Source organism: Excalfactoria chinensis, chromosome 1 (assembly GCF_039878825.1).
Source record: "Excalfactoria chinensis isolate bCotChi1 chromosome 1, bCotChi1.hap2, whole genome shotgun sequence".
Classification (NCBI taxonomy): Eukaryota; Metazoa; Chordata; class Aves; order Galliformes; family Phasianidae; genus Excalfactoria; species Excalfactoria chinensis.
Window position 1 is genome coordinate 43,192,232 of NC_092825.1, and position 225,750 is coordinate 43,417,981.

Below are 225,750 nucleotides of genomic sequence, written 5' to 3' on the forward strand. Positions count from 1 at the left end.
AGGCGGCCAAGAAGGCCAACGGTATAGCGGCTTGTATCAGCAATAGCGTAGCAACCAGCAGCACGAAGGTCGCTCTGCGCTGGTGATGCTGCAGCAGTCACCGTGCAAGTCCGGCACTGCCACCTCGTGGAAACCCGTCCGTCGGGGAGAGAAACGGTAAGTGCACGGTAAGTGCAGGGTAAGCGCTGGCCGGGCTGACAGCAGCCTCCAGGGCTGCTAATTCCGAAGCGGGAAATAACGGGCACCCTGTGATGCACATTAAGAGCCACCCCACATCCCTCCCTGCGCAGCGACGCGTTTCTGCTCAGCCGGCAGGGCAAGCTGGCGGGGCACTCCTGACACGGCGCAAGGCCTCCGCCGGCTGGACAGGGCACAAAGCCCGGCTGCCGGGAGCTGCGGGCATCGGGGGGCTGAGGGAGCCCGGCTGGAGAGAGAAGGAGGGGGGAGGGATAGGCAAAGGCCTGACTGAGCAGAGCGGCGGCACGGGGCTGCTCCGACACCGCGGCCCCAGATGGTGGCGCGGCTCGCGGCTCGGCTATTGGCTGGAGCGAGGAGGCGGGCGGCCGTTCCAACTAATAGGAGCGAGCCCACAATCCCGCCGAGCCAATGGGCGGCCTCGCTTTTCCCTTCGCGCGCCGTGGCGCCGTAGCCAATCGCAAAGGCGGCGCGGCGGGGTGAGAGGTCGGAGGTCGGCGCGGCGGCCCGGAAGTGGAAGGTGGCTCCGCGCTGCCTTCCATTCTGCCTCAGCCCGCGGCTCGCACGAGGAGTTCCCGCGTGGGTCTGCGTTCTTCGGGCCGCCGTCGCGCGCCCCGTCGCCATGGTGAGGGCGGCGCTGGCACGGCACGGCACGGCACGGCGGGGGGCGGCACGGCAGGGCAGGGCAGGGAGCGGCGCGGGGGGCGGCGGCCGTTGTTAGCGGTTGGGAGGGGCGGGCGGTGCTGACGGGCGCTCTCCCCGCAGAGCCTGCCGCTCAACCCGAAGCCTTTCCTCAACGGGCTGACGGGGAAACCGGTGATGGTGAAGCTGAAGTGGGGGATGGAGTACAAGGGGTACCTCGTCTCCGTCGACGGCTACATGAACATGCAGGTGAGGGCTGGCGGGAGGGAGGGATCCGGGCCTTGCTTGCTGGTGGGGGGAAGCGGGGCGATTCCGGTCTGCCCTCAGGTCTGTGTGGCTGGTGCGCTCGGTGAGGCTCCTGTTGGTGTAATCTTTGTGCTGGTTTTCGTTCCAAGCTTGCAAACACAGAGGAGTACATCGATGGTGCGCTGTCTGGACACCTGGGAGAAGTTTTGATAAGGTAATTGTGGAACAGGGACTTCTAAGCCTTGTGTTACTGCTTCTGTTAAAGCTCGTGGGTCCAGGGGCTGTATCGGAGCCCTAAATGTCACTGTAACTCCCGTGTGAAGGCTGAGAGCTGTAACTTCTAAGCTTAGATCTCTTCTGAAGGGAGAAAGACAGCCTTTCAGAAAGAAAAATGTTTGAAGTGTTTACGATCCCTTTCTCACATAGGTAAGCACCTCAGTCCTCCAGCTTATTGCAGGTCCTTAAATCCTCTTGGCAGCAGTAGAATGTATTACGATGTATGTGTTAATATTGCAGCTGCTGAAAACATTGTGTGCTTGGAAATAACGCTTGACCGTAGCTGTTAATCCACATGCAAATCTTTCTTGTACTGTTAACTGCCTGCTGCTTTCAAAAGCTTGTGTTTGCAGTGATTGTGTCAACAGCAGCCATTTTTTGTGCAGGTCTTGGGCATCGCCGGGTTGCAATCAAGTAGGAAGATGCTTCAAGCATTGTATTGGTGAGGGAAACAAAAGCATTTTGACTAAGGGAGCTCTTGATTCTATTTGCAGGTGCAATAATGTTTTGTACATCAGGGGTGTGGAAGAAGAGGAAGAAGATGGAGAAATGAGAGAATGATGATTTGTATATCTGGAAATAAAGGGTTTTTTTCTTTTTTTTTCTTTTCCACGACCTTGTCATCAGGTGTTTATTTGTGTTGCTCTTGTATTTTACTGTGGGGGAAGTTCACCCTTAAAAAGGTGTTTTATTGATGTCCAGAAAAAACGCTGGAAGAATAGGTAATTCTTTCAACTTTCAATAGAAAATCTATAGAGTGAAAACAAAGTATGAAACATAACAAAGCACCACACAACTAAGACCTGTCATTATTGCTGGTATCAACATAGGCCGTTTCTTTCAAGAGAAGCGCTGGGATGTAAATGGTTCCCACAAGGAATTAAATCTTCCAAGCTGTGTTCTCTAAGACAAAATAGGTGGCTCGTTCTCATGTAGATCAGTGTCAGAACTCTGCTGCCACAGGGCCATGCTGTGGTGCTGGCTGGTTTCTAGTAGAAGATAAAGACCTTTGTGTCTTTAGCATGTAACTCAGCTACAGTGACAGCAGAAGAGCCTAGGAGTAGATTGAGGGCACTGCAGGAATAGAATCATAAAGGCAGGAGAATCTTATATAGTCTTCATAACTAATATCTGTACACAGAGACTCTCAGAGGCTATAAAGGGTCATGAATTTCAGTGGCATTCATAGAGCTAAAACACCCTGTGGAATGGGGATGTCTGTTCTCAATCTGCAATATTATGGAAAGAAAACATAGAACACTAACAACAAGCCACTCTTTGTTATCAGGCATCCAGGTAACTCAAGTTTTGGCAGGAACACAATAACTTTCTCAAATGTTAAGAGCAACCATTGACATTAACCGAAGCTGTTCCTTACCTATCAGCATTTCCTGATGACGGCCATTGCTTTGATGCTGCTAGTCAGAGCCTCCCCTTGTGAAGAATCTACTTGCATCTGTAGGCTGGAGAGGCGTTCTGCAAGCCAAAACACAAATGGTTATACCTCATGGATTTGTGTGTGACTTTGTCCTGCCTCATTAATGACTACTTACATCTATTCTCAAATACAGATGGATTAAATACAGTAAACAGGCAGTGACCCAGCTGTGGAGGTAAAACTCCCTGGTACAGAGCATGTAAACAGAACCTGCTCCCATATCAGTGTGGCCCACTGAGCTGTGGGTAAGGCTGCAACTGCGCCTCAGTTTGCTAAGAAGTGCAAATGATACTTAATGCTCTTCTCAAGGTTTTGAAGTGAAAAAGGCCCAATTCTGCTGAAGAAATCTCCTGTGTTCCCATTAGGAAAAGAGCTGATTAAGCTAAAGCCAGTGCTAGCAGAAGAATAGATCAGTACTTTTAAATTGGAGCTGAACTTAGGGCACCTCAAAACAAGTAGAGCAAATGTGTTCTAGAACACTGTCAATAGCAGGAATGAGAGGCAAAACTATGGTTTATGACACAGCATGCACATTTTAACACATATTATGCAGAGCTCATACACTGTGTCCTCCAGGCCACTCACCACCTTGGTAGCCCTTCGCTGGACACTCTAGAAGACCGTCTGCAAGCAAACTGAACGTCCATGTTTGCTCCTCATCTTTCCCATCCCTGACTCTGCAGGGGGCAGCAGACTCCAACCAACCTTTTGATCACGGGGTTGGGCCCCTGTCTGCCCCAGTAAAGGAACGCCTGCCTGGATGCTTGCAGCGCCGCGAGGCATTCCGTTCCCGTGGGGCTGGGATGCGCCCAGGCCAAGCACACCTGCAAACACACCCATTCAGAAACACTCCATTCCGTTGTCGGGAGGGCGTTTTGCTGCCCACCTCCAGGGCAGCCCCGGCTGGACAGGAGGGTTCACGCCCCGCCCAGGGGGACTTTGAGCTGAGCGGCAGGCTGCCCTCCTCTCCGGACACCGTCTGTACCATCGGGGGTATCGTGCTGCCTGCGGCCATGGCGGGGGAGTACCGGCTGCTGCTGGCCAATGCCCGGCAACTGGTGCTGGTGTGCGGCCACGGCGAGCAGTACTTACTGCGGGAGGGCATGGCGAGGCTGGACGTGCTGCATGATGCCAGCCTGGTAGTGGGGCTGTGAGTGCTGGGAGGAGGCAGCGTGTCCCTGGGTCGGTGCTGGGCCTTAGGTCTGGGCTCGGAGGTACACCAATGCGATTCTCCAGACCTTGCCCTGGGCTGGAGAGCTGGTACCTCAGGAGCTTAAATCCATACCATGCTCAGGCCTCAGTGCTGCCTCCTGTTTGCAGAGATGGTTATATAAAAGCCGTGGGCCCCGCAGATGCTATCCGCCGCCGCTTTGCAGGAGCAACGTTTGAAAATGAAATTGACTGCACTGGGAAGTGCGTATTGCCAGGTGGGTGTGTTTTGCCTTAGTGGTGCTATACAGAAGGGCTGCAGGCCTGGGGGGGCTTTGTAGGGAGCTTCTGCTGTGTTTAACTTGTTTGCGTGCTCCCACAGCTCTGTCATACAGTGAAATAACAGGAGCATATGTGCGCTGTGTTTCCTTTAGGCCTGGTGGATGCACATACACATCCCGTGTGGGCTGGTGATAGGGTGCATGAGTTTGCAATGAAGGTAATGACATACAATCCCTCCCTCCTACCCCCCTTTTTATTTTTCTTTAATGCATAACCCTTTCTTCTTTCTGGTGACACCTGTATTTCTTTGGTAGAAAATGATCTAATTTCTGTCAGATAATCCAACAAAGTGGGGAGGAGTGATGTCTGGAGACTGTAAGCTGTGAGCGCACCGTGACTGTAGCTTTTGCAGCCAGCCTGAGTGTGTTTGTGCTTAACTGAGGCCATCCAGGAGTGTCAGTTTTTTCTACCATCTTCATCTTCAAGTCTTGCTTTTTCCTTCTTGTTTTTCCACATAAAAGAATCTTTAGGAAGTATGTCTTCCCCTTAGGCTCAGAGGGAAGTAAATCTTCAAAAGAATTATTTTCATGCTGCATTTTACATCATTTCTTTGCTTGGGTGGAAGGGACAGCTAAAAGAGGAGGGAGGACAAATTAATGGCCATTTGTTTTTCCTCTTTTTGTCTATTGCTGCAAAGAGACCTCAGGGCACTTTCCAGAATCCCTGGGATAGAAAACTCACATTTCATGGCTAATTTTATGTGTGTGGTGGGTGTTTTTGTTCCCCTTTTTTCTTCCCCCAAGCTGGCAGGTGCTTCCTATATGGAAATCCACCAGGCAGGAGGAGGAATACATTTCACCGTGGAACACACCCGGAAGGCCACAGAAGAAGAGCTGTTCACTACTTTCAAACACCGACTTGAACGCATGCGCGGAGCAGGATCTACTTTGGTTGAGTGCAAGAGTGGATATGGCTTGAACTTAGAAACAGAACTCAAAATGCTCAGAGTGATTGAACGTGCCAGGCAGTCCATGGATGTTGGCATTTCTTCAACTTACTGTGGAGCTCATTCTGTGCCAAAGTAATATAACTTATTTTTTTCTTGCTATTTTTGTTACTGCTTTGCATTGAAATTTGGCTGTTATTTTGAGAAAAACAACTTCTGACCAACCCTCCTAAAACATAACAAGGTATATTCAAAGCTATACATCTGTGTTACCCACTTTGGGTCTTCTTAAATCCCCTTCTTTTCATTCACATGCTCATGTCCAGAATATCTTACTTGGATTTTCTGCAACCCACTGAACTTAGATTCTGCCTCAGGCATTTATTCTGGCCAGGAGGAATTTTGCAGCTCTTCCCTTATCTGAGAGCTGAATGTTCAGAGCACAGGCCCTCTGCTGGCTCATGAATGTGAGTTACATGCTGAGGGAAGCATCATGTATTGGTGAGCTCAGGTTTTCAGTTCTTGATTTCCTTCAGCCTTAGTAACAGTGTAGGAATTCAAGGGAGAATGTTGCCCACAGGTTTGGAGCTGGAAAGTGCTCTTTTTAAGGATTCTGCTTAGTCCCTTGTTGGGGCTGCCGGCAAGGAGCTTTGTATGTTCATCTACTTAGCCATTTGCTTGTTAGCTTCTTGCATGTAATTTACTGTTTGGCATATTTGGCCTCTTACAGCAGAAGTGTCACTGTTTTGTACAGTGTCAGTATATGGAGTCTTAAGCCTTAACAGGAGCCTGCCTCCAGCACTAGTCATTTTTTTTACCTCCTGGATATTTGAGCAAATGTTGAGAACTGCTGTGTGTATCTGTTCATGATTTCTGTATGCTATGTGGTAATTCAATCTAATTTTCAGCTTCTAGAAGGAACACTGGTACATGATTCAAACTGATCCTGTTCTTGCATCAGGGATTGAAGCAGATGAGCTACAGAGGTTCCTACAAACAAAATAATCCTGTGAGGCTATGATGCAGTGCATCAGTAATATACAGTGCTAACTGAAGTATGCACTAAACATTGTAGGTTACTTCAGTCTGAGCCATCCCAGAAAAAAATATGGCTGCTCAGCTCGTAGCAGTTTTTGTTCCTCCCCATCAGCATGCACTGGTAAAAAGATATTTCCAGCTTTAGAACTTCTGGTGTCTCTGGTTGTGTAGGAAATTAACCTCAAAAGCTCAAAGCAGGGGGCAAAGAAAGAACTCCTCTGCCATCCTTCTAGTCATCATTTTGAATCAAATTCATGACGTTGGGGATATCTGATTCTAAAGGTATATATTATTTGACCGGCAAAACTTCACTGGCCTTTTTTTTCATCTTTTGGAAGTGATTTTCAGTCTTTTGCATTGGAACAATGACAGTTTTCAATTCTTGGGCATTATGTTCCCCAGAATGTGAGATCAAGACTTAACATTTCCCTCTGTTTTTTCTTGGCTTTGGTCCTAATCTTTATATTCAGATTACTCCAAAGGCTGCTGAGCCTAAATTGGAAAAGGGAGAAGGCTTGACATGAGCTCAAGCAACCCAAACTGTTTCAGTAAGCGGTGAACAAAGGAAGGGCAGTGTACCAGCTTTTACTGTGCTTTGTAGCTGCGCAAGCTTGTTCATAAATCAGAACAGAATGTGAGTTCTTGAATTTACTGCCACTGTAAAACTGAAAACTCACCCACGTATGAAGCACGACATGATGTTATAATGCCTGAAATGAGGATAGAGATGTCACAGACATGTAGCTGCAGTATGTCCCTTATCTTTTAGATCTTAAAATTGCAGAATACTAACTTTAATTTGGGGTTGTTAATTCTTTCAGAGGCATTTACTCTCCTGGGTTATCTTTGTGTAATTGGGGGTTCCTCAATGATTCTGACATTGGCAGATCTAATCTCCGGAGCCCTGTCTGCTTTAGAAATGGTTATCTAGCTATCACTCTGAGTGATATCATCAGAGGAGGAGAGGTAAATTTAAAATAATGATTTATGTTACACGTGCCCTTTGAGCTTTGATATTTGCATAAAGCTATTGCATGAATATCATTCAAAACATTTAAATAATCAGTTACATATTTTAAATAGTTGTATGTTAGGAAACAATATAAGTGGATCAGACTGTACGAATAGGTAAGCCAAAGAGCTGGTTCGTAAATGTCCCATGTCTTGGTTAGCATCCAAAGAAACCAGCCTTATAAAAATGAATTGTAATATTGTCTTTTCATTTCTTTCCATTAGAGGGAAAACTGCTACTGAAGCCACAGATGACATTATTAATAACCATCTCCCTAAACTGAAAGAACTCCAACAAAGCGGTGAAATACATGTTAACAATATAGATGTGTTCTGCGAGAAGGGAGTCTTTGATCTGGATTCTACCAGGAGAATTCTTCAAGCTGGAAAAGATGCAGGGTTACAGATTAACTTCCATGGTGATGAGCTGCATCCGATGAAATCTGCAGAGGTACTACTGTCTTAACATACAACAAAGCCACTTTTTTTGCTTTTGCCTTGCTTTTCTGAGACTTGAATCTGTGGATGAATTGCATTTTTCACTGCCAGGGGTTGATTTTGTCCTAAGGCTTTGTGAAGTCGATCATTCATAGGTAGTAGGAAAGTACAGCCATTGTGCAATTTTGGAGTTGAGGACATGGAGAGAAACGTTGACCTCTGTGACTAACATACGCTGCCTAATCAAACATTGACTTTGCTCGTCTTGCACGTGTGATATGGCTGGGGAACCTAGTGGATATATATGAACCCAAGGATGACAAAAGCATGGTTTATATGCAACTTGGAAAATGCTTTTTCTTTCAGTGTATGTCTAGCTGTAGCAAGATGTACAGTAAGCACACTCGGAGCTCTGGTTTAGTCAAGTGAAGGCTCAGGACTTTTTGTTAAAGACAGTCTGTCTGATTCAAAGTTTTGCCACCATTTAAAGAATTCTTTCCTGTGGGAAAGTTAGTCTTGTCTTTAAAAAAAAAAAAAAAAGATTTTAAAAGATTTTATTATTATTATTTTCATTATAAAAGGCCTTTTTGCTGCTTTACTACTTCTTTCAGAAGCAAGCACGTTATTTGTTCAGCAGCCAGCGTCAGACTTGTCACCCTATTTCTTCTGCTTGCTTCGTGGGCAGGAGTTGGTGATGATTTTATTCATGGCAGTCCCATAGTTTGCAAATTCATCTGTTACAAATGCCACTGAAGGTGCACTTCCAGTCTGTATTTACTTAATACCTTGCTGTGATTAGCTTTCCATACAGCAAATTAGAAAGTATCCTGCCTGTATTTCATTGGTATTTTCAGGCATTCCTTATGATCTTTCTGTTAGTAAATTTTACATTAATAATGAATTGTCTGTTCCAGTCACTTGATGACAACATTGTTTCACTGAATTAACTCCAGTGAGTAACACTGACTGTTCTCTCAGCTTGGAGCTGAATTAGGAGCCCAGGCTATCAGCCACCTAGAAGAAGTTAGTGATGAAGGTATCGCAGCAATGGCAAAAGCTAAGTGTGCAGCTGTCCTTTTGCCAACCACTGCCTACATGCTAAGGTAAGGCCACCTGATTGAAGGAATCTAAAAAAAACCACCCCATGTTTCTGGTTCTAGCCTCTGGTAGTGCCAAGTATAAGCTTGTATCTGTCCATTAGTGAGCAGGATGGATCAATGAAGACCATCACAAATTGCTGAACAAGTCACTTCATTTCTTCTGGTACACATCCTTAAAAATGAGGCAACACTGGTTGGTGGTTACTCAGTGGTTGAGGTACTTTCTAGCTGCCATGTGACTGGGGCATCACATTCTTAATGTAAGTGAATGGTTGGAGGTCAGACTGATGAAGCAGAATCCCTGTGCTACCTTCAAGTTACACCACCCCAGTGAGATACTTATATAGACGTCAGTGGGAGAATGGGCTTTTATGAAGCAGCTCACCATAGCAATTGTTTGCATTAACATTGCTAAGTGACAGAAATCCAACATATACAAATCAAATTCACAGCCTCAAGTTCCTGATCTGAATTACCAACAGAACTGGGATGAGACAGACTAGTGTGTTGGTTATGCCACTGCTTATGTTTGCAAGCCTGTCTTCAAAGCTATACAGACCAGAAAGTTCCTTTTTTGAGAAATGGAGACTTTCATCATGTAAATCCTGCAGTGACTGAGGCCTGGATAAATACCAGCATTTCAGTAGCCTGCAGCCTGGTGCTTGATCGTGGCTGTTGTCACATGCTGCTACTGCAGAAACAGTGGATCACAGTTTCCATTTATGCTACTTGTTGGATGATTGGTAGCCAAGAGCAGAATTTGGCCTTTCATCTCCAAGTGGATTGATGTAACTGAATGCATCAATTTAGCCAAACTTGAGTGATGACTTTTGCTTTTGTAATTCCTCATGTAATTACTAAGTGAATGGTACTGACAAGCGTCTTTTTCCCACTAGGCTGAAGCAACCTCAAGCCAGAAAAATGTTAGATGAAGGAGTTATTGTTGCTCTTGGCAGTGACTTTAATCCTAACGCATACTGTTTTTCAATGGTAAGCTATCCCTAATACTTACAAGAATGTGAAATTACAAAATTTTCTGCTAGCACAGATTGTGTATAGATCGCACATGCCTAAAACTTTCTTTGTATCCACAAAGAGAACTGCACACCCAGCTCAGACATTTGATCCTTCCTGCTTATGTGGGGTGGTACTATTTGCCAGAAGTTCTTGACATTTGAAAGGGTTTGATTTTTCAAATGCACCGAGAGGCTTAGAAAACAAGCTTGCAAATTCCTGATTTCACATTTCTCATTTTGGAATTGGCAAGGTTTACATCGTGCGGGACAACTCCTTTTGTTGCTTGAGGTGGGAGGACAGTGCTTTGGGATCTGAGACATCAACAGCTTTATTTGTATATTGGAAACTCCCATTTTCTGTTTAATTTTCCCGTTAGCCTATGGTGATGCATCTGGCCTGTGTAAACATGAAGATGTCAATGAATGAAGCCCTAGCAGCTGCCACCATTAATGCAGCTTATGCTCTGGGAAAATCAGACACGCATGGTTCCATAGAGATTGGCAAGCAGGGGGATCTTGTTATTATAAATTCATCAAGGTATGTTCTTCTGTTGTTGTTTGTAATGTGATTTAACACGAGGGACTTAGGTTTTCTCCATATCGTGGAGAGTGCATGATCAACATGTAAACATGGAATTCTGAATTGTCATCAACATGGCTTAGTGCTTTCCCATGGTTAAAGCAAACGTAAAGCAAATACCAGGTGTGTGACCTGCTTTTGTGCAAGTATGGATATTCTTAAACATCTCGTTGTCTTTTTAGGTGGGAGCACTTGATATACCAGTTTGGGGGACACCAAACATTGATCGACTATGTTATAATAAAAGGAGAAGTTGTCTATAAAAATGAGAGCTGTGGGATAACGAGCAGTTACTGAAAGAAGACAATCAATTGCATGGATTATTTGAAAGCCACAGACAAATCAGCTTTGTATTTACTAGTAAATCATTTCACTGCTCATCTTACCACCCCTTTTATTCAAATGCACTTTATCAAGTAAAATAAAATATTAAAAAATTTAAAAAAATATATTAAACAAATCAATTCTATCTATTTGAATTAAGACAACTGAACTGTCTTAATCTGTAAAATTTGCAATAAATAAATAAAATCACAAAACCAATGATTTATGAATGAAGAAAGAAGTTTGGGTCCAGGTAAGATTAACACAGATGAGTGATGTTGTGTAACCTGTGCCTAGGGCTGGGGTCTCAGGCATGCATGTTTGGAATGGCTTTGGCAGTACTAGGAGGACACAGCACCCTTTCATAGCTCCCAGGTCTGCTGAGTCTTGAACTCAGCAGAAACCGGGAACCACAGACCTGGTAGGAAGCACAGTGTCTTACCTTTCTGAGAAGTCAGGTCTCTGGGGTTTCTACTAACTTGAAAACCAGTGTGGTCCAACAAGGTATCTCTTACCAGCTGAGCTGCAACATCCTGCCACGTTCCGGATCTCATAGCAGGCATTAGAAACAGGTGGGGAAAATGCAAAGTGGTACAGCACTCAGTGGATTGCTGAAAGTTTGAGTGCACTGTAGGACAGGGATTGAAATAAGATGCACTAAACCTTAGAGATTACTCCTACAGGCATTGAGGTTATGGTACCATCCTTTGGGGATGTGGTATGTAGAAAGAAGATAACACAGGTTTGGAGTTCAAGCTGTTACAGTGTTCTGAGCAGAGAATCTTGGATAGAGAGGGTCTCCATGCACACTGGCTGAAGCTTTTCTTCAGCTTTTCAAATGGAAGGTGGCTATAGAAACAAAAGCACTTACCTTTCTCAAGAAAAAAATCGTTAAACTATACTTGATAAGCATGAAAAGTGTTGCATCAAAAATACGCTGTCAACAATAGCATCTGACCTTGACTGTGGACAGAGCTATTAGTGAACCAGACTCTGAATGAAGGACTGTAGTCTTATTCTGGTAGGAGCTTTATCATGCCCTCCTGATCTCCTTGAGCCATGGGCTCATCTGTTAACATACAAAATGTAAGCCATGTGTCTCTGTTCACATTTGGTTTTCCTTACATTCATGCTGCTCGGGTGCTGTTTCCCACATCTGAGGTTATAGCAGCAACCAGTGTGGAACTGTCTAGGGTTGCTGGTTTTGCTGTTGGAAAAACTGCATTATTTAGCCATACCTTGAGGCTGAAGGCAAATGTTGTAACAACCAGATTGTTATATAACAACCAGGCTTGTGTCTTGTAGGGGGGTCATCATCACAGCTGGTTTCAGTTAACAGCTGGCTGGCTGTGAGATGGGAGAACTTCAGCGGGAGGTTGAGATAAACTTGTTGCAGAGTCTGTAGCTGGAAGGGTGGAGACAGATTGGGCACATGGGGGAAGAGACAGAGATCAGAGGAAGGACCTCACACACCATAGGGTTGTCCTAATTCACAGGTCTGCTCATTGCTGAGCTGTAGGCCCATCCCCACACTCATGTTTGTAACTCGGAGTGACAGGCCAAAAGTCACCTGGCTCTCTGTAGGGCAAGGGCAGAACCCTGCACAACTTGTGCTTAATCCTGGCCAGGTTTAAAGTCTCCCTGCTGGCTTGCCAGTGGGTGTGTGCCCCATCTTCAAGGCATGCTTCCCACTGCAGACCCCAAAGACACATATGGGTGGCCCCATACCAGTAATTTGGCTACCCCTTGTAGCACAGCTGATGGCCTGGAGGGTTTCCAGCCCACACTGGACCGGTATTGCTGAGGTCACTGTTTTTTAACTGGCCCTTAAATGTCGTCACTGTGCTATGATGGGAAGCCTGAGTCCTGACTCTTCCCTTGCAAAACACACAAAGCCTGTGCCAGAGGTCAATGCTGTAACACGGAGCACATTACAACACAAGTGTCAAAGTGGAACAGGGCCGTGATCAGGCAGCTGGATGCCCACTAAGTAGTGAAAGTGCAGGCCTCCAGTGCTGGTTCACATCTGCTGCTCCCACAACTCCTCCTCCTGCTCTCCCAGAAACCATCAGCACCCTTTGCAGTCTCTTTGCCACCTGGGTTGCTTATTTCTAAGCCAAGCCTTTGCTTTTAACACCTTTCACCATGATGGAAAAACACATTGCTGTAGCCATATGTGGAACCTCTGCATTTATTGCAGGTGAGCCCTTAGGTCTTGGAAAGCTGTGTTAGATGTAGTCCATCATCAGAATGCAGTGTTTTTGTTTTGGAGCAGTAATCACCACAGCCTGTTCTTATGCACAGAGCTCTTTTGATTTGAGAAGAACCTGTCTCCAATATACTTCTGTTATACAAGAATCTGTTGGCTTCGCATAAGATGTGCACGGTGCTGGATGTACAAAGGGGAGAAGAGTTAAGCGTTGAGATAGTTTTGCTCATGGCAGAATGAAGGGTACTGCAGCAGTTTCCCAAAGGAAAAAAAAAAAATAACAAAAGAAAAAAGTGAGAATAACAAGTCTCAGCTGTTCAGTGTTGTTGGCAGAGATACAGAGAATGCAAGCAAAGAGCTGACAAAAATACAGAAGGCACTGAGTAAGACACCCACTGGTTTCAGCAGGAGTCTGAATGTTTTGTGTTTGAAAGCTCAGGGTGTTTAATAAAATCCAGGCTATCATGACCAAGCTGTCTTTCCCACGAGAAGGAACTAGGGAGCCATTTCTTTACTACTGGTGTGTGCTCCCGAGTGAGACAGACGGTTCCTTTGGGCCACCTGAAGAAACCACATTGAGTTTTGGTGGAACAGGCACACTCAGGGCAGGTCCTGGGTCTGCTCTGTGCCTGAGGAGGGCAATTGTTACAGTTCATTCTGATGCCTGTGGTTGTGGCCATCGTGTGTTTTCCTTTCCAGCGATCCCAAGGAGAAGGCTGTTGGTGAACCAGGTCTGGATTCAGGGATGTGTTCTCTCCTGTATTTTTCAATGTAAGGTTCAGCTACTTCCCACACCTGTGAAATCGGACAGTGAAACAGGGGAGTGAGAAGCAAAACAAAAAACAACAACAGCAAAAATTCATGCTTGGTCAGACATCAGCACACAACTGCAGGAAACCCTGTGGGAAAGTTAGAGCGACGTAGGTGAGAATTACAGACCTACATGCATTGACGGTAGTTGATCAGCATTAACAGCAGGGTAGCCAGAGTGAGGGGTGGGGAAGAGAGTGTGGATGGAGTTGAGGGGGATAGAGGAAGATACAGCTCTGAGAGGACAAGGTGAAAGAATGTAAGATAAAGAAGTCAAATCATGTCTTGCAGCCAGGTTAATGCTTGGCCTGTAACAGCTGGGAGAAGATCACTGCTATTTGTTACCACATCACTGGGTCAATGAGAGGGCCAAGGAAACAAATGGCAGCTGACATGGCCAAAGGGAAAGGGAAGGGGGGGGGGGGTGGCTGCTGTTCAAGGCAGAAAAGGAGAGGAAAATGTTCTACAGTTTCCTTTGTCTCTTCTTTAATAGCAGCAAGACAGCTGCAGATCAAATGCTTTACAGAGGACAGACTGGGATCTTATTCCATTTGGTTACTCTCCAGAATTGTTTTGTTACGTTTTATGAACAAATAAGAGATTCTACAGTCCCACAGCTGTGCAAACACTTGGCCTGGGTTAGCACCTTTGGCTGCTGTCCTCACTCCTGTCTCTTTACTGTGCCCAGGAACCTCCCAGCTGGGGAGCGCATGCAGCCCCTCCAAATGGGGATCAGCACCTAGAGAGAGCCTCCGCTCCAAGGTACAGGAGCACAACCTCTGGCTCCAGCAGTGAGTGTAATGAGGGTCATGCTCTGAGCAGAGCTGCAGCTGCCCCTATGGCCAGGCCACACCGACCTGCCAGAAGCCAGCACTCACCTTCTGCTCCACCAGCAGCCTGTGAGCAGCTTCGATGTCCGGGGCCATGAAGCGGTCCTTTATCCAAGGCCTGCAATGAGTTGGCTGAACATTAACCACTGGCATCACCAGCAGCGGGCCTCTGAAGCAATGGGTGACCCCCACCTGAGGCATTTATCAGATCTTACCTCACCACTGAGCGCACGAGGTCATAGACTTTCTCCAATGGGGTGGTCGTCCTCAGGGGGCGTAAGAATTCAATGCCCTGGCAGGCGGCGAGCAGCTCTATGGCCAGCACTAGAAATCACAACAGTGGGAGAGACATTCAGCAGGCACAGCTCAGTGTGAGGCTTCCTGCACCAATCTCCCTGTGGTGTTCAGTGTAGCTGGTGTGATCTGCACAGCCCCGAGGGCTCACACGTGTGTGCAAATGAGTTTTGTGTTGGTGTACCACGATCTTCCACTAACAGCTGTATCTAAGCTCATCCTCTGCCAAATGAATAAATGAAAGAATAAAGAAGCAAGAGAGCTAGCTGTTGTTTCAAGCAAGAGAGGAAAGTTTTGCTGAGCAGCCTGTAGTCAGCAGTTATCTGAATAAAATGGCACTAATATCTTAAGCTGTTTAAGTGCATCAAGTCTGCTTGGCAATCAGCATTTCAGTGTTACCTTGTTCCACATGCTCAATGACTCTCAGTGCTTTTCTCGCAGACCATCCTCCCATGGACACGTGGTCCTCCGTCGCAGCGCTGGTGGACAGAGAATCCACAGAGGAGGGGTGGCACAAGGCTTTGTTCTCTGAAACTGCAAAAACCCCACGAGGGAATGAATGTAGGGCAGAACAGAAAATGATACCAGAAGCAATGGCCAGCCTGGAAAAAAAAGGGCCCATCCACTACCACAGGCTGCAAGACAGTCCAACTTTGCTACTCTTTGGAGAATGCATCAATGTTATAGCTGAGTACTTTGCAAGGAGCACCTTGGAAACTGCCATTGTCTTTGAAAATGTCACCAGTGCCAGTGTTTGGGTGTAGCTCACTGACTAGTTTTCTGCAGGTATTTATCTCCTCATTGATCCAATGCCCTCTGCTCCTGTTGTTTGCATCCACCACTTGCAATTTACCCTCTGCTCACAGCATGTTTGTCTTCACATGGGCTCCCTATGAACTGTGATGTCCCAGAGGCCAGCATGTTTGTTGTTGCTTTAGTCATGAGTACCAGAGGAAAAATGTACTAGTGCTTATTTTTGGTATGTTTTTCCAACATCCTGCCCTGGGATCCAACCCTCCTGCAGGCTGCAGAGTTTGATACTGCTGTAAGCACCTGGCCATTGGTTGGAGACACCGAGTACTTCAGCCGGGCTTTGAGACAAGTGGTGTCCCTGTGAGAATCTAGGCATGGAGGATCTCCCATTTAGAGATCAATAGTATTCAGGCAGAGGCTCTAGGCTTTGGAGAGTGGCGCAGACAGATTTATGTGTTACCTGCGGAGCTTACTATGAGTTTTACAGCCCTATTTGAGCTGATGTGCAGGCTGCTGGTTGCATAATTCTCACCAATTTCTGCTGGCAGCATCAGAGTGCTCTCTGCCAAGCTCATCAACATGCAAGCACTCCCAGAGTCCACCTCAGAGCAGTAAGTGCTCTCATAGGGCAGTGGGGAACAAAGAGCCTGGAGCTGAAATAATTGCAGCTGCACTGAATGCTCAGACATCACACCCAGCCAGCTCAAAGCATGTGGAAAAGAGAAGGAAAACAGGAGCGGATCCCTTGACAACAACTGTGAAATTACAACTGCCTCATTATAAACTGATCTTTGATTTGCCCTGTTGGTACTGCTTAAGCACTCACCCAGGGCAGCTGCTGTGCAGTGTGCAATCATGAAGCCGGAGTTCAGACCTCCTTCGGTGACTAAAAATGCCGGCAGTTCGCTGAGCGAGGGGTTGCAGAGCCTCTCAATTCTTCTCTCACTAATTGCAGCGAGTTCGTGCACACCGATGGCCAAGTAGTCCAAAGCCTATAAAAGATCTCCCATTCAATCGGACGGCAGGAAAATTAAACAGAAGATGTCTTTCTTTTTTTTCTCCATATGTTTAATTACCTTTGCAGGGTATTCACCGTGAAAATTTCCCCCAGAAATGGTCTCTGCTCTTTCAGCAAACACCATCTTGAAGGAGTTAAGGCACAAACGTAAACGAATAGAGCTTATATAATAATAGAGCTTATATGACACATATGCCGTCTTCGTTATCTGAAGGAATATTTGCACTAGTGCTTTTATTTGCAGATATATTGTATTGCATCTACAAAGTCACTTCTCAGAAAATGAAAGCCCAGTCTCAGTTGTCTGAGCTCATAGACACAATTCTGACGTGTGTTTTTTCAAACGGACTGGATGAAGTGTTCAGTCAGGGAGTGGAATTACTAGGGTTGTATAGAAACGTGTTTGGATCCTGGCACAGCTGCTTGGTGAATTCTCTCTGAGACAGGTAGACCATTAGGTAACAAGCAGCACTGCTTGGCAGCTCACAGTGGGATGTCAGAGCATCTTTATAGTGCTGAGAAGAACCCAGCCTTGCTGAACCACGAGGAGGCTTACTGATCACACACATTTTGTCTGCCTATCTCAGTGACACACAAATTTTGCCCTGGAATGCAGGTCTCATTAGTGCTGCACCAGCGGATGTTTCATATGACAAGTCACCATCCATCTAAGTCCGTTTGATTGCTAAGCCCCACCATTCTATGTATTCAACATAAGCGTGCAGAGTATTGTCTTGTACATCTTTAATGTGCACTAAACTGAAATCACAAGCGGTTTCCTTGCCTCAACACACACCTGCATGCACTGTTGGCAACTAGTGGTAGCTACTGACTGAAGTCTATAGGATTTTCTTTTTTGCCTCATATGCAAACAATTACTTAGGAAAAAAAAATAGTGATAAAAAGAAGGACAGACTAAAGTGTGCAAAGAAATAAAATCATATAAAGATACAGGGTTGTCCGTGGCACTATTGATTTCAGTTGTCATGATGTCCTTCACAAAAGCAATTGTATCGTTCACTACTCCGTGGACCTGGAAGAAAAGACATTAGCATCTGTGCTGAGTGTCTGCACTTAATTCACCTTCGTGGTGCTGACCCAGTTGCAGGCGCTCTCTTTCCCATTGTCGCAGTCTCTACATCCACACTTGAAGATGATCTTGGATTTGCTCTTAAAATCAGCAGCAATTCTGCTTTGGGACACTACCCACCCCAGACACATGAAAGAATTGGTTTTCTATTATGATGGCAGTAGTGCTAAATAAGTCATTCTTTAGTTGTTTGTGTTTGTAAGAACACAAGAAGATAAGGTACTTCATCAGTGGCATAAGTGTTATTAGGGGAATGTTATTTAAAAATCCCCCCACAGAAAATGAGAACTCTTATTAATTAACCAACTTTCAGTAATTCCACTGATATAATAGTTTTGCACATTTTAAAACTCAGGGCATTGAGTTCACCCAGTATGTTTGAGACTCTACAAATACACAAACATTTTGTCACTCTGTGTCCTCCCAGAAACACCTTTCCTCAATTCAAGGTCTTAACTTCAGAGCAAAAGAAATACTCTACAACATCTACAAATGGGGAAACCAGCACCTTCCCCTGCTTCCAGTACTGGGCCTTTTTCAGATCCTAACACAGAAGTGTGCAGGGGATCAGCAAATTACACATCACTATTAAGAGGAACTTTGAAGTAAAGGAGAAGAAAAGTGAGATCTCTTCCTCTAATGAAGTCAGACAAAATTCATAGGTGACTTTGTTTCTGAGGTGGGAATTCTGATATCATTTTTTCTACCGATACGAAAGGAAATAGAAGTCAGTTTTTACCTGAGGGCAGCAACGCATTGTGTATGCGTCCTGAACTCGGTCACAAAATCGGTGGCTCTCTAGGAAGAAGATAGGAACAAAACCCAAATACTCCTCACACAAAAGCAAATGATATGCATTTGTAAGACCAGCCTGCCCTGTGCAAGCTGGCACGGTGAAGGCTCACATTATTTACCTGCTATTTCTGATGGATGATGGTCAGAATCCAGAAGGGACCTGAATCGAAATGCCACTTCAGCCTGCCCTCGGTGTGGACGCACAGCATGGATGTCTAGCAAAACAAATGAGACTCTTTGGCTCTGTCTCTCTCCACTGTCTGCCAGCAAATAAAGAAAAGCCCAGTACCCACCAGTATCAAAGGCCTTAGTTGTGCCCTTCAGGACTTCAAGTGTAAGGGCAGCAACTATGTCTGCCTGCCTAGCAATGGCGCTAGCTCTTTCAACTGCTTCACATCCCAGTGAGGTGATCATTTGTGTCCCGTTGATGAGAGCCAGACCCTTCAAAGAGAGAACAGATGTTAACCGAGTCCACATGCTGCGATCATTCCCCATCTCTATGATGATTCTCTTTCTCACATAAGTTATTTAAAGACCCTTGCTGAGCTCCCTGGATTGTCCTGAAGAAAATCCTAATAAGCACAGCTTGACCAAGTGTCTTTGCTACATAAATTGTCAGTGTTCACGACCCTGCTAAGTCATTAGAGACACCTTTGGAATTCCAGCAGTTCCAAGAAAGAGGTTTAGTTCATCTTCCTTCAAACTTAAAATGAAAAGTCTTTTCCAAGTGCTTTGGAAGTGGAATGTAATTTATTTATTTTTAATTTCTTAAGTCATTAAACCAGGGAAGTCAGGATCGTGGCGTGTGCAAAAATGGTCATAAGAAGGAAATGGAGAGTTGAAACAGAATTAAAAGTTTTAACTGCTTTGAAAGATTTGTTGAGTGCAATTAAAGCTAAGTACAGCTTTGTTCTACACAAACATGAGAGTCTTCTGTTTGCCTGCAGGAGATACTGGATTTGGCTTCCTGCTGCTGTTCTTGTTATTTTGCAGCTTCTGATGCCCCATACCAGAGGACTCCACAACCCTCAAATCTGCAGTGTTCCCATGTAAACTTGTTAAACTTGTTAATCTCACTTGATTTTAACCACCTAGATGTCAGCTGTCTGGCTCAGGTCTGTCACATGAACTCCAGCTTTGGTTAAAGGGCAGAGAGGTGCCTTCAGAGAGCTTCTTAGCTGCTCTGGGATGAGATGAAGTGCTTCTGCAAGATGGCTGTCACATCACATTTGGGACTGACATTTCAAATCAAGCAGGGTGACGCAACAAGAGGTAAATTCCATTTGTGATAGATAGTACTTTATCAAGTATGGCTTAATCCACCCATGTTACCATTAGTGGTTGCACATTAAGCATCATAAGGTATATTTTAAAAGTGAAACGATGCATTTTTTCTAAAGCCATCCACAGCGAAAGCCTTCAGATTTCTATGACCCACTAATAGGAGCCATCTTCTCTAAGGATGCAATACAAACCTACGTGTAAATTCACATTTGTAACAAATCACAAAGCCTAGGCTGCAAAATGAGGACAGATGTGACAACAAGACCTCTAGGTTTTGACAGCAAAATGAACTGCTGGTTGGCAACCAGGACAGATCTGCACTGGTGCTGCAAGGAATACATCCACTATTACTATTTGCATTACTGTGGTTTCCATCAAAAACAATTCTCTTCTCACTGGTGCCACCTTCCACTGACCTGCAGACACATGGGATTGCTACTGCAATAACTGCCACTGATGGTCAGGAGCATTGGAAATACAGATCCATTACAGTTACTGCTGGCAAAAGGGCTGGATTCCATCACTGGCATTGAAATGGGGGCAGGAGGCAGGATGCGACTTATCTGTCTGCTGGCCTAAAGCCTTACAGTCAGAGCTTCTGTTTAGCTCCTGTTGTACTGAATCCCACACAGATGGGAGCTGCAATGGAAATGCTGCCATAAGCCCTGCTGGTGAATTAAGTCTCTGGCATCCCTCCCCATGGCTGACTTCAAATACCTTTCCGAAGCTTGATCTAAAATGACTGTTGGCTCATGTCAGGCTTCAATTGCAAGTATAAAGCAACAATTGACTGAACTTGTTTTTCATCAGCTGATATTACCCTTTATTACCTCTTTTGGTTTCAAGGTAATTGGTTTCAGACCATGAGCTTCGAGGACCTGTGAAGGAGTTCAACAAAAAGAGGTTTACACATCTATGTATTTCAGTAACTCAATACCCCAAACTTTAAAATCTTAACCGTTTCTGTACATTAACACAAAATAAAAGAAAAATCCCCAAGTGAAGGAAGAAAAAATCTTTATATTACAAACAATTTAAACAAATTTTTATTCCGAGCTAAATAAGGGACAGCATTTTGGAGTTTCTAAACTATCATTAAAAGAAGGCAATAGGAACACTGTACACGAGATATTGCCACAGCCCATTAACATCTACCATGTATTACCTGGTGGGAAGGAGTAATAGGAGAGAAGGCTGGAAACACCTTGTGATGATAGCTCTGTCTGTCACAGGTCCATAAAAGAATGAGCCAAGGTCCCTCTAACATCAGGAAATGGGAGGTCCAGGACATGCTGGCCTCTTACCTCTCTATGTCCCCTCCCCATGTAGTCATCACTACTTCTCCAGCTTACTGTGATGGATGAGAGTTATCAATCTACAAATAAATCTGGTGTTCAAATATTTATGGATTAGACCGGTATGTTTGAAAGAAGAAAGTACCATGAAAGACACTGGAGAACCCAGTCTTGGAGATGTTAAACACCAGATCAATCTGCTGATGTATTGTGACAGGATAACAATTAAGTCATTAGAAAAGAATTCCATTATAAGGCATCTTGCTGTAAAGGAGGGTGCTGTAAAGTTTCCCTGTGACCCTTGTTAATCTTTCTAAAGCTGAATGTCCAAATCTGTGTTCCTGCTTAAAGCCACTGTAAATGCACTAGAAATGTTACTGATAAATTCCTGCTTTCAATTGATCTCCAGTTACTACTTGCAGTTCTGAATTGACGTTGGGTTTGTTGGAACAGTGCTGATGTTTATGGAGTCGAAGATGTACTAATAGCTCTTTCACAGCTGGTATCACACTGCCCACCTCTAAATGGTGTCACTGCAGTATTTCACATTGTGATAACATAGCATGATATTTTTTTGGACACGCTATGCATCCATTTCTGCTCCAGGGATGTGAGCCAATTGTCCCATGGATCCACCTTCCTCAAGGTAGAGGATGAGCTGCTAAACACAACCTAGACCCAATACAAATTAGTACACAAAATCCAAATACTCTTAATTCTTACATATTTAGCATCAGCCCAGCCACTCTTTGGGGACCACATCTTTCCCTCTCCTGTTAATCCCAACGCGAGATGAGAGAGGGGGGCCAAGTCTCCACTGGCTCCAACTGTTCCCTTCTCAGGGATATAAGGCAGGCAGGAAGCTAGAAATAAAACAAATACAGCTCCTGTTAGAGTTTCCCCTTGATGTACTCCTTGGAAATCAGTGAAGCCAGCAAGAAGGTGGTCACAGTCATGCTCTGTAATTAATGGCTGTGGTCAGTGGCACAAATAGGACTACTCTTCTTGCAGAGAGGTTTTGTGCCTGCTCCCAGACTAGCTGCAGTTTATAAAGAAATTGTTTCCCTTTTGAATTCAGCTCTGTATGGAGTGAGAGGACCATGGGTAGTGGTGATTGCATCTATAAGCACAAGGTACAACCAAAATGTCACTCTTCTCAGATCCCCCTCACAGGCTTACCACCAGTCAAAGCTCAAAGTTCATTCCTCATTCCACTAAACATTGAGTAATTCCTAGAAACCATCTCCAAAGCCTTTTTCCCTGCCTCATCACAATGAATGTGTGGATCTAATGATCTTCGAGGTCTTTTCCACCCTTTGTGCTTCCAGGATTCTGCTCAGGGCATGGTTTAGTGGGTATGGTGGTGCTCACGGTTGGACCTGATGATTTTAGAGGTCTTTTCCAACCTTAATGACTCTATGATTTCATGAAATGAGGAAACACAGGAAATCAAGGGAAAAGGAGGGAAGAAACCATCCAATTTCTTTTCTTTTGACGTGCTAAGCAGCACAAAGCCTTGTAGTCTTCAGGCCTCATGTTTATAAACATGGCTCTGTTGTCACAGATGTATCACAGTGTTAGAGCAATCTTCCATTCTACAGGTTTGGCTAAAAAGAAGGGAAATTGAACACATATACAGTGCAGAGTCCTCTCAACAAGAGCCCCCATTTATCCCAAAGACAAGTCCTGCACAGGAAGAGGAGATGCTCTTTGGTCACAACTGCCATATTAGAATGCCTCACCAGGCATTAAAGTTGAGTGTGAACCAGAATCTACATTATTCAGGTTCAGCTCCTGCTTCTGCCAGAAGCTTTCTGCTTAATCTTGAGCTGATCAGCTGAGTCATTAACCTTTCCTGACATTCCTGCTCACACCCAAGTTCTTCAGTAAAGCCTCTACCCATGAGCTTGTAGAGGAGTGAGTGCTGGTTTCTCACAACTGCCAAGTCAAGAGAACAAAAGAACAACACCCACAGCTTGACTCACTGAGCCCATCCTTTAAAGAAATAGTTAAAAACAAACAAAGCACACAAGAACATGAAAACAGAAGATGTAAACATAACAACAACAAATTTGAGCTTTCTTTAAGTATCTTTTTACCATTAAATGCTTCAATAACTTGCTGGAGGGTTTCTAGGGATATCCCACTGTAGCCCTTTGCTAGGACATTGATCCTCAGTGCCAGCAGCATGCGGGACCTCTCTGGGGTTAAAGGTTTCCCCACACCTGAAACAGCAACGGGTTCAGTTACCGTCCTGCTACCAACTGCACAGAAAGGGAAAGCACCGAGAAATTTCCCCCTTACCTGCAGAATGCGAACGAACCAAGTTCATTTGAAGCTCCCTGCAGAAAGTAAAAGAGTTACGTAAGAAACTCTTTCAAAGATGATTTTTGTTTTGCACAAAACAGATACAGCGAAGCAGCCCCCTCTCCTCCAGCCACAGAAGAATAAGCATGCGGTCTGCAACATGCTTCTCTGCGCTCTCCTCTCTTCTTTCTTTCCCCAAAGGAAAGGAGGGAGAGAGCTGCATAGGTAACTTACATCAGTTTGCTGTTTGGAATGACAGTTCTGGCAAACTTCCCAAAGCCTGTGGTGATTCCATAGACAACTGCAAGAACCAGACATTTCTGGTTAGGGAGAGAAAGTTGTCAAAGCGACTGACAGAAACAGTTAACAGAGATCAAAATATTCACCTGTCTGCTCCTTTACGATCCTTTCAATCACTTCTCGCGATTGCTTGACTTTAGCTTCAGCTTCAGGGGTGAGCTAGAAAGTGTGCGTTTTGAACATGAATTTATGTACCCTCATGTAGTTCCAATTGTAGAAAGATCAACATGTAATTTTTAGCCACGTTTGTTCAGAATCTTTACCTTTATCTTGTAGAGCCCTTTTCCTAAGTTGACCAAGTCCCGTGTTGTTAAGCTGTTGCCATCTAAAGAGATATACTACACCGAGAAACCACCTTTTAGTTTGGGATACATAGCACACGTCACACTGCTCAATAATCAGAGTTACAAAACAAAACACACAGGCAGAGCTCAGCAGTGATGGGAAGCTCGTGCACACTCTCATCCGTAAGACAAGACCATCATAACAAAAACACACTAAGGAAATTGTAATGCATGTTTCCGGGCCCAGCAGAACTGACAGCCACCAGAGTCATGAATACTGCAGTGGGTGAACTCTCAACAAGCTCTGATAAATACAGATCACTACTGGGCAATCAATGGCCATTCCTACCTGTTCTGGTTCTCGATATTTGCTATATCTGAAAGTTCTGTAAAGGAAAATAAAGGGTGAAAGGGATGTCACATGCAGTACTGACTGTTTGATTAGAGCTGGCAAAGTGTTTTAAGAATGAAGGAACGCTTCAGGAACATGGAAATCCAGTAAACTGTCTATCTGGAAATATAAAACGTTCAAAGAAGATTCAAAAAAGGATACAAATGAACTCCTTCTGGCTGAGATGGTATGAAGTCTGGAGACATGATATCTCCTTCTATAACTGGAAGAGATACGCAAAGTGAATAGGAACAGGATCTAACTATTCTGTGTATAGATGAATATGTTATTAATCACAGTACATAACATTAAGTAATTTAATTTGCAGTTGTCAGCACCAAACACGTTCGTATGCCTTCAGGAAAATAATTAGCATTCACGTAGTTTATTTTATGTACTCTAAAGGTGAAAACAGGACAGTCCAATGCTCAGACACGTGCTCCATATCCCTATCATCAACAGCATAAGACATCTCACACAGATGATTGTGCACAGCATCACGTAACTCCTAAACCTTAAGTAGTTCGTACTAACAAAGGTTGCATTTGGTTGTTTTTCCATGCAAATCTTTGACACTGTCTCGGATACAACACTAGATGATCTTAAGTGCAGCTGCTGACTCAGGCTCCAGCGCAATCATTCTGTCACACATCACCTAAGGTTTTGCTTACCAACTTCAACAAACTCATTGTCCTCCAGGGCATCCTCCACTGCATCGTCAAGATCCAGCAAGCCGAGACCCTTGCACCTCCGAACGAAAAACTTTACCTCTTCCACTGAGGTAAATCCACCGTTATCAGGTTTGTTCTTCACATATCGCCTCACAGCCTCCTTTCCCAGCCATCCAATCGTGTTCGTGCTGTGTGGGCATGGCACTGCCAGCCATTCTCCTCGGACATGCACCGTGTATCTTGGCATGTTTCCTCCTCAGATTGTTCCTCACCTGAGAACAGCCACAGGGTGAAGCTGCCTTACATTCACACACGGCAGCCTGGAGAGTGGTGTCTGGCTGGATTGCAGTGTCCTGATCAGATAAAGGCAAAAATCCTCCCCCAGAGATCCCCACCTTTGTAAATAAGTGAGATCAATGCATTTGGTTAGCTTTATCCAATCAAACCAAATGGAGAGAGCACACCCTTTTACGGGAAAGGGAAAAGAAAGCTACTGCCACAGGACTTCTTTTGGCAAAAGAGCAGGAATATAAAAGAAAAAATGTAAGAGCTGGAGTTCATGATGTATCAAGAATAAATAAATTGGAGTGAGAGGAAGTGCAGCTCTGAAAACTGGAGGGTTTTATGAGAGTTAACAGGGCCGTCACATGGCATTAGGTTGCATGAATGAAAACCTCCATGAGGGACAGGGCTGGAAGGTATTCAGCCTGTGATGGATTGGATTGCTCATGGCTGCTGGGATGAAAAGGAGACTTGACTACAGCCTTAGCTCTCTATCCAGAGAAGGATGAAGGCGAGCAGTGTAAGACACTGCTCACTCCTACACTGCTCACTCCTATGCTGAAGGTTTAGGACACAATATTCTATTGCAGGTGAGAAGATGATTCATGAAGTTGCTTCCATTACCCTCTCACATGTGCTTGGGATGATATTGTTAGAATGGTAGCAACAAATAACAGGCCACACGCGCACACCTCCAGGACTGGTGCTGCTATGCCAAATTTCTTCTGCAGTCAAATGCAAAGAAGAAAAAATGTGCAGAAATACCAATTAGAATGGTGCAAAAACAACGTTTAGCAATGACCGTGTCCACACAGAAGACTGGTGGAAGCCAGTGTGTAGGAGCCATCAGCTCAGCAAAGCAGGACAATACTGAAAGCCATATCTGCCACTGCCTTTTTCCTAGCTCTGGCAGCAAGAAGTCAAGATCAGGTGGCAGTATGAACTGCTAACTGCTAAATCACTACACAGGATATCATACAATCATAGAATGGCGTGGGTTGAAAAGGTCCACAGTGACCATCCAGTTTCAACCCCCTGCCGTATGCAGGGCCGCCAACCACCAGACCAGACTGTCCAGAGCCACATCCAGCCTGGCCTTGAAGGCCTCCATGAATGGGACATCCACAGTCTCCAGTGTGTCACCACCCTCTGTGTGAAAAACTTCCTCCTAAAAAGGCACGTGGAGGATGGAGGATATGGACTCTTATGACCAAAAAAGTTATCCTGACATGAAAAGCAATGAAAGTAAATGGCTTCACTGCAATGGAATAGCTTGAATTAGTACCAGATATCCGCTCTTTCTATCCAAACCTTTTCTGAGAAGACAGCTATTCATTCAGGCACAGCTGTCACAGGAGACTGATTACATTTTGGAGTGAGTGGAAGGAACAGTGGAATCTGAAACAGAGAAAAATTCCTTTCAGTCCTTCCAGTGGGTAGCAACAAAAGAACTGAATGTCTCACTAAGTCCTTAATGCAGGAAAGCCTCAACAGTTTAGGCAGTTTCTTTGCTATTCGTTTAATGCTATTTTGGTTCCAAAAAAGCCAGTACTTCAATGATGTTGTTAAAAGGTGTCTGACAGAACATTAAGTAAGAAGTTAAGCTCATTTCAGTTAGCAGACTTATGTAGATTAGATAGAAATGGAAGAACCCAAAAGACCTTGATTTAGTAAAATCTAACAAGATGCATTCAGGCCTTGATTTATGTTAGAGCTGCTAACAGGAAAAGATGAATTTCCTGGTGAGATTCATCTACTTGAAAGTCTATACTAATTAAAACTCAGACGAGAAATAAATTGAACGAGTCTCCATTTCCATTCTAAATGCAACCATTCACCGTGATTTATGTTCAGTTTTCTTTCTCCTTTAGAGTAGCATTTTCCTGCTCTCTGTTACTCCTTGATATGGGGTCATCTCTATGTCTAGGGATTAAAATTATCGTAACTGATCATTTCCAGGAAAAGCTCTTCTCACCTTCACTTCAAAAAGTAACCCATAGATGGCAGTATTCACAACGGCTTCACATCAACTGACAATTAGGGGTAAAATAACAGGAAGAAACACAGCCAGTCCTCTTCCTGTTTTTAGCCTTTTCTACCTCTAAATTGTTATATTAGCATAGAGTGGTCACAGCCAGAACTGTTTGTAAAATGGAAGTATTAAACAAATTCAAAACCATTCAGGAACTAGAAGTCCTAAAAGTATCACAGAATCAAAGAACATCCCCAGTTGGTGGGGACCACAAGTTTAACTGCTGGCTCCACACAGGACCATGCAAAATCAAATTGGGCTGAAAAACCAAAGGACCTCAGCTACTCCTCATCTTGCCCTTAGACCCTTCACCATCCTCACACTCCTCCTTTGGTCACTCTTTAATATCTTTATGCCCTTCTTACACTGTGACACCCAAACGTGCACCCAGTGCTTGAGATGAGGCTACAAAGCAGAGCGGAGCAATACCTTCCCTCAGCCAGGTGCCAGTGCTGGTACACCCCAGGGTATGGTTGGCCCTCTGGGGTGCCAGGGCATGCTGCTGGTTCATATTCAACTTGGTGTCAACCAGAACCCCACACCAGCACGGGGCTGTTCCCCAGCCTCTCCCACTCTGCACGTACAGTCTGGGTTGCCTCATTCCAAATGCAGAACCTGGCATTCACTCTTGTTAAACTTCTTGTGTTACTGATGATTTCCTAACCTTCTCACTCGTCAAGATCTCTCTGTGCTGAAGGGAGTCAGCAGCTCCTCCCAGTCCAGTGTCTTTCAAAAATGTACTTAGTATAGTTCCAAGTCCTGCATCCAAGTCACTGACCAAAACATTGAAGTACCATCTCTAAAATGGAGCCCTGCAAAACTTCACTAGTCTGGTCACCAACCTGATGTAATTCCATTTACGGGAACCCTTTGAGCCCAACATTCACTCACTGCATTACATTTTTGTCTAGCTGTGCGCTGGATGTTTTGCCCAGAATACTGCGTGAGACTTTACCAAGTCATTTGCTGAAATGCAAGAAGATCACATCAATTGGCTTCCCTTGGTCAACTGGGTGGGTAACCATGTCCTAAAAGGAGATTAAGCTCATTAAATAAGACTTTTCCCTCATGCTGACTGTTGACCAATGACTGCACTGTCTGCTATTTTCCACAACTCCCAGAATAATCTCCCAAATTCCGCCAGGAACCCAAGTGAGACTGACAGGCCCGTAATTAACAAGGTTGTCTTATCATATTTCTTGAAAACTGCAACAGTGTTTGTCAGCTTCCAGTAAATAAGAAAACTACTATTTTGATAAGGATCAATACACAGACAAGTGAGCAATAGAAAGATTTATTTTCCGGTTGTCAGGTACTCGAAGTTCTAATTGCATACGGCTATGAAAAAGAAAGCTGTGCACAAAGAGCCACACTCTTCCCAGGTTTTTAAGTTCCATGACAGACAGATGGCTACATCTTAGAACACTTTGTTGTCTTCTACCCATTGCTTGCAAGGAAACCCTTCTCCTAGTTCCAAAGATTCAGTGATTTTTGCAGTATTACAGGGAAGTGCAAAATAGAAAGTACTAAATTTGATCTAGAAGTTCATTTGGAGCTAAATTAGTACCAAAAGCAGCAGAACATTTTACGGCATAATCAAGCATGCATACAAACAGTTTGTAAAATCAGTCTTGTTTCAGCAGTAAGAAAACCCCAAAGGAATCAAAGTTTGTCACTGATCCTGCTTCAAGTCTCTGCCCACAAGCATTGCTGTCACTGGGTGCATACAGGCTCTATGCTCCAGGAACGTTTTGACAGCAAGATCTCGAGACTTGTCAAACTTGTAAAGATCCCTATGAAAAGAAAAAAAAACACATGAAAAAAGCCTGAACAACAGTACAATGGAAATTTCCCTCCACGTTTTACTTTTCACATTTAGGGACATACCGGAAGACTAAACTCGCACGAAACAAAAAAAGCCAGAAAGTGGAAAGTGACTGCAAAGATAATCTGGTTTGCAGCATATAGAAAATTCTGTGCTCTATCGCTATAACTCATAACATAATGCATACACAATATCTAGAATTACTTATTCTGCTACACTAAAAATGCCAGCAGCGCGAGCTCCCACAACATGGAGATAAACTCCTACCTGAACAAGGGTCGAGTAAACTTCATCCTGCCCTGCTCTGTTGCCATTTTTAGAGCCAGAGGAATTGCTTCTTCCCAACTGGACTGGATGCAGAGACGCAGCCATCTGGAACAAATAAACAAATGAAACTTTCATTTGCTGTAGTTAGCCAGTTTGTGATACTGCTCCTGTAAATGCCCCAAGCAGTAGAGCTCATGGGAATGGAATTCCGGCATAATTTCAATAGAAGATATTTGGTGTCTGAAAGGCATCTTACAAAAGTGGATTTTTCTACATTATATTAAATAAATGCTTCAAAGTTTCTCCAAAATATCTGCTGGTTTTCCCTGAGGCGACATATTTCTACTATATTACTGTAGCATCCGCTTGCATCACCCTGAGCTGAATTTCATAGCACTTGTCACATGCCACCTAGTTAGGAAAATAATCTAAAACTAAAATACAAAACCTGCAAGCAAAGCCTCACAAAGCTGGCATGTACTTGTCTTAAGTATGGGAAAATGATATTGCAAGAAACAAGAGAAATACCGTATGCTTGAAAATAATTAGTTTTCTTAATAATAAGGAACAACGACCTCCAAGTTAGAGCTAAGGTAGAATAGCCATCACTACTGCAAATGTATCCAGTACATAACAGTGGCAAAATACGTGAGTCATCATGATATCTGAAAAAGATGATGACCTCAAAAATACATTTGGCAAAGACCAGTGACCTATTTTAACAATGTGTAGATATCACGTAGAAGAAGTAAGAATTGAGACACACAGCTAAAGCCTCTCCTACCTGTTTAGATACTTCCCTTGATATCTACACTTATTTTAAGAGATAAAAGCTCTGTAATAGCAGGCGTTAAGATGTGCCAGCATGGGTTTTTCTCAGTGTAATTTGGAAAACTTTCTGTCACATCAGCAGAAGACCTAGAACTCATTAGGCCAGTCTACAAGATCTGTTCCTGACTGAATACTGAAAAGCTGTTTTAAGCATCTCAGAATCACAGAGAGTCTTGTGATTGGATTGTTCAGCACCACCCCTAAAATAAATAAAAAGGTCATCAGGTTCTTTGCTACCCTGACAAATGAGAATGAGGCACAGCTATCACACTGCTCAGTTCTTCTTGCTCTACTAGACTATGTTTACCCAACTCGTAAGTAACAATACCACTTAAGTAAGCATGTTTACACAAACACATACAAAATGTACAAACAACCGCATCAGTTTAATGAAGCAGTATGGCTCAAACGATTTATGAAGCAGGGTAATTTGTTTTATGAAAGCATCTAAGGCTAGAAAAAGTATCCGTAATAGAACAAACCTGAATCGTATTTCAGAATTGCCGATAGCATTGAAGTCATACACTTGCTGCATTCGTTTGACATGTGACAATGGAAGGGGAGCCTAAAAAAGGCAATTACATAGTCAGAATAAGGCAGGAGCACACCCCAAACCACATACTTCAAAACTAAACAATATCATTCTGGAGGACTGAAGTTACATGGGATTTAAAAACTTTAGCTGACCAATCTGTTCCTTTCACCTTTTCAGAGCAATAGGGAAGGTACAATGAGTAATCATGAGCAAATTCCCACATTCAGAACTACTAGCCCCATCAAATCTTGAAGAACATTCATCCTCTTTCATTAACAGCTTTTATAGCTTATTTGCAGGTCACAAACTTCAATAACAGAACAAATTCAAGCAACTTCTAATATTCTTTTTATCTTTTGGTCCAAAATAGTCCATACATTCCCAACTCAGCTGGAGAACCAAACATAATCAGGGGAGCATGGCTGAATGTTTTAGTGACTACACACAGCAAGAGTAGGTTATTGTAGCATGACTTAAGAAAAAAAGATGGACAATTTAATTCCAAAGAACATCTGGGCCTCTGTGACTGCTTCAGTGACTCCAGAATCAGTATTCTTCAGGCATGCATTTACCTCCAGGAGCAACAGTGCCAGGAACTCAATTAACTGATGAGATGATATTCCCTTCAGGTCTGCCGAGCTGAAGGAACCCAGATCACTCTCTTTTGCCTAAAAGCAAACAATTTCTTAAGTTTCTAATAGATATTCCTAAACATAAACAGGCGTAACTTTCTGTCTGAACATCTGCATATACATGTCACATATTGCTGGCTGCATGCCTTATTAAAAATGTGCTGCACTTTACATACAGGAGCCACAGCAAATCCACCAACTCCACAATGAACATCACGCAAAACCCCTGGCAGCAACACTATCATCATAAAACACAATCTTTCTAAGCAGGAAACAGATTTCAGAAGAGAATCATAGAGTCATAGAACTACCCAGGCTGGAAAAGAAGAATGGTTCACTCTGTAAAACAAACAAACACACACACACTATTTCAACATACCGAGACCTCAGTTAAATTCTTTAACTACTCACTTTGATCCATCTCTGGCTCAAGGCAACACAGGCATTTGTTAATGTCATATCATACCTGTCAAAGATTATAAGGAAAGGATCACACCTAGGAAACAAGACGTTTCTGCAGTGTTTTTGCAAGATGTTTAGGAATTACTATTAGGAATTACTATTAGGAATTACTATTAGGAATTACTATTAGGAATTACTATTAGGAATTACTATTAGGAATTACTATTAGGAATTACTATTAGGAATTACTATTAGGAATTACTATTAGGAATTACTATTAGGAATTACTATTAGGAATTACTATTAGGAATTACTATTAGGAATTACTATTAGGAATTACTATTAGGAATTACTATATATCTTCATTGTAGGCTCCAATTCAGTATTGGCATACAGTTTACAAACTTTCTGTTATCATAAGATGTATTTTTGCTTCAGTTATAAGTGTTCTATGCATAAGTGACAATATTTATTGATCCTCACACTCCTAAAATGATCAGTATCTGAGCATATGATGCTTTATTATTCGTATGTTACACCATGGACAAGAAAAGAGAATGTTGTAGCAAATTGCCAATAAAAAAATAAAAGAAAAAGATACCTTCCCTGGCAACTTTCAAAGCAAAACGAATTTCCACCAGCATAAAAACAATAAGGAAATTTTAATAACACTTTTCCCTCCTATATAAAACACGTATCGGTTTTGACATAGCACAAGTCTATTTTCTAATAAAGCATTTGTGGGAAGACTTTCACCCTGCTCACAAACTGCTTTGTTATCATTTGGAACACCAAGAGCTAAGGAAGGAATAGACACACTGTAACAAAATGTAGCTTACGTAGGTTTCACGGGTGGCATTCCTGGAGCATGCAGCCAAGAGTTCCAGTCAACTTTATCAAGAATATCTACCTACAAACCACACAAGTTCTTAGTGAATTTCAAGAGTCGTTTCTAGAGAAGAGCGTACCCTATGAAACCAGCTACAGTTTCTTTTAAGTACCTCCAACTACCATGCAAAACATTCCAGAAACAGAATACTTCCAGAAAGCAAACCAATCCACAAACATCAAAATGCAAACCCATCTTTGTAAGATTGCAGACCGTGTAACATTAAGATCTTGAGATAAAAAAGTAATTCCCGAGTTGTGTCATAGCTTCACATAATCAAAAGGTTTTAAATACTACCCAACCTTATCCTTGAAGTAGGAGTACAAGAACGTCTTCCAGTCATCAGTTACTATGCTCTTATAAGCAAACTGCTGAATATAAGCCTTCAGGAAGCCAATGAAGATATCTAATAGTTAAAAAGAAACAACCATTTCAGTGTTCAAAATTAACACGGAAAAGAATTATATATGAAGTCTAACTCAAGCTTACCTGGTCCTCCAAGAAGTTGTTCAAGGTAAAAAAGCAAAGCAAAGCCTTTCTCATATGGAACAGATGAATAGGCAACATCAGGATCTACTTCATTCAGATTGGGGACAAGGTTACCGATAGGATTTTCACCTCCAAGCACATTTATCTGCAACAAAGATATAGAAAGATACTCTTGAAAAAAATCACTGCTAATCCTATTCATAAAGGTATCATCCATCCAAAATAGAGACAGCCTCATTCCAAATCACCGCCTCATTCTTTTTCTTAAGTTTTGAATCTGTGCAGTTTATTGAACTTCTTTTTCCTCAATTTGCTCTACGAATGTCCAACCACACAAACAAAAAGACTTTAGGATCAATTACTTCATGCTCCTATTATTCCTAAGTAAATTACTGTCATACATGTTGTAATCATGAGAACCTAGGGATTATTTATCCATTTATTAACAAACTACTTGTTTCAAACAGGTAGCATAACAGATAAAAAAACCCCACAAAACCCAACAATGTGGAAACATAATAAAAGAAGTAAACTGCATTACCAAACAGAGTGAGAGGCAGATATGTTGACAGAGACTGGAAGACTGAAAACTGAAGTTTACCTATGCTACCTAATCTAACCTTCCTAGACAGTGCTTGATTTGCAATATTTTCAAGTTTAATTCAGTAAACAGGAGAAAAAAAAAGAAAAATCATGTATTTGCATTTGGCACTGGTGATACTGATGGTGATGCCTACAGATAAGCTTGAGGTTCTAAGGGACATAATTTAGTGATGGGACCCAGTAGGCTGTGTTGATGGTGGCGTGGCAGTAGAGGTTGAACCTTCCTGCCAACATTTTGTTACACCTTATTGCTGTGAGACAGATGGCAGCAAAGGGGCAGTCTGACAAAATGACATCTGACAGAAGTGCACGTGAAGCAAAGGTGCATGGAGACCAAACAGTGGATGTGAGCACAGCAAGGCAGTGGGTGATGCATTTCAGCAGTAGTGACAGTGGGTCAGTTCTACCAGATTTTTAAGAATGCATCATGCAAGCTCTTGTTTCTTGATGCCAAAAATGCACAGCTAATGGTGGTGACTATGTTGAAAAACAGTGTTTTCTAGCCGAGAATTTGGTCTATCCAATAGCATTATTGTGCTTATGGTATCTCTTGTAGTTTCATCATCCTACTTTCAGAGCAATCTATGTAGGTGTACACCTAGACAAAGTTAACAAAACCTTGAAGATATTTACCGTATTCTGCAGTTCCCTCCAACCTCCTAAGGCTTTGAAGTGCCTGAACTGCTCACCAAACAACCGACCACCAATCCTGCGTTCCAGATATACAGTATGTCCCTCATTCAGCCTGGAAACATACTGATAATGTCAGCACTGCTAGGATGACAAAAGAAATGTCACTATTCTCTTTGCAGACTTTAAATACATGTTTTGCACTGTACTGAACATCATACCTACCAGAAATGCTCCCATGTTTTGTTTGTTACCAAGTTTCCTGTCCAACTGTGAGAGATTTCATGAGCAATAACCTAGAACAGAAAACAAAGACAGAGTTACCATCTAGACTCTCTTGAAAACAATGAAATCCAAAGGGAAAGGAAAAATCCTAGCAGGATTACTGCACTACGTTCCCAAGACCAACAGATAGTCACAGATCTGTAAGCTTTCCTATTTAAACATCATCTGGAGGACACACCCTATGCAATCAAACCTTCATCAGAAATAATTTTGGATTTGTAGCTTGCAAATCATAGACTGTGCAGGCACTTGTTTGTGAAATCAAATTACAGAACACTGGATGCATGTCAAGTAATGGACTAACATTACTTCCTCACATTCGTTTGACTGCTGCAGGGCTGGTTTGTTCTAAAGCAGCAAACGAGAAGAAAACAGTTGACCCCTAGAAGGATAAGGATACATTAAAAAGCACCCATGTCTAATATTTCAGTGCTCTTGGGACAACTATCGTATAAGGAGTCATCTTCATTTTTTAAAGCACTGTATCAGTCCAGTAGTGAGACTTATGAGATAAAACAGCTTCCAGAGTATTCAAATTACTGGACAAAACTAGAATTTATTCAACTTGTACTCCTTATTTTCACTTTACAAGTAAGTCAATACACAAGGCAAGTTCTGACTCATAGAAGCAGATATATCGAAGAAGTTCCCTACATACAATTTAGAAGAAAGCAATTTGGTTGTGAGTTTTAAACATACATACGTTTAAAACATATACATGTTCCTGTATAATACAGGACAGGAAAAAGAAAGCTACTGAGTAGCTGACATTGGTTCCCTATGTACTAAGTTGTTTTCATCTGTTCATTATGCAAAATGGTCATTTAGAATTTATTTAGAACTAAAACACATGGCATAAGACTTTTTGAATCACTGTGTTAGCTTTTAATTCTCTGGATGAACAAGAGACTAAGTTTTTGGACATTCGTTACAATGCTAAGATGCAATTCAAGCAATAATCTAACTGAAGACATGAACTTATTTTGCACTTACATTTGACAGAGATCGATCACCTGCCTACAAAAGAAGAAAAAAAAAGGCAACTGTCATTTCAGGTAAAACTCAAAACATACCAGACAAATCTTTCTGGACAAAGGATTAATACAGCCTGCAAATAAACCCCCATCATGTGATTGACGAGTAAACTCTAAGGAAAGGCTGACTTTTAACAGTGTTACACTTACCAGTAAGGTTGGAGTTACAAAAGTAAGGCAAGGATTCTCCATACCGCCATAAGGAAAAGAAGGTGGTAGGACTAACAAATCATACTGTCCCCATACATAAGGTCCCACCAAGTCTTCAGCTGTTTGCAGCATAGCTTCAGTCTGAAAGAAGAATTCACATTAGACTAAGACTTCTGACTACAAACACTAGAGAAGTTATAAGCTACTGACCCCACACTGCATTCTCTCTCACCTGGTATGTCCCACATGCAAAACAAGAAAACACTGTGCAGCAATAATTATGTTTCGTAGTAGTTCTGTGTTACACTAGAACAGCAGCATTTTTGGGGTGGGAAAAAGGGAGAGCAAGGCTACAGGTGAACAAATCTCTAAGCCACATCCTGTTCCTTTTTCAGGACTATGTAATACAATTAGTTTAGGAAACGTTTTTGTTAATTACATACCTCAGCAAATTCATAGGCTGATTTATCCACCAGCTCCTTTTCAGCCCACACCAGTGTCCTTGGACCAACCTTCCTGTTGGAAGAGAAAATGTCAGTAAGACACTGTGAACTGGAGAATATTCTATGGGAAGCCAACTCAGAAAACACATTTAATGTGCTTGAGATGATGTTAAAGAAACTCATTACACAATCTCCCTCTCCTTTTTCTCTCCAACAATAAAGTGACACTAGAATAGGCTTTAGAAAACAAAGCAAACCACAGTAATCTACTATTCAGGACAAACAAATAGGGGATGCATTTACAGATACCAAAAATGCTGCAAAGCCCTAATATACAGGCATTATTACTGGCTTGATTAACACACTCTTGCACAGATAAGCAAAGAGGATGAAGCCTTCATTTTCTGCCTTTTGTACATCTTATTTGTTACCAGAGGGAAAAATACACTTTTCCTTGAGCTAAAAGGAGCCCTTAGTGCTCCAATCAGCTCTAAAACCTTCACAGTTGACCTAAATGCAAAAGTATACTGAATAGAAAAGTGATGCAAGAGTGAATTAAGATACATATGGTCTGATTCTGTGACTTCAGAAGGAAGTAAATAATAAATAAATTCAATAAGGTGCAGTACTGAAGAACAATGAAATTCAGTTCCAGGATGAAGAGAAAGTTTGCTTACTCATAGGCCCTCTAAGACTTCTAAAAACTAGAAATTTAATCAAGTGACCAAAGAAAAACTCACAAAAATAACAACAACAAAAATAAAACCTGTTAATATTTTTTCTTACCCATTATTAATACTTATACTGTGTGCAGATTCACTCACCTGCTTTCTAAATCTCCAACCACTAAAGCGATTAAGTAGGAAGGTATGGGAACCTAAAGGAGAACATTAAAAGAATTACCTTATTTAATGGGAGCTGTCAACATCATTGACTCAATCAAAGTAAAACAAAGAGGATGCTACAACCCTCCCTCATCCATTGCACCAGGATAAACACTGTTAAATACGTAAGGCTTTAAAATAGAATTACTTAGAGACAATCATTCAGAAAACTGCCAACATTTTATTAGCCTTAAACTACTTCAGTGTTATTTGTTCCTCTGCATAGGAGGTACAACAACGTACTGAAGAGCTCACAGATGAGGTAACTATTTGTTTTCCTCTCTCAGATTTCACATAGCAGCCAAATCAGTCCAACAGTTGCTGCAGTTCAGAGGTTCCACTCTCCTCTCTCCAGCCACTTAAGTCCCTACACCTCTGTGCACTTACTCAGACCCTCATTATCCAGATCAGCTTCTTACATTCTCTTTGCTTAATTTTTTTTCCAGCCTGTTGAGCAATATGAACTAGGCTCACCAAGAGATCCCACAGACACCAGGACTGCAGCCTAAAAGGCTGTGAGAACAAAAAAGCCAGGAGAATAAATTGAGGCTGCCATGTTAGGAACAGTGGAATCATTGAATTAGCTGCACTATGTAATAGAACATCAACCTTTAATTGTTGGAGATGCTTTCCATAAGAGCAATAAGACCTCAGGCACCCCTCTACTAGCCTGTAGTACTTACATTCTGACTGAATCGGTAAATCTTCCGACTGCTGTCCTCTGGGTCAGGCATCTCTCCGTCACGATGGGCACTCATAAGAGCCACCAGCTCCTTGGGAACAGATACCTGAAAGAAGGCATTGAGACTGTGAGGAACTCAGTTGGCATACAGTGTTATATAGTATACTCAAAGCAGCAAGAGAATAGCCCAGATATGTCCAATTGGAAAATCTCCCCCTCAAATAGAAAATGCCGCCTCAGGGGCTGGCAATACTGATTTAACCAAAAGGATGATCTTCAACAAGCATTCAGAGTTTCACTTTCTTTTCACTACTGATCATCACAATGCACATCTCCCTTCTTGCTTCTTTAAAACAACCAGCGCTGCAAAGGTACCCCAGCTATGTACCACATTACTTAAGGCATACAGGAAAGCCATTTCAGGCCATTGATTTTTTTTTTTTGGCAGCCACCATAAATAAGCAAATAAAAATCACACACTGTAGTGTTTGTCTTTATTTAGATACGTGCCTTAGGTTCACCTACCTCAGCATAGTATGTTAGTTTCACAGCAGGTGTGTCTTGGCAAGGAAGGATGGCTCTGCAATGATTAGCCTGGAGGAAAGAAAAAAAAAATCAGCTAAAATGAAACCATTTTTCCTGCACAAAGGACTGGGAATAAATCAAATTAATATATTATAATAGAAAATCAATAAAGCTTTTGCAGAAAATTAATTAACCATAACCAATACTTGGTCATTTGTAGCTTACAGTAGTTCACATAATTAAGGATTTTTTAAGGAAATAACAGTAGGTAAAACATCATAACCACATGTGTTGGTTACAAAGGACTGGGGCAAGCTGTTCTGCGTGTTCTTGTCTGAACACAAGGCTTGGACCAGCTGACATCCAGGGGTCCCTTCCAGCCCCACCATTCACAGTCACAGACTGGGTGTTTTTCAACAAGAATGATAGAGAAAGTAAAGGAGTTCTGAACTTACTAAATCACAAACATATAATAAAATCCCAGCAATACGCTGACTGCAGTGTTTTTGTTTACAGCCTTTGACACGCGCAGTTATAGGCTGCTGTACTTTCCCCTATTGGATCTACTTCCCTGCTCAGAAACTGAGGGAATTACAGGAATACATAACAAAAACTAAGGCAACTCGACCTGGCACTGGCTGAAGAGAAATGGGTGTTTCTTTCCAGAAGTTTGCTCTGGGGTAAACCACTGGAGAGCTGAAGACTTTGGAGAGCTTTCAAAGGAAATTTCGATAATGGCTTCTTGTCCCCTGTACAATAAAGAACAGTCAGACAGTTTTGACATGACTTGCAATCGCTTCTGAAACTCCTCTACAAAGCTTTCAGCAAGAGAGTCAGCCACGCTGTCTCAGAAGCACTGAGAACGATAAGAACAAACAACTACCCCTTTTCAATTATGACAGTGAAAGTCATTTGTTTTATTTCAATTCTCCTTTTCTATAGTTTGTGGAGAACAAAGACTTTTTCTTTAGGCTCCTTAAACCAGCTAAGTTTTTCGTTTCCCCAAAGTTACATAATGCTGTGCACGTAAATATAAAAAAACTCAATGCAGTAAGCAAACAAAAAAGCATAGAAGGTCTATATAAGAACATACGTGCCATAATAACAAAAGAGTTGAACATTCTGCAAAAGCAAGCCTCAAGAAGAAACTTGTCATAGTTAGTAATCGCTGCACACAGAAGTACTTGCATGGGTTACCTGAAAGTTGCAGGCTATACAAACTGCTCTCTGGAATTAACAAATCAAACCTAACTCAGCACAAAATCCCGCTAATCAGAGCTGTTGGATACTAGGTGAGCTGACTGGGTACACATATCTAATTTATAACCAGCATTCCAAAGTACATACTTGAGAGCAAAAGAAAAAGCAACCTGTATTATCATAAGGCACATATGCTTGCTGAACAGTCAGGCTTTCAGTTGTAACTCTTCACTTTCCTATCACCACTTTATTTTGATTGCCAGGGATGACTGTGTCTAACACAAGAATATAAATGCTCACAACCAAGCTTAGTCTCTGTTTGAAACTTTCTTGTTGCTACAATAAAAAACAAAAAGCTGGAAGTCAGACATAAGAAACAATTCCCTATGAACTTCCCATGTCTCTGCTGTCACCTCTTTGTTCAAGGACTTTATTCTTTCAGTCTGACATTGACTCGTGAGCATTCCCCCAGAAGGGACAGATGCCTTATGGCATATTCCTTTTTCTTCCACAATACTACAAATCAAAGGTGAGTTCATAGAGACGGGAAGCAGTTTTGAATATGAGACAATAAGAAACAATTCACTGGACAATTTAATTCAAACAAGAGGACCTCTCCATAAGCCACAGCTTTGGGCTCTAGCAGGTGAGGTGATACCAAGTGGTAACGACACAGCAAACTGCTACAAACGTATCAATTTGGCAATGGCTTTTTATGTCACGCTACTTAGAAGAAGTAGATCACAGTTACAAGCCCCTCTTTTCAGGGTACTTGGGCTAGGTAACACATATAAAGCTTTTCATATTTGAGAACATATTCCTATCTAATCCCAGCTATAATCTGCAGTCCTGTGGTAACACGGGGTCAGTCCTTGCATAAAGGAAAGGAAAACAGAGCCTGTATTTTGGCAGGCTCCATCCTTGCAGCAACTCAGCCAGAGTGCAGACAGCTGAGCATGGAGGAGTCCTGCAGAGGAGAAGCACTGAAACACTCCATACCATCCCATTACTTGAAACCCTGGATATGGGTACAGATTCCCACATCCAGAAACAGAAAGGTTTGCCTTTCTACTCAAGGCCAAATATGAAACTCACCTACGAGATCACACAGCAAATAAACGCACCGCTCTGACACGTCCTTCTGAAAGCTTTACCCAAAGACCCCACGAGCAGAAAAGCAGCGTGTTCTGGAAACCATCTGAACACGCGGGCACAGGGCCTACCTCCTCATCTCGAAGGGGAGCGTGATTTCCAGGGGGGTCCCCTTGAAGCTGTGCTTTTCTCCAAAGGCAAACTTGGCATCCTGTCCGTTTGCAGTCACTTTAAATATCTGGAGGTCTTTCGTATCCAAGACCTGGAAGGAAGTGAATATCTTAAGGAGCGGCACGGCCTTCCTCGTACCTTTGTACCTTCAACACCAGTCTGCCTTTAGAGGGAAGCGTTCACGTTTCTCAGGTGGAAACAGGGAGGCAAAGCGACCACGTTGGGAACGGGAAGCTGAGGACAGGAAACCGAGTATACAAATCCCAGGAGACCCAAACCTCGCTTTGTTTATACATATATATATATGTATATATATAAAGCTCACGAGGCTCGCACTTTTGATTGCTTTACCCGCGAAAGTAGCGGGCATAGTCAAAAGCTCGGGAAAGAGCCGTAAAGCTGAGCTCGGCCCCCGCCCCGCTCCCGCCGCCCCCCCCTCCAGCCGTGCCCTCCCGCAGCGCGGCGGTGGTGGCTCCCGCCGTTACCAGGCAACGCAGCGCATCCCGCTCGGCGCGCACGCTGAAAGCCGCCGTGCCCCGCAGCGCGTGCGCGCCGAAGTCCACGCGGCAGCGCAGGTGGAGGTGGCGCGTGAGGCAGCAGGACGGCGACGCGAAAGAACTGGGGTCCGACGCCGCCATGGCTCACACCAGCTCTGCGCCCCGAGCGGCGGTGGCGGTCCATGCCGCCGTCACAGCCCCGCCCAGACAGGGCGACGGCAGGGCGGCGCGCGGGGCTCTGGGAAGCGTGGTTCTGCGCTGCGGGGGGAGAGTCGGGCAGCAGCGTTGGAGAACCACAGTTTCCATGGTGCATTGCGGGAGAAGGAGGGAAGAGGGCGAAGTACGCCCGGAAAAGCAGCTGAACCAATGGGAGCAAGGCACGGCGCCTGGGGAAGGGATGTAACGCTGTCTGCGAGTGCACTCACTGTACAGTTCCTCGTTAGTATAGTGGTAAGTATCCCCGCCTGTCACGCGGGAGACCGGGGTTCGATTCCCCGACGGGGAGGTACAAAAGTTTTTTTTTTTCCCCCTTTCTCTGTGACAAAGCAATTCTCTGTGAAATGAAGGCTATGGCTGCAGCAAAAATAACTGCCCGCCCCAGAAACGGCACCCCAATTTCGGGAAACAGATATGTACAGAAGGAAAGTCTCACAGTCCTCTCTGCTCACCTCTTGCAGGACTGGATGGCCCGCGTGGTTTGCAGTGCAGCCTGCTCAGCTGCTTATCTGAACTAGCATCTGTGAATGTACTTTCATATTTAAACAGCTCAAAACAGCTTTTGCTTATTATTACACTTCCCCCGAGCACGCATACAAATATAGAGTCAGCAGTGTTATAGTTGAATGTAAATGACTAATTAACAGTAAAGAGGGTAGGCTCGGAAAATTACTAACTGTGCAAGTTTTGTGTACAGGTACAGTGCAGATAGATCTGTGGGAAACCACCAAGCACCCAGGCTTCTGCAAACATGAGATAAATAAGCAACGCCTCTCCTGAGTGTGTGATTATTGACCTACTGCATATGAACAGCGAGTCTGCTTTTTGGCCACAAATGTGGTAAGCGTGAAGATTTGTTCTGACACAAGGTTTGGCAATGCAGGGTGATTGCTCCTGGGAAGACATTGCAGAAACCACGGGTGTGAAATGCAGGCTGCAGAGCGTAACCCCCAAACTGTGGTGCACAGCAAGGTGAAGGCTATGGGCCTACTGGATCACCTCACAGCCTCAGCTGGTTGCAGCCTTGAGAGGAGCATCTTCTGCAGGCACACAGGAGCTATGTACAAACCTGCTCTAGAGGATCCATGCAGACCGACCGAGATAAACCCAGCAGGAGAGGAAGAGGGATCTCAGCAGGCCTATTGCTTGCGTGTATTGCAGAAGGAACAAAAACTGGTCTTTGTTTTGCAACATCTGAATATTCTTCCATGCCTGCTTCCCTTTATTAAAATCCACACATATGTCATTGCAAGCAGAAAGACAATGCTTATCTGTTTGTTTCAAAGCTGAGAATGGACCATAAAATAAGATCTAAGAACATTTAGTAGCTCATGTTATGTTGGCATCAAGTTAGGCAATTTCAGCTGTCATAAAGCGATAACGGATTAGAAAAGCAATTCCTTCTGGACAGAAATATGCTGACAGTGCTCTGCAGGCAGAAGAAAATCTTGCAAGCACTTCCAGACCTGCTTAGTCGGGGTTCCTGTGTTCACATTACACAGGACACGTGCAAAGCTAGACAAGAGACAAGCTGCTGTGTAAGTGCAGCTGGAATGCCAATCTCCTTGCTGCATGGGCAAAGGTAAAAGGAAGGGCACTTTGCAGGGTTTCACGAGGTTGGCCCATTTTCACCTTACCAAACATTTAGTGAGAGCCAGTGTTGGTCTCATGGCTGTGGGGAAAGCTTGGCCAAACCAGCAAGACATGAGCATGCTAGGTAGCAAACCTTGCACCTTGCTGATGGATGGTGCAGCATGGTGGCACAGCAGTGCCTGGGCAGCTTCAGCCCCAGCTGCAGCTCGTTGGAATACCTCCTTGAAGCACGCTGAAACCCTGGGAGCTTGGAACTCTGAGTGTATTGTATCCGCGTGCTTGTCTAAATACGTGCCTTGTATGTGTGCTTAACTCTGCCAGACTTCTCAGTTAACCGTTGTCAAAAAGGCTTTTGGAAAGCAAAACAAGTTGTTTGCAAATGTTGGAAACTGCTTTGTGTTATTAGTAATGAGGAAACATGGGTTCGTGAGAACTAGGGAGTTTTATATTGTTGGTTACTCCAAGAAAGCACCTTCTAATCCTTTTAAATGAGAGCGATAAGTTCATGTTTTAAGCCTAGCTGAAAATAAGCTCTGGCAGTTGTTCTAGGAGATGTGTAAGCATAATGAGCTGACAGAAACATTCTCATTGCTTTGTCACTCAGAAAGAACCTAATCAATAAAGGGAGATTGGTTAAAGCAGAGTAAAAACCATTTCAATACATGCTCTGAAGGACTGACAGAAGGAACAGACCCAGGAAGACGTGCACCACATTGGGTACTGTTGCACTGTGTTGTATGAGTGTCAGTCAGGAAAGGTTTGTCTGTTGTTTCCAAAACTTCTGAGTTTTGCAATGGTCAGAGGGTTGTGGTTGTCCTTTATTTCTTCATATGTGTCACTACATTTATAGCAAGAAACAAGTAACCTATGAAATAATGGCTTGCTGTTTTTTATAAGATTATTTGGCTTTTATTTCTTTTGGTTCCAAAAATGGTTTATAATCACAAGGGCAGAAGGGGTGAAGAAAATGCCATGAAAGGCAGGAGTTTATTCTGTAGCAACTGCAGAACAATAGGCATATTTGAGGGGCACTCTACCCCCTCGTAATATTACAAGATGTGCAGTGAAAAGGCTGCTCTGAGGCTGTAAAATTCAGTATTTTTAAAGTCTAATGGGCACCGCAGCCTCCTTGAGCACAGAGTGCCCTGTCTGCCCCCCACCAGCCCTATGATAGGGCCAGCTCTGGATCTGCTCCTGGGAAAACATCTGCATAAGGACAACAGCTGGTCCATAGGCACTGCCACCATCTCTGCTTGCCTCACGTGGAACTGTGCAGCTGCACCCATTGGTGACAGTAGCAGCAGGGCGTCCCAAGACTCCAGGAGCAGCCAGCTGCCACGGAGCATGATGTGGGGTCTGCAAGCACAATGTGCTGCTGAGGAGAGGGTGATTGAGCCCTTTCATGTACATTTTCCAGGTCTGAATCTCCAGGTGGTGCATGTTGCTGCAGCCCTGTTCAGATCAGTGCAGCAGCACTAATCAAAGCCAGGCGCAGTGCAGCCATACCCACCAATCAAAAACCACCCAGGCCAACACCAGGCATTCAATCCCAATGCACACTGAAGTTTTATGACCCCTCCAGACTAGCCTGGCCTCTTTCCATGTTAGCTTATAACATAGGTAAATTAATTATCCACTTTTTCTCCAGTAGCTCCTAATGTATTGAGTTATTACTATTCCAGCATAATGGTTTGCAGAGCACTTTATAATTTTTCTACATGAATGGACAAGAGTGGATCCTGGGTCAGGTGCAAAATATTTTAAAGCAATGTTTTATTAGCAGTTTATCTTGCATTTATTTTTGAGCAGCTTCAGAAGGCCTACAAGGCCTATTTTATTTCTGCTGGATTTTTCTTTCTTTTCCTGAGAAAGAGTGTTTCTCAGACCCGCTGTCACCACAGAAGCCTTCACCCAACCATTTCATACAGCTCTATTTCCACATTTCAGATGGGCTGTTAAGCATAATTTCCCTCATCCTTCCTTTCACACAGAAGGAATCTGTTTTGTAATTTTTTTCACTTCCTATTTTTTTTTTCCTTCTAATTGTTAAACACTTTTGCACATTCTTTTTTAAGAACCTCCCATGTTGCTAGACATGCACACAGCCGACACCACCAGGATGAGGAACTTCAGCTTTTGGATGCTCTGCCTGAGGTACCATAGAGTGGACTCGGTTATTTCGGAACTTAAACATCTAAAAATCATGATGCATATTTGAAGACATTAACCCAGAATTGTGGTATGTACCATTAGGTAACTCACTTTATGTACTATTAGGTAACTCACTTTAAAATTGTCATTTGGACATTTCAACACACAATTCATTTTTACCCACTCGAGGTGTGAAGTTTATTTTCTTCTTCAGGCGTTATTTGGCTGTGTACAGTTTGGCATCCTCAGTGTGTCACTGAGCTGTGATCAGGAAAGGATAGTTCCCAGCAAAAATCCATATGATGCACAATTATCTGTTCTTAATTTGAGCCTGCTCAGCATTTTTCTGTTTGCTTTTCAAATATTTTCCTTGAAAAAGGTTTTGAAATCTCCTGGATGGCAACATTTTCTCTTTCCAGCCATGTTATTCACACTTACTGGTGGTGGTGGCAGCAACCTTCTCCATCTGAGAACCGTAGTGCACACACACCTTAAGTTAATGGACAGATGGAACTGTTGGATGTGAAGAAACTGCCTATGTTTTCAATAAATCTATAGCTGTTATTGGCTTCATAATCCCTCCTGTTGTTCATTTTAAAGCATCTGCTTCTGAGTGATTGTACTCTTTCTGTGCCTTGAGGTACAAAGGAAACAAGCTCATGCTAAATCTTAAATATCAGAGAATCTCCACTGAAACAAAAGGGATGGTATATGTATTTAACACAAAGCATGTCTGAGAGTGCTTTGCTTGAAGAGAACCCAGATGCTATCTTCACAGACTCATACAGACTCTGCAACAAGCTTATCTCAGCCTCCTGCTGAAGCTCTTCCATCTCACGGCCAGCCAGCTGTTAACTGAAAGCAGCTGTGATGATGACCCCCCTACAATACAGAATCACAGAATTGTAGGGGTTGGAAGGGATCTCCAGAGATCATGGAGTCCAACCCCCCTGCCAAAGCAGGTTCCCTACACCAGGTCACACAGGTAGGCATCCAGGTGGGTCTTGAATATCTCCAGAGAAGGAGCCTCCGCATCCTTCATCCGCATCCTCATAAGGAGATGCTCCAGGCCCTTCACCATCTTTGTGGCCCTCCGCTGGACTCTCTCCAAGAGATCCCTGTCTTTTTTGTACTGGGGAGCCCAGAACTGGACACAATATTCCAGATGAGGCCTCACCAAGGCAGAGTAGAGGGGGAGGATCACCTCCGTCAACCTGCTGGCCACTCTCTTTTTAATGCACCTCAGTATGCCCATTGGCCTTTTTGGCTACAAGGGCACACTGCTGGCTCATGGCCAACCCGTTTTCCACCAGGACACCCAGGTCCCTCTCAGCAGAGCTCCTCTCCAGCAGGTCTTCCCCCAGCCTGTACTGGTGCATGCAATTATTCCTTCCTAGGTGCAAGACTCTACATTTGCTTTTGTTAAACCTCATCTGGTCTCTTACTGCCCAGCTCTCCAGCCTGTCCAGGTCTTGCTGAATGGCAGCACAGTCTTCAGGTGTGTCAGCCAATCCTTCCAGCTTCGTATCATCAGCAAACTTGCTGAGGGTGGCCACATCTTCTTGTAGAATAAACTCCATGATCACAAAAGGGGTTTTTATTTCTGTTATTTAGTATCTGGAGTTTTCCAAGAGGTGGTTTTGTGTCTGTTTTTATAGGGTTTGGCATTAAGTGAGCTTTCCCCTGGACATCGATACAAACTGACCTCTGGATAAACTCAAGGTGTTGTTTTAGGGGTAGGAGTGATATTTAATTGTGCCTGGATCTGATGCTGGCTCCCACCAACATGCACAGAAATAAGCCAATCTCCTCCTGCTCCTGTGTGAAGCGTTGTCTTCAGTGTAAAGTGCAGTAACTAGGCTCTTGATCTTATTGTCAGGTCAGTGGTCCACATCTATAGATTGCTAGGTTGGATTTGCTGCCCGTCCTTTTTGCCTGAATTTGCTTCTTTGAGCCTTTTTGATTCCTCTGTAAGATGTACAGTTCTTTTGTATGTAAGTATCTAGGTATTTGTCCCTTACATCCAATATCAGAGCAGAAATGCAAACCAGAGCATGAACAAAAGCAGAAACTAAGTAACTGTGCAAGAAAGTACCACATTACCCATAGGCTTTGGCAAACAAAAAGAAGTCTTTCCATCTCATCCACAGATGCCTTTACTCAAAAGTAGAGCAGAGAAGAAATATTTACTAAATAGCAAAAGCCTCCATTAGGGTTTTGGAAGGAAAATATAATCACATGCTTTCTTCTTTCTGGTCAGTCTGACAGTATCTCTCCGTACCTCATATCTTTATGACATTGCTGAGGGCTTGCTTACTTCTTCCTGGTTTACTGCATTCAGATTTTCTGCAGAATTCTCCTATTAACACAGCACCAAGTAATGGAAATTTTTATAAACCATTTGATTTTATGCTTCCGTCCCCTCTTATGAGTAGACTTTGAGTGTGATCTGAAGACTTAGATGTTGCATCACAGCAATGTTTATATTACTGTACTTGTGCATGTGGTGTAACCAGTCCCTCCGAATTTCAAAGACTTTCTGTCTGGCACAGAAGAATTAAACTTTCAGATCAGAAATTGTCCCTGTGACCCTTGTGTTAAGCTTTGCCTGGCAGCAACATTGGCTTCAATTTCTAGAGGCCGAGCTGTGAAAATTGAGTTATTTCCGTATTGAGTATTGTCCGTAGTTTCCACAGTAAGCAGTGTAAGAGATTTAATTACACGGTACTTTGTTAGAGAAGGAAAACCAAAGATTAGTCAAAAGAGACAAGGGGAAGGTCTTTCTTCAGAATCACTGAATGGTGAGTCTTCCATCACTTCTCTGTGGAGTACTTTAAATATGTTTCTTCCAAGGTGTGCCTTTGCCTCTCCTTATTTAGGCATTTATACATATATATATATTTATATTAGGTTAACAAGTCTCACAGTTTTACTTAGCCATGATGAACTGCTCTCCTCAATGCTCTTCATTAGGCATCCCTGCTATTCCTTCTCCTCCAAGCTCTCAGCTTCATGGCAGGAACACCACCATAGCCTGCACAGCATTCTTATCATAGACTCCCTAAATAGATGTGCCAGCAAACTTCCCTCTCTGTCTGGAATGGGGATGCCCCATACCTAAAAACAACTGGAGGCAATGACCACAGACATAGACATATAATTTCACAACACTAAAAGCAACTTCCATATTTTTCTCCCAGTTGTTTTTGCATGGCAGGAGTGCTTCCTGTCTGTTCCCCAGCTTGTTGCATAACACGCAACATGATTAAGCCTGCTCTTCATGTGGCAGTCTCTTCTCTAAGAACCCATGGAGCACATCATCCATCCAGCTTTCCATAGCTGTGGTGCTTCTAGCAGAAGTATTGGCTCACTATTCATAACCTCGGCAAAGCGAGATTGGTCCATTAAGATACCTGTAGTACAGTAGTAGCATCCACATTGTGAAGTATGACTTCCCAGGAAAAGACCATGAACCCAGAAGAAAGGACTTGAGAGTGTTTGTGCAGAGCTATTTGGGGCTATGAACTGTAGACCTTTCACCCTCTCCCCTTTGGCTTCCCTGCCGACATAGGCGGGATACATCCCTCACTCAAGGGAAAACCTTAGGCTGAATCATTAATACGTCAGACTGGTTAAGTTCAGATGGCTGAAGGCTGATTAAGAAGATTTTTCATTGTCTTCAGCACACGACCTAAAGGAAGGTATTTACTGAGTTGTCTGGGACCATCTTTAGCAGAGAGAAAGATTCAAGAAAGCTCAAGAGATCAGAGCTGAAAATTTCGGCTGTACAAGAAAAGCATGGAAGTAAGGAAAGCTCTCAAGCATGTTAGGAAATACGGCTTGTAACTGGTGGAACTCCTGCCCTTACCAGGACACCTGGGCAGGCAGTGCATGGCTTGGACTGAAGAAGAAGGGTAGATGGCTCCTTTTGGCAGGAGCTCCTGTCACTTGGCTCAGGTGGACTTGCTAAGGGGAAATACTAAGTTTGAGAGACCTCTTCAGAAGACATACACAGATACATTTGACTTGTATGTTCCTGCCTTCTGCACGTTTCTGGCTGAAGTCCCAGGCAGCCCATCTGTGTGCCAGGATCTGGTTTCAGGCGCTCCGGAGTGGCCAAGGGAGCTGGTGTCCCCTCCGTACCTTTAAAGGAGCCAAGGGATCTGGGGAGTGTCATGGCTAGCAGATAGCCTTTCCTGCACCCATACCCTCTGCAATCCAGGGGAGCAAACAGTCAGCAGTGAAGGATTTTGGATATGGTAAGAATGCAGTGCACACCCCAGCCACTGGGCTCAGCACCTTTCCCCCTCCTGCTTCCCATTAGCCAGCAAGCTAAGTAGTCCCTATTTCCTCTGGTTCCCATAATGTATGTCTTATCAAAAGGAAATCCTGCGTACACCCTTTCACACTGCACAGCCTTGCTCTCAAAATTCAACAGAAGTGAGCAGATACTGCAAGCATTCATTTCAGCTTGCCATTTAATGTATAATTGTGCCCTGCACCTATACCAAGGCAGCAAATCTCAGAGCTGGCAATTCTCTGGCTCAAATCCCTGTGCACAGGTACTCTGAGTACCTGAGAGAGTCTGGTGAGGGGAGTATTCATCCAGGTTTTCTTTTAAATAAATACTTCCTACTAAGCAGTAGAAAGGAGGGAGCAGTATTGACAGACAAATACACAAGACAATGCACAAGGTTTGGCTGGACATATTTACTTTCGTTGCTAAAATATGTATCTGGAGAATAGCCATGGCAGGCTTCAGCCTAAGTAATATGAAACAGGTTGTAGGTTTACGTGAGGACATTGATAAAAGCTCCGGGAATGCATTTTTAAACATTTTTTAATATAGATGTCTATAAAATCACAAGTGGTCTGGGAAGATGAACTGGGAATGGTTATTTATCGCTTCTCATAAAACAAGAATGAGGAAGCACCCAATGAAATCTTTGGCAAGAAAGCATTTTTTTTCATGCAGTTATATGTGCATGAATCAAATGCAGCCAAGAGGACTGTGAAACTCATCGTCACAGGATGCTGTGGGCATTGCGAGTATAAACAGAGCTCAACAAGAGTCAAACAGGAGGACAGTGGTTACTTCAGCTTCCTCCTGTGGTGAGAGACAGGTGGTAGGCAGGGTGAGAAGCTTGCTGCTATGGAGCTCTCGCACTTGGTCAGACCAGCACAGCACTGCTAGTGCCAGGAAGAGGAAGCTGATGGCATGGCCTCAGGCCATCGTGGCCACAGTTAGCCTGACAGAGAGTGCACCATCAGCAAAGAGGATTAACATTGTTAACTCCACATTGTGACTGGTGTTCTGCCTTCAGCTGCTTGTCTGTGTCACAAAGCAAACACCATCTACAAGGAGGCTTCTACCACAGATTTCCAGTGAATCCTGGTGTTTTGAAGGTGTTGGGCCAACCACTGGGATGTTCCCCCTGCAGGCTGGCCTTTACCTTGCTGAACTAGGTTCAGGGACTCACACGGTCCCAGGCAGCAGGGCCAAACAACAGCATTGTGAGCCAGCAGCGTGAAAGGCTTACTGGAGGCTTTGTTAGAAACTGGGTTTGTGCTGGTCTGATGTAGACGGTGTGGATGTTTCAGACACTGTTTTGCATTCATGGTGAACAATTCTGAGTAAAGGGTTGTTTTGGGACAGATTACTGGCCAGCCCCAGAATGGGGACCAGTTAACAAATATTGCTGTAGTTTCCAAAATCTGTTTTGCTTGTCCCAAAACTGATCTAGTACTAAGTGCTTAATTATTCCCTGCAGTGTAGTCTCTCTTCCCTTGTGGGGAAGCCACACAGCATTGCTGTACATCACACAGAGAAGAGAGAGCACGATTAGAGCTGCATTTTACCTACTAAACAAAGCTAGCAGTGCTAGTCTCATCTTCACTGTGGGCTCTGTGAGCCTGCAGGTGGACTAACTATGTCCTGTCAGACATAAGCAAGCAACATGGAGCCAAACTGAACCATGTGCTGGCTGATTGCCCACTGGGGACAGTTGTAAAGGGTTAGTCCCGGTCATGAATGAAGGATGAACAAAGGAGTTGGGCTATTAAGGCACCTTAAAGGCCAGGCCCTTAATGTATTGCAGCTGAATGTTCCCAGTAGTTGAACCTCAATATTATGAGCCACCAAACTTCCAGGCTCTGCCCAGTCTTATCCAGCACTTTCTTTCTGATGCAGTAGCTTAGCCTGCTAACCAGGAAGATGCTTTTGTAGGAGTTGCCAGACGTCGTTTCAGAAAGAAATACCACACTTGCAATATTAGACCAGATTTTCTAGAATTATTTCTTCAGCAATCTACTGCTGTGGACTGGTGACACCTAATGGCAGGGACATGGTGCAAGACAGCAGTGGTACCACAGAGCTAACAGAACTCCATTGCTCTCCATGGGTATGAGATGAGTATCAGATAACTTACACAGCTTACAAACCAAACCGTAGGGCTTTCATCCAATGTCTCATTTTCAGTCTTTACTAACTTGACATAACATATTATTAAGACCTGCTTATGGAGACTTTGTTTCATGTTATGGCATTATTACTAGTTCTTTCCCAATCCTGTGCTATCCTCCACTTTGCTCATTCTGGCCTATCCTTTTTATTAAGCCCTGCAATTTGTAGCTTGTCTCAGAGCAGCTTGTTCAGATTAGGTCTGCCTAGGGGCTAGTTTAAATTGCTCACATGACTTCTTGTAAGAAACATTACGCACATGTTAAATTCATGAGCCAAAGTAGGCTTGTGTATGAAGTGCTCTCCATTTCCCTTTGCCCTTTCCAGGTGGCTTTTTCCTCATTCCCACATTCCCCTTTGCATTCCCCCAACCCCTTTCAATGCCTTTGTATGGAAACAAAGAGAATCTCGTGTCTGTTCAACAAGATATAGCACCCCAGTCTGACTATTTAAATATTCAGGAATGAAATCTGTCCCTATAAAACTCATTTGTATGCAATTGTAGTACTGTATACAAACATGGCTGAAGTGCAGAAAGAGAGCAGAGGGAACCACCAATATATCCAGTGCATTAATTCATGAAGGAATCATTTTTTGCCTCTGATTCTGGAAAGCAGAAGGCAATTGTAGTTTTTCCCATTGGGATTTTGTTTCAGATTCCTCTGAATTGTTCCTAGCGCAGAGAATAACTATAATGAGGCTTTCTGCAATGCTCAGTTTGACCCCAGTGCTGAGAGCAGGACTCCCACTGTTTTGATTACTGGGGTACATTTCCTGTACAGAGCATCCCTACAGGGTCACAAACACCCTCTGATGGCTCTGTTACTTTGTTGTGTGGGGAATACAGCTTTCTAACTGACTTCTTCTAGCTCTTTATTGAGAGGCTAACAACAGGTGATCAGGTTGGGTATCATGAAAAGGTTCTTCACCAGGAGGATGGCTGGGCAGTGGAACAGATTCCCCTGGGAAGTGGCATGGCGCCAAACTTTATGGAGTTCAAGAAGTGTTTGGACAACGTGCTCACACATGTGGTCTGATTTTTGGGTGGTCCTGTGTAGAGCCAGGAGTTGGACTTGATGATCCTTACAGGTCCTTTCCAATTCAGGATATTCTATGCTTCTATGCTTTTATGATCAGTGCGCTGATGTGGGCAGGCAGGTATCTGGCTTCTCATCAGACATCCACTAAACAGGATCTCTTGCAGAGACTAGTCATAACAGGGAGGTAACAAAAAGCTACATGTAACCCTGCTACGATGCCCAGGTGAAACGACGCTCAGTAACTGAAAATAAGTAGCTACTAGTGCCCCAACTGAAGTGAAGGTTGTGACACTTTGCCTGCTTTAGGCATCACGGAGGAGACTGTTCTGAACCATTTCTACTTAACAGGAGGAAAATCATCTGCTAGAACTCGTACGTCCTTAGATGCCCAATAATTCAAATGTGAGACACTACCAGGCCTTTCTAGTTCCACCTTACATAAATGTATCCCTCCTGCTTCTTCTTACTTAACAGGATGTGGCTATTTCAAGTACAAGTAAGTGGCAATATGGCAATGCAATTAAGGCAGTCGTCCGTTCCAGCCAGCAAAGCACAGGCAGGCAGTGGGGAGAGTCAGCTGAAGGAATTACACAGCCACGCCATTTCTCCATCTGGATGTAATCTGAGCTGCTAGCTCTGTGTAAAACAGTATGGTAAATGCTTTAGAGCCTGGTCCTCAAGGACCACGTTTCCCCCAACAGACCTCCATGGAAACTCAGACAATTGGAGGCATTTTTCTTGAAAGCCTATACATGCGTGCCCAGGACATGAGTTATTTTCAGAGGAAGGTCATCAGCTGTGCATCCTTCTCCTCCTAGCAATTGGCCAGACCTTAGTGGTCTGTAGTAATGTTTACCTGGCTGATATGCCTTGATTCTGCATATGAATAAGTCACTCTACAAAGGCTGTGAAGTTGCTGCTGTGTTTTTTGGTCCTGTGGTGAAAGATCTTCCACCATTAAAATTCAATTGCAGGGAATTCCTCTACTAGAAAACTTCCAACCTCTTTCCTAGGGCAGGAAGATCTCTGCCAACCTCAGGCCTAGACCCTAAACCTTCCAGTCCTCCTGTACACTGTGCTTCCCTCTTCCTCCTGCCTCCCTGCTGATCCAGGGTCATGCTGATCCCCAGCATCCCAGATGGCATCCAGAAGAAATCGCCATCCTTCCTATGGCACACTGCGTGCTGTGCAGCACAGATCCACAGGATGCTCATCTTTACCCCACACCTCTTCTTTTTTCCCCGTGGCCCTTTTCTACACAGACTTCCTCTTCAGGGCCAAATCCTTCTCTTTACTGAGCTGTGGAGAAGTTCTCAACCATTCCAAAACTCTTCATATCAATGACGGTAAAGAATGACTATTTGCTCCCCTGACAACCTCTTCCCATTGATTTCCACTTCTAGGTGAATTACTGGGAATTATGGGGAGTTCTTTAACATACAACTGGCAAAAGATAAACATGTACCACAACAACTTGCTGACAAAGATTAAGCCCTCTTGGTTTGGAGTGCCAGAAGTCCTTACAAATTCTTCAGTGCTCGGTTACACAGATTTGGTTTTGTTTAAAACAGAAAAGTTGCAAGTGATTCCTTAGATCGTATCTCATGTCACAGAGCAATGAAGACACAGGTATGCATACAGTAGGTAATGATAAATACCTAGTTACCATTAGTGTGCCTTAAAAATACACATTCACATATATATTGTGGGCACCTTAGCTGTGGTAATGACAGCTGAGAGCTGGGTCTGAGCAACCACAACAGTAGATGATAGAACACTACACAACAGTAGATAGAACACTACACAATGCTGCTACAAAGCTATGTGAAGAAGACCAAATTCTCTGTTAACATAAATCCCATTAGAAGGAGATCACTTGATCACTTCCATGTGCCAATACCCTGCCCAGTCCAGCCATAACCAAGTCTTTCTGATGGCAGCCAAGTGATATCATGCATATATCACAGTACTGGATGGCTGTATTTGATATTAAGTACTTGGGTATTTCACAGAAAATTGTGACTGCATTGCAAAGTACAATGACAGAAAGAGTGTTTTAAGAATTTAGTTCTCCAGGTTACATACAAAAGCTGACTGGGAATTCAGAAAGATAGTAAGCGTCTGTAAGAGAAGAAGGCAGTTTTCAGTCAGCCATAAATCTTGTACTGAAGTATGTGCAAAAATATTCCTAGCGTCCTCATGGTGTTATTATTAGATGTCCCTTAATTCACATTTGTGGATATGTGCAATGCTGGTTATTTTGTTTGGACTGTTTATCTACTACTATCTACTATTGCACAAGTAACAGAAGAAAAACAACCCCCACTTTTTCTTATGGATGTCTCCCTGGAGAAACAAACAATTGTACTTTCCAGTTCAGCACATATTGTTGTGTACATCTCAAAGATTTATACTCTGGCTGTGTTTTTATTGGATGTACTGATCTATTTGGCTTGGATGCTGCCCTCTGTATAAAAAAGTATTTTGTCTTTTGATGTCCTGATGGTGGCAGTAGGAGATTTTACAACAGAGTTCACAGCAAACAATGATCCAGCAGTAAACAGCCTCTCATCGCGTCTTGGAGAGGAAAAGCTGCCTGAGACATCATATCATTATTTATCCTGTTCTCTCCATCCAAACACAACCCAAATGACACATGCTCATTTACACACACCAGGTAAACAACTGTGAATCATGAACTACTCAGGAAGCCCTTGTAGAAGTGAACTACTGCCTGAAACATACAGAAATTTCCCTCTGTAAAGTTTTCTCACAGAGAAAGGAAGATGCTTAAAGCATGGGAAGAGCACTGCAGACAAGGAACCCCTGTATGTGCTCTCTCTGCTCTGCAGCTCCCTTCAGGCAGCAGAATCCAGCAGTCAGCAACTCTCTCTATGAGCACTTCACCACCTATGTCAAGACGTTCACCCTGCCCCTCCTTGTGGAATGGTGGTATTACATCCCCAGTGATCAGAGGATGTTTGTAAGTGAAAGCTGCCATGCATACACGGGATTGTTGTGGGAGGCAGCAGCAAACCTGCACTGCTGTGGACATGCAGCACCAAGTGTGAACTTTCCCAGTGTCCTTGACTGCATCACAGCTTGCTGCAGCTGGTTGCTGTGAGAATGAAACCATTTTTCCCTCTGCCTCTTCTTGAGCTGAGTTCTGGCACAGTGTCTAACCTCACTAACTTGACCCCTTGTATTGCTTCCCATTGGGAACAGGAGATGGTTGGGTCAACCCCATGATCAGGATGGATGTCCCCAGCAGCACAACCAGTGCTTGGCTGGTGTCCTCGTATCCTGACATGCCACCAGTAGAGCAAGGGGTGTCTCAGTCATGCAGACCTAGTGGTACAAACATGTCCGTGATGCAATTGAAAATGGATTAAAAGGGCAAAAAAAATGAGGAAAGCACAGGTACAGACATGCCATAAAGGGACATAGGTGGGTAGATGCATGGTTACTGCCTCTGCTGTCCTGTCTTTCATTGAGTCTGTGTTTCACATAGCAGCTGTGCTAACCAGGGGTGATTAACGAGACACTTAAGGAGCTCAGCAAGTCTGCTAGACTTTTTGTCTTTAAAAATTAAACTGTGGTAATTAAAAGTGGCTGTAGGTCTTTAAGAGAGATTAGATAGAAAAAAAAAAAGTCTCTTTTCACTGAATTGCCAGAGACTCCTTAAAAATTATGTTACAGGAAATGAATGCCTGGAAGCCAAGTAGAATGGATATATTCACTGCCTGTGTTGCAGTCTGCTGCATGAATCCTTGGGAAGAGAAGTTAGTTATGAATGCTGACAGCCTGATCCTTATCCTATGCTTGCCCAGTGTAAAGGAGGAGCAGACCCACAGAGAGCTCAGGGAGCTAAACCCGCTCTAAAACCAATTTGTGTGAGACCTGAAGCCCCATCCTGCTCCAACCCAGCCTGCTGAGCTGAAACCAGTAGGACTGTTATTGCAGCTCTTGTTAAAAAAGAGGTCTTGGACAAAACTGAGATAGCACCAAAAAATACACCAAAAAAATGTAGCAGGACTGGAATTACTGGGAATATACACCAGTCATTGCTTCACTGACTGAAATCATAAACCTGTACTAAGGCTATCAGAAAATGAATTTGGAGCATTAAAAATGTATAAAGCTCTTTGAGTCCCTAGAAAGATCATTACTAGGCAACATATTGCTGCAGTTCCCGTCACAAGGCGCTGAGAAGGCACAGACCCGGCTCGTATCAGCCGCGCTCCCTCCGCCCTCACAGCGCAGAAGAGGGAGCCCATTGAGCACGGCGGTGCCATAAAGTGCCTTTGTGTGAGGAGCTCTTTGCTGCCTTAAGGAGCATCGAGTCAGCAGGAGGCTGCTGGGGCACACGGGTGGGAGGTCTGAAGTCAGCCGTTGTCGGCATCCCTCTGGTTGAACTGTAGATAGCCCGGTTGTTTGCTACATTTACTAATAATAGTGCGGCTGTGACCTTGCCCTTAAATGTGAGTTAGGGCTCCTTCCCTCTGTTTAGCAGGTTGAATCTGACTCACAGGAGCATTTCACATGAAGAGGTTCCATAACAATTCTTTGAATCTGAGTAGTATTCATAGGTAACACTACTGACTCCACACTGTGTGACTGCCCTTTTTACAGTCTGTGCACTGCTCTCATTTGCTGCTGGGTGACAAAGGCACCCGAGGGAATAGCAGACTCCTCAAGGCTCTGCCTTTCTCTTTCAGCCATAGCATCGAATGTGACACTTTCTCTGCCGCTTCTCTAGTTCTGAATAAGTAAAACAATCCACCACCTCTCAGAAGCATTAAAAGCTCAGTTCCTTGTATTTATGAAGTGCTTTGAGTTTTCAAGAGAAGGTGCGATGCACTGTAAATGCAATTTATTAGTAGCTATTACTCATGAAAATAAAAGAGGATTTTTATTTGGCAGGTCTCAGATGGAGAGGAACAGTCATGTCAGACGTGTGCTGTGTCAGTAACAGATGGGAGGAAGAAGAACCAAGACCCCAAACTGCTGGGATTGCTACTGAATCCATGCATGAATGTACTGGCAGAGGTCAGCATTGGGTCTAAGCTCTGTTAGAAGTTACATAGGATTCATTAAACTGTTGCTCTTTCAACTAGATTTATTGCCAAAGGGCTGTTTTATTTCCAATGTCCTTATATCCTCAGCTTTATACTGCATTGGTTGTTTAAATATTTGAGTGCATTCAGGAGCAGCAATTTCATCTCTCCAGCATAAAGACGTTGCAGCTGGCAGTGGCTCAGGGCCAGTAACAGGATGTTAGCAGCCCTGTGTTCAGTGTTCCTCTGCCCCAGCAATCTGGATTGTGTTTTTCTAAATTTATTTGATCATGGCATTCATGAAAATTACAAATTAGCGTCAGCAAGTAGGAGCTGACATGGCCGCAGCATATCCATAGCTCTCTGTTCAGCTCTGTTCTGTCCTGAGCTGCCACTCCTTCCTCTCCCTCATGAGGTTATGCTTATTTGAAGAGTGATGCTGATGGTGCACCATAGAAACTACGGAAACTGAGAGTGCTGAAGGAGGATGACCAACTTTGTGGAGCCTGATACTAGAGTGAAACCCCATGAAGTTTCCTTTCATGGCAGGAATGTGAAACATTAATATTTTGGTGCTGTAGTAACTAACAAAGAGCTGAGATTTTCATAAAATCCACAAGCGTTTAAGAACAAACTTAATTACAGCCCAACACTGCAATTCATGTCAGTTTAACCTCCCCTAATTGCCCAAACTTATTGATTGCCTTCATTTATTCTTCATGGTAAGTTACTCTTCAATGAGACTGTAAGATAAGGTGCTTAGATGAATATAGCATTAGTGATTGAAGACTGATACACAGCAGCAAAATGATGCTGTTTAAACCTGCAGAACTAATTTCACACGTACACACACCACATCAATCTTTATTTTTTAACCACTTTAAAAAGGGACTCGCTCTTGCACTGGGGAAAATATTAGTCATCATCATGGCTTTTAGCAACACCGAAAGGAAAGGACAACAGAAAAATTAGCATCGCGCCATGAGCCATCCACAGCCTACTTTTGCTAGGAGGGCATCATAAATGTGCCCCAGGAGGCAGCAGGAAAACGTGAAGTTGCCTCAGTGATGCCATTTACAGGAGCAAATCGCTACCTCAGAGAGGGCAAGTCCAGATGAAGCTCACATAGCTAACCTGAGGAGAGCAAAAGAGATCAATAGGATCAGCTTTCACCTGTGCTTTCAGCATGAGAGCTTACAGGAAATTAAGTGGAATTTAACATAATGCCATAATATCATACTGACATTTAATTGCACGGTAATGTAAGACATAATGCATTCCCCAAAGTTGATCCCGCTAGTTAATTTGGTTAATTAGATATTTAGCACTTGCTCCCCTATCTCCCTACCATTTCCTCATCTCTGAAAGAAATGTCGATCAATTTGTTCATTATTGGCTCCTGCTATGGAGTAATTCACTCTCCTTTTCAGTGTTAGTATCAGAGTATATGTTGGGAAAAGGAAAAAGTGAAACAAAAGATTGAAGACACAAAGAGAGGATTTGTAAAGAAAGTTACAAGCTAAAATCATAACACGTGCAGAGATCAGACCCCTTCATCAGTGTGACAGGCTTCATAAATCCCACTATTGGTGTGCTGCCCCGTATCTGAACATCTGCTGGGACAACTTGAACAGTTGCTACCCACACTCATGGCTGCCAAGTTCTGCTGCTTCCTCAGCACTTTAAATGCCTTTTAGCCGGCCCCCAAGAAGTCACCATCTCTGCAGGTGCTTTGCTCGGGGACAGGAAATTTTGAACTGAAAATTCGAGAGAAGTCTGACTCACAATATTTATTAGAAGAGCAGAAAAGTTAGAAAGAATGAGGATTCATACGGCTGGATTTCGCCAAGGACTTCTTTATCCTGGACAGAAATTCCACCCAAACAGATGCTGAGTTTTTTTATGCTAATCTCAGATTTCCAGATCTTTGATAGGCATGGCTGACTACCATCTCAGATGGCCTCCTCTACTGGAAGATTTGCCCATCCTGTGGCAAGGTGCAGTCCCACCACCAGCTGATGGCATCTAGACCTGCTGCTTGGCGCTGTTTGGCGCTCTTGGTCTCTGTCCCATCAATGCCAGCTATTGGAGAATAATCAACTGAGGGGATTCAGGGAATCATAGAATAATCGGAGTTGGAAGGGACCCATAAGGATCATTAAGTCCAACTCCTGGAGAGATGGAAAATTCACTGTGCTGTTGCGCACTGCATACAGAATCACAGAATTGCAGGGATTAAAAGGGCCCTCAAGAAATCATCAAATCCAATCACGTGCTAAAGCAGGTTCCCTATAATAGATTGCACAGCTAGACGTCCAAATGGGTCTTGAAATTCTCTGTAGAAGGAGACTTCACAACCTCTGTGGGCAACCTGTTCCAACGCTCTGTCACCATTATCATAAAAAGAAGTTCTTCCATGTGTTTTTATAGAACTTCCTATGCATAAGATCAGTGCTTCTCAAATGTTGCCTACTAATTCTTTAGGGGTGATCACATGGCCATCAGATGGAAAACAGAAAACACTGCAAAAATCAGTTCAACAGCATAATCATTTTTGCAAGTTGTTACAGAATGGAAGCCCTGTCAACGATGTCCACTCACCTAACAGCAGGCAGCAGATTCTGGAGTTGCGAGCAAGATATTTCTAAAACCTGATCTGGGATTTTGCCTCAAATTTCTGCTTGTGTTGCACTCAGAGGCTCATAAAACGGCAGAAAGAACAGACCGCATGCACAGAAACCACAACCAAAGCTGGTGAAGAAAGTGCTTGTTGCAGGCAGCAAGTATGGACGTTCTATGAGCTTCAGAAGCACAATGTGCCATCTGTCTGATCTTCCTTGAGAACACCAGTCCGCCTATCAGGCAAAGACATGAAAAAGACATTGCTACGTTGTTCCAGTGGCAGCTCAAGCTGTGAACAGCAACACTTTTTTCTTTTCCTTAAAAGACCACAATATATTGTTGCTGAAATGTAGAAATCTGTTGTAGCTTAGTTGTGGCCCCTCTAGGGAGCCTTGGAACAAGACAAAAATGACTCCTCTGTCCGCACAGGGCTGAGCGAAAACACACGACTTAAAATTTGGAAGCTGGCTCTGACCTCAGGGAGGAAACTCCAAGCTGTGTTTAGCTTTGTGCTCGTTTTCAGTTTTCTCAGTAGGACATCCACATCACAAACTCCTTCTGCAAGAACCCAATTCAGTTGTGCCCTACCCCAGGTGGCTGTGGAGCAGAGCATCACTGCAGGGGCTGTGGATGGACAGCCCCTAGTGCTGGGTCCAAGGCCCCTTCCATACAATCAGGCAGGAGAAATAGCAGCCTCAAGAAGTCAGTCTTCTTCCTCCTTTCACTCCCGTAACTAAACTTTGGAATAGGCAATGGGATACTACTGCTTGAGACTGCCTGTATATTCCCAAAGAGCTATTTAAGGAATGCTGAGTTGAAGAAATGAAATTTGTATTTGGTTTCCACCCGCAAAGCCTGAAGTGGTTCCTGTCTCTTATGTGAGTAAGGAGTATGGTTAAAGTCCCATTCCTGTGGACTTCCTCCTATTGGTAATAACATCATTACTCCAAGAGAATGCAAATGGATGAGAGGCAGCGGCCTCAAGTAGTGCCAGAGGAGGTTCAGGTTGGATATTAGGAAACATTTCTTTCAGGAGTGGTGCTGCAGTGGCACAGGCTGCCCAGGGAGGTGGCGGAGTCACCTGGAGGTGTTCCAGAACCATGTGGATGTGGCACTGAGGGTCACGGTTAGTGGGCATGGTGGGAGTGGGCTGATGGTTGGACTGGATGAACCTTAATAGTTCTGTGATTCTGTGATTCAAATGCTAAAGGAATGTACCACCATAGACAGAAAGCAGTGACCTACTCCAGGAAGGGCTGTCCTGTCTAGAGACCTGGAACTGTATTTTGCTTGGTGACTGGTGCTGAGATGAGCATCAGCATGATGTGGCTGTGCTGCCTTGGTCAGCAAGCAGAGAACCAAGCAAGCAAAATTGGTATGTAAGGGAGTTCTTTGGCTGTGAAGGAGTATGTGTGCACCTACAACAAACTGCAGCTACTGAATGAATTGCTGCTGCAAAAGATGCTCTGACACTGAGTCCAAAAGTCCAGTCTGCAGGTTTGCAATTTTCTCAGCAGTTACAAAGTGAAGCAAAATTTTAGCAGTCATGAATATTTGGGTTATTCAGAAGCATTTGGGAGACTAAATAGAACAAAAAACAAATGCTTAGATCTTCCAAGCAGTGTTTTTGGAGATGACATTGGTGTGGGCAGACATCAAGAACTGGGAGATAGGGCTGAATTTTTCTGCTGCTTATTCCTTGCTCACTCACTGAGTTCAGGCTAAGGTGAAGGCCATTTCCTGCTCTTTCTCTTCACCTCAGAGTGTCTCAGAAAGAACATATGCTCAGAACTCCTGTGGCTTTCTGCAGGATAGGGTTGGTTAGAGATGATCTGGCAGAGGTTGCTCACCAGCATTACAAATGCTGCCTCTGCACCACAGCCTGGCTTGCAGGAATCCAGCAGTGAGCACGATGTGCCCGAGACTGGGTTTTGCCACTGAAACCCACTGACAGACCTCTCGATAGCAAAGCCTTTGCACAAGCGGTTGTAGAACAGAAACGAAACAGATTTTAGATGTCCCTGAAGGAGAGGGTTTTATGGAAACAGCAGAAGCATACAATGATCTCATTATGCCTAGGCCCTTTTATCTGTGCAAGCTTTATTTTGTTTTTTTCTTTCCAGTGGTTAGAGATAAAATCTAATCAGAATTGGCCTGCTGCTGTCCTCATTAAAAAAAAAACAACTTACATCTCCAAAAGGGAATAGACAAAAATATTTTCACTATCTGTTTCATGGGAGTAAAGTACTCAGAGGTAAGAGGAAGAAATACGATAGACTAAACCAAAGCCGATGACTGGTTGCACAGAAGCACTATAAAGACAAAACGTACTCATGTTCTGCTGTGTTGTCTCTTTTGTCTGTCAGAATCTGTGGTTCTCCAATATGAAAATGTCAGAGTGGAGGGTTGTAAGTCACTGTTTAAGGGGTCTCCTTCTGCACTTTGATGAGCCAGATGCTGTTTAAGCACTACCTTATGGCAAAAGGTTAAAACTTGCAGTCACTCTGACAGCTGTATCATTATGCGTATCAACAGAAAAAAAACAGTGCAAAAGAGCACTTACACTGAATCTGATACTTTGGCAGGGACAGTTCTTCTATCATCTATAATCCTTGCACATTATTATTTTCGATGTTTAACAGGAGCTGAATTATTCAGGGTTATGAAACAAACCACTGAGCAGTTCTGCAGGTCTGAGTGCCTCTTCACAGTTATAATGTCCTAATTGTTCTTCAAAATCTGCTGTTAGGGAGGGTCGCACTGACTGAATGCTCTGTCTAATCTAAAATGGCCCATGCGAACATTTCCTGTAGCTTGAAAACAAAATGAGGAGGGGGAAGAAAAATGGCCAAGAGGAGGAACAAGGGAGAAGAAGGAGAAAAGCATGAGAGAAATTTGTTTGTGTTGTTAATGAACCTTTAAATTGCTGTTTTTTATTATTACTTTTCGAGGAAAAAATAAAATAAAATTGGGAAATGGGGGATATCCTCTCATGCTTATATCTAATACGTCTCAGAAACCTATGCAGAGGATTAAGCATCTGTTTCTGCAACAGAGATGTACTATAAAAGAAACGATGGTGTCTTTGTGGCAGAGGAGGTTAAGTTGAAGCCTATTAAAATCAATTTTTAAATGCCCATGGTTTTCAATGGATCAGGTGCAAAGTAAGAGATGGGGAACTAGGAGGTCTCTCTGCCCAGCCCTATCACAGTCCCCAAGTGAGACCATCAGCTAATTTACCTTTTGTACCTCAGTTTCCCTACTCTCCTAAGTCCTCTAAAGTGCCTACCCAAATGTACAATCAAGTTTAATGGGTTATAAGTTGATTGGAAAGCCTTAGAAAGTGCTACAGAACTGCAAGGTATTCCTGGTACCTAGTAAATATTTTCATTTATGGCTGCTTAAACATTCGGTGTTTAAGATATGAGGGGCTGCTGAATGTAAGTGTTAATAAAAGGTTCCCATAGATTAGATTTTCTCCTGGGGGTCTACTTTGAACTTCGTTCCTGTGTTTATTTAGCTGTGCCTATGTGTGCGTATTGCCCTGCATGTAGCAAAGGGCCAGGAGGACTGAGCCCCTCCCTGAGGAAGCTCTGACAGAGGATCTGTGCAAATGTGCTTCCTCTTCCTTTCACTCCCCAACCTTAAGGTCAGAGGATCTGGAAAATCCTCCTCCACCCTGTGACTTGATCTGATGATTGTAATAGTACCGCGGTTCCCCCTCGCCTTCCGCTCCCCACCCTTCCCTCTCACAGCCTGGTAACCCTTTCAAGCCTTTCCCATGTTGGTTTCTAACAGCCCTAGCCCCAAGCAGGGGGGCAGGGGCACTCAGTGCTTGTGTTGATATGGCTGAGCAGCCCCAGCATTCGGCTGTTTCTGTGACCCTTACAGGCCAAGACAACATGTGAAAATGGGGTCTCAGTAAGTATGCTGGGGTGTTGCTTCCTGCTGCCAGACAGATAGAGAAGCCTGGAAAAGACTCATTATTCACTCAGTTGAAAAGAGTTAACTGCTTATTTATTTATTTATTTCCATGCTTAATCTGTGATATTTGGATTCAGGTCAGCCAAGTCAGGAATTCCTGCCTTTGGCTTCCAGCTCCACTGCAGCGTGAGGGGCCCCTGTGGTGGCTGACGGCACTGGCACCACAACAGCAGCAGGGCTGGGAGGATGGAGTGCTCCTGTTCTGGGTGTAGCTCTGCCATCTGGAGGATTTTCCACTGTTCCTGGCACTGCCCTTAAACATTCGCTTTGAGGACTCTTAGAAAAGTCTTCAGGGAACCCAGAGGGGCTCACAGGAAGAAGGGACAGTTGGCTAGAGGAGTGTCTCCATTTCCGCTGCACGTTTCCAAGCTGGAAGCCAGGTGAAACCTTGAGTGTTCCTATTGCTCTGAGCATCCACCAGTCCCAACAGGGCAGCCAGCTTTCCACTGCGTGTGGCTCTGCCCACTGCCTTGCTGCCTCAGCATGCAGAGCTGGCAGCTGTATTTCTCCTCAGGGAAGGTGAAAGCTGCTGCAGCCCATGCATGGCTCAGAGTGCAGCCCACCTCACTGTTGTGGAAACCATGAATGAGGCTTCCTTGGGATTCCTTGAGCTGGAGGTCTCTTAGGAAAAAAATAAAAAATAAAAAAATAAAAAAAAAACAACAAAACCAGTGGCATTTGGAGTTGCTGTGATTTGCCTTCTGTCTCCTGAACCTTTTAGTTATACCAGAGTGACATTTTGTTGTACTCATCAGAGCAAGAAAGTGACTGTATTTTCAGTGGAAGATGTGAAAGATATGCATGCTGGCCATGGCCTGTAGGCCCACACTGTGGCTCTAGATGGAGACCGTACCTCTCAAATGGTGTTCTTGGGCTTGCTGAACAGAGTGAGGCTGAAACATGGTGTGATATTCCCCTTGTTCACCCCAAGCTAAACAAGGCTTTCAGATCATGAAACTCCAGCACCTCACTGCATCTGGATAAGATGGGGGATCCCAATGAAGGCCTGGAGCTGGGAGGGAGCCCCTGGGGGATCCTCTCTGCTGGACCTGCTGCCTTGGTGTTCCCTGCAGGTTCCTGCAGGCTGGCAGGCAGTGGCCTCCTGGCACCACCTGTGGGATACTTCTGAATCCCTTGACTGCCATCTTTAATGGCAAAATAGGAAACCCAGCTTTCCTGCAGAGGTGGGAAAGGTCTCACTGCCCCAGTGGCATGGAAATGTCCAGTGCTGGGGGAGGCGAGGAGTGGCCATCAGTAGAGAGTGGAGAAAGCAGAAGCCAAGCAGCCCCACTCGCCCCAGGTCCTGACCACCTCTGGAGGAGTGGGTTGACACCCCTCCCCTCACTGCATCTGGCTGTCTGCAGGAAGAGACCTTGCAGCAGCAACATGATTCACACCGGAGGGTTCATGCTGCAGATTTGCTGGATGGCCAGGTGGCTTTTCCTGCATGGCTGTCCAGGCAGAAGCTAGGGCACAGGAAAGGATGCTGGGTCCAGCACGCCCCGTTTGACACTTCTCTAATGGCATCCTCTGCAGCTCTGTGGCCCACTTCATCCAGCAAAGGATCATGTCCTCTGTAGGAAGACACAGCAGAGGTCTGCAGTGCTGTCCCACCTGCTGCTTCAACTTGTGTGCCTGGCACTTTTCAGAGTCTCCCAATTCCCCTGGGCCTAAAAGCACATCCAGAGACCTGACTACTTTATTCCCAAATTATTTTTAAAGAAGCGTTTGGGACAATTAGCATTTGTTGCTTTTGTATGCAATTAGGTATTTCTGGTGTCACTCATAGACTCTGCCTCCTTGGAAGGAGCAGAAAGAATCCCCGAAGAGAAGATGTGTAGTAAGCTTTAATTCCCCTCTTGGTCTAGAATGAGCAAACATTTTAGGTTCTATCAGTGTTTGTGGTCTGCAATTAAAAAAGCTAAGACAGGTACAGGTTAGTCGAGTTCTTCTGCAGAGTGATTTATTATCTACACACAGGCCAGGGGCTGAGCGCTGCAGTAATTCATCCGACCCACAATAAGTACTTTCCAACATTAGCAATGACCCAGGCGAATTACACAGAGATGCCTGCATAATTATGCTTCTTTGAAAGGCCTTTCAGTAAACATACATGTGTGTATAAAGTGCATTTCATTTAAAGAACACAAAGTGTTTTGGGCCTTATTCCACTCCATTTACTCTAAGGCCCTATTACCCTTCTGTGTTAGAGAAAGTACACTGGGCTTCAGCCTCAGGGAAACCACAGATGTTTGTACCATGCAAAATATGTTTCTGGGTGCCTACACTAGCATTTGTGGAGGTAATAGCTAAATGAGTTACCATGGGGCCACAAGCTTGGCTATAAATACATGCAAAAATTTCACGTTTCCTGGAGCAGGAACTGCTATTTTTTTTGTGTACAGCACCTGACACAATGAAGTCTTGACCTGGTTAAGGTTCCTGTGCTGTCCTGCGGTGAAATAGTAAATAAAATTGCAATGATGAATTTTTCTCCTTTCCTTCTGCACAGTGCTATTGCTGAGGTGTTTTTGTTCAGTGGGTCTAATTAGCAAACTTCTGGAGCTGATACTGAAGGAAAAGGATTTGTAAGAATATGTATTTTTGCCACTTACGGATCCTGCCTACTTTAAAACAGGTCACACATCTCTTGAAATTTTCTAAGAAACAAAACCATGTTTTTTACAATAGTAATGAATTCTGTGCAGTGCAAAAGGTCATATAAAAAGCAGCAGGAGGACAGGATGCTGGGATAAAACGCTGAGCAGATTTACTTCCTAAATTAACGTTTTTTTTCCTCTGTTTTTCCCACTCTCCCTGGGACTTTGTGGAATAACAGCGTCTTGTGCTAGACAAAGGAAATGAAAGAGCATTAAGTACAGGTATACTGCAAACATGGTAGGCAAAATCCTGGGACGTTTCTTAAGAAACCCAACAAAAGAGCTCAACAAGGAATGCAGATTTAAGTGGAAACATGCAATTCAGCTTATCGGCAGCTTTACATTTTATTCATTGCCAAGAGTCATATGTATTGGGAAGACATTAAGTAGACAAGTATATGTAAAAGCTGTCAAATATAATCAACAAGAATGAACTCACCGAATTTATGAGAAACTCATGTACATTTATCCATGTAAGTATAAAGTAGGGTTATTATACCTGGCTATGTTTTTCATGATTCTGAAGAGACCAGACCGACTTCAACCTTACTGCAGTGTCATCACAGCGTTGGGATGGCTGCTGAACTCAAATTTGTCTGGTGTACGTACCTGAAAATGTAAGCTCTGATAACACTGCAATCCAACGGATGAATGAAAGGTTGGTTTAATAAATATAAGGCTCACAAATTCAATCATCTGATATGTTTGGAAGAAGTTCTAATGAAAGGCAAGTGCAGCTCATGATTTGTTTGTATAAGACATTTGACTCACCGAGAGAAATTTGTGGCAAAGCATAAAGTGTCACTCTGAAAACCTCACTAAGTTTACAAGAAAGACACTTGCATATTTGTTATTTTGTATTGCTGGTGGGGCCTTTCTATCCATTCTGAGGTCTCAAGCGGACTCTGCTCTCGGGTGTCCCAGCCAGCAGGGGTTTGGGGGACACCCTACATCAAGTCTTCTTGCCCCCATCCTATTCTCTTGAGGAATGGCAGTGGTGGGAGTGACTTGTCTTACTGGCTATCTGTACCTTCTGGGCAGTGCAGGAGGGGACCAGCACCACTCCTTGCCTTTCCCTGACCTCCTCCATGCTGAGGAGGGGTATAAAACACACTCTTGACATCTCTGCCCATTTTTCTCTTTTAGCCTCCCGGTGAAGCTTGTTGTGTGGGAACTACACGGGACTCTGTTTCTAATTTCTTGCCTTGCTGTCACACTTGCTGGGCACACCCATTTATCCTCAGGTTCCTGTGGGATAAAAGGAGGATTATGTTACCTGTTTTCTATTTCAGGCAGAGTTTCAGAGTCCCTTCCTGTCCCTAGTCCCCAGGATCCTGCAGGGCTCTGCAAGGATAATCTCTTGCAGAAGGGGAAATGCAGAGAGGGCTCCAATAGCAGCAGCACTCTTTCCTTCCGTCTCTCTCCATCTCTCTGTGTCTCTTTGCCTGCATCCTCTCAATTTTCATCTGCAGAAAGGAAAAAAAAAGATAAGTTTTGCCCTGTTTTCCTTTCCAACAGGAACTGGAAGATTACCAGGAGTGCTGGGATGATGTAAAAAGAGTAAATATAAATATAAGGAAAAAAAAAAAAAAAAGAGAGAAAAAGCTGCAAGACAGAGAAGTATGCAACTAACGAGAATGAGAAAGTGTGAAGAAGAGGGAGGTACAGTAAAGAAATCACAGTCCCAAGTAACTGAGTAGATGAAGCCTCTGATGCCATGTTCACTTCCTGGACTGGCACGTCTGTGCAAAAGCATTTTGTGTTCTCATTTCACACAGAACCTCTTGAAAGCATCACAAAATCTAAGCTTGAGAAGGCCTCTCTAAGCAGTGTGTTGGGACAGCTATCTTCAAGTTATGACTTAGGGGACAGGAAGAAAAAGTCAGCACAGCATGGTAGACTATGACATTTCTACATTGTACCTCCTAATGGGATAGCTTAAAACCCAGAAGATCTATGACCTGTGCATACAAGTCGCCTCCTCCTTTGCTTTTTCTTTATCATCTTCCTCCCAACCTTCCTCTTAGTCCTTTGGGTCAAAAGGGCACAACTTCCTGTCTGCCTCCTAAACCCTCTCTCTCTTTTATTCTGGAACAGGAATGAGCTGCAGATGAATTTTATTTTGCAGATAGCTGAACATGAAAATATTTGTAATAAATAGGAACAGAATTTGAGTGCTTTGATAAAGAAAAAAAAAAAAATGTAAGCAGCGCGATTCTCTCAGAATACTTGCAAAAAAAGAAACAGATGGGGAAAAAAAATATCTAAATGTGAATATTAAATAAACTCCAGACTTTTAAAAGCATTTTATTTTTCAGAGAAAGCCAGACTCATTGATATACTCTGACTTATCCTCAAAATATGGAAAACACGTAGTTGAAAATGGGAAAAAATAAAGGGAAAATACAGCACCAGAAGTGAAAAGAACCAGTAGGATGAGGATCTGCAGAAGCCAAATGAATGCTAACACAGCTTGAAAAGAACAAATCAAATAATTCTAGCTGGCAAAATATCTGCCTCATAGGTAAAAACAAAAAGGCAAAGATGACACTTTGAAAGATGCTCTGTTACCTTCCACAAGAACTGCCATGCTAAATTCTGATGATAATGAGGCCATAGTATAAATTTTCTTCAGCTGATCATTGTGTTACTTGAAAGGATGTTTGTTTGTTTTCTATATATCAGACATGAAGGCGTCTTTGAGGTTCCCAGATATGAACACCACATACACCCCACCATAGGATGTAGGTCACTTCCAGGCTGAAAATTTTGGGAAAATGCACAGCTGATCTGCCAAGCATAAAGTTTCTCCTATCTATAGGAGAATCTATAATGTAATCAGTTTAATGTGGATAACAGAAACTGTTCTGTTCTTGCTGTTTTGAGGAAGAACATAATAAAAGCCACACCTGAAAAGCCACGTAGAAAAAAAAAACGTGATTAGAGGCTTAATCTATACCTGACAAGCACTTAACACAAACAGCTCAAATTTTGATTGCCACTAGCAAATTAACCTTCAAGTGAACTTTGATGTTCAAAATGTAGCCTCACTCCAAAAATACCAAATATCCCTAAAACCAGTTAGTTATTGTTTTTCTTATTCCCAATTGTAAGGCTTATAAGAGGTTGTATCAGTTAGAGATTCTAATTCTTCAATGCATTTGGCTCATAACAGGATATTTCAACTGCTGAAATACTGGAATGAAAACGTGACAGCAGTTTTGACTATTTTTTTTTGGCAGTGATTTTATCGGTGTTCTTGACAAAAGAAAAAGGCTGAGTCCTTTGGTTAGGACATCACTGTAAGGTCTTTATGAAATTACTTCAGCCACAATGACAGACCAAAGCAACCACTTCTAAAGTTTCTTCAGTTCACACCTTAAACATCAGCAAATTTCTACAGCTCCTAATGTTGGCAGCAGAGGTGTGCTGATATCTTATATAGTAACAGCACAATCAGTACACAGCAGTGTTGTATGTAATCATTACTGTTAATGAGCAGAGTTCCTATTGTCTGTCTGAGGCCACATGCAGCTACAACTCCCGATTTGGGATATTAATATAAGGTGTAAGTGATCAGATCTAGCTAAACACATTTTTAAATCTTTTGATTATTCTTTTCCCTTTCTCTTCTGTCTCCTTTTGCTTTACAGTCTTTCAGAGCAGACCTTTTTCATGCTACACACAAGAAAACTGGAGATGTTAAACAGTTTTCATGCCCTTTCCATCTTTGGCATTTTCTCTTCTATATCCTGGAAGAATCCCATCTTCCTCTCAAAGACAGACACCTCCTTATGTATGAGTCTTGCATGAAGTCACTTGACTAGCATATAACTCATGGAGCAACAGTGTGATGATATCTTACCACCACCAGAAGCCCTAGCTCAGCCTCCCAGGACTCCTATTCCTGATATACACACAAATACCTATTTTCAGGCAGATGACCTTTTGCCACAGACCCAAGGAGAGTGACAATGCAGTAATTTCCAAATCTCTGCAAAATAATAGGTCCCCTTGAAGGTAAGAAATATTCTCCCTGTTCAGAAAAGACCTCGAAACAGCTAAGTTCTCCACTCCCAAAGTGGAGGACCATTACCAATAATTGCTCATCAGTTCCTGACACTCTTCCTATGAGACTTACAACATCTCACTTCCTTCTTTCACCTCACTCAGTGGTTATGCAGAACTCTGAAGAGAGGTGACGGGGAAGAAAAAACGTTTTGGAAAAGAGGCACACATTCTGTTTTGGTAGAGCTCTATGGAAATTAAGGAGTTTTGTAAGCAGAAAAACTCATTAAAAAAGACTGAAATGCTACAATTCCAGTTCTGCTTTGTGCACAGGGGACCCCAAATGTGCAAAACCTGCACTTACCTTAAGACAAGCTGGCAAAGCCATACGGAAGCAAGACAGAGGTGATTTTTCCTGGGAAAAAGACAGGCATCATAGAAGTTGCTGTTTCCTCTTCTATACTACACATCCTCACGGGCATCTGTTTCTAGATTATTAAATTAATCTGTAGCCTGTTACTAATTTTTGTTTCTTCACAAACATAAACTCCCTTGACTCCCTGCTCAACTAAGGACACTGTCAGACCCCAAAGAAAGGTTTTTGCATGTGGGAAAGCAATAGAAATGGAGACTGCAACCTGCAAGGGTAGATGCAGCCTTGCTCTAACTATGACTTATGGTCATGATTTAGTGATGTGACCCGTGAGTGCATGGAATGTATCAGGCTATGATAACTGGGGAAGTACGAGGAAGAGGAAGGGAACCTTTTCAGCATCACGGTAAATGTCCAACTTGTCTTGCTCCCACAGGAAACACAAGAAATGTTTCTAGCTTTACTGCTTTCAGAACTAGACAGAGCACTCATCTTTTAATTGTGCCTTTCCCTCAGTAAAATCCTCATAGAAACAAACATAAGGATTTTTTTTGTTTTGTTTTTAATCTTTTCAAATTGAAAAGCAGTTTTTATTTCTGGGATTGAGAAATAATCAAATAAAACCAACTGCCTACTCATAACTCCACTTGGAGCACAAAGGTTTCTGCTTGTCCTAGAGGAGGTAATGAGTTTACAGCCTTCAGGGTGTAGGTGATGGGGAAAACTAGCTCAGAGAGCTCCTGGCCTCAGCACTGTCAGTCTGGCTGTGCAACAAGAGAACCCTCCAGAGACTAGAGCAAGTTGTTCACTAAGCTACTTATTTTTGTATTTTTTTTTTTCCTCTATAAAACTCAGCTGAGACTTTCTTATCTAATAGAGTTGATCAGAAGGGTAACCGATAAATTAGAGCGAAATACACATTTCTTTTGTTTTCAGTGAATTTTCACCTTGTTTTTAACCAACACTGTTCTTGTTAAGATCAGTAGCACATGTGTAATTTTACACAGATGTTTTCAAGAAAGGAAGACTTGCAGCCTCTGGGGGAAGGTATCAAGCAGTCTGCACTGCTTTTGAGGTTAATCCAGGGAGTATAACAGAGTTACCTACATCTTCTGAAATAAGGTCTCATGATGCTCCAATAAACAAACCACGATTATCTAGAGAATCAGAAAGACCAAAGAGGAGAAAGATGAGGAAGAAGAAACAACAAAGCCTGTTCAATAATCTTTGTTATACTGGATAGTATAACTGGATAATGTAACAGTACAGTCTTTCCCTGTGGCCTCTTGTGCATGTTGAACAAGGAGAGAATTTATGTTTCTGTGGTGCTGTGCAAAAAAAGTCCCCAAGCTCTTGTGGAAAAGAGGAGATAATGAAGTCTGGCTTCACATTGCCTTATATAATGTGACTAAGTTTTCAGGTTCTTACTAAATGCAAACTACAACTGACTCTAATTTCAGGTTTTTTTAAGTTTGTAACAGCTCACCATGTGGATTCATGGTTGTCCATGGCTTGCTGAGTCCAGTAATGCATCCTCCTGACCTGGCATTGTTTTCTTTCCAAGAGCTGATATTCATGGAATATTCATGGAATAATACCGTGTGCATCGTGGTATAAGTTGCTGCTTGCAACACCAGAGGCCCGGGGTTCGAATCCCCCCTGTGGCATAAGTGGCAGAAATGCTGCTCTGCTACACAGAGGGCTCAAATCCCGGGAGTTGGACTCAATGATCTCTAAGGTCCCTTCCAACTCGCACGATACTGTGATACTGTGTGTGTGATACTGTGAATTTAGTGTTGGACTTTCAAGATAATTTCTGTCAGTTTGGCTGAAGTGGGAAGGCTGAATTATTAGGGAGAAACTGCAGACATTTCCACGCAAACTTGTTAAAACCTATGAATCAACAGAGAGATATTCAAGTCATCAGCTGATGGTGTATGATCACAAAACCTTATTTCTTTAAGAAAATGTACCGCAGTTATTTCTCTCTTCTTGGGATTGGGAAGTCAGCATTTCCTGCTGTAAAACCAATAAGAGGCTGAAATTCTTCATAATTAGACCAGTGAAATTTCTGAGTCCAACCAAAGAGTTCAGCACAGGTCTGTTCATTTAGACACAAGGGAGCTTGAGCAGAACAGGAACTGGAGTCAAATCCATTAACCACAGAAGCAGAATTCTCTAACACAATCACAACTGATTGTCACACGCAAAAGTATAGTTCCCACTGTGATCTGTGATCTTGTCATTTGCTTGAAAAACTATCATCCTCATAATTTACAGTATCATTATATTAGTTTGAAACATGCAGCTTTTTTTGGTGACCATTCATTGCTGCATAATAACCTTGCACTAAATTATTTGTTGTTAAATAAATAGTTTCTATGGAAATAAAGGTCAAGCAAGAACTCTATAACGTAAACAAATCAATACAATTTAAATATAGCAGAGGTTAAATTAATATGTACTTCTTAACCAGTTTGGTGATCAGTAAAGGCACAATTTTTACATAGATAATTTTGTTGACAACATTCCTATTTTGCTCTTCATACTATTAACTTCCTATAGTCTAACCGTTTCCCTTTATTCTATTTACCTGCTCTACTTGTCATGAAAGATAAAGAAATCAGTGAAATATGCATTATCAGGAAAGGTGAAGAGGAAATTAAAAAGCTGGTAAGTATATGATACTTTTGACTCAGCAGATCTCATCCATGCAGACGAATACATTTTGTTGTGCAGTGTTTTTCTAAAGATCGTTTTAAAAACATCTGCTTCCTATTTGCTATTTCAATAAATTGTCCAAAACTTCTACATATTTCTAGAAGGCTGTCTTTAAGTATTACTTGAATTGGACACCCCTGTGGATCATTTATTATCTTACATATATAACTTCATTTGAAATGAACAATCGGTCATAGCCGATAAGACTACAGAATAATTCTCTTCAGTGCTGACCACCGTCATGCCTTGACGCTACTGCAGGTGAAGGACTGCTAAATGATCTAAAGAAGCATATGCATGTATACATATGCATTTATATGTATGTAGGCCTATAAAACAGGCTTTTGGAATTCCTTGGTATAACATCGGTGAAAGCCTACCCTGACTGCTCAAGAATACGTTGCATATACATTAACTAAGCTTTTAATGTCTCGATCCCTTTCTTGTTGTTGTAAGTATTGACCTTTTTAGAATGAGTTAAGGCATTGGAACTCAGATCAAAGGCCCTTACTAATTTTCTTATTTATTACTGGGAGTCAAGAAATCTATCCTGTACAGTTCCCACAAGGATGCAGACAGAGTCTGGACAGACAGGCAAGTGAGAAGTGGGAGCTAATGAATATTGCTCTGGTGTCAGACAGGTAAAGTACTCCCCCCTTCCTGTTAATTCAATCTGAACAATGAAGAGAAAAACCCAACCCACCCTTGTCTTGTTTGGCTTAGACATGAACCCTTGATAAGACTCTGGAAAACAAGAAAGTTTGTAATAGATTTTAGCTACCTTTGGCTGAGTAACTCATATGTCATAAAAATATGAAAATAGCGGTGCACTTCTGCAACCAGTGTAGACTCAGCTTGATATGCTGTAGATAACAGAAAATGACTGAGATAAAGAATAATACAACATTCTTACTTGAATATTACATACTTTACATTTCTCTACAGAAAGGATATCCCAGCAGGAAGGAGAAAGGTGGAGCACAATCCCTGTAGCATTTCTTGTTCTGCATTGTACAAAACTTTGTAGGGACACAGGAAGAGGATGCGGAAGTTTCTACAGGAAAACGGAGAAAAGTTCAACCGTAAACAGCATCCAAAAAATTTACCAACAGTGTAAAAATGTTTAAAGCCACTTGCATTATAGTTCACCATACATCTCTGTGTATATGTATTTTTGCAATTTCTTAGTAAGATCTTAACATGAATTATACAAGCTGTATTCTGCGGACTAAAGTAAGTGACAGCCTGTTAGGGAGACCGTTCTTCTTTGAGAAGAATAAGACAAGTGTTGGACCAATAAACTTATACTGCAATCTTTATGAGACTTTGTAGAAACCTGGTATTAAAACAAGATCATCCTAAAGACCACTTTGGGCACAATAGATGCCCAAATGAATTCCCCTGAAGTCAAAGGAAACTTCCTGTAATCTCAGCACCTTTTGAACATGGATGGGAAGCCGCCTTTTAGCTAAGCCCAAAGTATACGCTTAAATCTACTACTGCATGAAGCTGGACTGCGGATGAGAGCAGGCTGGAGAAGCTGTGCTTCACCAGATGATGCAGATGGTGGGCTACGGCCACGTTAGCCATCCTCATAACGTCATTGCTCAAATTTGTTTTTGTCTTAAGCACAAAAATGAGAGCACATGTCTATCTCTTCACGGTTTGTTTAGGAAGGGTGGACTAAGACTTGTGTTTATGTCTGGATATCAGAAGCCTACAGTCTGTGTCAAAAAAGGTTTTTTGTGTGATTGTGGCAACTGTTGATAGCAGCCAGACAACAGCGCATGACAAAAAGACAGGACAATATTTTCATAACTGTTATTTTTGCTGCATATTGGTAGTATTCTTAGAATCACAGCTATCATTAGTGCATGGTAAAAGGGTAGCGTATAGGCAAATGCACATCAGATTTTCAACATGTGTATACTTAAGGTAGAGGCAAGAGAGCTGTCCTGAACTAATAGATAGCAGACCAGATTCATGGTCTGGGAATTTTTGGAATAAAATCTCACCATAGACATCTGTCCAACCCTGTTCCCTGGTTTGTTTTGCCCAGTAAGAGGACAGCAGTAGCACACTTCACTGACGTGGATCAGGTGCACCAAAACAGTGCATTAAATGCATTTGGAGCAAGCTGTTGTAGATGTGATCTATAATCACATTATTCTAAGTAAACAATATATTAGCCTATGATTAATCAGTATGCTGGGGCAAGGAGGGGGAGGTGAATTAGGGTAGGTAAGGGTAAATTAGGTTGGGGAAGGTTATAGGAATTGCAGAGAATCTAAGTTGGGGTAGGAAAGATTATATGACCTGACTTGCCAATGCATCTGTAGTGATCTGGGGTCATGTGTGCTGGGGATATTTCCAGGTGGCTGAGGGGAGCTCTGAAAGCTGTCCTCCATTGTCCTGATTTGATAACATTTTTACATGTGTTTTGCCATAAAAAGCAAGGAGGGCCTAACAGTTAGAAAGTACGCAAACTAAGATATAAGCAAGGGTATGAGCAACATGACCTCCACAGAATAGCAGAGAAAATTCCACTGGTTCCTTGAGACCTTGTTTACGGTTCCCAAAAACATGAAGTCTTGTTTGTATGCTAATCAACACACAGTTTTATGGTCTCTGTGTTTTTGCCAAACACTGCATTTTCTCTCTTCCTTGACAACTTCTGGTCATAGCTTAGGCCCTTGACATCAGCACTAGGCCACATGTGGTTGGGCATGGATAAAGAGAGTGGAGGTACTTGGAGGTGAGCGGAGTGACAGAGGCATTGCTACCGCCTTATCCAATCTGCACTGCACTTGTTTTCAACCAGACCTATACCCCATCCTGTTCTCCAGTCTTGACAATTTCTCCCCTTCTTCTTGAGCCATACTGCACAACATTAGACAAGGAAGTCCATATTTCAGCTGTACTGAAGGAAGAATACAAAGCCGAGGGCTATCTGTGTCTCCTACCTTGAAGGACCACTTTGGGGTGCTGCACAAGCTGGGAAGGCTTCCTATGGTCCCTGTGCAGGGAGCAGGGAGATGTGAGCACCTCCAGATCACCCATGGCAGGAACCTAACTACATTCTTTTAATTGTTTTTCTATCCTTTACTGCACTTTAAGAAAAATACAAGCACATGTAAGGTAAAAGGATTAAGATATACTCATTTTTTAAATTGTTTTCTGTAATGTGACTTAGAAAAAAAATTTGCTTTCTTGCAAGTGAAATTATGCTTATGCTAATGGAAATCACATCCCATAAGAAACACATAACTGATATACTTTATGGTCTGCACCAATGTCTGGCTAAGGGGTAGTTTTGGCTTTAAAAACTCAAAGATATTTGGAAGAATTTATTTGCTTTTCTGAAGTGTCTTTTCTGTGAGTTTTATAATTGTGGTTGTTGAGTATGAGAACAGGAAAGGCTTTAAAAGAAATGTCAATTACTTTATTAGAAAAGGCACATGACCAAGACCATGGGTAACTAACAACAAACTACAAACATGACAATACATCATCATCAAACACAAGGTAATCAAAAGGGAAACAACCATGCTCATTTGCACCTAACTGAACACCGTTAAGGAGAAATGTCTTGCCAGGCACAGGCCATACAAGGAAACACAAAAGTTTGTAAGGTCACACGTTGAAGACAAAATCTGCACATCATTCGCCATCTAATAAACGTGGGTTGAACAGTAGCAGCAGTGAGTTGTGTTCTTCTGGACCAAAAACATCCAAGAACAGTAAAAGCTGTTTAATTGTATTCAGATGCTATGGTGATACTGGGCAGCAGCCTTGGTTAAGTTACATTTGGAGATTAAGTTAGAGTAAAATAGACAGATGGGAGACAGAAGAAAAAAAAAAGAGATAAAATACAACTAAACTTCTAGCTCAGACCTTCAATTAATTAGCCTGGGAAAAAAACCTGCAGTAGAACATATTGAAAGGTTTAAGAGACGCACGGTGACCTCTCAATGAGTTAATCTTTGCAGCCGGATTTGACCATGGGGATATTCAGAGATTCATGGAATCCTCTTTCCCTGTTTTCAGGCACGGCTGACTTAGGTGCCATAGGCTCCTCCAAAACACCACAGCACAACATTCCTGAAATGACAACAAATCGTAGGCAATTACATTGCACACAGGAGGTAATGCCATATAAATCTTTCACTAAGAAGGCAAACCTAATGAAATAACAGATGTAAGTGATGCTTTTAATCTAAACGTGTTGGGTCGTGTGCTTTCTTCCACAGCAACATACAGGGAACGCAGAACATTCAGGGAAGAAAAAATGTGCCAGAGGAAAAGGAATGTAAAAGCAGTAATTTCCCCAAACACTCCTTCCTGATTCAGCACCACAGTCTTCTTGGGCTGGGTAGAAAACAGGATGAACACCTCAGGGTCTCAGAACATCATTCTAATTGCAGCCCAGCAGAAATGCTCATCCACAGCCTCTGCCATGAGGGACTGGAAGGTGCTCCTGGAGAAAACAAAAGTCCCCAGAGACTTCTTGGTCAAGGTCTGCACAGGATACTTGCATAGTTGTGTGAAGAAGCATTTAGCCTGTCTCCTGCCTCAGACAGGAAACTTTTTAGGTTGAAACTTGCAGAATTTGCTCCAGAAAACGTGGTACCCATCCATCTTCAACCATTTGATGCTGACATGCAATTGTTTTTTCCCACTAATCAGATCCAATTTCCAACAGCACGCACAGTTTTGTCGCTGTCTGCCATTTAACCCTTTTCTAAAGCTTGCAGTTTTACTTAAGACAGCTCAGCAAAGCCCAGGTAGAAAGAACACTTGAAGGGGAACAATGTGCAGTCCATTCTGTTGAGTTTCCAAGAGCTTACAGTCAGCATTACACCCTGGAGGCAGTGCTGTACAGTACTGCAGACAGTGCTCTGCTTGCCAGTGAAGCTGCCTGCGAGATGAGATAAAACTGAGGACCTGGCCATTCTGTGAGCAGAATGGATCCCCTGGGACTTTTTGCAGTAATGAAGTTGTTGGCTCTGAAGCCCGTGTTTGTCCAGCTACGGTGAAGTGAGAAAGAGGAAAGCCAAACCTGCAGGAGGAACGTTCATCAATGCTGAAGCAGCATTTCTAAGGCATTTAAACAGAGTGTTGTGAAGGGCAATCCGAAATCCTGCACAACTTAGGCTGCTGCTCCAACTCAGGTGATCCATTTCTGTATACTCACCTTACAGCTTGTGGTGTTATCAGAAACACAGAGACGAAGCTGAAACCTCTTCACCACAGAGCCTGTAATCTGGAGAAAAAACACAAAGTATTTAGAGAGGGCAATATAGTATATAAATGCATTTGAATGCACTTGCAGTTAAATTAGTAACTGAAATGACCGTTATTTCCATCTACTTTCAACTTCATTTTTGATAATTATAGACAATTATAAACATGGATGTATTTTTAAGGAAAAAGGTGTGCTGCAAAGTGACCTTATAATTACTTAGATTAAACTATGGTGGGCCCAAGACTGAGCGAATTTACACTGAAGCCTTGACCAGCATGGACATGAACCCCAGCCTGAAGAGCTTAGATGGAGCTCTGCAGAGCAGCAAATCTGCCTCTGTTTTTTTCTTTCTTTGCTTTAGGTAGGTTAATTGTAGAAGTACATCAGATTTGTGAACAGTGTAAAAATACGGCAGAAATGACCTGAAAGGACAGAAAAAGCCTGGTTTCTTAATCGATGTAATCTAATGAAAATGAGGCAGAATTGCAGTCACTACACTTAGGAATGCTTTGGGGCATATTTTTTTCTGCAAAAAGCCGGCTTTATAAACATGGGCTCCTTTACAGGCTGTACAATTGCAGGATGAACAGACCACAGTGACAATTTAGGTCCACATGTTTGTTCAGGGTTGATCTGAACCCATCCAATCAGGACCCTGAGCCGTGGTGCCGTGCCTCCCCAGAGGATGAAGAGCGATCTCCAGCCACTCCTCACTCCTGAGTGTGACAGCTGTTGTCTGGACCAACTTTTGAGCAACAAACAACAGTTGTGATGCTAAACCCCCACATCTTCACAGCTTGAGGACGGGTTTCAGGCTTTTGAATTGACTGCTGCAATATGCGCTGATGGGTGGGCATCGGCAGAGACAAGTTGACTGCAGTCCCTACCAAACACATAACTAGCATTTTTATGGCTACATCAACCAACAGGCTTCCTGAAGGGAACTGCTTTTGCAGAAGAAAGGAGCTCCTACACAGTCCAAACCTGCAATTTTCTCCATTCATCATCTTGTATTCTTGCATCAGCCAGTCCTTAAGGACAGCCATAAGTCTGCATTAATTGGGCTAGGCAGCTATCACGGATGAGAGAATTTTAATAGCAACTCTGTAAAACACAGTCTTTTTATCAAGTACATAGATGCAGCTTCACAGAAATATTTTCCAGATTACAAGAATCAGTAGCCAAAAAGTTCACATCTTCCACCTTCTGCAGAGCTTTCTGAATTCTTCATGTTTCCAACATATCCTGGTGGATTCTTTCAGTTAAACAGCATCCTTGCTTTCCTCACCATCCCCCGGCTGATACGAAGCTCTCATACTGTGCCCGCCAGCCCCAAGCATGACACCTTCATTTAGATCTCAGCTTCACTACGCGGACAAAGAGAGGTGAGTGCTGCAGGATACCTAGGGCTCACAATAAATAAGAACATGTTTATCTGCTGGCTTTCTTTTTAGGGATATAACATTTCTTTCCGGCTGCCCCGCTGATGGAAACCAGGACTTCAGTTGCAGTCCCCAAAGGAAGGTTGATTCCTGCACCCAGATGGCTTCAACACCTAATGCAAGGACTTAGTCCATTGCATGCTTTAATCTAGGAATTGTGCTGCCTAAAGTTAAATGTTTCAACATTTATTTTTTTGGAAACACAAAGTAAGCAGATTCCACATCTGTATTTTAAGATTGAATGACATCTAAAAGTGCATCATTTAAAGAAAATGGTAAAGCAACATCATTTGGTGTGCTGGTGGAGTGTTATGGTTGGTCCCCCATGACATGTTAGAAGACAAGAAGGGAGAACCCAACCAACTTCCCCAGACCCCATTTGCTGTCTGCCAGCAGCTGGGGTGCTGCTGACTCATGACTAGTGGCCAACCGTGGCGACTTTTGTAGTTTCATCAGAACATGGAGCACACTTTTGTTCCCAGCAACGCTATCAGGGTAGTGAAAAATCAGCATAGCTTCTGTGTTGTTTCAGGTTGAGAACGTTCTGAGCTGTGATTAGTGTTTGAATGATAAATGTTGTGACTGTTAAAGAATGGTGTAGTGCTTCTTGACGGTAACGCATTGCATTACGTATTTAGTAGCACCACTGCACTTTTTACTGGGCAGTCAGAAGGTACATCCCTCACTTGGAGAGTTCACAAATAAATGTAGAAATGGACAGTACAATCATAGAGTCAAAGAATCATTTCAGTTTGGAAAGGAGCACTAACATCATCCAGCCCAACCATCAGCCCATCCCCACCATGGCCACTGACCATGTCTCTCAGTGCTATGTCTACACTGGTCTTGAACACCTCTGGGGATGGTGACACCACCACTCCCCTGGACAGCCTATTCCAATGTCTGAACCTCTCATGGTGCAATTTGAGGCCACTCCCTTTTGTTTTATCACCGTTATGTGGGAGAAAAGGCTGAGCCCTGCCTTGCTACAACCACCTTTCAGGTCGTTGCTGAGGGCAATAAACTAATAATAATAATAATAATAAACTCTCCCCTGAGCCTCCCCTTCTCCAGACCTAACGATCCCAGTTCCTCCAGCCGCTCCCCATCATATTTGTGCTCCAGACCCCTCACAGCTGTGTTGCCCTTCTCTGGACACACTCCAGGGCCTCCACGTCCTTCTTGCAGTGAAGGACCCAGAACTGAACACGGTATTCAATAATGCAGATATATGAGATAGAAGCCATGAAAGATATAAACGTGTTGGGGAAAGCGTTCATTCTAACGAATCCAAACACACAGTTGAGAAACCGAGGTCGCTGGTCAAAACTTAAACCCCGCTCAGTGCTTTTCTGCCAGTCTGCGCTATCTGAAGTGGGAACACGCTGCTCAGATTCGATGATTTCAGCAGTCCTCGACTTTATAGAGCGCCCTTTTCCTCGATCTTGCACCACACCGTTACGCTGCCTTCTGTACCTCGGTACCGGTTTGAGGTCCACAACGGGGACATCCCGCGCGGCACCCCCCGAGCTCCGCATCCGGACACCGCGGTGCCACCTGCGGGGCCGCTCCGGGGCCGCCTCCCGTCGCCGGGCCGAGCCGTGGCTCCTCCCCGGGGGTGTAGCACAGGAAGAGGTGGAGGTCGGGGGAGCTCCTCGTGAGTGCGCGGAGTTCCCGTTAGCGCCGTGCTATGTGTGTGTCTTATGTTACAGCCATGCCGCGCATCAGTGGCCAGAGCGAGGGGAGAGGGGAGGAAAAGCCTGTTTACACAGACTGCAAACCGCCTGGGGAATAATGCAGGAAAGGAAGTGAGCCGGCTCTCTGTCTGACTGCTCCGACTTCCTGCTCGCACAGACACACACACACACCCCGACCGAAAAAAAAAAAAAAAAAAAAGCCGAAAAAAAAAAAAGGAAAAAAAAAAAAAATCAGGATCTCATTACAACAGCAACAGAGCGTTTGCAGAAGGCTGTCAGCATGGGAAAGCGGGGGGTTTTACCCGGCTCCCTCTGAACACCGCGAGGCAGCGGGAGGGACCCGCACGCTCTGGGTAGGTACAGCGTCGCAGCGCCGGGAGAACTCCTGCAAACTTTCGGGGCTCTGCGAGGAGGGCGCGGGGCCGGACGGGGGGCGGCGGGGGGGCGTGTTGAGAAGCCCCGCGTGGGTCGGGCTGCTGCCCCGTGGCCGGCCGATGTGAGTGAGGGGAGCGGGGAGCGGCGCCTCGGGGGGCTCGGCGGTGCCGGGGGCTGTCCCGGGGGTAGGCGAGCCCCCCGCAGCGCATCGCGTCCCTGCGGCCCCGCGGCTCGGCTCCCCCGGACGGCATCGTGCGGGGATGCGTTAAGGCGGATGGGGGGCGCCGGTGGGGTCCCCCCTTAGCCGCCGTGAGGGCTCAGGAGGCCGGAGGGGGGTTGGGGAAAGGCTGCAGCGGGAACTGCACGAGGGGCTTTAAAGGGAAAAAAAATGTGTCGGGAGAGTTTCTGGCTCGTCTGGAAACAGCAAGACTAATTGCCATGCGCTTCCGGTTTGAAACTGGCAGCAGACAACATCTTGAAAATGAGTCACTGCTGCTCACAAAGAAACTCTGTGGTTTTCTCCTTCTCAGGTTTATGTATTTGCTCTTTTTACAGTTTCCTTTGTAGTCCTCTGCGTTCTGCCGGCCCTCCCCCTCCCGCTCTGCCCCGAGACCCCTTGGCCGCCGTCGGTAGTTTCCACCACCAGCCTAAAAACACTGCTAATGTTTGTGAGGAGAAAGAGAGAGAGAGAGAGAAAGGGAGAGAAAGTGGAGAGTTGTTTTTGGATCTGGCTGTGCTGAAGGTTAGAGGGACTCTGATGCTGCAGGGGGAAAAAGTTCCCTGAATTTTCCACTGGCTGCAGGAAGAGAGCCCATTTAGTCATGGCTAAGTAATGTCTGCACACACACCAACTAATCTCATTAGGAGTTTCCGTTCCCTAACACAGGAGGGTTTTGTGAAGCCCTGACAGCCCTTCTAGCGTTGTAGTTGAAAGGGAGACAAGTTACATCTTTATTTACCCAGGGGCGCAGTGCTGAGACAAGTATGCACGGTGCAGCGTCCTTTCAGTCCTGGGGACTTGAAAAGTCAGTGGTTGCGTCCCATTTCAAGCAGAAGGTCGTGGTTCATGTTGCGTTTTGCTCTTAGGGGCTTTTCGATTAGTTTGCATTGAATGCGATGCAATGAATGCTTGCAGAAGGAGTAGCACGAGAAGTGGGGGCCATGCAATGCAGCTGAAGGCGGACGCACTCTCTGCATCCATGACAGTCAATGTGGTTGCACTGTAAGAAGGCACTCCTGTGCCCAGGTGCTGAGGCTGTGAGCGTGACTGAGCTGCACTTTCAGCCCTATAAGCTCACCCTTTCGGCACTTTGCACGTTGCATTTTCAGGCTATATTTGTTTTGTACACTTCGCTTTTCACTTGGTGCTTTGTGTAATTAGTTTGTGATAATTTATTTCCGTGGTAGTCAAGGAAAAATGCCTGTGTTCGGAATTAAAAAGGTCTTTGCTATGTCCCAGTGATCTTCAGTTTCAATTTGAGGTTAGCTTTTCAGGGGGGTGGGGAATGGTCTGGAGCAAACAGAAAATGGAGTCTTGCTTGCAAGTGGTTTTTCTTTTCCTTAGTGTCCAAAAAATGTGACTAAACGTGCAAGTAATAGGAAATAACACTTAGCTGCTCGATTCAATTATCGCGTGATACCATTCAACCTAGCAAGTGTTGTGCGAAGAAGCCATAGCTGGATGGAGAACTAATTGCTGCGCACCACGTGTTTACCTTTAAGGATCTTCAGTGTTTCCTGTACTTTCTGTATCCAAGCTGCACAAAACAGTTCTTCGTTAATGTTGCTGTACGGAGCAATGCTATTAGTAGATTGGTGACACAGCCTGCAGGCTTGGATGGCTCCTGTTTTCATGGTTGGGCAGGGAAAAACTTAAAAAGAATACGTGAAACAGAAGACGCCTAAACTCTGCCAGGTGAATGCAGTCATCGGGTAGTGAGGGCTGTCTTCTGGTTTTGGAGTTTTATTTCTTCTGTGAGGTTTTAGAGAGAGAGAGAGGGGCATTAATGGGCAGAGTATTAAACGTGACTGTGGGATACGTGATGGAGCAGTCAGCGTACAGCACCAAGACTCTTAGTGAAGAGGCTTTCCCTGAAATACTGCCTCTGCAATAGGCCACTGTTGTGTTAAATGGTGGTGGGATTTCAGTGTGCCATTTCCTGAACCAGTGCGGATGAAGAGCACACATTCGTCCGGACAGGTAGGAAATTTACGTAGTGTAGATATGTAGTATTCACTCAGCATCAGTTCTGTTCAGAAGAGAAAAAAATCCCAATAACCAATAGAGCATGATGGTTTTCCACTCAAATAATGAATTTATGAAATTAGTAATGTGTGAAAAGGTTACGTACTGCTGGCTGAGGGGTGAGATACTGTCATAATTGCTTGTATCTTGATTTTCTCATCACCTCCATGGGCGATGTCCTAAGAATGAAAAATGACAGGCCTTTGTCCTTTTAGATACCACCAACTCTTTTATGCAGCAGTTAAAACAAGCACAGGGGGAGAAACTCAGCACAGCTTTCCTTGTAACTGTGTTTACAAAACGCAACGTGCATGGATGCTTTCATACGTAGAAATAAAACTTTGCCTTTACCCATGATCAATTCTCACTGCTTACTGATGCCCCTATTACTTAATATTTTGTTAAGCTTAAATCACGAAAACGAATCAAGTGTCTCACTCTGAAGGCTGAAGAATTCCCCTTTGCTGTGTTCTAGGTCTGGTGATCTAAACTTCACTTTCTTGTAACGCCGTTCTTGGGACAGAAGCCAACTTCAGGGTGTGTTACAGTCAAGGTATTCCTATAGGAAAGTATTAGTGATGGAGTGGCAGTGTAACAGAAGCTGAAACCTGCTTTCGTTTAAAAATCTGTTCTGGAGGACTTGCTGCAGAAAGGAGGTCTCCTGTCAGGTTCACCGAGGTGCACTGGAGCTCAAGGCTTGCCCTGCGGGTCCGGCTCTTACATAGGCTCATAGTGCTTATGGAGACAGGGTTTCCACAGCTGCATAGCAAATGTGAATCTTAGCTTTGGGAATGCAATTACATGACATTGTGTTGCTTCAGCAAATCAAAGAAAAGGAGTAATGCTGAAGTGAAAAGACATTTGGCCACTGAAGTTTGGGGAGAGTGGGATGGGACTGGGAGAACCAATGTCGGACTGTTTGTGACCTGTGTATGTGGTGCACCGTGGTGACCTCGTGCAAAGTTTGTATGTTTGTCTAGTTGCAGTTATCTCTGTTTGGTGGCCCCAGTGTGCAGTGCGTCCAAAGGCAGCTTTCTGCATCCTTAGTAGAGCTGTGACTCTGATTACAGGATGGGGCACTGATTATAGGATGTTTCGAGCCCGAGCCGGTTTAAGAGGGTGCCGTTAGGTTTTGAGTTGCTGTCTTTGTAACCACACCCAGTGGCTCCTAGCAGAGGCTGTCACTTCTGGGCCCTTGGAAGCCATCCTGTGCTGTACATGCAAGGGGTGATTCGTCATGACTCTCCCCTCTGTGCTGTCCGCAAGAGGGGATCTTGCAGTCTTGAATCATGAGGCAGATGTTTACTTGGTGTGCGGCTTCTGAAGTGAATCAACTCACATTCTGGAAGCTGTTGAGCGCTCTTGAAAGGCTGAATGTATCTGTTCTCATGTTGAAGTGTTCTGTTGAGTAAGGAATGATTGAAGAGTTAGTCATGATTTTCAGGGGTATGTCAAGGTGTGGGTATGGGAAAGCCAGCTCACTGCTCTGCAAAGCACTCAGCCACGTGTCTGCAGACAAAGCAGATGGAGCACCGAGTATTCCCCATCTCTGTGCTCCATGCAAAGAAGGTGCGCTGTTGACTTTACACCTTTTGTAGGCTGCTTGTGGATTTATATACCAGCCATCAGTTCAGGTTCTTAGGCTTTTAGGAGTGGATTTTAACCCAGGAGCTTTTGAAGAGAGGATTTGCTGCTTTTCTAATAGCAAAAACTAAACAAAATTCCTGCCGTAAGCACTGGTACAGAAATATACTGATATGAAAATATCACAAGCCAGCTAGTTCAGCTCTGACTGGTAACCGTGCAGGCATTCTGCATGTTTAATTTTATATAAATACTGTAGTGGTTTTTGCAGTACCAAAAAGTGCTCTGGAACTGCTGATGTGTCTGATCAGTGTAATTCATGGTCAGTGTCTCACAGGTTACTGAATAACTAAATATTCGGGTCTTTATTTCAAGTTGTATTATGGTTATGAACACTGGACCTAATTCTGCCATGCCATTAGCAGATACAGCTCCACTGAAACATTTCTTTTCCTCTTCTCTGGCGTTACAGTTAGCAGCACCACGTCTGCCTTTGCCCTGCTGCAACCGTTGTGGTGGTTTAGGGATCCTAGTTGTCTTTGAGCAATGGTGTGGATGCCTGTAGCAATGCCTTGGTGACTGCATTCTGCCCCTCCTTTAGGAGGAGCACGCTTATGCCTGCATGCATGAACTATGTGTCGGAAACAGCTCACCTGCAGCAATCACACCTATGAACATCCAAGATTAATGTGCATTAACTATGTAAAGAAAGTTTCACAAAGACTCTGGCACATTCTATGTATGAGGAGTTAGATATAGCTTTAGACCCTTCAAGAGAAGAATTTCTGTAGGAAGCCACAGGCTGTGTTTTGGTCCTTTGAAGCACTGAGATGTGTCTTTATTTTTGAATGTGGCAGTGCTTCTGTGAATGCATGTTGCAAGCATTGATATGCATTGCTAGGCTGGGCCTTGAGTGTCACCAGAGCATTAGTGTGTGGCTCCTGCTAGCTTTGTACCATTTGCCTGCTCTGAGCAAGTCCTCCTGGTATGTCGTAGCCTTGCTCTAAATTTGGCAGTGTCTGTGTGTACTGAGCGTGCAAATTATGCTGCCTGTTCTGTCAGATTTCCCCCAGACTCATTTCAGAATCATTCAAGTCATGTCTGAGTCTCTGCTTGCCAGTTTACTCTGCGGTCATTGAAGACTGAAAATATAGCTCGGGTAATCATGCACCAATTACTATACATTAACGTATTTGCAAACTACACTTAGTTTCTTCTGCTTTAAGGGATACTTTTTTATTTTAAATCTAGTGGATCATAACTGGGATGCAATTTTTCCTCTTCTCATTCTCTTCTTGTTTTAACTGTCTTTAAATTATACAGTGAATCATTTGATTGTAATTTTTTCGATTCTTACCAGTAATTCCAAATTGGTAAGAGCTTTCTAAGCACGAACCTAACTGTGATTTTACCAGGTGGGTCTTCCTCCAGAAATGCTGGTGAAGCAGCAAAGAAGTCTGTGTAAAATAACACTTCTGCAGTTGTATCTATTCTTATAGGCTTGTGTTATAGAACTCGTGGAATCATAGAATGGCCTGTGTTGAAAAGGATCACAATGATCATCATTCAACCCCCCTGCTATGTGCAGGGTCACCAACCACCAGACCAGGCTGCCCAGAGCCACATCCAGCCTGGCCTTGAATGCCTCCAGGGATGGGGCATCCACAGCCTCCGTGGGCAACCTGTTCCAGTGTGTCACCATGTGTAAAGAGCTCATCTTAAGAATCAAAATATCTACAGTTGAATCACCTCCTGCAAGTTTCCCACTCTCATCTTGCAAAGCAGTTTACAGTTCATCTGGAAAACAGATTTCTACTACACACCCATTTGCCTCTAGTGTGGTGACAGCACCTCTTCACTGAGTCTCATCTCCCTGTCTTTTTTTTGTTGTTTTGTTTTTTTTAATGTAGCAAATTGAGCAGATGTATTTTACTGCGAGCTTTTGGGGAAGGATGCTAATGAGAGTTATTGTTGTAAATGCTTATCTTGTGGTAACGTTGAGTGGCCTCTGTTGTATCAAGATACGGTACGGCATAAACAAAAAGTTTAGAGACTTGAGCACTACTATTATCTCTTCTCAGCAATTTATGGTAATTTGCAAGAATAAATAATCTTTAAAAAGCACTTTAAGAGCAGATTCGTATTGGCGTTGTTAGCAATGTCTAGAGAAAGTCGACTATGTTCAGATAATTTCTTTCGTGTTATGCTAATACGGCTGAGATGGGAATTGGGATTAGCATCGAGATACAGACCCCATGAAGCCTGGTAACTCAGAGTGGGCTCCGAGCAGCTGGCGTGTGGTTAGGTGCACTCTGCTGGTGTCATGTGGGGCTGGTATGGGCTGTTTGTCTGTCCTGCCCTCTTTGTCCCTGACAGCGCTTTCATTTGGAGGCTCTCTGGTGCACATACTTCCACCAAAGAGTGTCAAGGCTGGAGTGGCTCCTGCTCTTTCCTGGGAGCAGGGTGCAATAAAACAGGCTGTGCAGTCTGGTCCAAGTTGAGGAGAGGGGATGTAATTTTTATTTAAATGTGGACTCTCATCCAGGAATCGGTGTGCAGGTCAAAACTGTGGCTGTTGTTGGTTCTCCAGAGCAGCAGAGACGCAAACAGCCCACTTGGTTTATAGATGTCATTTCTAAACATGTGCGGTCCAGGCTGTTCTTATGAAATTTGCTGTAGTAATGGAAATACTCTCTTGTTTCCCTCTCTCCTTCATAGCTTGCTGCAGCCATGGCAGTTAGTTGAGGTAGACAGGACGTGGACAGTACAGGAGGCCAGCAGCCAGATCTTCTGTTGGCTGACATCTCATGCACTCATGAGGTACATTCTGTTGGGTATTCCAGTGGTTGATGTGCGATGAGAGGGGAAGTGTGTGGGTGTGACCTTCAAGTTCTTGCTGGTGTTCTAGACAAATGAGTAATCTTAGAAGCTAAAAGAGTCTTTCAATTGGGTTTCAGTTTAGCTTAGTGCATGGTAAACATGCATAACAGAACTTTGATTAGCACCGAGAAGGGAGGAGAATACCAGATTGCTGAGATTTTGACATATAAGAGAGATTCTTCATTTATGTTCTCGCAACGAGACCTTTCAGAATTAATATCACTTAAAGTGAAAAATAATAGACCTTTACTGGCACTGCGACTAGTTGCTCATCAGTTATGATTAAGGAACTTGCACTGTGGCTTGTGCTCCATGAACTACTAAAATAGTGCTGTTTGGAAAGGGATTGTCTGGGTAAAATGTCTGCATGTGCACATCCGATACCACCTGCCCAGTTGCGTTACACCACTTTTGGTATAGTGCTGTGACTGAATCCTCTTGCATTGCGAGAATGTACGGGTGAGCTGGTTATGTTACTGACTAGTTCTGTGACTCCTAGTGCTAATCCTGTGCATTCCGACAATTCATTGCACATAGGAAGGGGAGCTCTGGCTGTCACCTTGCTGAGCTGCAGGTCTTGCAGAGACAGCCAGCTGCCTCACTGAGCCTGAGCAGAGCCTGCCTTTCCTTTCATTTTGACCAGCCTCCTCTGTCAGCACAGTGTTAGAGAGACCGAATATTGGAATATAGCTTGGCTGAATATTGGAAAAATCCATCAATAGGGGAAGATCATTTAAAAAACTGAAATATGAAATCTTTTAAAAGCACCATTTGATCCAGCTGATAATATTAATTTGTCATTTAATATTACGGCTGCTAGCATAAGTTAAAGAGCGTCCGGTCTGCTGTCGCAGCACTGGAAGTTTTGGTATTTTGGATTAGGATAGGAGTGCTGATAAGGAAAAAGCATTTAGGAATGATCATCTCTTGGAATGTCAAGTAGACTTCTGTAATAGCCACTGCTCCCGAAGGCTGTATCAACTTGGGGACATGGTTTAGTGGGCATGGTGCTGGTGGGCTAACGGTTGGACTAGGTGCCATTAGTGGTCTTTTCCAGCTTTCGTGATTCTATGATTCTGTCTGCCCTCTTGTGTCCTTAGCTGTTTTTTGTTGTTTTTCATTGTTTCTCTGTACATATTTTCTCTGAATTTATCAAAGAGTCCATCAGTGATTTATATTGGACAGTCCAGTAACTGTGAGCTGCGTCCTACCAATTTCAGCAAAAAATCTCAGAGGAAGTCCTGTGGGGAAAATAAACATATAGAGCTGGCTTTGGAACCAGAAGTCCCTCTGATTGCAGCATAGCATGTTGCCAGCATGCCACAGATGTGCGCCACATGAGGAGACAGAAAGCAGTATGAGAAGCCTGCACTCATTTTACGTCCTTCCCAAGGTGCGTGGCTGGGGCCGCTGTGGATTTATGTTGTTCTGTTTTTGGCTAGCTTTACAAATAGTTGAGCAGGTTGTTTTTCAAGCCTTTCACATGGAGGCTGCTAGCCTAGCTGTGTTTCCTCCTGCTGAGGACTTCTGCTCAGTCTGATTAAAATGGTTCCTTGCATCCTTGTGTCAGGAACTGGAGAACTGCATCCTTGCGGAGACTCTACAAACAGCCCTGTTTTAGGGGCAGCATCATCACACCTCCTTGGCGGGCGACCAGTCCTTCCTGGTATTATTGTGTAGGCAGCGGAACTGAACTCGTTTGGACGCCCCCCTCAGCCTTTCTTGATTAATTAAAAAAAGAAAAACTGAGAACACTGTATTTCCAAATCTGCCTATGGAACCATTTCTGGATGCGTGTCGTACGAGTGCTTGCTTTTCTGCAGTGTCACTTGATGTTGTTATGTTGTGTTTTGCTGGGTCTGGCTGCTGTCTCTTGTGTTGCTGTTAGCTGCAGGAGTCTGTTTTTAATGTTCCGAGGATGGAGCAGTGGGCATTCTTGCTTAAGGAGGAGACCCTGTTAATTGCTGCACTTTACTATCAGTAATCACTTAAATTATCACATAGAAAAGAGAATCTCACAGGAGTGGTAGAGCAGACATAGCTCGTGTGGCTGCGCTGAGGACATCAGCCAGCAAAACCCTGAGCTTTTTTGGCACATCCTTAGACCGGTTTGGATGTGTGTTGCAGTATTGCTGTAGTGCGGATCGGAACTTCTGTGCTGGGGCACCTCCAACTTTTTCTAACGTTTCCACTGGGTGGTGCTGCAGGAATTCCTATTTTTATTTTTTTTTTCTTTTTTCTTTTCTTTTTTTTTTTTTTTTCAGTTGAATCTGCATTTCCCAGAAAGACGCCTCTAAAGTATAATAGGAGGAAGTCCTGATTTAGAAAGTTTTTGCAGTTTCAACACAATAGACGAACTTAGAGGATGCTCTGACAGGAAACGTCCTGGTTGCTGGATGTGGAAAACTGACCAGCTCTCTGTCCCATGCACCCAGCCAGTTCCCTCAAGTGCCTTGGATGCAGATCACACCTTCGGTTTGATTTATTAACCTTTAACAGAGAAAGTTCTGCATCATGTTAAAACAGGTATATTTACACACTCAGATGTGAGCTTATTTTTTCCAGGCCAATTAAATTAGCAGCAGGATCTCCTTGGATGATGAATAGTTGAAAACTTCCTAAGTAAACAAACCGATATTTGTTTTTCCTCCTTTCTGGCAGAATCATCGACTTTTCACCAACCACATCCTATTTATCACTCTGGAAGCATCTCTGTTGAGAAACCAAGTGTGAGGACTGACTCAGGCTTTTGCCTTGTCCTTTCAAACGTTTCTTAGCAGAAGTTTGGGCAGATTTGGCAGCGTTCGTTAACCTCCCATGCTATACGTGTTGCTCTGATGAATGGTTTTTGATGGATACTTCAGCTTTCTTTTTCTTCTGTAATCAAGTATAAAGCAAATACTCTCCATTTTCTTTTCTTTTCTTTTCTTTTTTTCCTTCTTTCTTTCTTTCTTTCTTTCTTTCTTTCTTTCTTTCTTTCTTTCTTTCTTTCTTTCTTTCTTTCTTTCTTTCTTTCTTTCTTTCTTTCTTTCTTTCTTTCTTTCTTTTTTTTAATTTTTTTATTTTTTTTAAAGAAACTAGAACATAAAGGGAAAAAGTAAGCATAGAGCATTTGTAAGCTGTTCAGGATTCCATACTAATACTAATCATAGAGCGATGTGTAAAACATATATGGCTGAAGCAGCTAGAGGCTGCCTTACTGTGTGGCTTTATTCCCTACATACGTTATTTGGTCTCTGTGTGTGCCCTTGTGGAACTGAATTACTTTGGTAATTTCCAATGAAGTTTTTAAAAGCTCATCGAACTGCTTCTAATTGTTACTGTATTTTAAAAACGAACGTAGATGAGCAACATCTCAATTTCTAATGCGGAGCAACTTGCTAAAAAAGCAAGTGGGCATGTTCTTCCATGTGTTGGTGCAGTCCTTTCAAGGGTTAAAATGAACCTGAGACAGTTAGAAAAATAAAACCAGAGCTGCTATTACAAACTGGGACAGATGTAGGAGGCCAGGTTTCCTGTGGCCCATTTTCCAGTTTCCTGGCTGCAACCTGCAGAAATAAAGGAAGCCGAATGCGAACGTGAATGAGAACCTAACAATGCCCCACGTCGCCCTGCTCCGAAAAATGTGCTGCTTGCCAGAATTAGTGTACAAAAGCAGTAAATGGATGCACAGAAAATACACACGCCTTTCCCAGGCTGGTTGGGAATGAAAAACAAGGCATTTGTTACGGAGAAATGCTGCGTGCTTGCAGGAGCACTGGCTTCCCTGTGAGAGCAGTGTAAATGGAGGTGTGTGCCTGCTGTGGCCGCGTGTAAGAAAAGGAGCTGGATCTTCTACAGCTGCTTTGGCTGCAGAAGGAAAAGGCTGTGTTTTTCAGACGTCAAGTGACATTCATTTCCGTGCCCTGAGTCTGAGTCTTAATCCTTTTCACATACGTGTCTGATCACCAGCTCTCTATGACTACCTAAAGAGCATAATGCTGGCTGACACCTTCCCGATTTAATTGATCCCCAACTGATTTTTTTCTGCTCCCCTCTCCCACTCATCCATCCCCCCTCTGTCCCAAGTGCTGTGCCCTGTTTTATGGCTTGGAGCACCAGGTGTACTCTGCAGACCCTCTGAAGTGATGAGGAGCTGGTTTTGATCCTCATGCTTGTAACGATCTCTGGTTTTAGGCTTCAGAGCTTGTTCGTATGGGTTGCCCAGGGTCAGCAGAATGTCCCTCTATTTTAGAAAGGCTGCAGAGGGGCTAAATGTTGAGTGGGGATAAAGGATTCAGTTAGGAGGCCTGGCATGTCTGGGGGAATGAAGGATGAGCACACAGCTGTAACTTGCTCTTTCTTCATGTGGAAGCTGAGGAACTGTGCAGGCATCCAGAATGCTACGGGGCTGCTTTCCGGCTTCCTTGCCGCCTTCTAGCTTTTCCTATGCAACAGTCTTATGAAACTTAATGCTTCAAAGAGCGTTCTGCTTATCTCATTGCTCGTGACATAAATCGTGCTGATAGGGAGCTCATTCTTTAGCTGGCTTTGTCTCTGACACTCACAGTTTTCTGATGCCCAGAGATGGTTTGCATATTTGTTTTATTTTTTTTCCCAGTAGGTTAATGACTTATCCTTGAAGCCTTAATGCCACTTTGCTGGCCTTTTATCTTAGAGAATTTGATATGTATTGTCTTGGTCAAGAGGTAGCAACGCAGCCCATCAGCACACACACTTCTTTTGTATGTCTTTACCATTTCTAGTATGACTTGTATAAGGTTCTCAGAGTGCTTGCTGGTGCTGGTAGAAGCTGATTTCCATGCGTTCAACAAAGAGCCAGGCTTTGGCTTCCCCTGCTGCCACCTATCACTATATAAGAAAATCAGATTTTGGGTGGGATGCTTTCCCCTGTGCATGTCTGCCCTTTAGGGAGAGCTTTCGGCTCTGACTTTGTTGCTGCTCCAAGTTCATGCGTATCAGTCAGGAAACTAAGGAGTTTGTTTGAAACAAATAGGGGCAGTGTTAGCAGCACAGGTATCCCCAGTTGCCTTCCTCCCACACTGGTCCTGAATGTAACATTTGATGCACGGAGGTCACATTGTGTCACGCTGGCTGTGCAGTTGGTAGGATTCACACAGGGGTACACTGGAAAGCATGCACCTTAGGAATGCAGACAGGGTGTTAACGTGGTTGGCTGTTACTGTTGCCTGAGAAATGGATTTTCAGACCTGAAACATCCTTTTGACATTGCATGCACTTCCCAGTGTCAATCATTTTAGCTCAGCCGCTGATTTTTTCCCATCAGTGATAGTGAATCTGATGACGAAGTAAAATTACCATACTATTTCAAGTCCAGCAGATTTCGTTTCCTGGCTCAGAAAATAACCAAGCCTTGAATTCCTTGTATAAATATTCAAAAAATGGCAAAGTTGCAAAACCACATCAAAAATAACATGAAGAAATAAATTCTGACTCCGTTGTCTATATGAACTCAGATTAGTCTTTCTGTGGCACGGAATATATGTTTCTGTTCCATAGGTTGCCTGTCTCATTCCGTACCATAGATGAATGCCACTAAATGACTGCTTTTTAAATACTATTTTTCTTTTAATCCATGTAACCTCAGTGTATAATTCCGTGTATTATTTTCTGCCCAGCATTCAAATCCTTTACAGAGCACAGAAGTAAGAGGAATATTTATTGTTACATCTTGATACTAATAAATAGTTGAATGAAATGTGAAATATATGCCCCATAGGAAGTGACCACATCCTTGTACACTTTCATGTTGTATTAAGGAGAAAGGGTGGGTTCTTTTTCAGTCAGTAGAAGATCGAAAGAAGTAGAAAACACATAAATGATATACAGAGTTTTCGGAAGATGTCCGATTCTTCCTAGTCATAATTTATAATAGCTTAGTGGTTAAATTACGTGGCCTGTAATGCTTCTTGCAGGTGATTGTTCTGGCCCACTGCTCAAATCAGGTGCATGTGCACTGTGGGGCCAGGTTGTCCTTCTGGGAGGGGGGTTGGTAATTTGGGAAACCTCAAAACGGTGCCCAAAAAGAAAGGTGAGTTTCATATTGCGGATGAGCTGATTGGAAATCAAGAATTCTGGACCATTTAAAGAATAAGATGAGAGTTTTACTGCAAATCATTTTAGGGAATGAAAACAGGGCACCAACATTAACACCAGTTTACCACCTACAAGGTAGTCCATAGGAAATGCCCAAAGCCTCTTTTGTCAGAATATGTAAGGATATTACATCATCATTTATGCTGAGCACAAAGTTTCCATTTAAGGTGGTTACAGCTGGGAATATTCAGTGTTCAGTACATCAGAACTGATGGCATCAAGTTGGGTGCTTGGAAGAAGAAGGACATATGAGTAATGATCATCCGAAAATGTAGCTTGCCTGATTTGCCTCATGCAGGAATTATGGATATATGGTTGCTGTAAGCTTGTGAGCAATGTGGGAAGTTTTACATAGGAACTCAGTGGCAGACAGAGGGTTGGAGTGCCTTCCTGCACTGAGCTTTTTATGTCTCATGTCAGTATGGACAGGCTTGGCTCGTATCTAAGAGCAGACTTATGCAGGTACTGATTACACACACGGATACTGAATTTTTAGGCCTGCAGGTTCTGTATGAAGTCTATTCAGAACTGTGTGCATGGAGACCTGACCCACAGCTTTCGCTGGGAAGGAGATAAGGCAAATGAGTTGGTGAGGAGGTGCCTACCTTCCTACCACAAGCATCTGCCTTGAATCCAGCGCCTGGATTGCCCCCAGAGGTCACACATGCTACCCAGGTGGTTAAAGAACTGATCAGGAGCCACCTTTTCCTTTAAAACTGGTTGCAGTCACCCTTTATAGATGTTGCTTTTTAGAAGTATCCTCTCCGTTGTTACCAGGGTGGTAGCACTGAGTGGGTGCCCGCGTAGGATGTTCTGCTCACACAGCTTTGTGCTGATCTGCCTATGGCTGAGTCACCGTGAGGCCCACACTTGGTAAATATGGAATCCAAAACTGTTTGCATTTGGTAAGGTGATAAGCACCACAAAAACAGGTTCATAATGGCAAATGTAGTGCAGTGTTAGCTGCAGGTTACCCTGAGAGCTTTCTTAGCCAGAAGTGAGTGGGGATGAGGGAACCTGCAGCAAAGTATGCTTCACTGTGAGATCAGTGCCACCTGAACTCTCTGAAGAGACATGATTGCTGATCATCTGAAAGAATATGTGATTAATGATCTGGAGGGGAAGAACTGCGTCTCTGAGGACTGTTTTCAGTCGTGTCATGGAGGTGGAGCTGGTGTTGGTGATTGTATAACTCTTCCATCTTTAATTCCCTCCTGGGCCAGGCTTCTTTCAGCAGTACCCAGTGACAGGATAAGGGGCAATGGACACAGGCTGGAACATAGGATGTTCTATATGATCCTTAGGAAGAACTTCTGTACTGTGAGGGTGACCGAGTGCTGGAACAGGCTGCCCAGAGAGGTTATGGAGGCTTTTTCTCTGGAGATGTTCAAGACCTGCATGGATGCTTTCCTGTGTAATGTGTTGTAGGGAACCTGCTTTAGTGGGGGATTAGACTTGATCTCCAGAGGTCCCTACCGTCCCCTTCCATTCTGTGGCATTACATACACGGATTTGTAGCCTGGGACACCTGCAAGCATTTTAATCAAACTTTGAAGGAAGTTATTTACCAGTACTAACAATTTTCCACAGTAAAAAAAAAAAAGTTCTGTTTATGATTTCTTGTTGAAGAGAGCAGTATGATTCAAGCTGAAATTATGCAAGTATCTCTGCAATACATAGTGTATAGAAACTGATTGTTTTAGAGCAATGTGTCTGCATAAAGCTACCATCTATGGTAATACAAGTTATAAAGCTTTAAATATTAATGAAAAGGTATGTATGTGTGGTGCCAGATGAATAGGGCCACTTTAATAATTATGACATTAGAGATAAATGATCTATGAAGGATGTTAATACTTGCACAGATGGTGTAGTTTAAAGGAACTTTATTATAAAGACTGTAAAGCAAATACATAAGTTCCAAGTATTTTGAATTCTAGCTATATATATCTTTCTTGCCTTACCCTGGGTATAAAGTGATCAAAAATAAAAGAAACAACAAAGCAAATGCAAACCCTTTAAAAGTGCCAGAGCACCCATAAGAGGCAGTTTTGTTTCAAGAGCACCTAACAGCGTTGTGAACCTTTGTCATCTTTTGAAGGTGCTATGAAGTTGCGTTACACAGCTGGCTCTCGTGGATATATGTTTGTCCTTCTGTCGTTCCGACTGCATTCTCAGTCAGGTAGAGGAACGAGGCTTTTGTAAAGATAAGAACACCAGAATTAGTTCTGCAAACCCTTGTTTGGCCAGTGGAAATTGTTTGGAGCAAAAGTCCAAATTCTGTTTTTCTGCAACACTGCAACCTTTTCAAGTATCTTTACCTTGTTTTTACCAAGTGAAGCGTATGCTGTTTATTTTCTTTCTCAGCTAGTGCGTGGTGAAGACAAGCATACAGCAGCATCTGGTGAATTAGTGAGAGAAAGAAAGGGCTTCTGTAGCTCTGGGGCAGACTGAAGAGGCAAAGCAGTACCTCGGTCCCCTGCTGCGCCGCTGCCTGCAGGGATAGCTGGAGGTCTCCTGCCCTCTGGTGGTCAGCACACCAAAGGCGAGGTGAGGCAGGGTTCCTGATGCGTTCGAGAGTAATACTGAGACCCAAAATGAACGGGGAAATTAAAAGTCAAGAGTTTGTTTCGATGAAGACAAAAATATCCATTGTTACACAAAGTTAAGTAATAATTGACCCCATTCACAGCAGAGTGAATTAACCCAGTAGTGCTGGCACCTCTTAATCTGCATTAGGTAGAGATAATGTAGAATCATAGAACGGTTTAGGTTGGGAGGGACCTTCAATATCATCTGGTTCCAGTCCCCTGCCATGAGCAAGGACACCTCCCACCAGCTCAGACTGCCCAGGGCCCCATCCAACCTGTCCTTGAGCACCTCCAGGGATGGGACATCTGTGTTGTTCCAGTGCCTCACCACCCTTATAGTTAAAAATTTCTTCCTTATACCTGATCTAAACCTGATTTTTTTCTGTTTAAAACTGTTACTCCTTGTACTATCACTACTCTCTCTGATAACGAGTCCCTCTCCAGCTTTCCTGCAGGCCCCATTAGGTAGTGGAAGGCCACAGTGAAGTTTCCTTGGAGCCTTCTATTCTGTAGGCTGAGCAACCCCAGCTTTTTTAGCCTGTGTTCATAGGAGTACTCCAGCCCTCTGATCATCCTCATTGTTATCCTCTGGACCAACTTGAACAAGTCCATGTCCTTCATACGCTGCAGGCCCCAGAACTGAACGCGGTGTTCCCAGTAGAGCCTCATGAAGGCAGAGCAGAGAAGGAGAATCAACACCCTTCACACGTCAGAAATAAAGATCAGAAGAGGCCAAGGAAAGATGATTTAAGGCAGTGCTAAACATGCTGTCAGTGCTATTGAAAGCAAGGAGAAATACTTTCTAGTTCTGCAGTTCAAAAAGCCAGTTGCAGCTATGTCTTTAATACAATAATACATTGTCTTCAGTGGTAAGGTGCTCAAGTTCAGTTGTGTGTGTGCCTGTACTGAACTAGAATTTATTCATTCTTACGTTTATTCTTCTCTGGCAGTGCCTGAAAAAAATAATATTCAAAAAGGGGTTCAGTAGCATGGGCACTAAGCAAGGAAGAATGTTCTTAGCAAGGAAGCCAGGTACTGTTAACAATATTCATTGCTCTCAGTTGTATGTGTAATCATAAAAGGACAGGTTAGAGAAAGGTTGAGAGTGTGCTTAAGTAATACTGAACTTTCATCATGCCTGCAGAATAGGCATAAAGGCTGTATGAAATAAGGAAGGCAGGCTGCGGTGGGAAGTGTGGTTTCTGGTCCTTAAAACAAAGGAATTCCTCGGAACGCCTCCATGTTTTATTTTTGTTCTTGGATGGGGGAACATCCAAGCAGGTTTTGTATACATGTCATGACAGCAAGTAGCAGTTTTGCAGTTGCTTCCGGCACGTGGTTATATCAAATCTGGGGTTTATTTTTTTATTATTATTATTTTTTTAATGTTGTACATTCCTTTTGAAGGTAGCAGCATGCACTGTGGTGGAGACCTGGACTGGAGATGACCCTGTACCATGTAAACTAAGTGGGCAATGCTTTGCTAAATACTTGCTGTATTTTTATGTGTCTCATCACAGCAGTGCAAAAAAAATCTGAAACAGGAGTTTGAGACTTGCTGGTTTTATGGACGTTTGGTTGTGAACGATGTGGTTTCCTTTGCTAAGCTATGTCAGATGGTTCTTACACAGAGCTTATTGCTGAATGGAGTATTGGCTGGAACACCTGCTCCCAAATGTTTTTCACACCGTTGCTCTCCTTTGTCCCTTGTAGGTATGGAGAGTGCAATCACACTGTGGCAGTTCCTTTTGCAGTTGCTGCTAGACCAGAAACATGAACACCTGATTTGCTGGACGTCTAATGATGGCGAATTCAAGCTACTCAAGGCAGAAGAAGTGGCTAAGCTGTGGGGACTCAGAAAAAACAAAACTAATATGAACTATGACAAGCTGAGCCGAGCGCTCAGATACTATTATGACAAGGTAAATTTTGTTATTCTCATGCAGACTAAGAAAGTAGAAACGCTACTGTTAAATGTTTCAACCCTGTTGTGGACGCTTTTTAAAGTTCTCTGGGTTAGTTTTTACAACAGACAGTACTGCCAAAGGCAATCGTGGTGGAGGTAAGAGGGCAGCCAAGATCCACAGGAAAACACTGCACGTCCATTTCTTGGGGCAGCAGCTGGGGGAGGTTTTGACCTAGGCTTACACTTACTGATGCTTTCGTATGTTTCTGTGTTTGGCAACCTGATATTTTCTGTAGCATTTGACAATAATAAAATAACTGTTAATAACAGAGAACTGTTTGATTATTGCAGCCTGCACAGGATCTGCAGAATGCAGGGAGGTGGTAGAAAGCAGTAATGCTCCAGTGCTGCAGGTACTGGCAGCTGTACCAGCAGGTACCCCCTATGCTAGAGCAAGGAAAGAACACACAGGCAACCGATAGCATCGAGGGTGGGCATGAGTTTTCAAAGTGTTTGTGGGACACAACTTTTGGAACCTGGATGCTGTTGGCCCATGTTTTAACTAGTCTTTCTTGAGCTTTGTACTAGACTTTCTTCATTACAGTTGTATTGGATTATAATAATGTTTATCTGGGAATACAGCATTGAAAAACATCTAGAAATGTTTTGATGGAGCAGCATCACCTTGAAAGAACCCCTCTAGCTCATCAGTTGTTAATGTTAAGCGTTTCCAAGGGTTGGGAATTTTCCCACCTTATTATTTTAGGACATAATCCACATTAGCTTCAGCAGTAGTCCTGTATGTTGCATTATTTAATTAGCATTAATATGTGTGAATGAGCAGCAATGTGTTTAACTGGATGAAAGTGCAGAATAAGAGTAGCAATCAGAAAGACAAGCGACCGATCAGATGGCTGGTGTCAGAGCAGGGCAGTGTTTGGGTATATGTGTGAGGTAGCACTTTCATGCTGAGCTCATTGCAGGTGAATTCTACTCTTGCAGTAGATTGTTAAATTTACTCTGACTTGTGAATTTACCTTCAGGGTACCTCAACTCAAAATAGTGGAGTCTGTACTTTAGTCTGAATTTCTTTGTCTGATTTATTTGCCCTTGCAAAACCTGTTGAATTTTGCCCCTCCTTCACGCTGACAGAAAGGCTCAGGAATACATTTGTTGAGGTTGGATAGAACTAATTAGACCCTAAGGTGTCAGCATTGTTCCGGCAGCAACCTTGTAACTGGCAAGCTGTGTTTATTTGCCCCTCTCAGAAGCTGGTGACAGATGGGTAGTGTAGGCACACACTTAGCATTGGCTGTTAGAGGTCTATTTTCAGCCTCTTCTTAAAAAACTGAAATCTGAAAGTAAAACTTGGCCATACTAATCTGGAAGTATTCAGGTCAACCAGTTTGCTTCTGATTTTCAACAGTGGTGACCATGCTTGTAATCTAGAAGAAGTCAGTAGAGGGTACTGTTGGCTGGCGCCTCTGAAAATCAAACTTGCGCAGTATAGAGTGAGTTGGTAAGATGACTCTCGCTCTCATGAAACCATCCTTCACTTGGATATTTAATCCTTGGTCTTACTCTTTGGCAACAGCGTGGTGGCAACGGTATAATAAAGAATGCAAAGATGAGAACAAGGAGTAAGCAGAATTTGTGTTAGATTGCTGCTACAGAAAGGTGTTTGAAGGCAGTCTGAGATGTGACAGGGTACTAAAATGACAGAACTACAGAACACAGCTTTTGAGCTGCTAAAATAACTAGTATTTTCACCTTCTACAATTTCAGATTCTACCAAATGCAAGGAGTTTACAAATTGTTTCCAACCACCTTTGGATGACATTATATTGTTTCTATAGATATTAAATCATTTTGGGATTATTTCCCCTTAAATCGATGTTTTGAGTAATATATCTGAATTCTTTGTTATGTTCCTTTGTTCCTTGTATTCTGGAAGGTTACATTTAAAAGAGGAGCCATTAGATTTTGCTTATTAGAGAGGAATACTTCACAGCCATGCTTGGTGGTCTGTTCTCATCTTGGTGTTTAGAAAGGACAGTGAGGTGAGATTACATGGTGAGTAACACTGGTGCTCAGCACTGCTCTGGCACATGTGCTTCCTGCACATGGTGGGGGGAACTTGTTACTGCAGAACTGAACTCTGAATATTGTTGTCACGTATTATTTGTAGTGCACTTAATCTTGGAGGCACAGTGTGACTGGGCACTGTGCAACCAGTCCAACGCAGCAACCAGGGACCATGTTGATTGCAAATTAAATTTGCGCAATTTTCTGACTAGCCTTTTTTTTTTCCCCCCTCACTTTGGAATTTGAAAGGCTGTATGAGGCCGTAGGAATGTTTTAGTTGCAGATTTAGAGCTCCGAGTGTTACAGTGAAATGTTTTTAGTATTTTGTCTGCCAGAAGTCAGATTGTTCCACTTAACATCTTTCAAAGGTGGCCTGGCTGAGAAGGCACAAAAGGATTCAGTGAACACCGCAGCGGCTGTTCCGAGCAGCTGATATGATGAATTCCCCTTCACAAAGGGCTAAAAAGGCTTCTGCTCAGCATGGGGAAATTCGCTTCATTATATGACTCCAGCCTCTCTAATTATAAACTTAACTGGGATCAGTGGGGAGAGAGAGCCTGCTGCTGGATGAGCAGTACATGCAGACAAAGTACAAATACACCATTAATGACTGAGCAGGCATTGCTTGAAAATAGGGGACAAGATATTTGTAGCACTTGTCCTCCGAGATCTCTCTGATCTCTTCCAATCAAAGCAGTGTAATGGCTCTTTACTTGAGCCTCCCTTTCTTCTTATTCTGTTTCTGATTGCTTACCCACTGCCATCCCCATCATGCACACACCTTTGTCTTCTCTGTTGTCTCCACTACTCGGCTGTAGTGGCTGTACAGTCTTCAACGTGGTGTGGTTGTTGCTCACTGTTCTTACTGCTGCTTCCTTGACCCATGTGCTCTCCTCCATCTGCTCATTTTATCTAGGTGTGGCATAGGGATTTTGGCCATTTTTTTTTCAGTTCGGCAGCCCAGTGGAGTTCATAGCTCCTTGGCAGAGAGAAGGATAAGCTCTTCTTTCCCCATATCATATAGCCTTGTGTGTCTACAGGGTCTTCTCCCCCTATAACCCCAATGATGTGTCAGCATGTGAGTTCGAGGCAAGGGCAGTGATCTTTGAGAGGTGATGGTGGCCCATGGGCTGGGCCTCCCTTTCTTGAGCCACCCTCTGTTGCTGTATGCTGCTGACACTAAGCGAGTTTGTCTTTGAAATTATTCACTGTGGAGAAATAAAAGCTGATCACTGGATAAGTGGAGGTTTATAAGCTCTGCCATTGTGCTTGGGGGGAATGCTGGCTTGTTAAAATTCATCATCTGATTCATCTGAAGTTAAAAGTAAATCAATTCCAGTGCTGGAGAAAAATAACACAATTAGGGCAAGTTCCTTAGCTTGGCTTTGAAGCAGACACGATGTGCTGTTGTGGCTGATGGCTAAGTTTATGTTAAATTCACATATAAAGCACCCCAGGAAATGTATGGTGTGGCGTGTCTCAGTCGTAATTTGCTACTGTGATTCTGGTTGCTAAAGGTTTGCAGATAACCTGAAGACTTTCCATTTCCTGCTTCATTTGTTACCCAAATTTCCCTTCACTCTTATTATTATTTCATGCATTTCCTGTGTTGCCTTAACAGAGCGATTCACAGATGACAGATGGCACTAAAGGAGGGAATCCTGCACAACCTACAGCCTGAGCAGCTTGTCCATCTTATATGCTGCCAACCAAAATGCTCTTGTAATGCTTTCGGGCAAGGAAACCCTTCACTTCTGTTCCCATGCGGAGCACTTTTTCTTGGTGTGTGGAAACAAAATCCTTTTTCAAGTAGGATTCATACCTCCCTTATTGTTGAAGTTGCCCAGTTGCTTTCGTTTTATTAGATATAGATGGCAGCACAATGTGTAGTACATATGTAATGTGGGTTCTTGTTTGTGATTGATGAAGCAGATGGGACAGCACTTCTCAGGTACTCAAAGGTTTCTGAGGTGCCCTCAGCCCTCTCTCCCTGCCTGTAAGAACACGTCAGGCCCCATAGCCTGGTTACTGGTTCCAGTATTTAATATCCAAGTATGTGTGGCAGTGTGGAACGATTCTCTTGGACAAAGGTCCATTGCTTGGTCTGCTTCCAACTCTTCAGGATATGAAGTGAGAGCAGAAATGATTCATCTGCTTTTGTTGAAGTCTTGTGTTTTATTCATAGAGAGATGGAGGACTGCAGTGGAACTATAGCAGTATGATGGCAGTAGAATACCAGCTCTGTGTTTTGTAGTGGTGCAGGTGAGAGGGGAAGAGGAAATATTTGAAGGAGCATTAGAAAATAGCTTTTTGGAGAACTGAAAGGAGCTTCTTTTGAGAGTGGTGGGTGGAAGTGAAGTAAGTGTTTGAAATGGTGTAAAAGTAGTTAGTTGGTGCTGTCCTTACTGAAAGATGAGAGTGAAGGATATGGCACTGATGATTGGTGGAGGAGAAAAGAAACTCACAAAAACTAGTGGCAAATAATGTTTGTGAGGGAAAGGGAATCCCACTGGACAGCAGAGCCTGGCCCAATCTATCTTCTTGTCCCTTGGCCTCCTCAGCCTGAAGTTCTGCTGGGAAGCAGGTGTCAGTTCCAGCTCATGCTCCAAGTAGCTCCTGCATACCTGTGTGCTAACAGGTTTGAGCCAAGCTGCTAAAATCCCTTTGTCGTATTAGTAGATAGTTACACCTTAGCTCTAAATGACTAGATGAGGGAGTATGGACATAAATCAACATAAAAACTTCAACCACATTACAGCTTGGTTTCAGGTGCAGGAGGAACCAGGCCACCAAGGCTTTGCCATCCAGCTCATCTGGTCTGTGGAGGAGGACAATCCCTATCCCTCCAGGTTGGAGCACGTGGGACCCACCTGCTCTGAGCTGGTCTTTGAAGTACTGTGGGCAGAGTGCCCGAAGCGCTGTGCTGCGGATATGCCTGAGCTCCCCAACACACTGCTGGGACAGTGCAGCTGTCAGGCAGCGGCACCCAGCTGGCATCAGAGCCTTCAAAGTGCAGTGTGATGCCAGGTGGCTTACCTAGGAAATCCAACCAACAGCACAAAGGGGCTGGAGGAGCACATACACCCACTGGCCTGCCACCGAGAGGCCTAGTCTGCCCGCAGAAGCGGTCAGCATCAGGAAACCTCCTTTGCTCTTTGAAACTGAGGGTGGAAAGCCCTGCTTGTCATAGTGCCCATCACTGTCCTCCCTGGTTGGAACCATCTTCTGCAGCTCAGAATAATTCTGACAGATCACCAAAGTGATGTAAAAATAAGCTGCTTTTTAACCTTCACTTCAATCGTTCCTCAAAAAATGTTTGAAGTGACAGCGTCATTTGAGAGGCAGTTAATTAATTTGTGTCCTTATTTTCTCTTAAATGCTGATGGAGGTTTCCTTGGGCTCTTCATTTGAGAGAAGCCTGCAAAGCGCTCGAGGGGTCTGCACTTGAATCCTTTTCATCTGCAGCCGTCATTAAGTGGGCTCACTGCAGGCATATGGAGACAGTGGAGCTGAACTGAGAGACCTTCTGAAAATATGTTTAATAATGTTGGAGGATATATAAACTCTTTAGCTCGTTTGGCTGCCTTTTATAGCAGTGGTTCCCAGTTTCAAGCCTGCATCCATCTACAAGTTGCACTAGTGCTTGATGGAATAATAGCTCTTTAGAGGAACTGAGTTTGTAAATGAAACAGTACAGAAAAAGTGCGTCCATCTAATGTTCCACCTAATTAATGGAAAAATCTAGTCCAAGGCCAAAGCCATGGGAGTTAAAGCTCATGCAGACATATTTCGTGGGCTAAATATATGTCCTGAACTTTAGGACTGCAAAAATAGGCGCTGAGGGATCAGCCAGGTGGGCAGACATGCATTCAGCTCGGCTTGGGAGAGAGCAGCTCTGTGCTTCCAGCCTGAGCTTGCCAAAGTTGGTTCTTCTCCCATGCCGTGCATCCATGCTTGAGAAGAAACTTTCTCTGTTTGTGCTGCAGCTCTGACCTGTGGAGCAAATCTCTTCCTGAGATTCATTTTTTATTCAAGAAGGTGCCTGAAGGAAGTGCCAGCCAAGGAACGTTTAGATGGTGGTACTGAGGGACACGGTAATGGGGAAATATTGGTGGCAGGTGGACAGTTGGACTGGGTGGTCTTGGAGGTCCTTTCCAATCTTGGCGATTCTGTGTCCCAAGACAGAAGTGCATGCTCCTCTCCCCAGATCAACCCTGCTTTTGTGGCAGAAAAAAGATGTAGTCTGGGCTCTGTGAGCACCCAGAATTGAACCCTGTCTATATATAAATAGTGAAGATGCTTACAGTCCATTTATTTTTTTTAATGAATGTGTGCTTTCTCTACTGTTCAGGGAATCTGTGGCCAAGAAAAAAAAAACAGATAGAGTTTTTAGGAATAATGTAAATATTCACATTCCCCTGTGTACAGCAAGGCAGGTCTGTTTGTAGAGTGCAAGCAAGAGGGTCAGCAGGCATGTGCCCCACAACAGTCACTGCCTGGGGAGTGTTTTTAAGAGGAGTCTTCCAGACAAACCCTCTACCAGGGGCTTCAGGAAATGTGAGATCACTTGAAATCTCAGGGAATAGTGCCCTTTGTTTCTCTGAAGGGCCCTGAGCGGCCGGAGGAAGCCACGGTGCTCCTCTGCTCTTTGTGTTTGCTGTACTTAGTGCCTCCATGATACCGCTTTTCCTAGCATCTGCTTTTGTATTTGCAGAACATCATCAAGAAGGTGATTGGACAGAAATTTGTATACAAGTTTGTGTCCTTCCCCGAGATTTTAAAGATGGATCCACACGCCGTGGAAATCAGCAGAGAGAGCCTTTTGCTGCAGGACAGCGACTGTAAGATGGCCGCCGAGAGCAGGGACGTGCACAAGCACAGCTTGTCAGCACTGAAAAGCACGAGCCGCAACGAGTACATCCACTCCGGCCTGTACTCCTCCTTCACCATCAACTCTCTGCAGAACCAGCCAGATGCTTACAAGCCAATCAAAACAGAAAAACTGGAGGAGAAGTCGGAAGGAAACACGCCGGTCGAGGAAGTGCGGACTGTTATAAGATTTGTGACAAACAAAACAGACAAACAAGTGATGAGGCCCATGGTGTCGTTGCCTTCCACTTCCGAAACAGCAGCTGCCTCTGCTTTTCTCAGCTCACCCGTATCAGCCAAAATCTCTTCCTTAATGCTACCCAACAGTGCCAGCATCTCATCTCCATCATCATCCTCTTCCAGGTCACCGTCGCTGTCTCCCACTTCTCCCCTCCCCTCGGAGCACAGGAGCCTCTTCTTTGAGTCCAGTTGCCATGACTCAGATTCCCTCGAGCCACTGAACCTCTCCTCGGGCTCCAAGGCGAAGTCGCCGTCTCTTCCCCCAAAGGCTAAGAAACCCAAAGGCTTGGAAATCTCTGCCCCACCTATGGTTCTTTCCAGCACCGATATTGGTTCCATTGCCCTCAACAGTCCTGCTCTTCCTTCGGGATCTCTGACTCCAGCTTTCTTCACTGCACAGGTAAGGCCGGCCAGCCTCGTGTGCTCTTTCCATTGGCATCTCTCCCTCAGTTTGGCCAAGGGTGTTAGTGCTGGGGGCATGTTGTCAGCCAGTGGAGGAGTGGTGTGAGGAGAGAGGGTTCCTTGCAGGGGTTTCTGTATGGTTGTGGGGAGAATGACAGGGAGGACAGGGTTCTTATAGATTGGAAACTGAGCATGGGTACTGTGAGGTGCTTGATCGGAGCTCCACTATGCTAGGTGTTGTAGCCCTTCAAATTGTGATGTTAGGTTTCAGATAGGGAGTAAGTAAAAAATCTGGTGGATGTCCCATCCTTGAAGACATCCAAGGTCAGGCTACAGGGGCTCTGAGCACCCTGATGAGCTGTAGGTGTCCCTGCTCACTGCAGGGCAGAAGGACCAGATGGCCCTTCTAACTCAGAAGATTCTATAACTCTGATTGGTGTCCAGGACAGGCTTTTAAGCCAGCTTTGATTTGCAAAGTTTTACAGGTCCAGAAAGTACTTGCCGGAGCTCCCTTTCAGTACAGACCTGAGTAACTGATAGGTTCCTCTGTTCTCTATAAAATCACTGTCAGTTAATCGTGTTTCTGTGGCAGTGTCAATGTGCAGAGCTGATTTCCAAGCAAGTCTGTGGAAAAAAAAATCTGTTCATTCAGAGAAAAAAATCACATAACAGAAAACGATCCAATGTGTTCATCAGTGAGTTTTGTTCTCTGCTGTCACTGCAAAATTAGACTTAAAAAGTCCCAGTGAGGAAAAAATGTGTTATAGAAAGTTGGTGCAAATGCTGGCATTGAATGAGATGTTCCAGCCAGTCGTCTGTTGGGGATCAAACTGTGCCCAGAGGACCTGCAGCCTTTCCCATGGAAGCATGGCACAGCTGGGCTGCTCAGGGCACGTGCTGTGCCTGCTCAGCTTGGAACCCTCATGGGGAGCAGCACGTGTGCTTGGCCAGCATGGCGCTCGTTCTCCCTGCGCCTTTCAGCAGGATGCAGAAGTTTGTGCAAAGCCAGTGCAGCTCGGGCACACCTGCAGGCCACCGAGATACAGGGCTGTGCCACAAGGAAAGAGGAATCCGTGGGCAGCTATCTGTCATTCTGTGCAATGTAAAGCCTCTGAGTGATGTGATGAGTGGCGGGAAGAACAGGAGTGTGGCAAACCAAGGCTGAGGCGCATTGGCAGGCTCACACAGCCTCTCTCTGTGCTATAACCACAGTAAGTGTTTTGCTTGTAGGAAGCAAATTTGACAAATCCTATCAGATGCCAGCTAGACAGAATGACAGCGTGAGTTATTACAGGCTTGCTTTAATCTACTGCTGCCACAGAACTCGGGATAAAGAGCCATTTCTCTCCTCATTTTGTAATCATTTCTTTGAACACTTCATTTTCTTATTCATCTCTGAACCCAGAGTCCCTCCTACCCTGAAAGTCATAGAAGGGAATTACAGGTGTCCAACCTTTTGGCTTGCCTGGGACAGACTGAGTGAAGAGGAATTATCTTGGGCCACAAACAAAATACACAATGTACTTAATATGCATAAGTAACAAAACCTCTTATTTTTTTATTTATTTATTTCTTTAATATATGTATGCATAAAGAGGGCAACAATACATAAACCCAGCAGGCTGGACATGTATGACCGTACATGTGTGACCCCTTTCAGCAGGATGCCTCGCTATGGCACTGATGGCCGTCATCCAACTGAATGCCTCTACACGTCTTTTTTGGCAGGTTGTCCCCTCTCAGAAGAGGCAGATGGCACCTCACAGGGTAGCCGTGGGTCCGTTTATTTTAATGTTTGGCTATGCAGCAGCGTGGCTTTAGCTGTCTCTTTGTAGTGTGGATAAGAAGCATCCTGTGTCGTAAAGAATTAAATAGAAACTGTACAGCAGCTGTGTTCATCTAACTGTAAACCCTTGGCATGAAAGCTGTAACACAGGCTGGAAATGGGCTCAGGTGCTGTCCCTTCATTGAGCATCGCTGCAGTGAGCTGCCCCCATTCAGACTGTTGCTGTGCTTAGATCGTAAGGATGTTTTTTTTTGCGTCCAGCATCAGCTATATAGTGATGTGAGGGCAGAAAATGAAGATACATGAATTTCCACATGTAACGTGAGGCCAGCCTACGCAGTTTGCGCTTAGGTTTCCTCGAGTGGCTCTGATGCTTGTCTGATGGTGGTACTGCTCCATTTGCATGAAGTAAATGTGCAGAGGTTCGGAAGCTTGCTCTGGCTGGCACTTGGCTGCGGCACAGCTCACAGCTACAAGCGCCAGCCATCAGAGGGTGCGAGCTTTGGCTCAGCACTGCCATTGGGCACATTTACACAGCTGCAGATCTGAATGGAGCACAGCTTGGCCTCAAATCCTCCCTCTGTGGCTGTACCTAGGTATGAATGAACACCTCCGGGTTTTCCTTAGTATTTCCTTATTCTTTCCTTATGTAACTCAGCAGAGGTAAAACCACCCCATGCGTGACAGAATATTGACGTTTTCTGTCTTGCAGACCCCAAGTGGATTATTGCTGACCCCGAGCCCGCTGCTGTCCAGCATCCATTTCTGGAGCAGCCTCAGCCCCGTTGCTCCTCTGAGTCCTGCCAGGCTGCAGGGACCCAACACTCTGTTCCAGGTAGGTCTGTCTAACACACAGGTTCCATTTCTGGAGGTGCACGTGGAAGCCGTGTCAGGGGAACATCTCACATTGGTCCGCAGCTTTTCAAATGGTTTGAGGAAACATGGGAGTTGATGAGCATTTTTAAGAGAAGTGTGTTTGCCTGCACCACCTTTAGAGCACTGACAGCACAGACAGACTGTCCTGGGCAGCGTCTGCTCTGCAGCAGAAACATACACGTTGCATGCAGGAAACAGAGTAAGCACTGTGCCTTGGTAGGGAGAAGTGAGTCCTCAGAGCTCCAAGGTGGGAGCACAGAGCAGGAGAGCATGGGAGAACCAAGAGCAGTTCTGCACCACCTTGCTGTGTAAGGCCTGGCTCATCCTTCTCTCTCAAGAAGATACTTCTCACCCTGGAGACAGGATACAGTTGTATGTAACTTAAGGGCACTCTGAAGGTCACGTTTCCAGGTCTGCAAATTGCCTGGGTGGCTGCAGACAGGTCACTTACCCATCCGAGCACCACCTCTCTGTATTTACCAGGAGAAAAACAGCACTGTCCTCTTTCATGGATACTGGGATTGTGAAAATCTCAGTTTTACGGACACGTCATAAATATCAAAGGTGTGAAGCAAACAGCAATGGCTGTGGAGCTCAGGGGCTGCACTCTGAGGCTGAGGAAAGGATGGCGGGCATGGCCTGAGCAGCTCCAGCTGCAGCTGAACAGCTGATTGAGTGAGTCACAGGAGGAAGGAGGCTGAGCAGCTAATTGGCAGGAAGCACAAGAAGCCCACAGCCAGCCAAGCGGCTGAAGAAGACATGGAAAGTCTGGGAGTGAAGACCCCAAATGCTGCTGCCGGCCAGTGCCAGCATTCCAATGCTGGTGCTCTGGGCTCTCAGGGGGTAGCTGCATTGGGTTGGGTGGCAGTCCTTCCACCTCCAGATGCACAGCACGGAGCCCTGAGGCTGGTTGGTTTTCACCTGAGTTGAAAAGAATGTTTACTTGCTGATGAAGGAGCCAAAATGCTGCCAGCAGCCAGAGGCCAGTGTTGCTCTGCAGCTGCCAGCCTCACCCCCTTGCCTGCTGACTCACAGGGAGGTGGGAGCAGGCTCTGTACGTGGTTTTCTTTCAGGTCTGTGCTGCTTTCTCAGCAGTGCTGTGCTCAGCCCTGGCTCTAGCTGTACAGCGTTAGCGTTTCTGTAGGACCAGGACAGAATTCATCAACAGAACAAGCCTGGGACGAGCCTATGGGGCAGTGCAGTCCCTGCTTTGGTGAGCTCGTGGCACGGCTGGGCCTGGCCGTGTGGATAGACTCCGAATAACCTGGTGAAAGCTCTCCTTCTGTGCTTATGAGGTGAAAGCAGCTCCCACTCACTGCCACCCAGGCACCTTCCGCACAGATGGGCTGGATAGGCGGGCCTACCTGCAAGGTCTCCCTTTGAAGTCACACTGTTGCGCAGTTAATTACACCAGGGCTGATGTTGTGCAATGGGGGCCTGGTGCCGCAGCCCCACCCCGCTGCTGGCCTGGGCGTGTTAGGAAGGCTGCAGGCAGGGCATGGGGATGGGCCGGGGCACGGGGGCAGGTGGTGAGTAAGTATTCTTTGCACAGCAGGTCAGAAGGTGTTTGTTAGCACAGGCTGCTGCAGAAGGTGCTGCTTCAAGTACTAAGTGACCTGGCATAGCGACCAGACTGTTTCTTAGATGAACTGTAACTGCTTGACTGTCCTTTTCCCGGCATTTTGTGCTTATAGTTGTGCTTTTTCAGTCCTAAAACGGCACCTGACTTCCAGTTTTGCTAGGATCTTCCCTGAGCAGCTTTAATTGGATGGAAAGCATGGGTTGTAATTAACATTCTGTAGGCTGAGAAAGGCTTTTGGAAGCGGAATGGAGGGCACCCATTTCTCCATGTTATTCGCTTTCCAGGTGTGATTACAGCTGCTGTGTGTCAGCGTTTATCTGAAATACAGCCAATAACAGGTTTACCCGTCCCTGTACGTTTAGAAGCGGTTTGGGTTTCATCCCTTGCTTTGCATTCCTGGTGTCTGACGCAGGCATGTGGTACCCATCCTACTGCACGGCAATCAGCACGCTCAAAAACATCTGTGGTGGGCTGCAAGCGTGGAAGGCGCGTGCCTTGGGGCTGAGCACTGCCAGATAAGAGAGTAATTTGTCCCTTCTGGCCTCTTGCAGTTTCCAACTCTGCTAAATGGTCACATCCCAGTGCCACTCCCCAGTCTGGACGGAGCCTCTTCTCCAGTACTGCTTTCACCCAACGCCCAGAAATCCTGATGGTGCCTCACACGTTAAGGACATTTGGTGGATTTAACACTCCATTCCTATGGGCTACTTCATTCCTGTGTCATGAGAAGGACATCGTGAAACCCTCTGTTACTTTGGTTTGCACTTTTCATTACATGGATAGTCTACTTTTATTACGTTAGCGTTTTTAAACAGTGTTTATATATAAAAGTATATATAAATCTGTTTTGCATTAAATGAATTATAATTTTTTTATATCATAGCTCTCAAGTGTTGAACACTTCTGTTGTTGATGAAGTACTTTTCCGTAATGGATTGCAACAATGTATCTAATAAGGATGTGAAGCTTCTTTTTAATACCTTTTTCTGCCTATTACGCGTTGTGCTTGTGTAAACTATAACCGGCTGTGCCTTCTTTTGCCTAATGTCATGTAAATGATTTATATATTTTCTAGTATTAAGATGAAAAGCTGAAAGACAAAACTAGTATTGAGCAGCCCTACGGTAGGATGTCAGTATTTTCTCCACGGATAGGCCATACGATGCAGCGTATTCATGTAACTTTGTATTAAGTGCTTTCAAGTTGTATGAAAAATAGCCTTATAATTTTTCTTTGCTGAAGCGAAAAGCGCGTTACAGTCAGGAGATGTGTTCAGGAGTAACAAAGCCACGTTTAGACACGGATTCTTCTGTGGAGTTGCAGCAGGGAAGAACCGGGCTGCGTGTGCTCGTGAGATGTTGCCAGCATTTGAAAATCCTTCTGTCGGAAAGGAGACGTGGCTCAGAATCTGTTTGGTCTGTAGGTCTTAAGAAGCGTCAGCGCTACAGCTGGAGAGCCTGCAGGTAATCTCCGTCCTCCCACAGCAAGGATCACTCCCGCCAGTTCCCCGGTGCTTTGTTCCGACGTGCCAAGTGCCTTCTTACCACTTCCTTGGAAGGATCCTTCTTGCTACCACGGCTCAAGGGTCGCATTTCCCCTTCCCCCTCAGCTGGAGAAGTTAGGAGGACTGCAAATGTCTGCTGCTTGTCAAGAGGCGTACTGTGCCGTGCACATCTGGCATGTTTATGTAGAAACATCTCTATTCTGGATGAAAAAAGCAGTGCTGTGTTACCGTATGCTTGCAACTTGAACTTAGTAGGTATGTCCTCTGCCTTGAGGTGATGGCTGAGTCATCTAAATGCCAGGTTAGGACGGGGCCAGACTCCCTGGCACCGCAGATACTAATCTTGGCAGGGCTCATGCAAATCATCCCGTTTGTTTTCTGAGGCGGCTAAATTGGATTGAATGCTGTTTTGCTACTTAGGTCTTTCAGATGAGACCTCCCCAAAACCAAACAAAAAAACCAAACAAAAAAGAGAATCACGTTGGCTCCAGGTCGGTAGAGCCTCTGCCTTATTTCCTGGCCAAACAGCTGGTCTCAAGTCTGTGCATTTTGAAACCTATGCAGTGAGTTGTCTGCTGATTCTCTGCTCGGATGCATTTCATTGACGATGTGTGTAGTTAATTGTAAAGTGCTTTTGGATCCTTCAAACTGAAAGGTGCTAAATAAACATTTTATTACTGCAGCTCTGATGTTGAAAAGCCGTTTTTGGGGCAGAGGAATTCTGTCAAGAGTAAGAAGGAATTTTCCTGGGGCTCCTCAGTTTCACTTGAAATAATTACCTGAATCAAAAACCCCTGCATCTACGTGCAACACCAGTTCTGATAAGCAGGGCAATTAGATGCAAGAGGTAAGGAAAATGAACAAAACAACGGGGCTGTCATTTGCTTGATTCAGCGTTGTAAGAGCTCTGAGAGGAACCATCCCATGTAGCCAAAACCAGAAGATGCAGCATGAATGTGTGTAGGGTGCTTTTGTACTAACTAAAACTGGTGCAGGTCTGAAGAAAAGGCAGCATATAACTAACGGGGCTGGCTGGTCTAGTGTAGATTACATCGCAAGGGCTTACAGAGCGGACATTCCCCTTTTAACAGCAGTCTTCCCACTCCACTTAGGTGGAATATTTTGCAGTAACTGAAGGCAATGTGGAAGCAGCTGCTCACACTCCAGAGCCAACTTTTTTCTCAGTTTTAGAAAAGCAGAAATGCCCACTTTAGCACTCTCACCTGATGAACTCCAGTGCAGTTAATGGGTGAGCAAGGCACAAAGATGAAACTCTTCTCATTGCTCAGGTATTCATGAAAATTTAGTCTTTGAATCAATAGATACTTGAATACCACACTAAGAAAAAGAAACATTAAAAATGAGAGGAGAAAGTAGGGTAACAGAAGAGATTCTTGAAAGACAAAGTGTCCAGGTTCTCATTGCTTTGTTTCTTCCAAGGTTTTACTGTTAACCAGGCAAAATCACTCTTCCAAAAAAGCTCAACATGAAATGAAACTACACGCAGCGCCAGCCATACTCTCAGCCCTATGCTTCTGTGGCACGGGGGGATGCGTTTAGGTCTTCCAAGGAGTACTTCCAAGGCAGAGAAAACAGTGATGGGTGATAAACTACAGAAAGATTGGAAATGAGTCCACTACATCAACGAAGAACAACTGCTCCACTGGGCAGATGCTTGCCAAGTTGGTTGTTTCCAGGGAGATAAGTGTTTAAAGGTGAGACAGCCCTCAGAACAGGCAGTGGGATTTAACAGGCCGAGTTCCTGCACTGAGAGGCTGTGTGACCTTGTGACTGTAGGAAGCATCTTCCAAAGCCATCGAGGCCACCAAATAAATGTAGAGCACGCGCAGTAAGTGCAGATGTCTTTGTATGTAAAGGCATCGCTGATCCCTTCTGATCTTGAAGTTGTCCACACATCCTTTATGACAAACACAGGTCCCTCAGATGTAAGCATGCCTCTACAAAGCTACAACTTTGGAAATGCCTTTTCGCCTCTTTTAGTTTAACTGTAGCTGCTCTTTCCAACTAATACGTAAGTGCTCGGCCTACACAGATGGAGCACAAACCTATTTCTTGAGGGCAAAGAGATTGACAGCATTAGCAAGGAGGAACATAAATGTATTTAAATGAGAAAAGGAGACTGAACCCGAGGCAGCAGCTCTGAAGCAAGCAGTGCCACGGCCTGCCCAGTGGGGTATCTGTAAACAGCTTCTTACAGGAGAGGTCTCCAGGAGGTATGACTGCAATTTCTTCCCTGGAGAGATTCCCATCAGTTCACTTTGCGTTCACTCTGCAGTAAGTGCATAGGGATAAATGCAACCTTCATTATTCCTAATCTAGCTCCAGGCCAGCTCCCTCCTTTTGCAGATTAAGGAAAAAGACATGGAAAAATGGGGAAAAGAAATTAAGTCTTTGAAAAAATGAGCTTGAGGAGGAGTGAGCAGTGCTGGCACTGCTATGCAGGGTCTGGAGGGAGACGTTCTGCAAGAGCATGTTGAAAGGGGAATAGAGAAGTGCATCCTCCCAGGTTTGCAATCCACAGCATCTCTGTCAGCAAGAAGATCCCATTGCAACAATGAAGGAGCTTATAGCTCTCTGGGGGATAATTTGTTTTGAGGTACGGCATGAGAGCCAAGCAAGACTTGCATTTCATTAGGAGGTCCATAAAAGCAATCTGCTTCGGCAGGCCTGCTGCTTAACTGATTTTGGAGGATGCAGCCAGGACAAGAAATGGAGCAGTTATTTACATCACTAAGTCTGTGCACGTGTGCATATTCACATCTTAAGTTGGCTCACAAATCACAGGACTTAAATGAGTTACAGCATTTCAGAGAGCACGTGAAAATAATGGAAAAATGTATGTATGCACTTTTCCACTGACATCAAATCTTCCTGGTTAAGGAGAGAAAGGCAGTACAGGCCAGTGAAAAACATGGAAGATTACAAAAATCTGGAACTCTAATCCCAGTCCTGCCAACTAAAACTTCCACCGCAGCCTACAACAAGAGATTGGTCTCCTCAACTAAACTGCGCAAGCTAGGCCAGGTATCTACCTGGTCTGTCATACTTTCCAAAATCAAACCTCAGCTAATTAGCTGAACACCCATACAGGGTTTCCATTCTGTTTTACAGCCTGGGCTTGTTCTCATGCCAAGCTTTTAAATGAGTGGCTCGTATAAGCCCAGAGTTAAATTCATAAAGATCCCACATTTGTTTCACAAAGATCCAAACACCACAAAAGGGGGAAAAAAAAACAAGGTACTGAAATGTGCGAACAAGGCACAAAAATGATTTAATCCCTGCCTTTCAGTCACCAGACAAAACGAACACATCTGGGACACGCTGTCCAACTAAGGTGTGATTTTTCTCAGTGTTGCCATAGGCTGCAGCTCTGCATTTCCATACCTTAATTTGTTTGGATTTCTTTCAAGTCTGACTTGCATTCTGGGTATTTCCTGGCTCTGTAATACTTAGCTTGTGGATATTTACAACATGCCTTTCATATATTCTATCCTGAATAACTGAATGTGTTCTTAACCTTAATTCCATCTTAACATTGCAAAACAGAAACAACGCGCTTTTAATGAATTGAAAAACTCGCGCAAACAAGCAAGCAGCCCCAAGAACGCTACCTTGCAGCTTTTCAAATGATTTGCAGATACAAAGTACGCCGATTCTTTAGTAGTTGTTTATTTTAACTTTTATTGCCCAATTCAGGGATACACTCTGGCTACTTAATGCTGTGGTAAAGCAGCACAAAAATAACACAGCTGTGCTGAGATGCATGTTTCACTAGAGCATTGCCGTGCAGCTGGGTTGTTCCCTTCCATCTCTCACTCCTTCCCAGCCTGTAAATCCCCATCCTCCACCCACCCCTTCTCTCTCCCCTTTAGCCCTCGCCTGCCATGAGCACACAACCTCCTGCTACCTGCTTCTTTCTGGTCTCCAAAGCCACCATCTTCCTGCACACCCCTACACACACATCTCACCCTTTCTACCTCCAGGTAGATGGGATACAACAGGTATCTTCTACAGATGATTACTTTAGATCAGGGACAACTTGCAGGCCATTTCTCCTTATCTGACCGCCCATCTTCAGGCAGAGAATGTCACTCCAAATCTTGACAGTCAGCTACTTTTACAGAGCATCTGCCTGGTTTTTGTCGTGGCTGAGGTTCTCCCCAAACGATCAGCACTCCCTACGTTCCCAGTGACAGCAGAACCAAAGCCTGTAGTGCCTGATGCTGCCAGACAGGTGACAGAATGCTGAATTACACCAAAGCAATGTCAGAGAAGTGCCCGGTGACTTCAGACTCGCTCACTATTGCTCTGAACAGGCACCTGCCACACAGTTGTCTCTGCTGATGCAGGACCTATGGACCAAATAAAAAGGACTCCAACAAAACTGGCTTGACCACAGATGCCAAGTTGCATTCTTTAAAACTACCTCCCAATGAAGCAAACCAATTCACTCGTAGATCCTTTGAAAAATCTCTATGTATGCAGAATGCTTTAATTATATGGAATATCTTTTCACCTGTAACAACAAACCTGACTGCCTACTTAAAATGGACACCTTCTGTGAGCCACAGCTGATCCCCATCCAAATTCATTAATGCACTTCATTTTACCAGTTAAACCTTTAAGTCCTTTACTCATTACCATCACATTATCGTTGTTCTTTTATGACCTAGAAAATATTGTGTTCTAGAAATGCTAAACCCACATTTATTCACAATGAACATTTACTCTATGTCGTCACTACTTCTGTAGAATAAAAAAAAAAGATGTTTTGCAGATACTTCTTCCTTCAACACCATCACATCTACAACGTATCTCCTACAAAGTTAATCAGTATAAAATCTAGATCAGATCCGTATCAACTATAAAAAATATATTAACAACTATTTCAGGACAAAGGTTTCTCATTGGTGCCAAACCTGCCTCTGACACACTCACACACACCACGCTCCCGCTGGTATCAGCGAGACCAATCCATGTATCCCAGACACGTATCACCTCCCTAGAGCTAGGCCAGACTTACGAACCCAGGTGACATGCAGGACTTGACTGCTAGTAATTAGACTCTGGACCGTGATTATGGCACGATCCTGAACAGCCTCAGTTGCAGGTGAGTCACACCACCTTCACTGCCACTATGTCTTTGTTGCAAGACTCTGTAAGCAGCTCAAGTCAAACCGCTGACTCCCACAACACACGGATCTAGCTGAGTTTCCAACAATGCCCCAGGAACTGCAAGTTCACTTGGTCTGTATTTTTAACAACACAGGGCCTTTGTTATTATAAATTTCAAAACAAAACCAAAGAATTCCACATAATATTTATACTTTCAAAAGTACAATATTAATACAGGTCGGTCAGTTAGAAATAACAGCAGTTTGTTAGGTCTACAAGATTGAACGTAAAACCGGTTTACAAATGCTGAAAAGCAGTAGTGGTCCAACAGTCACCATTACACGCAAATTCCTCTCTTTCAGAAAATTAAAAAAAAAATAATAATAATAAATCCCAAGTCAAATTTACCAGTATCGATGAAATATTAATAAAACACCCCCAAACATGCCACGATCACTATTCACAAATAAAGTTAAAAGGAAATATACAAAAATTCACTTAATACTGTTAAATAACAATAAACTACAAGATTTCCTGAACAGAAATGGTAGGACCCCTGAATGTTTTACAGTGAATGTCAGGAAAAAATTAAGTTACCTATGACTATTTTCATGATATACCAGCCAAAGATTTACATGACCATTTCAAAATATACCAATAAAGATTTACAGTCTCTTTAAGATGCACTAAACAAATAGGTTCATAAAGGTGAACACAAATGCTTAAAAATACTGTAACCATCACCAAGGGTGTACTTATGATACTCACTGAGATGCATAAGCGTAGTAGTAACATGTTTACTATCGCCGGTAAACAGATAACACCTAAGATCTGAAAAACTCTCTAAGTTCCCATTTTTAAAAGCTTTCTAGCATAGTGAGTTCTTATCAAGTACAAACTTGCATCTTTCCAGTTGATTTCAAGTGAATAATGCACAAATGGGAGAGAAACGAGGTGGGAAAACACCACATTATTCCCATATTCTTGTAATTAGTCGTCCTGTTCCTCTGTAATGAAAAGATCCAAAATTCCAAAAGTAAGTCAGGGTCCAACATGTATGATTTTTTTTTTCTTTTTTTTCTTTTTTTTTTTCTTTTTCTTTTTTTCCTCTACTATTTGTATTCCTAAGTTAAAAACAAGGTAAAAAACAGTCATTGCTTCTGCAAGTCATTGCTTCTGCCAGGCCCAATATGCACAACAACGTGCAAATACCTTATGCTGGAGTAAGCCTGACAAGATTTATCATCCAGTCTCCATGCTCTAATTCATCAATAACTAATATAGGATCTGAGAGCAAATAATAGTTACTTGTCACTTGTTTGAATCAACTTTCACACCATGTGCTTTTCAAAAACATAATATGCATTATAATTTTTCAACTATTTCAACACATACTTTCAATGTTAAATAAGGAATTAAGTGCCATGAACTCAGAGCATTAAAGATGGTTCACCTATAGCCAAGCAAAGCTATGCTTACATTCCAGGAAACACTGCAGTTTACGAAATACAAAAAAACCCCGCAGCAGTAGAACATTTTATGAAGAGAAACAGATGCATTCACATATTATAAAGCCACTGCAACTTCTTCAGGCATGGAACTGTTGTGTTAACTATACAGACAGTAGTTATTTAGCAGCAATGATTCCGCAATAAATAATGCACTGTGTTTCTCAGTCCTGCACAAAAATTGCAGCTACAGTTACATCAACGGCTGTAACCTACTGGCTCTAGTGGCAGAGGAGACCTTAAAACCAACTGTACAAAAAATTGTCACACTGTGACAACAAATATAAAAACATAATCTGCAGGTTGGAAATAAAAAGACTCCACTGTGAAGAGGACAGTGTAGACAAACTACGATTCCAAGTCCACCAAAAGAGAGCACTGCCTTCAGATCCGAGTCCTTGATTGAGAGGATAGGTTGGGGCTTGACTCTGAACTGCCCGCTTTAAAAAAGCATGCTCTGCCTTCTGTTCTTCCCGTGTCCTACAACAGAACATGGACCATGGTGAGAAACGTAAGCATTTGCACAACAGTATTCAATCACTATTCTTCTGTCATATTCTTCTATCATTCTGTATCAAGACAACAGCCTTTCTTTCTGCCTTTTGCAACCGCTACAGGATCTCTTTTTCTTTTCTCCTTTTTTTCCTCCCACTTGCATACTTGTAAGTATGAGAAAATATTCATCTTTCCATACCTGTCTCTGGGTAAGTGGAATTTCGAAAGCCAGGGTCTTTCTGCAGCTGAATCTCTTTTAGACTGAATATTGAAACACCTGGAATATAAGAAATAAATTAATTTATATTCAAACACAACAATGCTTTAACTGAGCTAATTCTATTCTTAACCTAGCAGTTTCTGTGCAAAAAATTCTCTTTCTATATGCACATTTAAGTCAACATTACACTGGTCATCAGTAACAGATAGTTTTTCACTAAGTTCTTGTGGGTTAACTCTGATAGATAGCTAAGGCTCATACAGATGCTTGCTAAGTTCCCCACGCCTCCACTCTGTGTGGATGAGGAAAGGAAGATTAGAAGCAAGAAAACTTGTGGACTGAGATTAGAACTGTTTAATAAGGGAGGAGAAGCTGAAGAAGAGAGAAAGAAAAAAGAACAAAACAAGCTATGCAAAGGCAATCACTTGCCACCTCCCATGTGCAGACCAATGCCTAGCCAGTTCCTATGCAAGAGATGGTTAACTTCCCCAACAACTCCCCTGCCCTTTCTCCTGTTTATTGCCAAGCATGACATTCTATGGCATGGAATAGCTGTTTACTTACTTGAGGTCATCTCTCTCACGTATCCCCTCACTTTTTACACATCCCCCCAACCCCAATCATGGAGAAACTGAGAAACAGCAAAGGCCTCAATACTGTGCAAACATCATTTAGCTACAGAGAAAACACTGGTACGTTATCAGCAATATTTTTGTGACAAATATCAAGCACAACATCATACAAAAATTAACTCCATCCCACCAAGGCCCAGTACAGTAACGTAGTCAGCTTTCATGTACTATCTCAACAATATTCTGCTACTTTACTACTCTTCTTACTTTCAGGCAAAGTGTGTATCCTTGTTCCAAGGCTCCTGAAGTATGCATGTTTCATGGCCTCTTCTGCCGAAATTCTCTTCTTTGATTCATACTATTAACATAAAAGGGTGAATGTTGACTTTCATTAAAGAATTCTTTGCATTAAGTGATCTGACCAAAGGAAGAGTCCAACTTACTCAAATCTTTCCTACCAATTCACTGGGACATCTTTGTTCCCTTTGCTTTCATTTTACACATGAAACACCTAGCATAGGCTGTCTACATTAGAATGATCAATCAACATATGTGGTTGATAAAATACTTTAAAATACTTTAAAAAAGAAATTGCTATAAATGGATAATAAATAAAAAACACGCTTTTTTTAGAGTTGTAGTGCTGATTAGGTTATATACTAAATTGCAGTGAAATGCTATTACAAGAGATCACGAAAGTTTTCTACTTCAGATGAGCTACGCTACAGCATTTTGCATAAGAGGAAACTCTAGACTTAGACTCTAGGTCTTAAATGTACACTGAACACACCTCGTGCTCAGCACACTTGGACAAAGATGCAGACATTAAAAAAGGTGCACACAAGTAAGAACAAAGTTCAAACAGCAACTGCAGGTGCTTTTTAACACAGTGAAGCTACAGGACTCCAACTACTCAAACACCTAGAGTTGGTCCTCCATCTTGCTTCCCCTCCTTTTGCTTCAGGCTCTTTTTTAATGCAGATTCAAAGATTAAAGCCACATACTACTTTACCTTTTGAACACAGACAGTTCGAAAGATCAAAGAGTATCCTTACACCTTTGTATCTGCTTCTCTAGTAGTAAGCTAAGTCTGTCTTTACAGAAACAGAGCATCTGTATTCAAAATCCCCATTTAAATATGATTTCAAAAGTGCTTCAGTCTTTCAGAGAATGGCTAACACAGAACTTTACAGATTTTACATTTTTATAAAGAGCAATCAGAGAAAAAACTGCCTCTGGCAAAAGAAAAAAAAAAAAATCCCATCACCTACAAAACCTACAACCAAAATCATCAGCTTCTAAATCCCTACAGCATGCAGCCTAGTACTCATTCTTCCCACATCTGTCATTTACTACAGACTCAGCAGCATGCTTCACTTCAAATTACATCTGGCAGTTACTATGCTTGCAATACATATTTTTTTTTAACGTAATACATTAAAATTGTAAACCTGCACATATATAAAGCCACAAAACACATCTTACTTGAAGGAACTTTGCTATCAATTCAATTCCTTCTGTGTCTAGCCTAAAAAGAAAAATATTAAACAAAAATTAGAACAGTCGTCGAAGCATATTTACAAAAGGCAATCTGCAAAGTAACTGATTTCATTAAATGATATTAAAACTAAAATCAAATTCAAACACAAGAATGTTTTATCTGAACAACTTTTTTCTTGTGAATACGTACACACACAAGTAGCAGTATCTCAGAATAAGGCTATCTGGAAAACACCGGGAACAGAAAACTCTTGAGCTCTGCATTGTGGTTTAGTAGGTCAACCCAGGTCATTTACTGGCAGGACACAATGTTAGATCTTTTTCTTCTGAGTCACTAAAAATGTGTTAGGCTTTGTTATAAAGTTTATTTATAATCTCTGTGCTGTGAACAATGCTGATGCAGACCCTGCAAATTCTTCATAACGTTTTAGAATGATTTCAAGAGATTGCTCAAGGAAACCTTGCAATTTAACAATGAGCCTATTATATAGCAGAGGAGAATTTGGAAGTGCTGAGTGAATACTCCCACTATGCAGGCATTATTAACAGGATTTTATAGTTCTATAGGTCATTATGGAGCTGTGGTGCCTTGAATGATATTTGACAAAGTAAGCACAGAGCAGCAGGATTATGCTCTGCATTAATATCTGCCCACAGTATATAGTTTTCCATACAGTATAAAACAGTACATAGTTTTAATATCTGCCCAACTGATATATAGTTTTCCAGCATTTACCAGCACATCCTACTTAGAAGTTTGTTCACACATTTACAGATACTCAAAGACAATGGGATGCATACATTCTATTAGTAAGACACAAAGTACCTTGGTGCATGGTTGATTAGGGGTTGTGGTTTATATTTGGGAAAGTTGTAGTTTCTAAACTCATCACTGGAAGAAATGCCTGGCCATGTTTCTTGACATGGGGTTCCTGTATTTAAAAGAAGCAACAAATTCAACTTACAAAACAAAATACATAAAACTAGAAGGAAACAACTTCTACATAAATAAGCCCTTAATCCTGTAAGTTGAACAGAAAAAGAGAAGACAATGCCGTACAAGCTCATCTATGCATTCAGCTTGATAATTTTCATCAAGAATAAAGTTATTCACCTTGAAAACAATGGAACATAAAATGTCATTTTTTCTAGATGTACAGTTCTCACAGAAGGAGCACTTAGAAGAATAAACTTACAGTACTGCTAAAAGTACATATTTACCCAGAAGCCTGAAAATTAAGTGCAGTTCATCTTCAACAGTGGAACCTGGGAAGAGAGGCCTTCCTGATGCCATTTCAAAAAATATGCATCCAACACCCCTTCACAGAAACAGAGAAAAAGATAAATCATAAAAAATCCAGCAATTTAGTCTTTTGGTTCTTAAAGACTTCTGTAACTTACATCTTAAATGTAAGAAAATTAATTAACCAGATGTTGCTATTCAAAATACAGTTTTGAAAGAAGATACACATCAACAAAAGAACTGTCAAAGATCAAATATACCTTCAGTTGTCAAGTTAGTCAATTGTAATTACTCATAGTAAATACCATGTGTTATGTGAGGATTATTTTTCCCCTAGAAATATCAGCCTGATGCACATTAAATCAACATAATAAGAAGTTATTTTGCATTCAGAATTTCTCTGAAACCTAACTCAGATGCAGGCTTCCAAAATTCAAAGATTAGTATTTGAATGCTACTATGTAGTAATGAAGAGCTGACATCTTTTCAGCTGAACCGAGAAGAAAAGTTAACAAAAAACTTGACAAAGCTGTACAAACCACATGTCAATTTGAGTTGAATACTCTGAAGATCCGAGGAGTACATCAGGTGGTCTGTACCATAACGTGACAACTTCATTGGAATAGGTCTTCGTAGGAACAGACTTTGCTCTAGCCAATCCTTGATTAAAAAGAAAATAAAGGGTAATGTGCTGCTTTTATGCAATGCTGTTTGCTTAAATCTTATTTTGCATGGAATTAACAAAGGATTTTTTATGACAGAAATCAACCTTAATATACCTGTTAAATACCTTCTGAAGTATATTCCATTAAAGAGTCCTAGTTTCTGTCATTTGTCTCCCAGTATGTGCATGAACATAATGAGAAGTGTTTTTAAGCAAAGAAGATAGGTAAGCAGATCAAAACCTGCACCAATTCTATACATTACATCAAAACAACAAAGCATTATATCAACATAGCATCATCCTTCGTGGTCTGTGAAATCCCTTGTGGCACACAAGTTTCTAAGGACTTTCCTGACATAAAAAATAAAGGGAAACTGTGAAAGTCATGCTTCACTGCAAGTGCTCACTGGAAATCCCGAAAGAACTTCATACACCACTCTAGAGATAGAGCAACACCTGACAATATTGCATAAAGACAGATCTTTTCTCTTGCTCAGTTTGCTTACTCCAAAGCAAGAGGCTCCAACTTAATGATGTGACTAAATGCAAATTTCAAAGCAGTAAGACTACTTTCAAACCTCAAGCAACAGCGTGATCTTTTCTAATAACCATGTAAAAGACTGACTTTCACTTTTCGAGAACACACAAATTTACTACAGACTTGATGATGTCTTTTCTTTGTGAGTGTAATTGCATACTCTTCTCTCTTTTGCCTCATTCAGATGAATTTCAGCAACCATGACAACTGTTTCCACTAACTTACTCAAAGGAAAGATAGGAACCAAAACAACAGTGTGTGGAATATCTGTATTCATGACTGAAGTAATAAACAAACTAAGCACCAACTTCTAAAGAACACTAAAACTAACACAGACTTGGGTTGGAACCATACGCATCAATGCTGATCCCATAGCTACAGTTCAGAAGCTACTACAAGAAACTACTACTGTCGTACAGCTACTTTACATCACAGACAGCAAATTTCTTCCCTACCGATCCTGACTAGAGAAAGTTTCTGAGATACAGCAACAAGGACAAGATCCTAATTCCCAGCCTTCTAAACTGACCGGGATGTACCAGGAAGATAAATTAATACACTGTCCACATTCCCAATGTTCACAGTGCAAATACACATCCCAGTTTCAAAAGATTTCGAAGTTTACATTCAGTATTTTCCCAATGCTGAATAAAGAAAATATTTATTACAGAAGAATTTCAGTCCATACCAAAGTCTGCTAGCTTCAATTCTCCTTTCTCATTGATTAGTAGATTTTGTGGCTTCAGATCTCGATGTAGCACCTTTCTCCTATGACAGTATGCCAAACCGCGAAGAATCTGGTATAAAAATAGCTACAAAAGAGAACATTTAAATAAGTCAGACCATAAACACCAATCTTCAGATTACATTAACTATAAAAGTCTATTTCTGCACTGCAAGGGTTAAGTTGCTGTACTGTAAGCAAGACAATAATACTTCTCAAGAAGTGAATTAACTTTCCATACGAGCACACTCCTGAGTATCAGGTTTAAAATCCTTTTATGCTAATGTGCAGCTTTTCCATGATACTTTACAACAAAGATTTTGAGAGATTTGTTCTGCATAATTGAAGAGAACCACAGGGCTATTTATTGGGCTATTTATTTTTTTTTAAAGTATTTATCAATGCTGTTTCCCACACTAATGTCTTTAAAGGTAACTGTCTCTGACTATACTCAAGTTACTTTCTGCCACACGATCCCTTATTAAAATGCAGCTCAGCACTCTTTCCATCCAACTGTGAAACACTGTGTAAAGAATATTTTGGCAGGCTACTGGAAAAATACAACAGGATTCACAAGCTCATGAAATGTGGAGAAAATGAAAATTACTAACACAACCCCACTGCCTCTGGCATTTACATTCATCTCATCACCTTGATACACACAGGTTTGTTTTGCTGCTTTGCAAAAGCCAGCCAGTGAAGCAACTCCAGTCATACATATTAATGCTGCATATGTGTAGACTTGAGGTACTAAGGGATGAAGAAAGGTTTAGAAATGGGCAGCTAAAGCAGCTTACTCTATCACTGCAGTTTCTGTAGGTATAAAAGGTCTGAATTTGAACACGAGACTTTTGGGTAGCCTTTGCTACCATTTTTATGTGACTATTTCATAACTTCTCAGTTTATTTTTGTACCAGGTAACACTAAAAATTCTTTTTCTCTAAACTGGACAAATGCATAGCAGGTGTAGTTTACATGCATCTATTCTCAGTTCACTTACCTCAGGTTTATCTACTCAGAAAAAAAAAAAAAAGAGAAAGAAATTTGTAGTGATTTCTTCTCTCTTCCTTTTTTTGAAGAGAAATCAACTGCCAACAGACCCAACTGCCAGTTACTGTATTCTAAGTATACACAGCTACCATAGTTAAGCAGCTGTTTTGGTGCCAGAGGTACTGACCACATCAATATGCTCTTAGGGCACAGTTTAAACCTCAGGCAAACATGGAAAAACATTTTTCTCTGCTTTGCTCAAATTATCACGAGGCAGATTCTCCCTGAACTCTTAACTGCGCTTCTGTAAGGGACGGCTTCCCATTTACAGCTCTTCTTCCGTTTTTATGCTCAAAGCACTACTTCTAATTTCTATTTAATTGAAAACACAAGCTTAATTATATTTTATGTTGTCTCTCTGAAGCAGATATAAATTAAATAATTTCACAGATTCACAAAGGAAGCAACAGATTAGGCCAGGAGGATTTTTTTTTTTTTCCCTACAAGTATCAACACTAATGTGACAACAGAACAAAAGAAAAACCCAGCCTGGTATGTACAAGAAATCCATCAGAAATCCATAACTTCACATTATTTGGAATATTGACCTGTCAATGAAATTTGTGCTGTACTGTTGTCTAAGAATTAAAGCAGCCTTCACATCTTGTCTGTGCACTTGTGGTTCTATTCAGTAGGACCACAGACTACAATCAATATTTCTCAAGAGGCACGGAAGAGTTTCTCAGGTATGCTTATTATACAAATAATAACCATTACATGAATTATATACAGCTTAATTAAGCTGCTTTGAATGTACAGTACAGCAGAGATTATAAGACAGCAAGGCAATACTGTGTTAACTCAGCCTCCTTTGAAACTTAACTCATTTCAAGTTTGTAATTTCCTCTCTTTGGAATCTTGCTTGTAAAGCTGTAGTATTAAAAAACATGAATCTAGATATTCTAGATTTCCAAATGACAAACTGCTTTTAGAAAGGACATCTGAAATGGAGTCAGTCTCACCAGGCCAGATTTGGAACTGAGTCATGGGACCCAGCCACAGCTACAGTTAAAAATGACCGCCAATTAAATCTTAAATAAAACAATTTTGTTTTATTACTAACGGAGAGGAGAATGTTTTGTTAAATACAAATTAAAGAATCTTTCTTGTGTGACAGACAGTGGAATCCAAACCCGCCATCACGACTGAGGTCTCATTTTCCCTGCTGAGTACACAGACTTTGAGGACATACCAAAATAAGGACTTAGCTCAATGAGTACACAATAATGGAAAGATGACACTACAGATATAGATATACTACTTAAAAGAAAAAATTTGTTTTAAATATGTAAAGTCAAAGTAAATGAAATCCTATATAAAGTTATATAAATTCTTTTTATTGCTTTAAACGCTTAAAGATCATCAAAAGCAAAAGAAAGACTCCACTTGATTAAATGTAGTTGAGTTGAGTCCAATGGTTTTTTTCTTTTCAAAGCTCTAAGTCTTACAGCTCCTGATTATGAAGTTCTCTCAAATTCTTCCATTAGAACAGAGAAAGTTGGAAAACTCACTAGAATACTCACCTTTACATTGTGCATACTCATGATGTTACCACAGTCATCCATGTACTGCTTCAAATCCTTGTCCTGTCAAAAGATCATTACTTTTCAGTAAAATTATGGACAACAGATTACGTGAACATTATTCTTTATTATAAGAAATCATTCATCAGAAAACTCGAGTCTTCTGAAGTTCAGTATTTGGTTAAAAAAACAACACCCAAACAACAGAAGTCTGAACAAAGTGTCTTTTCCAGAGGGCAAAACCACCGAAGTTTTCCATCAAGTTGCATTTTCCTGGACAACGTTACTTGTTATCTCTTCACCTTCCAGTGCCACAGTTTGTTTTTCAGTCCAAATAATGGCTCTACACAGGACCACTAAAAATTCAAACCCTAATAGCTTTATGTCCTTCTTATATCTTGGTGTTGAAATCTGCACCCAGTGCTTCAGGTCTGCCTGTCTGTGCTGTTCTGGTGCACCCCAGGATATGGTTGGCCCTTTTGGCTGCCAGGGCAACCTGCTGACTCAGGTTCAACCACAACCCCCATACCCTTTTCCACAGGGCTGCTCTCCAACCTTTCATCCCCTACACTCAGGGTTGCTCCACCCCAGGTACATAAACCAGCACCTGCTCTTGTTAAACTTCATGAATTGGTGATCGCCCAACCCTTTAATTTGTCAAGATCTCTCTGTATGGCCTCTCTACCCTCGAGGGTGTCAAAAGCTCCTCATAATTTAGCATCATCAGTCTTAAGAGTCTAAGATCATTTGCTAAGGTTGTGAAAAATCCCTGCGGGACAACAGCATAATTATCCTTTTTTATAGTTACTGAATTTGGTATGAGTTGCTATGAATCAGAACGGTATTTGCTGATTTACAGCACTCTGAGAACTGAAAACAGCTGTGTAATTTTCAGTCAAATAAGTCTGGATGCAGGGTTAAAATGGATATGTTTGTGTTACTCAGTATTTTTAAGGAAATAAATTGAATATAAAGCTCACTGCTTTAAAGGCTTACCAGATATTCGAAAACAAGGGTCAAAGACTTGTCTGTGTGAACAATGTCATGTAACGTAACAATGTTCGCGTGCTTCAGATCTTTTAATAATGACACTGCAAAGGAGAATTTTAAATATAAAGCAAATTAATGGAAATTTAAATGAAAAGATACATATAAACTTGCTAGAAATTCATAAGTTATTTTTTAAAAATTAAAAAGCTATTTTTAAGACCAGAATATTTATATGGCATTAATTTAATCCACGTAAAGTAAATGCATTTAATCAAAGTACCATGCAAAAGTAAAAATAATAATAAAATAAATACATATATATATATATAAATATTTCCTATATAGTACCGTTCACGCAGAAGCAGTCATTTCATACAATGTATTCTGAATCATTGAAAATTACTAGTATTAGTCTAATTCTTCATAAATTCATTCCTTTATAATACTATGCTTGAGAACATGGACATCCCCCATACTGTTTGAAACATTAACTCTTAACATGGCTAAGATTAAAATTTTCCTCATCAAAGCTACCATCAGTTCTTTTAACGTCCCATATAGCTGATATATTTCCAAGCAATAACAATACTTAAGTCAAAAAGAAAGCCAGAAGTATCTGATATTCTAAAGAGTAACAAAAAGCTATCACCTTCTCTTATGGCTGTACAAGGCGCTCCCTCTTCGTGTTCCAAGCGAATTTCTTTCAGAGCCACCAGGTTCTCTGTCAATTTACTTCTCCCCTTATAAACTGTTGCATAAGTACCCTACAAAATGGAAAAAGAAGTTGCTTCTTCATTGAAAGATCAAAAAGAAACTTTCATCCAAGGTTGTAATAAATTGAATTTGGGCTTTTACTTTTTTTTTTTTTTTTTTTTTTTTTCCTTTTTTTAAAATAGAGTTTAAACTAGAAAAATATTTTGTAAACATCTGAACACACAGAAGACAACAAGGGATGCATACGCTTACTTACCAGCTCTGAAATTACACAAAACGATGTACACCATATACCTCCAAAGAAGTTTGATCAACTTGTATTAAGCTCACTGGTATTACAATTTATCACCTTAAACAGCCAGAAGAAAATGGTAAGGTAATGGTAATGGAAGAAATGGTGAAGGGAGGACAGTTGGAGTAGATGATCCTGTAGGTCATTTCCAACCTTGTGATTCTATGATTCTATAAGAACGAGCCTGCAGGTTTGTAAGGGCAACTGTACGAGTTTATAACTGGGAGGGAGACTAACGTTTTACAGTCTGACAGTGACAGCACAGGGAGTAATGGCTTTAAACTAAAGGTAGTAGGTTCAGATGAGAAATAAGGGAGAAATGCCTTACTCAGAGGGTTGTGAAGCACTGGAACAAAGAAAAGGCTGCACAGAGAAGCTTGTGGATGCCCTGTGCCTGGAGATGTTCTGAGGCCACACTGAATGGGGCCCTAGGCAACCTGTTCTAATGTCTAATTTAGCAGCTGGCAACCCTGCCCAGGGGAGATAGAACTAGATGGTGTCTAAGATGTCTTCCAGCCCAAGCCACTCTATGGGTCTATGATTAAACTACCTCAGATATGGCTATACTGTGCTTCGGTTAAGTTTCCAATGGCAGCTGACAAATTCTATCACTATTTTTAGAAAAACACAATTCCTTTTGGTCGTAATTTCTTGTCTTTGCTATGTGTTTTATTTGAGAATGTTCTGGGAAGGGAACAAGCCAAAGTTCAACAAAAACAAAGTTTCTGTTGACATCCTGAACATGAATATGGCGAAGCTCATCTTTTTCAGTTTTTGTAGACAATAGAAGATTCAAAACTCTTCAGTTATGTTACACAACAAGGAATTATAACAAAACAGTGAGTAAGCATAACTAACATCATGAATTGCAAGAGGAAGCAAACGATTTAAGGAAAGTGCACTACATTACCATAGATACATCCTGTACTTTCCATTACACCTTGTAACATGAGTGAGATAAAAAAGCACAATTAGGACTCGATAGCTACTAGATTAATATTTCCCCAAAGCTGGGGAGCATTATGTCTAGAGAAGCACCTAATAAGTACTGGAGGGAAAAAAAAAAGCATTTGGAAATGAGAACACTGCAAACAGAGGATATTCACAGTATGGTTGCTTTTGCAACATTCTGAGTGCCCCATCTGCATCCTTTTTCAATACTAATGGTCACTCTCAAACTGATCCTTCCTGAATCTTGTATTTTCTCTGAAAATCACTGGCTGCTTGGAGTAGAGATAAGCCATATTACTGTCCTCCCAAAAGGAAAGGCAAATAAAACTTGGTACTATTTAAATCTTCTTCTTCCCCAACTCGATGATGTTTTTTTCTGCTTTTTTTAGATTATAAATGCATAGAACATTTTTGTGATTTTGATGCTGGTACACAACGTCAAATGTTTGATATACTGAAAAGAGAACCTGAACAGATACCTCCAAGGTTATAGAGATTTTCAGTTAACATTCATGTAAATTTCACATAAATCATTGCTATCAGATCACAGAATCACAAAATGGCTGAGACTGGATGGGTCCTCTGGAAGTCATCTGGTTCATCCCCCTTAATCCAAGCAGAGACACCTAGAGGAGATAGCTTAGGACCATGTCCAGATAGTTTTTGGAGATCTCCAAAGAAGGGGACTCAACAGTCTCTCTGTGTACCCTCTGCAAGTGCTCAGTCATCTCCTCTATAATGAAATGTAAGCCATGAAGTCATAAAAATAAATAAATAAATAAATAAATCTATACATACCTCTCCAAGCTTTTCTAACTTGATATAGGTTTCCATTTTTCCAAATCCAATTTCTGACTGCAAAGAAAATGAATGAAAATTGATCAAAAAAAAATTGACACCTTTATTCATTTAACCATCTATTCTGCCATTTACATAATTTAACCAATGAACTGAATTTTCTTTCAGAAAATTATCTGACAGTACTACAGCAAACTTCAAGAAATCCAGTTATTTTATAAGTGACTCAGCATATTATGAGACAAAAGCATCTCAGTATCCAAACCTAATATTCAGTCTGTCAGTCAGTCTACTGCATATCCCAGAAAAACTAACTCCCACTTTACCTACATGTAAACTGTCCTCCCTCTTCTGACCTGAGTACTAATGAGTCTACTATAATTAAAGCATAGAAGCCATCTCAATCCCATCCTTCCTCTTGCTTAGCATATCCATATGCAGCTGCTTCTTTCAAGCTTATTTTCTTTTTTTTTTTTTTTCTCTCTCTCTACAAATACATGGAACACACAGAAGATCTCTGCTGCTGGTCTCCCCTTCAATTCTGACCTCTCAAAGCCTTTTCAGTCGAACACTCCACCAGTAAAATCCTTAAACATCAACCCTCCTTGAATGTCAGCTTTTTTTTTTTTCAACAATTTACATTTCATGGCTCATAACTTCAAGTAATTTATTTGGATCTATTCACCTTCTTTATTTTTGGTCAATGACTTGACTCTATAACTCATATCAAGACAGTTTATCTGACTATGTCTTTGGAAGACAGACTCTAAGATCACTATTTTCTTCCCATTTAAACCCATTGTTACTCTCATGTTTAACAGTCATCTATTAAAGTTCTTTCTGTTTAAGACCATTCTCAGTTACTCCAAATTTTTATATTGCTCTTACAGCATAAGAATGTTGAAAGCAGATATAAAACTTGACACTTTAAAAACTGATTTACAAAGTGCATGTAGCCTGTAGCATGCCAAAATCCCCAACCCACTGGTTTCATGAGGATTTGCCTTACTGACAAACAAACATACTGTAACACAGAAAAGCCAAGTTTTCTAGCATCACCTCCTCCTTCCACTTCTACACATAAAATTTCTTTCTAAGGAAAGATACTCTGACCTCTGACTGGTTTCAGCAGTTATATCTGCAGGTCAGAGGAAGCTGATTTGCTCCTAAAATACAAAAGATGTTAGAATCCTATGCTATATCACTGTGTGCAACACAAAGACTGCTGACTGGACTAAGACTTGACAGCAACATACTATGACGGTGTATTAACAAATATGTTCATTTTCAGAACATGAAAACACATGAAGTATATGTCTAGAAATGCCTTTGACATATCTAACAGAAAAAGTGGACGAGTAATTTAGTTAACGTGAAAGCCCAAAGAGTAATTCTGGTTTCTTAAATTAGTGTTGAACCGTTTTAATGTTGCACAAGGATATTTTAGCATCAAGCTTATTTAGAAGCTAGGTGTGAAGCCTGCTAATCTCAAAATACATGCAAAATTGATATTGAAAATTCTTATAACTCCAGCGAGATGTCAAACATACCATTTAATGCAGAGACAATGTTAGTAAAGTAAAAGTTACGTTTCCAAAGTGTATTTTGACCTACAGACATACTGTGAAGTGGTATCAGAATTAAAGACAGGACTCTGAATTGAAAGGAGAAAATAAATGAGACCTTGTACACATTAGTCTTATTATTGTCAGAAAAATGGGAATACAACTTCAAAGCCTGATTTCTTAGAATCCTGAATGCTAATAATTTCTGAAAAGAAATTTTCTCATGTAAAAATCATCTGCTCATCTTGAACTACCCAGAAACACTGACAGATTTACAGTCTCTTATTTAAAGAGGTTGATGCATAAGAGAAGCACCTATACTGCTGTGAATGCAATACTGTACCAGTATACACAAAATAAAATTACCATAACAGCTAATTCTTTCCAAGAAATTCACCAGACTAACAGCACTACAAGTTCCAAATAATTTTTACTGTTTTCCTATTTTGATACTAAGCCTTGAAGAGAAGCATACATTTAAAGCAGCAAACAATATTCATATATTGTGAATACTAGACTGCTAGCAAGCTTTCAGTGACAATCTCAGAGTAACGATTCTAGGCTGTTTTGAAATAATGAGAGAACAATGCAGAAAATCCATATCAGCACGGCACTGCTGGCAGATTTAGCTTGGACCTTTCAGCCCTGAATATCATTTTCGAAATTCAAAGCAAAACAACCTCGTGACAGGAAGTTGATTCCATTCACATATCATATTCATTAGAGGGCAGTGTTTTTCTTTCATTCTTCTAGAATGTAAAGAGGAGGGAACTCCAACTGTTCAGCGTTAAAAGAGCAACAAAAATAAGATACACAGGGAACTCCCCTAGCCTTCAAATATCACATTCCAGCACCAAAAAGACTCTGCTGAAAGGTATTTCAGTACACCAGTATCTGAGAAGGTTCTGGAAAACACAGTCCCCTACTCAATGCTACATCATTAAGTAATTAGTCTTGAACTTGCTACATTACTGCTACCTTCCAGTGCTTTGATCCAATCATCCCTTCTTTTAATATTGTTCTAGCAAAAGGTAACATGTAGATCAGGGCTTTAGTCTGCCACAAATATATAACAATCAAATAATGGCTAAAATTGAATGGCCTTTGCAAAAAGAAAAAGCTAGTTTTTGGACTATTTTAGGGTCATGCATATTTAATACCTAACCAGGATTTCTGGCATTTTTATCAGTATGCAAGAATTCTCACTCTGTCATTCACAAAAAAAGACTTCTTATTTGAGAACCCAATAAAAAGATATGCCTAAAAGGTATATAAGAGTGTATTTATTATTATTATGAATTCATATATGCTTCTCAAAAAATACCATCATTCAACAGCAAATTTGAGAAAGAAAATTTGTTAACAAACACAGAAAGTGAATAGCTGTTTTCATACTATGCTACCTTAGAGCCCTCCTACTCCATGACAAGACACAGAGTGTGGTACTAAGACTAGAGAGGCTCTGCTCAAATGATCATTGCTGCTCAAAACAATATAAGGATGTACTTATATAAGGGAGTAAAGCTTAGCCACAGATTTCAACAGCTCAAGCAATGACAGGGAAAATTTTGCACAAGAGAGAAGGGGAGGAGAATGAAAAGAAAGTGTGCTGTTTAAATGGATTTTAAAGGTGCTCAGTACACACCAAATTGCCCTGTCCTTCAGGAGAGAAAAGCCAAGGTGCAAATGAAGTTGAATAGTTGAATTACATTTCTAGTACAGGGACATTGCATTAAATGGAATCTTAAGACCCAAGAGGTCAAGGAGATGCATTACACTTACTAGGGATGCTCTACGAGAACGTCTGCTCATGGGCTGATCAAACGGAGGGCTGTTGATCTGTAACTTTTCAAGATAGACATCGGGTATCCTGATATCAGCAGGCAGGGACAAACGCTTGTTCAAATCCTGCAGTAACATTAGAAAGAGAAGTGTCAAAGTGTAATTCAGGATTTCATAAAGCATGTTTTTGCACTGGTTAGTGTTACTGTTACTGTGACGTTACCGCTTAAAACTGAAATATAAAGCTGAAATGAAAATTGTTTTTAAAACCACACTCTCTTCTAATAATATTTCAAATTGCATCATCAAAAATTAAACTCATTTTAACAAAACAAGAAGAATAAAATACTAAAATGTAATTAACTGCATTGTGGACACATCTGTTGACTTCACTAGAATACTTATAAGTACCTGGAATGCTGCAAAATGAGAATTGAAAGAGCAGTTAACACATTTAGTTTGATATTGCAATTACAGTAACAAGATCCTGCCACAATTCAAACCACATTGCTTTATCTCATTACCAAAGGTTATAAACTTCTAGATTCTAACTGCAGTGACAACCCTGTTCTGTCCCCCTCGGCCTTGACCATGTGTTTCTACTCGTGTCTTTGCAGCAGCTTTGAACTATTTCAGCATGCTAAATCATTGAGAAACTATCTCACACGAAGTGCGTAGTTTCCTGCCAACTCTGTGCTCCAAAAAGGTTCAGTGTAAGGTCAGACAAGCTCACAGCCTGAACACAGGGCAAAGGAGGCAGCGGGGCAATCCCAGGAAGCCAGCAGCTAAATTGGCTTAGGAAGCCAAAGAACTGGATCATCAGACTTCTCAGGACTTGAGATCTGAGTAGACAACTCACTAAGCTTTCAGTGTTGGCAGTGTATTTGATCCACATCTATGTATGACCTATATGTGTACTTGAACAACAGCTGAGTAAAAAATGTAATTTAAAATATAATAAAAAATAACTTCACTTCTGCAATTAACTGAATTTCAGGCAGGACAGAAATGCTAATTCACAACCCCTTCAACCTCCAAAGTGACTGACCTACACATGCTATTTCACTACAGCTACTGCATGCAGACAAATTTTTGGAGAGCTGTCAAGAAAGGTTTAACTTCTGGCATTTGACCCTCTTGTTTTCTTTTCACCCCTCATACCTGCTTCAGTATGGAGCACAAAGTCTCTGTTAGCTTCTGCTCTGTTGCTCAACAGAAGCTTCTCTGCAGAACTGGAAAATTCAGTGTCTGCATTTTGTACTCTACCAAATTTTCCAATTGGAACCCCAGTGTTCAAACACAAGGAGTACTGTTCACAGAATGGCAGCCTTGACCAACATTTTGAAGATCGATTAAAAGGAAACAAAAAGATCCCTCACTTTTGGCAGCATCCTGTTTCTTTACTAATATTCAGCTTCGGCATTTCAAAAATGTTATAAGATAGGCAATGTTAAAAGTGCCTATGTGGTCTTGGGAACAGTGGAGGAACTAATTAATTGTAATGAGAGCAAGCTGTAATCCTTCAGTAAAACTGTATTTTCCACTAAAGAACTTTCCTTCTTTTCAATGAGCTTCCCTATTATCATTTTTGTAACAGACAACTCAGACTCAACTGAACTAGAGTCATCTGAAGAGAGAACTGCCCTACACCCCTATTTCAGAGGGTTTCAGATTATTAAAAAAAAAAAAAAAAAAAAAACACAAAAAAACCCACAAAAAAGTATTTGATCCTGTTACTTACTGCATTCCTCAGAGAATTTAGGTAGCTCATCAAAACTGATGAGCGCAAAGGCAAAAAATGGACCATCTCACTGCAGTAGGAACCCTTGCAACTGCAGGGACAGGGATGCCAAGAAGAGGACCAGTATCAGCCTCTACCTTCTTATGATTCCAGGTCAAACTGTGGGGCAATGTCCTAATTTTCTTTTTCCTGTTGCTCAGGAACATAAACTAGAACAGAAATTCCAAGCCATGAGAAGTAAAGAACACTGGGTTGTTTTTAACGTAATTTGATGAACGCAGTAGATATCATCATTATCCTATATGCCCCACAGCAAAATAGCTCTCTCCTATTCCTAGCTATTATCACTACAACAGTCTGCTGCAGTGTTCTTATTACCGTTCGCATACTGCATTTTAATAGCATCTGTTTATAGGAGTACTCAAATTATGGGCCACAATTCAAAGCCCTCATGATTGTACCCCAGAGCTCTCAGTCTGCATCTTTTCCCATAGCACTCATCTTTGGGGTAACAGAAGTGGTGCTTCAAAGCTAGATCCACAGCATGGAAGAAGCATTTCCAAACACACAAATTTGATCAGTATGTGGGAAGAAGAAAGTCAAGGTATCCTTAAGCTCTGACAACAACTTGAAAAATATGCCCCTACTGTACACAAGGCCAGCTGTCAATGAACACATACTTTTCCAAATGGAGAGGAAGGGAAAGGAAACAAATCTAAGGTTCGTTGTAGCTCTTTCAGATTCATTACTTTGGAGTCCAGACACTGTAAAAGCTGGAGACAACATTTAAGTACCAGAAAATATTATAATGGCAGCTAGCAACTCTCTTACAGCACTCTCCTTTCATTGTTTGTAAAAGCTCCAGCAGTGTCACTACTGCAATAGGTAATTGCAAAACTCCCCATGACTTACTCCAGAGATCCCATGTGACATCCTCAGCTGTCAACTGACCTTAAGCTGCAACCTTGTGTTTTATGCTCCACAGTGCATAACACAAATATTGTTTTGAATATAAAGACTTAATGATGTAAAGGCCAAAACACGATCCAGTTAGCAAAAAAAAACCCTAATTGTCAACAGTCTCCTTTAAGCACACAACAGCCTCCCCTGTGAGCTTCTTTAAAAAACATGAACAGACCCCTACAGAAACAGCAGAGAGAAGGTTTTTTCAGGAGCAAGATATCTGGTTTTAAATATAATTTCAGTGGTTCTAATACATAGCCTTAAACCTCTCTTCCCCCCCCCCTCCCAGCTTACTATTTTGTGACAGAAACATAACATTTTGGCATATAGTGTATATAAAAAAACAACTACATGTTCTCCTTAACTTTGTAGAGCTGAAGAAAGTCTCTTTTCTACACGGAAACATAATGACTTCATGGAAACTACAGTAGGCACATCACAGATATTTTCCCCCTAACGATCTGCACTGCACTTCTATTTGTTATACACACATTTGGCTGTGCTGAAATGTCTACTAAGCTGCAATGTTTAAACCTTATATTAAAATTGTCACCTACCACAGTCAGAAGCTTTTTATGACACCAATGTTTGAAAGATCATGTACTTGGTTGACAGAGAAAGTCTTTTCTGCATTGTAATTATCCTTTACTTAACTAATATAGACAAAATTAAAGAAAGCCACTTAGACTGCAAACCCAAATGGCTGAAAGGAATTAATGCATTTTGTTTGCCTGTGTCATCTTAATCCTTCCCGGTTTTTGTAATAATTGAAGCAATCACCTCATTAAGGAAAAAAAAGCCATCATAATTAAAAGCTGCAGTGCAACATGAAGTGGAATCCATCAGATGTGCAAGTAAGCACGTTTCCTACTGGCTAAGCAGCAGAGCTGAAAACTAAAATTTATCATTTCAATACAGCTAAAAAAACTCACTTAACTTAAGAGAAGATTAAGTCTCAGAGAAAACCTACCAGCCAAGCACGAGCCTTTAAAGCTTATAGACAGGGATGTGACGTGGAGGCAACTTGCTGGCTGCCAGCAGCCAGACATGCCTGCTGCCCTGGGCCGGATGCGTGCCGGCCTCACACTCACCGCCCACACCAGCAGGATGAAGAGAAAACAGAAGGAAGGTGAGCAGACTTGCGGATCGCGGGACCGCCGCTTTAATAAGGGAAGCAAAAGTTGTGCACACAAACAAACTGAAAGGAGTAATTCATTTGCTGCTTCCCACTGGCAGGCAGATGTCCAGCCACTTCCTGGAAAGCTGGGCCTCAGCTTGCCCAGTGGCTGCTGGAGAATGAAAGACAAACACCGTGACCACAAGCGTCCCCTTTCCTCCACCATTTTTCACAGAGCACAATGCAAACTGCACAGAAAATCCCCACAGTCAGCTGTCCCGTCACACCCTGTCCCAGCTCTCACCTACCCAGTGCTGACTTGCTGTAAGGGGAACTGAGAAAGTCCTGACATTATGATGGCAGGGCTCAGCACCTGCCCCAACCCTGCTGGACTATCGCCTCCATGTCAGCCAGTGGCACAGCTACTGTGCAGCTCCACAGACAGGGGCTGCTGTGAAGGAAACGGCCTCCACTCATCCTGGCCCAGCACACCCACAAGGCAGCATGATGAATGTACCAGGCAGAGAGAGCTGCTGAGAGAAGGCAGCCTGTTCCTCTCTCATGGGGCTGTAGGGAACGGGGCAGCCACACAAAGCACGAGCCTCCGTTTGTGAAGCCTGTGCATTAGACACATCCGCCATCTTCACTCCCTCATGCCACTCCTGCAGCTGTGCCCAGACGTGCCCATTAACAGCCCTAACTGCTACTTCAGCTGTAGCCAAACCTGCTCTCTCCAGCTGGGCTGTCACTTTGGTAGGATGCCAGGCTGCACCACTGGAATGCAAGCAACAGTAGGAAATGGTGATTTTAAAGAATTTCTAATTCCCTTAAACCTCTCTGGAATTCCATGAAGCAACAGAAAGGACACTTTTCAGAAATAGGACTTTGTTCAGACTAATGTCAATGTACAACTGAACTTAATGACATGTTAGCATTTCTCAGAAGAGGAAGAAAAACCCCTAAAACACAAAGACACTATAACCAGAAAACCTTTTAAAATGGAAATAACCAGCAGGCTGTTAAATATGTAGGCTGTTACAACATTCTGCCGCAATGCCATTTAAAGTATTAATAAGGAAGCGTGTAAAATTAATTGCAGGGTTATTTTCCCAACATTAACACTGATACCTAAAACTTTTAAACCCATCTGTTTAACACTCTAATGCTGGTATTCCTCTAAGAATAGTATAGATTTGTTTCATTTTAAGGTAGGAAGCAAGAAAGACTCCTTATCTTACGCACATTTTTTAACGTAAGAGTTGTACAAGTGATTTATGTACCTCTGCAGCTATGCAGGGGAATCTGCACGCATTCCTTTCTAAACTCCAGCAAGTGAAGGATTACCAGAACACAAAACATTTGCTTTCAGGGACAACAAAGTGCGTCAGGGGAAAAAAAAAAAAATATATATGTATATTTTATAAAACTCAAATGGTAGCATTTACCTGTATGTTGCTTCCTGAATGAAGCCTGATTTATGAAAGAGCTCTCATCAATCTGTACATTTTCTAGTTTTATTTATTTATTTTTATGGTTACCCTTCGAGTCAACTTGCAACAGTACAAATCAGGACTGAGCAAACATACAACTGTTAAATATTTAAGTGCCTGAAGTGAACTGTATGTTACTAATGAGCTATTTTTTGATCCATTTCCAAAATATATTCTGGAGAACACATTCAAGCATCAGCTGCTTTGCAAGGTTAACCAGAATGCCTGTGGCATTTCCCTCTCCCTCTATATTTTAAAAACACATTTTCTATCCTCATGTGCAATGCCTATTTCTCAGTCTTGCTTTATTGCTGGCAGAGAAATGTATACTATTTTTATAATTTGCCTGAAATGTGAAACACATTTGTTCTACTCTGCATGATGGGAGATAAACATGTAAGCACTTGTGACATTAATACCGCTGTGTTGTCTACAGAGATAAACTACCCCAACTTGCGCTTATCTTTACTGTTTCCAGCACTAGATACAGCAAATGCTTTGAGAAGAGTTGCATAAAACAGAATACTAACAACCAAATCCAACCAAACAGAAGGTTGGAAGCACTTTGTTGAGGTATTCATAAGCTCTCACTACACTGCAGTGTAGCGTATCGTAGCTGGAAAAACAGAAAAACAGAGACTTCTACCATTCACGGTTGTGCCAATTTGCAGACGGCTTCTTTCTAGCAACAGTAATTCTTCCCCAAATTTATCAAGACTACAAATACTGCTAGTCTTTCAACTTCTGGACTGCTTCCTTCAGGCTGACACTATGCTCACAACAGCAGTGAGAGAAAAGAGATTTGGCCTTCTGCCAGTGAAGTAGGAGGAAGTGAAAAAATAAAAAAAACGGCAGTCCTATTTTATCAAGAAATAGGTCAGAAAAGACAGAAACAAAACTTATGATAAGTTGTCTGATCATCCTCGGTTATTCCTTATATGTTTCATTTGGACAATCTAACAGCCAACTATCTCCAGAAGTGATATTCCACTGCCTGTGGCCACACGTTCCTTGGAGAACAGGCTCAAACCTAATGACTCAGCAATGTGGTCTGAGCAGCTCAACTGGCATTAGACTACTTCTACTACTTCTCCTTTCAAACAACGTGAGTCATTACCTGCTGATTCAGGAGCCAAGACAAAAAGGAAGTTATCTCTATCAGTAACAGCTAGTCAGTGGACTAGCCTAATGATACTGCCAAGCTGCACCATTATACGAGGATCCATATTGCTTTGGTTCTTCAGCTCATTCTTGATAGTTACCTTTCCAAAACACAATTAATATATGCTACCAGACAAACAGCTCCCAACTCTTCCTAAGATTTTAGCTTATCTTTCAGGAGTTGATATTGCTAAATAACATTACTGAAAAAATTTATTTCGTCTTCTCAGTCTACAGCCATCAATCTGATAGCCCAAACAATGCACTATACATCAATCCAGTACAATTTGCTCTCTTGTGTAAGCATCAGTTTGAATTAGCCCCCTCACTGGCTTTAGCAAGCAACAGCAAGACATGTCAGCTGCAACCACAAGATGTTCACTAATAAGTCATTGTGCTTTTTTGTTTGTTTTTTTCTATGGAATGCTTAACGAGATCTAAAATGCTACATCATATAATCCCCTATGGACACAATTCAGCCTCAAGCTTACTATGAAAAAAGACCACTTTTTACAGTACATTTTCCTTACGGATTTTAAATTAAAAATGCGTGTGGTGTACTCCATGCTTCGCAAAGCAAACAAGTTGAAAAACATTTGCTTATGCCTATGAGAATGTAAAAACGCTACCCCACCTCAGTTTCATATGCCATATAGATTTCTTTTTTCCCCTGAATGCTGCTTCATCAAATTTCAGTGCATTTTTTTTTTTTCAAGTGACAGCATGGTTCAAGCCAGCTTTATCCTGTACAGTATTATGACATACTGCAAGACTGCTACAGGCAAAAGCAAATGGAAAAACAAAAACAGCCTCTAATCAGACAATATATTTGTACAGATTTTTCTCATTTGGTTACAGCACTGCAGACTTAAGAGACTGGCAAGGTCCTGAAGCAAAACACCAGCATACACAACCACCAAAAAACTGACATCATTCATGCAAGCATGCTATTTTCTCAACTTTATAAATAATTATTCAATTACTATAACCAGAACCACTCTTCTAACAGCTGAGATGAGTTTTCCTATTAGGTATATAAAATCCTACTTATCCCCCCCCCCCCCCCCCCCCTTTTTTTTTTTTAATTTTTAATTATTGTTTTAATTTACATATAAGGTAAAAATGTTTTACAGTGCAGGTGCTGAGGCACTGGAACAGGCTGCTCAGTGATGTGGTTGATGCCCCATCCCTGGAGACTTCCAAGGTGAGGCTGGATAAGGCCCTGGGCAACCTGATGTAGCTGTGCTGTCTCTGTTCATTGCAGAGGCGATGAACTAAATGGCCCTCAGAGATCTCTTCCAACTCTAAGGATACTATTATTCTAAGAAAGCATTCAGAAATGATGTAAGAAATGGAATTTGTTGGTCAATGACATAATGAGGATCTTTCTTTATTTTCCTCAGATCAGTATTCAAAATATTTTCAGGAATATCATCATATCAGGAAGACCACACACAGCTTCATTCTCAGAAGGCTGAAACTATTTAGCACTAATACAGCATTCAGAAAGTGCATTCCAGGAGCTTCCATTCACTACTAGTGAAAATAGAACAGGTGTGATAAAAAACCCGAAGATAAATAAAATACATATGCAAGGTATTACTTTCTTTTTGTCAAGTGTATAAATACACAAAAAATTCCTCTCTTGTAGGTTTGTTTTTTTTTGTAATTGCTTCAGGTCACTCACGAGGAGGTGAACTTGAAGCATAGAGAAGAATAAAGAACAATAATAAAAAAGCCAATCTTCTGAGTTTGTGTGTCTCCCTTTATCACCTAACAAGATACCACATCAGCCTCCTAACATAAACCCTGCTGATACCTAGGGTCTGGCTGTTTGACTCAGTGGTAGGTGCTGGGAGGTAACAGATGCTAATAAAGCAAGCTCCGCTCCTTCTACTCCTTAATCTTCCTGATTTTTAAGAGTAGTTTTCTGTACGTTTTGATAAATTTCTCTAACAGACCAGTAGGACAAAGCACCCTGAAGGAAAAGAAAAGCTGATTAGTCTTGCAAAACAAGGGAGACAAAACTGGAAAAAAATACAATGAGAAACAGATCACTACAAAAATCAAGCTTGGAGCCTTGATGGCACAAGTCAAAATTCTCAGAGGTAAGAGTATCTTTTCCTTCAAATGCAGCTCTTCCTGCAAAACTCATTTCTAAATTGCAGGAGTCTCAAGAAATACCAAAATAAGAACCAGAACACCAAAGGAAGTTACAGCAAAAGCAGTAACATATTTAATGTTAACATGAGCAGTCTAACAGTATCTTTCTATTCACCCCTGTCATCAAACATTCGTATCGAGATAAAGCAGCAACTTTCAGAGGAAGATCACATAGGGAAATTCAATTATTCAAAATAAATCATGTTCTTGAAATCAGGAACTGGAAATCTGACTTTCCTGGACATAACAGTGTGGCTGGATTGCAAGGTAGGAAGCTGCATCCAAATTCTAACTTCTCATCTGCTGTGTACTAGTAATCCAAGATCTGATTTGCAGACGGCTGAGTGCATCCAATACAATACCAAATTACTTGTAAAGGGAACTCAGAAAGGGAAAAACTCAAAAGGGGAGTTGAGTTATTGAAAAGAAAAAGCAAAAAAGCAGATATTTCATTCTTATAAAACGGGTACTGCAAAATGCAGTAACTTTTCTAAGGAAACAGCATTTGTAAAGGGAACATGAGGACCTTCAGGGTTATAGAGGTTCCTAACAGAAGAGTAGAAAGGTATTTTCTGCTGTTACCTGACAGTTATCCCTATTCCTAGAAAAATCTAGTAAAAGGAAAGTTCCAGAAGTCCCAGATGAAATTATTATTTTTGAGGCAGTGACTGTTTTCTTTGACTGGAGAAGAAATAAAGTCAGCTAATCAAACAGATCAAAAGGAAGCCCATCACTTTCATCAATGTCACACTAGTCTTTTAGAATCATACTTATAGGTATCATTCAATCATACTGGTCATTTACAATGTGGATCTGCATTTTTTGAAGTGGGGTTTCCAAAGAATCAAGCTTTATGCAAGCCTCAAAGTAGGAATCTACAAACATAACAGCACATTTTCTTGTGTAACATTGCAAATGATCAGACAGCTCCCTAGTGCAACTGAAAACAGATAATACAGCAACCATGTTACAGGAAGTAAATATCTTGGTGGTACTCAGCTTCAGGGGTATTTTTAGCTCTCTTCCTATTGGTAGGTGATCATGTAGATTCATGGAAGAGGTGAGCAGGAGATCTACACCACCTCAGAATGCATAGAGAAGGTAATTAGACAAAATCCAGTAAATAAGGCAGAAAGGATTATACAGCTGACAACTAGAGAAGCAGGGAGAATCTTTGCTTAGTGAAGCCTTACCCAAGAGGCACTGTTGCAGAGATCCACAGCACCCTGCCAAGCAGTAAGAGCTGCTGGGGTGAATGCTCACACTTTGCAGTACTTCATGTAGTTTTTTTCCTGCTCCCAAAACTAATGACAGGAGAAAATACTGTACTGCCTCTGACTTAAAGCCTGAATCAGTACTGCCATCCAGTCTACTGTTCAAGAATTTCAACTGAATGGAGGCTGATTGTGCCCTGTTTACAACAACAGGAATGGGAACCTCTGAACCATGTTCTAACCTGGAGCTTACAAACAGAAAACTGTAGCACTGCATCTGCTTAAAGGCCAACTTATCTTATGGGTTTCTCTTTGCAGCAGGTACATTTACCTAACCAGGACTGAGAACCAGGTCAGTTATTCAAGCTCTATCAGTCAAGACTCATGCAGCATTCATAACCTTAGTAAAAGTGTAGGCACACCAAAACCTTCTTTTTTTCAACTACATGCATTTTTTTTTCTGAAGGTAATCAGTACAACTCACACCTAACTATAGGATTACTTTATGGTCTTTCTGTTTCTTTTTTGAGCTAAAAGCATTAAATCTGCAGCTAATCCTCCCAGGGGAAAATTATACCCTACAGCAATGTGGTAGAAGCAGTCTGATCTGGAACAAACTCCTGTCACTAATGTGACAGTCAGATGGATAAGAACTGTTTCTCAGGATAAAGTATCTGGGAAACAGGCTGGTGAACAGTGGGTTATGGCCCTCTGCCAGTTCACATAGGAAGACAGCTTACAGACTTTGGATTTCTGGGAAAGGAAAACAGATGTTTCAATTTGCACAAACTGTATCACCCTATTTTTTACCCACTACTGTACTTAATGAAGAATTCACCATCCAATGCATGGGCACAGGACCTCCAACAAACACTTGCTGTTGGAAATCGAATTCCCCACACAACATATGTTTGCAACTACTGTCATTATGGTTACTGAAAGGGGGAAAGCAACTGTCCTATGGACTACTAGTAATCTTATGGGTTACTCGCAAAATACATTTTATCTAGACAACAAAATGAGATTCCAGCATGTTCTCTTCCAAATACCCTTGACAAGGAAATATGTCTGCTCTCTCACAACGTTTTGACTTTATTTTAGCTCAGAATTATTTAACAGTTACAGAGAAAGCAGTAATATGGCAGACGCAAAAGATCATAGCGTGTATTCTGACATGCAAAAGACATCCCAAGAACACCAGGACACACCACTGGTAATCAGCACTGATTACAGAATGTTTTTAGAGAGCTTTTTTTTTTGTTGTTGTTGTTAATAGGCTGCTGATTTGCAGAATTTCAAGGAAGTTGTGCATAAAATTGTGATATTTTTAATAAATCCTTAAAAATAAAAAGATTTTCCCAGAGTTTCAGCTTTACCTGATTAATTTCCTTAAGAACAAACCAAAACAAAACCCAGGACTTTTGCCAATGCAGTAGAAACAAACATATATAAGAACTGATATTAAAAAGAATTACAAGTACAGTAAATAGTAGCCAAAATAAGCACAAGGCTATATTCATACTGAGACAGACACATTCATTTTAACACAGAAAAACAAAGAATATTGGTTTGTTGAGTTTAGCCAACTCTGTATATTTCAAGTACATTTTGCAATGGATTTCATATATGATTAATGACTAAAGCAGACTACAGCAAAGAAAAATCTATCACACATACTAATTTACTCTAACCTGTGTATGCAGCATAGGGTGTATATGTACATATATATATATATATATATAGATATATATACACACACACACCGAATATAAAGGGAATAGAGTCTCAAGCTACCTAATCATGTCTAAAAATGACAGATTTCCACACACTAACAAAATGAAATTGAAATAGCAGGCACTTCTAAACAAAGACCATCTCTTTCTATAATGGCATTACTACCACTGAGCTAGCCAGCTCCATGGTGCAAACAACTCAATGCAGGCAGGCAAGATTTCGACTAAGAAGGAAACCCATTATTTGGCTTCCTTGAAGACCAGGGGAGCAATTGTTGCTATCTGATGGACAGTAAAGCCAGGAAAAACAGGTCTCCTATGGATGTACTTCTTGAGACCAAAATTCTGTGTGGATTCTGCAGCCTTTAAAAAAGGCTGCATCTTTCCCACAGTGTACAGATTAGTAGTCTATTCTGATTCAGAAGTTTCGTCCCCTGTAGAAACGAGGAGAAAATTATCGCCCAAGATTCTCATCTGCCAAAACTGACTGAAACAAGCCCACGGGAAAAATTGGACGAGGGAATGACAGGCAGACGATATAATCACTAACGGCTTTTTTGCTTAAGAAACCAGATAGATTGCACTGAAGTAATTACGATTAGAAAGGCTTTTCAATCAAAGATGTAACGATTGTTACAGCTCCTTTTCTGTGGCATGTACAAACAGGATAAAAACCCCACCTACCATGCTACAGACCACTTCAGTAGTGTAAACTGATGTCAGCTAAAAATATCCATCAGTGACAGCATTCCTAAAATCCAGAAGTGGGAATGTTCTCAAATGTTAGCTTGAAACCTTATTTTAAAAGCTACTAGATTAACACTAAAGTGATTTGGGGGAAACATTAAAATTCTCATAGAACATCCAGGAATAGCTGCCAAAAAATGAATGCTCTCACTGACAGGGCCAATCAATTAAAAAATATTGTTTAATAATGTTCTTAAAATGTTTAAGAACTAGAAATAAGCACTTGGAATTTGGAGAAAAATGTGAAAATCATCACTGAATAAACCAAGCTGAAATAAAAACTTCTGAAAGCCACTGAAAGACTAATATCAGAAACATCTTCACAATGTTAGGAATCCACTAAAAAGCTGCTTTTATTTGATATCTCTTGAAAAATTACACATGGACATCCTAATTTTTTATTACTTTTGCTCAGTTCTTTTATAGTTTCTCTCAGAGATACATTAATCCTAACCTAAATGAGAACCCTTTGGTGGTTCTTCACTCTCTCCACAAGTCTCAGCACCTTTCCATTTCAGTTCATTAATTTCATGATCTGCCATTAACTTTCTTATTTCTTTTTTGATCTAAGTGTGTATTTCACATGAAATGCAGAGGAAGTAGATATTAAGCAAAAACAAACAAACAAACAAAAAAACAACACAAAAAAGCAAATAAACTTGTTTGAAAATTTTTTCAGTTTTGAGTTTTTCCAGAATACACTCTGATATACAAGCTTCAAGGATTAAGTTTTAAAGTCTCCTGCACAGATCAACATACCTAAATTAGTTCTCCCGTGTAAAAGGTCCAGCTTTAACAGTGTTTAGATTAAACTTGAGATTAATATTAAATAAAATCAGGAATTTCTAGACAAAAAAAAAAGCAGATGCTGTAGAAGATATAAATAATGAATAGAAATAATTTGTAAGTTCTTGGAATCAGACCAGCATGACATGCTTGCAGTCCTGGAATTCCAAGCATAACAGAATTCCTCACTAATCAAATCTTTTTGGCGTTTTCACCCTTGTGTAACTTACACAGATCTGCTTCCCTTGTCCTATACTTCATATTGTGTTTTGAAAGAAGATCTAAAATCTTACAAACTGTGCATATTGGTATTCATGCTGTTATGGAGAAACTGCAAAATTTTACATGCTTCTGTAACAAAGGGACTATTATCACTTTTACACACTTGAGAAGCAGGGAAGCATTTTGTTTTTCTTTGCCAAGGGAAACGACAACAAAGCAGGCACAAGGGTGGCTAGTATTCATAATGAGACTCATAAATAAAGGAAATTATGTGCACAGTTCTTCGTAAGGTACTTTTTCCTCCTTTTGTTTACCATCCTGTAAGGTTCCGTTCATTAAAAAACAGGAAGAGAAAGAAAGGCTCAAGCGGTCTGGGCCGCTGCTTCTGAGACATTCGTTTTAGAAAGATTACACAACAGTTTCAAGAAAAAAAATGATCTAAACACCACTCCTCCTTCAACATAATTGATGAACTGCATAGAATATGCAGATATTCTAAAAACTACATGTAACAAATTCTTCCTAGAAATTAAAGTTTCAAAACATATTTAGCTTTCAAACTAAGCAGCTCATAAACAATGCAAGCAAGACAACTGTCTTGTTTGTGTGTGACAAATGGAGCTAGACATTTTAAGCACTACTGTTTGATCCTTTCCACACTAAGTATGTCAAAATGCTTAAAATAGACTGAAAAGACAACTAGTTACAAAGAACTAGAACAACTCCATTCTCTCTTTGTCAATTTAAACAGTCCTTATATAAAAAGTAACTTACCTCCATTGAGATTCTTCTGTGTATTCGGTTTCTGAGACAAACACCCGTGGGAGACTGAACTTCATCAGATGATGTTCCAGAAGCTTGGTCACTTTCACCATCTGACCCCATTTTCAGATTTTCATGGACAATATCTTAAAAATAGTTAAAAAAAAAACAAAACACAAAAACAAACAAAAAAAAAAAGTCAATCAGTTTTCCACTCAATTACCTCTCTTGTACAGGCAGAAAACAACTGTGCAGTGATTTGTATTTCAAATGCTCACCACAGTAATAGTATTCTCAGCGTACTTTTCATGGCTCAGGGATCCGAAAATGAAAAAGGAATACTTGATAAAATTCACACACAAACTTTAATGTTACTTTTCCTACTCAGCTTTCAGCAGAATTTTCCAAAACAAAAGACTGTCAAATCCCTATTTTAATTCCCAGAATTGCCACCCTCCCACCAGGATTTCAGCTTCTGACCTTCCTCATTGTCTCTTCCTGCTAGCTACTATTGGATTGGAAAAACTTGTGTTTGCAATGGAAAGCTGAGATTCACTAGAAAATATATAAAATATGAGAATATTTAAAAGTTTCAGACTACTTGCCTTGCAAATGCCTTTAAATAAAAATACTTTAAAGAAAACAACACACAAAACAACCAAAAAGTGTAGGTATCATTTTCAGAAGTCCCAAATGTGGGGACTCTAGCTACAGAAAACACACTCGTATGGAGGAACAGGATGTATTCTGATTGCCTGAAAAGATATTTACAGTGCATCAGTCAACTCAGAAAAAGACTTGAGATTCAGAAGCCTTTCACTGAAATTTATGTTTTTATGGGAGAAACTTAGGTAATAGTCCACTTGAGTTACACAGTGCTGCAGGATCTTTACGAAAACTGAAATCAGTACTTTCAATACAAGTTTACATATGTCTTGTATGTAACAAACACATCACTTTTCTTTACTGCCACGGAATATTCCAGACTTTGAAAGACTATTATTGTAAAGAACGAAGAGAAGAATTGAAGTGGCATCACTTCAAAGCATAAAGTGACATATGGTGTGCAGAAGTACACACGATGTGAAATTGGTCATACAAGCCAGTTGCCCTGAGTAATGTTCTATTCTCACCTCTAAAATACTTGAGCTCCGAATTACTACAGATAATCATAAATGGCTTGGGTTGGAAGGGATCTAAAGATCATCTAGTTCCAACTCCACTGTTGCGGGAAAGGTTGCAGACTAAATACATACACATACCTAAGAGGTGGCAAAAGACACAAATTTCCCTGACCTCTTCTCTTCCCGTTACTAAGCATGATCTTGGACAGTATAAAAGAGATCGTGACAAACAAACTCTACCCTGAAAAACACTTACATAAACAAAACACGCAAAGTTCAATATACCTCAAAATATTTAGCATTTGCTCAGAACTACAGCAATTAGAAGAAAAACAAACAAATACCACACAGCACACATACACAAAAAGAATGACAGAGAGAGACAGAGAGGGAACATGCATGTTTTATCACTGCCAAGAAAGAAAACTGGCTTTTCAAGAAAAAAACCCTTCAGGCCGAAGTTTGGATATCAACACATCTTCTCAAACGTTTGTCTAGTTTAGCTCATGCAGAATCATATCAACTTCAAAGGACTAAATTCTTTCTTAGTACTATGAATTTCTTTTTACAGAAAGTATAAAGGATATTAAAAGAGTAACTCATAAGGTACTTACACAGCATCTATTTTAACTCAATTTGTGTTTAATTGCAAGTCTTCAAGTACAAATCCCATATACAAAGCACAATTTTCAGCAGCAGCATGGGTCTAAGTTGAATTTTGATTAAAGTCCAGAGTGTATCAGAATTTTCTCAGGAAGTCGTGCTCAGATTTTAAATGAGAGAGAAAATAAATAAGCTGCATTCCTTGCAGCTTGGTTTCAAACCAAAGGTTCATCAGTACTTCTAGAGACACTTTAGTTTGAACATGAGGGAAAGACTTTCAGAAATTGACTCCCAAAGATCAACTTTAACCTTAGGCTAAAATGATAAAATATTACTTATTTTTGTCAAATCTTTGTGAGCTTATTCTTTTATGACAGGGTGATCCACCTACTTGACCAAGGAAAGTCAGCTGCTGTGATATTTTTTATTTCAGCAAAGCCTTTGCTGCTGCTTCTGATAGCATCCTTCTGGACAAAATACTGAACTGTGAGGAGTTGTTGACTCCCTTTAGAAGAGATAAGGCAAAGCAGTCACCAATGGCATGAAGTTTTAATGGCAAGTACCAGACTACATCTGGGATGAAGCATATATACGTACAGACTGGGGAATGAGAGGCTGAAGAGCAGCCCCACAACACAAGGAAGACACAGAACTTGTGTGCCCCGGTGGCGCAGCGGTAGAATTCCCGTCTGCAACACCAGGGGGCCCGGGTTCGAATCCCCCCTGTGGAGCAGGGGGTAGAAGTGCCGCTCTGCTACACAGAGGGCTCGAATCCCGGGAGTTGGACTCGATGATCTCTAAGGTCCCTTCCAACTCGCACAATACTATGATACTATGATACTATGAACTATCAGAGAGTGTTAAAAGGAAGGCAAAACAGATGGTGGGGGGCCTAGACAGCAAGAGGCATGAGGAGCAGCTGAGGTACCCTGGTGTGCTCAGCAAAGAGCAGCAGAGCTGAGGGGAGGCCTCATGGCGGCTCAGCTCCTCACAGGGAGCGGAGGGGCAGCGCTGGGCCCTGCTTTACAAGGACAGCGATAAATGCTCGACAATAGACAGTTTTCTGGACAGCTTCCATGAAACTAAAGAGCTACTGTATTCTAAGATGTGAAGTAATTACATCATAAAAAACAAACAAAAACAAAAAACCCTGACAGTTACATGTACATAATCATGTGATTGATACTGTCATACTTCTAAAATACACAGTGTTCCATTTGTGAAAGAGAATGTATTATGAAATTGTTTTAAAAAACATTATACTTCAAAAAGCAGCATTCACAACTATGAAGAGTACTCCATTTGGCAAAGATAATTCTTCCACTCAAAAGAATACCTGACAAGAACACAGTAATACATGATTAAGGAATATTTCAAGAACCAGTAATACAGAACCATGCATTTGAGACAGATAATAGAGATATTAGAAGACTCTGCTTTTTACAAATCAGTAATGAGAAGACAAAGCGAGTCTGTCTCATTTAAGCCTAAAGTGTAGCGTTTCAGACTTCCATAAGATGATGACAATCAATCCACACTGAAAACTACTGTGACACCATTAATTCTGCTGTCTGGGGAAGCTACAAACCCATGATGGACCAAAATGTTCTAAGTACATTATTTTCTGATGTTACAGATGGTATCCTAACATGAAACACGTGTCTAAATTTTGATATGCTGACTATCCAACTGCTCCTATCCAGAAAGGTGTGCAGATGTTTTAATTGTAAAGTGAGATACTTTAAGGTTGTTTTTTTCCTCTAATATCTTGACAGTGTTATTAACTATTTATGAATGTGTCATTTTGTTTTATTCTACTGAAAAAGCCCTGGTAGAAGCTCATATTCATTATTTTAATAGCATAAGTACCGGAATGAAGCACTCTGATAATTTTATACAGGTATGTATGATGGTAATATTTGATTAGCAAAGCTGAAAATCATGCAAATACTTAATTACACTAAGCTTTACTAAGACAAGTTCATCTGCACCGAAGCCAGCTTGCATGGTCCTCAGAGGCTTTAATAATATTTAATAATAGTGTTTAATAATGTATCCAATTGCCATATCTTACAAAGATGTTTTAGTGTACTCTACATATCTAATTGAATACCCAGCAGGGCTGTGCTATGGAAAAGGTGTAAATCACACAAGAAAGCCATGAAAGCATACTTTAAAGAAAAGGCTATCCTCCTTTCAGTTGAGGACCACAAAAAGAAACTGCATGTAGGGAACCTCTAGAGCTGCAAATGAAAACTCCTCTATGTGAGCTAAAGCAGTACACAAAAATGAGTCTGCAGTCAGATTTCATGACCTTTCTATATTATAACAGATAAAAAAAGATCATGCACTTCCAAGGTGCACTTCTCTAAATTCTACTTTGCTATGAAGTGGCTAAATTTTGTTATTAATTTCCCTAGTAATTCAAGTTAAGGAAGGCAATATTGAGAAATTACTTTTGCTGTTAACAATAACAAACTATGAAAGCACTATGAAGATATAATTCTCGTTTAAATTGAGATATTTATGACAAGGGAACAGATCCTCATTACTGTACTGAGACAACTGGTCAAAGCACGGGTGAGTTGCTGCTGCTGTTGAAGATAACCAGCCTGAGGTCCATGCTGGTCAGAATTGGCTTTGGGTATTCCAAATACCACTTCAGTGTTCCCAGTAATATACATATAGAACAGGGACACCTGAAGTTGGCCCTATATTAAGCCAGGTGGGGCACACACATTGTTTATTAATTCCAACTCTTTCAGGGTCTAAAACAGTTAAGTATTTCTGGAAGTGCAGGACTACAGGAGCTCTATAGTTATGAGGTATATGCAAGCAAGAAAAACTCATCTGAACCTGCATCAGTGGCATTGCTAAGTGCCAGTTCATCCAGAGAGTCATCTGTATTACTGAAAAAACTTCAAAATAACCGAATGCAAAACATTAAACAAAGACACAATTCTGTTTTTACAGTAACTCAAATTAACCAAAATATTTTCACATAGAAAGGTCTAAAAAAATGTTTTGGGACTTTACATGTTACCACAACAGCAGGAACTCTGCAGTACGTTCAGTGCTCAGAAAACAAGCAAGAAACCCCTCCCAGGTTGCTCAGTGAATTCTCATAGTGATAATCTCATTCAAAAGCAAGCTGTTGGAAGCTGTACTTGTGGCAGACCTAGTTTTATTCTGTGATTTTTTTTTTAACCAAGTCATCCTTTTAGTACTACTACTTTGTGCTATTTCAAGAATCTAATAGCATGTTCCCATCACTAGCACAGAAAAAATTGAAAGAAAACAGAATGAATGAAAACACACAAACACACAAAAGCCTCATGTAGCATGAGATATTTGACCAATTCTTTTCTGATGTCATTATCACAATCAGTAGATATTAAATATATGGTACTATGACACTTCCTACAAATTCTAAGTATTAAACACACAAGACTTGATCACCTTAAAAAGAAAATAAATGCCATTCTTCTGTATTACTGAAGTACTAATATGTTTTTTGGTGAAAAATACAACTCTGAGAAAACTGGAAGATCATTAAAAAAAACACAACCTGTCCAAGATTTTTTTTTTCCCCCAAAGTTGAAGTTTATAGTGGAAATTTGACAAGGAATAGGTTATTGACAAATCTGCCCTTCAAAAAGTGCTACCATATCATTATTTAAAGGCAACACACAGTACAAAACTATACCCTGCTAATCCTTCTGTAAACATTTCACACATAAATTGTCCATAAAAGACAAAATACTCCTAAGCAGAGAAATCTTTAGTTAAAGAAAGAACACACACCAGAAAAAAACAAACCACTTTTTCTTTCCATTAGATTACTGTCAAAAAGAATAAAAATAAAAAGTACCATGAGGTAGCTGAGTAAAACCAGGAATGATACTGCAGTCAAAATTTGCATGAGTGATAACAAGGAAGTGAGGATGTAAGATATAAGTGGTTTGATGAGTATCTTGAAAACTCGTAGCTTAATCTTGAACAAGATTAGTTTAAGTGTCACACACTTCCAAAAAGGGGCAAAAGATGAAAAATTCATAAAATTCTAATTAAGCTGACTTGCTCTCATTTTCCCAGTATTAATCAATTACGCAGAATTTAAAACATAAAAGCAGGATAAAACATTAATGTTGACTGGAGGCAACAATATGATAAATTAACAGAAACAGAACAAAAAAACATATTTGTAACTCATTTGCCCTACAGAACCACAAGTATAGCTCAAGACACCAACAAAAGATAGTGCTGAGTAGCCTTATTTTATCACTGAGAAACACTTTTTTTTTCTTGCATTACTGGAAAGTCTAAGTAATGCATCACATTTTTCAATTCCAGATACAGTGATTGTCTTCCATTTTTATATATTCAGTTGTAGTTCTCACCAATGCTTTTAACTGAGCTGGACACAAGGTTACAGCCTTGTAAAGTATTAAGAGTACTTTGCAGCTTTTGGAACTTTTTAACTTGTCAAAAATTCACCGGTTCTTTTAATTGCTCTCTTCCTAAAATTCTACGAGATATTCAGTACCTTAAAAGGAATTTTTCCCAGCAACCCCAGAAAAAAAAATTAACGCGTTCCATGAGATTTATTAAAGAATCAGAGTAACTGTGTCCCTTGCTAAGAAACAATACAGACATTATATTTCACAGAATTTAAACAAACGTAGTAAATTACCTAGTCTGCTCCCATTTCTGGGCATTGCCATGAAAGAGCCGAGGCTGCCCCCTATGACGCTATGTGGTCTTCGTAAAGGGGGCTTCTTGAAAGATCCTGTGTATTGGTGGAGAAATGAGTGCATACTGTGAGACGTTGGAGGCCTGCCATTCTTCACAATAGGCTCTAGAATTCACAGGGATCAAAATATTCATTCCCACAAGCAAGTAGGAGTGCCAGGAACGTGCCAGAAGGAAAAAAAAAGAAAAAAAAACCAGTTACTAGACAGGAAATCACCATTCCGGTAAGACTGTTGTTCATGCTAACAGTAGACCACAATACTACAGCCATTCCTCTATAATAAATTAATACAAAACACAGCATTAAATGTTTCCCAAATTTCATCTATTAAATTCTGTCACTCTGCTGCAGGATCAGTAAACAATCTGAACATAAAGTCTGAAAATGTAAATAAGAACAGAAAGAGGCCTTTAGTATTTGTTTTTTCCTTCAGAATTAATGATTTGTTTGATTGCACAATGTCTCATCTTGACTATAATTTAAATAAACCAGCTGTTAGACCAACTCTCACAATGAGCAAATTCAACAGCAAGCCTTTAGAAATACTCACGCTCTCAAAATTCTTGAGAGTCACTCGTAGTGACGGCTTTTGCTACTGGAAGTCCTTAGAAAGAAACATACCTGTCCATACACACACCACAGGGGTTATGTCACAATTAACGTCATTTGTAATTCTGCTATCACTTAAGTATTAAAACAGTTCTTTTGGCTTTCTTGGATGATGTCTCTAACAGCCTGCTGTACTTAGACTCAAAACCAGGATTGTAAGACATGTTTTTATTATTACAATTACTGATGATTCTACTCTCCGGAAGAAACAGGAGAAATTTTACGATCTGATTCACAAGCGTGTACACAAATCAACTGTGTGTGTTCTCCCAGTACCCTAATGGCACACATGAACTAAATGCAAAGGATGGCTCAGGATCTGAAGCAGTCTCCACTAAAAACAGGGAGGTTTTCCTGCTCCAGCAAGAAGCAGGACAGAAGGCAACTCACATTGCCTGTCACAAAACTAGACCCATCAGCCAGTGATTAAGCCACTCATACAAGAACTTAACACTGCTACAACAGAAAATAAGCACAGGGGAAAGGAAGCTACCCACAAGCACTAACACCATACAGTAGGGAAATGCTAAAAACCAAAGAATTTGAGACTAAATGCATCAAAAGGATGCTTCAGATTTGACTGATCTGGTTTTTCTACCATTTGATTCTTGCTACCATTACATATATAGCTGATTTGGTGTTACGTGGAGAACAGAAAAGCCAGCACCTCTGCACAGTGCAATTGCTGCCAAGCAGAGCCTCTCGGGTGCTACTGGGGTCACTGCTGTGTCAGAGAGCAACCTGGGATCCTATTTCATCACCCTGACATCATCTGTACATGCAGGGATCCCAAAGCCTTCTTTTCCTTCCAAAATAAGCACCATCTAGCTAGGAGGCAGAATATTACAGCAAGCAGAATTTCAATGAGGAAGGAACACAACAAATACTTCACAACCCAAGCAATTAAAATGGGGCTTTGAAGGGAGTCCCCTCCCTCCCCCACAACTCCCACACATGTGCAAAAACCCTGAGGATATATTACCAAGATTGGTTTTAAGGAGGAGACTAAAGTACAGAGAGGAAGGCCAGGGACTTTAAGAAGAAATTATGCAGGAAATGTTTGCATATAACATGAATAATACATTAAGACAAAAAGGGCTTTAACCCAGCTGCTGAGGGAAAGCAAACTAAAAAAAAGCTTCAGGCAGAAAACAGAATTTGAAAGGACATGTCAGCACACGTCTTTTACACAAAAATGTACATTTTGTATCAAAACAATGGAGTTTCTCTTTACAGCGAAAAGTAACATGTCAGGATGTACCTCATGAAGGGTCAGAAAGTACTGAAGGAGCGACAAGGAAGGGGCAGGGCCACATGACTGGAAGCAAAAATGCTTACAAGCAAGACAGTGCATCATCTCAGTCTTGTCAAATTGCAACCAGCGTCACCACATTTACATTTGCTGACGATTCTGGTATCATAATCACGTTGCACTGTACCCACACATTAGGACTACATTTGCATTCATGTACATACAGTGTCAGTAATCTCCACTGTATGTTATGGTTTTGCTTACTTGTACCACAATTAATCTCCGGGAACCGTGGAGCACAGTGAAAAGGTCAGAACTTACAAATACACCACATGGCGTTAAGTAGAGATTGTTTGATGCTCATTACAAGCATGAAAGTGTGATGAACAAGATATGTTTATTTCAACATTGTGTTTTTGTCATGGCACTGGTAAATTTGCATATCTTTTACAGTTTAAATCAAAATAGCATCTTAACATATAAAAACTCTGCTTGATAATAAACACAGATAAAGCTAACAGCAAGTTTATATAAAACAAAAATAATACTTATTATACTAAGATCAAATTATACAGAAATAACTTTTCTCATCATAGGCAACTATTATCCTTCTTCTGTGTAAGACTTTTTTTGTTTACAGTCCTAACAACATTAATCTAGGAAAAAGGAAGGATCATAAGCAGTTTTCGTTTTGCAAAGGTATAACAAATGCTTGCAGTCTGATAGGTATTTTGTTATAGATAACATATCTAGTTTAATTTGCATTGTGGTATGCTATCACATCTAGCATAACGTCCGTGTGAATTCACCACTGTGTGCTGCCTCCTCCTTGCAGAATCAGCAGTTAACATGTAAGAACTGGAATGAATGCTGAAAATGATCAGCTAAGTCTTGCTGGAAATTAATTTACAGGGCTTTTACTTATTATTTTTGCACATTTTTAAGATACAAGCACTTAAAGGAAATGCTTTCAAAAAATGTACTAGCTCTCTCTGTCCAACAATCACAAAGATCCCAAAGTTCATACTGAATTTCACCTACTCTGATAATTCATTTCTTTGCACAGCTATTAGTATTTTGAATCATTACATTTGAAGGGTAACACTACAGTTTTTATGGTGAGAATTCAGTGTAACTGACTCTTTTTGAATGAGACCAAACCATCTGTAAAAGTTATATGCTTTTGTTACATACATAAACTGCCTCACATAATTTTATCCCCATGGTTGTAGGTTTGGTTTGTCTTTAAAAAAGTGTTCCACTACATAAAATTCATATTCCTTAAGTCAGCATCACTGTACTCAATAAATGCAACTCAATAACTCCCCAAAGGCTTTGCTGACATGAATTTCTGGTAGAAGAGTAGATATTTTCATGGCACTATTGGTTTAATATTTTGAATAGTCAAAATAATAAGGGAGTAGAGAAACTGCAAAAAATTCACCATGCAAGTCACAGAATCATAGAATGGCCTGGGTTGAAAAGGACCACAATGATCATCCAAGTTTCAACCCCCTGCTACGTGCAGGGTCGCCAACCACCAGACCAGGCTGCCCAGAGCCACATCTAGCCTGGCCTTGAATTCCTCTAGGGATGGGGCATCCACAACCTCCTCGGGCAACCTGTTCCAGCGCATCACCACCCTCTGTGTGAAAAACATCCTCCTAATAACTAATCTAAACCTCCCCTGTTGTCTCAGTTTAAAACCATCCACTCTTATCCTATCACTGTCCACCCTCATAAACAGCCATTCCCCCTCCTGTTTATATGCTCCCTTCAAGTACTGGAAGGTCACAATGAGGTCTCCCTGGAGCCTTCTCCATGCTAAACAAACCCAGGTCCCTCAACATTTCCTCATAGGAGAGGTGCTCCAAATGTACTGATGTATCACACTGAGTATCATACACAGTTCTCATCTTTCTCTCTCAGAGTAAAACTATAAAGACAGGGCTCTTAGAACCACAACAAAGATGACCAAAGGTGGAAAACAGTTGCTGTGAGAATGCCTGCACAACCTAGGACTCTTCGTCCTTGAAAAGTGACAGCTGAAGAAGATGTAGCACAACCTGCAGGCTTGTTGGAGAGCAATTTCATCCAGCACAAGAGCAGGCCCCTGCAAAAGCTGATGTAAAACACACGGAAGTGGTTCTTCACAACACACGTCTCTGGAAACTCCTCACCACACAGGACGTGACGAGTACCAAAAGCATACCAGACACCAAGGCGAGACCGAGACCTTCTCAAGGTTACTAAACACACAGAAACACGCCTAGTTGAGGAAGTCTCTGAACTAGAGACAGGAAGAATACTTGAAGCAAATGCTGCTGAGTACATTTTGGGGTTTAATCTCAAACTCTCCCTCAAACATCACCTTCAGAGGCAAGCTATCTGCAGCTCTGTTCATCCTCACACGGCAAGAGCTCTGCTGCAAGGGCGCAGCTGTGAGGGCTTTGCTCCTGCTGCCACAGCCATTCCTGCATAGGCCCAAGTAATCATCTCTGGCTCCTTCCTCAACTGACTCTGTAAACTTCAATTACTAACTGATAAGCCTCCTAATGTGAAAAGCAAGCTGAAAGAGAGACTGCTAAATTGTTCTTTCGGAATTATATTTTCTCAGTAAGTACTATGCTCTCTTTGTATTCTGGCTACAAAATCACTGCAGTTTCAGCTCGTCTTTCAAGAAGTAACAACCAAATTTAGTTCAACTCTTAAATTTCTTAACAAAATTCAATTCATTAAAAAACGTACTACTTGTCCATTACATTAATAATGCAAATATATTATTCAAATAAGACAAAAGTTAACTGAATCATTAATACTTTTTGAAATATGAATGTACCTGCCTTCGAAAAATTTGTATATATAAAATATAAATACACTGTGTGCATTTATATGTCTACACATAAATATACAATAGCGTGTTTTTATTTATACACACACCCTTTTTATAAAGCCATATGCATGTTATTATGTTAGGTCTCTTGGTTTACGCTGAGCTGTTTTACGCAATTTGGATCATTTTCTCATATTGCCTGTATCCTATCACTCAAACTCCCATTACTATTGGCACAGCACAAATTAACTACAACAGCACTACCAAAAGTAAATACTCTTCCACACACCAACAGTCTGGCTTACTGTTGTTTTAAGAGCTGCTAAACCACACTGCTGACTCGTAGAGCACACACATAAGTTTTAGGAACATACAAAAACCCAGAAAGGTACCACCTGTCTTGTTACATTTGAAATAACGTAAGTGCTAACAAACATCTGAGAACAGAAAATAAATCGAGTTGTTCAAAATTTTCAATTATAAAGCAATAAAAATTTATGCTCATAATTATGAGCACTGCCAGCGTAGAGTAGAACAATAGACTATATAACCAAGAACACCATCCAAGGAATTAATTAAACCAACTATTTTATGAGGCTATAAAGATGTCTTGTCTTTTCCCTTTAACTGTAATTTAAAGTAACCACAAATTCTGCCCTGAAATTATTCCCAAACTCAGTATTTTTTCAATAAAACCTCAGTGTTCCTTCTTCTTATCCATCCATCTTAAAAAAGGGCCATACCACTTCTTTCTTTCCTGTGCTGGATTTATTTAACTGGATTTAGTTAATCTGAGTTCCAGAGAGACTGCAAATTGCTTGGCATTTCTATGCAAGACCTCAGCTACTGTCACATGTCACTCAGTTGGTGGATTAAAGAAAGAAAGTGTTTTCATTAGGAATGTAAATGCGTTTTAAAATACATTTTATGAATATCTAATAGCAGATATTCAACTGTCTCTTTTTATTTTTTTCATGTCCCATGAGTATCTCTATTGTGTGACTGAAAGACTGGGCTGGCTTTCATATGCCACTGTCTAAGTTTTAGAATATTTTCTTCAGCTAGCTTTATTAAAGAATCAAAATCACCTGTCATACATGATGACATCTTCCCTTTAAATCAGGCATCACTGATAGAGCTGAAAAAGTCTACAGGAAAATGCATTATTCAGTAACCACTCTCCATTCCGGAGATACATTCTAATAAATAAACATATATTTAAATTTCATACAAATAAAGTAAACAATTGGAGTTTCTGCTAATAAAAATAAGTCAGATGCTGGAAACCCAGATTCAATGACCTCTGAATCTGATATATAATGAGGAATGAATCCAGGTGTGCTCCATATTTTAAGTAAAGATAAACTTACGTCACAGCAAACATGGCACAATTCACTGATGATTCAAAAAGATCCCTAGATCCTCCTCTGGCAAAAAGAAGGCTTCTGAACTAGGACATTGCAGTGCTAGCCCTAACACAGGGGAGAATCTCACTCGTCACTTTTAGCTGCAGAGCCTGATTCAGGATTGGCTCGACTACAAGCAAGGGCTTACTAAATGCCCTGAGAATCAGCTCCTGGTTTTTGTAGGACAATACGCAGTTCCTCTTCCACCCACCTTGACCTTACCCTTGCTCCAGAAAATTTCAAGTTTGTTTTCTTTGTTGCTTTTTTTTTCTTTTTCTTCCCATTTTAATAAAGAGCAGGGAAGCACCAGAACTCTACAAAAGGGAAATGATATTTTCAATCTCTAGGTAGCTCTGCTTTCATTAAGTCTGATCTATCCAAGCCTTTAAAAAATATTAGCAACTGCTTCAAAGTCATAAGTGCTACTGCTATAGAGCTTTATTATGTCTCAGTGTTATCTACTACATGTTCATTTAACTAATCTGAAAGTATTCTGTATTAATGATCGCTCAATTTTTATGTATTTGTTGGTAACAGTGACCTACTTTTCAGACTTGCAATAGGTAATATTTTGAATAAACTGCTTTTCTGATGAAAATAAGTCCTAGAATGTAAGTATGTGAATTTCTGACATTGTAGAGCTGGGATTCTGCATGATATGATACTTAATTATACTGCTGGAAGGTTGTCAGAATCACTTAGTAAAATTAGTTGATTGCAGGTGATGGCTGTCATAGAATATTTAGATAATCTGAAGTAGCTGTACACTTCCTGTTATCTGCACTCTCATGGAGCAGTGTATGAATTAACGTAAACTTATGCATTATTTTATGGGATTGATTCTGCAGACTCCTTTGTGTGATAACTACGAAAACATTAATGAGCTCTAAAAATAGAACTACCACTCAAAAACAATCAAAACTGTATTTATTCTTTAAACAATGAAATGAAAGCTTCAAATGCGACTGTAAGAACATTACAAACTAAGCATAACTCTAGATGGATTCTTCCCATTGCTTGAAGTTAATCCTTTTGTGTATAGCAGTGAAGCTTAGAGCAAGTTTTGCCACTTGGAAGATACGTGGCAAAAAAATATAAAACATTTGAAGAAAAATGCTGACAGAAGGCTAGCCTTTGAATTTCTCCTGGAAATGAAGATAAAGTACCTTAATGTATAATAAAATGGCACGTAAGGATCCTGTTCATATTTATTTTCACATTTTGGCATGAAAATTATAAGTTTTACCACGGACTTTTTAAAATCACCAAAACAACAGGCAATATACAAGGCAAAAGTAAGATCAGGACACCTAAATACACAAGAAAAAGTATTTAAAAGGTGTTATTTATGTACAGTGAGTTTTTACCTTCAGACTAGTCACCAAGATGAAGGAGATCACAATCAAATGAAAAGGTAGGTACTCAAAGCTAAAAATCTCCCTTTTCAGGTTTATATATTTATTTTTGTTTAAAATACACTTATCAAGAAAATACCCATGGCTACCAGAGCACATATTTGAACACAAGCATGGTAGCCCTGCACCTTCCTACCATATATGCATGACCTACCACAAGTACTAGTCTTCCCTTTAAAACACGCAGTTCCAGAAGGCATCACACAACATGAAACCCCTCACAGGCTGTTTTCAGGTACAGTTTAAATCAACATGTCAGCACTCAGTCAAGATAAAAGCATCCCTTGCCTCCCTTCTTGTCTTCCCACGCACAACTACCCCCCTGTAGCTCCCAACACAAATACCTGTGAGGCCACACTGCCAACCAGATCAGGAAAGAAAAGATCTAGTTGCCTACTTGTCCTACTTTTAGGGAATAAAAAAACCACAACTACCACACATTCATTTTATTTTTCCCTACTCCACAAATCCATCTAAATGCCATTTAAGGAGAAATTTCTACATATTCATCAGTGAGCCTATTCTAGCAGAAGCATGTTATATTATACAGAGTCCACTTCTGCTATTCTCCTGCCAAACCTGTTCTCCAGTTCTGAAGGAAAAGATGAGTGGACAAAAACCCCTCAAGTCTCTGAAGCAGGCTTTCAGGTGCTGAATGTTCATGCTGATTTCTACTTATAAGCACTTCTACGCATGAACAGAGCCTCCAGGTTTTGTGAGATGAAGCAAATGAAAACAGAAGGGAGAAAAGAACGCTATGCTGTGCAGCATATGTGAGATGTGAAAACCATACTGATGGTAACAACAAAAATTGATGTATGCCACAGCACAGAAGGGTACATATAAACATAATAAAGCCATTGTCAGAATAGTGTAAGGAAGAATATGTGCTTCAGTATTCAGCTGTGACAACTCCCAGTTATTTGCAGTAACCTCTATCTCTAGAATGAGCATCATCACTTGGGTGTTTCCCAGCACCTCCCCATCCCCCACACTTGACATGTTAATATTGATTCGTTCCTCCAAAAACAATTAAAAAATGTACTGATTTGTTACTGTAAGTATTTTTGTGCTCATATTTTCAATTTGAGCGTGTTGTCTTGAAAATACATTGCAACACACTGTTTTCCTTACATACAAGGAATCACACACAGCAGATGGGAACTTCTCAGCTGTACTGAAGATGATATGAAATGACGACAACTACACAAAGATTTGGATGCTCTACAACAGCACTGCAGTGTGTCAGTTTTTACAAACATGGATTCTTTTCATCAGAGCAGAAACTTGTCATTAAGGCCTTAAACCTAAAAAACACTTACGCACTTTACTGTAGCTGATCCTTCCATTATTACTCACACCTGTAAAATTACAAAAAAATTATGGAAGTGTTTGTGAAACCGTATCCTACGATCATATCACCGAGCTAAAGCACATTAAATGGAGATAAATATTACTCTATGATATTCAGGAAGTCATTTATATTGGACCCTCCCTTGTTTTGTTTTAGCATGTATGTATACATATATAGAGAGAACAAGATGGCATTATATAATGGCATTCCAACTGAATTGTCACTTCATATATATGAACACAAGTTATGGATGTATTTATGAGTGTATCTTATAATTAATCTTAAAAGCATGCTTGGAGCTTATGCTAAAGCATAATATTAGACAATACAGCCCCATTTTTCACTTTCATTAGGGAGCATATTCATATGTATTTAAAGCACTTGCATAAATTTTACACTTAATTGAGCTCTAAATATGTATGATTTGGATGTTACTCCTGGCCAAATTTCATTAGTATGACACTGGCAAGGAAAAATTTCAGGAACAAATTTAGTTGTCATGTGCTACAAATTACCACTTAGCATTTTTAATATTAATCTGGATACATATATATTAATGTACCTACGATTAAAAGAAATAGGCAGCAAATTGTTATTGCGCTACAATCAAGGCAGAATTAAAAAGTACACAGCAAATCCAACTAGTTAGTTTTACATGTTGAAGCATTAGAGACCATGAAAAGGATTCTGTTTCAGCCCACAGTACACAAGGCTTCAGATTCAAATTAGGCATTTCATCCGTCAGTCTACTTTTATGGCTTACGCATCTGATTATGTGATGCTTTCTCACCCAAAAGCCAATTATGATGAATGTGATTTGTAAGGCAGATTTAATCATATATAGGTTTCTGGTCACAGCGTAATTTGATGGTGTTCCAGAAAGAACACTGTTGATTATTCTGTGTTCAGTGCAATACCTCTGTGCTACGACATTGCTATTGCACTGAACAATCCAGGTTGATCTCTGCTAATCCCACTTTGCTGCTGAAGGGTAAGTACTGCATGCTGAGACTGTACTGACATAACACGATGAAGGAGGCTGCGTGTGAAATGGAACTGCATACAAAAGGTCAGCTCATTCTGTGGTATCAATGCATTGCAAAGAAATCAAAAGTTACATATCTAATTTTACATTGGTGAACTACAAATGGGACAATTTGTTCTGCATAGTAGTAATGTTCTTTCAAACCAGACTTCAAACAACCCACTCAGAAGTAAGAGTTAATGACAAGGTAGGTCTAAAGAGTGCTGCAGCTACTTGGAATCAGAGGCAATTGTTCTAGAAGAGGAAAGGTTTGATGGTGGGCTGATTAGAACAGTTTACTGCAAAAGGGAACCATGATGAAAGGTCCCTGGTATGCTATCCATGTCATTTACATCCAGAATCACAAAGCTGAACTGGAACTTCCTAATAAAGATTTCATAAAACAATATTATGAAAAAGCACATGGATGGGTATGGATTGCAGGTCAGCAGTTAAGTGATTTTTTATGGCTGTAGCCTCAGCAGCCTCCAAGGTGCAGTAAACAAGACATTTTTTTCAGGAAGGAAAAAAGCTAGCTTGTACAACATATGTATGTTCCAGTGAGTATGGCTATCAGAAGGGGATGACAAGAGACAAGACAGGTTATTCTCTAAGAAGAAAAAAATAAGAACTAAAAACTGGACAACGGTGGAAAAAAAAATAATCTGTAGAGCCTTCAGGATATTTAGACAGTACCTTGTCTTTTGGCATGAGAAATATAGCTGAAGTTAAGAGACACATGATGAAACTTCCTGAAGACTGACTGTATCCTTGACTTTGATTCTCTGGAGAACAAAATATTGGTTTGCCTTTGATTTACTAGACAGAGCTTTTAAAGTTCTGTTAAGAAGAGACCCACAGCTTGCAAAACTGGTCACATTTGTGTTTTTCTGTTCATAGGGTTAAAGAGTTGTTTGATTTCTGTTCTGGGGTAGAAGGTTACTCCTACCTTCTGAGATGAGCACTACTGCAGCAAAAGATGCACTTTTCATGATCTTAATGTATCTACCAACTCATAAGCTGTTCTTTAAGACACTACATTCTCATGTGTCTCAATTTGATATTTACAATTAATACTGGTTTCTTTACACTATCTCTCTCTCTCTATATATATGTGTATATATGTAGTATACATGTACATACGTAAAGAGATTGAGGCAAATCTCTCCCATTATGTTTGTATATATATCATACATATATATACACACACACGTATATATGATAGCACTTGTCCAAATCTTGACTCCTGTGATATGCCTGAAAACCAAGATCTCATAAATTGTGTGGCAAGCATTTAACCGACTTTCTAGTTTTCAAAGGAAAATAAAAAATGCCCCGAATAGTACCTGTTCATCTCTGCAATATCAGAGTTTGAACTGATACTAACATAAGCATTCGAAAACTATCTGAGAAGTCAAGAAAATGGTGGTACAACTTTTTAAAATGATTAAAAGTTATGAGTTAAAGATTATACATAGTGACAGTACAATTGTATTTATTATTCTTCCTCTTTGAAAAGGGTCGACAATGCTTAATAAACATGTCCAAAGGTATTCTACTATGGCATTAACAACATCTTGCAGTTCTAAGCATTGTACCACACAATATTAGCATATAAGCTTCCTCTGAACCAATGAAATAATGTGGAAAGCAAAGTAAAACAAGCACTGAAAGCAAAACCATTCATTTGCAATTAGAAACATCTAAAATACTTACAGACAAGTTAAGTTTGTCAAGGTTCAGTGATCAACATGCAGAAGACATCTAAGTTGCTGGCTAATTCTCAAATATTAAAAACTGCCAATACATGGTCTAGGATGGCATGAGCTCACACCTTCATGAACGAGTTACTGTGTCCTCTCTCCCTTGAGCTAGCACCCAGAATGTCATTCAGAATGAACTTTCTGGATCCAGTTTTCAAGCGAGTCACTTCAGCAACCCAGTTTAATACACACTGATAACAGTGACAATTTTTGATGCTTATTTCCCAGCATGAAAGTAATATTCATTAACACTTATTTGCATAATGGAATCAACATATCAGAAGTATATACAGGTCTGAAGAAAATATGCTTCAGTAACAAAGGCTAATACAAATGAAACCATAAGGGACTACTACTCAGGATGTCTCAGAAAGTGCTTCATTCACATTATCAAGAAGATACTACAGTTACTGTTTTGTTGTAAATCTGTTGAATAAACACAAAAAGTTATAATAGACATAGTTTCCAAAACTCTCAGGCATGGCCCATGATGAAGACAACAGCAAAGAATAAAGCAGAGATTAAAGGTAAAAATGAAAAATATGAATAGTTTTGTTTTGTCAAAGGTAAATTCAGCTTGGTATGCAACAGATCTTGGATGGAGCTTACAAGTCTCCAGGGCAAATTCCACTGCCTCTACATCTGTTCAAGCTTCCCAGCCCTGCCAATTCTGAATATTCAATAGCAACATATAATTTACAGGTGTGAGGTGAAAAAAAAAATAATATGATCTCTTGATACTTGAGAAAACCTTAGATGTCAGCAGAGCAATAATACTAACCAGCACAGAAAATGCAACGTGACTTTAATGCCACAGCCAAGAAAACAGTACAAAGCAAATAAAATATCTTCTAGTCATTATTGTTGCGACGCGGTTTCAGAAGCAGTACTATCACTACTGCAGACTTGACAGCAGCCAGTATGCTTATGGGATCAGACAAAGATTTGCGTAAGAATACATAGACAAGCTAGTTATCCTTGGTACTTCTAAATAACTACTAAAGTAGTACTTATTCTGAGTAACAGTTCTCAGACTAGCGTGCTATGTCACCAATGATAAGTTAAACAGTTACACTTATACTACCTAAGCAATTATTATCAACACATTATAGAATAATGATTTTTGGGAAATAAACAATTTGAAGCCATATGAAGTTGATGCAAGACCCAATGAATTCATACAATAATGGGCTTATTTACTGATAGACCATCTACAATCCTTGCTGCTCAGCACATTAAAAAAGCAATTTAGGTAATTCGTAATAAATATGTATAACAATTTGATATGAAAGTAAGCCAGTATGTGACAAGGTATCAGACTGTTACAAGAACCAGACTAGTCAAATGTAAGGTAAATTAAAAGAACAACTTGGTAAGGATGTGCATGCAATCATGAAACCTGACATAAAACCCAACATCATTCCCTCATGCGAGATCTGCTCTTACATTTCAGTGAAGGACCTGCTTACCGTTATCTTTGCTGCTGTTTTCTTCAATTGTCATTTGTTCTGCTAGCTCAGACAGCGATTCATCAATGGTCTGACTTCCACGCAAGGTTAAGGAAAGTCTCCTCTTAAACTTTTTCATTCTATCAATATTATGTCTGGCTTAAGGAAGCCTGAAAAGAAAGAACAAAAAGCAAGAACAAAATTATTTAATCAGGAAACTAATTAACTTATATAAAAATGAAGAAAAAATCACAGAAATTATAGTCACTATGCAAGTTATCCACAAAACATTCACATCCTTAGACCAAGGTTTCTCCACCAGGCTGAAGAAGAATGTTGAGACATCGTTTTGCAATGACTCAATGCCTTGAGACACACGCTTCTGCGATTTTGATTTATACTAGAGAAAGTAAGAATCATTGCTTAAGAAAAACCACAACAGTTAATTCAAATACTATTTAATTTTAAAATAATAAAAATAGCAGCTATTTGAAAACTTGCTGACGCTCTTGTTGCCTACTTTATTGCACCCCTACTGCAGTCTCTCTCCAAAGCTGCTGGAGACAGTGACGTTGGAACCTTCTGTCTCTTTCAGCCCATCTGTTTAAGGACGAGAGGTTACTGAATTCCCTATTTTGCCCTTTTCACCAAATGAGGAGGAAGACAACATTACACTCTTAAAACACAAAAGCAATTCCCAAATTCCCAAGTTGACAGCTAAGGCCCAATAACAACACCTAGAATGGATGCCTCTCTCCAGCCAGACAACAGGAATAAACAGGGAACAAAGCAGGAGGCGCTTTCTCTGTGGGAAGTGGTAAGCAAACAACGAAGCAATAATATCAAAAGTATAGGCAGATAAACAGGCTGTCACAAGTCTAAGCCGGTAAGTGAACTTTGTCATGTAAGGGCAAACACATGGCGCACTGCAGTAAGCACAATGCTGTCTTTCATTGCCCCATATGGACGGTTCACCCTAGATGTTACTTCTCAGAAACTCGTTCATCTGCTCGCAGCCTCCAAGACTCACACAGGTTCTGTAACACACAAGTACAACATTCTTTTCTGAGCTGCTCATATATTTTGCCCTGCTCCTACCAGCCTTTTCACACTCCTAAATCCATAATTCACGTAGAAAAAATGGAAAACCAGATTTTCCTTGATAGCCCCCTCCAAGTAGAGAAATACAAAAAAGCAGTACTGTAAATATCTACATTTTAAAACGAATTGAGAATATGTCTTCATTTATTACACTGCCACAAACCCTCAAAGTATACACTATTCAACTGCATAGCTTACTCTTTATTTAGATGTTAGATTACAAAAAGGAGAAGAAATTGGTAGCAGAGGTTGGATGTGTCAGTTGACAGTAGGATAATGTAGATACAGTCTAACTCATCATAAGAACACACTTCTCATTGTAGTAAGTAGCAATAGATAAAAAAATGACCTATGCAATTTGAGTCTAATGGCAAATAAATACAAAAAGCAACAAAGAAGGAATGGTGTATAAGGGGAGAAAGGTAGACTACAACACAGGGTTAATACCTTAGGCAATCAAAGCTACTATAGGAGTAGGCAGAAATAGTCAGGTGCTGGGTAGGAGATGTATAGGAAATAAAAATAGAACTTCTGGAGTTCTTTTTTTTTAATGCATTTCTGCCATGCAATAAAGCCACAACTTAGCATGAATAATTTCATCTCTTCTCACTCAACAGCACAATAATCTGACTGTTAAGGAACCAAACAGAGAATGTTCCAAGGGGAATATTTACTTTTCCTGTTCAGTACTTTGCTTTGAAGAATTTATCTGAGACTGTTACGTTTAACTTTTCCTAGGTGATGGCCTACAATTCTTCTTAAAAACTGAAGACAAAATTAAAAATAAAAATAAAAAAAATAAGGACACATCCTTTTATTTTGGTTTTATTCAATTATCCTTTGGTGTTTTTGAAACCTGCATCTTCCTACATGCACTACTTTCAAAAAGGATACATGGAATTTTTAGCTATGTAATGCCCTAAAGCTAACGGAAAGTACAACAATTTCTTTCCAATTTTCCACTTGGGCAGTAACTGCAAAAACAGATGCCTTTATATGGAAACAGGCTGTTCCTGGCTTTTAATCTTGCAAATATTTAAGCCTACACATTTTTTTAATCAAAAAGTTCTACCGCTAAAGAACATTACATACAAATCAACAGACATAGATCAGAAAATCTGACAGAGATTTTACACTTCAAGAGAGCATAAAAGTAAATATTTTCTTAATTACAGTTTCAAAATTCTTCCTGTTCTGTGAGGTTTTCATGGGGTGTTGAAGCAACATTATTAACAAGATTCTGAGTAAGCTGAGGACTGAATTTTACAGTAATTTAGAAGTGAGGAAGAACAAGGAGGGCAAATCAACAAGTGTGTAAATGCTTCCTTCCTCTGAAACAATTCAGATTTTTTTTTTTAAATTTATTTTAATTTTAATGGAAAAGATGCTTAGTTATGTGAAACCAAATCTTCTTGCTTTAAGTACCAGCATTCCCGCTACTTCAGTTACCTAGAGACATATTATACACGTATCTAGAAATGGAAGGCAATGTATAAGGAATGACTGTATCCAGCATTTGGGAACATCCTCACTCTCCGAATTCTGCATTCTCACTTCTGGCCAAAGCTGCAGAACCTGCTAAATCTTTCTACCTCAAGAAAAGGCCTCAGAGAACAGAATCTCAAAAATACAAACTGTGCAATCCAAAGGTAGAACTGGTTCTCTAAAATGTCTGAAACGTCAGAAATATCAGAGAAAGGTTGATTTTAATTCACTTGAATCAAAATTACAAGGAAACAATCTGACAATCGCTTTCAATAGTTCATAACAGGTGCATACTTAATTTCTCTTTTTAACATGAAGCCTGATTCAAATCTAAAACAGAGTTACTTGATTAGTAATACACATGTAGCGGCTATGATACTATGAAGCGAGACTCATTATTTTCTCCTAAGTGCTTAGTGTGAGATGAATATGCACAGTCATTTTTATTTTGAAACTTTAGAATGGAACTGAGGACTTTGCTACTCTGGTCTGTAGATTTATTTACTCTGAATTTCAAAGCTGTAGCCAAACCAACTATTTCAGATGTCAAGACGCATAGGTGCATACACTTGAATGCAACTAATGCAAATTCTAGTCTTTTGCAGACAGAATGAGGACAAGCAATCTGACATGCTACTATCTGTTACAAGCCAGAAAAACTGGCAGAGACATATTTGTTCTGTCCTTAAAGTGACAGGAAATGAAGGAAAAAACAACACATTAAAGGGGCTGCTACTTCTTATGAATGACCTCCAGTCTAACTCAGAACAGCTGGTATTTTTGTCCTCAGAAGCAGCACAACTAAATCCTCAGAAACTATACTGAATTTTACCTTTCATACGTATTTTGCTCCTTACAATATGAAAAAAAAATGTTTTCAATACTCACTATTGTTGACTGATGCTTCAACAGCCTCAAGCTCCCACTTCACTCTCTGCACATCATTTAAAAGCAATCTCCACAGTGCAGTTTTAAAAACGAACATTACATTTTTAAGATCACTTAGGTGAAATCAGATTTAAACACGTGGGTTCTGGCTCCCTTCTTCTGTATCAGACCAATCCCTCTCGTAACGCCTGTACTACAGCACCTTCTCTTTGGCTAAACCAGATCCAAGGCAACAGCTTGGATACACTGCAGGCACACATCAAAGCATCCTCATTTCAAAGTAATAATTCAACAAGATTCTGCACTCATCTACTCACTAAAAAATCAGAGGCCTTATAATGCTGATAGTCAGAATCCTCAAAGTAAACCCCCACTACTTCCCTTAAGCTCCCAGCCCCTTGACGTGCTGAAGTAAAGAAAAGGAATGAAGAAGGTCTTTATTTGCAATTAATGTACACTGAGTGCATAATCCTTGTAAGCTTAACCAAATTCAGACAAAGTTTTCAGAAGTGATGAAGTTATTGGCTTACATGTTAGCCATTTATTTCAGGAGGGCCACAGATTCTGGTGGCTGACCAAGATCTGGCTGATTCAACTCCCTCTGAAGCCAATGGGAACCTGTCCTTCCACTTGAGTAAGTTCTGGATCAGACTAAATGCTGACTCTCCAGTTTCCAGATGTTAAATTGCATTACAGAGCATCTACAGAGAGATTAAGCATTTTAACATTCACTTTCCGACTGAGGCACAAAATGAAGTTACTACATGACTATTTTTACAAGCTGCTTTACAAGAGGGAGAGGTGTTTCCCAAACATTTGAAAGTGGAAAGAAAAACTCATTATCCAAGGAAAGCAGCTGAAGTGGGAGGAAAAGACAAGCCCAGAAACTTCGTATAAAAACAGCCTGAGAACAACACCAGGATGGGACTGAGGTGCTCAGGAGCCATAGGTGGGGAACATCCAGGCAAGAAGATAGCAGCACAGCCACAGGGCTAGCTGTCCACCCTGGAGGTCAGGATGAACTTTCGGGACTTCCATTTGTTAGGATCTAAGATGGAAAATCAAACATTGGCTTGATTACTGGCTGAGAAAGAAAAATGGTCCTAGAAAAAAAAAAAGAATAGCAAAAAGCACAAAAATCCCTACGATGTGACTCTCCGTGTCTCAGTTCTCAGTGACTCTCAAAATGCAGTATCATTTGGTCTATCTTTCAAATCTGAGCAGCTCATCATTTAACCTTCCACTAGTGTCTTAATTACACCAGTTACAAGTCTTATTTTCAAGTGCACGATAAGCTGTGTGTCATTCGTTTGACTGCACAAATAACTTTAGATGCTTATCATTCATGAGTATATCTGAAGGTGATAACCCCTGCTTGTGTCAGAAAGAAGTTTGCAAAACCTGGGCTAATGTAAACGATGTTAATTAAAAACTGAGACAAGGAAACATCTGTCAAGGATATTGTCCTCTTAATCTAAAAAAGAGCACTCTATAGTGTTCGTATCTATTAAATTATTCTCAATTTATATGAATTAAAAAAAAAAGAAAATGAAGGTAGAGAAAAGCTACTGGTGATACAAGCATCTTGCGCATCAAATACAAAACAAACTAAATTACACTAATGAAAAATATATGGCTAATTGATCTAGGATGATAAACCAACAGTTCCAAATTGTAAAATTCACATATAATACTTCCATACAATCACAAGTCTACTTTAAAAGACTACACTATAAATATGGCATCTTACTCACTGCATCTGTTGGTTTTGTTTCAACTCACATTTGTTTACATCCATGGAAAAAAAAACCAACAAAAACAAACGACATTTTTCCATGCCTTTAGAACATCATGACTGGCCAATCAGACTCTCTTGTTAGGAACAGAATTGCTTCAGAGATTGTCTTTTATGCTGCATTTGGTCAAATAAATGACACGGCACAGATCCAAGTGACAGCTGAGAAACAAGACCCTTGTTACCAATAAAAAAACAATAATTACGAAGTCAAATATAACAGCCCAGTTGAACTCCCAGCATTGAAAAGGGCAAGAGGACTCTCACCGCCTTTTCCTTATTAACAAAACAATAATCAACATGAAATTAATTTTTTGAGGTGAGGCCCTTCTATATATCTACAGATCACAGCAAATTAATTACTGAATTAATTACTGAAAACTGCAAGCAGAAATGTATTCACAAAGCTGTGCCTCTTATCAGAGGCTTGTAATAGAGGCAAAGAGTCTCCTCTTTGAGGCAAGAGCGTAGCTACATTCAGCTCCTGATGTACATCAACTAGAAACTCTTTTGCATACAGAGGAAATGCATGGAAATTAGCCTGTCCTAATTGAATTTACATTTGAAATGCATTTCCTTTTTTGCCTTGTCCTCATAATCCCTTTACCTTTAAAAAGTAATGAAGAGTGGAAATAAAAACAAATTTTGAAACAAATCACAATCTTTAAATTAAAAAATACAAACTTGAGAGTGATCGCTATGCATGTATTTAACGATACCATTAGCACAGAAAATAATGAAACAAACCTCCCAGGTTTTCCAAAAGGGTTAACTCTGGCAGTCCTCTTTCATATCATATACTTACCTTTCTCCTGGACTCAGCTTTCCTTAGTCTATCACAGCAAGTTTACGTACTTTCAAATGTACACACACATTCTCCTCCCAGAGATACAAGCAATATCAAATAGCAAAAGAATCAATATAGACATTGTATTTGATATCTCCCTAGATTAGATAGACTGTACTAATGAATAGCTGCATGTTAATTATCAAAGGTTGTGTTCTCTCACCAGCCAAATGAAAAAACACAGTATGGCTCTGGTTAAACTAGCTGACATTTAAACCACCAAAATGAATGAGCTGGCTGGCAAAGCCTCCTGCATTTGCTTTTGGGCCCATAAACTGAAAATCCTTTTTGCTCTCAGACAAAAAGGCAAAAAACAGAATACTACATGAATGTAACGTATTACCAATGGAACTTTCTGCATCAAAAGATGTAAGGAGCACTGGAAACAAGACACCTGCAATTTTGCTGGATTTTTATTAATATTCATAAATTGCCTTAACGTGGCTTCAGAAGAGAAGCATCTTTAAAAATTAGGCACGGAAAGCTTGCTATCCCCTAATACAGAGATTGATTTAGTAACTGATCTACAATGGTGCACTCATCTCTTCCAGGACCACCTTCTTCAGCCTTGCAATGAGTCAGCCCCAACAAGAAAACTGAGCAGAAATCCTCTACTAGGCTCAGGAATGCTATTTCTAAGATTGCAAAAGAACTGCACTCTTTTGAGGGCCCAAACAATGTTATCTGTAGAAGGCACACTTTCAAATACCAAAGGGTTTCCTTTATTGCCAGGATTCAGGTAGAAAACTGAAGTCTCACACAGAAGGAACTTCGCTTCACCTTCACAGTTTTCAGTCTATCACCATTTGTCCTTGCAGCATCTGACCTTTCATGACCAGGCCTCAACATTTGGCTTTTGTAGTGCAAACACACAAAAACGCATATTTACAACCCAAGACTTAGGATGATGATTAAAACTGTAGACAATACAATCAGAAAAAGGAATTACTTTATTTCGTAACTGGTACCACCACTGTACCAATTTTCATCCCAACGCTGAATGTTTGGCTACACGTTCTCAGTATCCGTATGATGTGAACACACACACACACAAACACACCCAGAAAAGCTTTACATTCAAACCTATAACAAAGAAGGTAAAACCAAATTATAATCACTGTATGTATTCATTTCTACACATGAGTAATATCAGAAAGTCAGGGATGATTTTCAAACAATTTTGGATGCATTCCTCGCACTTCTGTACACATGCAGAAGGCAACTCGGGAAAAAAAAAGAAACAAAGCTGTTTCAATGTAATCTGTGATTTGTTTTGTTGTTTTATTTTTCTTCTTTTAAAAGAAAACACGGCATAAAAACATATGAAGGATTTTCAGTTAGAGAAAAAGAGACAACATAGGCAGCTTATTCTACAGTACTGTCAACATCCATGATATTTTCCCTACTAAGAATAGCAAGCCACATTTATCTAATGCACTGATGCATTACAATGAGACACAAAGCAAGACATTAAGAAAACACTCATGTAACAGAACTGACTGTATGGAATCTTATTTAACACAGAAGAAGCGTTCTATGTTTTTATAGAGACTTCTGACAACAGCAAACTGTTGTAAAATTACTGCTTGCGAAACAACACAGTGATGTAATATCTCGGCTAAAACAAACTAAGTCACTCTTGAGAGAAACAATGACTGAAAACGTTTGTCACAGTTGAGCTGAGTATGTGTAACATCTCCACAGAGATACTGTGAAGACAATTCCAAAGAGGGAGTAAATAAACTCATTCAGGCAATGCACTCTCTCAACTATGGCCCCAAAATAAATTTGAATTACCGTATTTTAACTAAATAAGTTTACATAGATAGATAGATATAGATAGATAGATATATTTATGGGTTGAAAAGGACCATGATGATCATCTAGTTTCAAACCCATTGCTATGTACAGGGTCGCCAACCACTGGACCAGGCTGCCCAGAGCCACATCCAGCCTGGTTACTGTCTTTTCTTCCCTTCTCCAGTCCTGTAATTGATACAGCTCCTGAAATTCCTCAGTAACAGCAAAGCTTTGAACAACAAGTCAATTACAATTTTTTCTGCTGTATTAATTTTTACATAGCAGTCAAGATGTCCCAGCGTGGGACCAATTTGTTCTGTTACAACATTCAGACAAATGCTGCTACATCTGCCTGATATGTTCACGCTGCCATTTAAGGGTCAACTAGATATGCACACAGGGACTCAGAGTGCTCGCTCTCATTTCAGCACCCAGTGCCAAAGATACAGAACACATAAGACAGTGTGCCTAATGCAAATGATGATCTAGCTGACAACCTGGGAAAGAAAGAAGAGTTTTGACATATGTTTGCAGTGTGGATTCACAAATAGTTATGTTGGCAACAGCAAGGTAGCGGTAATATGGTAGTGCAAGGCAGAGGAGAAAGAGCAAGAATGTGCTTAAGCCATGTTAATGCCTTCTTGTAGGTACAGCACAAATCACTGATGTGCACTGAATGCAATGTCATACTGTCCGCACTAGGAGTACTGTGGTATTACTGTTGAGTACTAGAAAAACAGCCTGAAAAACTCAGGGAGTTTTACCTTTAGCTAATTTAGTCTAGTTAAAGAGAAGCTGAGAGATGACATACATGGAATTTGTGAATAAAATAAAGAACAATAGCAAATATTGTTAAGGAAAGATGTCATCTGTCAAGAACAAACGTGTAGGAAATGAAAAACAAGCACTCAGCACATGCACCTAAACTCTACAGTAGTTCAGACTGTTCCTACCATGCAGGTTTTTCCCTTTCAGTGTCTGCTTCTCCTGCCGTGACATCCCACTCCCTCATTAAGCCATCCTATCACATCTCACAACAGGTACTTCCCAGGGTACTTTCCAGGAGCATATAAAGAATAGTACCTCTTCATTTAAGCATACAAACTAAGGCAACTGCCATGGATCAAACTGTCACAGCTGTCACCACAGGTATAAAGACAAGAAGCCTACATGGAGACTAACAGATCCTGTCCAGACGAAGATTTCCAAATTCTGGAACAGAGCACAGAGCTACAACTTTGTAATTTGGGTGAGAATCTGGCAAACCAACTGGAGAAGCCTCCCTAGCTCCAGACAGGGCAGAGAGAACAGCAGAGGACACTTCTTGTCACCCTCTTGGTACAGGCCATTCTGTCTGATGGCAGCAAGTCCTCAGGGCCTGCAGCAAAGCCAAGACTAAAGAGTATGTCCCCTGGCATTGACAAGAGGTCAGCAAGGCTCAGGGAAGTGGAGACATGGCAACAACCAGTCACGTGGAAACAGGCTAATCTCTAAGTAAATGACAGGTCAATAAGGTGGTAGGTATTAGGATACGGGGAAACTGGGAGAGTAGCAACTATTAACATTAACAAATAATACTAAACTAGACATGAGTAATTAGCAAACAAAAACGGAGCGACAATTACTCTCCAGAAAATGTTTTAAATAGAACTGAAACAGGTAAAGTCAACAAAAGCAGGCACACACATTGGTGACTGGAATCCTTTAAGCCTGCGTAAACATAACCAGGTATTTTATTACGAAAAGAAGGCAGTAAAAGGATCCCCCAGTCCATACCGAGCACTGCTAACAAACACATCACTGTGCTGAGCAGACCCATTTGCTCTCTTTGTTTGCCTGGCAGAAGGAGGAAGTGCAATTTTATATTTGTCTTCAAAATAATTTGTCCTGATTCACTAACACAATCACTCTGCTGTGAGAACCCGGCTGTGAGGGAGCCTCATCCTGCCGCAGCCTAGCAGAAGGTGAGCACCTCCCCCAGCAAACTGATTCACGTTCTCCATCTCAATCGCCTTGCAGAGGCTGAGATTGCTGCCTGCTGTCAGTGACCTGGGTAATGCTGTCAAGCTGCAAGATTTGTCTCACAAAGAGAAAATCCTTCGTGAAAAGGTAAATCTGGACTGCTGCCTAAACAGAGAGATACCCAGAGTTCCCTAGAGAATATTACTTCAGAAGTTTTCAATGTCAGAGTCTAATATAGATCCACCTTGAATGCAACTTTATCTCTCACAGAAATACCAAACCTGTTTTGCTGTAAAACTCCAGGGCAGAAAATAAAGGAGCCCTAACCATTATTATAATGTTACCAAATGACACAGGCCTCAGAACAGTCCAGCAGGGTTGCTTGAAGACACGCAGGATCTCTTTTGCTACACCAAAAGAGCAGTCCAAGCTACTCTAACTCCTTTGCCCTTTCTCCAAAAACACTCTTGAAGCAACCTGGCACTCATACTGCTGTTTTCTATCTGCAGTCTCTGTGCCAGGAGATGCACATAATATAAAATCTGTTCTACCAGCCAAGTACGCTACTGTTGAAGAGCAACCAGAAGAATCCCCTCCACTGCAGTTCACTCTGTTTTAACGACTAGGATCGATAAAAGTTTGCAATTAAATACGCCCAAAAGTTTCTAAGGAGCAACACAATTTTCAGTTTTAGTGCTTGTACTTCTGCAGTTTCGTTTTCCTGAAAAGCAGTCTACATTTCTGTTTAATAGAAGGGAACCCAAGAGAAAGTCTTCAAAAGGAATCATCACCTATGCCTCAGTAGTGATTCATAAAAGCACAAAACAATCCAGTTATGATACCGTTCTTCCAGTGTCTGTTTCTGATCCAGCTTTTTTTTTTTTTTTTTTAACCAGACTATCACAAAAATAGTATTTATGTCAACCTGACATAATCTGGAAGCTTCCTGGCTCTTTCAGATGACCTTCACTGCATTGGCAACTCTTTCACCATAAAGGTATGGTGCCCAGAGACTGCAGGACTCCTTGTGAGAGGACTGTGGGGTGACAGGCTCCTCTTCCCTTTATTTCTAAGGAGGTACTTATAGATACTCCTACAATTAGATTTGTTAATTCTTCTGACTGTCCCAATAACTACACTGTCCACCTTTATGAATGGATTCCTATTTGAAAGTAGAGGCTCCAATAAAAAGCTGATGAAGAGCTCAGGATATTGGCTAAATTATGAGAATTTAAAAGTGAGCAATAAAATCAACCACAGAACTATAAAAATGTCATGATATAATAATAAAAAGACAAATGTTTACAGAATTATTTCATAAATTAACAGAACTGTGTTCTTTACAACCTAGCTATCTCTGCTATCGGAAGCAGTGTCCAAAATGTAGTCACTGAACATGAAGGAAGAAGGCAGACAGCAATTTTTATCTGATTATAGAAGACTTCTCTTCTTAATTCACTAACGTTATCGAAAAAAAGAGCTCTGACAGGAAACTGATGGCAGCAAACACGGTACACACAAAGTGTCCTCTGACACTGCAGAAGTGCATTCGCTTTTGCTTTACAAAAATAAATATATAAAGCATGCTCAATTATTGAAAATAAGGGTGGTTTCCAAGAATCAAGGCTGAATTCGCCAAAATAGATGTTGTCAAACAATGATTTAATCCATTTCAATTTCCAGATAAATAGTGAACCCAAATACATACTATCTTGGTGGATTGTTACTGAAATCAAACAAAGATAAAAGAACACTGATAACTCAGAGAAATCTGATACAGAAATCTATGGAAGTGGCAAGGAACCAAGTGAGCATACAAAAACCACACAGGTTACAAAAACCAAAACACAACACTAACCGTATTTCAAAGATTACTGTTTAACAGCTCTAATTTGTTCTTCACTGCCCACATTATAATTTAAGTAGAAGCTACTTCAATTGCCCATTCTGCTTCTTGGTATTCAATTAAAGCCTATGAGCCACTAGTGAGAATGCAGTTCTACCATCATGTAGCCCTAGAGGAAAAAAACATATCAGTTATTTTCATTTCATCTGACCAGCACTACCTCTACATAAGGAAAAAGAAAAAAGTTAGAATCTGCACAGAAAAGCTTGTCTTTATTAGGGAAGTCACTCCAGAATACACAGGTTTTCAAAAAGAAGTTGCAACAATCAAATTTTTATGGCTAAAAATTGATGTTTATAAAGCAACCAAAGCCAATGGAGAACAGTGCTTCAGCACTGAACTGCAATTGGCAATGAATGGAAGATACATACAAACTACTAAAAGTCAAGAGGGGAGAACAAAGTAGAGTTGATTCATAAATTAGAAACAAAAGAGAGAAGGACTAGAGTAAGCTACAGGCAACAAGTTCTCCCACCCACAAAAGCAGAAAAATATGATGGAGACCTGATCTACATCTTAAGCCTGTAATGGTTCTTAGGCTATTTAATTACTAGATCAAAGCCCCATACATTCACATGATACGGAGCACTAGAGCTCTCTGCCTTCTCTGTACAAATCTCTTCCAAACGCTTTCTAAATGTAATCCTGTTCCAAACCCACACAGAACAAAGAATCATCTGTCCTACCATAGCCACACCAAAGATGAAAAGCAACAGGATGGTGTGTTCTGATCAAGTCAACAGAAGTGCTGTTATTTGCTGATGCTTGATCCAGATCATGTTGGCACTGATGGGTGAACCCACAGTGAGCATTAAGAACAAATCTGCCATTACTAGAGGTGGAGCTGTGATCCAAGGTACAGGCAGCTGGTGTAGGACTGGCTGTACAGAGCTCTGGAGCACAAACAACGACAAAACAATTTTACTGCAGGCATCACAGAAACACAGTGTTTTCAAGAAGGCCAATTACAGGTTAATATCCTTACTTTTTAATCTGCGTAAAGAAGTCTTTTACACCATTATGTGATTTAGGAAATGCTTTATGCTTTATAATTATTTGTTAAATCTCCTACCATTGAGCTAATTATTTGCCCACCAAAGACATCAGAACTCCACCCAATCCCAGGTGCACCGTTATGCCAACATAACACATCTCAGAGACCCAAAGGCTTGCTTCAAATTTCATTTGTGAATGGAAGGTTTCTGAAATTTGCATATACTTACATTGATACATAGTAAAATGAGAATTTTTTACTTTCCAAACCCGTATATTGCAGTTTTCACAATTTTAGAAGAAAGAAATGTTTAATAATGGCACCTACTATTTCACAGGACTAACATGAAACAAGGGCTTTGTCTTAGCAAAGACTGTGTCTGTTTAGCCTTGAGAAAAGAAGACCAAGAGGGGACCTGATCCAGGTCTATAAATATCTGAGGTGTGGGGGGCAAAGTGGCAAGGCCAGACTCTTTTCAGCAGTGTGTGGAGACAGGACAAGGGGAAATGCCAGAAACTGGAGCATAGGAAGTTCCACACAGATGTGCACAAGAACTTCTTTACGGTGAGGGTGACGGAGCACTGGAACAGGCTGCCCGGGGGGTTGTGGAGTCTCCTTCTCTGGAGATATTCAAGGCCCGCCTGGACGCCTACCTGTGCAACATGGTGTAGGGAACCTGCTTTGGCAGGGGGGTTGGACTCCATGATCTCTGGAGGTCCCTTCCAACTCCTACAATTCTGTGATTCCATTCCTGTGGAGTCCGTTGACATTATAATATATGTGTATTAAATTGATGCATTCAATCAAGATATCATTCTCTCCATTCACTGTGAAGATTACGACTTTATACTTAACTGCTGACATTAGCCGCGGATCTGTAAAATGTCTAGCTTCAAGAGGTTGTTAATTCAGAGGTACTTGAGAGGAGCTTATAAGCAGGAAGGGGACAGACTTCCAACACCGTCTGATTGTGACAGGACATAGCAGAATGGCTTTAATCTGAACGAGATTCAGATTAGGTTAGGCAGAAATTCTGTACTCACAGGATGGTGAGGCACTGGGACATGTTGCTCAGAGAAGCTGCGGGTGCCTCATCCCTGAAGGCACTCAAGGCCAGGCTGGATGGGGCCCTGGGCAGCCTGAGCTGATGGGTGGCAGCCCTGCCCATGGCAGGGGGTTGGAACTGGATGATCTTTAAGGTCCTTTCTATCCCAGGCCATTCTGTGAGCCCATGATAAGCGATTCTTAAGAAGGATGCCTAAGAGTAATGAATAATGAACAATGGCTAATTTGCCATTGTAAAATCCTATTTTAAAAAGCATCTAAGAAAGGTTGAATACTTATTATCACTTGTGTTCTATCACAAAATATGCTAGTGATTTTCAGAATCCAATTAGAGAATGCTCACATACATATGTCAGATATTAATCATTAAAGACAATGAGAGATAGCCTCTCAAGCTTCAAAAAATCTCCAGTTTCCTGTACCACATACAGGAAGCATTATGTCACTGCAGGGTTACTACTGAAAATCATTTTAATAAAGGAATATTATCTACTGAGACAACTGAAACTGGTCTCATTCTTCAGAGACACAAATTCACCCTGGAAGTCTTAGTTCTCTGTTTACTTATCCAGTCCTCAAAGACAGAAGGAGTATGACAGAACATGACGAAATCAGAAGTAGGGCCATGGAAGCTGACAAATAAAATCTAAGAACAACTTATCAAAAGTCATCCAAATCCTAACAGAAATCTTGTTTTATTCAGAAATACAGTAATATTCAAAGCAGTTGAGTATTCATCTTTACTCATCCCCTGCAGGTAAACTGATAACAATTCCATTACTTGTCAGGGAGAACAAAAGACACACTGTGATTTCCACGAGGAAGCCAGCACAGGAAGACAACTCTTACACAGAATGAGAAATACAAACTTCTTTCTTCCATAGTCTAGCTGACACTTTCAACATGCTTGAAAAAATTGTATTGCATTGTTCTATTTAAAAAATCAGACACATTTAAAAGTAAAAGTAAATCACTTTTGGCTATGAATTCAGTTTCACTGGCCCAAACTTCTTCATCGTAATGTATTCTATTGTTATAAACAGTTTGCTAGAAAAGAAACGTTGAACTGCTGCACTTTTTGTTGCACATCTACATTTTTTAAACTCCGTTTCTTTGCACATTATATTAAGGCAATACTCTCAGGTATGAAGATGACTAGACAGCCATTAAATGACTTCAGCACATGCATTCAGCCCCTTAAACTAGATGGTCGATTTAAAATTCATGCAGATGAAACTATTCAAGTAAAAATACCGAAGCGTGCTATTATTTCTAATTATCTTGTTCCCTGCATAGAAGTTTTTTTTTCAGTTTCAAATACCTTCACAACAAAATAAAATTAACAAAATGAGAGAAATCTGTGACTCAGACAATTTGTCAGGAAAATTTGATATTTTACATAATTCAGTTGTCACGATGCGTGTTCACATCTTGTTCTGCAGTAATTATAATTACAACTTCAAATATTATAAATTACTAACCTGCAACAATTTTTCAAAAATCCTTAAAATAAGAGAAACACACTTAAGAGCTTTATATGGTCCTTAAGCCTAAACATTAATGATAGAACTGATTTCTTGGGAGCTAAGGAAATTCTTTTTCCTATGAAAAGGTACAGTTGAAGGATATCTGGTGAGCAGTGACTTTTCTGTTCATTTTCTCTGACTTTTTTTTTAAAGCTATTTTAACTTCAGTGAACAGCAAGAAAGAGTTTAGATCCAACTCAGGAATGTAAAACCTAAACTGGAAATTTTTAAAAGAAAAAATATTAATATGAACATTGGAAAAAAATACATACGCTCCTTCACTGTATTTATGCGACTACTGCTAAAAAACCCACAATCCAAAACTGGTACTTTTGGTAAAAAAATAACGTAAACAATACGCCTATAGACTAATCTTTGAGGAAGAATGTTCTCTGAACAGAGACACACAGCCACCCTCAGTTTTCTGTAGCCAACACTTTAAGTCACACAGCAGACAAACTCAAATGCTCAAATGAGAAGTTTTTGATGAGCTGAAAGATGAGATATGGACAGAATGGTTAAGCATAACAATCAAAACATGCACATTATAGTATTATGACATGTACACCTAGTATGTATTGAGGTGTGTAAGCCAGTAACGCCGAAACTATTTTTATCCTGATTATTTTCGGACAATTTATACTGATTTAAGTTCAACTAAAATCCCAACATCAAAGCGTAACACATGAACTTGGGTTTAGGATCAATTTTTTTTTTTTCCCCATCTTTTCTCCCTGTTATCTCATCTATAATTATTTTATCTTGGATGACTGAATAATTAAACACTAAAGCCATACCTAGAAGTTACCAATTTGCTATTCCAACAAAGGAAGCACATCAAAACACTTTTCAGTTGATTCTGCTCTGATCCGGATCCCATTCAAGCAAGCTTTCAGAACCTTGATTATGCCTTCAAGGTAGAGGGACTTTGTGTGCTGTTTCTCTCCCCCGCTTTCCCTTTTCTTTTTTTCAAAGCTGCCCTATTGCAGCATTCAAAAAGGAAAACCATAAAGCTCCTGCAAACCACACGCAAGTTGAGCTCCATTTTCTGAAGTAAAAATAATGACAACAAAAAAACAATCCTATGAATCAACATGTATGTACTGAATAAATTGGAGAGAATCAAAAGAAATTTATTAGTATTAAATCTCAACCTAAAAAAATTTTAGAAGTAATTTGACTGCAAATAAGTAATAGTCCTATCCTGCGCGCTTGGACAGTGCTCTTTCTGATGAGCGTTACTCATCTTCTCTACATCAGCTTTCATCTGACAATTGCCACCTGACTGAGACACAGATGTCAATTCACGCTAACTGTCCATGTACTTGTAGACTCTTAGTATCTACAAAATAGGCAAAATAATCAAGCTATCAAAGAAAAAAAGGCAAAACTGAACTGTTGAGAACCAGTGACTTGATTTTCCAGATGCTGAAAAAGGAAGGCTTGTTCTGAAGGCAAGAATTTACAAGCAATTTTCTAGTTCAATAGAATTAAGTGTCAGTAATGCCACATAACCTGTTTTATAACATAAGTCTCACTGATGATTCAGATTGTGACCACTTAAGCTCATATATTCACCTGAATATATAAGGAAGTTACAAGCTGTCTACTCCCACAAGAAAAAAACCACAACACACAATGGAAAGGAGGGAATATTACAAGGATCGTCAAATATTATTTCCCATAAATAATACAGTTATCCTTTATTTCAATATGACAGTGGAATATATTCGTATTAGATCTGAACAACCACAACAACAGGTGACAACATCCAATAAAATCCATGATTTCAAAATAAGCCACTGCTTCACAAAGCCTCAACCACAACATGCCAGTCAAGCAGACAAACTTGACCACTATACGTGTTACTTTTATTCTGTATGCGTATACTGTATTCTGCGGTTAAGGCAGCAAATTGACAGGAAGGGGGAGTAAATATTCAGCCATCAGTTGCAGACACAGACTGAAGAACAGATTAATTGTTGAAACAACATTTACCATAGTCACTGAACGTTAAAGTTAAATGGAATGTGAAAAAAAAAATAAAAAAATGTAGGGGAAATGCTTTCAATCTTCAGGGAATAAAAAAATTCAAGTAAGAAAGACTGGAAGACTTCATAGAAAGATTTATAACATTTTTTTACAACTAATTTCAAGGAACTGCTGCTGTGGGTAGCAGCATGCAAACCAATACTTAACAGCTACCATCGTATTTTCACTGCTGTGACTTCAGTGCAGACAGAATCTGAGATGATGAAAAAGATGCATGAGTCACCACAGCAGAGTTTTGACAAACTTTCGTCTCATGTTTTTGTTTGAAGTGTCACTGCCTATACTGTCCCAGTGCCAAAGCACAAACATCCACAGCTTTCACAGCTTATGCTGTTCCTAAAGTTCAGAAGCGCCTTCCCCTCTTGCTGTGATGCAATCAGGTACCACGTGCAACTGCTTCTAAACTGCAGAAAGGTTCCACTTCGAAAAGCCTTAATCGAATATGGAATGCCAGTACATGTTAGCAAACTCAGCCTATTTGGAAATGTTCTCTGCCTGGTGACACAGGAGTTGCTTGGGCCCTCAAAGAAAACGCTGTAATGAAAATGATGGCTTTGTTATTGTTTTTTTTTTCCCATTTAGTATTTGAAGAAAGAATTGCTCTCTTGCAGAATTAAAGATTAGCCTGGCCTATTTCTTCTCAAATTTCTTTTAAATTTAGCCTCTATCACAATCTAATTTTCATGGGGTTTTTTTTGTTTTGTTTTTTGTTTTTGTTTTGTTTTTCCTTGGGCGTAGGAAGCAATCCTACCCCCTGCTGACAAGAGAGTAGGAGGTAGCAATTACTAAAGAGCTAGCAAGACGAGCTTTTCATTATAAAACAACAATTTAAGAGAATCTGTAGCAAGAGAAGTATGAGCACTTTCCTTTGGTAGCAGTAAGGAAAGAAACTCATTTTGGCCTCCCAAGAGATCTAACTGCATTCCCAGAATGATGCTCCTGTTGTCACATACCTCACACCCTGGAAATCTGGATGAGAACACACAAATGCTTGTACTTGTATTCAGAACATGTTTTCCAGACTAATACCAATTAGTTCCTTCCCTTCTGTTTCCTATCAGTAGAATGAAAACATTGGGAAAGATCCAAATAGTGACATTTTGACAGCAAAAAAAGCAAAGGCATTCAAACGTTACCAAGGCGAATCTGAAATAAATGAAGCATGAAGATACCTTTTTTTCCCAGTACCTAATTTCCCCATGATATGCTCCCATCAACTCTAATTAACTCCATAAGAAGAATCTCTCTTACACTTCTCCCATGCAACATCAATTCCATATAAATAGATCGAGTGCCTTCCCAAGAACCAGTCTGCACGGGGAATAAACTTAAGAGAGTTCTAAAAAGTGTTAGTGACTAGACAAAAATACACACTATGCGAAGACAACTCTAGACAGCTTGTGTGCCTCCCCACTTGCTAGGTCTTCAGCTAGATCCACACAGAGAGGAGGATTTGCGTCAATACATTTATACTGCACTTGCAAAAGTGATGCCTGAAGAGCACCTGCTCCCCTTAGTGGGACTCAGAACAAATTAAGCTGTTTGCAAACTTGACTTCTGAGCTGAAGTAACTAAGCATGCAGCTCTCTGACAGCCTGTTAGAAAAAACATCTAAATACTGACCCCAAAAAATTTGAATTTAGCATAAAATTTATTACTTATCCTCCAGCACTTATCCAAGGAAGAAACATGTTAAGTTCATGGGCTGGATGTCAGACAGACACAATGTCATCCCTAGTGCATCCTCACAGGAGCTGTTCTTTTTCCCCTATGCACACCTTCCACAACTTCTGCTCACTCAGTGACTGTCACTCATGACTATCAACAATAAAGATCTTAGATCTCCTTTAAGAATCTGCAATTACCAGGGCTAATACCGTTATCACTGATTTATTGTTCAAATACAGAGACAAACAACTTTAAAGTCTATTCTTGCTACACATACTTTCTGCATGTTGCACCAATCTATTATAATAAAGTTACATAAACCACATATCCAGTTCCCTGCTGGACTAAGTTTGTTCTTACTTACCATTCAACATGAGAGCATAACTGACGAGTTTAAAAGTCAAGCAGAAGAGACATTTAGCAGATTAAAGGTTTCAATATAAAGTAAATTAACCTTTCAAAAGGCAAATACATATATCACAGCAAGGTGACACAAAATATCAACATACAGCAGATCAAATTCAACTCTTTTTGGTAGAAAGAACAAAGCTTTTGGAGAAAAAAATAGCAGACTGGATTCTACAGACCATTAAATTAAAGTACACAGACACTGGATACCAAGGCTGGTGGTATACACTGAAGCCCAAGTAGATGTTTTAAAGCCAAATCTGATGACTTCTGAACACTTGAAAGATACTCTACGTTTTGTATCTCTTTTTCAAAATGTACACTGTATTTTCTTCAATATAACACAGAGCAAAGTGAACATTAGAAAAATAAAACAAAACAAGGAGAGAAATAACCAGAGGACAGAGAGTGGCTTTCATACTACCAAGGAGTCTGACTGAACTTCCTATTTCTCACGCACAGTTTAACCACTGTGCTAAACCCCCTACACCAGGATGTTCACAACAATGTAAAAACAAGAGTAAGGATCAAAGTCTCTCTAGTGCCACCAAAACAAACAGAAGGTATTATTCTATCTACTACTCAACAAACTATTCCTGGAAATCCATTCCTGTTGTAGCTCACCAGCAAAAACTCATACTGAATGATTTTGCCCAAGAAGCTCAAAAAGCAACAAGTTTTGCTACAGCATACAGGATTGGCATTTTGTGTTTCACAGCTTACTATGATACTTGAGAAATCATTCAAAATGCTTCAATCGCATATTGTTCTGACATTCAATAAGACACAATGAAGGTAGAATGGCTAAGTATACAATAAAGGCGTCTTATTAATTAGGCTTGTAATTAATCATTTCCAATGACTTATCATTATTGAGTAAGTAACCTCTGTCTGAATTACCAGCTTACTCATCGAGATTACTGAAAGTCTTAGCCATCTCCCATTCATTGTTAACTGCACAGACACATCATAGTTTATCATTAAGGATAAATCAAAACTATGTAATTCTTTTGAACATATATGTTTGAAGAAGAACAAACAGTTCCACATAAGAGCATTTAGATTCATGAGCACAAACAGCAGATACTTTCCAAGCAAATAACAGAGGTAAGAGGGAGAACTCCTATATACTCAGTGTGCTGGCTGCAGCTCTACCCTGGGACAGCTCATCCAGTTAAGAGAGAAGTGTCTGTGGACAGCAGGCCAAGGGAAGTGCCATCCTTCTACTCCAGTATCACTACAACTGAATCACATGGAAAATGCAGCATGTGGGATAAGGCTGAAGAAAGCAGAGTCAGTGCCACACACAGCCACCTCCGGTTTATGTTTCCAAAAATCTACCTTCATGTTCAAATTCTGGTACAGTCCAGTAGGGAAAAGATAATAATTACTCAAATTTGTTCAGCTTCAGAACAGTCTGGTACTGCACACTCACAAACTGATCCATACTTCTTCCAAAACCATTTACCTGTGCCACCTGAGCTGGCTTACAATCAAATTTCCCCATGGATCTGTAGGGGATAATGCCACATATAAATCTTCTACTCGAGCACTTTTTAACACAGCAAAGGCAAGTTCTTTATGTTTCATATCACAACTTCATGAATAAAAGTAAGTATCAGAACAACACAAATGTACTAGCTTTTATTCAGACACTTGAATTTAATTAAGGAAATGTCTTAGTATAAAAAGAGCCACTTCATATTGGTATATAAAACACACAGGAAATTCCTCTTACTTTTTTCAGAGAGCACTGTATCACGTTGGTCTTTAAAGAACACTGCAGAAAGACTAGGATTATGTCTGACTTTTTAGCAGCTTACATATACTGTTTGCCAAGTATACAATATTTACAGATTTGTTGCTGAGAAGATTATCAGTGTTAACCTTTAATATGTAACACTACCAATATATATTTTTTTTACTTTTATATATACACCATATATTCTGCAATGTTTTTCTTGGGCATGGCCTCCAAACTGCCACGCTAAATACTCATGTGTGGCAAGCTACCAGTTACGTACATGTAAGCATGGCTTTTGGAGGCTGCAGTAAAGCCTCACAGCACTTTTCCTCTCAAACTTACAGCCTGCTCTTCTGGGCATGGTGCTCCTTGGCACAGCTATCACACAAGCAGCCTGCTCCCTGCAGCAGGCCTGCCCAGCTGCCACAGCACAACAGCTGCCACCAGCCAGCCCATGACCTTGTGTAACGGGGCCTCTGCCTTCGCTTTCAGTTCCTGTGATCGTCCTGATCTAACTTTACAAATAAAAACACCTTAAAGACGCGGCTATTTCATTCAACTGGACTGAATTGTAAAAGTTGATCACATCATGCTGTGCTGTTGTGATAAAACAATATATCCCATGCTACAGAACAGGGCAGGTTAATTTCAGCATGCCAGTTCATACAAAGGAAGTTCTCTTCCCCCTTTAAACTCAACTGACTTTGAATAATTATGAACTGCCAAAAAGCAACCCTCTCTTTTAACCCTACTAAATTATTAATACTGCTGTTTTAAGACACGATGCTTCACTAAAAAAAGAAAAAGAACACTACTTTCACTTCATTTAGAATTTATAGTAAACTTCAGCTTGACAAAGACATGAATGTTCTTTATACATGCAGTGGACTATTCCTCCAAAAAGCGCTCCGTGTACAGCCCATACAGAATGTAAACAGGTAGATATCATTGGTGACAGCATTTAGGTCTTAAGAGAATTCATTTACCCTCTCAAGTGCTGCTAGAAGAGTCTGTGTAATGAGCAGTGAAAACACTGAATAAAGTATTTATGATTTACATAGTATAAATGATATTCTGATATGCCAGACATGCATTTGTAACGTGCCCAATGTACATTAACTAACCATGAAGCACACAACAAACGGAAGTGCAGAAACTGCATACAGAAGATGGCCTTGCACACGTGAAGAAAATGCGGTTACCTTTCTTTGCATCTCATTTGCTACATACAAATTTCACCCAGCCATAAAATTGCAATTATAATCTTTCTCTCAATATGTGAATGTGTTTCTTCAGAGAAGCCTGAAACTTACATCTTTAGAGTAAGAAAGGTTTCGTGTACATCACATGTAAGATTCTCAATTTTCCAAAACACAAATAGACCTAAATATAGGTCGCAATAATTAATGTTACTTCAAGATCTCTTAAACAAAACAGAAAGGCCTATGGCACAAAAATGCTTATTAGAATCCTAAATACCTTCTGTTTTCCACAAGGTCATAACACCCTTCTATCCATCAGCTGCCTTTCTATTTTCCATGAATTTAATTAACATTTAAAATTGAACATACTTCCTATTTTTTATTTAAGTTAAACTGCACATCACCTTTAAAATTTACTTTTAAAAACCCCAATATAATAGGTACACTATCTTCAAGTAGTGTCCCAAAATTACACTCGTTTAAATCATTCTTTAGGGCAATTTTCTGTTTCTTTGTTTTTTTTTTCCCAAACATTACCTTGATCTCCAAGGAATTTACCTATGGTAGGAGAAGCACACATAATCAGTATTAAATTTAACCAAAAATACAACATTTTCAGAAGCAGACCCCAGCATTCCCAGCACTTACAAAACACATACCTTGTTTTCAACTGCTGCTATATATCAATGACAAAAAATTAAACCTGTATTAACTGTAAAAAAGCAAAGATGTATAAATGCTGTATTACTGCATACAGAAACATCTATATATTTTTAAACTAGTAAAAAAATAAACTAGTAAAATTACAGATCAGAAACCACAAGGCTCAATTATAGCAATACAAATTCTCACAGCCATTCTCTGCTTTCATTTTGAAACCTCCATCATTTTCTTTCATTTTACTCAATAAATATTAGCAAAATTATCTGAGTAAATAAACTTCTGAACTACACACACAGATAAGAATTTCCAGGACAGAAAATAGCAATAAAACCCTGTGCTGGGAATTAGGCTGACTCTGCTACTCAGTGACTTTGGATGTTCAAAGCGATACCAACTTGCTGTCTGAAGAGCAAGGCAAACTACAATTATTCCATGAACTTGAAAAGTTTAGAAGTTTAAAATTCGAGGTCAAATACAAATAATTTCTAATGGCATCCAAATTACTTTTTAAAAAGACCAAAACCAACCAAACAAACAAAAAAAAAGCCTGTGAAGATTTATGCATACAAATTTGCCCAAGAACAGCACTGCATACCTCTTGTGATGTTGGGGTGTTTCCTACAGATTGCTTTTTAAACAGCATTTCCCACAGTACTGACAGACAGAAATGAAGTGAAACTATATTGGAAGCTAAGGATAATAGCTGCTTCTGGCCTGTAGGAAGTTTAAACCTTATTCCTGGCATTGCCTGTGTACAACACATTTAAAGATTCAAGGTACTCAATGAAAAGAACAAAAAAGTGGCAGTAGAAATGCAGTAAGACGTATTTCATGGCCCTGCAACTCTGGAAACAGCAACCCATTTGTGAGCACTAAGGCACAGAAGCAAACGGTGTTCAGAAGTGCTGATCAAAGAAAAATTGTTTCTGAAGCAGGTAGAGCAACAAAGCAGTGTCACCACAATACAGTATGCCAGGGAATCCCAAACACCTCTTAGCTTCAGTTCAATCTCCTTTATTGTAACGCTTCCGACACTTCAGCATCAACCACTAATCACCTCTACGCTGTCTACAACACCACTGCACTCAACCTACAGCGTTTCAAGATTGGAATTTGAAAGAGCTGAGGACATTCCCATGACCTATTAAGAGCTGAAAGCATTTCATTATCCACAGCACACGTAATAAGAACATACCACGAACAATGCTACATCTCGGGGGCAGATCCGCGTACACTGCGTGTCAGTGGATAGACATGACTGACCAAGTTTTTACACCAAAAATACTGCTGACAGCGCAAAAAGCAAAGCCCTAAGACAACCTCTAGACAACCTCTTTGACTTAAAACAAACCAAAAGCACCAGACCTCCACTGTCCCAAGAACAGATTCCACTACATCTCCAGTCTGACACAGCTTGCCAACGTGACACACCCAGGCTGTAAAGCTATAGTTTGGTCACTGCTATAGACTCGCACACTTGTGTAATCTGTATTCATTGCCCTTTCTACCCAACAAAACCACTGCTAACCTCAAGGTTTGGCTCAGAAATCAGGCTCAACAAAGCTGCACAGTCACACCGACTGGGAGGGAAGAGGAACAGTACTGAAAATAAAGGCTCACCTCTGCTCTGACACAGGGCGCAGCTTCCCTTTATTCCACACTGTGTAGCAAAAAGCTTGCTCAGCTGTAAGACTCACAAGCACTAAATCCCACAGGAATAACACTACTATCCAACAGAAGAAGCAGAAGGAGCACTGTCAGGAGTTAAAAAAAAGAAAGAACCATCAGAAACCCCTACCATTTTTTAAACAAAATGGAATACAACTTCCTGAAGCCTCTTGCAGCCATGAAGAGAAAATATTTATAAATTAGAATAATATAGCAACTACCATAAATAACAGTGAAAATTACACTGTTTAATATTCTTTCCATCTCTATTAAATCTCTGAATACAAGGGGAAAAGTCTCTGTCATTGGGATCCACTAACAGTTAAATGCATTACCTTTGGGGTGTGGCTCTTCTCATAAAAGTGACGATATAGAAAAGGAATTTTCTCCGTCAACAGTTTTGCTTCCTGTGCTTTATCAGAGGGTTTTGTTGCTTTCGTTTTTGGCGAGTTGTTTTTCTTTTTTTTTAAACCTCCTGAAGTGACAAAGACTTGTTATTGTAGTCTGGGACTTGGAGCTCTGTACACCCAATGCAGATAAGGGAGGGTACTTCCCACTGCAAGGTTACGTGTGTATTAGCTTTGTCTGTCTGACGTGCAGATGGAAAAGGCACCAGAACAATCACCTAGACTGCAACGTAAAGCAGTAATGTGGGTTAAGCAGTTCAGGACAGATCCACTTACCTAGGTATAAAAATACTGGCAGCAAGACACCAGCTCACCCCAGACATGGGGAAAGGCATCGCATCGTGTCAACACAAAGGCGGCCCGAAAGTATTTGTTTAACAGATGCAGCACCTCTGCGCTTCTCATCCTCTTGTTTCTTAGAAAAGTCTAAATGTTTACCAACAAATCTATGCTGTAAGATTTTTCCAAGTCTGTAGGGGCATTACTTTTCTTCGCAGCTGTCTGCAGCAGACCCAGCTAAGTCTGATCTACAAAATGCCCTGACGCTCACACCTTGAGGATTAGCACCTTAAATGAGCCTCCAGTTAAGAACACAAAACTCAACACACATAATCTTTCCCTTCATACTTCTTCATCAGCTACTGATGCACTGCTTCCCATGAAAACTGGCTGATGTTAACAGCACCTTAATAAAATTACATCTTCAACAGCTTATTTAAGACATATTAAATATATATGTATATATCCTTTGCAAATAATGAAACTCAAGAAACTCATTTTCAGTATACTATTAAACTGAGATATCATGTCTTCCAAGCAAAACCAGCAAAGAACCTCTGGAATGACCTGCAATTTCAGTTGTCATGCACAACTACGGCAATGCAACCCCATCATGGAAAGATGCAAATTGTCAACTGACCACACTGTAGTGCCATTAGAAGTTTGTAATGAGCATCAAAAGCAAGTTCAGGATATGGTCATATCTTGAGTAGGCTTGTTTTATTTTGGACCACACATACCCTAAAAATCAGTTTCTGATAATACAAAAAAGATTATGTTCATTTTTTGCTGTAACCTTCATTTCTGAAATCACTACAAGATATAAAATGCAAACAGACTGTACAGGAATCTATCTCAATATTAAAACATAATATCACTATCACTACTACTGACGCTGCTGGATTTTAATCTGTCTTAGGCTTCTGCAAGTAGGAGGGAAGAATAAAGAAAAGCCTGTGTTTCTTTCTTACATATTAAAGACCCAACTGTATGAATAACAAGGTGGAAGCGAGAGGGAGGACATTATCTCCAGGCACCTTGCTGACAGTTTCATATCAATTGTGGAGTCAACTATCAGCTTTCCGGCACCAGTAAGAAATCACTTTGCTCCTCAGCTACCCATCACCATCAGCCATGTAAACCTTCTTCCTCCAACTCCCTTCCCTCCCACACATGAAGTGGAATCCTACTCAGTTTACTAATGCAGCAAGAACTGCTGAAGCAAGTGCTTAATTCAGCTCAAACTGGGATGCTGCAATACTGTAACAAGGGCTGCTGTGGGCTTCCTCTGTAGTAAACGTGGAAGGAGAGGCAGTTCTGTATTAAGATCTTAACGCTGCCCTTTGAAAGCGTTACTCTATTGATGATAAATACAAGTAGTAGAAAACAAACAAGTGAACAAACACCAACACTCAAATCACCCAGTCTGGCATAAATCATATTTTAGATAAGATTATTTGATAAAATAGTTTCTAAGTTTTAACAACTCATTCTAGAAACAGATGACTAAAGAGAATGTGAGTGTCTTGCTAAGACAGTCACAGGTGCAAATAACCACTGCCCATCCATTCACATCCCAAATAACAATGACAAACAACATACAACTTAAATCCTTCAACTAATGTCTGCCTCTTCCACCAACAGAAACAATCCTAAATAGCATGAAAACAAAACTCCTGTTAGGTAAAAACCAAAACAAAATCCCATTGTAAAGGAAGCAGGTTCTGAATGCTTTCTTATCATCATTGTACGTTTCATACGCAAAGTAAAAACACATTTTAAAATGCAACAGCTAAACTTGCTATAAAAGCACAGCAAGTCCGTAACTTCAGAACTCATCATCTACTTGGCATTGTTCCTAAAATAGGAAAATTGCAAAATTCAAGAAGAAAAGTATATAGCTATGGAATCTTTTTACTACTATACACAGCTATGTTGTTTTTCCCAAGCTGCCCAGGAAACAGGGAGTATGCTTAGTACCAAAATGACTTCCTCTCCCTAAATACATTTCAAAAGCTATTTTTTGGCTTATGGATCAGACATTTTGCTTTGGAGAATTATATCCAGATGAATCAAAAAGAAGCCACAATACAACATCTAGGTTAACTGCATTCCCTGATAAACAACCCGGTATTACAGGCAGCAGGTTTAAAAATACTGTGACTTGTGCAACTGGGAACACTGTAAGCTGTTTATCTTATTTAATCCTGAAGGTAAATAGCATAAGGTTTAACATATTTTGATTTGCCATAACCTACTGAATCATATTGACAAAGGTAATGAAATACTATGGAGAATCTTCAAGTACTGGAATTGTCTCTGAAATTGTGTTATTGCACAGGTTAGGAATTCAGGAAATTATTGTCAGGAACACTGATTGGCAATACCAGCCATGTAAATCCAAGCTGTAGCTTCTGTAAAGCCAAAGACGCTCTTCACATCTCCTCCTCAGGTGACTGATTTCTTGGAAAGGACATGGATCCTGCACAAAAGCCCCATCAAAGTTCCTTTAAAGTGTGACCACTACGGCCATTCACTTTTTGTTGCTGCCTACTCAGACACTTGTTCTGAACTCAATTTCAGCTCAAATCATTAAATCATTCAATTTTTAAACACTATTTTCAAGAAAAAAAAAGTTTGACCTCTACAGATTTCTGTCCTGCAATACTGAGAACTTCACAGCTCCCATCTCAAAGATGTACCTGCATTCAAAACAAACTATATGTATGATTTACCAGTAACTATCTCCCACTGTCTATTTTCTTTCAGTACCAAAATAAAGTTTGAGCTGCCATTTTGCACCATGTTTTTAAGACTTTATTAAAGCACACACGCTTGATATATTTAGCAGTCAAGGACCTCCTTCCCTCTCCGTGCAGGAGGAAGTTTCCCCTCCCATCTGCTCAGGATATTTAGAAAAATAAATAATTACAAATTGCTGTTTCTCCGTGATCCTGCAGAAGGTGACTATTAAATATGTGAAAAAAAACAACAACCCAACCAACAAACCTGAGGTTGCACCCCAGTGCCTATCTTAACCTCCACTGACATCCCAGAGCAGCCACAAGCAGCACAGCCCACAGTGCTCGTGCCAGTTTCCACCTTCTGCCAGCGGGAGCTGCTGGTGCCGGGCAGCACAGGGCCAAGCGCAGCCTCCTGCAGTCATCTGAGCTTCGCATTTGGATTTCAAAGAGCCTATAAATAAGGTAAATTATTATAAAATACTTTTGCAAGGAGGCACTTAAACAGTTTAGTTAGATATTTATGACAAGGCTTTTAAGACTGAGCGGTAGTTAAGAAGAAAACAACCCTCCTGCACATTTAAACACTCCACTGCTGTTTATGACAACTGGATCTTCATGGACAGAGAAAAAACAGAGGACGTGGCTCCTGCAACAAGCCAGGAACAGACTAGAAACAAGGCTCTTAGTGTTCCTCAGTTACAACCCACAGCCACCGCTTCTTTGGCCTATGTGGAGTGTTTATGAATTCTACAGTCAGAAATGCAAGTCTAATAAAATGTAATCTATTATGTCAAATTCGATTTTAGACCTCTTGCGTATGATTTATGATTGCTGAACCGCCTCCCCCCCCCACACACACATTCTGAACATAGATCAAAATGTATTACCTGCTCTCTAACATACAAGGCAAACTGCTGTTACTGCAGGCACTCACCCTGCACCAACAGCTCGTTCTGGCTAAGTTCTGTGGGCTCTATGTGTAAGAATGGTGAGCAATTTTCACTTTCTCTTGCTCCCCTGACAAACACGCCTGGCAGCCAGCACTGAGCAGCCTCCCCCAGACACCCTGACACTGCTGAGCCCACATGGCACACTGTGACGCAACTGCGGTATTTATAGGGACCGCTTGGCTCCTGTCATTGGCCAGCCAGGTTTTACTCCATCATACACAGACACGTGAGCAACCATTGTAGTTCCTTAATCAAAATGTCACGTAATGACCAAACAAAGGTTTTTACAGAAGTCTGTCTGCAGTACCAACAATCACATATCACAAAGTTTGTCTCTTATCAAGAGACTCAAAAGTTATTTTCACAAGATCAACCTTCAATAAACTTGTGATGAACCATGGTCATTTTAACCTCAACTTTAACTTTAGCTCAGTCGACACCCAATACAATGCTCACTACTAACTCTTAGCACACTTCAGTCGCGCTCATCACAGAATTCCTTGCTATTCTAAGACCTACTGACAAACACCAACTGCATCAACACCCCAGAAAATGCCCCATCAATATTTTACAATCCTCACAACACAACTCCAGGGGCTGCTGTTCAACATCTTCAAGCTATTTTAAGAAGCACTTCAAAGCATCATGTATGACTATCATCTGGTTTTACTTATGAACATGAGAGTATTTAATGAACCTCACTGACCTCTTCTGAATAGCATCAAACGCTACCATTTTCTTTAGTGTTTTCATGGGTAATAGCCTTGTTAGAACTCATTTTCTTCCCAAAACACATCCTGCCTTTTGGTCACAGTTTTTTCCTCATCACAGTCTCTGGCTTTGCTTATCAACCACATCCGTTTCATCTTCTTTACATTTTTGTGAACTGACTTCTCTACTCCTCGAGAGAAACTCAGACAGGTTTCTCTCGGTTACAGGACAACGGGTTTTCTGTTATTAATGTTCTTTGATTAGTCTTGGTAATTCCTATCTTCAAAAGACCTTTATTTTCATGAATATCGATCAGCACCGTTACTACAAACCTCACTAAACAATACCTTTAGTGATTGCTGTATAAAAACATCTTCCACGTATCTGAACAAAATTCAAACAAATCAAGATACTCCACATTGGTAAGGTGATAGTCAAAAACACTTGACAAAGGGACGTTCCTGAAAGACAACTTCTGGCTATGGAAGCTCAGGTGAAGATATGATGCCAGCAAAGTGCCCAGCCTGCAGAGCACGGGGGGATAAGCCAGGATCCTGCCAGCCCCAGAACGAACAGAAAGCAGGCATCTTAGCGAGGCTGACAAGGCACAGCTGCTAAAAATCAAAGAGACCATCATGCAACTCCAGCAAGCCTTGAAAACAGCAGCAGGGGAAGGCGTACAATTATAAGGAATAGGCTATAATTAAATGAAATATGATTAGAGAGCACGCAGTAACTTTCACTTACACAAGATATCTAGCAAGCCCAACCTAAAATATGAAAACAAGCGAGAACTGTGTCTAGGAGGATAAACAGGACATCTCTCTTTGTTGTGGTATAATAACACAGCCTTGTTCATCATAATATATGCAGGATTCATTGTTCTAGATAGTATTTTAATAGGAGGGGGGGAGGAGGGCCAGATCATAGTCAAACACCTGGCTAAAACTGCATTCTTCAATTTACTGCATTTTCAAGACATTAGAGAAACACGTCAGTAAAACAGTTACGATCATTTCCAGAATTGGTGCATTTAAAGGATTTTATAATACAGTCATTCACAGGGTTTAATGATCTTCATTAAGAAGTGGCAAAAGCCTTATGGTTCGAGGAGAATTCTTCATTGGCATGGAAATGCCCAACTTAACCTCTCTTTCTAATTTGATGTTATCACCATAAATTGCATGATTCCAGAAAGTGACCAAATCCTAAACATGGATCTGCATTCCTTCACGACTTCGTGCTTTCTTCAAGAACTGTGGCTTTCCAACAATATATGAACGCAAAAATGCTGTAAAACTTGTACAAGAAATCACCTTTTCCAGGCTACATTCTTTCTTCACGCTGTCATAATCAAAGCCCAAACTTATCATTGCAGTTACGGATACAGCATTCACTGGTTCTGCCATTGGAACTTAACATTTTTGTAATACGTGTGGGATACTATATTATGCAATAAGAAAAAAAAGATTACCAAAAGCTAGTTAGATGCAAGCTACCTGACTTATGCAGCCCTTAAGAGTTGCCATTCTCCATATAACTGCACCAGAGAACAGAAGCTGAACCGCTGCAGTGAGAGATTAAAGTAAGGCAGCTCAGCCGAACCCTGCAGCCAATACCTCTGCTAAAAACAAGGCCAGGAAACCAACAGCTCTATAGGAAGTACCAATCTACCAAGTTATAGTGCACAAGTAGGGATTTGTATTTGATACAGAGTTATTGCTAATCATTTGACTAAATGAATATTAAGTCTCAATCTGTAGAGAAACGCCTGCCAAAATCGGATCACAATTCTCCACAAAATACACAGAAAAAACACCTCTCACCATTAATGACATTTCTGTGAAATTACTATTTATGGAAGCATTATCTGTTATTTATTGTTCATATGGGAAAAACATGACTAGGCTCTGAAAGGTTATAACACATTTACTAAGTTTACCAACATAAAAGGTAGCCTTAGATTCCTTGAAAGTTTTTAAGAATCAAATTATTGCCTAGGGATAAAAGAATTCAAATATAACACACTTTTAGTTCTAACATCCAAGTACAACCATCTCTGTTGGTATCAGCACGCCAACTGGCACCAAAATAACTGAAGTTCTACATTCAGAATGAGAATATCATCGCTACAATGACACGCACTGCAAAAAAAGACAATGGTCACCAGCAGCACAGTGTGCCAGTCTGTTCTTTAGATGTGAAGCGCAGCACTGGGCAGCACAAACAGAGCGAAGACTGTGGAACTGTTGAGCAAACATCTGGCATTTTGAAAGCATTTCTACAGCTAAAGTTGTGGAGGAGAGTTTTGTATCAGATTCTGAAGTGTCACCAATTACAGCAGTGCGCAGCTGAGTCATGAGATAGATAACTGAAGCTTGCTCCAAAAAAGCAAAAGCAGCTGCAAAACCACACAGCTGAGAACTTAAGATACTTGTAATTTAAGAACTGCAACCTACGGTCGATGTGTTTACAAACACTGAACGTACACTAGAAAAGCCTGACTTTTAAACAATTTTCAGATCTTTAGACATGTTCACTTTTTTCCCCTAGCCAAAAATAAAAGCAGATCAGTGCACAGATCACCCACTGCTTCCACTCCAAGTGGAAGGAGTGATTTTCAGGAAAGGTTTTAATGCAGCACTCACAGAATCAGTCTCCAGTGAAGCCCTTCCTGATGGCACTTAGGTTGGCTTATTCAAATACACTGCATTGAACCAGAACTTCCTCAGATTAGTGAAACATTTCTTTTTCCTCCCGCAACAGATACGTATTTAAGAAATTAGAAGAATGCACATGTTAACAATCCAGCCAGAAACCTTGGCTTGTTAGTTGTTGGTACTGTGTGGCACAACAGGCATACAGGATTTCTATGCCACAAGCAATCTCCTATTTTTATGCTGCAGCGCTATGCAGAAATTGAGGATATTTCTCCCATTCAGGGGAAAAACAGAGCTGTTTTTCAGTTATTCTAAGCCTAGATCTGAAATTATATAGAGAGTATTTCACTACGTGTCAGAGGTGTTTTCCATATTAAATAGATGAATTAATGCACGACATCCTTGGCCAAGCTAAAAATAAATGACCCCATGCTTCCCAGCTACCAATTGCTGCAGACAACACAGGCTGCGATTCGCAAGAAGCGTGGATGCAGGCAGACCCCAACTGATCTGCGTGGAATTCCATCCCCGGAGAACACCAGGATGCAGCAACATGCAAAGGCCAGGTCTGAGCCACATCGCTCTGTCCCATTAAAGGTGCTGTAAGCCAGACTGCTCATTGACAGGCAGGATTTACATAATGCCATCATAAAGGGATGCTTTCATCTCTCAAATTTAAGCGGCCTTTTTAACGTCAAGTTAACGCTGTAATGACTTCTCTGTTGGAGGAGGAGATTCGGTTTGTTCTTTTAAGAATAAATAATTTTCAAGGATATTACTTCACTCTGCATTTCAAACATATGATTCCACGTTTTCGTATCTGTTACTTCTGCGTTAATTATTCAAAACAGGCCTTTCTCACATCACATCGAGTGCAGATATAAATAACAAGGGCTGTGCAATGAGCACACGGGATTCCTACAACAAAGCAATATGGCAATTTCTTTAGTATCTTAAGCACATAAAGTACCAGGTCACCTCCTTCAGTTTTACACAGCTCTAACATGAAAACAAACCCGAATCTGGCACCGTCTGATTTGATAAGTTTTCTTCTGACCCACGTCTTCCACGTATTTAACCTTTGCTCATCTAGTCTGCAGCTCCATTAGAACCATTCAAGAACGAAGGCTTCCTCTCCTCATATATAAGCCATAACAGATATGAGCAAGTTACTACTGATCTTCTGTTAAATTATAAAAGGAAGAAACCAAACACCTAAGTTATTTACTGAAATAAAATGAAGGAAATAGAAGCCTTTGACATGAAGTAATTTGGAGTATGATACACTTCAGCCCTGTTTCCCTCACCGTACCCATAATACCAGTAGCCGCCATTATAAAAGTGCCAAAGACGGCCCAGACTGGAACACAACTCTGTTTTGCTGCTGAAATTGGTGCAGAAAAGAGACAAAGAGGACTGAGGTCAGCACTCAGCACAGCAGCAGATCCACCTCTGTGGAGGCTGTAACAGAACCAGACTGTGGGTACAGTTCCAGGGGATTTACAAGGCACCAACGGCACCCACAGGCACCCACCCCACCTTCCTGGGGGGGGAGAAGTATTGCTCTGCTCCCGCTGGCCTCATGCCATCACATATCTGGCAAAGGAAGGGGAGGAAGAATAGGAGTTCACTGAAGTTCATGGTCAGCCAGTGTTCATGTATCCTGTCATGCAGCAACCCGGAGGAGCGCAGGGCACAAAAGCTCTTATGCCACACACAGAACCGACAGATTTTGGGTGTGCGTGCGTGTGGGGGGCGGGGGGGCTGCAAAAGGACCGAATGTGTCATCTGTGCGGAGGCTGCGAAGCGCGGAGCTGTCAGAAGAAAGCAGCCTCGCTGGGAGAGGGGGCGGCGGGGAGGGAGGTTACAAGCGCGGCCAGGATCGCGAGCACAGCCCGGGCCGCCCCGCTGCCCCCAGGCCTCGCGTTCGGGCCGGGGCCGAGAAGCGACGGCAACCCCCGGGAGTCGCCCCCGCTCGGGCCCCGGGGCCGTCCGCGGGCGGCGGAAATACCCCGCAGCTCATGCGGGCCCTCGGGCAGCCCCAGCCCCGCCAGGCGCCCCCGGCCCGGCTCTCGAGTCTCCACGGCTTCCCCTCGCCCCGTAGGCCGAGGCCCCGCTCCGGCAGCCGGCCCCGCAGCCCGGGCACGAAGACAATGAGCGGCCCCAACTCACCAGCAGCGCCGGGGCTCCGCGGGTCCGGGTGCGAATCTCCTGCCCCTTCTCCTTCCTCTCCTCCTCCGCCCAAGAGCGATATCCGGACTCGCCAGGAGCCGAGCCCCCTCCCCTTACTGCCCCGAGAGCCGCCGGCCGCACCACCTCCCCGAGCGAAGTCACTTTATTCCCCGCTCCAACATGGCTGCTTCCCCCGCCGTCGCCTTTCCGCGGCTCCCCAGCGGAGCGCGGCCGCGGGCCGTGCCGGTAGCCGAACGCTACCCGTGCCGAGCGCGGGGCCTTGCGTCAGCCGGGCCGGGGCGAGCGCCGACGGGCCGAGCCGGGCTACGCGTCTCCGCTGCGGGCTGCCGCCTCCGCCCGCTCGCAGCGCACTGAGCCAGCCCCGCCGGCAGCCCGAGCGCAGGAGGGGCCGCGGGGGAGGCCGGGCGCCGGCGACACCTAGCGGCTGCGGAGAGCGCTGAAGGAGGGCGGCGAGAGAGGGCCGGGCCGCGGCCTCGGGAAATGCCCCTGAGCGGCGGTGGGGAGCTCGGGCCGCCTTCCCTGGGTGGCGGGGTGTGAGAACCGGGCGCAGCCGGACGCAGGGGGCGCTGCTGCTACCCTCGCGGCCGTGCGCGGCCTGACCTACGGCGTGCGCGGGACTCGGCCCTGCGGGGCTCCCCGGGGCTGTGTCAGCGTGGGGAGGGGCCTTCGCTCGCTTCAGGTGTAGAGGCCGCCGGCAGCGGCACTTGTGGTGTTTCGGCTGGGGCTCGGCGGGAGGGTGGTGCCCGTCTTTGGGGAGCAGCCGCCCCCCTCGGCTGTTACTGGAGTTAGGGGTGGCCGTGTAGGTTCTGCAGGTTTCTTGCTCAGTCGCAATGAAAACGTCCTTCCCGTTATGCCCTGGTGTTTTCTAACCTCTGCTGCATTCACAGTCTGTGTGCCATCCCAGTGCTCATCCTGCCCACACCAACCATACTTCCTCCTTGCTCTTCCATTTATAGTTGTTGTTCAAAAATGATCGTTTGCATTCCCTCACTTCTCAGTCCTTTCTGCCCCCAACTGTCATAACCTTCCTGTACTACAGAACAAAATCTACAATTTACCCTTACAAGCAATTTGTTCTGCGCTATCTCTTCTTGTGGTGTTTCCACCACACACAGAACAAAACAGAACAATATGTCCAAATCTGAAGTGATCTCAGTGATGCGTGTTTAAGCTTCAAGTACCGGGTCACAGATACGCTTAGGGCACACTTTGGCCAGTTGCTGTTTTGGTTTTCTTTTCATTTTGAACACATTCTGATTTTTGCTTTTATTTTGCTGGCCAAAGCTCAGTGTCACGGCCACGAGGCCTTTTGTCCAAGCAGACCCGCAGTCTTCTGGCTGAATAGGCAAAACCAAACCGTGGTCTCTTCAGGGGAGCTGATGGGACGTCTGTGCTTCATGGTACATCCAGGCGCACTCAGGGAGGCCAAGCTCTGCAGGCAGCTCTGTGCTAAGGTGGAGGCATGTGCGGCTCATTCCAGCCATTCTTTCTCCACAGTGGGGCCAACTGGGAGCTGTGCTTGCAAGAGCAATGCCAGGAAAATTTTCCCTTGCTTCCAGCTCAGTTGCACCCTTACAGCAGTGCAAATGAACCAGAACACTGATGAACATTTCCCAGTAAACAGAAGTAGCTTGCTCTTGCCTAAAAAGGATTGCAAGCATCAAGCCACTTATTACGTGCATACAAATTCACTCTGCTCATGCTGATGTATGCTCCTAGTGAAATCAGTTGAGGATAAAAAAGCAGTAAATATGACTCAGAAGCACGCTTGAAGTCTACATAGACAAAACATGGTTACTGAGCTCATTCTGAATGCATTCAAGACATAGGATAGCCTTACCTTTGCAAAATGTGTGGGATTTTTAATGACAGAGGAAGCAGACATTTGTGCTTTGAACTTCTGGCAATGCAAAGATATCCCTTACAGATCTCTTCTGCAGCTCAGGACCTACCAGTTCTTGCTAGACCTGCCAGTTCTTCTCATCTCTGAATGCTAACGAGATGATCTGTGCTTTGTTTTATCTTATTCAATTTGAAGGCTATTTTGGGTAAGTAATATCGTTATAAATGATTGTGTGCAGGTTTATTATTACATACATGAATTGCAGAACAAGTTCCTGAGACAGCGCAGCAACAAGTGCGCTTGCAGCACACCCAAGTAAACTACGTTTCATAAAGGAGGTGGGCTGGAAGTTCAAGAAGCTGTGCTTTTGTTTTCCAGTGCTAAAATATTAATAAGATAGTGATGCTTCTGCTGTGCTTATTTTATTTTATACACATTCGTGTCCGCCACTCATAATTCAGCAAAAGTAGTCGTGACAAGATGAGAAACCAAAAAGTGAGAGTTTAGGATGAGCTACCCAAAAGCCAAGGTGTGAGCAGTAGTTGCAGGAATAAGAGTGTTTTATGGTTTCCGCTTGTACTAAGGAGAATAATGAGTTAACGGGGGAGAGTCGGTACTGGTGTATTACCCGTTCCCCATCTAGACTTTGTGTGCTTCATCTGCCATGTGCCCTCAGAGAAAGATTTTCATGTCTGTGCAAAAGACAGTACCAAAGCAAGACAGAGTGACAGACTGGAGTTTGAAATGTAGGAGCTGATTTTGATTAATGTATCCCACAAGGCTGTTTTTATAACTCTAGCTATTGATTTCTTTTATTATTTAGTGGAATACGTAGCAATCAATCATATTTCCATCTAGCTAACCGTGATTATTAATATTTTAAACTAGTTTTGAAATGGATTGGCTGGTGAGTACAATAGGTCTGTTATGAAGACAGCGAGAATAGAGTATGTCCAAGTTCCATGGCATGAATTATTACCTCTGGATGATCTGATGAAACCTGCATCAGCCATTAGAGCATAGAGGCAGCAGTAGGAATACTGTGTCATCAGGGGACCAAGATTTCCTGCCTCAAACATGAAGACACTGGCCTTGCCTCAGTGTTTGTAGAACAGAAGGATGTAGTTGTTCTGTGACAGTAAAAGTATAGGAGTTAAATCAAGGAAGCGCACATGCTGGTAGATGGGAACATTACAGAACTATATGTATTTTTAAAACAATGTGTGTGGAAAGCATCTTCTTTCCTGCCAAGAACCCAGCTTAGGATGGTGAGCTGTAGCATCAGGGATCAGTGCCCTCCCTGCCACCCATCAGTGTGGGAAAGCATTGTGCTCCAGTACAAGGGATGTGTTCACTTGCAGGAGACAGACTGAAAGTCTTGGCAGGTAATTAAAAGAGGAAATGATTTTCAAATACAATATATATATATATTTTTTTTTCTGAAATGCAATTGTTTTTTTCTATTGGATGCCAAAAATTTCTAAAGAATGCAATATCCTCTAACTAATTGTATCTGTGCTCCGAGAGAAGAAACAGAGCTATTGTTCTGCTCTGTTCTGCTATTTATATATTAGTTTGTGTAGCGCTACTTTCTGTAATGATCGTCTCCCACCTACACAAAAGTCCTGTCCGCTTAACAATCCTAAATTAAGATGGATTCTTGCTTTCTTATACCAAGCTGGTATTCATATATTTTTTCCAGGTTACTTGGATTTAGTGCAAAGTGCTACTTGCAGACCTCTAGGCTAACAAAAATAATTGCTAACGTCACTGGGAGACCAAACCCCTTCCTCTTGGAATGAATGGAAGCAGGAAACGGCAGCAAGAAGTTCAACCTTTCAAGAAACAAAAAGCTATACATGGTTTCTGTTAACAGAAATATAGCCATTTCTACCTTGATTTGAATAGCTGATGACTGGTCATTGACATAGCTGCATTGTATGTTCTGGACAGTAATAGGGAAAGCTACTGTTTGCTCTTGTAAACCTTACTTGCTTGGCAAGCAGGAGAGAGTTCCCATAGTGCAAATATTGGTGCGTTTGTTGTCTGCACTTGAGATTTGCATTCATGTGCTATAGTGGCCTCTAGAGATTGATCAACTACTGGAGAAATTACCATTACTGAAAATTCTGTCTTCCCGTGCTTGGCCTGTATGTATTTTACATTACTGACATTTTGTAGCATAGGAATACAACATATGACATATATATACGTGGCTTACCATTGGCCATTTTCTTCTTCCTGTTCCTTTATGTTGATTAACTTTTCAGTTCCCACTCCTAATTTCACAACATCCTCTCAAAATCCAACTTAAATGTTATTTCTTATTTGCTTGTAGCTCGTTACAAATTCTGAAGATAATTCATCATTCATGCAGATAAGCATTATCTTAACAACATCTGAAGAGATATTTTTGTTTGTACCAAGCATTTCTGGGGCATGGACAGATACGGTAGGTAATGGTATTTTGGGACATAGGCCATTGTTTTGGTGGAGGGAGCAATATCTAGTTTAATTCCTTGTATAAATCATCTCCAACTAATAACAATGAAGTCTTTCAGCTGACTTCAGTAAGCGGTTAGAACTTTGACAAAGAAATTAATCGCAGGGAGAGAGGTTCTTCCTGTACATTTCTGCTCTGCTTAGCAAACAAATGGCTAGACACTCCTTTATTTCTCTGCTCCTGCTCTGAAATGCAGGACATCCTGTTTTTTAAAGCCAAAAATATTAGGCCTACCCCAGCCCCATACAATTATCCTGCTCAGGTAGGAAATGGTGAGGTATTTTCTATAGATTGCCTAAAAATGGTAGCTTTCTGCAGTAGAAGATAGTTTGCTATGAAACTTAAGCCTAAGACTGTTTATATATATGTATATATATTTAATATTTTGTTTAAATATAGTGTTGGAAACTAAAACGGGTGGAAAGAATTTGAATGAAGCAATGAAAATCCACAGGTAATGAAAGCAGGTCACTTGGGTATATGCATCTCTGCCGCTTCTCCTTCTTAGGTATATATTTGGGGATGCACATCTCTCTTTTGTGAAACAAATAATGAAATGTCAGGGAAAGAGCCTCCTATTCTTCTCCTGTTCCTTTCAAGTTCAGTATCTGGGACAGAATAGCAAGCATCTATTTTCCTTCTTCTTTGCAAGTAAATTGCTTCATAGAATTTTGCAGTCATTACTCCCTGAACTGATTAGAAATGCCATCAGTGAGTCTCTGAACATTTGAACCACTGCCAAATCAAAACAGCAGATCTGAAAATAAAGCACAAAAAAACACAGCGACTCCTGCAGTTACAGGATTATAGGTGTCAAACTTATCATTCCTTCTTTATTTTAATGACTGATATCTCCAGAGAATTTTCTGACTTACGTTGCGTGGCTTTCAACCACAACAGGCTATCCTTACTATCCTGTAAACTTTGTATTTAAAAATGAAGTTCCTTCTAGGAAAGGTAGTATCTGATGCCATGAAGATGAAAACAGTTCTCAAGTTTATGTGTGTATGACTGAACAGGAACTTATGAAGAGACATGGGAAGAAAATAAGTGGAACTGGAGCTAAAATCCAGTGTAGAGAGTATGAAGACTATGAGAAAGTGCACGAGCGTGGAGCCAGCATGCGTAAATGTCAGAGATTAAAAGAGGTAAAGGAAACCTGGGGACAGAATAAAGTGAGTAGAGAGAAATGTGGGTAATTGTGGAAAGGTTCTGTGCACAGCCAGTCAGATGTATAGAGTGTATTGCTGATGTGCAGAGAATTCAGAGAGTTCCTTATATAGTTTTCTGTGCACAGGCAGATGGCTGACAGGACTGCTTGCAAATTTATAATGGCAGCCTTTGAAATACGAGTGGCAGATAGTCTATTCAGAACAGGCACTAAGATAAGGGGTGTGTGAGAAGGGCCGAGGGATGAAAGAGAATGTTAGAGTTAAGCTATGGAAGACAAATAAAAGGAAATGACAAGGTAAGCAGATGCAGGGATTCACCCAGGGTAATGTCTTCTGTTTTAGAATCGTGGTGATCTAACTATGCAGGATAGGTCGGGAGAATTAAGATGTTGCACTGCTCGTGCTTACCACCCTACCCTTCCGCTGCAAGTTGTTACAGCCTGAGGGAGGGAGGTCTGGAGCCTGGCCTGCTCCCCTGCATAGTGTGGCAATTAACTCTAACCACTAGAGAGGACATTGGGGCGGTGAGTCAGATGCCTGCATTTCTTCTGCCACACCTCCTGCAAGGACAGCACCCTCTGGCAGATGGGAGGGACGAAGAGGTGCGATCTGTTTCCTGCATCAGCACAGGTAAGCCAGGCTCCTGTTAAGTCATTTTTGCTGCACCACAAATTCTCCTGCCTTACGTAGCCAGATTCATATTTGTATGTTGCTGTTGGACTTGAAAGACTGCAAGCAAGCAAGGGAGAAGAAAGTGTGGCATAAAAACAAAAGGGCAGCTCCTGTCTGCTCATGGAAAACAAAACAAAAAAAAAAACAAAACAAAACAAATAAAATAAAATAAAATAAAATAAAATAGAAAGAGAAAAAGAAAAAAGCAAAGAGCTCCTTTTAGGTTCTAGTGATAAACTTTACATTTTTGCACATGTATTTAAAGTTGAGTTTTGATCCTGGACTGATTTTCTTATGAGGACCCCAAAATTAGAAAGTGAATTAAAAAGAAAACAGTCTCCTGATGTAAATTTCAGGAGTTTTAACATAATCATGACTTTTAGAAGTCTTGTGATGATGATTTTGTTGGTTAACCTTCCTTGAGTCACTGAGGGCCTGAAGGGATCCTGTCCGTTGCACAGGATCCAGCTTTAGCAATGCATTCTTTTCACTGTTAGTATCACTGAAACCTCCCTAATAGCCGACTGGTGAAAAAGCAGAGTAATTAACACATTGTGGGTGACAAAAGACGATTGAACGAACCAGTACATACAGAATTTTCCTGAGTCTGACACAGAAAATGTCACAGTGAGTCTTCAGATGAGATGAATAATTTCTACAGATGTAAAGATAGAGAAAGAAAAGGTTACTCACGTAAATTCTGACTGGTTTAATTGTAGAATTCCTCACTGACTTCTTTTTGTGTAGCTTCTTGTTATTTGCTTTGCCAAATTGTTGACTGATTAACTAAGCCGTTCTCTAAGTCAAGCACAGCGTTTTTCAAGGTCTGTTTCAGCACAGTGTAAAATAATTAGAGCTATAAACAAGAAAGAAGCAGGAACGCTACAAACCCCCACATATCTAATGCTTGTCATCTGTAGAGTCTAGCTGTTATCACAGAGGCATGTTAAAATTAAATGCTGTACTTTATTCTCTCCTTCTTTGCCCTTACAATTCTCATTTCAAAGCTCTTGTTCACATCACGGCATATTCATAGTCATGTAGATACTTATAAACCGCAATAAACTGCTGTACAATCGTCCATAGCTTTAAAACAAACCAGTGTTCAGCTGAAGCTTTTGTAGCTGCTGCATAGGTGGCTGTTTCATCCATTAAGTACTTTGCAGGACAGATATTAATTTATATCAGTTTGTAGACAATACAGAATTTAGGATAAATGTCCACTAGAAATTAAAAAAAAAGAGAGAAATATGTACTCATAATTCTGCATTATTGTGGCTTCGTATCATTAGCATTCTCGTGCAATATTTTGTTTAAAAAATTAATTTACCTTTTTTATAATTCATCAAAATGGTTTATTTTGCCCACCAATGAGCTCTCCATAGAAACAACCGTCTCTTAGTAACATACCAAGAATAGAGTTCGGGGAATACACTGCATCTGTATACTACCTTTAAAGAGACACTCGTAGTTAATATGGGAACTGTTTCTGAGCTAGTGAGCTGGCGCAGTGCTGCAGCACATCTCACTGCCTCCCAGACCGATCTCCTTACGTCGGAGGTGTGGGTCGCTTCCACCTGCATTATGCCTCGGCCTTAACAGGAACACATCAGTTTTTCCAGCATATTTTGTTTTAATTGGACAGGAGCCAATTAACTACACTACTTGTTTCACACGGATCACAGACACAGCTGTCAGCTGGTAATGACTTCTGACCCCTGCCAATTGAATTTATAACTGTTTTGGATACTGCTCTTGATATTCTTTTTTTCCGGTCTTTCTTGATAGAATAATCTTGAGAATGTTACCACTGGTGTCACCTTATTCTGCTCATCCTCTGCTCCATCGGGCACTCACTTCCCTCTTGTTGCAGTCACACCATGCTGCTCCAGGTGACTCGGCCTTGTTTTCCCCTCGCCATTTTGCCTCCTCTGGCACACGGCTTTGCTCTCCTCCCCCCGTGCTCCCTGCCTCTCCAGCGAACAGCCATGATGACATTTGAGTTTCTCTGTAGCTCTCCATTGTTATTTACACAGAGCTGATCATAAGTTAAGCATAACCCTATTGCTGTAAAATCTCCTTAGTTTGACTGGTGCTTCAGAGGAAAAGAAGGAAGCAGTAAGGAATGCATGCTTGGCCTGAGCCTTAGCCCCAGTCTAGGTGGGAGCCATGCTGTTATTTTGTACAGTTTGGAGGGGATGAGGCATAGTTTTTGGCTGATTCTTACACCCATTTAGTTGTTAATTGTTGCATCCCAGCTGATACCAATGTCTGGCCTGGCTGTTATCCTTTCTTGGTTCAAAATAACCCAAATTATTTAAAACAACGGATTCCAAAGAATTCTTCCAAAGAGGTTTTTAGGATTTCAAGAGATTGAACATCCTATCCTGGGTTTTGATTAAGGGAAAGACTGGTTATCAGCTTTGATTTCAGGCCCAGACAGAGGGAATGAAGACAGAGTCAAGATACACTTTGTCTCAGCATTCTGTTATTAAAATATATGACTGGAGGCGAAGAAGAGACTGAGGAACCAGAAGAAACCAGGCAGATTTCAAAAGAATTTCTTTTTCCCCGTGTGGGGAGAATGAAGCAGAAAGAAAGCATCTGCTGAAACGTGGTCTTAAAAATCCCGTCTTTGTGTAGTTGATTAAATTCTGCAGCAGTAGGAGGTGAGAAATTTCAGAATTAAAGAAGGGGATGGCAGGAAAGGTCTTTTTGTTCCAGGTGAATGTTAGGGTACCATGAACTGTGAGGGATGCTTGAGGAGGATGGCAGCATTTTAGAAGCCACATGGGCTTTTCTGCTCCTCTCTCACAACCAGTGTATGCCCGCTCTATATTAGAGACTCTTCCTCCAGTTCTCTTTGGCTGTGGCAACTCCGTGCTCAGGTCTTGTGTAGTTGTCAGTCCTCATTCTTCAGTATACACTATTTTCCAACAGCTCCAGTTTGCTTCCTTTGTCTTCCAGATGGATGGCAATGGGGCAGATCTGGGACCTTCCCTTGGTGCTGAGAATGCATGTGGATAAAGGAAAAAGCCTTAAGTGATATTGAAATGTGGTCTGTGCAGAGTGAAGGGGTTCAGCCCAAAGCAGTTGATCTCTTCTCCTAGGCCCAAACGGAATTGGCAGAAAATCCTGCCCTCAGCAGCTTTCAGAGGGCTGTGTCTACATTAGCAATTTGTTTCAAAGCAATTGTGCAGCTGAGAGAAAAATACTGTCATTGTCTCCATTTACCATGAATTGTTTCTGTTTTCAGAGTGGTTTTGGTGCATACGAAGTTAATTCTTTAAGGAAGAATTGAAAACAGAAGCTCTGCTTCAGATGTGCTCCAAATGCACGCTAGTGCTAACGGGGATAGTAGGTTCTAAAATAGTGTGCGAGCTGCATCATCACAAGGTCCTCTAGCACATACCAAACACTTTTTCTCTTCAGAAAGCGTTGTACCACATATGTAGCAGATGTGTTTGGCTCCAGGAACCAGGTTAAGTATAACCCAGTAAGTATAACCCTCCAAAACACATATAATGGAAAAATGAGATGCCTCACTATCAACTGTTTCAATCTCCTGATCTGCTCCTAATGTGCTGAATTACTTTCTCATGTAAATACAGCCTACTTTGGTTGCACCTTGGCTCTGGGATATGGCAAATGTAAGATGAATATGTACCTAAGATGTTCATCGCGTATGAAATACATATGTTAGCTTTCAAGAAAGCTCTTTTATTGCTGTTTCCTGTCTTAACTTGAACAGAAGAAATATAGCAAAACTTGCTGTCAATTGTAGTGCCAGGTATGCTGCTACCATAGCCAGAGATACAGGGGAAGCTGTGGAACTACACCACAGGATGGGTAAAGCACACAGCCTGTAAAGTACACTTAGTAAGCTACCCACCCACCCCCCAAAAAAACCAAAAAGAGTGGAGTAACTTGGTGAACAACAGTGACAATATCATTATTTCCTGAACAGAAGCTACCATGTGCTTGCTAGAAGGGTAGAAAGAATCAAGCACAACATTTAAGGCAGAATAATGGAACAGTCAGTATTTGCTAAACAACATTACAGAATGATATAAATTTCCAAGTGATGAATTGTTTTCTTTTTTTCACATTTCCTATCATTTCTATTTGTTTGTGAGTTTATTTGCATAGCACAGTGAGAGAACTGATTTAAGCCTTTTGCAAACACTCTGCTTTGTGTTGCTATTGTTACTTACAGTCAGTTTAGTTCCAGCTGCTCCTAAGAGCTATAACATGCCTCCATCCCTCATATATCATACTGTGAGTTGAAAGCATGTGCTAAGAAAGAGTTATGAAAGGGCATGTAAGATTACAAAGACATTTTCGGTATGAAAAATTCCTGTGTTCTTCAAGAAGCTGTAATTTGTTTAACCTTTTTTTCTTACCAGGTCAGATAAACCAAGACATTCTGCTCTCGCACGATAGCATGTTTGGAGATCCGAGAGAAACAGGGAGCTGCTGGAACATATTGCAGAAGCCTAAAGCACTTAGCAACAGGGAGAGTGTGGGATGCAGTGACAGAAGCTGGAATGTGGAAACAAGTGACATCAAGGCGGCCGTTTGGTAAAAGAGAGCTTTTACTTTGTTTATAATTTCAGTAACTCTAAAGAACCATGCAGTGTGGGAGGTCACTGTGGTCTCTGACTCTGCATATATTCTTTTCTGTATGACTACTCTTCACATTTCTATGGTAATTATTGTCCAAGTGTGTTGGAAATGTTAATTTCCTTTTGTATTTGCAGTTTCTCTTAAAAAAACAGAGCAGTAATGTTGAGAGATCTGTGGAATGGGGATTTGTTTTGCTTTAATCTGTCCTGTTGAAACATACCTGTCTCACATGCACTCTGAAGAGAGACATAGCTGGAGATGGCTTGATTGAACAGCTTGATTCTGCATGTACTAATAAAACTCTTTCTGCATACAGTGAAGCAGTCTTTTAAACCCTGAAGTGTTCTGGAGCAATACGGGCATTGATCATAATGATTTTAGAGCTTTGAATTGATATGAACTAGAACATCCTGATAGTGTACACTAGTGGTGGCTACCAAATAAATAGAAAAGAGAAGGTGGCTGAGGTGCTGACCAGAACAAGTAGATCTTACATAAAGAAAGTCTCTGACATCAGAGTAAGATTTCAAAGGGGATTTAGAAATCCATGTATTTCTAAGCTCTGCAGGTCCCCACTGAGGTAACAGTGATCCAGCAAATTGGAATTTTATTCAGCAGTTAGCTGGAAACTCCATTTTACTGAGTGCACATGTATCCATGCATCTGTAAATGCAAAAACCTCCCTTACTCCGAACAATTACTGCAACTTTGAATAGGGGCTGTACAGCCCTAGGGCTAAAGCAGAGGCCATATGATATACAGGAATTTGGAAAACTGATAATAAATGTTGCAGTTTATATGCAATGGTGGTTGAACTAGTCATTACTTTCTATTTTCTTCTTCCCTGTAAATCTCTTCTGTGGTTTGCATTATTTAGTAACCTAATTGTGTCTGCTTTTCAGGTATTCTGTATAGAAGATAATAGTCAATGGAAATAATACAGATGTAGCAGAAGTGCTACAAATGCAACGAGCAGGAAAAAAAATGAATTCATCTGTAGTTAGTGATGCCTCAAAAAACCTGTTAGTATTGAAATCTAACAAATCTATCTCCTTATTGACTAGTTCAGCATGGCATGGTTTCAGGCTCCTATTGATGTACTTTAACTTCCCATGTAACTTGCTGTTGGCCAATTGGCTTTTTAAAGGGAATCAAATTTAGCCTAGGCAGCGATGAACTGTTTCCTTCTAAAGTCCTGCAATCATTTCAGTTACTAAAATGCAGTAACCACCTAAAATAAATAAATAAATAAATAAAGTAAGATAAAATAAATGAAATAGAAAAGAACACAAAAGAAAATCACCAATCCAAATCTGGATAGCAACCTTATTACAAGACAGTAATAAAGAACAGAGATATCCCTGGAGCATAACAGAAGTGTACTGTAGTGTAGATAAGACATTATCAAATCATTCGCTCTGCAACAGGGTGAACCCAAAAAGTCATCCTATACTACTTATGAACACCAATCCCTTCAAAGCTTCCAAAACTCACTCATGGCTGACTAATGAAGAGAAGATCGTCTTGGCTCAGTCCTCCCAAGCTCCTTCTGCATAAGAACAACTCTGAAGTAACCTCCACCATTTCCACCCTCAGGGTAAAACACTTTCCTTAAGGAAGTTTCCCACACGTCCCCATCTGCAGACTTCTCAGGGATTAAGCGCCAGACTGTCTCTCTGTATTTTAATGTCTCTCTTCCATATTAATAACTGCAGAGCTCCAGAGAGGAAGCATCACCTGTTGAAGAGGTTTAAAGACCTGAAATTCCAGCACCATTTCTAAAACATTTGCCTTGACCTACTCCCACTTCATGTTTTTCTTTGCTTCTTTCTCTCTTCTATTGCTCTTAGTTACTGCCTTGTTCTTCTCCTAAGGAAGACCATTATCTCAGATCTCTGCTATACCCAGCATATATAATTGCCACCAACAACTCTGAACGCTCTGACTCAGAAAATGTAAGTCAGAGGCTTGAGGGAGCTCCACCCATGCCATGGAGAATCACCCTGACACCCTCACCTTCCCATGCAGCCCTCCCACTCTCTTCTACTTCAATGGCTTTTCCTAAAAATGTTTCAGATGATGGAAATTGTGGGAGCTGTAACATTTCTCCCCCACCCACCTCTGCTGAGAGACTTCATTTTTATTTTTAAATTGTGCAAAAGCTCTTCTAAAGACAAAAAAAAAGAAACAGGTCAGGATGCTCATGATACCATCTTTTCTGTAATACAAACTAAGGCTTTTTTTCCCCTAGAAAATAAGCTGGAATCACCTTTTAGGTGTGCGAAGGCAGTAAGCATCAGTAACATGCTGCAAACCGGAGCTAGATACTAGTCAGGGTTGCTGCCATTTTAAAGAAGCTCGCCAATTTCAGATCTGAGAAACCAAGACCTAAGATCTGCCACATCCAGCTGCATCTTGTTCCTCGCCCAAAAACCTACTCATTGATCTCTGAAGGTCCTTTCCAACCCCTACGATTCTGCGATTCTGTGAACCTAAACCACAACAAAAACACACACACAAAAGTGAAAGTGTCTCTTTTCAGGAAAATTCTGAGCAACGTATTATTTTTTCTTTCTCCCATCCCTCTCCTGCCCAGCCTGTCTGCCTCTGTTCTTCTGAGCAGCCTCTGAGGCTGTGCTGGAGAGACTTTCTTCCATCAGCATTCAAGGTAGGATTACTTTTCCCTTAAGAGAAGACTTGAAACCAGACTCTCAAACATCATAGGCACTGAAGATGCTACAGTCCATTTTCCTTTCTTTTTTCCCACACTGGTTAATCCTTTTTTCTCCTCTTTATCCCCTTATTCTCTCTTCTTTGCCTCTTCCCCTATTGCTTTCTGTGGATTCCTATTTTCTCTGCCCATCTGCTCTCATTTTCCTCACCCAAATCAAATATCACCTGCATGCTCTTTTCCATCCTATTCAACTACAGCAGGCGTACTATCACCTACTAGTTTCTCCTCCATTTATGGCAGACACCACACCTTATGGCCCTTGAACTTTCAAAGGCAAATTGCAGTCTCTCACCACATCCCTGTAGCATGTTTCTCTCATCTTGTCATCTCCATATTTTTACATCCTCAATGTCTTCACTTTGTGCACCTGTGCTACTATGAGCACTGGTCATAAAATATGCACCCACACTATGCAAAGTAAAGTAGTACTCTATCAGAAATACACAACACGATCCTAGATATATTAACTTCAGAGAGCTTGCTCTGTCCTGCTGTAGTTACGTTGTTTTGGTTTTTCCACACAGCACTGTGCCAAGAGGGTAAGGCTGTTCAGAGCTGGCTCAGCTGCTGTATCTGACATCAGATCCAGGACTGGCAACAGAGTCATCTGATCCCTGAGTGAAGTTGGTATTTGGCAATATGGTACTGACCAATTAATTTCATCTTCTAATGCTCATGTAGGGACCCCTTAATTTTCACTCTCATCAATAGGCTGATGCACACTATAGCTGATATGGGTGCTGAGAAGTCGCAGAAGGGAACCATGTGCTTGTGAGTCTGCATACTGCTGAAAGATCGTGCTAGGTGGGATATTGCTGGGATATTTGAAAGAACAGTCTGAAAAATGTTACACTGAGATGGGTATTATGCTGAGACATGCTTCTTCATTTGTGCTTTAAGGAAAATGAGTTATTTGGAAAGACCATGCGTATCTGCAGGCTCTGTGTAAACGGAGCCATTGCCATGAATCTTCCAATGGGAACCTGGCCTTTGCGTAGTCTGACTGATTTGCTGCCTAGAGAGCTGCAGTCAAGTGCCTCTGAGCAAGGGACAGTTCACACAGATGAACTATGGAGAGCAGCCTGAAGAAACAGAGGCTCCTAGAAAAGCACACAATGTATACTAAGTTTATGATCTTAAGAAAATCAATCAAAGGTCTAAAGAAAAAGATGTTTGTATTCCCAAAGATGGAGAATACTTATTGTGGCTGAGCTTAATGATACGGTTCTTTTTTTTCTTAACTAAATCTTAACTAAATCCTAACAAGCCTGGGGCGTGAGCTACTTCTAATCTTTGAAACAGATAAAATACCATATGGAATGCCCTGGCATGTTTTCTTAGGTACTTACAATTACAGCAGGTTTGTCGTCTGTGGTGTTGGCATTAAGGAAACACTCAAAATCATCTCTTTAACTCTTTAAGACAGAAGGTACAATTCTGGGACATGTAAAAAATCATGTTTAGCTTGCTGTACGAAGTTTGGATGAAGTTTCTCTCTCCCCTCTCTGCAAAAAAACCCCACAATAACCAACCAACCAACCAACCACAACAACAACAAACCCAACAAAAAACCCCAGCCGTAAAGCCATGTGGGTTGCTTTGGTGTCTTACCAGCTTTTTTCTTCAAGTGCAGATATATTAAAATGCTTTTCTTCAGAAGCAACATACTTGTTTTTCATGTTACTCCAGTAAATGTTGTTTACCGACTAGCAAAGTAGGCCATGGCGATATTAACAAGCAAAGCAGTGCGATTGGAGATCAGTACAGTGAAACAGTTACTCCCAGGAACCATATGTTCACATAACGCATGTTTTGGAGATTTTACTTGGAAGTAGTTCTAGTCTGTTCCTACAGGCTGTATCTCCAGTACCAGATGGAAGATACTGGGTACCCTCCTGGAGCTCAGCTTTCAGCCTAGTTCCATTCACTAGGAATTCAATCCATGAACTCAAGATCAACTTCATAACATGAGACAAATGTGGGAGCTGGAGATGCTACAAAAGTGCACTGAACTAAACTGCTAATGTTGATGCATCCATTAGCTCGCATCTACAAATTAACATGAATTTTTATTCATGTTTCCTATCTAGTGATTATGATTCTGATTACTAAATTTTAATCATTTTGTATTTGTGCAAATTCACATGGGTGTATAATGCTTGGTTTCAATGACGTTGTGCCTACATGCAAGCAATCGTTCTAACAGTCTTTTCCAATGAGATTATACAGGTGCAGCACAGCAAAAATTGTTCCTGCAGTGATAATTTATTTAGCAGCAATATTGGTAATGATGCAGAAGAAAGAATAAAATCCGGTTGACTTATTTTAGTTCGGCAGAGGTAAAAAATGTGCCACCTCTGAATTTAATAGACATACCAGGAGATACCAAGTAGAACCACAACATAAAAATAGCCATTTGAATATATGCATCCCTAACAGATGAAGAGCCATACATCCACTTGGGAGCATTTTAGCAAAACTTTCAATTTGTTTCTGATATTTCATCTGCATTGTGTGGCCAAGTTTGGCGTGATTTTTATTATCTCATCAATTAAACAAGTAAAAGTACTGGTAGAAATGTCTATTTTTCCCAAACTGCCATCACGTAGATAGAAGGCAAGATATTTATCATTGTTATATTTGGTTGTAACGGTATATTTTATTAAGAGTAATATGTGCCAAAATAATACAATGGTATGTACCCAAAGCTCAGAATTATGCCTCTTATTAGAAATAATGATCTGGAAAATATGACATAGAATAATAAAAAAGTATTATTGAAAAATGTGAATCATCCAAATAATTATGTGAAGATATTTTCTTCTACTTCCTTGAATAAGCAAGGCTTATTAAGAAAAAAAATAGCTACTCTTACACATTGTGTAACTTTCTACTGCTGAGTTCCAAGCTGCTAAATCTCCTAGTCCAAGGTTGGGCTATCGCTCAAAACAACCTCTGTCAGCTGCTTGCGCAAACCTCAATCAGCTGACACTTTGACCTTGGAGTGAAATATTCTGGCAAGTGAGTAAAAAAGTCATATAAATGGAATGTAGAGGCAGTGATGCAAAAAGAAAGTGTCAAAAATCATACTGTACTGCAATAAGAAATGGCTGAAAACTGAAGTGCGTTGATCTAAAAATACAGGAGGTCATCACCAGATTATTTCAGCTCTCCCTTTGTTGCCAATGGTTAATTCCTAGAACAGTTTATTTTGATCCTCTGAGCACTCCCCGACCAAACACACAACAGAGAAAGTGTTGTGATAAGGATGCATTTGGCTACTCAGAAACTATGTATACAAACAGCAGTGATTTCCCTGAGATGATTTCTATCTACAGCATGTGTAGTAGCTCAGAATTATAACAACAAACACACATCAGGGGAATACAAACAAAAATGCACCGTCACATTTGGCTTCAAGAAAGATTTGGGAAAAGCTTCAGAACTAATTTATTTCTTGGATTAAACTATACTTCCTTTCATTTAACATTTGTCTTGAGAATCTTCATGAAATGAAGAAAATGCTCAATGGTTTAAACAAAGCACATCACTGTTTTCCTCACAGACTGGAATCTTAACTGTTAGATGCCTAGCAGTTAGCTTAAGCAAAACACAGCTAAAATGGAATTCATTATCCTGTTCTATCTCTGCTGCTTCTTTTCTCACATGCCATAGAAAAATATAGACATTTTACCTTGTCTCCGTTCACTAATTTAGATGTCATCTTTAGCTTGGCCCCTAATGTTTTCATGCATACAGCTAAGCGTTGTACATTTTTAGTATGTTTTTAGATGTGACTTTCAAGCACATCACTAAAAACCTTGCTCAGACTTTCTTCCTTTCATGCTGGGAAAGGATGTACAGGACTTTTGCACAAGAGTTCTTTATTATTGCTTTAACTAGCCTTAGGCATTGCTTCTTTATTAAAAGAGCCACTCCAGCTTCCTGTGATTTGAGACAACCTTTGAATGAGAGAAACTGTTTACCTTTGCAATCTGTACAGTGAGCCAAAATTAGTGCATCCCCCATAGATACATCTGCAGATCCCTGGAAGTCTGTCCAAAACGAGTTCTAGCAATTGATATCTACTTCTGTAGAATAGTACTTGTAAACCGTAATAAAGCATAGCTTAATCAAATAAAGAAAGAACCACAAATTTTAAGCACAGTATCTCATTGAAGAAATAGCTGCATCTTTTGAAAGTCCCTTATGGACTTTTATGTGTCCTGCTGCTGCCTTAGGTACTTTACTTTGGAAAGTAGATCTGAGAAGCTGCTGTGTTTCAACTTAAACCTCTTAGGAACTTGAGCATCTGTACAACAACCCTGCTGCATCTGTCTCCCCAAAGACCAGCTGACCCATTCAGTGCATAATATTACAGCCTGAGTGGGTTGAGCCATATTGTTCAGATTGTTCACAGAAATATTAAACATTCCTACATTTTACTTGGGAAAAAAGCAAAAATCAACTACGAGAAGATCACTTCTTCCATATAAAATATTTTTCCGGAAATTGTCTGAAATTCACCTGTATGCTCAGGAGTATTTCCCTATGCAAAGAAACTGAAAAAAACTCTTGGGAGCATTCACACTCACACTAGAAAAAAAGAAAACACAACCAATTTCTGTAATATAACCTTGGCACACTGTATCTTCAGAATTTGGCACTGAAACCTTTCATATGTTACAACCAAAACACGGTGAGAACTGTCACCACAAACTCAAATGCAGCCTTACAAGAATCTGACAGTTGCGCAGTTCTCAGTAGCTGCCGTCCTCCCTCATGCTGATCGCTCTTTTCCCTTCCTCTTACTACATTACTCAGCACCAGCTCAGAAACGAAGCCAGGTACACTTCTCATTTAAAAACAGAGTATTTTGTTTCTCTGAACATCCACTTACACTAAAACTGTTCCAGATCTGCACTCATAGTATCTGAATAGACCATCAGCTGTTTGTCAAAATGTGTAAGCTTCAGCTACTTTCATAGAATGGCTTGGGTCACAGGGGACCTTAAAGATCACCTAGTTCCACCCACTAGATGATTACTTGGCCAATGTATGTTTTAGAGTATTAGAGACCATTTCTCTGTTTAACAAACTTTGTATATCAACCACTGATAGGAACAGCACTACTAACCGTCCAGTTGAAAGGCAGCCCTGAGATAAGGGTAGGAACCCACAAATTCTGTTTGAACTGTTAAGATAGATATATGTAAAACATCTGAGCCTAAAGACACTCACTAATTAGTAAGCCACAAGCAACTGTACCAAACAGCCCTAAAACAAAAAGTGCAGAATAATGGGAAGGAAATGATGACAGTGTAATCTCACATAGCTGCCCATTAATATCCTGTACTCTCATATCCGTCTCATCAGTTATAGGTTTAGACATGTGCCACAGATTCTGATAGCAGTGAACTTGCACGTCTGTTGCCTCTCTTCTTCCTTATGAAGTTAGTTATTTGAAAGGTATGTTACTTCCAGCAGATAGAGTTCCTCTTGTATGTTTCGTACAAATTCTTCCTTTTCCTCCTCTCACTGAGCAACTTTCACTTCATTTGTAGAGTATAACATGACATTCAACAACACAGTTCACCTTTTCCAGCTGTCTGATGGCTTTTTAAGGACCTATATGAGACAGCACAGAGCTGTTTTTTTCTTTTTTCTTTTTTCTTTTTTTTTTTTTTTTTTTTTTTTTTTTTTCCCCCACAATATCTGATTCCTCTATACCATGTGAATAGCAAATGCTGTACTGCCATATAAGACACTTTGTTTCTATTGGTCCTCAGTTATGTCTTCCTTGGCTATCTCATGAACTGTGAGTTACTCCACAAAAATCAGCACGCTGCTTCCTTCTCCAGCACTGCTACTCCAAGATAAAGAACTGTAACTAAGGCTGGGCAGGCACACTATGAATAGAGCAGACGTGAACCCACGCTTCTAAGTCTATTAGTCCACAAGTGTTCAGCATTATTTTAAAGTCCTGTGTTTTCATTATCCTAACAGCCTGAAATTGCTAAGCCATGGCCTAGAATCACCTCAACTCAAACATTTTTTCTTTTTCTTTTCTAAAAGCATCAATAAAGATATCATGTAAATTTAGATCTCTGGTCTCTGAGCTCTTCCAAGTTTCCCTATTGGAAACACAGCACCCAAGGTTGCCTCTTGCATACTGAAAAGAAAGATCTTTAATCATCCTAATTCAGGTGTACATTTGCAACAAGCATCCTAGGAAGGGATCTGAATGTGCACCTCAGAATTACTGATAGGGAACAAACTTTACTGTTAGACTAAAAGGTCTCAGCAGACGTTACCTCAGCCTCTGCACCCTGAAACCACTGTACACTCTTCCTGTCTAACTTTATTGTGACCACACAGTGTTTTCCCTCCTTTGTTCTTTATAACTTCACTGTAGTTCACACAGGTGGAAGTGACACAGCAGAAGTAAATGGCAGCTCGATGAGTTAGCAACAAAGATTTTCCCCTTTCTGACTCAAGCATATTCTTGGTCCCACAACCATTACAGCAGATGTTTCTGACATGGGTTTTTACTAAGTTAACTCTTTGTGGACTCTTCTTTGACTTAATTTCTGAGGTACCTTCCTCATATTTGACCTGGTAATATTAAATCACAGATTGCTATGATTTCTCTGCTTGAGCCAATGGATTTACCTAAATCCTACTTCTTGGAATCCTTTTTGTGCCAGCACTCCTACAAGACCTTTTTCTTGTCTTGTTTCTCACTGATTTCACCTTGATTCAGATGATAATCTAAATATTCACCTACTGATGACAAAGTCGCTAGTCTTCCAATTAATAAAATCACTATATATATATATTTTAAAGATATAAGGCCATGTGATTCAGAGAACTGCGATAAGCTCTCAAATTCATTCAATCCAATATATTCAGTTTTTTTCTTTGAAGGAAATTCTCCTCTCATGGCTGCAGTTTCAATAGTCATCCCTTACTGTTTTGCACCACCAAAGCTTTTCTCTGTAAACAATCTGAAGGCTTCAGAAGAACTGATGATCTTTCTGAAGTTAAAAAGCTCCATTCATTTAACAGGAAGTCCTTCGGACTTCTGGGCCCACTAACCATTAGAGAGATTAAATGTTAGATGCAGACTATCTTTTGAGTCTTCTCCAGAACAGTAAAATGGCCATCAATATTATAAACACGAAAACCCTGAAATAACATACATAATAGGATGGTTGCTGCTGTTCTTTGCTATGGCTCTCCAGGGGGTTTTGCAGTGGGTCCTGAAAGGGTCTGAACTGCCCTCCCTACACTGAACTCTGTTTATAGGAGGGAGCGGATGTTGGACCCTGTTGAGCTCTGACGAAGAAATTTTAGCCTGAACATTCTTCACGAGCTGGCTGGTCAGCTACGCCCTACTTAACTTCCCAGCAGTTAAAGCTTTATCTTTACTTAGCTCTCTAATCTTCCCCTTTGGGAAATGACTCTGCTCCATTTCTCTCATTGTTTTCTTTGACTCCAATTGTTTCTATGGCTGCAAACACTGATTCAAACTCGCTAATATTACATCCACTCCACCATCTGCTTGCCAAATGTTAAGAGATGCACAAAGTTTAACTCAAGAGTCTCGTTTACTGCTTCTCGAGCGCTCCTCAAACTTTTAGGTACTGCTGCTTCAGAAGGGCACATCCTACGTCAGCTCTGAGTTTGAATATCAGCCCTTTGGGATACAGCACCACCTAGTGAGGCAAAACAGTTCAGCTCTCAGGGACTTACGGACAAAGCCAGCGGCACAACCAGCCTTTCCAAAGGAGCTGGGGTGTGACAGTCAGCTGCAGCTGGAGTACATCAC

General features: G+C 41.3%; 6 protein-coding genes and 1 non-coding gene across 8 annotated transcripts; 4 read left to right on the forward strand and 3 right to left on the reverse strand.

Moving 5' to 3' along the window:
* Positions 1-687: 687 nt before the first annotated feature.
* Positions 688-1,971, forward strand: SNRPF (small nuclear ribonucleoprotein polypeptide F). Its single transcript, XM_072338273.1, has 4 exons — positions 688-820; positions 961-1,086; positions 1,233-1,297; positions 1,854-1,971. Exons 1-4 carry the CDS (start codon positions 818-820, stop codon positions 1,918-1,920), a joined length of 261 nt encoding a protein of 86 aa, XP_072194374.1. The 5' UTR covers positions 688-817; the 3' UTR covers positions 1,921-1,971.
* Positions 1,972-3,628: 1,657 nt separating this feature from the next.
* On the forward strand, positions 3,629-10,775 carry AMDHD1 (amidohydrolase domain containing 1). Its single transcript, XM_072338295.1, has 9 exons — positions 3,629-3,947; positions 4,118-4,224; positions 4,381-4,445; positions 5,032-5,309; positions 7,449-7,674; positions 8,640-8,764; positions 9,658-9,751; positions 10,155-10,315; positions 10,540-10,775. The coding sequence occupies exons 1-9, from the start codon at positions 3,811-3,813 to the stop codon at positions 10,652-10,654; spliced, it is 1,308 nt and encodes a 435-aa protein (XP_072194396.1). The 5' UTR covers positions 3,629-3,810; the 3' UTR covers positions 10,655-10,775.
* A 2,760-nt stretch (positions 10,776-13,535) lies between these two features.
* Positions 13,536-25,259, reverse strand: HAL (histidine ammonia-lyase). Its single transcript, XM_072338284.1, has 20 exons — positions 25,013-25,259; positions 24,504-24,564; positions 24,300-24,327; positions 23,930-24,004; positions 23,753-23,825; positions 23,601-23,667; positions 23,364-23,401; positions 23,159-23,284; positions 21,783-21,922; positions 20,595-20,642; positions 18,774-18,921; positions 18,600-18,695; positions 18,425-18,483; positions 17,548-17,628; positions 16,654-16,719; positions 16,404-16,569; positions 15,224-15,358; positions 14,746-14,854; positions 14,579-14,648; positions 13,536-13,685 (listed from the first exon to the last, which is right to left on the reverse strand). The coding sequence occupies exons 1-20, from the start codon at positions 25,257-25,259 to the stop codon at positions 13,536-13,538; spliced, it is 1,983 nt and encodes a 660-aa protein (XP_072194385.1).
* Positions 25,260-28,604: 3,345 nt separating this feature from the next.
* Positions 28,605-41,615, reverse strand: LTA4H (leukotriene A4 hydrolase). The gene is made up of 19 exons (XM_072333277.1): positions 41,381-41,615; positions 40,856-40,986; positions 39,061-39,181; positions 38,433-38,501; positions 37,909-38,013; positions 37,166-37,218; positions 36,342-36,414; positions 35,899-36,039; positions 35,708-35,731; positions 34,655-34,725; positions 34,433-34,544; positions 33,197-33,341; positions 33,010-33,113; positions 32,658-32,728; positions 31,828-31,882; positions 31,357-31,452; positions 30,732-30,814; positions 29,419-29,523; positions 28,605-29,119 (listed from the first exon to the last, which is right to left on the reverse strand). Exons 1-19 carry the CDS (start codon positions 41,531-41,533, stop codon positions 28,999-29,001), a joined length of 1,833 nt encoding a protein of 610 aa, XP_072189378.1. The 5' UTR covers positions 41,534-41,615; the 3' UTR covers positions 28,605-28,998.
* Positions 41,616-41,825: 210 nt separating this feature from the next.
* TRNAD-GUC (transfer RNA aspartic acid (anticodon GUC)) lies at positions 41,826-41,897 on the forward strand. The gene has a single exon. It is a non-coding gene; the product is annotated as a tRNA-Asp (tRNA).
* A 40,681-nt stretch (positions 41,898-82,578) lies between these two features.
* On the forward strand, positions 82,579-114,384 carry ELK3 (ETS transcription factor ELK3). Its single transcript, XM_072340906.1, has 5 exons — positions 82,579-83,014; positions 100,167-100,375; positions 107,159-107,953; positions 110,454-110,576; positions 112,751-114,384. Exons 2-5 carry the CDS (start codon positions 100,169-100,171, stop codon positions 112,847-112,849), a joined length of 1,224 nt encoding a protein of 407 aa, XP_072197007.1. The 5' UTR covers positions 82,579-83,014; positions 100,167-100,168; the 3' UTR covers positions 112,850-114,384.
* Positions 114,385-119,029: 4,645 nt separating this feature from the next.
* On the reverse strand, positions 119,030-204,630 carry CDK17 (cyclin dependent kinase 17). 2 transcript variants are annotated; one of them, XM_072329334.1, is made up of 18 exons: positions 204,349-204,620; positions 169,673-169,821; positions 165,385-165,423; positions 156,488-156,652; positions 150,080-150,213; positions 135,969-136,094; positions 132,622-132,678; positions 130,516-130,630; positions 129,873-129,967; positions 128,877-128,939; positions 126,268-126,391; positions 124,917-125,037; positions 124,356-124,453; positions 123,961-124,066; positions 123,120-123,162; positions 121,902-121,992; positions 121,042-121,119; positions 119,030-120,827 (listed from the first exon to the last, which is right to left on the reverse strand). In XM_072329334.1, exons 2-18 carry the CDS (start codon positions 169,788-169,790, stop codon positions 120,790-120,792), a joined length of 1,611 nt encoding a protein of 536 aa, XP_072185435.1. In that variant the 5' UTR covers positions 169,791-169,821; positions 204,349-204,620; the 3' UTR covers positions 119,030-120,789. The 2 variants fall into 2 exon arrangements, with proteins under 2 accessions (XP_072185435.1, XP_072185443.1); XM_072329342.1 differs by lacking the exon at positions 165,385-165,423 and having other exon boundaries at positions 204,349-204,630.
* Positions 204,631-225,750: the final 21,120 nt, after the last annotated feature.

What these genes read in the sequence shown, in the direction of transcription:
- AMDHD1 (XM_072338295.1), top strand. Translation starts at nt 3,811, where the DNA reads ATGGCGGGGGAGTACCGGCTGCTGCTGGCCAATGCCCGGCAACTGGTG. An exon ending in TGGGAAGTGCGTATTGCCAG is followed by an intron (nt 4,225 to 4,380) that starts GTGGGTGTGTTT and finishes TGTTTCCTTTAG; the next exon opens with GCCTGGTGGATGCACATACA. An exon ending in ATCCGATGAAATCTGCAGAG is followed by an intron (nt 7,675 to 8,639) that starts GTACTACTGTCT and finishes CTGTTCTCTCAG; the next exon opens with CTTGGAGCTGAATTAGGAGC.
- HAL (XM_072338284.1), bottom strand. Translation starts at nt 25,259, where the DNA reads ATGCCAAGATACACGGTGCATGTCCGAGGAGAATGGCTGGCAGTGCCA. An exon ending in CAGCCAGAAGGAGTTCATTT is followed by an intron (nt 24,328 to 24,503) that starts GTATCCTTTTTT and finishes CAGAACTTTCAG; the next exon opens with ATATAGCAAATATCGAGAAC. An exon ending in CATTGAGCATGTGGAACAAG is followed by an intron (nt 14,855 to 15,223) that starts GTAACACTGAAA and finishes TGTGATTTCTAG; the next exon opens with TGCTGGCCATAGAGCTGCTC.
- LTA4H (XM_072333277.1), bottom strand. Translation starts at nt 41,533, where the DNA reads ATGGCGGCGTCGGACCCCAGTTCTTTCGCGTCGCCGTCCTGCTGCCTC. An exon ending in AACTAACATACTATGCTGAG is followed by an intron (nt 38,014 to 38,432) that starts GTAGGTGAACCT and finishes GCCTTCTTTCAG; the next exon opens with GTATCTGTTCCCAAGGAGCT. An exon ending in GTGATCGATCTCTGTCAAAT is followed by an intron (nt 34,726 to 35,707) that starts GTAAGTGCAAAA and finishes TTTCTGTTCTAG; the next exon opens with GTTATTGCTCATGAAATCTC.
- CDK17 (XM_072329334.1), bottom strand. Translation starts at nt 169,790, where the DNA reads ATGAAAAAGTTTAAGAGGAGACTTTCCTTAACCTTGCGTGGAAGTCAG. An exon ending in GATCAGCTACAGTAAAGTGC is followed by an intron (nt 156,653 to 165,384) that starts GTAAGTGTTTTT and finishes TGTGAATTCTAG; the next exon opens with AGCCTATTGTGAAGAATGGC. An exon ending in CAGAAATGGGAGCAGACTAG is followed by an intron (nt 150,214 to 156,487) that starts GTAATTTACTAC and finishes ACTATTTTTAAG; the next exon opens with ATATTGTCCATGAAAATCTG.
- SNRPF (XM_072338273.1), top strand. An exon ending in ACGGCTACATGAACATGCAG is followed by an intron (nt 1,087 to 1,232) that starts GTGAGGGCTGGC and finishes TTTCGTTCCAAG; the next exon opens with CTTGCAAACACAGAGGAGTA. An exon ending in CTGGGAGAAGTTTTGATAAG is followed by an intron (nt 1,298 to 1,853) that starts GTAATTGTGGAA and finishes TTCTATTTGCAG; the next exon opens with GTGCAATAATGTTTTGTACA.
- ELK3 (XM_072340906.1), top strand. Translation starts at nt 100,169, where the DNA reads ATGGAGAGTGCAATCACACTGTGGCAGTTCCTTTTGCAGTTGCTGCTA. An exon ending in CAGCTTTCTTCACTGCACAG is followed by an intron (nt 107,954 to 110,453) that starts GTAAGGCCGGCC and finishes TCTGTCTTGCAG; the next exon opens with ACCCCAAGTGGATTATTGCT. An exon ending in GACCCAACACTCTGTTCCAG is followed by an intron (nt 110,577 to 112,750) that starts GTAGGTCTGTCT and finishes GGCCTCTTGCAG; the next exon opens with TTTCCAACTCTGCTAAATGG.